Source organism: Crotalus tigris, unplaced genomic scaffold (assembly GCF_016545835.1).
Source record: "Crotalus tigris isolate CLP2741 ecotype Arizona unplaced genomic scaffold, ASM1654583v1 scf7180000018278.843604, whole genome shotgun sequence".
Lineage (NCBI taxonomy): Eukaryota > Metazoa > Chordata > Lepidosauria > Squamata > Viperidae > Crotalus > Crotalus tigris.
Genome location: NW_024096920.1, coordinates 83,851 through 293,699, shown reverse-complemented (window position 1 = coordinate 293,699; position 209,849 = coordinate 83,851). Strand labels below are relative to the sequence as shown.

Below are 209,849 nucleotides of genomic sequence, written 5' to 3'. Positions count from 1 at the left end.
CCATATTAGGAAGTTAAGTTCTAAAGTTTAACCAAAGATGGTTTTTGGCAGGCAATTTTCTTCGCCCAGCCCGAGTCTTGCCCCACCGAACAGCAGAGGACAAATCTGCTTTCCATATGAAAGCCTTTCAGATATTTGAAGATTGTTATCGTGTCTTTGCTTAAATCTCAACATCTGCACCTAATGCCTCTTAAAAACAAAAAATCCAGCGTGGGTCTGCATTCAGGCGATAATGACATTGCAAAGAGTTCCTCTGTTTTCCTTTCATATTCCTATAAAAATTGACTTGGGTGTAGGGAGATTCTCATATTTGGAGTAGCTTTTTTTTTTCCATACCCATTAACGGTTTTTCTCCTCCCTTAACTTGCTAGCACAGCTACTCCACAACCTACGACCACACAATTGAGCCCAACATTTATGTTGCTAAACGAGACACTTGTTAAGTGAGTTTTGCCCCGTTTTACAACATTTCTTGCCACAGCTGTTAAGTGAACCGTTGCAGTTGTTAAGTTACTACTATCATGGTTATGAAGTGAATCTGGCTTCCCCATTGACGTTGCTCATCAGAAGGTCCCAAACGGGGGTCACGTGACCCCGCGACGCTGCAACTGTCATAAATAGGAACCAGTTGCCAAGTGTCTGAATTTTGATCACGTGACTAGGGAGATGCTGCAAACGGTCATAAGTGTGAACAATGTCAGAAGTCATTTTTTTCAATGCCGTTGTAACTCTGAATGATTGTTAAACGAACTCGGGAACTATCTATGCTATTCCTAGAAAAAAAATATTGTCTATAGCAGTGATGGTGAATCTTTTAGAGACCAAGTGCCCAAAAACTGCCCCCCCCCACCCTGCCCTCTGCCCCGCTGCCCGCAGGGTCACTCACTGCCTCCATGGCGCGCCGCAGATCGCCCAGGCAGCCCAGCAGCGCCATGGTGGCCACATCCTCCGCCCGCGCCCCGCAGCATCATCTGCGTGTGATGGGGCACGAGGGCGGGGTCTTGTCCCCACTGCCCAGCTGCCATGTCCTTGGCTGCGGTGCTCCGTGCGGGCCATGCCTGGGGACGACTCTCCCCCAGGGGGCTGCTGGTGAGGAGGGGGCACGGGGGGAGGCAGGGCTGGGGCAACGGCACATGTGCCCACAGAGAGGGCTCTGAGTGCCACCTCTGGGCACGCGTGCCATAGGTTCGCCACCACGGGTCTATAGGTATTCAGAGATGATTTCCATTTTTCAGCATTGCAATATTTTAAAAGAAGCCCAAATTGACTGCAACTCTTCTTCCCATGTGACGTAGCCGCAACCATGGATCTTCACCAAATCTGTACAGGTAGTCCTTGACTTACGACTACAATGGAGCCCGCAGTTTCTGTTGTTAAGTGAGAATTTATTAAGTGAGTTTTGCCCCATTTTACGGTCTCTCTTGCTACCGTTGTTAAATGAATCCATGGCAGCTGGTAAGTTAGTAGCCCGAAGGATTCCCCATTGATTTTGCTTGTCAGAAGTTCCCAAAAGAGGATCACATGACCTGGAGACATAGCAACGGTCATAAATAGGAACCAGTCACCAAGCATCGGAATTTTGATCACAGGATCATAGGGATGCTGCAAAGATTGTAACTGTGAAAAACGGTCATAAGTCACATTTTTCAGTGCCGTTGTAACCTTGAACAGCCACTAAGTGAACTGTTGAAAGTCTGTATTTTCTCTAGTTTACTAAAACATATTAGGTGAAACAATAACAATAATAGAGTTGGAAGGGACCTTGGAGGTCATCTAGTCCAACCCTCTGATCAGGCAGGAACCCTATACCATTTCAGACAAATGGTTGTCCAGTCTATTCTTAAAACCCTCCAGTCTTGGAGCATTCACAGTTTCTGGAGGCAGGTTGTTCCACTGGTTAATTGTTTTCACTGTCAGGAACAGTTACTTGAGCAATATTTGATTTCGTGTTGAGTAATAAAGGCAGGATAAAAAAAATCTAATAAGTAAATAAATATGTGGTGGGTTGCTTCGGGTTGTGAATGTGCATATAGTTTAATATATAGAAAATGCCATATTTTAGGCTAGGAAACCAATGATTTGCAGAGTCTGAGATGCAGCAAGCAAAGGTCCAGTGTTTCTTTCCTTTCTAGACCAACTTGATGTCATTAAAACAGGAAATTCACAAAATAGCATCTTCCCAGTACGGAAGCAGATGTAATTTGTTTAGATTTATTTTTGAAGAGAAGCTTACTATAGATGTGCCATATATATAAACAGAAACTTAGTGATATCTGACATTTGGCATTTGCAAGATCTTACAGCACTAGCTTGCTAATCACAAACAAACAAAAAAAAAAGAGAGAGATAAATATTGCTACAGAAATGCTGGTGTGTTTCACAATATGCAAGCTAGTAGGAAAAATTCGCTTGCCACGCTTGTACAGTAGGTAAAGAAACATGGATAAATCTGGAAGCGAAATGCAGACCTAAAGACATCACTCTTTTTTTAGTGTGAGCTTTATATTAAAATTTATTCTAAAATAATCCTCCAGTTTGATGGTGCAAACAATTCCTGTTTGCAAACTGAAAAACTAAGGGGGAAAATATTTGACTCTTGTTCGCTGGGGAATTTCAAACGGAATACCCATCCTCATCACGGCGTAGTTTTTAATTGCATTTCTGAATTGTGATTTCTTTTTAAATGTGTCTGTTCGCTGACCTGGATTAAGTCCAGACTGCTTTCTTTAAACAACACTCCCATGCAGCAGTCCATGTGTATTCCAAGCTCTGTAAGAGCTTTAATTAAGCTTCAAGAAGGGGTCTGGGAAGATAATGCTCGTTCAGCTGCCCCAGACATAACCTTTGCAGCAGTTCCTTCTATTTTCCAACAGCGTTCCACTAAGCACGGATCTCTATAGTTTGTACATTTTGTAAATCATCTGAGCTCTGAATAGTTCCTCATTTCTCTAAGTTGTGCCTCCCAAAGATAATGAGCGCATCTATTCTTGCTCCACTATTTTACCATCAGTCTGACATATAGCCCATCTTCCCGCCTCGGGCTTTAGCAATTTTCAAATCCTTTCAAATCCTAAACAGTGTTGTCAAGTTAATGTCATTGTTCTGACAGATGAAACTCTTCAAAGAACTTCAAGGCATTGTTTACCTTAAAGAATCTTTATTTGAGTAGCAACACATCTGCGCGTACATAGTCCAAGCCAAAATCTGACTTCCCCTCCCTTAACCACATAGTATCAAAGCACAATTCCCTCCTCTAACTAACAGTCATAAATCACATTCTCCAATTAGTTTGAAATGCTGGCTTTCCCACCAGTTCTACATCCCTCCATGTCTTATCATCTCTTATTACAAACGGCCTTGGTTCTCACCCTTATACAGTGTTGTTTTGTCTAAATAATCTCCCATGCACATTCCTCCTCCTGCCCCCTCAGTATCATCTAATTCTAAGATTTAAAACATAAAGTAAAGGAAAATGGCTGCATGTTGTCAAAGCAAGAACATCCGACGTTAGCGGCGTTGACAGTTAAAGTTTCTAATGTGACATTATGACACAGGTTGCTGTACAATATACAGGTAGTCCTCAACTTAGGACTATAACTGGGACCAGAATTTCTGTTGCTAAGTGAAACATTTGTTAAGTGAGTTTTGCCCCATTTTAATCACCTTTCTGGCCACAGTTGTTAGATGAGCCAGTTAAGTTAGTAACACTGTTGTTAAGTTAATGGCTTCCCCTTTGGCTTTGCTTTCAGAAGGTCACAAAAGCTGACCACATGAACCTGGGACACTGCAACTAAGTCTGTTGCCAAGCATCTGAATTTTAATCACGTGACCAGAGGGATGCTGCAACAGTCGTAAGTGTGAAAAACGGTCATAAGTCACTTTCTTTCACTGCTGTTGTAACTTTGAACGGTCACTAAACAAACTGTTGCAAGGACCACCTGTATAAAATTAAATACCGGAAGAGAATATAAAATAATTATAGGAGTACAAAAATGGGCATTTGCAGCAATCAACTGGACTATAGGAAGGGTCCCCAACCCCTCCGGGTCCTGACCCAGTACTTGGCTTTGGCCTGTTCAGAACAGGGCCATGGAAGTGTTGAGGGAACTCATGCGTGCAGTTTCACTTGTGTGAGCCCCAGGTGTGCACGCGCTTTCCTGCCACTCGTGCACAAGCCCCGCCAGTCTGCAAAGCTGAAAACGTTGGGGAAGGCTGCACTATAGGCACGGCTCAATATACAACCGAAATGGAGCCCCCCCCATTATGGTTGTATGTCATGATGGTTTTAAAATGGGACGATCACATGAAGTTATGACTTTTTTGTGGTTAAGGGAGTGTGGCGGTTGTGAGTGCAAATCCATTGTTTTCTATGGCTTCAGTTTTGAAAGCACTGGACATAAGGGAAAACCGTGGCAAAATGTGGTCTCCTGTTTGGGAGAACACTGCAAACAGTCGTATATTGGCCATGTGGTCAAGGGCCCAAACTGAGGTCATGTGACTACAGGAGAGATGGATTACCGTTGAGATTTCAGATCTGGATCATTTAGTCCCCTTTTTCAGGTAGGTTACAACTTTGAATGGTCATTAAGCAACTGGTCATAAGTCAAGGACTATCTGTACAAGGACTATCTGTCCTGGGGAGGAAAGCCATGGCAAATCTAGACATCATACTAAAAAGCAGAGACATCACCCTGCCAACAAAAGTGCATATAGTCAAGGCCGTGGTTTTCCCAGTTGCAATGTATGGCTATGAAAGTTGGACCATAAGAAAGGCTGAGCGCCAAAGAATGGAGGCCTTTGAACTCTGGTGCTGGAGAAGACTCCTGCAAGTCCCCTGGATGCAAGGTGATCAAACCAGTCAGTCCTAGAGGAGATCAACCCTGACTGCTCTTTAGAAGGCCAGATCCTGAAGTTGAAACTGAAGTACTTTGGCCACCTAATGAGAAGGAAGGACTCACTGGAGAAGAGCCTAATGCTGGGAAAGATGGAGGGCAAGAGAAGAAGGGGACGACAGAGAATGAGGTGGCTGGATGGAGTCACTGAAGCAGGAGGCGTGAGCTTAAATGCACTCCAGAAGATGGTAGAGGACAGGAAGGCCTGGAGGAACGTTGTCCAGGGGGTTGCGATGGGTCGGACACGACTTCACAACTAACAGCAACATCTTCCATCATCATCATCATCATCATCATTATCTGTATAAATATGATACAATACATATAATACAATACAATAGCTGCCTGGAGTCACCTTGTGATTGAGATGGACAGCAAATAAATTTAATAAATACATTTAGTAAATAAATAGGTAGGAAAAAAAACATTTTTTAAGTTCCTTAGCAAAAACCACCCCATTTATTGGTAAATGTAGTCAACTGCAACTCAACCAGAATAACAGAATAACAACTTAACATAGTTGTTAAGTGAATCTGGTTTCCCCATTGACTTTGCTTGTCAGAAAGTAGCAAAGGGTGATCCCATGACCCCCCCCCCCGGGACGTTGCAACTGTCATAAATATGAATCGCTTGCCAAGCGTCTGAATTTTGATCACAGGGATCACCTGACCATAGGGACGCTGCAATGGTCGTAAGTGTGAAAAATGGTCATAAATCCCTTTTTACAGAGCCATTGGAACTTTGAATGGTCACTAAATGAACTGCTGTAAGTTGAAAACTACCTTTATAAATAGAATGAATGAATGAATGAATGAATGAATGAATATAAGAGTGACTTTGCAAGATCTACAGTAATCTACCCATGCTGATCATTACCTCTCTACCATATGATTTTTTCTTCTTCTTTTGCCTTGATTCCATTGACCTTGGGGATTACCAAATCTTTTATTACTATGGTTGGTCACATAGTCAGCCAGGTGTTTAGACTGGCTATGACATTTTTGGGGCTTGATGTGATGTTACTGCAAAGTGGGGGGGAGCATGGGCAGGGGTAGGCAAACTTGGCTCTTTTATGACTGTGGACTTCAACTCCCAGAATTCCTGAGCCAGCATGGCTCAGCATGGAAACCTCTCTATTTCTCCTCAGCATGGCTGGTTCAGGAATTCTGGGAGTTGAAGTCCACGAGTCATAAAAGAGCCAAGATTGCCTACCCCTGAGCATGGGGATGGGGCTTGGAGCCATTTGCCCAAGGGCCACGACTGAGACCTTGTGCTTTGCCATCTCTTCCTTCTTTTGTAGGGTGACTCAGGTGGCCCTTTAGTGTGTGGGAAACAGGTTCAGGGCATCGTCTCCTTCAACGGAAAGAGATGTGGTGATCGGTGGTTTCCGGATGTCTATACCCGCATTGCCAATTACATCCCCTGGATTCATTTCATCCTGCAGACCTTCTGATGGGGGGTTTTGGAAGGCTGAGCTGTTTGGTGGGAGAGGATAAACACATTTGCTCAGCTTTGACCAGGTCTACAGCTCCCAGAATTTCCAAGTCATACACAGCCAGATGACAGAACATTCTAGGTGACATATTCATCACACATCTAGAAGAATAGAAGGTTGATGCTACACTGGCAATTGGTAGATTTTTTTAAGGGCAGCCTCCACAGAATAATTATTTTTTTTTCATCAAGGGCACGGTATTACTGTACAACTATAGAATGCTTTCTTCTTCTTCTTCTTCTTCTTCTTCTTCTTCTTCTTCTTCTTCTTCTTCTTCTTCTTCTTCTTCTTCTTCTTCTTCTTCCTTCTTCTTCTTCTTCTTCTTCTTCTTCTTCTTCTTCTTCTTCTTCTTCTTCTTCTTCTTCTTCTTCTTCTTCTTCCTCCTCCTCCTCCTCCTCCCCCTTCTCCTCCTCCTCTTCCTCCTCTCCTCCTCTTTCTTCTTCTGTTCCCCCCCTCCTCCCTGGACTGTACTAATTATTTTTTTTTAAATCAAGGGCACGGTATTATTGTACAACTATAGAATGCTATCTTCTTCTTCTTCCTCCTCTTCTTCTTCTTCTTCTTCTTCTTCTTCTTTTTCTTTTTCTTCTTCTCCTCCTCCTCCTCCTCCTCCTCCTCCTTCCTCCTCCTCCTCCTCCTCCCCTCCTCCCTCCTCCCCCTCCTCCTCCTTCTCTTCCCCCCCTTCCCTCTTGTTTGTACTACAAACAACTCACCCACTTACAATCAGTAATGAATCAGTTATGAATCTTGGAACAACTGAGTAAAGTTCAAGTCCTTCCCAGCCTAATTCCTGGCCTGCTGACCTCATGCTTTCTCCATCCCAGCTGTAGAACTTGGAATTTTCCACAAAATTCCCCCACTCTGGAATTGAGGGTGGGGCTAGTCATCTTGCTATCACAATCACCGAACAATTAAAAATGCTTGCGGATCTGGAGCTGATTATTCCAACATCTAGCAGCCTTTCTCGTCTCTTCCTGCATCACCACATCTCTGTTTCACAGGCCTTTCCCTCATGGCCTTGTGTGTTCACTCTGTGGGATGGAAGGAAGTGGAGACTTTTCATGGCACAATTTCATGTCTTTACAAGGAATGTTACTGTCTTCTTTCCATCTTAAAACCAAAATTCTCCAGAAATACAAAATAAGCTTTAAAAAAACAATGACCTAAGGCGTTTTCATTACATAATCAATGGGACTGAAATAAAGAAGGCAGCTTAGCCGTAAGTTTGCTATTTATGACCTAATTTAAATGAACATTTTATTAAAAGTTGTATTAAACACCCTTAGTATGATGATCCCTCGTGCATTTATAACATTTCCCTTCTGTGGCATTAAAAAATGAGTATTCAGAGGCAACTGGGGCACCGAGGCCGTTTGGGCCCTCAGGTTTTGCAGTGCCATATTAGGAAGTTAAGTTCTAAAGTTTAACCAAAGATGGTTTTTGGCAGGCAATTTTCTTTGCCCAGCCCGAGTCTTGCCCCACCAAACAGCAGAGGACAAATCTGCTTTCCATATGAAAGCCTTTCAGATATTTGAAGATTGCTATCGTGTCTTTGTTTAAATCTCAACATCTGCACCTAATGCCTCTTAAAAACAAAAAATCCAGCGTGGGTCTGCATTCAGGCGATAATGACATTGCAAAGAGTTCCTCTGTTTTCCTTTCATATTCCTATAAAAATTGACTTGGGTGTAGGGAGATTTCAAGTAGCTTCTTAGCTGTGGTTAAGGTTGATTGTTCCTGAACATTTCCCTTTTAAAAATGGATGACTGGGCATGTATTGATGTCCTTCCATACCTATTGATGTTGGGTTTTCTCCTCCCCAGATGTGCGAACATCTAGAAACAAAGTTATAATTAAAAGCCAGCATGGGTTTGTTAAAAACAGATCATGCCAAGCCAATCTTATTTCATTTTTTTTGACAAAGTGACTAAGTTAGTAGACCAGCAAAATGCTGTGGACATAGTATACTTAGATTTCAGCAAGGCATTCAAAAAGTAGACCACTGCTGCTTAGTAAGCTAGAAAAATGTGGGATAGACTAGAGCAGTGGTTCTTAACCCCGGGAGCGATTTCATTTTTCAGGGGGGCAATGGAACAAAAAGGGGCAATGCGGGGGCGAAGGAATGAAAAGGAGGCGATATGGGGGCGATGGAGTGAGAGGTTTTGGGGACACTTTTGAGACTTTTTCGTACAGTGAATCGCTGCATATCTGTCGTACAAAAACATCAGATTGCTCGCTATTAGTGGATTGAATTGTGTTTTCAAATGTTCCTCCAGCTAGCTTCAGTACAGAACACCATACATATGTGAATATGCATCGCTTATCTTCATGCGCGTTGCACAGCAGCCTCTACCCTTTTTATATTTCTTTTTGCATCTTAAATTTCACTTGTAATTCAATCATTAAATGTTACTGTTTTTCTTTTTGGGCATTTCACTTTCTTGCAATCGAATTTTGTTTCAGTGGTCATTACATTTAAGTGTCTTGAATAAATAAGATAATAATGAAATACATGTATCACAAAGTTTGGGAGTAAAGTGACCAAAATTTTTCAAACAGTTGAGATATGGGAAAAAGACTGGAAATAAATTATTTGCATCGATATGTCCTGATGACAACTTTAAAGAAAACAAAAAAAGTGTTTGCATAAATTGAAGAATTATTTCCTATGTTGTGATTGAGAGGTTATGTTGGGGGAGGGGGCGATGACAACTTCCTCATTGGCTCAAGGGGGTGATTCTTTCAAAAAGATTAAGAACCACTGGACTAGAGGTTTCCAACCTTTTCAGGCTTGCAGATGTGAGGGAAGGAGAGCAGCTTCAAAATTGATGCACACACATGCACGCAGATGGGGCCACGTGCACCAGCGCAGCACCAGCAGTCCTGTTTGTGCATGCAGCATGTGCTGGTGCCATGCACATGTGTGAATGGCCATGCACTCCCCATGGCAGCTAGTGGCCTCATTCACGCATGTGCAAATGGGCCGCACAACCCACCGGGCATTAGTGGCCCCGTTCATGCCTGCACGCATGCACAAATGGGGCCGTGGGTGCTAGCGCAAGTGGAGGGGAATGTGCGCCCATGTGTGCGCACACTGGCTAGCCATTTCCGCAGCCCGCTGGCCAAGAGTCTGTGGCCCAATCCTAGGCCACGGCCCATAGGTTGGGGACCCCTGGGATAGACAGCATCACCAGATGGATTTGTAACTGGCTGACCAACTGTACCCAACGAATCATTCTTAATGGTACTGTCAGACCCAGAGCACAACTTACCGACCATGCTGCTAAGTGCTCCCGGTAATACCGCGAGCCAGCTGGTCGGCGCCGGTTCCAACGCGCTGCCGACGCTCAGCTGATGACGATTTGCCGGCGACGCGCGCTTAGGGAGTATACCGGTCGGCACTACTTCCCACGGACTGCCGACGCTCATTTGATGATTGCCTAGCGCGCGTCTACGATTCGGATTGGCCGGCGCTACTACCAGCGGACTGCCGACACCCAGCTGATGGTGTTTTGCGGAGATACGCGTATGGAGATTGTTCTGGACTGCTTTACTGTTTTCGGGAAACCAAGATACTGGGTCTGACAGACATGAGGGCGTGGTGTGGGCGGAGTGGTGATTGATAATTAGGGCGTGGACTATGGGTGTGGTGGTGGGGTTTATTTAGAGCGCGGGAATGAAATGTTCTTCAGAGCTGACTTTCTTTTCAACTTAGTAACGAAATAAATCGTACTGCTTCGTTGAATCCTGCATCGTTCCTGGATATGGGTTTTGTGCCTGTAGTTAGGACGTGCTTACATTAAGTCAGCTCTCACTCCTACTTGCTGATAACGCTCAAGAGCTTGTCAGGGACAGGGCATCATGGCAGAAGGAACGCAGGGAGAGGACCCTGTCGTAGGCGAGGACTCGCAAGAGTCTGGTGAGCAGTTGGAGGGCCTGGCAACGGGCGGTATAGCGGAGGAGGCGCCGGTGGTTCGGCAGAAAGAAAAAGTATGTGTGCCTGTGGTCGAGCATTCACGAAGCCGACAGCAACGCCCAGTAGATACGGGGGCTGAATGGTGGTTTAGCCCGACGGTGGGACTCCCTGAAGATGGGCGTGGGCGACGGTTGGCGCCAAGTTTTACCGGTTGGAGGGAGCGCCGGGTAACTGGGGACCATGAGGAGGATTGGAGCTGTTCCACAGTCCCGGGGCAGTACACGTTGGATGTTCTCAGAGACCAGTTTGGGGAACGCATATACCCCACTGCTATTCACAGCCCTGCCAAAGACAGCCGGCCTTACGCTTCCCAGTTTCAGCGATCCAGTATAGACCTTAATCTGCATCCCGACGACCATTTTGCGCTACGGGATCCTACTGCAAGGCAGGTGGGGACAGAGCGTACGCCTTATAGGTTAGGGGTGCGGGGACTGGGGAACAGGCCAGCAGACCCTGAGGAAGTGAGCGTTGGACCTACAGGGGGAGGAGCAGGGATCCGCCCTCGGCCATCCCCGGACGCCGATCGGTACGGAGGACAGATGCCAGCCCCCTGGCCTCAGAACATGGTGTGGAACCCTCCCCCGATAACACTTACGTTTGACGGGGACCCAGATCGCTTGGCAGTTTATCTTAGCCATGTACTGAACCACCTAGATTGCTATTCCACTCTATATTCATCCAATTGGTCGATGGTGGTTGCAGTCACCTCGAGTTTACAGGGAGAGGCCGCTGCTTGGGCAGCTGATCTGTATAGCGACCAGGCCCGAGAACTAGGTGATGTGGGGCTCTTCCTAGATGCGTTACGCACTAGATTCGAAGATCCAACCCGTTTACAATGGGCGGAGGCCCAGTTAGTGGGGCTGCGACAAAGAGGGAGACCAGCAAAAGATTACATCCGGGAGTTCCAGAAATTAGCGGGGAGACTGCGATCGTGGCCAGATCGTTTACTGGTTCACCACTTTCGTAATGGACTGGATAACGAAATACGACGAGCATGTATAGTGAGAGGGATAGGGGGACGCCTGACGGATTGGTTTAAGGCTGCCATGGAATTGGACATTGGGTTGCGGGAGCAGTCTAGTGGGCGAGAGAATAGATCATCACCCCGCCGGGGCCAAGACCAGCCCACGGGACGGACGGCTCAGGTCACCCCAGAGACAGCGCGCCCGAAGGTCGGTTTCAGGTGTTTCCGATGCAACCGACCAGGACATCGAGCGGCAGAGTGCGGGCTACCGGCAATAATAGGTACACCAACGGCGATCGGCAAACCAGGGTCTACACAGCAGAAAACGGCAAAGAAGTCACGAGTAGCCCACCAAACGGTGCAGACACCGATACAGTCAACTTCTGGTGATCATCCTCCCATGTTGCAGGAATACGACGAGGACGGTCCTGTAGAAGATCCAATGGTGAGTGAACCTATCATCCCATTCACCATTCCGGTAACTCTTACAGGACCGATTACTGGAGAAGCGAGGGCTTTTCAAGCATTGTTAGATACCGGTTGCACCCGGTGTTTAATTAACAAGGGAGTAGTACAGCAGATGGGGATTAGGGTAACTAGACTGAAAACCCCGATTCGCTTTGAGCAGGTGGATGGCTCATTACTAGGAGGGGCTCCCACCACATTGGTAACAGAGCCAGTCAGAATGGATGTAGGTGGTCATTGGGAGGTTATCAGATTCATTGTGGTGCCTTCTATGTCTGAACCCCTTATTCTTGGGCTGGCCTGGATGGATAAGTGGACACCAACCATCTGGTGGGAGGATGGGTCTCGACGAGTGCGATTGCCACTGGGTCCTCAGCCAATATCTAAGCCTGATCATATTGAAGACAAAGGGCTGGGTGCTGTAGAACCCATGTTGGAAGGAGACAGATTCGGGCATCCGTCAGTCTACAATGATCTGGCGGCAGTATTTAGTGAAGATGAGTGTGATACTCTGCCACCCCATAGGGCAACGGATTGTGCTATCGAGCTTATTCCTGGGGCAAAGTTGCCTAAGCCCAGAATGTATCCCATGACCTTTGCAGAATTAAAGGAAATGAGGGAGTATATTGATAAAAACCTGGCGAGGGGCTTCATAGAGCCGGCACGCTCCAAAATAGCAGCACCTGTAATATTTCAGGGGAAAAAGGATGGAGGTTTACGGTTATGCGTTGATTTCAGAGGGCTTAACGCGGTATGCGTAGAACCCATATATCCGCTACCTCTGATGAAAGATCTCCTTGCCCACTTAGCCACTGGCAAGATTTTCACAAAATTAGATCTTCGCGAGGCGTATTATAGGGTCCGGATCAAAGAAGGAGACGAGTGGAAAACCACCTTTAATTGTCCGTTAGGGAGTTATCAGTTCAAAGTGATGCCTTTCGGTCTACAGGGTGCTCCGGCTGTGTTCATGCAGCTAATTAACGAAGTGCTGCATGATCATCTTTATAGGGGTGTACTTGTATACTTAGATGATATACTTATATACTCGAATACACTGGAGGACCATATACGATTAGTGCGTACGGTGTTGAGAAAATTACTGGATGCCAAACTGTACTGTAAAGTATCAAAATGTGAATTCCACAAAGACCGTATTGATTATTTGGGATTCCGGGTTTCCGCGATGGGGATAGAGATGGATCCTAATAAGATACGCAGTGTATTAGAATGGCAGGCCCCAAGAACTCGTTGTCAGCTACAACGGTTTTTGGGGTTCGCTAATTTTTACCGTCAGTTCATACCATTCTTTGCTGACGTGGCTCTACTATTGACTCAGTTATTACGTACCAAGCCAAACACGGGAAAACCAACACCAAAACCTCGTCCAAAGCAACCGTTGGAATGGACTATGGAGTGCCAACAGGCCTTCGAAAAGTTAAAAAGCTTGTTTGCACAGGAGCCGGTGTTGGCACATCCTGACCCGGATAAGCCCTTCATAGTGCAGGCTGACGCTAGCGATGTGGCCGTTGGTGCTATCTTGTTGCAGCGTAATGAGAACAACATGCTACAGCCGTGTGCTTACACTTCAAAAAAATTTACCGACACAGAACGACGGTGGGCAGTGTGGGAAAAAGAGGCCTTTGCAGTGAAATGGGCATTATCCACCTGGCGCCATCTGTTGGAGGGGGCTCAGCATCCTTTCGAAGTTTGGACAGATCATCAGAATCTAACAGTGCTTCAAACACCAAGAAAACTAGCACCGAAACATGTCCGATGGGCACAGTATTTCCAACGTTTCAAATTTCGTTTAAAGGTTGTTCCGGGTGGAAAGAACTTTTTAGCAGACGCACTCTCCCGAATGCCCCAATATGATAGCAAGAGAGAACAGGTGATTCAAGCTGTCATACCCCATTGTGGTAGGGAATCCGAAAAGACAGAAGTCTGCACAAAACTAGTAACTTTTGAGGAGGAAATAAAAACAGCTTTAGCAACTGATCCCTGGATATCTGCAAATCCCGGTATATTGACCCACCGCAATGGTTTGGCCTGGTATGGGGATAAGTTATATATCCCTCAGGAACTGCGGAGTCGGGTATATCAGCAATGTCATGACTCCAAGGTAGCAGGTCACTTTGGTTTCGTAAAAACATTGCATCTAGCGAGACGGCGCTTCTGGTGGCCAAGCTTAAGAAAAGATATCGAAACATACGTAAAAGAATGTAGAGTTTGTGCACAGGCGAAGGTAATACCTAAAAAGCCAATGGGGATGTTACAATCTGTGTCTGATCCGGTAAGGCCATGGCAAGACATTGGCATGGATTTCCTTGTGGAGTTACCAAACATAAAAGGTTACACAGTTATATGGACAGTAATAGATTTATTTTCTAAACAGGCCCATTTTATACCCTGCAAAGGGCTACCGTCGGCAACACAACTAGCGAAACTATTTATACAACACATTTATCGATTACATGGAGCTCCCCGACGAATTATCTCAGATCGTGGAGTACAATTCACGGCTCGATTCTGGCGTCGCTTTCTAGCCTGTCTTGGAACCAAACAAGGGTTGAGCTCCGCATACCATCCATGTACCAATGGGGCGGCGGAACGAGCTAATGCAGCCGTTACACGATATCTCCGTTGCTATGTTTCTCACCAACAGGCGGATTGGATGGAGTATATACCTTTTGCCGAACTAGCCTACAACAACGCAGTGCATAAGAGTACCGGGTTGACTCCCTTCCAAGTAGTATATGGTTACGATCTGAATCCCTTATCAAGTTGGGAGTCATTGACGTCCCTGGTCCAGAAACCAGGAGATTGGATGTCCCGTGCCAGCCAAGTGTGGTATACAGTAAAGAAAGCGCTGACACAGGCGGGACAGATAGCAAAGGAACAAGCTGACAAGGGTCGCAGAAGATCTACCCAATTCCGAATAGGTGACCAGGTGTATCTCTCGACCAAATACCTTAAGTTACAAATACCCTGCAAGAAGCTGGCGCCGAAATACGTTGAACCGTTGCGCATAATACGCATCATTAATCCTGTTACGGTACAACTACAACTGCCGGCCTTCCTTGGCAAAATACATCCAGTCTTCCACGTGAGTTTGTTAAAGCCGGTAGGAAGAGGCAATCATACGGATCCTCCTGGGCCTGTAGCGCCGGGACAGTATGAAATACAGGATATAGTAGATTCACGATGGCGGGGGGGTGAGCTATACTACCTGATATTATGGAAGGGATATCCCTTGTCCGATGCTTCATGGGTGCAGAGTGAACAGGTCTTCGCCCCGAGGCTGCTCCGGAGATACCATAAAATATGGCCACATAAGCCGAGGCCTAGTGGGGGAGGTGAATAATGTACGGATACCAATATCCCAATGATACTTTAACCTGTGATGTTTTATTCCAGGGGGTCCTGTGGTGAGGGGAGGCCGAATGTCAGACCCAGAGCACAACTTACCGACCACGCTGCTAAGCGCTCCCGGTAATACCGCGAGCCAGCTGGTCGGCGCCGGTTCCAACGCGCTGCCGACGCTCAGCTGATGACGATTTGCCGGCGACGCGCGCTTAGGGAGTATACTGGTCGGCACTACTTCCCACGGACTGCCGACGCTCATTTGATGATTGCCTAGCACGCGTCTACGATTCGGATTGGCCGGCGCTACTACCAGCGGACTGCCGACACCCAGCTGATGGTGTTTTGCGGAGATACGCGTATGGAGATTGTTCTGGACTGCTTTACTGTTTTCGGGAAACCAAGATACTGGGTCTGACAGACATGAGGGCGTGGTGTGGGCGGAGTGGTGATTGATAATTAGGGCGTGGACTATGGGTGTGGTGGTGGGGTTTATTTAGAGCGCGGGAATGAAATGTTCTTCAGAGCTGACTTTCTTTTCAACTTAGTAACGAAATAAATCGTACTGCTTCGTTGAATCCTGCATCGTTCCTGGATATGGGTTTTGTGCCTGTAGTTAGGACGTGCTTACAGGTACTACATCTGTCAGTAAGCAGTGGGGGTACAACAAGGTTCTGCCTTAGGCCCAGTACTCTTCAATATCTTCATAAATGACTTAGATGAGGGAATAAAAAGGGAACTCATCAAATTTGCAGATGATACTAAACTTTCTCTCTCTCTCCCAAGTTCCAGGGAACTTAGCGGGAGCTCCTGATAAAGTTTTTGTAATTAGGCCCAGCTATCCGATGCTAGCTAATGGGTAAGTGAATGGAAAGCAACGGCCTGTGTACAGGAAAGAGGTAAGGAATGAAATTCTCCTTTATTTTCAGTAGCTCTAAATTGTATCATACTCGAAAAGTCTGAAGAAATGTAAAAATTCGGGAGTGCTATTTTGATGTCTTCCCTGCCGCATCTGCTCTATTTTACTTGGAAAGGTGGGTAAGAAAGGGAAAGAGGACTCTTGGTCCTTTACAGACATGCTGGATTGGAATTCTGGAAGTTAAAAGCCCAAAGTGCTTGGAGAATGTGAGTTGGGAAATACTTTCTTATTTTTATTTTATTACTTGTAGGTTTCTTCAACCATAGCCAGGTAAGTGAAGTGATTAACATTCCACCTTCATCATAAAGATTAACGCAACATTGATAAATAGTTTCCTAGTATGCTGCAAAAACAATCCCTCACCTAGAGCAGGGCTTTTCAACCTTTTCACAGGTTGTACCACTTTTAGGACATGACAGTATTCAAATACCACTAGTGCTTAGCCGGGATGGGTGTGGCTGGGATGGGTGTGGGCGTGGCCAGGGTGTGTGTGGACAGCTCGATGTTGCTCATGTTGGGGGGCCCTGTGGTGGCCCAGGTGGGGGTGGGGGGATCTATTGTCTCCAGCGGAGGAAGGCGAGACCAGGGCAAGCACCAAACCCTTGTCCATGAGAAGAGCCTTGCTATCCCTCTTAGGTCATGTAGAGGTGCAGGCTGCCCAGAGCCCTAGGCAGTGGAGGGCAAGTGCCCAGCCCAGCCCAGCCAAGGGGCACCTGGCTGCGCTTACCTCCTTGAGGTGGTAAGGTTGCTCATGGTATGTATGGGAGGGCAAAATTTGTGGGTCAGAGGGAGGCCCACTCCGACTCCATGCGAGGAGACCCGGATTTGTAATCAAAGCATCCTCAGTGATAGGATGGGAGACCACCAGTAGAGTCAGGTGGAGGGGACAAAGGGATGGCAAAAGAGCAGCAGGGCTGGTTGTGGCCAAGTGCTAAGGCAAGACTTCCCTCAGACCATTCCTCCCTCTTATTATAATCTCCTTCCTTCCTTCCTTCCCTCCCTCCCTCCAACTCCAAGCTTAATGTTCTGGATGGCCAAATATTTCAGAAACACATCAATTTGGGGTTTGAAGCCAAAGCAGGCCTCCCTTTTTAATTTAGTCCATCAGGGGGACGTTCGATGGTTGCTCCCAATCTTCCCAGCAGATCCCACCCCAGCAAATTCAAAGGACACTGGGGAAGGACCAAAAAGGAATGTTGAATTTGGGGTCCTTTGTTGGCCTGAACAGGGAGAGGAAAACTGCAGAGAGTAGCTTTATCTCTTCCTGTCTGACAATAGGGATAGTTTACGAGGACAGTAGATGGCTCCTGTCATGGTTCCGATAGACAGAGACAAATAAAGCAGAACTCCAAGGCCTGCAAATTCCTCAAAGAACATGCTTATTGATACAAAGTATTGGCACTTCAAAAGTGAAACCAAGTCTGAAGCGATGCATAACAATTCCCCCATACAAAGTTAAGAAATCCCACCCCTAAGGCTATGCAAGCAACTACGTTTTCCCATAGAGCTTGTTGGTGAGCTTTTCACGAAACACCCAGCCTATAGTCTTGGGAGTAGCCAATGACTTTGGTTCCCATGAGAGAACGTCTGAGAGAGAAAGTCTGTTTTGTCTAACACAACACCTGGCAATCCCCCCTTTCTCTGTGCTATGTGTCAACTAGAAATGAGAAGGAAAAAATGGCTGCAGCCATGCTCATTCTAAAGTTGACAGTGCCATTGTCTAACAGAAAAAAATTATCCGTCCAAAGAGCCAGAATAAAGGAAAAAAACCTTACAAACAGTTCTTTGATTTTTCATTTCTTTCTTTTCTTCCATGGCTGAAGTTGTTAAAAAGATAAGCTAGCCAAATGGAGATGCATAAAGTTTTTCAACTGTGCTTTCTTGAAAATTATTTTTACTGCCACAATTTCAGTGCATTCCAATGGGCTAACACACAGCTTAGTAGAAATACAGCTCCTCCTCTTTCCTAAATACTGGTTCATTTGCTCAGTGCAAATGATCGATTCCCAAGAGATTTTCTTGGGAAGTAAGGTTCCTTTCTTGGTTCCTTTCCTTCAGAATTGGGGCCTGGCCACGCCCTCTCTTATGCAGCAATCCCTACAGGAGATTTCCTTAACAGTCATCCATTTTTGCAGGCAATTAAATCCCTGCATTCCAGGCATTTCAGGTGCACACACACTCACTCACTGCCCCAACCTCCTCCTCATTCTGGAATGTTTGTTTCTACTTACCAAATTCCTCCTGTATTCTCATCTCCTCCTATCCTCACTGGGATGAGATGGAAGCCACCTTAAACCTTCAGTGTTCAGACAATCATGGTTCTGACAGCCCTGATTAGTTTGAGGTCATCAGACACAAAGAGTCTGAGAGCGCTCTTGACCTCCTAGCTAGCCCATGCCGGTTTTCCTGGTTGTTACACCTGAAAGTTGCTGAGTCACAATAGGATTCATTGATAGGGAGTTTCAATGAGAAACCATCTTGAAGAAACACAACCTTCAATGTCCCTGTTCGGGCACCAGAAATGTAAGGTCACTGGCCCTTACTTAAATCTGAGTTACCATAAAAATCTAATCAAGCAACTCAAACAGAGGCTTCTTGAGGAAACAGTACTTTATTTGATCAAGTAAAACAGCTGGGTGGCAAACAATATGGAATGCTGGCAGTTACATTCAGAAGTGCCACACCTTGGAAAGTTAGTAGCATTGCTTTATAAACTTTGTCAACCAATCAACATTAGACAACAGAGTTATTACCATATAAAGAAGACATCAATCATTCCTATACACTCCCTCATTCCCTCCTTCAGTATATCACATCTGTGTACATGTTTCCCAAGCTTGCATGAAATTTGTCCCTGACACAAACGCTGATTACAAAAGCGAGATAGCAATAGTTAGTCAAGGCTACACAATTTGTTTCTTTTTCTAGTGCTGGTTACAGAACCCTACAATATATAAAACAAAGTTTTTTCTAGTTGCCTGTCCATTGGTCCTGAAAGAAAAGTCTCAGGTTGAAGTTTTAACCTTTACAATCTTCTTAATGTACAGTATGAATTTGTATCCAGATGTTTTTACTTTTTTACACGTCCACCAAATCGTGATTAAAATGTCTTTTCATGTTGCTCACATTTCCAGCAAACATTCAAAGTGCCTTTATACATTCTAAACAGTTTTTCTGCTGACAGATAGCAATGTACATTATTTTATAAAAATTCTCTTTGAGATTACAACATAATCTAAATTTCAGTCTTTTAGCTACATATTTTCCCATTGATTCATTTGTATATTGTAGCCAAAAATTTTAGCCCATTTTATCATACATTCTTTCATGTGTTCTTCTGATATTTCATGAGAGGTTTGTAGATCTTAGCAATAACATGTTCATCATTAGTACATAGTTATATTTCAAACTCAGTCTCATATTGTTCAAAATCACAAAATCTTTTATCCACTAAAACTTTCTGATAAGTGTACATAAGAAAAACATTGACAAGAATATTTTGTTCAATCTTCCCTTGATTTCATTTTACAATCCCCTTATAAAAATTTTAGTACATCACAATAAATGAACCACATATCATTTCTCTTCTATAAAATGGTTCTTGCACTTAAACCCAAAAAGGTCTACATTCTCTTAGCAACATCAATCTTCCATCCATTCTTTCGTCAAAATCATCAACTTTTTCCCATCTGATAAAATTTATCATTTCTTAAGAAAGGTTTGAGTGTTCACACATCATGCCGCCATTTTTAATTGCATGACATATTAAGCCAGGTCCATCTTAAACATGAATGGGTATCTCAAGATTGTGACTATTTCTATAAAGTACACCAAGCAATTTCAATATTCTAAGGAATTCTGTATAAAAATTATGTGATGTGATAATCCTCTTTGGGTGACAATTACTTGCTTTCTAATAGAGTAACAATATTTCAATATAAAGTGTCCATCTAACTCTAGCCAATGTGTGCTGGGACATTCCTAGAGAAAAGTAAATCTAGAACAGAGTTACCACCTCTGGACTACAAAATTCCAAATGACCATGAGGTGCAAATAAGCACTGCTGCCATCTAGTGATCATCCAGATTTTTATAACCCAAATACGGTAGACATAGAAAAAAATGTAGCCCACTGGCATCTCTCATTGCTGTCACTCAAACACACTACTATTTACGTTAGATAATGTTGGTGAAAACCTATTCATTGTTGAACAGCCTCAAAGGTTTTTAGTCACGAAAGTAAACCTAATGCTTCTTACCATTAACAAAAAGGCTGTTTGGATCCAGGTTGTACCTCCCCATCTTGGTGAAATGGTTGGTCTCATTTACAAATTTCTGATATATATTGATTGGATCGAAAGGCGGGGCTGTAGCGACTTTACGATAGCAGCACACACTGTCTACTCCAGTGTACTCTCCCTGATTTACAAGCCTGAGAAAGAAAAGATCCAAATAAAGATATATTCACAACAGGTGTATAGATCTTGGAACTTACCTGGCAATCTGAAGTATAAAAGGACTTCAGGTTCAGCTCTACTGTATTTCAGCAACCTATATCCTTGATTCTTTTCTTGACACTGCTTTGTATCATTTTTTTTCTTCCTGCCAGTTTGACTATTTACTATGCCCCTCTTTATTTCAAGCTCATTTCAATCAAACATTGAAACAAAGAAATTGTTTCGGATGAAAATGAGGGACAGGATTCTTTAGAAATCAGAATGGGGATAATAGTGAAATGTAGAAAAATGGAACTGAAATAAACTATAGGTTCTCTCAAATGTGACAAGGTATTGCGAGAGATCTATATTAGAATCCATTAATCCCCATAGAAGGGCATTTATGCAGGGCTTTTTTCCTCATAGAACACCCAGAACGGAGTTCCGGCACCTTTTTTGGATGGAAACTTGTAGGGTAGGCATATAAATGTGATGTGTTACAGACTGAAACTGAAACAAACTATGGGTTCTCTCAAATACTGTAAATGTTGTGAGAAGTCATCCCCATAACAAGGCATTTAGATAGCACGAAAAAAATCTCCATCCCATATTACTTACCTTAACGTTGATATACTACAGTTGATCAATTCAGGACCAATGTTGTTGGTGTTCAATATCTGTCCCAGCTAGGTTTAAAGGAAAATCTATGTATTTATTGCTGGAAGTAAAACACTACTGCTGACAATTTTATGAAAAACTAATGTAGAAGTGCTACTTGGATAAGTATGCTTTGTCTCCTCACCAATTTACTGATGACTCTTTGTGTTGAGTTGAACAGCCTTGATGTGGGATTAGCCATCTGCGGCCTATAGATCATATTGGTTGCAATGAAGTTGACCGTAAAGCATTCAGTTGCCATTGGAGGTTTGGAAGTGGGAGAAACAGCTGGAAGAGGAATAATGGATGTCAGATATGGAAACCAGAACTGATAGTATATAATCACTGTTTTGTATCTTGTAGTTCCTGTCATGAACAATGGGTTCAGTGGTGCATTACAGAAGTTTAAAAACAAGCATATGCTTTTCACAGTTTGAAAGTAACTGTTATTCTCAGTTTGTTGTGGGTCCAGAAAAGGGCAAGAAGGACGAGGGCTGAAAATCAAATTGTGCAAAAGAAAGATTGATGGGTGAAGTCTTGAGAACAGAGGACTTTGCAGAACTATAGTAGCACTTGTCATGAATGTAACGGGATACTATACAAAAAGGAGTGGGCTGTTCTGTAAAAAGTCCAAAGATGTGAAATAAATTCACAAGGCAGATTCTTGTTCAGAGTTACAGAACTGTTTCTAATGGTCAAAATCAGATGTTGGAAAATCAGAAATCAGTATCCCGTCTCTGTTTGAAGATATCTACTGAACACACTATCTTGGGAATTGACATGGTGCACTGGTTGACATCTTTTGCTGTCTGGAAAATCTTCTCAATATTTAACCTGCTTCTATGTCCCTGTGGTTTCTATACATCGTTTGTGGCAAAAGTCTCTAGGGCATATTGCTTTACTTGCTCCGCAATTGGTATATTTGTGACAAAGTTGGACATCTTAGATTGTGTACCACAGCTGGAATCCATGATTCAGCTTAATTTAATTGCTTCACACATTAGGCCAAGTCCATCCTAAACATAAATGGGTATCTCAAGATTGTGACTATTGCTATAAAGTACAGCAAGCAATTTCAATATTCTAAGGAATTGTGTATAGAAATTATGTGATGTGATAATCCTCTTTGGGTGGCAATTACCTGCTTCTAATAGAGTAACAATAGTTCAATATAAAGTGTCCATCTAGCCCAACGTGTGCTTGTAGAAAGTCCTTAGGCATTCTCAGAGAAAAGTAAATCTAGAACAGAGTTACCAGCTCTGGACTACAAAATTCCAAATGACCATGAGGTGCAAATAAGCACTGCTGCCATCTAGTGATCATCCAGATTTTTATAAGCCAAATACGGTAGACATAGAAAAAAAATGTAGCCCACTGGCATCTCTCATTGCTGTCACTGAAACACACTACTATTTAAGTTAGATAATGTTGGTGAAAACCTATTCAGTGCTGGACAGCCTCAAATATTTTTAGTCACGAAAGTAAACCTAATGCTTCTTACCATTAACAAAAAGGCTGTTTGGATCCAGGTTGTACCTCCCCATCTTGGTGAAATGGTTGGTCTCATTTACGAATTTCTGATATATATTAATTGGATCGAAAGGCGGGGCTGCAGCGACTTTACGATAGCAGCACACACTGTCTACTCCAGTGTACTCTCCCTGATTTACAGGTCTGAGAAAAAAAGGTCCAAATAAAGATAAATTCACAACAGGTGTACAGATCTTGGAACTTACCTGGCAATCTGAAGTATGAAAGGACTTCAAGTTCAGCTCCGCTGTATTTCAGCAACCTATATCCTTGATTCTTTTCTTGACACTGCTTTGTATCATTTTTTTTTCTTCCCACCAGTTTGACTATTTAGTATGCCCCTCTTTATTTTCAAGCTCATTTCAACCAAACATTGAAGCAAAGAAATTGTTTCAGATGAAAATGAGGGACCGAGTTCTTTAGAAATCAGAATGGGGATAATAGTGACTTGTAGAAAAATGGAACTGAAATAAACTATAGGTTCTCTCAAATGTGACAAGGTATTGTGAGAGATCTATATTAGAAGCCATTAATCCCCATAGAAGGGCATTTACGGATCTCTAAAAAATGCCCAACCCATATTGCTTACCTTAACGTTGATAAACGGCAGTTGATCAAATCACGACCAATGTCACTGTTTTTCAATATATCTCCCAGCTAGGTATAAAGAAAAAAAAATATGTAATTGTTGCCAATACTAAAACACTATTGCTGACTATATTATGAAAATCCTATGTAGAACAGCTATTGGATGTATTGGTCTTCTTACCAAATTAATCAAGAATCGTTGTGTTGAGCTGAAAAGCCTTGATGTGGGATTAGCCATCTGTGGTCTATAGATCAAATTGGTTGCAATGAAATTGACCGTAAAGCATTCAGTTGCGCCTGGAGGTCTGGAGGTGGGAGAAAGAGCTAGAAGAGAGACAGTGAATCTCAGATATGGGAACCAGAGTTGATAGTCTATAATCAATCCATCAATCACTATTTTGTATTCTGCAGTTCCTTTCATTAAATCAGGGGGTTCAGTGGGGCATTACAGAAGTTTAAGAACAAGCATATGCTTTTCACAGTTTTAAAGTAACTATTATTCTCGATCTGTTGTGGGTCCAGAAAAGGGCAAGAAGGACGAGCAGGGGCTGGAAACCAAGTTGTGCAAAACAAAGATTGATGGGTTAAGCCTTGAGAACAGAGGACTTTATAGGACGATGGTAGCGCTTTTCAAGAATGTAATGGGATACTGTACAGAAGGGCATGGGCTGTCCCAGATGCAGAATAAATTCACAAGCTAGATTCTTGTTCAGAGTTACAGAACTGTTCCTAATGGTCATAATCAGAGTTGGAATATCAGAAATCAGTATCCACTCTCTGTCTCAATTGAATAGACCATCTTGTGAATTGACATGGTGCACTAGTTGACACCTTTTACTGTCTGGAAAATCTTCTCAATATTTAACCTGCCTCTACATCCCTGTGGTTTCCACCCATTGTTTGTGGCAAAAACCACTAAGGCATACTTCTTTACTTGCTCTGCAATCGGTATATTTGTGACAAAGATGGACATCTTAGATTGTGTACCACTGTTGGATTCCATGGCTCAAGAAACCTCTGTAAAAGTGTACTTACTGGTCGCAGGTGATGCTTCATGATAATCTGAAATGGAAACAGAGTTGTAAAAATGTAAAGAGAGTCACAAAAGAAGGCATAAAAGAACAATGATATGGGAAGTCGCTTTCAAGCTCTCCACCATGAGAAAAAAAAGATACGATAAATTCCTCCTATATACTTACTGGTAACACTGGTCAGAACCGATTAAATGGTGGCCAATCTCATAGCCTCTTTAGTCATGAAAGCAATCTCTGCTTCTTACCATTAACAAAAAGGCTGTTTGGGTCCAGGCTGTACCTCTCCATCTTGGTGAAACCGTTGGTCTCATATATGAATTTGCGATATATGTTCATTCGATTAAAAGGGGGAGCTGTAGCAGTTTTACCATAGCAACAGACACTGTCTACTCCGGTGTTCTTGCCCTGATTCACAAATCTGAGAATGAAAAGACACAACTTGAGACAAATTCAGAGAAGCTGTAGAAGACTTTGGATGGTTTCACAGAGGTAAGGTTTGGAACTTTTCAAACAGTATTTTTAATCTGGTGTTTTTAAATTTTAAATTCCACTTCAAACCTGATTTTGGGAAAGCATGGAGGAAGCTAACCATGGAACCTCCAACACAGTGGTAGGAAATGAATACTGAAGCAAAGAAATGTTTTGGGATGAAGATGTGGAAAGGAATCTTTTAGAGATTTTTATATAAATGTGATGTGTTACAGACTGAAACTGAAACAAACTATGGGTTCTCTTAAATACTTTAAATGTTGTGAGAAGTCATCCCCATAACAGGGCATTTAGATAACACGAAAAAAATCTCCATCCCATATTACTTACCTTAACGTTGATAAACTACAGTTGATCAACTCAGGACCAATGTTGCTGGTGTTCAATATCTGACTCAGCTAGGCATAAAGAAAAAAATTATGTAATTATTGCCAATACTAAAACACTATTGCTGATTATGTTATGAAAGTCCTGTGCAGAAGAGCTATTGGATGCATTGGTCTTCTTACCGAATTAACAACCAATTGTTGTGTTGAGCTGAAAATCATTGATGTGGGATTAGCCATCTGTGGGGTATAGATCATATTGGTTGCAATGAAGTTAACTGTAAAGCATTCCGTTGCCATTGGAGGTTTGGAAGTGGGAGAAACAGCTGGAAGAGGAATAATGGATGTCAGATATGGAAACCAGAACTGATAGTACTGTATATAATCACTGTTTTGTATCTTGTAGTTCCTGTCATGAACAATGAGTTCAGTGGTGCATTACAGAAGTTTGAAAACAAGGATATGCTTTTCACAGTTTGAAAGTAACTGTTATTCTCAGTCTGTTGTGGGTCCAGAAAAGGGCAAGAAGGACGAGCAAGGGCTGAAAATCAAATTGTGCAAAAGAAAGATTGATGGGTGAAGTCTTGAGAACAGAGGACTTTGCAGAACTATGGTAGCATTTGTCAAGAATGTAACGGGATACTATACAAAAGGGAGTGGGCTGTTCTGTAAAGTCCCAAGATGTGGAATAAATTCACAAGGCAGATTCTTGTTCAGAGTTACAGAACTGTTCCTAACGGTCAAAATCAGATGTTGGAAAATCAGAAATCAGTATCCTGTCTCTGTTTGAAAATATCTACCGAACACACTATCTTGGGAATTGACATGGTGTACTGGTTGACACCTTTTACTGTCTGGAAAATCTTCTCAATATTTAACCTTCCTCTACGTCCCTGTGGTTTCTACACATCGTTTGTGGCAAAAGATTCTAGGGCATACTGCTTTACTTGCTCCGCAATTGGTATATTTGTGACAAAGTTGGACATCTTAGATTGTGTACCACAGCTGGAATCCATGACTCAACTTAATTTAATTGCTTGACACATTAGGCCAGGTCCATCCTAAACATGAATGGGTATCTCAAGATTGTGACTATTGCTATAAAGTACAGCAAGCAATTTCAATATTCTAAGGAATTCTGTATAAAAATTATGTGATGTGATAATCCTCTTTGGGTGGCAATTACCTGCTTCTAATAGAGTAACAATAGCTCAATATAAAGTATCCATCTAGCCCAATGTTTGCTCAGAGAAAAGTAAATCTAGAACAGAGTTAATGGCTCTGGACTACAAAATTCCAAATGACCATGAGGTGCAAATAAGCACTTCTGCCAACTAGTGATCATCCAGATTTTTATAAGCCAAATACGGTAGACATAGAAAAAAAAATGTGGCCCACTGGAATCTCTTATTGCTGTCAATGAGACAAGATATTATTTAAGTTAGATAATGTTGGTGAAAACCTATTCAGTGCTGGACAGCCTCAAAGGTTTTTAGTCACGAAGGCAAATCTAATGCTTCTTACCATTAACAAAAAGGCTGTTTGGATCCAGGTTGTACCTTCCCATCTTGGTGAAATGGTTGGTCTCATTTACGAATTTCTGATATATATTGATTGGATCGAAAGGGGGGGTTGTAGCGGCTTTACGATAGCAGCACACACTATCTACTCCAGTGTACTCTCCCTGATTTACAGGTCTGAGAAAAAAAGAAGGTGTACAGGTGTACAGATCTTGGAACTTACCTGGCAATCTGAAGTATGAAAGGACTTCAAGTTCAGCTCTGCTGCATTTCAGCAACCTGTATCCTTGATTCTTTTCTTGACACTGCTTTGTATCATGTTTTTTCTTCCCGCCAGTTTGACTATTTAGTATGCCCCTCTTTATTTTCAAGCTCATTTCAACCAAACATTGAAGCAAAGAAATTGTTTCGGATGAAAATGAGGGACCGAGTTCTTTAGAAATTAGAATGGGGATAATAGTGACATGTAGAAAAATGGATGTAGAGGTGGGGGCCAGGCGGAGGTCGTCTGCAGAAAACTGCCCCTCCAAAGCCCGTGTGCCTCTTCTTCTCTAGATCTATCTCCTCCCTTCACATCACCATGGCGATATGAAAGTGCGCAGGCTTGTATGACCTTGACTGCCTGACATCAGCTAGCTCACACCAACAAGATGTTATTGCCAAATTGCTCCCTGTTTTGGGCCTCTGGCTTCTATATTCTTGAGGATTAGTAAGGAGTTTAGCCAATGAAATGCTATTGCCAGGTAGAACTTTTGCTGCTTCTAGAACTGTATATAAACAATAAAATGCTATGTGCCAGCTGCCATTATTTGCACCCTGCAATGACTGAGCACTGATTACTACAAATGGAACTGAAATAAACTATAAGTTCTCTCAAATGTCAATACACTGCTTTGTATCATTTTTTTTCTTCCCGCCAGTTTGACTATTTAGTATGCCCCTCTTTATTTTCAAGCTCATTTCATTGAAGCAAAGAAATTGTTTCCGTTGAAAATGAGGGACCGAGTTCTTTAGAAATCAGAATGGGGATAATAGTGACACGTAGAAAAATGGAAGTGAAATAAACTATAAGTTCTCTCAAATATGACAAGGTATTGTGAAAGATCTATATTTGAATCCATTAATCCCCATAGAAGGGCATTTACGCAGGGCTTTTTTCCTCATAGAACGCCCAGAACAGAGTTCCTGCATCTTTTTTGGATGGAATCTTGTAGGGTAGGCATATAAATGTGATATGCTACAGACTGAAACTGAAACAAACTATGGGTTCTCTCAAATACTGTGAATATTGTGAGAAGTCATCCCCATAACAGGGCATTTAGATAGCACAAAAAAAATCTCCATCCCATATTACTTACCTTAACGTTGATATACTACAGTTGATCAATTCAGGACCAATGTTGTTGGTGTTCAATATCTGTCCCAGCTAGGTTTAAAGGAAAAACTATGTATTTATTGCTGGTAGTAAAACACTATTGCTGACTATTTTATGAAAAACTAATGTAGAAGTGCTACTTGGATAAGTATGCTTTGCCTCCTCACCAATTTACTGATGACTCTTTGTTGTGAATTGAACAGCCTTGATATGGGATTATCTATCTGCGGCCAATAGATCACATTGGTTGCAATGAAGTTGACTGTAAAGCATTCCATCGCCATTGGAGGTTTGGAAGTGGGAGAAACAGCTGGAAGAGGAATAATGGATGTCAGATATGGAAACCAGAACTGATAGTATATAATCACTGTTTTGTATCTTGTAGTTCCTGTCATGAACAATGGGTTCAGTGGTGCATTACAGAAGTTTGAAAACAAGCATATACTTTTTACAGTTTGAAAGTAACTGTTATACTCAGTCTGTTATGGGTCCGGAAAAGGGCAAGAAGGACGAGCAAGGGCTGAAAATCAAATTGTGCAAAAGAAAGATTGATGGGTGAAGTCTTGAGAACAGAGGACTTTGCAGGACTACGGTAGTATTTGTCAAGAATGTAACGGGATACTATACAAAAGAAAGTGGGCTGTTCTGTAAAGTCCCAAGATGTGGAATAAATTCACAAGGCAAATTCTTGTTCAGTTACAGAACTGTTCCTAATGGTCAAAATCAGACGTTGGAATATCAGAAATCAGTATCCAGTCTCTGTTTGAAGATATCTACCGAACACACTATCTTGGGAATTGACATGGTGCACTGGTTGACATCTTTTGCTGTCTGGAAAATCTTCTCAATATTTAACCTGCCTCTACGTCCCTGTGGTTTCTACACATCGTTTGTGGCAAAAGCCTCTAGGGCATATTGCTTTACTTGCTCCGCAATTGGTATATTTGTGACAAAGTTGGACATCTTAGATTGTGTATCACAGCTGGAATCCATGACTCAGCTTAATTTAATTGCTTCACACATTAGGCCAAGTCCATCCTAAACATGAATGGGTATCTCAAGATTGTGACTATTGCTATAAAGTACAGCAAGCAATTTCAATATTCAAGGAATTCTGTACAGAAATTATGTGATGTGATAATCCTCTTTGGGTGGCAATTACCTGCTTTCTAATAGAGTAACAATAGTTCAATATAAAGTGTCCATCTAGCCCAACGTGTGCTTGTAGAAAGTCCTTAGGCATTCTCAGAGAAAAGTAAATCTAGAACAGAGTTACCAGCTCTGGACTATACAATTCCAAATGACCATGAGGTGCAAATAAGCACTGCTGCCATCTAGTGATCATCCAGATTTTTATAACCCAAATACGGTAGACATAGAAAAAAAATGTAGCCCACTGGCATCTCTCATTGCTGTCACTGAAACACACTACTATTTAAGTTAGATAATGTTGGTGAAAACCTATTCAGTGCTGAACAGCCTCAAAGGTTTTTAGTCACGAAAGCAAACCTAATGCTTCTTACCATTAACAAAAAGGCTGTTTGGATCCAGGTTGTACCTCCCCATCTTGGTGAAATGGTTGGTCTCATTTATGAATTTCTGATATATATTGATTGGATCGAAAGGTGGGGCTGCAGCAACTTTACGATAGCAGCACACACTGTCTATTCCAGTGTACTTTCTCTGATTTACAGATCTGAAAAGGAAAAGATCCAGATAAAGATATATTCACAACAGGTGTACAGATCTTAGAACTTATTTGGCAAACTGAAGTATGAAAGGACTTCAAGTTCAGCTCTGCTGTATTTCAGCAACCCATATCCTTGATTCTTTTCTTGACACTGCTTTGTATGATTTTTTTTCTTCCCGCCAGTTTGACTATTTAGTATGCCCCTCTTTATTTTCAAGCTCATTTCAACCAAACATTGAAGCAAAGAAATTGTTTCGGATGAAAATGAGGGACCGAGTTCTTTAGAAATCAGAATGGGGATAATAGTGACATGTAGAAAAATGGAACTGAAATAAACTATAGGTTCTCTCAAATGTGACAAGGTATTGTGAGAGATCTATATTAGAATCCATTAATCCCCATAGAAGGGCATTTATGCAGGGCTATTTTTCTCATAGAACACCCAGAACAGAGTTCCAGCACCTTTTTTGGATGGAACCTTGTAGGGTAGGCATATAAATGTGATATGCTACAGACTGAAACTGAAACAAACTATGGGTTCTCGCAAATACTGTAAATGTTGTGAGAAGTCATCCCCATAACAGGGCATTTAGATAGCACGAAAAAATCTCCATCTCATATTACTTACCTTAACGTTGATATACTACAGTTGATCAATTCAGGACCAATGTTGTTGGTATTCAATATCTGTCCCAGCTAGGTTTAAAGGAAAAACCATGTATTTATTGTTGGTAGTAAAACACTACTGCTGACTATTTTATGAAAAACTAATGTAGAAATGCTACTTGGATAAGTATGCTTTGTCTCCTCACCAATTTACTGATGACTCTTTGTGTTGAGTTGAACAGCCTTGATGTGGGATTAGCCATCTGCGGCCTATAGATCATATTGGTTGCAATGAAGTTGACCGTAAAGCATTCAGTTGCCATTGGAGGTTTGGAAGTGGGAGAAACAGCTGGAAGAGGAATAATGGATGTCAGATATGGAAACCAGAACTGATAGTATATAATCACTGTTTTGTATCTTGTAGTTCCTGTCATGAACAATGGATTCAGTGGTGCATTACAGAAGTTTGAAAACAAGCATATGCTTTTCACAATTTGAAAATAACTGTTATTCTCAGTCTGTTGTGGGTCCAGAAAAGGGCAAGAAGGATGAGCAGGGGCTGAAAACCAAGTTGTGCAAAACAAAAATTGATGGGTGAAGTCTTGAGAACAGAGGACTTCGCAGGACTTGGTAGCACTTGTCAAGAATGTAACAGGATACTATACAAAAGGGAGTGGGCTGTTCTGTAAAGTCCCAAGATGTAGAATAAATTCACAAGGCAGTTTCTTGTTCAGAGTTACAGAACTGTTCCTAATGGCCAAAATCAGAGTTGGAATATCAGAAATCAGTATCCCATCTCTGTTTGAAGATATCTACTGAACACGCTATTTTGGGAATTGACATGGTGCACTGGTTGACACCTTTTACTGTCTGGAAAATCTTCTCAATATTTAACCTGCCTCTACGTCCCTGTGGTTTCTACACATCGTTTGTGGCAAAAGCCTCTAGGGCATACTGCTTTACTTGCTCCGCAATTGGTATATTTGTGACAAAGTTGGACATCTTAGATTGTGTACTACAGCTGGAATCCATGACTCAACTTAATTTAATTGCTTGATACATTAGGCCAGGTCCATCCTAAACATGAATGGGTATCTCAAGATTGTGATTATTTCTATAAAGTACACCAAGCAATTTCAATATTCTAAGGAATTGTGTATAGAAATTATGTGATGTGATAATCCTCTTTGGGTGGCAATTGCTTTCTAATAGAGTAACAATATTTCAATATAATGTGTCCAACTAGCCCAATGTTTGCTTGTAGAAGGTCCTGGGGCATTCCCAGAGAAAAGTAAATCCAGAACAGAGTTACCAGAAACCAAGTTGTGCAAAAGAAGGATTTTTTATTTGGCCCTCTAATCCAAAGAACTGCACATTGTTGCCCAATCCACACCACAATTCCTTAAATCCAAAAGTCTTCAGGACTTTGATAAGCCTGGAAGCATCTCAACAGATCCCAGCTTTTACCAGACATCTGGGGAATCTTCCACTTTTATGATAAAGTCACAGCATTAAATAATCAACATTATTGACCCATTTCTATTCTAATATTATAAAACACTACATTTACTTTACTCTCATTTGATTATAAACTAAAAATCACAATGAAAATACGAAGGTAGAGTTACTGATTTCCAACGCAGCAAAGAAATTGTAAGAGGGTGCAAAGATTATGTCAGCTCAGTTCCTCAATTCTCTGCTACTTCTTCCAATTTCCCCGATAAAAATGTAAACAGAAATACGTATTGCATTTGGTAAAGGCAGAATAGAGAATAAATGTACAATACCAGTTCTCCCTAACCTTGGTGTCTTTCCAATGTGTGGACTTTCTCCCAGAGCTGTGGACTTCAACTCCCAGAACTCTCAGCAATAAGAACGTATTTGCTGGGTACCCTGGCTCAAATTGTAAATAGTTGTGATTGAGTGGGTGGTGCAATGGCTCAGAGGTTAAAACACTGGGATTCTCAGCTGGAAAGCCATGCTGCATAACGGGGTGAGCTCCCATTACTCACCCCACCTCCTGCCAACCTAGGTAGCAGTTTGAAATCATGTAAATGCGAGTAGATAAATAGGTATCACTTCGGTGGGAAGGCTGCTGAGTTCTGTCCTTGCACACTGGCCTGATGGTAATGGAAACATCTCTCTCAGACAACAAGGCTCCCTCAGCTGAGAATCAGAGATGAGTCGGCCATGGCTGGACAGGGGAAACCTTTAAACCTGTGACTGAGTCCCATCTAACTAATCTGAAGCACACAGGCCTTTTCCTTCCCTCCCACCCCATCACAATGGCAAATAATCTATTCCTGGTCACTAAAGAAAACTCTTCACTGCCATTATTTGAAAGATAATAGGAGGAAGAATATGTTTTTTTCTGATTAAAAAAACCCTGCCTCTTTATCCTTCTCTGCATCCTTGTCAACTATTGTTTCCAACACACCAAACATATTAGATGTTTCTGTTGCTTAACTACCAGAATAGTTTGGCAGATCACAAACGTAAACCCGTTTCTAATTACACCTGATGATTAATTTCTGTACTGTTTTGTCCAATTTGTTATATGGAAAGGTATGTGAAACACACATCACATGGCCAATTTAACCTTAGACTTAGTAGCTTGCCTCTAAGGCTGATAGAAGTGAAAAATATATTTAATACAAGAGGGATTTCATAGGAGGATTCAGAAAGCGAAGAGGACAATCACAATTGTGTACTTAAAGCCCCACCCCTTTGATGTATGCACATACAAAAAGGAGGTAGGCTTAAATTGTATAGTTGCAGATGCCATCTTTAATTTTTTTTAAAAAAAAAAACCCCTCAGCGGATGCCCTGGGATGCAATTTCACGGTTTTAAACAAAGAAGCCAAATCTGAAAGTCATCTGGGCCAAGCCTCAAAATCACAGGTCTGAATGTTGGCAAAACACATCAGGTCACTAAGGAACAGGAAGCACCACATTGAAAAATGTAGCAGCTCAACTGAAAAGTAGGTAGCTGATGGGCAGATCTGGAGTTATGATCACAATGAAAAAGCCTCCAAATTATAAAGTAGCTGCTACAGCAGTTGTGACCATCCCGAAAACATTCACTGAGCAGAAAACAAACTGATAAGGTCCCTCCCACCGCAACAACTTTTCTAAATTTTTCCTAAGCAAATTCTCAAGAAGAGAGGGCTTATCTTTAGAGTGGCAATGTGATAACCTCCCATTTATTATTTCTTATTCATCAGCATATTAAAATCAAGCAGAAAAGGAAAAAAACCACATGGTCCTAAGTAGTATTACATTACAGTAATACTACTTAGTATTATATTACAGTAGAATATATGTATATTTGGAGATATATTTCACAAGGTATATATACTATGTATATTTCATACATACATTAGTACAGTAGTACATTTATACAATTTCTATATAAATACATTTAATATTTCGAAGTACAAGCTCTTCTTTTTTTGTACTGATAAATGTGAGCAGTGATAAAAAATTTAAAAACACTTCACTATTTAACTATCAGGTTCAGATTTCAGGCTGATAACTGATCCAGTCCCTGAATAACTGTTATTTTTCTGTGGTGACTGGAGCAGAACAAATCTATGTAATCTAATATATCATCAGAGTTATGTGGTCTGACCAGAATCTAGAGATTTCCTCTAAGGAGAATTTAAAAATCTGTCTTTTTTTTTAAAGCCAAGCAATATAAGAAGAGTACATTAAACAATTTAGATTTTAGTGGCAGGAATGCCAGTTGCTTTTTAGTTTTCAGCTTCCTTTTCTCTCCATAATCACATTTGTGTTTTAGTAGAAATATTTAATTATATCTCTTTCAAATGAAAGGAGAGGGCTGGTTTGGTATAGTGGTTAAAGTCACCGGGCTAGAAACCAGCATATGTTGAGTTCTCCTCCTGTCTTAAGCATAGAAACCACCTCTTTCAGCCCTAGGAAGAAATGGCAATGGTGAACCACTCCCAGCTGTGTAGACTTACCCATGTAGTTGCCAGGAGTTAAGACAGTGAGAACAATTAATCAGTGGAACAGCTTGCCTCCAGAAGCAGTAAATGCTCCAACACTGGAAGTTTTTAAGAAGAGACTGGACAGCCATTTGTCCGAAATGGTGTAGGGTTTCCTGCCCGAGCAGGGGGTTGGACTAGATGACCTCCAAAGTCGCTTCCAACTTTACTACTATTACTAAGACTGACTCAAAGGCACCATAGACAGAGAGGAAAAAAAGGAGAGCGTTAACTACATAGTCTTGGAAATTGGCATCCAGAGCCTTCAGGATAGGCTACTTCTATTGCTCAAGAAGAAAACCTTTGGAAGAAAAAGAAGAAGAAGCCCTACCTGAAATCCATATATGGAAACAAAGCATCAAGAGGAAAAAGATGTTCCTGAGACAATATTGAACCAAGTGAAGTTTCCAGTCCATGGTTCTTGCCTCATGGCCAGCTGGGAACCCGTCTGCTACTGAAACTGGGTGCCAGCTGTGGCATGTGGGGTTAATTCTGGAGAAGGCAAATCTGTTAGCTTAACAAGCTGACACACCCTGGGTAGAAGCATTATTCAGTCGCTCAGCCAAGTCCTTAACTGAAAGGATTTCATAATATGAAGGATCAAGAGGAAGTAAGTAAAAGGAAAAGAAAAGAAGAATTAAGGTACGAGAAATGTCACGCTAATGAAACTGGGACTCCTGGCCCATTTGCAGTGTTCACCAGTGAAGAAGCATCATGAACCCTTCAGCCACAGCTGCTCAGGTTATATTATACCAAATCATCTCTAAATTTCTTTCTTAAAATATTATAAAATTTAGACCTGGAGCATATTTTTAATATTATCTGCTAGACCAGTGGTTCTCAACCTTTTTAGTGCCGCGACTCCCAACCGGTTGTAAGTCGAAGACTACCCAACCGGTCGTAAGTCGAGGACTTTCCCTGCCCGGGAGCGCTGCGCATGCGTGGTGCTGCCCCCTGCGTCGGCCGAGGCATAACTGGCAAGCAGCAGAGACGGCACAGGCTGACCACCGGCTGGGCCACCAGCTGGCCCAGCCCAAGGGAAGTAAGGCACCCGCCGGGCCCCACGCACGCCAGCAACCCTCCCTGCACCCGCCGGCCTCCCACCTCCCACCCCTGGCCCTCTTTTACTTACATTTTTAGTAGTTGCTCAGCAGGGAGGGGTGGAAGCTTCCAGACAGCTCATCTTCGCTGCAGACAACTTGCAGCACCGTTTGCAGACTGGGACTTTTGGCGGGCTCAGCAGGGCAGAGACAGCCTGGACAATTCCTATTGGCTTTTGAAAGCGAATAGAATTAGACTCTATTCAAGAGAGTCTATTCTATTGGCTTTCAAAAGCCAATAGAATAAAAGGGAGTAGCACAGCTAAGGAAAAAGGGGAAAAAATGGCGGACTGCATTGTTTGCGACCCCCGTGAAATGGTCATTCGCCCCAAATGGGGTCACGACTCACAGGTTGAGAACCGCTGTGCTAGACTCTTTTGAAGCTTGGAGTTATTCCTGTCTGAGATTGTTCTTGTTCCAGTGTTATGAACTTTGACCTGAGCCTGAGTGTGCCTTTTGGTATTCTAATGGTGGTGGGTTACTCCTACTGTGTCCTAAAGGTCATGTCCTGCTTCTCTGGGTGGGGAATGTAGATTTTAGAAGTCTTTGTCTTTCTTTTTTTTTAAAGAATATTTTATTAATTTTCCAATTTTACATTTAGGTATTTAAAAAGCAACGTGGTAACTGGGTTAATCAATAGTTCGATAACAAAATCTTTAGTGCAAATCTCAGGTTACCACATCAGATATTTCTTCTCTTTTTCCCTTAACATATACTGTCTCATATTCAAGCTAGTACAGTTCTAGTTATAGCAACTCAATAAAAACATTATTACATTTATCAATAAATTTTAGCTTATACATATCTTAATTACATTCAATCTTCATAAACAATCCATATCCTTGTATTAATTTTTATCCACTTTTTAGTTTCTCATCAACATTCCAATTTAACCTTTGATATTTATAATTTTCAGGCTTTGGGAAACCAAGATTGTCTCAATTCATAACAAAATATAATATTCAAAATACACATTTTATCTATTTGAATGTAATCTTGTTCTATTTCCTAAAAGTTATCTATTTCCCACCATATTAAATCATTTATTTAATAATACAATATCCCCTTTAATAAATCAAAACCATTATGTATATTACCTGGGTTAATCAATAAATGAAAATATTTATAATAATTAATTTATTTTCTCTTAAGTATAATTTTTAAATATTAAACAGATAAAATCCTTATTTTCAACTAATTTCCAAGTATTTTAAATCTAATAACCAAAATTCCCCTTATCTCAACATCTCCCTTTAACCTTCTAATTAATAATATGAAATCTCCTCTAATAAGTCAAAACCCCAATTTTCTTCAACCTTATTCTGGTTTTCATCCTTTGCCAACTAGGCTTCCATATCAGTGCTTTTAGATCGTTAAATAGATCTCCCTCTATTATTATATATGTTATTTGAAATAAAGGAGACCATTTAGTTGCCAGTTTTTTGGAATGACTAGCCCATTGTATTCATTAAATTGTCTCCCTATTACTCCAGTTGCCCATGCTTGCTCTGATATATTTGTCTTCCATTCAGTCTGTTCTTCTTTCTCAAATTTCTTCTGACTTATATAGAAAGTCATTTCCATTTTCAGTGTTGTCACTTCCTTTTCTGGATTTTCCATCAGGTGTGTTTGTTGGTCAATTGAGTCCTCTGTCTTAATATTTGATTGTTCCACTTCTTCTGTTATCCTCTGCATTGTTGATTCTTTGGTTGTAGTCAAAGTCTGGGTTTGTGTATCTAAGCTGGCATCTTGGTCTTTTATGTTAGGTCTTATTTTATCACAAGCTGAAAGAATGGTTTCATGTATTGCTTTCAACATAGAAAGAATCTTTTCCTGGTCTTCATCCATCTCTTTCACTTATTTGTAAATAGTCTTTTTAGTAAAAGTTATTTGTTAAGCAAAAGTCAGTAAAGGTTTACATTCACAGTTCAAGTAGACCAATTTTGCTGCCCAGTTGTTCTCTTACAGCTAAGTCTCTCACAGATGGCTCCAAGGTCAGGAAAGTCTTATCTAAGGTCTGGGCTTTGAGCCAAGTCTCTTTTTAGGAAATAACAAATTGTAATACCAAGCTTCACCACAAGATGTCACCGATGCCATTTAGATTTTTTTAAGCCCAGAATTTTTCTAATTCTTTTTCCAACTTTATTTCTTTTTTGTAGATAAAAACAAAAGTCTCCAATAGAAATAGAAAAAATTTTGGTCCCAAAGTTTCAGGAATATATAAATCCAATTAGATTAAAGTTGTTTTTTTTAATGCTTTGATTCCCCTGGGTAGTCAGACACCGCTATTCTTAGAGGGTGCAACAGAAATTCCCTTCCCTCTTTCAACCCTTTCCAGGGTCCCCCAGCAAAGGGAAATGGGACGTGGAAGACGGAGCTCGCTTTTCAAGCATCCGCGGCGCCCGCAGCGGCAAACCGGAAGTCAGAAGTCTTTGTCTTTCTAATCACCTCAGCTCCAGCCTTCCTGCCCCAACCTTCCTGAATGAATTAAAAAATCTGCATTTCTAAAAGCTGGTTTTTGTTTGGGGGGGGGAGACTGTGAGGTATTTTCTGGGGGCAGTTTCTTTCTCCATTACTGTATTCCTTTGGGGAAATATAATCTTTTTAAATATCTGCTAAATATTTCCCTCTCTAGGAGGGCGGGTGGGTGCTAACTTCCTACACCAGGATATGTAATCGCCATTTGCGACCTTCCCAAGTGGCCTCCAGCAAGCAAAGTCCATGGGGGAAGCCAGATTTCACTTAACAACCATGTGATTCACAACAACAGCAATGATTCACTTAACAATTGTGGCGAAAAAGGTTGTGAAATTGGATGCAACTCACTTAACGACGGAAATTCTGATCCCAGTTGTGGTCATAAGCAAAGAGTTACTTGTAAACAAAAATAGATAAATACTGGGTCTGGGGAACTAAGCAAAGGGAGAAGAATGTTATAAGCTGCATTGAAGATAGTATAATTTTGTGGTGCAGAATTAATGAAAACATGCGGGGAGTCAAGGTGTAATTTTAATTATGACTAAATGGCTAAAACATATGCTAGAAAGTATAAATTACTATCCTCTATTTTATTCTGGCTGCATTTGAAAGAAGGAACATGAGTTAGAAATAGTTTTATCTTATGCTTCAGTCAATATTTTTCACTGGTTAATTGTTCTCACTGTCAGGAAGTTTCTCCTTAGTTCTAGGTTGCTTCTCTCCTTGATTAGTTTCCATCCATTGTTTCTTGTCCTGCCTTCAGGTACTTTGGAGAATAGGTTGACCTATTTCAGTGATGGCGAACCTTTCAGAGACCGAGTGCCCAAAAACCACCCCGCCCCCCCCCACTCCCCTCTACTCCAGTCCCCACTCTGCCCTATCTGCCCTCAGGGCCACCCTCCGCCTCCATGGCCCGCCACAGGTTGCCCAGGCAGTCCTGCAGCATCATGGCGGCCATGCCCTCCGCCCGCGCCCTGCAGCATCATCTGCGCACAATGCGGTGCGAGGGCAGAGTCTTGTCCCTGCTGCCTGGCTGCCATGTCCTTGGCTGCGCTGCTCTGAGTGGGCCGCATCTGGGGGCAACTTCCTCTGGGGGGGGCTGCTGGTGAGGGGGGCAGCGGGGGGGAGGTGGTGCTGGGGCAACAGCGCGTGTGCCCACAGAGAGGGCTCTGAGTGCCGCCACTGGCACGCGTGCCATAGGTTCGCCACCACTGACCTATTTCATGCCATTGGCATGAAAGCTGGCTGGACCAGCCATTCTCTCATGCTGGTTGGGGAATTCTGGGAGTTGAAGTCCACACGTATTAAAGTTGCCAAGGTTGAGAAACAGCAAGGGCATGACCAATGCTCAGGATGTGAAACACTCATTGAGGATATAAATGGTCTCTCTGACTGTTTCATGTAACTATGGATAAATATAAAAGGAATGCTTCGGATAACTGGAACCAATTTGTTCTAGTGGTTAAGGTGTTGGCCAAGAAACCAGGAGATCGTGAGTTCTAGTCCTGCCTTAAGCAGGAAAGTCAGCTGGGTGACTTCAGGCCAGTCCCTTTCTCTCTCAGCCCAACTCACAGGGTTGTTGTAGTGAGGAAAATAGGAGGAGGAAGGAGTATTGTGTATGATTGTTGCATTGAGTTACTTGAGTAATATTTGATTTGCTTTGAGTAATAAAGTCAGGATAAAAAAAAATCTAATAAGTAAATAAATATGTGGTGGGTTGCTTGGGGTTGTGAATGTGCATATAGTTTAATATATATAGAAAATGCAATATTTTAGGCAAGGAAACCAATGATTTGCAGAGACTGAGATGCCGCAAGCAAAGGTCCAGTGTTTCTTTCCTTTCTAGACCAACTTGATGCCATTAAAACAGGAAATTCACGAAATAGCATCTTCCCAGTAAGGAAGCAGATGTAATTTGTTTAGATTTATTTTTGAAGAGAAGCTTACTATAAGATGCACAATATATATAAACAGAAAGTTAGTGATATCCGACATTTGGCATTTGCAAGATCTTACAGCACTAGCTTGCTGATCAGAACCCCCCCCCCAAAAGAGATAAATATTGCTACAGAAACGCTGGTGTATTTCACAATATGCAAGACTGTAGGAAAAATTCGCTTGCCACGCTTGTACAGTAGGTAAAGAAATGGATAAATCTGGAAGCGAAATGCAGACCTAAAGACATCACTCTTTTTTTAGTGTGAACTTTATATTAAAATTTATTCTAAAATAATCCTCCAGTTTGATGGTGCAAACAATTCCTGTTTGCAAACTGAAAAACTAAGGGGGAAAATACTTGACTCTTGTTCTCTGGGCAATTTCAAACGGAATTTATTTATTTATTTAATAAAATTTATAGACCGCCCCACTCCCGCAGGACTCCGGGCGGTCTATAAATACCCATCCTCATCATGACATGGTTTTTAATTGCAGTTCTGAATTGTGATTTCTTTTAAAATGTGTTTGCTTGCTGACCTGGCTTAAGTCCAGACTGCTTTCTTTAAACAACACTCTCATGCAGCAGTCCATGTGTATTCCAAGCTCTGTAAGAGCTTTAATTAAGCTTCAAGAAGGGGTCTGGGAAGATAATGCTCGTTCAGCTGCCCCAGACATAACCTTTGCAGTAGTTCCTTCTATTTTCCAACAGCGTTCCACTAAGCACGATCTCTATGGTTTGTACATTTTGTAAATCATCTGAGCTCTGGATAGTTCCTCATTTCTCTAAATTGTGTCTCCCAAAGATAATGAGCACATCTATTCTTGCTTCACTATTTTACCATCAATCTGACACGTACCCCATCTTCCCGCCTCGAGCTTTAGCAATTTTCAAATCCTGCATTTTGGGATCTGGCTTTAGTTAAGTGGAAAAATCAGAGGAGAGACTGATGCTTCTGTCAGTGTTCCCCACCGATGTGTGTGTGACCCACACAACTGCTCCTAAACAGTGTTATCAAATTAAAGTTTCTAATGTGACATTATGACACAGGTTGCTGTGATCCTGGGGTACAATATAGAGATAGTCCTCAACTTACAACCAGAACTTCCATTGCTAAGCAAGGTGATTGTTAAGTGAGTCAGTCTTGATTTTACAACCTTTTGGGGGCAGTTGTTAAACAGATCACTGCTGTTATTAAGTGAATCATGTGGTCATTAAGCAAATCCAGCTTCCCCATTGACTTCTTGGAGGCTGACTGGGAAGGTTACAGATGGTGATCACGTGACTCTGGGATGCTGCAACTGTTGGGGATACACCTCAGTTGTCCAAACCCCAAATTTTGATCATGTGTCCATGGCGATGCTGTGACGGTTGTGAGGACTGGTGATAAGTCACTCTTTTCAGTGCCATCACAACTAGAAACAGACACTAAACTGATGATTGTAACTCGATGACTCTCTGTCAGTAGTTCAAGACACCAATGAGATGCTGAGGTGTTTTCCGAAATTTGGATATTTTACAAAGATTTATAGTTTTAAAGAACTTGGAATCAGCAAAGAGAGCAATTTTATATCGAAGGAAAGAAATTTAAACTCTTGATATTAAAGAGCAGAAAGAAATTTAAATTCCTGACATTAAAAAGTGGGGGGTTTAACAGTTTTTGCAATGTTTTAGTTTGCAAATGGAGCAATAGTTTTCTAGATTTAACATTTTAAAGGATTAGACCAGGGGTGTCAAACTGCCAGCCCACAGGCCAGATGCGTCACCAGGAAGCCGTGCCCACCCCAGATCTGGCAAGGGGAAAAAAGTTGCGATATGTCACGACACATGGTAAGTTTGACACCCGTGGACTAGACGATGTTTTAGATCAGGGCTTTTCAACCTTTTCACCCATTGTATCACTTTTAGGATATGGCAATATCTGAGTACCACCAGTCGCCTAGCAAGGTGTCAAAAACCTGATGACCAAAAAAAAAAAAGGAAAAAAGTGATAAACTACAGGTAGTCCTCCACTTACAACAGTTCGCTTAGTGATTGTTCAAAGTTACAATGGCACTGAAAAAGTGCCCCCCAAGCAACAGCCGAGCAAGACACCTGCCTGCCCACCTGGTGGCGCTCTTCCTCCTGTCCAAGATTTTCATTGTTGTGAGCATTTCTGTTGAGGATTGGTAACGGGGGTGGGGAGGTGTTTGGTTTTTATTCCCCCCCCCGTCTGCTGGGTGGTTGCAGCAGGTTTTGGTCACTTCACATGACCCTGGGACACTGTGACCGTCATAAATATGAATCAGTTGCCAAGCATCTGAATGTAAATCACAAGACCCTGGAGATGCTGCAACATTCCAGCTGATCGGTGCTGGGCTCAGCAAAAGCACCAGGATCAGTGCTGCTTTCCAGCTGATCAGTGCTTCTTCAGGGCTCAGCAGAAGCACCAGGATCAGCACCGAGCTCCACCTGGAGCCTGGCACTGATCCTGGCACTTCCGCTGAGCCCTGACAGCCCCAAAGAAGCGCCGATCAGCTGGAAAGCAGCACTCATCATGACGCTTCCGCTGAGCCCTGCAGCTCCAGCCATCTCTCGCTCAGGCTTGTGCGGTGCTACCACTTTTTTAGGACGGTTGCGTACCACCTGCCAGGTACCAATGTACCACAGGTGGTACCCGTACCACTGGTTGAAAAGCCCTGTTTTAGATTAACATTATATGGATCTTTTTTCTTCATTTCCCCTTCTTATGATTTAGTTCATTTTAATTACTATTATCTGTCATTTTGTTATTGTTGTTGTTGTCTTACTTTTTCATGTTTCCCCCCTTTTTTTCCTCTTATAAAACAGTATAGGAAAAAAAGTTAGTAGATGGCAAAGAAAAATTTACTAAAAGAGAAAATGATTAGCTATTTGATATCCAAAGCATTAACTTCATCTACTTTGCTTTTACATTTAATTGAAGTGGAAATAAAAACAAAACAGGTTTTTATCTCAACTCCTTCTCTGAATTGTGCAGTGTTTGGAGTCTAATCAAAAACATTTCATTTCAGCTCCAAGGTCACCGAAAATACTGTTTTTCTTCCAGCTCTGCTCCTTTCACTAATTATTTTATTGTGGTTCATTGCACAGTCAGCCAGGTGTTCAGATTGGAATTGGCATTTTTACCTATCTATCAAGTTCTTCTGAAGGACATGGGATAAGTAGATGTTGATGTTTGATTATTTTAAAAGTATCATCACTATTGTTATTATTATTTAGAGTCGGGGTGTCCAACCTTAGCAACTTTAAGACCCGTGGACTTGAATTCTCAGAATTCCCCAGCCAGCCTGCCTGGCTGGGGAATTCTGGGAGCTGAAGTCCACAAATTTTAAAATTGCCAAGGTTGCCTACCCCTGATTTAGAGTATTATCCTATCATTCTTTCAGGAGATGAAGCCACCTAGCCCTCCCTCCCTTAATTTTGTTCCAGAAACTACTACAAGTAGCAGTTTCAACTTAAAACCATAATGAAGTCTGCCCATTCAAGTCATAAGTAGTGACAATCATAAAATGAGTTGTTGACATGATCATCCTGTTTTTATGACCTTTTTGCAGTGATCGTTAAATGAATATTATGGTTGTTAAGTGAACCAATGGTTCATTAGGGATGTGTTTTGTTGAAAACTGCAAGCGACTTCTAGTTTACGGCAAAACTGTTGCAAAACACAGTCGCAGAACCATGGGATGCTGCAAACAGCTGCAAATGTGGCTGGTTGCCAAGGGCCAACAGCTGAGTCATGTGACCATGGGGAGGGGGGACAAACTTCAAATCCGGGTCATAGGTAACTCCAAAGTAAGTCTTTCGTAACTTTGAACAGTCACTAAGCAACTGGTCTTAAATCAAGGATCTATCTGTAGTGCACCTCTATTACACTAATATGCAAATTAAAAAAAAAGTTTAAAAATGTAAAAACTGATGTAACCAAGGCTTATATTTTTATTTGCATGGCATACACCAGGAAGATGGCTGGGATATTGACCAGAGTGGAGGAACAGATAAAATGTTGGAATGCTCATTATTAAATTTCTTAATTTTGGAACAGAGTTGACTTTGTAATGGATAACAATTCTCTAGCACAGAAAATCTTTCTTTATATTCCATCATACTGAGTACAATATAACCATCACTATAAATCACCATCAGTGTAAATCACTTTTCCACTCTTAAAATGATTGGCCAAGAAAGGTTTTCCCTTTAAATATAGGTAGTTCTTGACTTACAACCATTCGTTTAGTGACTGTTCAAAGTTACAACAGGACTGGAAAATGTAACCTATGACTGGCTTACACATTTACGCCAACTGCAGCATCCCCATGGCCACAGTTGCTTGGCAACTGGCTCATATTTATGACGATTGCAGTCTCCTGGGGTCATGTGATCTCCTTTTGCAACCTTATGACAAGGAAAATCAATGGGGAAGCCAGATTCACTTAATAACTGTGTTACTAACTTAACTTCTGTAGTGATACACTTAGCAATGTGGCAAGAAAGGTTATAAAATGGAGCAAAACTCATTTAACAACTGTCTTGCTTAGCAATGGAAATGTTGGGCTCAGTTGTCGTCGTACGTTGAGGACTAGTTGTATTAGCCCAGACCAGTGGTTCTCAACCTTTCTAATGCCGCGACCCCATAATACAGTTCCCCATGTTGTGGTGACCCCCAACCACTTATACATCACCGGGTGCCAGGGGCGTGGCCAAAGAAAAGGGGGAAAAAATAGCAGACAGCCTTGTTTGGCGACCCCCATGAAATGGTCGTTCGACCCCAAATGGGGTCCCGACCCACAGGTTGAGAACCACTGGCCCAGACAAAAATGGAGTTCATCCATAAGAATGTTTAGTTTCGGCCTCAGTAATATATACAGTTTTTGTCAAGAAGAAATCTATTCTCCGCACATGAATCAAATGATTTTTTTCCGGCAAGTGTTTTGGAAACTAATCTGTAAATCCTGGAGCCAGCAAGAAGTATTAAAATATTTACAGCAGGAGGAGGAGGAGGAGGAGAAGGAGGAGGAGGAGGAAAATTCTGCCAAATCCTCATTGCATGCCGTTTTGCCCTCTGCTAATGTTTTATTTCCTCTGACAGATTATAAAAAAATAAAGCTGGCCATGATTAGAAGACATAAAAACACAATCCAGCATTCATTTAATATTTTTTTAAAAAAAGAAATAAAGTCTCCTTGATGTCTAGTCTCTCTCTTTAAATTTTTACTGCAGTTGGACGTTAATAGATCCCAACACCCTTAGGCATTTGCAAATGAAATTCTAAGATGGTGCAAGACAAATGTTTTAGCCAACATGCTCTTTATGTTATGTGGACATTCTGTTCAGGCAGTTTTCTTGTTTGTGCAAACTGCTTTTTCTGTTTCAAAGTGCCATTTCACCAGTTCCTGAGAATCCCACTTTGAGGAGTCTCTGATTGTTATGGTAATAATGGAAAAGGAAATTGATTGACCCACTCACTTGTCATAATCTTGCAGGGAAATGAGAAATTTCTACATTTCTGCAGTTTAAATTCTGCCATTGGTGTGCCACCAAAAGCAGTTGAGTTAGCCAATGGTTGTCACGGCTTAAGGAAGGCACCTGGAAAATGGGACATAGGCTCTTCTTGAAGAGCGTTATAGTACTTATCTGATGCCTTCATCCTGGCATTATTGACTCATGCTCAGAGCATCATCAGGGAAGAGTAAAAACAAAAAATCAAAATAATGCCTTTATTTGGGCAGTTGCTTGTCATACACACTGTCTGGTGCAAAACTGAAAAATGTTAATTATTGCAAGGTGGCAGAATTCCTAATACAAATAAGTCCTCGAGTTACAACCATTCATTTAATGACCTAAGTTACAACGGCATTAAAAAAAAGTTGACTTACAACTGTTTTTCACACCGTTGCAACAACAGAAAGTTTGGGCTCAATTGTGGTTGTAAGTCAAGGACTGCCTATACTGAAATCACGATACATCTGATCTGGGGATGAAAAAACGATGAGACAAGTTCTTGATGGTAGACTGTAAGGGGCAAGCAATCGTCTAGAATTTGGGCGACAACTAGGAACTGTTGAAAAGTTTAAAAATTGATTCTGACTTTGAGAAAGTTGCCTGTTCCAAATGAGGAAGGAAAGAAGGAAAGAAGGAAGGAAGGAAGGAAGGATTAAAAAAAGAGGAGGGAAGAAACAATAGAAAATACTGCATTCTAATCCCTGCACCTTCATGGCTCTTCCTTTCACCAAGGAAGGAAGGAAGGAAGGAAGGAAGGAGGAAGGAAGGGAGGGAGGGAGGGAAGAAGGGAGCGAGGGAGGGAGGGAAGAAGGAAGGATTAAAAAAAGAGAAGGGAAGAAACAATAGAAAATACTGCATTCCAATCCCTGCACCTTGGTGGCTCTTTCTTTCACCAAGGAAGGAAGGAAGGAAGGAAGGAAGGAAGGAAGGGAGGGAGGGAGGGAGGGAGGGAGGGAGGGAAGAAAGGAAGGATTAAAAAAAGAGGAGGGAAGAAACAATAGAAAATACTGCATTCCAATCCCTGCACCTTCGTGGCTCTTTCTTTCACCAAGGAAGGAAGGAAGGAAGGAAGGAAGGAAGGAAGGAAGGAAGGAAGGGGAGGGAGGGAGGGAGGGAGGGAGGGAAGAAGGAAGGATTTAAAAAAGAGGAGGGAAGAAACAATAGAAAATACTGCATTCCAATCCCTGCACCTTCGTGGCTCTTTCTTTCACCAAGGAAGGAAGGAAGGAAGGAAGGAAAAGGAAGGAAGGAAGGTGGGAGGGAGGGAGGGAGGGAGGGAGGGAAGAAGGAAGGATTAAAAAAAGAGGAGGGAAGAAACAATAGAAAATACTGCATTCCAATCCCTGCATCTTCATGGCTCTTTCTTTCACCAAGGAAGGGAGGGAGGGAGGGAGGGAGGAAGGAAGGAAGGAAGGAAGGAAGGAAGGAAGGAAGGAAGGAAGGAAGGAAGGAAGGAAGGAAGGGAAATTGCTCACAAGACACTGATGGTTGGCCGAATACCATCATCCTTATCTGGAAGACGGTTTGCGCTTGGAGCCAGAAGAAAACAAAACTGAGACAGACCTTGAGGAGTGCGCCAAAGGAGCCAGTTACCAAAACAATATGCAACCTGTGGACTGGCCTAGATTCAAACAGACAGTGCAACTCCGGGAGGAGGAGTAACAAATGTTGCTTTTAATATACTGCTTGCGCGGGTTTTTCCCCCAGACCTTACTTTGCTTCCTAGCTGTCACTAAATCCCAATAAAAGTTCCTTTTGAGACAATGCCGGTTTCAAGAGTTCTGTTTTCTTGGGAGACCTAGTTGAGTCAGATCCTGACTCATACTCAAGAAATTGACATGGCTTTCCTCTGTTTCCCCAAGCGCTGCCCAGCCACAACAGAGAAAGATGAAGGACTTGATAATAATGTACCTAACCCTATTGAGCTGATGTGATGCATGTAAAAAGGGTCGGGATTTCAAACAAGGGGTCACAACCCTCTTCTTGACTTGAACAATATAAATATTATATCAGTATAAAAACCCCTAAATTCTTCTCCAAAATCTGTACCAAAGGTTCTTCCTAAAGAAAGCTACATTTTTAAATTTTCTGGAAAGCTTTCCCTTTTCATTATGCTTCTAATAGGTAAATGAAAAGTAATAATTTGTCCCATCCTGGCTTGTCTGTGTTACATCAGGATGGAGGAGAGACATATTGAAATGGGGGTTATCAGGTTTATTCCCACCAGATTTGTTCCTGTAAAGACATGGAGTTGGAAAACTTTGTTTTTGTTTTGATTCACGATTTCAGCTGAGCTTCCCAAACCTCTGATGGCTCTGGTTCTGGTGATGTCCCAAGTTGCATGCCGAAAGCGTCACAAAACCCAAACCTACGCAAAAGCACAAGAATGCAAAGCGATTCTCTCCTTTTATAGTCTACACAATGAAAACTTCTGATGCAGGGATTAGGGGATTTGCATGCCAGTCTTTTCAACTCTGAAGAAAAACCAGTCTGGGTTGCAACAAAGGTTCATTTGATCTTTTGGCCCCAACCGGGAAGTCAGAAATATCCAAAGCACTGTGTGGAAACAGGCTCTTCTCTTCGCCTTGTTACAGGTAATCCTCAAATTACAACCATTCTTTCAAAGTTGCAACAACACTGAACAAGGAGACTTATAACCGTTTTTTAACACAATTGTTGCAGCATCCCCATGGTCACACAATCAAAATTCAGACGCTTGACAACTGACTCACATTTATGACAGTTGCAGTGGCCCAGGGTCCTATGATCACCTTTTGCAACCTTCTGACAAACAAAATCAATAGGGAGGCCAGATTCACTTAACAACCACGTTGCTAACTTAACAAGTGCAGTGATTCACTTAACAATTGTGCCAAGAACGGTTGTAAAATGGGACCACACTCACTTAACAACTGTCTTGCTTAGCAACAGTAATTTTGGGTTCAATTGTGGTCATAAGTTGAGAACTACCTCTATTTTGCGATAGACTGCTTCAGAGCGGTGGAGGTTCCATTCAGTTGTCAATAGCTCCTGCCTTAACCACAATTGCTAGGTAATCTTTATGGGTTGGGAGTTTCTGAAGTTAATTAAATATTATAGAGAAAAACATTTCTAAGCACCAATTAATTCTTTAAGCAAATAACCGATCTTGCTTCCACCCACCCAAACATCTAAATTATTTTTCCACTTTCAAAGATGTTTATGTTGCAATTTATCACTGATTTGCTCCCGCTGCTAAAGATGCCTCTAGTAGTTTGTATTTGGAAAGTTGTAATTTTGGTAGAACTAGCAGGTATTTCATAAAGTTTCCATTAGAGAGAAGAACAAATTCTTTCAGCCCTGCTGAATATGCCTTTTCAGAGGGGCATATTATTGCAAGGAAAAAATGTTTTTGGTAGAAGAGGTAAGTTTGGTGCCACCTCTGCAAATTAACCATTAATTCCTCCCCCAAATGTTCTGGACATCTATTAACTGGAGATGAGGCAAGGTTTTTGGACCAGCAGACACGTTTATTATTTTAAAGTTAGGTAATAGGTTCACTGACAACATGGCTGCCACTGCAGGACTTGCCTTTTCACACAAAGGCAGACATTGTTTAGTTGGTCATTCACAAAATGGCTGCCATTGCAGGATTTATCATTTACAATACAGCTGCCATTGCAGGACTTGCCCAATCACAATATGGCTGCCACAACAAATGGAGTTGGCGGAGATGGCAAAATTCACTGTTTTAATTAAAGAGCAGTTTCTTGACTTTTTGCTTGAAACTGAAAAAAATGAAACATTGATTATAGGGTTTGATGATTACAATGATTTTGTTCTTAGAGAAAAGTCTTGAAATGCTGAGAAATGTAAAGCAAAAGATTGAGGTTGTAATTATTTCTTTTGGAATCTACTGCATTGAAAAAAGTCAGAAGTCACTACTTATTTTTTCTTTCTCTCTCTTCTCTTTCTGAGTTTTTTATTAGCTTCCTAACATTTATTTCTTTTTCTACTTTTATAATAAAATTCTGAAGCATCAAAATGGCTGCCATTGCAGGTTGGTCATTCACAAAATGGCTGCCATTGCAAGATTGGTCATTTGCAACAAGGCTGCCATGTGGTTGCACCATTCATAAAACATTCCCCAGAAGACAATATAAACAAGGATTCCCGTTCTAGCTACACAAGATTTTCTCTGATTTTTTCTACTTTTTACTGGCAATTGGGCCACAGCCATCAACTATTTGTGCATTCTAAGAATGCCTATGAAATCATTGTGGAAGGCTGATGTGGGTTTTTCCACATCCCTTATACATCCTTTGAAAAAATATTTGTTTAAAAAATCAGGTGATTTTCCATGGAAGCATTTCACAATCTCAACGACTTTAAAACATGTGGATTTCCACTCCCAGAAGTCCCCAGGCAGCATGCTGGATGGGACAAGGTGTTCCAGAGCGAGTGGCTATGACTGAGAAAGGGTCCAGCCCACTAAGGTCTCCAGTGGTATCTGGAACATAATTTCCTTATTAAATTGTATCTGTCAAGCAGAGTCTGCAAGAAGATATATTGTGAAATATAAAATAACTTATCCCAGTCCTGAAGGACTCTAGAGCATACTGGCTGGGGAATTCTGGGAGTTGAAGTCCATCTATCTTAAAGTTGCCAAGGTTGAGAAACACTGCTTTACAGTTTGGCAGTCCAGATGTGTTGGCCCTATGGGACTGCCACAAGAAGAGGGGATCAAGCTATTCTTCAAAGCACCTGAAGGCAGGACAAAAAGCAACGGATAGAAACTAATCAAGGAGAGAAGCAACTAGAACTAAGGATAAATTTTATGACAGTTAGAACAATTAATCAGTGGAACTACCTGCCTCCAGAAGTTTTGAGTGCACCATCACTGGAGGTTTTTAAGAAGAGGTTGGATACCCATTTGTCTGAAATGGTATAGAGTCTCCTGCTTGAGGAGGGGGTTGTACTAGAAGACCTCCAAGGTCCCTTCCAACTCTGTTATTCTGTTATACTGTTTCACAAAGAAAAAAATTATTCTTGAGAAACATCAGTGTTCATCTCTGGAGACAGTTGAGGCTGCTTGTTCTTTTAGCCTTCAAGTAGACAGAAGAGAAATTTAAGCGGGATGGTGCTCTAAGCAAGAGGCCTGGAGGAGACAGAGACAGTGATGGTGAAGGTTTATCTTTATTGTGTCTGCAGATGTCTCTCTTCTCTCGACCCCCAACTCAAAAAAGTCAGATCACAGCGTAACATCAAAGAAACAGCGCAGGAGGGCAAGGAAAAATGTGGTCTGCCTCTGGGGATTGGTCAAGGGGAAACTGAAGCTTCATTTCTGCATGGAGAAAGGGGGAACAACCTTGCTTTTTATTCAGACAAAAGATCATGTTTGTCCTGGTTTTTGCTCCTTCCCTTCACTGGGATCATTTTTTTAAATCCGCACCTGGGATTTCCAACATTCAATTCCCACTAGACGTAGTCCTTGACTTATGATCACCTCTGGGACCAAGATTACTGTTACTAAGCAAGGCAGTTGTTAAGTGAGATGCATCTGATTTTATGACCGTTTTGGCCACAATTGTTAAGTAAATCACTGCGGTTGTTAAGTGAATCATGCGATCATGAACAGGATCCAGCTCCCCCTTTGACTTTGTCAGAAGCTGGCTGGGAAGGTCACAAATGGTGATGCCATGACCCTGGGACACTGCAACCATTGTAAATATATGCCTGTTGTCAAGCATGTATTTTGATCATGGGACCATGGGGATGCGGTCCTCATAAGTGTGAGGACCAGTTATAAGTCTTTTTTTCCCCTTTCAGAGCTGCTGTAAGTTTGAATGGTTGCTAAATGAATGGTTGAAAATTGAGAACTATAAGATTTTTATCACCTGCCCTTTGGGCTTGCTTCTTTTATTTATTTATTTTTTAGCTACCTTTCAAGGGGCCAGAAAGGAGCTATACATTTCTTCACCTATCACTTGAGCTACTTTGGAGCATGGGTTCAGAAGACAGGTAAGATCTGTGTCCCACATAGCCTACCTGACAGCTCAGGCTGGGGGAGGAGGGATGCTGATGAGGAGAGAGGGAACAGATGTTACACCTTCTGTTATCCTGGGCAGGTCCTCTACCTCCCCCCATCCCATCCTTTCAGCTATTGTACATTTGGATGTACAGAATTAACTGTTGTTCCATTGTTTGGGCTGAAAGGAGAAACTGGCAGGTACACAGGTAGACCTCGACTTACATCCATTTGTTTAGTGACCATTCGAAGTTGTCACAGCACTGAAAAAAAGTGACTTATGACCGTTTTTCACACTTACGATCTTTGCAGCATCCCCATGGTCACATGGTCAACATTCGGACATTTGATAGTTGGCATGTATTTATGATGGTTTCAGTGTCCCGGGGACATGAGATCACTTTTTGTAGCCTTGTGACAAGCAAAGTCAATGGGAAAGCCATATTCACTTAACAACTGTGCTATTAACGTAATAACTGCAGTAATTCACTTAACAACTGTGACAAGAGAAGGTCATAAAATGGGACAAAACTCACTTAACAACTATCTTGCTTGAATAGATGCCTACAGAATCCAGTCTTTGGGATTTCCTTGCAATCCAAGTCCAGGCAAATACGAAGAAAGATGCCTGGAGGAGAATGGATCAACCAGCTTGGCCAACCAACAGGGGATCCTCAACTGCCAGACCTTCTGTTTCATCAGCAGGATGGTGAATGAACACAGAACTGGCGTCTCCAAACTTGGCAACTTTTAAGACTTGTGGACTTCAATTCCCAGAATTCCTCAGCCAGCCATAGAACATAGAATCATAGTGATGAGAGCAAGAAAATTGTTTTGAATTTTTGAACTACTCTTTTCAATAACAAGGAGCACCTTTGATTGAAGTTTCTATTTTTTTGAAGAAGATAAGATAGAGCCAGAAGGGATCTTGGAGGTCTTCTAGTCCAGAAGTCCCCAACCTTTTGGGCACCAGGGGCCGGTTTCATGGAGAGAAATTTTTCCACGGACCGGAGGACGTGTGGTTTTGTGTGCTGCCTGCATCTCGCAAATGAGGCTTTGCTTGTTTGTGCGGACCAGTTGCTGGCATGCGGCGGCCCAATACTGGTCCACAGACCGGGGGTTGGGGACCCCTGTTCTAGTCCAACCCTCCTGGTCAAGGCAGGAGTCTTACACCATCCCAAGCAAATGTATGTCCGGTCTATTTTTGAAAACCTCTAGTGCAGGGGTCTTCAAACTTGGCCCTTTTATGACTTGTGGACTTCAACTCCCAGAATTCCTCAGCCAGCGTGCCTGGCTGAGGAATTCTGGGAGTTGAAGTCCACAAATCATAAAAGGACCAAGTTTGAAGAGCCCTGCTCTAGTGTTTGAGCACGCTCAGCTCTGGGAGGCAAGCTGTTCCATTGATTAGTTGCTCTCTCTGTCAGAAAATGTCTCCCTAATTCTAGATCAGATCTCTCTTTGATGAGCTTCCACCCATTGCCTCCTGTCCTGCCCTCTGGGATTTTGGAGAACAAGTCAATCCCCTTTTCTCTGTGACAGCCCCTCAAGTACTAGAAGACAGCTATCATGCCTCCCCTAATTCTTCTCTTTCATAAGCTGGACATACCTCTACCTAACTCTCTCAACTGTTCATTATAGGGCAGTGGTTCTCAACCTTTTTAATGCCACGACCCCCAACTGATCGTAAGTCAAGGACTACTCAACCAGTCGTAGGTCCAGGACTACTCAACTGGTGCAGCACCGTTTGCAGAATGGGACTTTTGGCGGGCTCAGCAGGGTAGAGACAGCCTGAACAATTCCTATTGGCTTTTGAAAGCCAATAGAATTAGACTCTATTCAAGAGAGTCCATTCTATTGGCTTTCAAAAGCCAATAGAATAAAAGGGAGTAGCACAGCTAAGGAAAAGGGGGAAAAAATGGCGGACTGCGTCGTTTGGCGACCCCCGTGAAATGGTCGTTTGACCCCAAATGGGGTCCCGACCCACAGGTTGAGAACCACTGAGTCTAAATGGGGCACAGCAAATCATTCATATGCCTTCTTTGGGGAGAAAGCCGAAAATACAGATTGAAAACTGGAACAGCTCGCTAAGGAGGAATTTGGGCTGGAAAGGTTTGCATCCTTCTGGATGCCTTCTTATGTGCAAGACCATCTCTTTGTGCAATTGTTCATTCCTGCCTGTCCACAATTATTCAAGCTTCCGCTTGGTAAATTTAGCAAGATTTATGTATTCATGGCCTACTTTTTTATGGTTGGTTTTTAGCATGCCAATAGATCATAGGGGGAAATGGGGAAGCTGGTGACTAGGCTAATGGTTCTCTGTGTGGTAAGAGCAAAGTTTTTCATTGATGCAAATGCTTCCTAAGAAAAGGAAGGGAGGGGGAATATTCATTACAGGTAGTCCTTAACTTACAACAGTTCATTTAGTGACCGTTCAAAGTTACAATGACACTGAAAAAGTGACTCATGACCATTTTTCACACTTAACGACTGTTGCAGCATCCCCATGGTCACATGATTCAAAATCAGAGTCAGCTTGGCAACTGACTCGTATTTATGACGGTGTCCCAGAGTCATGTCATCACCTTTTGTGACCTTCTGACAACCAAAGTCAATGGGGAAGCCAGATTCACTTCATAACTGTGTTACTAAATTAACAACTGCAGCGATTCACTCAACAACTGTGGCAAGAAAGGTCATAAAATGGGGCAAAATGTACTTAACGTCTCGCTTAATAATGGAAATTTTGAGCCCAGTTGTGGTCGTAAGTCACTACCTTCATTAAATGCAGTGCTACCAAAAGTCCTTTAATACAGGTACTCCTTGATGTATGGCCCTAATAGACCTTGCCCATCACGGTTGTAAGTCTTGATATGTCTTGATAAAACAGGTTGGTCATGTGACTGACTGGATTTTTTTTGTGGTTATCGTTAAGCAAACACTGCAGTCATTAAGCAAACCAGTATTTCACTATGGGCACAGGTTTGCTGAAAACCAGATGTAAGGACCAGTTTTTGGGAAAACGGTCATCAAATGCAGTCATGTGACCATGGGATGCTGCAAACAGCCATAAACACAGCCATGCTGCTGAGTGCCTGAAATTCAGTCACATGACTACTATTGTAGTCAGAACTTCAAATCCAGGTTGTAACTAACCTTAAGATAAATCCATTGTAATCTGAGGACTAACTATATTCCACTTGAAGGCCTCCTCCCTTGCCTAAGTGAGTAGGATAATTTAGGGAGAATTCAGATTGCTACAGCGGGAAAATCTCAGATCAATTCTAATCTTTATTACGGTCAAAGACCAGCCTAAGAAAGCATCAATAAATAGCATTTTAAAAACTTGGATGCCCCTCTTTAAGGAGATGTATGTGTTAAGAGTCTTAGTAGTTTTGCTATCCAAGGGTGAGGGGTGTGTCTTTGGAACTGCACAGAGGAAAATTGGGCCATGTAGTGACAACAAGTTGAATCAGGATTTCCAGAAACGACAGCAGGGGAAGTAATAGTAACAACAGCAACGAGGAAGAAGAGGAGGATAGGGAAAAAAGGAAGAAAAGAAGAAGAAAATGAAGGAGAAGAAAATTTCTGGTCAGCTGCTTCTTGTACTTCTCTTGTTCAAATGCATGTTTTCACGTTGAAAAACTAAAGTCCAGAATCCATTGCCCTCCAGAAAAGGATAGTTCCAACAATGATTTGGTTATAACCACATCCAGGCAGGCCTCAGAGAGACATACTCACAATACCCTCCCCTCGACACATTGCTGGCTGCTGCCCAACGCCGCCTTCTCTGGAGTTATGATTCAGACCGCGCAGACTTACACACACACACACATACAAAACACTTTATATAGAGGGTGAAGCTAAGCCTTTGGGGTGGGGGAAATTATCCTCTCTTAAGGAGCAGGCAACGAGGAAGCCCACTGGATTATTGCAAAGTAGATACGGCTCAGACAACTCTTAACTTACTCTGTCTTTTGCAAAAACTGCGCTCCCAGTAAGGTTGTGGAGATAGTAGGGAAAACCTTCTCATACACTTTATTATCACTTTTTTCTACTTCTACTTCTTCTTCTTCTTCTTCTTCTTCTTCTTCTTCTTCTTCTTCTTCTTCTTCTTCTTCTTCTTCTTCTTCTTCTTCTTCTTCTTCTTCTTCTTCTTCTTTCTTCTTCATCTCCTTCTCCTTCTCCGTCTCTGTTTTTTGTTTTGTTTTAGTGTCGCATCATGAAAATCTATCTTGTGCTCTCAAGTTTGCTGTACCTGGCATCAGGAGATACTAACGCAGGTAAGAACCTTGGGGATTGACATTTACCTGCTTCTCTCTCCCTCTGAGCATCAAGGACACCAAGGATACTGGGGAATTTCCCAAGACTCCCTGTTTTTCCACAGGTCTTCAAATTATCGGATCTTGAAAGGGATCAGGGAAAAAGAGGACACACGAGCATGCGCAGAGGGCAGAATCCCCATATCAGGTGAAAATCAGAAGAGCTAGGTAATTCCGACGTGTTGCAGAAGAAGGATGGGTTGCCTTAAAAATAGCACTAATAAGTGAAAATTGAAGTAAAGCTTTAACTGTGGAGGGATAGGGATTAGAAATATATTTTTAACACTGAAGAGTCTGAAGTTGCCTTAAGTTCTGGCATTGTTAGGTTTGAAGAAGACAATTTGTATATAATGTCTCTTTCTTATTAGGAATGAGCAGGGGTCAGCTCTCAGGGGACTTGTAAAATTAATAATTAAATTGCTTCTAAATGTCTTCACCTAAAGGCTGCCAATTCAGAACTACCAAGTCTAGATGACCTCTAGAGTTTTCCCTGTTTCTCTGCTGCCAGTTAGTAATTATTTCACTCCCCTTCCCTGGCAAGATAATTCAAATGAGAATACAAAGTGTCTGTACAGTAAAATAAGTTAGACCAGTGTTTTTCAAATTTGACAACTTTAAGATGTGTGAACTACAACTCCTAAAATTCCCCAGCTAGCATGATTTTAATTCAAATTATACTTTAGTGGTGCACAAGGCTACACTCACATGTGTGCCACTTCCATTCTGCACTAGATTTGGTATGTCTCTAAAAAGCCTGAAGAACATGTTCAGAAGATTCCACTTGCAAAAGTTTTATTTGACTTTTTTTTCACTTAATGGACCATTTTCCTTTAATGTCCCAAATAGAGGGGTGTTTGGTTGTATTCACCCAATATGCTGTACTAATTCAATAATTAAACTTATTGCACTATAATACTTTTTCATTTTGAGGCACTGTTTCAAGGACATCGTTCTTGTCTTGCTGTAGATTCTCACATTCTCAAAGAAGATGAAAACAGCTGTTGCGTGGGGATTTAGGAAGGGGAGAACTATCTTAGTCTGTAGATTAAAGATTAAAGATTAAAACTCTGGTGACACTTGTGCCAATTTTATTAAAAAACCTAAACATCCGTGGGCTGCAACTCACTTCATCCAATGCATAAATTAGCTAGACCAGTGATGGTGAACCTTTTAGAGACCGAGTGCCCAAACTGCAACCCAAAACCCACTTATTTATCGCCAGGTGCTGGGTGGGCGTGGCCCACTGGGTGGTCATTGCTGTGGTCATGGCAGACTGGGTGGGTGTGGCCAAGGTGGGCATGGTCACCTCGATGTTGCTCGTGGGGAGGAACGCCTATGGGGGCCGGGCAGGGTTAGGGGAGATCCAGGGGGTCTCTGGCAGGTGGGGCGGTGGGCAGGAGGCTCATCCTGCGGGGTGAGGCGAAGCAGGGCAGAGGAGCCATTGCCGCGGGGCAAGGCGAGACAGGGGCTGGAGTGGCTGCTGCCTGACACCATTGACCCCCGCACAAAGAGGCCAGCGAGCATATGGGGGCCGACCGTGTCTGTCAGCAGCTACAGCCTGCCGGCCCTCAACCAGCACATTCTGGGGCTCCGCAGCCCACCGGCAGCAGTTCAGCTGAGGAGGCGATGCAGTGGGTCGTGCCCAGGAAAAGGAGAGTATGTGAGGCCAGGAAGGATGGGATGGGGGGGGGGAAGGAAACCAGCCATGCTGGGATGCATCTGGCTACATGGGAGCTTGGTGAGTTAGTGGGAAGCTGGCTGAAGAGGGACGGTTGCCATCTCTGGGGCATGGTGCACATGCCAACAGAGAGGTCTCTGAGTGCCGCCTCTGGCACGCGTGCCATAGGTTCGCCACCACTGAGCTAGACAGATGAAGGACATAGCCACCTTTGATCAGTTTAAATCCTCCATTCATCTAGCCTCTCTATGGTGAAGTGAACTGCAGCCCCCCCAAGCTTAGATCTTTTGATAAAATTGATTATTTTGGGGTTAACAGAGTCGTCCTGGCTGCAGGGCACTTAGTAGTCCTTTGCATGGGTTTTAGCAGGGTCACCATCCCATACACCCTGAACTTTAATTTTAAGAGATGGTGGGGAAGGAGAAACATTTTTTTTATTTTATTATTGATATCCCTTTATTGTTTTTTTTGATAAATAACTCAAGCTGGTGAATATATCCAATACACCTTCCTCCTGCTTTCCTTACAACAGCAACCTTTTGAGCTGAGTTGGGGTGATTGGCCCAAGGTCACCCAGACGTCTTTCATGGCTAAGGCGGGACTTGAACTCGGTCTCCCACTTTCTAACCCGGTGCCTTAACCACTAGACCAGTGGTTCTCAACCTTTTTAATGCCGCGACCCCCAACCAGTCGTAAGTCGAGGACTACTCAACCGGTCGTAAGTCGAGGACTACTCAACTGGTGCAGCACCGTTTGCAGAATGGGACTTTTGGCGGGCTCAGCAGGGCAGAGACAGTCTGAACAATTCCTATTGGCTTTTGAAAGCCAATAGAATTAGACTCTATTCAAGAGAGTCTATTCTATTGGCTTTCAAAAGACAATAGAATAAGAGGGAGTAGCACAGCTAAGGAAAAGGGGAAAAAAATGGCGGACTGCATTGTTTGGCGACCCCCATGAAATAGTCGTTTGACCCCAAATGGGGTCCCGACCCACAGATTGAGAACCACTGCCCTATACCAAGAGCAGTTCTCAAAGGGGAAGGAGGGATAAAGTGCTAGTCTTGATGTGCAAAATGCACACATTTCAATCTTTTACATTTCCATCTGAAAAAAAGATTATGGAGTAGAGCAGTGATGGTGAACCTTTTAGAGACTGAGTGCCCAAACTGCAACCCAAAACCCATTTATGCATCGTCGAGTGCCGGGAGGGTGTGGCCCATTGGCTGGGCATGCCCCATTGGGTGGGTATGGCCCATTGGCTGGGTGTGGCCCATTGGGTGGGTGTGGCCCATTGGGTGGGCGTGGCTGCGGTGATAACGGCAGAGTGGGTGGGACTAAAAAGTTCAATCAATCAATTCCAAATTTGCAAGACCTTTTTTTCCCCTGCGAGAAGTTGAAATTGACTGATTGAACTTTTTTTTTTTTTGCACACGGTGGCGGAGACCTAAAGCAAAAAAGTTTTATAAAACCCAGCTGAAGGCCTAGGACTGGGGCGATGGCACGGGTGCCCACAGAGAGGGCTCTGAGTGCCGCCTCTGGCACCCGTGCCATAGGTTCACCACCACTGGAGTAGAGTATGGGAGTCAGCTCCCTAGAACAGTGTTTCTCAACCTTGGCCATTTTAGGATGTGTGTTTAAGTTCTCCTGGCTAGGGACTTCTGGGAGTTGAAGTCCACACATCTTAAACTGGTCAAAGTTGAGAAACACTAGAGAACTGAACATGAGGACCCACAGGTCTCTCTTGTTATAAGGGGGAAAAGCCAGGTAGTCCTCAACTTACGACAATTTGTATAATGATCATTCAAAGTTATGGATGCGTTGAAAAAAGTGACTTATAACCCGTCCTTAGACTTATGACCATCACAGCATCCCTATGGTTAAGTGATCACGATTTGGGTGCTTGGCAACTGGCACGTATTTACAATGGTTGCAGCATCACGGAGTCACATGATTGACATTTGTGACCTTCTGACAAGCAAATCAATGAGGTAGCCAGATTCACTTAACTACCGTGGCAAAAAAAAAATTATATAGTTTGGTGTGACTCTCTTAACGGCCACTTTGCTCAGTGACAAATTTTCCAGTCCTAATTATGGTCATAAGCTGAAGATTACCTGTAAAGGAAAAATTTTCCAAGGATTTCTTGAAGAAGACCATATTTGGTTTCCTGGTGTAAAAATGATTTGCTGTTGCTTTATTATGAGATGGTTCCTTCACTAGCTTCAGCCCTGGATAATCTTTGATTTAGTCTGACTCTGTTTACTTTCCAAGTCCAGCCAGGTGCTGCCCTCTGCTGAGACATTTTGCTTGGAATCTATTCTTTTTTTTATTAGTTTATAATATACAATACTAAAATAAATAGTAAGAAAATAGGGGAGGGAGAAGGGAAGGGAAAAGTGTAGGGAAAGAAGGAAAAAGAAAGAAAAAGCATTTCTTTTTATAGTTACATAATAGTATAAACTAGCCATTTCTATAGCAACAAATCTATCTAATGAGTAAAACCCAAAATCAAAGTTTCAATTTTTTTTCCCACCTCAGGCACAAAGTCCAGAAGCAGTTTCCAAGTAGAAACAAAAGTAAATGTGTTTTCCCCCCCCTTTAATCAGTCAATTTAGCCATTTCTGCTAACTCGGAGTTTCTTTATTCTTATCCATGAGGGCTAGAATCTTAGGTCTAAGGAAAGGACATCTTAAGGGTAAAGCACTTGTTTCTTTATGTAAAACGTCATCGTTTCAGTTCTAAGTATCTATAGTAGTGTTTGCCAACCTTGGCAATTTTGAGATATGTGGACTTCAACTCCCAAAATTTCCCAGTCCAGTAGTGCTTTTCTATTTCACATAATCCAGGTCCTTCAGAGAAGATCCTGATCCCTTTCTGAATAATCTCAAAGTGCATTGTGGGGGTATCATATGCTAAGTCAGAAAGTACCAAGCCAATACAGCCCAAATATAACAGAATAACAGAGTTGGAAGGGAGGTCTTCTAGAATGTGGGTCATTGGAGGCAAGGAAGTGACACCCCATTCTCGGTCTTTTACGGCCTCCATCCAACAGGAGAACAGACACCTCTGTGGTGGGTTCTTGGTGAGATGGAGATGGGTGATGACAGCAGTTCAGTGTCAGATTCCCAAGTGAGTAAAAACGTACCCCACTCCCTTCTAGCACTGATGATGTTACATAGTTGGGTCATGAAACATCTGCAGGCAAACAACCAGGGTCAGAGAACACCAAGGACCCCACAGCTCAACCTTGAGCTACTTCTATTGGTCTTCTCTTCTCTTCTATTGGTAAATAACAACCAGTGTGATGTGTTGCAAATACTACATGGCAAACAGATCAGATTATTCCCTCTCAAGGGGATTATTATTCTCCAGTAAGCCTCCATGCAAAATCAACTGGATTAGAGTTCCAATTTGTACCAAATAGCCTGAGAGTATCTAGAATAATGGTTGGGGAATTCTGGGAATTGAATTCCACACGTCTTAAAGCGGTCAAAGTTGAGAAACACTTCTAAATCCTTTTCTGCGTTTGCACAATGTTGCTCACATGATGGGTTTGCCTAAACGTTTGCATAACTTAATACAACGACTGAGGTACAAATTGATGGCGGCAGCAGCAGAGAGGGCTTCTTTGATGAATGTTTTCAGTAACTAGGAGTTTCTTTGATTAATGTTTTTAGTTCTTGAAGGAATAAGGAAAGCTATGTAGACCCTGATAAGAGAACTGGTTCAAACTTGCCAAGGACAAGGATTCTCTTTTATTATACATTGACTTAGAGCTTAGAATAATAGGATTGGAAGGGATTTTTGAGGTCTTCTAGACTAACCCCTATTCAAGCTGGAGATCCTATATCATTCTAGACCAGTGGTTCTCAACCTTTCTAATGCCGTGACCCCATAATACAGTTCCCCATGTTGTGGTGACCCCCAAGTGGGTGTGGCCACCAATAAGAGGGAGTAGGACAGCTAGGGAAAAGGAAAAAAAATGGCGGACAGCATGGTTTGGCGACCCCCGTGAAATGGTCATTCGACCCCAAATGGGGTCCCGACCCACAGGTTGAGAACCACTGTTCTAGACAAATGGTTGTCCAATCTCTTCTTGAAAACTTCCACTGATTAATTGTTCTCACTGTCAGGAAATTTTCTCCTTAGTTCTAGGTTGCTTCTCTCCTTGATGAGTTTCCACCTGTTGCTTCTTGTCCTGCCTTCAGGCGCTTTGGAGAATAGCTTGACTCCCTCTTCTTCGGAGCAGCCTCTGAGATATTGGAAGACTGCTATCCTGTCCCCCCTCGTCCTTCTCTTCATTAAACTAGAGATACCCAATTCCAGCAACCATTCCTTATATGTTTTAGCCTCCAGTCCTCTAATCATCTTTGTTGCTCTTCTCTGCGCTCTTTCTAGAGTCTCAACATCTTTTTTACATTGTGGCGGCCTTCCATATAACCTTCCATATATCAGGATAAATAAATTAAGCTGCTCCAGGCTTTTCCTGTGAGTCTGAAATGTTTAACCCCAGGAGAGGATGGCCATGGTATCTCTGGAGGATGTAGCATTCTAACATTTTCTCCGTCTAATCCAGCTTCAAGATGAGTGCACTTCAGTTCCTTTGTCTCAAACTTTCTTGGCTCCTTCTGGCTTTCAATGAGACCCACAAAAATAGAGGTTTTCCTGTTCTATTCCTAGTTGAATTATTTTGGTGAGTCCTTCCAAATTATGCAAGAGGTAGAATTTGCCCACTGAGTGGACAGTCTTAACATGAACTTTGAAATATGAATGGGATTGGAGAAAAAAAAAATTAGATTTTTCTGGAGGATCTCTTTTTCAGAGGCTCTTATGTCAAATCTTATGCCAATCAAGTTAATAGCTACAGCGGTCTGTGATTTATGACCAATTGTTTTGTGTCCTTTTGAAATTATGACAGACTTAACTTGGGTCCACTTACAATCAAGATTCAAAATTCTGACATTGCCCCGCCCAAGGTCACATGATCAAACTTCAGGTGCTTGGCAACGCAGCCGCATTTATAGTCAATACATGACTGATGAAAGTCAAAAATCAGTATTTACTTTTGGTTTTAGACAAAACAGTGCCCATAGCAAACCATTGGTTTGCTTAACAACTGTGGTGTTTGCTTAACAACCATGGTGGTCGCTTTACGACTGCAGCATTCGCTTAATGACCACTACAGACAAGGTCATAAAATCAGGTTGATCCCATGACTGATCCATTTTACATGAACAAATACCTATGGAGATTCTCAGTCATCCAGGTCATGGTTGTCCCCAGCGTGCTTTTTGGATAAGCTCCTTTGAGACAATCATGACAAACAGGCTCCATTATGGTCATAAATCCAGGACTACCTATAGTGCTGGTCCCAGAAGAAGTGCCTGTGAGAACTAATGCTTTTGTTACATCATGATTTTCTCTGTTTAGGAGCGATCTTGGTTTGGATTACCTTACAGGAGGCACATTTTGATGCTATTAAAGGGCAGGAGACTTGATGACTTTTTTTTTTCTTAATTATAACAAGGACTTTCCAGTAGGGATGAGAGAATTCTGAGCCAAAATTTGAAATCCAGCACGGGCTGTGCGGATTTTGGGAGGTTTCAGTGAAAATGTATTCCTCTTACCTCCCTCCCGCCCACAGCCCGCCAAACAAATAATATATTTTGGGGAGTAAAAAAAGAAAAAAAAAATCTCCCCAAGACAGCATTCAAACTCCCAAACCAGGTGCAATCTTCAAAGGAAAAGGCCTGCTTTGAAGTTCAGGTTTTAATCTCTCCACATCACTCTTTGTCTGTGAGCATTTTTTGGAAAGAGTTGCGCAAAAACCTGCCTCTTTGAAGGGAAGGTGGCAAATGAGCCGTCAACCCTGGCTTCCAGATGCTTGTTTTGTTTGGGGGGGAGAGGAATTGCGTTTATATATTTTTTTTCCATGCAACAATTCTAAAATTACAAATACTCTTGGCTCGGAGCCTTGTGTCTCCTGTAGTCGAAGAGTTTTGTTTCAAAGGCGCCCAGGTGTTCAATTTATTTATTTATTTATTTATTTTTTGCTGCAAAGTTGAGGTGAATGGCTGAATGAGAACGCGAAAGACTGAGGGAATATTTGTCCTTTCAGAACGGCATAAAGAGTGGAAAATATCAAATTTAATGACAGTTCTCCAGCCAAGAGAGAGTTTTGGAGTCCACCTCATGGTACCTCCTGGGATCCAGCTACCTAACTTTACAAATGTGACATTTCCTCTTTTGCTTAAAAACAAATTAAGGACCACATTAGGGAGGTTAACGTCTAGCTGGTTTAACAAGACTATTCTGGATATTTTTCAAGCACTTGTTTAAAAAAAAAAAAAGCAGAGCAAGAATTCCAGTTCCTTCTAGCCAAAGTAACATCCCATCCCTCACTTCCTTTATCTAGCAGGGAAGTTCATAACTTCACTGGAGCAAAGGATCAAACAGATATAATAATAATAATAATAATAATAATAATAATAATAATAATAATAATACCGCCAGCATCTCACGCAGGTCCATTAGGCCGCTGCTGGCGCCCGGAGCAACAGCCCCGTCCAGCACAAAGGAGATGAAGCAGCCAGCAAGCTCGAGTAGAGGTGGTAGAGCATGCCCCCATGCGCTCGCTGGCCTCTGTGTGCAGAGGCCGATGGTGTCAGGCAGCAGCCGCCCCTGCCTTGCCTTCCTTGCCCTGCAGCAATGGCACCCCCGCCATACCCCCTGCCTCCCCCTGCCGGAAAAGCCTCCAGCTGACCACCCCATCCACCAGAGATCCCCTGGATCTGCCCCAATCCTGCCCAGCCCCCACAGGCGTCCCCCCACGAGCAACATTGAGGTGGCCATGCCCACCCCAGCCATGCCCACCCAGTCTGCCATGACCACCGCAGCCACACCCACCCAGTGGGCCATGCCTCCTGCTGCCTCCCCCCCCCCCGAGTGCACCACAATGCCATCATTGCTCTATACATTTCAGACAAATGGCTGTCCAATCTCTTCTTAAGCACTTCTGGAGGCAGGTTGTTCCACTGATTAATTGTTCTAACTGTCAGAAAATTAAGATAGGTCAGTGGTGGCGAACCTATGGCACGGGTGCCAGAGGCGGCACTCAGAGCCCTCTCTGTGGGCACACGCGCCGTCGCCCCAGTCCTACGCCTTCAGCTGGGTTTTATAAAACCTTTTCGCTTTAGGCCTCCGCCGCCATGTGCAAAAGTTGGAATTGATTGAACTTTTTAGTCCCACCCAATCTGCCATTACCACCACAGCCATGCCCACCCAATGGGCCACACCCAGCCAATGGGCCACACCCACCAGGCACTCGACGATGCATAAGTGGGGCTTGGGTTGCAGTTTGGGCACTCGATCTTTAAAAAGTTCGCCATCACTGAGACAGATCTACCATTATTGGTTAACAATACTATAGTACACAAATGGAACAGCTTTATTTAGAATCAATCTACCTCTGAATATTAGAGATTGGCAAAAGAGGTAGTTCTCGATTTATGATCACAATCGGGAGCAGAATTTCTGTTTCTAAGCAAGATGATTGTTAAGTGAGTCATGTCCAATTTTTCTCATAGCCAGGAAACCTTTTTTCTCATAGTTGTTAAGTGAGTCACTGCAATTGTTAAGTGAATCATGCAATTGTTAAACAAATCAGCTTCCCCCTTTGATTTTGTTTGTCAGAAGCCAGCTGAGAAGGTCGCAAATGGTGATCACATGATCCCAAGATGCTGGAATCATCATAAATGTTTGCTTGGTTGAATGTCTATGGAGATTTTCAGTCACCCAGGTCATGGTTGCCCTAAAGGTCCTTTTCACGAGGCAACTGAACTTTCTTGTTTTTCTTTGAAGACATTTTGCTTCTCATTGGGACATATTTGGTTGCTAAGTGCTCAAATGTGGATCTCATGACTGTGGAGATGCTGTGATGGTTGTTAAGTGCAAGGCCCGGTGATAAGTCACCTTTTTCAGTGCCACTGACACTTCAAACAGTCACTAAATGAATGGTTGTAAATCGAGGACTACCTGTAAACAGGAGAGATCGGTGGAAGAATGGAAAACTCAGCGCTGCAAATAGGATGCAAGCATCTTGCTGGAATCTGTCATTCTCAAATAAACAGTCAGTGTGGCATGCACAGTCCAATCTTATGCTTGCTTGATTCTATAACACAGGGAAATAGCTCACCTTAGAAAACCTATCCACATAGCTCTGGTTACTTTGACTGGCAGTCAAGTCTTCTTGGTCTCCTTTCCTTTCCTCATCTCCCACCCCATCCCTTTTCTTTCCATCTGGAAAACTGAGAATAAAAATGCAACTGTTGAGTTTTTGGAGTTCCCTGAATTTGGTTGTTTTCCTGAAACCGTTTTGCCACCAGGCTAGGTAACAATACCAGCATGAGCTGGGATGATGGCAGCACCTAGAATTCTACAGTATAGGAAGACTTCCAGATTAGTAGTCTATGATGGGGGGGGGGGAATCAGGAGAAGTCTGATAGCACCTTTCCTGACTAACACATTTTATTGCCTCAACTTTTGTGAACAGCAGAATCAAGATCACGTGAAGTATTAATACCACTCTTCAATGCCTTGGTAAGGCCACACTTGGAATACTGCATCCAGTTTTGGTCACCACGATGTAAAAAAGATGTTGAGACTCTAGAAAGAGTACAGAGAAGAGCAACAAAGATGATTAGGGGACTGGAGGCTAAAACATATAAGGAACGGTTGCTAGAATTGGGTATGTCTAGTTTAACGAAGAGAAGGACAAGGGGGGACATGATAGCAGTATTCCAATATCTCAGGGGCTGCCATAAAGAAGAGGGAATTAAGCTATTTTCCAAAGCACCTGAAGGCAGGACAAGAAGCAACGGGTGGAAACTAATCAAGGAGAGAAGCAACCTAGAACTAAGGAGAAACTTCCTGACAGTGAGAACAATTAATCAGTGGAACAGCCTGCCTCCAGAAGTAGTAAATGCTCCAACACTGGAAGTTTTTAAGAAGAGACTGGACAGCCATTTGTCTGAAATGGTGTAGGGTTTCCTGCCTGAGCAGGGGGTTGGACTAGATGACCTCCAAGGTCCCTTCCAACTTTACTACTATTACTTCATCTGATGGATTAAAAATTATACCTTTTAATAACATCGATCACTTTGAAGAGATCCTTCTGTTTCCTTCTGATTTTGAGAACCCACCAATGGCAAAAATTTTCTGCTATTGGAAAAAAAATATAACCTTCCAGATATAAATCATACAGCCTCTCATTGAAGCAGTATTTGTCAACTTTGGCAAGTTTAAGACTTGACTTCAGCTCCCAGAATTCCCCAGCCAACATGGCTGGCTAGAGAATTCTGGGAGCTGAAGTCCACATGTCTTAAACTTGTCAAGATTGAAAAATCCTGTATTGAAGCAGTTAGAAGATGGATTCAGTGCAGTTTACATGAAGTTAGCATACATATGGTAAATTCAGACTCTCATATGATTCAAGCTTGTATTTAGTTTCTGATTCAAGTGTAACCAGACCCTACATGTTTGGCAAGGAATAAGTGTGATGCCCATGGCAGAAAGGAAATTAACTAGGAAGCCAACATATTTTAAAAATGCTTTTATATGTTTCTGTATATTTTTTAACCTTGTTTTAATTGGATTGTTTTTACCAGCTGTGAGCTGCCTAGAGTTGCTTAGATGAGATGGGTAGCCATACAAATTGAAATAATTGGCAGCTGTGATTTATGTATGTACATAATAATGTATATATATAAAGAAGGACGCAATAGGTCAGTGGTGGTGAACCTATGGCACGGGTGCCAGAGGCGGCACTCGGAGCCCTCTCTGTGGGCACACGTGCCGTTGCCCCAGCCTTGCCTCCCCTGTGACCCCCTCCTCTCCAGCAGCCCCCCTGAAGGAGAGTCGCCCTTGAGCGTGGCCCACGCGGAGCAGTGCAGCCAAGAACATGGCAGCCAGACAGCGTAGACAAGACTCTGCCCTCACGCCCCATTGCGCACAGTTGATGCTGCGGGGCATGGGCAGAGGGCGTGGCCGCCATGGCGCTGCTGGGCGATCTGCAGTGGGCCCTGGAGGCGGTGAGTGGCCCTGCGGGCAGGTGGGGTGGGGGTGGGGCGGGGGCAAGGCAGGGAGTGGAGTGAGGGCGGGGCCAGTTTTTGGGTACTCGGTCTCTAAAAGGTTTGCCATCATTGCAGTAGGTGGATAAAAATGCTAAATTCAGTCAGAACACCTGGCCGACTATGCAACGAACCATAACACATTTAATTGCATTGTAGAACAATTGTATATGCACAGAATAATTATAATACATTTGTGTATCCTAGTTCCAATGCCAAATCCATCTGGCTGTCTATGCAACCAACAACAATAATTATTATTATAATTGGCACGCTGGATGCCATACTAAAAAATCTTGGATGGCACATAGAAAATCTGCACATTGAAATTTCCAGTTGTCACATGGCTTGGATCCACATATATACCGTGTTTCCCTGAAAATAAGATCCAACCGGAAAATAGTGTAATTTTTCAGGATGCTTGTAATATAAGACCTACCCTAAAAATAAGCCCCAGTTAAGATCGTATGCATTTAGTACCGTATTTTCCCCAAAATAAGATTTAATAAGAACATAAGCCCTAATGTTCTTTTGGAGCAAAAATTAATATAAAGCCCAGTCTTATTTTGGGGGAAACAAGGATATATTATGACATCCTTGGTTCTTGGGAAGAACTCGATGAAGGCCAACACCAACTAAAGAAGTAGCAGCTATGATTTCACATTAGGGCGTATATAATAATCAATACATAAAATGCAAAGTATCAGATGGTAGCAACATTGCAGCCACAAAAACTATCTAGCCCTACGTTCAACAACTCTTTTCTCTTTTACAACTAGCCAACCTGCTTCTTTCCTTGAAATACAGGTAGCCCTCGACCTATGACCACAATTAAGCCCAAAATTTCTGTTGCTAAGCAAGACATTGGTGAAATGAGTTTTGCCTCATTTTATGACCTTGCTTGCCACAGTTGTTAAGTGAATTACTGCTGCTGTTTTGTTAGCAACACGGTGGTTAAGTGAATCTGGCTTCCCCATTGGCTTTGCTTGTCAGAAAGTCACGAAAGGGGGATCACATGACCCCGGGACACTGCAACCGTCATAAATATGAGTCAATTGTCAAGTGCTTGAATTTTGACCATATGATCATGGAGATGCGGCAACGGTCATAAGTGTGAAAAACGATCATAAGTCATTATTTTCAGTGCCGTTGTAAATTTGAACAGTCACTAAACGAGGACCACCTGTAGTCAGCTGGTGAGGTTGCTACTTCCTACGGGGCTACAAATGATGAAATAACGTGTAAAGAGAGAGAGAGAGAGAGAGAGAGAGAGAGAGAGAGTGAGAGAGAGAGAGAGAGAGAGAGAGAGATTGTGTGTGTGTGTGTGTGTGTGTGTGTGTGTGTGTGTGTGTGTGTGTTGGTGGAAGAAGCTGTTGCATAACTTGGCAGGCTGTCCATCCATCTGGCTGGTACATTTGGCTCTTGGTCCGAAATTGTGCAAGGTCACTCTGTGAACGATTAAGAACTGGCCATGATTGGATTTAAAAGGTTATAGGCAACGTTGAAAGAATCCACCATTGCTATGGTGGACACTCCACCATCTTGCCTCCCAGCCAAACCCAGAGTCGAGTATTTCTGCGGAAAGCTAAAGAACGTGGGAGAGTCTGGTGCAATGAGACGGAAATTGCAGAGAATTCTCTTGCAAGAAATGAGTGATTAGTTCACGAGATTAAGAAACAAACAGCCTTTTGATTTAGCTGCCAGCTGGCTGGCTGTGACTGGGTCGAGTAGCTTTCGGGGGGGGGGATTGTTGATGGGGGAGAAATTGTGTTTCCCTCCAGAGTGGAAAGAAAAAACGGATCAAGAGTCCCAGACAGACCTCCCACGGTCCCTTCCTTGCTCTTCCCTCACCCAAGCCACCCACCCACTCCTTTTCCAGTTTCTCAAAGCTTCTCCCTTCTGGGAGCAGACAAAGCTGGTCTGTCTGGATGCCTTGACTAAACCACGATGCTCAGCCCCAAGAAGGCAGTGCTGACCTTGGAATTACTAAGGTTCAACCCAGGAGTTTGTTGAGGCCCTGAGGCCAGGCTACATGGTCCGCAGAGGTCAATGAGGCCATCAGGCACAAATCTTTCATTCTCAGCTTTGGGATCTAGCCAGGGTAGGCAATGATGTATGGCTTGCGCCCAAGTTAAGTTGAGCTGAGTAGAAGCTAAGAGCTGGTTTGGTCTAGTGCAGGGGTAGGCAACCTTGGCTCTTTTATGACTCGTGGACTTCAACTCCCAGAATTTCTGAGCCAGCGTGAGGGAAACTTTGGCCCCTTCATGACTCATGGACTTCAACTCCCAGAATTCCTGAGCCAGCATGGCTCAGCTTGAAAACCTCTCCCTTTTCCCTCAGCATGGCTGGCTCAGGAATTCTGGGAGTTGAAGTCCACGAATCAAAAAAGAGCCAAGGTTGCCTACCCCTGGTCTAGTGGTTAAGACACCAGGCTAGAAATCAGGAGAGTGTGAGTTCTAGTCCTGCCTTAGGCATGAAAACTGGCTGGGTGACTTTGGGCCAACGATCAGGATCTAGTGAGGTCTAGTCCCAATGTAGGCATGAAAGCCAAATGGATGACTTTGGGCCAATCACCAGGAGACTGGGAGTTCTAATCCCACATTAGGCATAAAAGTCAGCTGGGTAACTTTGCTCTAGTTCCTCTCTGAACCTAACCCATCTCACAGATTGTTGTGGAGAAAATAGCAGGTGGAATATTAGGTATGTTTGCCACCTTGAGTTATTTATAAAAATAATAGGCAAGATTTTTTTTTAAAAAAAAGTGACAGATATCTGTTTTTCATCTTGTATCACTGGAGGCTTCCAACCGTGGGTACGTGAGATTAGACAGCTAAAAAAAAAACTTGTTTCTTTGAAAGTCCAGTTGCAAAATGCTGGGTGAGGTAGTTTCGAATACAAGTCTTGCATGAGCTTTAGAAGAGACCTTCCCAATTTATTTATTTATTTATTTATTTATTTATGAGACTTATATATCGCTTTTAAGTGCAAGCACTCTCTAAGCGGTGTACATCAGTAAGCAATGTATATATATATTTACATTGCCCCCAACAATCTGGGTCCTCATTTTACCTACCTCGGAAGGATGGAAGGCTGAGTCAACCTTGAGCCGGTGAGATTTGAACCGCTGACCTGCTGAACACAGTCAGCTAAAGTGGCCTGCAGTACTGCACTCTAACTGCTGCGCCACCTCGGCTCTTCCTTGCAGAATGGAAGCCCTGTTCCAAGATGGCGCCATGTTTCTGCAGATTCTGAGAAAGATCCATCTCACAGCCAACATGGAAGTTGATCTTTCCGTTCTCTGAAATACCAGAAGTGATGCTTTTTCTAATGTGACAACTGTCGCAGTACTTATGAACATGCTAAGTTACCTTATGCCAGTGGTGGCAAACCTATGGCATGGGTGCCAGAGGCGGCACTCGGAGCCCTCTCTGTGGGCACACGTGCCGTTGCCCCAGCTTTGCCTCCCCCCGTGACCCCTTGCTCTCCAGCAGCCTCCCTGAAGGAGAGTCGCCCCCGAACGTGGCCCACACGGAGCAGCGCAGCCAAGGACATGGCAGCCAGGCAGGGTAGACAAGACTCCGCCCTCACACCCCATCATGCAGTTGATGCTGCAGGGCGCGGGCAAAGGGTATAGCTGCCATAGCGCTTCTGGGCTGCCTGGGCGATCTGCAGCAGGCCCTGGAGGCGAGTGAGTGGTTCTGTGGGCAGGCAGGGTGGGGGGTGGGGGGCAGAGTGGGGACGGGGCCAGTTTTGGGGCACTCGGTCTCTAAAAGGTTCGCCATCACTGCCTTATGCTAAATCAGGCTATAATCCATCTTTATCTTTTTTTTTTCAACAATCTTTTTTATTAATTTTTTTTCCATCAACATGTGTTAATTTTTCCAATCAAACAAGTTGTCTGGTGTTTGCTAAGCTAATACATGTTCACTTCCTAATCCTTCATTCTTTTCTCTAACCAAGAATAAAATAAATTCCAAATTTTATAATAGTCCGTATCTTCTTTGTCTTTCAGCCTCATAGTTAGTCTATCCATCTCTGCACATTCCAATATTTTCGTGATTATTTCTTCTTCTGGTGGCAATCCTTCATTCTTCCAGTACTGTGCAAAAATTATTCTTGCTGCTGTGGTAATATGTAGAATTAAATATAATTTCTGCTTATTAATCTTTTCAGACATAATGCCTGGTAAAAAAAGTTCAGGTTTAAAATCCACTTGTTCGCCCAATATTTTTTCTAACCACATATGTATGCTTTTCCAATAGGCCTTTGCCTTCCCACATGTCCACCAAATATGGTAATATGTGCCTATAATATAATCCATCTTTCATCTTTGGACTGATCATTTCTTATGTCTTTTGGCTCCAATGTATTTTGAGATGCTTTCATCTGAAAATGCAAAGGATGAAGGCATAATTGCAAAACCCTATTTTAGGAAATTGTTGATACTCCTGATGAGAAAAAACTGCGAGAAACTCAGTTCTCCCTCTCTTTGGTAGAAGGGTTGGTTGGCAATGCAGACCCCAACTTTAGATGTGCAATGCCCAATAGACAAATGTAGACAAATGTAGCTTGCTTTTCCAGAAAACGAATTCAGCAATGGAAATATTCAGACCCTTGGCAGCTTTGAAGACCCATGGACTTCAACATCCAGAATTCCCCCAGCCAGAATCCTGAGCTGGCAGGGGAATTCTGGGAGATGAAGTCTGCACATCTTAAAGTTGGCACGGTTGAGAAAAATTGCTCTGGAATATTTGCAGAAGGATAAGTCCATTTCGCAAAGTTCTTCGCCGAGCTAACGAGACACGTTCTTCAGTTAAATTTCCCAAATATCAATCTTTTCATAATTTGTTGTGAAGTCTTCATCAAAGGAAGCCTGGGATCAACGCTCTATTCAGAATATGACCCAACAGGGGCTAAACATAGGCTTGGAAATACAGGTAGTCCTTGATTTACAACTGTAATGGAGCCTAGAATTTCCGTCATAAGTCATGACGATCATAAGTCCAGACAGCCATGTGACCAACCTGATTTTATGACTTTTTTTGCAGCTGTCATTAAACAAACATGGCAATAATTTAAGTGATTGCTATGGTTGTTAAGCGAATCCGTTTCCCCCAGTGGGCCTTTTTGTGCTGGAAACCGGAAATAAATGCAGGTTTCCAGCAAAAAAAATATATAAATCGTGGTCATGCTACTGCAGGATTCTGCAAACAACTTTACTGTGGGCTGGTTGCTGAGCACCCAAAATGTGATCATGTGACTATGGGGGAGGAGGTGTCAGAAATTAGAATCTGAGTCATAAGTAGCCCTGGGCAGATCCGTTGTTAGTTTGAATGGTCACTAAGTGACCAGTTGGAAGTGACCAGTTGGAAGACCAGTTGGACTACCTGTAGTTACATACTGGCAGGGAGAATGAGGGTCAGAACTGAGGAATGGGAAACAGGTTGGATTGAAACTTGTTAGGTAAGCAGTCCCACATTCACAGATTTAGAGCATGCTGTTTCTTTTATATTTGTATGTTAAGAAAATACAGGTAGTCCTCAAGGTACAATACTGCAGCCGATTTTGGTCACCATATCACAAAAAAGATGTTGAAAAGTTTGGAAAAAATTCAGAGAAGAGCAACTAAGATGATCAAAGGCCTGGAGGCTAAACCATACGAAGAATGGCTACAGGTTTGCTAGTCTAAAGAAAAGAAGTAGGGGAGACACGATAGCAGTGTTCCAGTATCTGAGGGGCTGCCACAAGGCAGAGGGGGGTCAGGTTGTTCACCAAAGCACCAGAGGGAAGGATGAGAAACAATAGTTGGAAACTAATCAAAGAGAGAAGCAACCGGGAATTAAGGAGAAACTTCCTGACAGTGAGGACAATCAACCAGTGGAACAGCTTGCCACAAGAAATTGTGGGTGCTCCCTCACTGGAGACTTTTAAGAGACTAGACAGTCACCTGTCTGAGATGGTATAGGTTCTCCTGCTTGAGCAGGGGGCTGGACTAGAAGACCTCCCAGGTCCCTTCCAGCTCTATTCTATTTTAATGACCGATCGAAGTTACAACAGCACTGAAAAAAGTGGCTTACCATTGTAACATCCCCATGGTCACGTGATCAAAATTGAGATGCTTGGCAACTGGTTCGTATTTATGACAGTTGCTATGTCCCGGTGTCCCTTCTGACAAGCAAGGTCCATGGGGAAGCCTGATTCACTTAACAATGATGTTACTAATTTTAACTGCAGTGATTCACTTAATAAGTGTGGCAAGAAAGGTCATACAATGAGGCAAAACTCGCTTAACAAATGTCTCACTTAGCAACAGAAGTTTTAGGCTTAATTGTGGTCCTAAGTCAAGGACTAACTGTATATGGTAGGAATCAATTATCCGTAGCTGATTGGTTCAGCTTTTTAAAATGCCGCAGTGTTTCTCAATCTTAGCGATTTTTAGGATGTGTGGACTTCAACTCCCACAACTGTAAACTCCCACAATGGCCACGGGTGAGTAACATTGGAATATAAATATAAATATACTTCTGGATTATAATATTCAGAAGTTCAACAATATAGAAAGCCAATTGGAACCATTCCATCGTTATCGGTTCTATCTGGAGACTGAATTTTAGCGAGCATTTTTTTATACCTGTAGGATCCTTTTACTGAAAATAAACTAGGATTACCACATCTGGATGGCAAATACCTGGACTATTCTAATTTGAAGGTGTCATCTAGCTGTCACGGAAATATTTGACATCCAGACCTAATCCTAAAATTGCAGAAATCATTCTTATTCATAGAAAACTGGTCTTGGGAGTTGCAGAAGCAATATTTTACTAGGTCAAAAATGGATTTTGTATAAACAGCACTGCTAGTGGCTTACCCAAATATAAGCAAGAATTTTCGATGTAATCTGTGTATGTCTATTGTACACAAATTAAACATATTTTCTGTAGTCATTTTTAGATCCTTTTTGTTTTATACAGAGGAATTACTTTGCGATGTTTGAAGAACTGTGGAAATTGAAGATTAATTTCATTCTAATTAGCAGATAAATTTAGAAAGTACAAGTTAGGTAGAGATATGTTAAATGCAAAGCAAACATGTTTATATGTTTCCTCATGATATATCTATATTTAGTTTTGTATAGTTCTCCACATTTCTGCTTTGCTGCAGACCCTTTTCTCAGTCCCAGTTTTTTTGTTTAAAACATTAATATAGCTGCCCATTTTCCATTTTCTTTCTTTTTTTCCTTCCTTCCTTCCTTCCTTCCTTCCTTCCTTCCTTCCTTCCTTCCTTCTTTCTTTCTTTCTTTCTTTCTTTCTTTCTTTCTTTCTTTTTTCTCAACTTTTTAATTAATTTGTTTTTTTAGTTACGGAAAAAAATTTAATAAAAGAAGAGAGAATTCTCATTTTTCTCCCTTTCTCCCTAAAGGTGGGATCTGCTGGTTACAGCAAGGACGGGAAGCCAGGTGCACGATGATCCTCCAGACGGGGGTCACTTGGGAGGAGTGTTGTGGCAATGGAAATACGGACATGGCCTGGTCAAATTACTCACACCCGGACAACAAGATCGGCCTTCTTAGGATCTTGGGCCTTGTGACTTGCCACCCCTGCAAAGGTAAAAGGTTTTGTAATTTGTTTAAAGCACTGGATCTTAACCGGTCCTATGAAGCCAAGAGCGATCTCGCCTGAACTAATCAAAGAGAGAAGCAACCTAGAACTAAGGAGAAATTTCCGGACAGTTAAAACAATTAACCAGTGGAACAACCTGCCTCCAGAAGTGGTGAATGCTCCAACACTGGAAGTTTTTAAGAAGAAACTGGATAGCTATTTGTCTGAAATGGTATAGGGTTTTCTGCCTGAGCAGGGGGTTGGACTAGATGACCTCCAATGTCCCTTCCAATGCTATATTATTATTATTATTATTATTATTATTATTATTATTATTATTATTATTATTATTATTATTATTATTATTATTATTCTGAATTTACCTATTACAATATTATTTTCTTTGCTTCCGGTTCTAGGCTTTTCCTGTAAGTGATGAAAATTTTGGTCTAGACCAGTGTTTCTCAACCTCAGCAACTTTAAAACGTGTATACTTCAACTTCCATAATCCCCAGCCAGCGCACAGTAGTCTCTACAAGTGGTCCTCGCTTAATGACTGCTCACTTAGCGACCATTTGAAGTTATGACAAACCCTGTACTTTACCACCCAATTTTGAAATCCTGATGGTCACAGACACACATTCCTGTGATCGTGTGATCACATTTTTGGATGCTTGGCAACCGACTCACATTGACGAATGTTTGCAGCATCCCGCAGTCATGTGGCCACAATTTTTGGCATTTTTGCTGGTTTCTGGTGTTTACTTTCTGTTTCCAGCAAAAAGACGCCCATTGGGTATAATGGATTTGTTTAACAACCACCGCCTTCGCTTAACAACTGTAGCATTCATTTAACAACGGTGGTATACCTTTAATGACTGCCACAAAAACAGTAATAAAACTGGCCTCCTGCTTAACAACTGCCATGACTTACAGGTATAATTTTGGGCTTAATTGCTGTCGTAGGTTATCATATTCCTTCCAGGTTATACAGACAAGTTATAAAACTCATTTCAACCCTGCGCTACTGTACAAATATTGTCTTTTATAGGTTATAAAACAGATATGAGAGCTGTTTGCTCTGGCTTTTGGATAATTAGCAGCATAAGCCGCAGGGAAGGGCTATTGGTCCTCAGTTAGTGGCTTGTAAACAGAGACTGGACGGCCACCTATAGAGAGCAGATTTCTTGCATCAGCAGAGGGTTGGGCTAGATGACCACCGAGGACCCTTCTATAAATAGTAGCTACCTCATTGCTAATCTTTTCAAGTAGCTCATCAATAGCACATTTATGATATTTATTACACCATTCACCCACCTTCAATCCTAACCAAGAAGCAGCCAACTTTATTTTTATTTCTTGTATTTTTATACCACCAGCCAATTCCCCCCCCAGCTCTGCTTAGCAGCAATTAGATTCTAAGCTCATTAAACTTTACGTTTAATTTTTAATGATTAAACCGTTAACGCACAGCATTTTGAGTACTTTTAACGTTCTCATTGTTTTATATTATTATAAAACAATTTTATAATGTTGTAAGCTACCCAGAGCCCCTTGACAGTGAGCTGGGAAGCAACTAAATTTAATGAATAAATAAAGGTACCCTTCCCTTAAACATGCAAAGCCACTGGGGCTATTCCCACAGCTCGGATTAATAAAGATTTATTGGAGAAAATAAATCAAAGCACAATACAGAACACAATGCAGAACACGATACAAAAGTGTTGACTTACCACAGTTTGTTTAGTGACTGTTTGAAGTTAACAAACAAAGGCACTGAAAAAAGTGACTTATGACCGTTTTTCCGACTGATGACCATTGCAGCATCCCCATGGTCCCCTGGTCAAAATACACAATGCAAGTAGTTCTCAATTTTTGACCACAATTCAGCCCAAAATTTCCATTGCTAAGCAGGACAGTCGTTAAGTGAGTTTTGCCCCATTTTACGATCCTTTTTTGCCACAGCTGTTATGCAAATCACTCCAGTTGTTAAGTAAATGGTGTGGTTCTTAAGCGAATCTGGCTTCCCCCCTTGACTCTGCTTGTTTGAAGCAGGCTGGAAAAGGTTACAAAGGGTGATCACGTGACGGCAACTGTCATAAATACATGCCAGTTGCCAAGTGCCTGAATTTTTATTAGTAATAGTAATAGTAATAGTAGTAAAGTTGGAAGGGACCTTGGAGGTCATCTAGTCCAACCCCCTGCTCAGGCAGGAAACCCTACACCATTTCAGATATATTATAATGATAATGATGATGATGATGATGATGATGATAATAATAAATGCCAAATCCAATCTGAACATCTGGCTGACTGTGCGATGATCAATAATAATAATAATAATAATAAAGTTGGAAGGGATCTTGAAGGTCATCTAGTCCAACCCCCTGCTCAGGCAGGAAACCCTATACCATTTCAGACGAATGGCTGTCCAGTCTCTTCTTAAAAACTTCCAGTGTTGGAGCACTCACCGCTTCTGGAGGCAGGTTGTTCCACTGGTTAATTGTTCTAACTGTCAGGAAGTTTCTCCTTAGTCCTAGGTTGCTTCTCTCCTTGATTGGTTTCTATCCGTTGCTTCTTGTCCTGCCTTCAGGTGCTTTTGACTCCCTTTTCTTTGGGGCAGCCCCTGAGATATTGGAACACTGCTATCATGTTCCCCCTCGTCCTTCTCTTCATTAAACTAGACATACCCAATTCCAGCAATCGTTCCTTATATGTTTTGATCACATGACCATTGAGACGATACAATGGTCATAAGTGTGAAAAACAGGTCATCTTTTCTCAGTGCCACCATTAAACAGATGGTTGTTAAGTCGAGAACTACCTGTAATGTGAACACCATAGTTAAAAATGTCCCCAATTTCCCTTCCCTTTCCCGACTATTCTCCATGTCCAATCCAGGCTATTTGACAAAAGGCTCTCTGGGTTACGGATAGGGTATGGCTTGCTGTTACCCAAAAGCAGCTTCGTACAGGTAGTCCTTGACTTACAACAGTTCATTTAGTGACTGTTCAAAGTTACAATAGCACTGAAAAAAGTGACATGACCATTTTTCACACTTACGACCACTGCAGCCTCCCCATGGTCCCTTGATCAAAATTCGGACTCCTTGGCAATTGACTCATGTTTATGACGGTTGCAGTGTCCTGAGGTCATGTGATCACCTTTTTTGGGACCTTCTGACAAGCAAAGTCAATGGGGAAGCCAGATTCACTTAACAACCGTGTTACTACTTTAACAACTATGTTACCAGCAGTGATTCACTTGACAACTGTGGCCAGGAAGGTTGTAAAATGAGGCAAAACTCACTTAACAAATGTCTCACTTAACAAAAATTTGGGGCTAAGTTGTGGTCATAAGTTGAGGGTTACCCGTAGAGCTTCCATGGAGGGGTGCAGTCTACCCCACCACTTTCCCACCCTCCTCACATTTCTCTCTACTCGTCCCCAGATCAATTGTCCGGCCAAGATAGGAAAAGGCACCATTGGCCCTCAGAGATTCTCCCTTCGACTCCCTCCCCATAAATATCACGCAAAATGTCCTTAAAAAGAGAAAGAAAGAAAGAAAGGAAGGAAGGAAGGAAGGAAGGAAGGAAGGAAGGAAGGAAGGAAGGAAGGAAGGAAGGAAGGAAGGAAGGGAAGGAAGGGGAGGAGGAGGAGGAGGAGGAGGAGGAGGAGGAGGAGGAGGAGGAGGAGGAGGAGGAGGAGGAGAAGGAGAAGGAGAAGTAGAAGAAGAAGAAGAAGAAGAAGAAGAAGAAGAAGAAGAAGAAGAAGAAGAAGAAGAAGAAGAAGAAGAAGAAGAAGAAGAAGAAGAAGTAGAAGAAGAAGAAGAAGAAGAAGAAGAAGAAGAAGAAGAAGAAGAAGAAGAAGAAGAAGAAGAAGAAGAAGAAGAAGAAGAAGAAGAAGAAGAAGAAGAAGAAGAAGAATCAGGACAGCCCTCAATTTGGTTGCCAGCCAACATTCTCCCAGACTTCTAGAAAGGCCCACACACGCTTTGCTCCAGACTGCTGCGCTTCGGGGAAATGAGTTTTGCACACCTCGCCCATCTGCTTTGAACCCCGCCAGACAGTTTTTGCCCGGGGGTCCCCCAGTCACACAATATACCCGTTTGTCTCCTTCCTCCCTTGTAGCCCAAACAGGCATATTTCCCTCGACCCCCCACTGCCGTTTCCCCAGACAGTTTTTCTTCTGATTTGTTGCTTGTTCTTCTTTTTATGTCACGGAAGCTCGGTGCGAAACAGGGAAGCCCATTGTCTAATAAAAGCTTTCTCTAGGATCCTTTCCAGCCGACGTGACCCCCCCCCCTTCTTTTAGATCCCTCCGGCAAAATACAGTTTCCCCACAATTGCCTGCTCGGGCAGACACATCTCGGCAGTCTGGGATCCCTCCTTTGACATGGCTGCTTGTGGCGGATAGTTCGGCCTGCACGTAGATGTGTCGGAGAGCACTCTGTGGGCCTGAGAATGGCCTTGGTGCAGCTACCAAAGGAGACAGAACTGATCCAGTGGACAAGGGTCAGCCAGTTGGTGGCTGGTCAGTAGTGCAATTTGGCCAGTGTGATGGGCTTGACCCTGGACTAGGAGAACCCAGGTGCACTGCGGATGCTTTTAGAAATATCAGTTGCAGTTTGTTAAGTAAAGTTTAGAATAATTTTTTTAGCATGGTTGTTAAATGAATCTACCACGTTCCTGTGTTCACCGTTAGAGACCTCCCCTGATAAGCAACATTAATGGGAAAAACCAGCTTCTCTTCACAACTGCATGGTTCACTTACCAACTGCAGGGGTAAAATTAACAACCGTGGCCAAACAAACCCCACTAATGTTGTAAAGTCGGACAGGACTCACTTAACAACCACCTTGCATAGTGGCTGAAATTTTGGTCTCCACTGTGTTCATCAGTGACGGACTACCTGTACTGTTATGTCCCGAGCCTTGCAAACGGCTCGGGCGTTTGCAGGCAGTCCCGGGCAGGTGCAAAGCTGCCCGGGACCAGACAGGCTGTCGCCAGCACCGTGCGCATGCGCGGGTGCTGGCGCGGGAAAAGTAACCCATTTACCCGGGAGTTGCCTATATAAGAGGCTGCGAGGCGTTTGGGCGAGGCTGAAGCCATCTTCCTGTAAGCTGAACGCTGAATAAAAGAAACTGAGAACTCCAGCTGCTTCTCGTGTCTGTTTTCCCGCCACGGACTCAACACTGGCGACGAAGGTGGGATGCCTTGCACTACCTGGAAAGGAAGAAGTGTAAGCTTACCCAAGGAGTCCTGAGCGGCGAAAGAGGAACGGCGTCGACTCGGCAGCTGCCCGCCAATCCGGTGCGCATTCGGGGGTAGGCTGGCTGATAGACCCGTCTCCTGAAGATCCGAAGATGGCGAAAATCGGAAGGCTTTCGGAATTCGACGTCTCACATCCAGAGCGGTGGGAGTCCTACGTATCCAGAATGGAGAACTACTTCAAGGCAAACCAAGTGAGGGAAGATAGCTTGAAGGCGGCCACCCTGCTTTGCGTTTGCGGCCAAGACGCCTTCGAAATCGCAGAAAACCTTGCAGCACCTGTCCCAGTAGAGTCTGTAAGCTACGCAGACCTGAAGAAGCTGCTGAAGGAGCACTTCCACCCCAAGGTGTCCGTTATCTCATGGCGCCACACCTTCGAACAAAGGGATCAACGGTCCGGTGAGTCAGCCAAGGAATACATCGCCGCGTTACGGAAGGCCGCCAAGCCCTGCGAGTTCAAGGACCTCGAGGAACGACTGAGGGACCGATTCGTGTGCGGGTTAAGGCATCGCGAGCTACAACAGAGACTTTTCGCAAAGGAAGAATTATCCTTCCAAGACGCCTTAAGGGAAGTCACCGCAGAAGAAGCAGCAGGCGGCGCCGTCAAAAACATGCGGCCGATCAGAAACAGTGCAGAGGGTGCGTCCGTGCACCAGGAAGACGTCCGACGAAACTCCGAGGAGGATCCGGACGAGGAAGTCGACCGTCTACACCCCGCGAAGGAAGAGAACCAGAAGGGAAGCTCTTCGGCTCCGCTCAAGTGCATCGGTTGTGGAGGTCGCCACAGGAGAACCGACTGCAAGTTCCGCTCCGCTACCTGCCGGGCATGCGGTAAACAAGGGCACATTGCAGCTGTGTGCCTGGGCCGACGAAAGGCACAACCCCAAGAAGAACGCCTGAAGGGTACCAGATTCCCCAGCCAGAATAGGGTAGGTTTTTGCGCTTCGCGAAGAAGCATCTGTAGAACAGGCACACACAAGCCCATGAAGAAAAAGCTGTCACTCAACGTGAAGCTACAAGGGGTTCCATTATCTATGGAACTAGACACAGGGTCTGCCCTGTCCATCATTTCATTGCATACATTTAGGAAGATTTGTTCCAGAAGTGGGTCTAAGGCCAAGTTAAGGCCTTCTGATATTGTATTAACAGATTTTCAGAACTCAAGAGTGTGTGTTAAGGGGGAGGCCACCCTTAACGTGCAATACAAGAGTTTTGAAGGTCCACTAGACTTATTAGTAGTAGGGGGTGAACGAACGAGTCTCATAGGACTCGATTGGTTTGAGGCCCTGGGGATACACGTCACAGGACTCAATAGCTTACAAACACTCGACCACAGGAAGTCTGCACAGAATTTGCAGATGTTTTCAGCCCCCAGCTGGGCACATTCAAAGGACCACCTGTGTCCTTAAAGCTAGACCCCACTGTCACTCCCATTAGGATTAAAGCAAGAAGGGTCCCTTTTGCTTTAAAAAGTAAGATTGACACTGAACTAGACAAACTAATCCAACAGGGAATCCTAGAACCTGTTGATTCCAGCCCGTGGGAGACCCCCATTGTCACGCCTCTAAAGGCAAATGGGGACATTCGCATTTGTGCTGATTACAAATGCACACTCAATAAGGCATTGCAGCAACATGCCTATCCTGTTCCTGTGGTCAGTCACATCCTGGCCTCTCTCAAGGGGGGGCGTGTTTTTGCAAAGCTTGACCTAGCTCAAGCATATCAACAGCTGCCTGTTGATGATGATGCTGCCATAGCTCAGACCATTGTGACCCACAGGGGAGCCTTTAAAGTAAAAAGGCTACAGTTTGGAGTGAATGTCGCTCCTGGGATTTTCCAAAGCGTTATGGAAAACACACTACGAGGTATACCAGGGGTCTGCCCCTACTTTGACGATGTCTTGATTGCAGGAGACTCCACACACATTCTAGCTGAAAGGCTTAGGGCTGTCCTGTTAAGATTCAGGAAATCAGGCCTCAAGCTCAGAAAAGACAAATGCCAGATTGGGGTGCCTTCTACTGAATTTCTGGGATTCAAAATTGATGCTGCTGGGATTCATCCTGCTGAATCCAAACTAACTGCTATTTTAGATGCACCCAGGCCAAAGTCTAAGGCCGAACTTCAGGCCTTTCTAGGCCTCCTGAATTTCTACAATTCTTTTCTTCCACATAAAGCTAGTGTAGCTGAGCCTCTTCACAGGCTACTAGACAAACAGGCTGTGTGGCTGTGGTCACAAGCGCATGAGGCTTGCTTTAAAGAAGTCAAGGCCTTGCTCACTTCTAACAGTGTTCTTGCACATTTCAACGAGTCTCTCCCTGTGTGCATCGCTTGTGATGCGTCCCCCTACGGGGTTGGAGCTGTCCTGAGTCACCTCAGGTCTGATGGAACTCAGGTTCCTATTGCATACTACTCCAGAACACTGTCTTCTGCCGAGCGCAACTACGCTCAGATAGACAGGGAGGCTCTGGCTGTTGTTGCTGGAATTAAAAAATTCCACGATTTTCTATATGGCAGGCATTTCACGGTCTTCACTGACCATAAGCCTCTGCTGGGACTGTTTACCACACGTAAGCAGACTCCCCACATCATTTCCCCTAGAATGCTTAGGTGGTCTATTTTTTTGTCTGCATATGATTTTTCATTACTCCACAAGCCTGGGAAAGAAATGGGCCATGCTGATGGCCTCAGTAGATTGCCTCTGCCAGTAGTAGAAGCTGACCCTGCGCCAGCTGTCAACATTCTATCAATCCAAGCCTTGCCCGAGCTCCCTCTTAGTGCCAGGGATGTTACCGCTGAAACAGGTACAGATCACACACTTTCACGTGTCCGCTCCTGGGTCCTGTCCGGGTGGCCTGAGCACTGCCCTAGTCCTGAGTTTCAGAGTTTCTGGTCCAAAAGAAACGAACTGTCCCTTTCTCAGGGTTGTCTGCTTTGGGGAAACAGAGTTGTCATTCCCACCTCAATGAGGACTAGGGTCTTAGAATCCCTCCACGAGGGTCATCCTGGCATTGTTCGTATGAAGGCTCTTGCACGCAGCCACTTGTGGTGGCCTGTTTAGATAAAGATATTGAGGCTAAGGTACACGCATGCCACCTGTGCCAACGATCTCGCCCAGAGATGCCCCAAGCTCCTGTGCATAGATGGGAGGAAACACAGTCCCCATGGTCTAGGGTGCACATTGACTACGCTGGGCCCTTTCAGGGCCAGTTCTTCTTGGTCCTTGTTGACAGCCATTCAAAATGGCTTGAGGTTGTGCCTGTCTCATCCACCACCCACTGCAAAGACTATTCAGGTACTGAGGGGGATTTTTGCTGCACACGGGCTGCCAGATGTCATTGTGTCCGACAACGGCCCTCAATTCACCTCCTCCGAATTCCAAGCTTTCTTACAGGCAAACCTGATTTGTCATGCCACGTCTGCGCCTTTTCACCCGTCCACCAACGGTATGGCTGAACGCATGGTGCGCATCGCAAAGGACGCCTTGAAGAGACTCACCTACGGGGACTGGCATCACAGGTTGGCTGACTTTCTCCTTTCTTATCGCACCACACCGTCCACTTCTACAGGGAGAAGTCCAGCTGAACTTCGTTGGGGGCGCCAACTTACTACTAGACTTGACCGGTTGCATCCGGACAGACTGCCTTCATCTACCTCACATCCTAGGGCACCTAGACAACTACTTGTGGGTGCCCCGGTTTGGGCTCGCAATTACGGGCCTGGTCATACATGGGTCCCCGCTTCTGTGTCCAGGATCACAGGTCCTCTCTCCTACGAGGTTGCCCTGGACAACGGTCGTGTCCTGCGTCGGCACATCGACCAACTTCGCTCTAGGCGAGACTTTTCTGCTGAGACTCCTGGGTCTTTTCCAGGGGGGGAGGGGGACCCTTTGGAGCAAAGGGAAGGGCAAGAGCTACTGCCCATCTCCACTGAGGGAGCCACAAACGGCTCGTCCCAAGGTTCTGCAATTGCTCCGAAAAGAAGTCATGGAGCTTATCCACACAACAGGCACTCACGCCTACTCCAGCCAGGGAGTCACCCCGGGGGCATACTCACTTTCCACACACATCACACAGCACTCCAGCAACGGAGGATACCCGGGGGCATCCCAACAAATCATTCCCCGCAAGAGAGCTGGCACACAATTCCCAAGGTTGGCCTGACCTTACCCCAAATCCTACAGGGGGTCAAACATACACAGAGCTAGTCGAGGAACCAAGTCCCGACTACAACAACCCTAGCACAAATCAGGGAACACCTGAGTTTTGGGAAAGTACAGAAACCCACACGAGCCCGAACACAGAATGGGGTTCAGGGAATGGACAGCCTCCTGACAGGTCTTGGACTGACCTAGGAGGTTCTACAGAGACGCCCAGCAGCGGCTATCACTTCAAGGGGCCTGAGGGTCTACAGCTAGGTAGGTCAACCAGGTCACAAAGTAACAGAAGCCCTGGCCTGACGAGCCCGGTGGGCAAGCAAGCAGGCCAGGCATCGGGGCACAGTCCTTGGAAGACACCAGGGCACAATAGAGAGAACAGGCTCACGCCTCCCTCCAGTCAGGGGACTTATGCCAGTAACCCAGAGCTAAGAAGGTCACAGAGAGCAAAGAAATCTCCTAAGTATCTAGAAGATTACATAACATTGCTGGCAAGGCAAAAGCCAGTAATCAGTGGGAGCACTGGGGAGCAAAATGTCATATAAAATAAATGTTGTATGTTGGTAGTAGTTTTAGCCCGGGGGAAAGGGGTGTTATGTCCCGAGCCTTGCAAACGGCTCGGGCGTTTGCAGGCAGTCCCGGGCAGGTGCAAAGCTGCCCGGGACCAGACAGGCTGTCGCCAGCGCCGTGCGCATGCGCGGGTGCTGGCGCGGGAAAAGTAACCCATTTACCCGGGAGTTGCCTATATAAGAGGCTGCGAGGCGTTTGGGCGAGGCTGAAGCCATCTTCCTGTAAGCTGAATGCTGAATAAATGAAACTGAGAACTCCAGCTGCTTCTCGTGTCTGTTTTCCCGCCACGGACTCAACATGTACCTTCGTATCCATTCATGCTAAGATTGAGAAAACATTTTTATGATGCCCTTTAAGATCAAGAGAGGGGATTCCATTATTTTGATACACACATAGTCACACACATTATTTATAAAGAAAGCAACACAAATGATCTGTCCTTCTCTACTTTCTGAGATGCACTCTGATTTATACTTCTTCTAACCACGGTTGACCCTTTGTTTTTATTTCTTCACTCAGAGTCCTGCGAAGGGGTGGACTGTGGAGCAGGCAAGGTTTGCAAAATGAAGCATAGACGCCCGCAGTGTATCTGTGCTCCAGATTGCTCCAACCTTCCCAGGAAGCTTCAAGTATGTGGTTCCAATGGTTTCACCTACCAAGATGAATGTGAGCTTCTCACTGCCAAATGCAAAGGGCTGCCTGACCTGGAGGTCATGTATCAAGGACAATGCAAAAGTGAGTTGGGCTCTTCCTCCATGGGGGTTTCTGATCTATGACGGGGGTCTTCAAACTTGGCCACTTTAAGACTTGTGGACTTCAGCTCCCAGAATTCCTCAGCCAGCTGGGAGTTGAAGTCCACAAGTCTTAAAGTGGCCAAGTTTGAAGACCCCTGGTCTAAATGTATAACGGATATTCATCTATGTGTTGGAGATGTAAAAAAGAAAAGGACACCTTTTTTCATGTATGGTGGACATGTAGAGAAGCACAGGTCTACTGGCATATGGTCTGGGATTGGGCAATAGAAATGACTAGGCAAAACATTCAATACAAACCGGAGACATTACTATTAGGAATACTAGAGGAAAATGTAAATAAAGAGGACACATATTTAATTATCCATGTGGTCACAGCAGCAAGGATACGATTTGCTCAAAAGTGGAAAGCAATGGAAGTACCAAGTGGGGAAGCACTAATAAAGAAAATTATATATTGCGCAGAACTAGATAGGATAACTAAAAGATTAAAAAATAAGGAAGAAACAGAATTTTATCGAATATGGAATAAATTTTATAGATGGAGGGAAAAAATGGAGGTCACATTAAAGAGATAAACTGAGATAGAGACTAGAAATGTAGTTATATATAGGTATATTATATGTAATTAATGTACAATATGGACTGAAATGTCAGTCAAAGACAATTTACCATGTTCAATGTTTTTAATCCTTTCTTTTCTTTGTACTTAATAAAAATTAAAAATAAATAAAATAAAATAAAATAAAAGGGATATTAAAAGATGAGTGAAGCCTCCAGATCAGTGATTCTCAACCCTTAGCAGGTTTAAGATAGATGGACTTCAACTCCCAGAATTCGACAGCCAGCATGCTGAGAGTTGAAGTCCACCCACCTTAAAGTTGTCAAAGTTGAAAAAAACTTCAGAGGAAAGAGACTCTTAATGCCACATAATGGGATCAACAATGGGAAGGAGGATATTGCCCTCATGCAATTTTTGATTCTTCATGAGTTAGAATGTTGGTCTAGTCAGAAATTTTATTATTTTATTGGTTTATTTTGATTTATATAGCCACTCATCCCAATACTATGACTCTGGGCATCCTTCTATTGTGTTCCATAGAAATGCAAGGAACCTCCATGTCAAGAGACAGTCTACCCCCAAATGCTACCTGCCAAGGTTGATCTCAATGTCTTTTTTTTGCAACAGAATCTTGCTCCAGTGTTGTCTGCCCCGGAACCCACACCTGTGTTGTGGACCAGACCGGGAGTGCTCACTGTGTGATGTGTCGAGTTGAACCCTGTCCAGACCCCACCAGCCTAGACCACACAATCTGTGGGAACAACAATGTGACCTACCCTTCTACTTGCCACCTACGGCGAGCCACCTGCTATTTTGGTCAATCCATAGGGATCCGGCATTACGGAAGGTGTACAGGTATGTTTGGCTTTGATGGGGGAAACTAGCATGGCATGAGCCAGTGACTTTGCACCAAAGGGCCAGAGATCTTGTAGTTTTGGGGGTACTCACTGGGGAGGGGTCAAAAATGTCAAGATGGAAACCATCACAGTCTAATAGAAACCCCGCCCTTTTCTTACATGAGCTATGGCTTTAATTCAGGGGTCTTCAAACTTGGCCCTTTTATGACTTATGGACTTCAACTCCCAGAATTCCTCAGCCAGGCACACTGATTGAGGAATTCTGGGATTTGAAGTCCACAAGTCATAAAAGGGCCAAGTTTGAAGACCCGTGCTTTAAATGCTTGGTGGTGGCCACCATCTTGAATTTTTAACTCCCCCCCCCCAGGAGAAACTCCTGCAGCAGTTTGCAGTTGCTTCTGGGTTTGTACCCCCAATGTCAAACATCATGATTGTCCCAAATCTGGACAATCTTATTTCACACATAACTGGGAGGGAGAGCATTCTCCCCTTGAATTTTAAATTTAGATGGAACAACTAGGGGGAACAAACATGTTTTTTTTTCCAGGCAAGATTTAAGGACAAGGGTCCATTGCTCTCAACAGCAGTGGGCCTCCAACAAAGAAGCATTAGCTGGCCTAGTTTGGGAACAAAATAAACACCCCTCTTTAAAACCAGGGGTTCAGTCTGAGGCCTCAAGATGTAATTAAACAAAATTATACATTATCTAAAAATGTTCAGTTTAATACAGTGTTTCTCAACCTCCACATTTTTAAGTTGTGTGGACTTCAACTCCCAGAATTCTCCAGCCAGCAATGCAGATTGGGGAATTTTGGGAGTTGAAGTCCAAGTCCAAGTTCAGTTGCAGAGGTTGAGAAACACTTAAACCAGTGTTTCTCAACCTCTGCAACTTTACTTGGACTTGGACTTCAACTCCCAGAACTCCCCAGTCTGCATTGCATAGGTTTAACAGGAAGAAAGGCAGAAGGAATTGGTAGCAATGAACTTAATTTAATTCATTCCCTTCAGGGAAGACCAGGAGAGGGGTGTAGAAAAAATTAAAATGGAATCTGCAATGCATATGCAAAAATACATTCAAACTGAATAATTACATAGATAAATCAGCTTTCTATTGCATGTTGTTGTTACTGTTGTTGTTGTTGATGATGATGATGATGATGATGGAAGGGACTTTGGAGGTCATCTAGTCCAACCCCCTGCTCAGGCAGGAAACCCTATACCGTTTCAGACAAATGGCTGTCCAGTCTCTTCTTAAAAACTTCCAGTGTTGGAGCATTCACCATTTCTGGAGGCAGGTTGTTCCACTGGTTAATTGTTCTAACTATCAGGAAGTTTCTCCTTAGTTCTAGGTTGCTTCTCTCCTTGATTAGTTTCCATCCGTTGCTTCTCGTCCTGCCTTCAGGGGCTTTGGAGAATAGCTTGACTCCCTCTTCTTTGGGGCAGCCCTTGAGATACTGGAAGACTGCTATCATGTCCCCCCTCGTCCTTCTCTTCATTAAACTAGACATACCCAATTCCAGCAACTGTTCCTTATATCTTTTAGCCTCCAGTCCCCTAAAAGATGAGTGCCATCTCAACTTTTTTGACCTATCTCTGCATTTATTTATTTGTTGATTTGTTGATTTCTATGGCCGCTCAACTCCACCAAGTGATTCTGAGCAGCTTACAATTCTAAAATTCTAAAATAATTAAAAACATGTGAAAACTTCCACAAAATAAATAAATAGAAGCGCTTGATTCTATTTTAGCTTTTCCCATTTGCCTCTTGTAAACCAAATAGAGTCCTTCTCAGAAAAAAAAAAAAAATCAGCAATGTCTGCTTTAAAGAGAAGCAGATCGAGGACAATCTGTAATGATGCCCGGCATAAAATGAAAGGGGATTAATTTGTTCTTTCTTTCCTTCCATAGCTCTGAATAAAAACGCCTTGGACACAGATGATGCTGAAGAAAACTACATCTGAAAATCTATTTTGGGGTGATTTGTCCAGTTCCTAATGTTCAGGGGCATTATCTGTAATAACGTACAGACTGTGCATTATATACTTGGTATTTATTAAAACCAAAAGGAAAAAAAATCTTATTTATATAAATAGAAAGAGATGTAACCTAGACACAGACGCATTTCAATTCTTAAGTCCTAGTTTGTACCACGGGTATTGGGAAAGGGGGTCAAAAAAGTCAAGATGGTGGCAAGGACCAAGCAATGATAGCCCCACCCATTTAAAAGGGGGTGGGGCTTTGATCGCTCAGTTGCTGCCACCATTTTGAATTTTTTAGTCCTGCTTCTAGCACAGGGGGTCTTCAAATTTGGCTGCTTTAAGACTTGTGGACTTCAATTCCCAGAATTCCTCAGCCAGTATGGCTGGCTGAGGAATTCTGGAAATTGAAATCCACAAGTCTTAAAGCGGCCAAGTTTGGAGACCCCTGTTCTAGAGGATGTGCCTGATCCCTCCCAAACCCTTCACACAGATTTTCCTCCAAAACTGAGAAAAGTTTTCTTCCATTGTTCTAAGGAAAATCCATTTTTATCCTTTCAAAATGAAATTTGCTTAATTCAAAACCGGGCCAGTTCTCTCTAGAATTCCCTGAAATATTTTATTTGTCCGTTTTCTTTACCCTTTTTTTGTCTTTGTGTATATTGCCTTGCTGTTTTATTGCTGCATATAACCTCATTCCCAAAACTCCCAGCCTGCCTCATTGCCTCAGTCAACCCTCCTCTATCCAAACTTTCTGCTTCAACAAGACTTCAATAATAGGTTCCTTCTGATTTAATCAAATATTCCTTTTTGATTCCTCTGTCTTCTTGGAGATGAAGTCTCCTTGACTTACAACCATTCATTTAGTGACCAAAGTTAGAACAGCCCTTTTAAAAAGTGATTTATGACCAGTTCTCACTCTTACGACCATTGCAGCATTCCCCAGGGTCATATGATCAAAATTCAGGTGTTTGGCAGCTACCATGTAATCATGATAACTGCAGCACCCCGGGGTCATGTGATCACTATTTGTGACCTTCCCACCCAGCTTCTGACAAGCAAAGTTAAATGGTGGACTCTGGGTTCGTTTAACAACCACATGATTCACTTAACAATTGCAGTGATTTGCATAACAACTGTGGCAAAAAAGGTTGCAAAATCGGGTGTGACTCAAATAACAACCATCTTGCAAAGCAATAGAAATTTGGTCCCCATTGTGGTCTTAAGTTGAGGACTGCCTCTATATTGTTACATGTCTCCACTCAGAAAATTGGAAAGTTTATGAACTTTCCAAGCAACGAAGGTTCATCATGTAAATAGGGTCTCTCTCTCTCTCTCTCTCTCTCTCTCTCTCTCTCTCTCTCTCTCTCTCTGTGTGTGTGTGTGTGTGTGTGTGTGTGTGTGTGTGTGTGTATGGAATTGGGAGGTATCACGCTGATGATAGGCAGTTTCCAACCAATTTTATCTATATGTCCATTTTAAATTTGTCATCTGCTTCACTGTGTATGTTGTAAAATGTGTACATAGCATTCTTTTACTGACAGCATGATATTCCATTCTATTCCATTCCATTCCATTCCATTCTATTCTATTCTATTCTATTCTATTCTATTCGTCCTTTTCTTTATTGTTTTAAACAGGCAATTTCTCTATTTTTGTATGCTTGAGTCCCTGGTTTTTTATTTTTTGGTTCCTTCAAGTTAGTCTTGACTCTGTGGATGCCTAGACAAGTCCCTACATTTTCCTTGGAAAGATTTCAGAAGTGGTTTGCCATTGTCTCCTTCTTAGGGCTGACTGGCCCAAGATCGCCCAGCTGGCTTTGTGTCCTGCCTTCTGGTTTCTAGCCTGGTGCCTTAACAACTAGATCAAACTGGCTATCTGATATTTTTTTTACACCCTTTCATTTATCAGATGTCGTTCTAGAACAAGAGTGTCCAACCTTGACAACTTTAAGACCTGTGGACTTCAACCCCCAGAATTCTCCACCAGCTTAATAACTGCGGCATTTGCTTCACAACCATTGACACAAAAGTTCATAAAATCAGGTTGCTCCTATGGGTGACCCGCTTTACAACCATCACAACTTGCGATCACAATGGGCACATTCCATTTGAAGTCTTTACTATACAGAACTTCAACACCAACAACAAAAACCTGCACTTTTCTTTAGCAGTCTCTTAGCTACATCAAGGAATAAGCCTTTTTTTTGCTGAATTTGAACAATTAAGAGAAGACTAAAGAAATGGGGGGGGGGAATGGCATGGCCTTGTCTTTTTGTTCTCTTTATTTTCTTTTACTTTTTTGACTGAAGGGGGAAGAACTGAGGTGCTGGGCAAACAGGAATGGTTGGCTGGCAATCTCCATATTCCCCAAATCTAAACGAGATTGTTTTATAAGATTTAGGGAAAAACAAAAGGAAGAGTCTGGAGGAGCACTAATAAATTTGTTCTTTTCATTCCTCTGAATTTCTTGTTTGTGAAAATTTATTCAAGGGGGATTTGGATGTTGTCCTGACATTGCAATCTACCTCACCTCATGGGAGTTTTTGCTGTGTTTTGAGGGAGTAACCCCCCCCCCAAGTTTTTCTAAGTTGCCTCCCTATTTTCACCTGTAAAATACTGGTGGTAGCACAATTCAGTTAACGGAAAGCCAAGTCAAGTTTGTCGCTGAAATGCGTAAACATCAGTGTTGTGGTTTGGGGTTGTTTTGAATCAAGTGTATGAGCTACAACTCTTCTACTAAAGAATTTTGGTGGCCTCTACTTAATTTTTCTCAGAAAAAGCAACAGATGTGTCTTCTAATCACATCCAGCTTAACAAATCATCCAGCAGGCAAAGTTTTATGGCTGCCGTAATTGGTTTCTGAAGCAATTGTCAAATTACTCCAGATGGGATGGTTCTAATTTTACAAAATAGGGAGCGAAGGGAAAACAGGGTTCATTCAGGCCAAATGGAAAAGGCAGGGAAATTGTTGTGGCCCAGCAGCAGTGACACCACAAACAGGAGGCAGAAAACAGAAGGTCAGGAAACACCATCTTTGTCCTAGGGAAAAGGAACTTATTAAAGTTAATTCCTGTTGCGGTAGGTTGCATCTGTTGAAAGAAAAGTCTTCATCATGGTTCAGTCCATAAACAACATGATGACTGCTTTAGAAAGAAGGTGGCAGTTTATTGAAGAGGAGAGCCAGACAGAAAGATGGCTCTGGAAGAAAAGAGAGTGAGCACATGTAGGGAGTGGGTTTTTATACCCTCTGGAGCCTTTTGTTTGGAGTTGTTCCTGTGGCATGAACTTTGATCTGAGTCTGAGTGTTCCCTTTGGCATCTGTGGGTTAATCCTATTATGTCCTGTCTTAGAGTTTGGGTGGGGTATGTAGATTTTAGGTGCCTTTGTCTTCCTAAGCTTCTAGCTGGGGGCCTCCAACTTTCCTGGATTATTTACATCTGCATTTCTACAGAGCTGGTTTCTGCTTGGGGGAGGGAGACCTGGGGCTATTAAGAAAACTGGGCATGCTTTTCTGCCTCTTTAAGATCCTTTGAGAAAATCTATTTTTCTGCCCTTTTAATATTTCCTTCTCTGGGGGGCTGACTTCCCACACATCCTTCTGCCTGAAAGCGTCGATTCATTTTGGCTCCTGGACAGATTGTGCCTCTTGCTGAGAGGCACAATTCTATGAAAAAATATTGTGTAGTCCAGTGCATTAAAAAAAGTTATATAAAACCTATAAAGACTTCCTCAAGAGCGTTGCATCTCCATCCTAATTTTTGCTAGCCTTTTGCTAGCCCTATGTGTGCATTGTACTCACTTATACCCTATAGGGGACAGGGGACCATAAGGTGTTCCTTCAATTTACAAGAACTGCTTTATTTTTTGCTTTCTCAACTGTAAGCACTTTCAACTCACTCTTGGTGATTGTATGAGTGGATACAGCTAATAATAAACTGTCAAAAAGTTTCAATCACTGGACAATCTTTTCAAATTAGTCACAAACACAAACATGTTACTATCTAGGACAAAAATATTTAGCCCACTGGTGTTTGGACTTTTGAGGGGAATTCTCTCTTCAGTTTGCAAACCAGCAGAAGTGTTTCATCTTTAGGCTGTTATCATCTCAGCAGACTTGCAAGGCAGCTCAGCAGAGAAGTAGGCTTATAAAAATCAAGAGAACTTTAAATCATAATTTTGGTCATTGCTGAGCCAGGTGACTCCCAGGGAACCTAATTTAATGCTCATCCTTGGCATTGCTAGAAGAAAGATGTGAACAGAGATGCTTCGTTTTTGTCACATTACAAAGGGAGGAAGTTGGCCCTCCCCTGCATGAGATCACGGCAGCAGAGAAAGCAGGATTAGATCTCTGAATAGTTTAATCTTGAAAAAGCAGCTTTCTCTGTTATCTTCTGCATTCAGGATAAACAATAGATCAATATTCTGACTTATTTGAGGCCACCGGGCAAGAGTTAATGTCTCGGGATGAAGTAGCTTAACCTATTTTAAACTGAAAATTCTCTTTCGGTCTAAAATATTAAGCACATTATAAAACAGCTTTTTAGCCCAAGATTATGGGGATGGAGTGGACTAAACTTAACCAGATTGGGCAGAGTCCTAACATCTGCATTCACACAAGTTAAGCGTAATAGTTTTAAACTTTCCTTCCTAATAATAATAATTATAGTAGTGGTAGTAAAGTTGGAAGGGACCTTGGAGGTCATCTATTCCAACCCCCTGCTCAGGCAGGAAACCCTACACCATTTCGGACAAATGGTTGTCGTCTCTTCTTAAAAACTTCCAGTGTTGGAGCATTTACTGCTTCTGGAGGCAGGCTGTTCCACTGATTAATTGTTCTCATTGTCAGGAAATTTCTCCTTAGTTCTAGGTTGCTTCTCTCCTTGATTAGTTTCCATCCGTTGCTTCTTGTCCTGCCTTCAGGTGCTTTGGAAAATAGCTTGATTCCCTCTTCTTTGTGGCAGCCCCTGAGATATTGGAACACTGCTATCATGTCCCTCCTCATCCTTCTCTTCATTAAACTAGACATACCCAATTCCAGCAACCATTCCTTATATGTTTTAGCCTCTAGTCCCCTAATCATCTTTGTTGCTCTTCTCTGTACTCTTTCTAGAGTCTCAACATCTTTTTTACATCGTGGTGACCAAAACTGGATGCAGTATTCCAAGTGTGGCCTTACCAAGGCATTGAAGAGTGGTAGTAATACTTCACGTGATCTTGATTCTATCCCTCTGTTAATGCAGCCTAGCACTGTGTTGGCCTTTTTGGCAGCTGCAGCACACAGTTGGTTCATATTTAAGTGATTGTCTACTACTATTGAGCATGGTGCCACCTATGCTGTACTTGTGCATTTTGCTGTACTTCCTTCCTTCCTTCCTTCCTTCCTTCCTTCCTTCCTTCCTTCCTTCCTTCCCTTCCTTCCTTCCTTCCTTCCTTCCTTCCTTCTCTTTTTCTTTCTTTTTTTCCCTCCTTCCCTGCCTCCTTCCTTCCTTCCTTCCTTCCTTCCTTCCTTCCTTCCTTCTGTCCTTTCTCTCTATTTCTGTTCCTTCCTTCCTTCCTTCCTTCCATCCATCCATCCATCGTTGAATACACTATGTGAATCTAGCAAATGCTGCACACCATAACCAGATTAAGATGTTGTATCAAACACAGCCATGAAAACTTTCTCTGGGAAGTTTCAGAGAGATTGGAACGATTAGGGTCTTGTTTGTTCCTACTCTGTTTCTTCCGTCCTCTGAACTGTATCCAGGCAAATGTGACCAGAGCTCTCCAATTTCCCTCCAAACAGTTCTATACATCTGCTCTTTCCTGGCAGTCAGATTTTTTAAAAGTGATTTTGGAACACCCATCAGCTGGAAAGGATCTCTTCCTAGCAGAGCCATGTGAATCTAGCAAGTGTACCAACATCATAGTGGGAAGCAAAGGCCACAATAACAGAATAACAGAGTTGGAAGGGACCTTGAAGGTCCACCCCCTGCTCAAGCAGGAGACCCTATATCATTTCAGACAAATGGCTGTCCAGTGTCCATAAAAACCTCCAAAGTTGGAGCACCCACAGCTTCTGGAGGCAAGCCATTCTATTGATTAATTGTTCTCACTGTCAGGAAATTTCTCCTTAGTTCTAGGTTGCTTCTCTCCTTGATGAGTTTCCATCCGTTGCTTCTTGTTCTTCCTTCAGGTGCTTTGGATAATAGCTTGACTCCCTCTTCTTTGGGGCAGCCCCTAAGATCTTGGAAGACTGCTATTATGTCCCCCCTCATCCTTCTCTTCATTAAACTAGACATACCCAATTCTTGCAACTGTTCTTCACATGTTTTAACCTCTAATCATCTTTGTGGCTCTTCTCTGCACCGTTTCCAGAATCTTTCCAGAGTTTCGTGACAATCAAAACTGGATGCAGTATTCCAAGGCATCCATCATACCAAGGCATTATAAAATGGTAACTAACGTTACACCTGATAGTAAGACCACACTGCAGGATGATTAGATTGATTTCTCTCTTTTACGGCTCTTGTTGCCAGGTTGCTTCATTCTAAAAGTATTGGAGCAGCTTACAAAGGATACAGAAGGAATAGCGAAGAATTAATAGAAGAAAAAAGAAAACCATCCAGTGGTAGGATTCAGCCGGTTCACACCAGTTCGGCGGAACCGGTAGTTAATTTTTTGTTGCCCAGGCCCAGAACGGACTTCCGGAAGTGGCATCCACACAGAGAACCGGTTGTTCACATATTTGGATCCCACCACTGGCTCCATCCCATATTCTCATCTCGCCCAGAAGAATCAACTTTGGTCTCTTAGTTTCATCTTTCATTTTGGATGGGGTTCGGTGTGAATTGCGGGCCCTTCCGGAACCCACAGCTCCAGTTTCAGGATTAGGTGGCTCCATTGTCCAAAAGGGCCTTTCCACAACTTTGTGTGGTGTGCCAATTATGCCCCTTCCTGGATTAGGAGCATTACACACACAGGCAGCCATGCTTCAGTTGCCTCTTAAGTAGATCACTGCAATGTGGTTTGCATGTGCCTCCCCTCAGAAAACATCCAGAAGTTGCAACTGATCAGAATGGTCCAAACCTAATCCAGCAAAAACTAATCCAGCAAACCATTTTATGTTTTTTTGCTTAGAGTTATTTTGTGTTCATCTGTTGTTTTTACACTAATGATGTTTCACATTCTGTTAGCCACCCAGGGTCAGGCATGCAAGATAAATGGCCAGATACATCCAATAAATTAAAATATTTTTTTTAAAAAAAATGTCCTAGTCAATGACACTCTGAAGAAAACATTTGTAATGGCCAAAGGGCCTTGTGCAGAGAGGGGATATATCGGACCTCAAGAATTTTTTTTTGCAACCGGATTGGATGGTTTTTCTGAAGCATGATAGCAATCATTCAATATTTGAGGAGCTACGAAAAAGAAGGGGGGGGGTGTTTCCATCTATCTTTTCCCAAACACTTGAAGGCAGGACAAGAAGCAAAGGGTAGAAACTAATCAAAGAGAGAACCAACCTAGAAATAAGGAAAAAAGTCATGGCAATTAATCAGTGGAACGCCTCCAGAAATTATGGCTGTTTTTATGAAGAGATTGGACAACCGTTTGTTTGAAATAGTATAGGGTCTCCTGCTTGAGGAGGGGGCTGGACTAGAAGACCACCAAGGTCTCTTCCTATTCTGTTATTCTGTTAAGTCCAACAGAGCTGAGGCTAATTTAGGGGCACCTGCAGAATGGAGAGTGTCCCAAAATGGCTCTGCCAATTTACATGGGGCTCACACAGCAGAACGCAATCCTAGGGGCTGGATGGCAGTTTAAGGTCCTCCCTCTACCTTTTAGCTTATTACTGTTTCTATCTAGCTCCTTTTATTGATGTACTGCATTTTTATACTTTTAACTGAACACCGCCCAGAGTGAAATGGGCAGTACCTAAATCTGACAAATAAATAAACATGCAATCAAAGCTTTTCCCTTTTTCTATATACCTCATGACATGCGTGCAGGTAGCATCACTTATTCTGAATGGGTAGTCCTCCGGTGAGTTCCCATTAATTTTCATTAGAACCAGCTACCAAAGTAACTTTGCCTGGACAGGGCATTTTTCAGATGTGGACTTCCATTCCCAGAATACTTGGCAATGTTGGCTAGGGAATTCTGGGAGTTGGTGCACACCTCTTCAAGTTTCCAAGTTTGAAAAACACCAGTTTAGATTATACACTGAAAAGGAGGACTGCAAATTGTCAAAAATAATATGTATGTATGTATGCATGTATGTATTAATGAACTATCTATGTACTGTGTGTTTGTGTGTGTGTGTGTGTGTGTGTAAGGCATATATATAACCACTATACCAAACTTATATCCTTCCTTCCTGCCTTCCTTTCTTCCTTCTTTTAGACTTAGAGAAAGTAGTATGTATGACACACTTTCACAGCAAGTTTTATTGATGAAATTTTAATTTCAATACAGCATCATCCAAGCCTATCTTCTTAGAAGTAAAGTCCCATAGATGCTGGGAGGTACTAGACTTCAACTTAACAATTCTCATCATGAAAAGTTATATGGGTGTTGGAGTCCAATTTATCTGGAGTTATTATACCGAGGAAGGACTCAATGTGTGGGCATATGGGAGTGTAATTTATTTCTCTTTCCAATCTGCAATTGGTTAGCATATTTTTTCAGTCTCTAGAACATTAAATAACAGAAATTAGAAACAGTTCTGTTGTTTGGAGGAAGAGGAATTGTAATTATATCGGTGGCACGCTGGGGACAACAGCTGCATCGGCCAGATTCCCTCCCACCACCCACCCCAAGGTACAAACTTGTTTGCTCTCAAAAAAAGAATATGAAAAGCACAAATTTCAATTATTTTCAATGGATGTTTGTTGACAAAAAATACCATTCTGGGAGTTACAGCGCCCTCTGTTGGACAATATCATAAGAGCTCTGCTGATGAGGTACCTGTAGTATCTCATCAGCAGAGGATATAGGTAAGTATCCTCAACTTATGACCATAATTGAGCCCAAACTTTCTGTTGCTAGGTGAGACATTTGTTAAGTGAGTTTTGCCTCATTTCACGACCTTTTTTGCCACCGTTGATAAGTGAATCGTTGGAGTTGTTAAGTTAGTAACTTGGTGGTTAAGTGATTCTGACTCCCCCATTGAATTTGCTTGCCAGAAGGTTGCAAAAGGTGATCACAAAACCCCGGGATACTGCAATTGTCGTAAAATAAGTCAGTTGCCAAGTGTCAAAATTTTGATCACATGACCGTGGGGATGCTGCAATGGTCATAAGTGTGAAAAACGTGTAAGTCGCTTTTTTTTCAGTGCCGCTATAACTTTCAATGTTCACCAAACAAACTGTTGTAAATCAAGGACTACCTGTAATTGGCATGAATTCAATCAGGGATTGGCGGTGGCCCCAGATTAGCAGCTGGCCATTAAGTCAGCAGCCCAGCAACCCCCATCCCTAGCAAGTGATATTCAAAGAGACAAACTGCTTCTGACCTGTATTAAATAACTGCTCAACAATCAGTTACAGAATAGATCTTAGTAATAGTAATAGTAGTAAAGTTGGAAGGGCATCTAGTCCAACCCCTGCTCAGGCAGGAAACCCTACACCATTTCGGACAAATGGCTGTCCAGTGTCTTCTTAAAAACTTCCAGTGTTGGAGCATTTACTGCTTCTGGAGGCAGGCTGTTCCACTGATTAATTGTTCTCACTGTCAGGAAGTTTCTCCTTAGTTCTAGGTTGCTTCTCTCCTTGATTAGTTTCCACCCGTTGCTTCTTGTCCTGCCTTCAGGTGCTTTGGAAAATAGCTTAATTCCCTCTTCTTTATGGCAGCCCCTGAGATATTGGAATACTGCTATCATGTCCCCCCTTGTCCTTCTCTTCGTTAAACTAGACATACCCAATTCTAGCAACCGTTCCTTATATGTTTTAGCCTCCAGTCCCCTAATCATCTTTGTTGCTCTTCTCTGTACTCTTTCTAGAGTCTCAACATCTTTTTTACATCGTGGTGACCAAAACTGGATGCAGTATTCCAAGTGTGGCCTTACCAAGGCATTGAAGAGTGGTATTAATACTTCACGTGATCTTGATTCTATCCCTCTGTTAATGCAGCCTAGCACTGTGTTGGCCTTTTTGGCAGCTGCAGCACACTGCTGGCTCATATTTAGTGATTGTCTACTAGGACTCCGAGGTCCCTCTCACAGTTACTACTATTGAGCATGGTGCCACCTATGCTGTACTTGTGCATTTGGTTTTTCTTGCCTAAATGTAGAACCTTGCTTTTTTCACCATTGAATTTCATTTTGTTAGTTAGTGCCCAGTGTTCAAGTCTGTCCAGATCCTTCTGTATCTTAAGCCTGTCTTCTGGAGTGTTGGCTATTCCTGCCAGCTTGGTGTCATCTGCAAATTTGATGAGTTCCCCATCTATCCCTTCATCCAAATCGTTGATGAAGATGTTGAAGAGTACTGGGCCCAGAACAGAGCCCTGGGGCACCCCACTACACACTTCCCTCCATATAGATGCAGTTCCATTGAGGACCACTGCTGAGTACGGCCGGTCAGCCAGCTACGGATCCATCTGGTGGTGATTCTGTCTACCCCACATTTTTCTATCTTATCAAGTAGTAGGTTGTGATCTACTTTATCAAATGCCTTACTGAAGTCCAAGTAAATTATGTCCACAGCATTCCTCTGATCCACTAATTTTGTCACTTGGTCAAAGAATGCAATAAGATTTGTCTGGCATGATCTATTTTTGACAAACCCATGTTGGCTTTTAGTAATGACTTTGTTTGCCTCTAGGTGTTCGTTGATTCGTTGTTTGATTATCTTTTCCAGGATCTTCCCAGGTATTGAGGTCAGGCTGATAGGTCTGTAATTTCCTGGATCCATTTTTTTCCCTTTTTTGAGGATGGGAACTACATCAGCTCTTTTCCAGTCCTCTGGTAGTTCCCCTGTGTTCCAGGATCTTTGAAAAATATAGTTCAGTGGCTCCGATATCACATCTGCCAGTTCCTTGAGAACTCTGGGGTGTAATCCATCTGGTCCTGGCGATTTGAACTCATCTAGGCTGGACAGGTGCTCACTTACCATTTTCTTGCCTATCTTAACTTGTATTTCTATTTTGTTTTTTATGGCACTATTTTTGATAGGTTGGTCTGTTTTTTCCCTTTGTGTAAAGACAGATGCAAAAAACGAGTTAAATAGTTCTGCTTTCTCCCTGTTGCTTGTCACCTTCTTGCCACTTCCACCCACTAATGGACCAATCATTTCCTTCACTTTTTTCTTGTTTTTTACATGTTGAAAGAAGCTTTTTTTTGTTATTTTTGACTTTGGTCGCAAGCCTTAGTTCATTTTGAGCCTTGGCTTTCTTCACTTCATCTTTGCAGGCTCAGGCAATTTGCTGATATTCTGACTTAGTTATGTTCCCCTCTTTCCACTTTCTATACTTGTCCTTTTTATTTTCAATTTATCAGAGAGTTCTTTATGCATCCATGCTGGTTTCTTTTGAGAGCTGTTGTTTTTCCTCTTTGTTGGTATTGTGCTAGACTGTGCTTTTATTATCTCATTTTTCAAAATTTCCCAAGCTTCTTGAGTTGTTTTCCCCTTGAGGATTCTCATCCATGGAATCCTTCCCAAGCCCTCTCTAAGTTTATTGAAATTAGCTCTCTTGAAGTCCAAGACTCTAGTTTGACTGTGTTCTATTGCTTGTGCTTCTATAATGTTGAATTCTAAGATTGCATGATCACTTACTCCCAGGGTTCCTATGGCTTCAACACCTTCTATCATTTCATCTCTGTTAGTGAGAATTAGATCCAAAATGGCTAATCCTCTAGTTCCCTTCTCTACTTTTTGGGAGACAAAGTTGTCTGCTAGGTTTGCCAGGAACCTGTTTGATCTTCCACTTGGTGCGGAGTTTGTCTCCCAGTTGATGTCAGGGTAGTTAAAGTCCCCCATTACTATTGTGATGTGCTTCCTACATACCTTAGTTAGCTGACTAGCAAAAAGTTCATCTATTTCCTCTGTTTGGTTGGGTGGTCTGTAGTATACACCTATGGCAATGTCATTTCCTCCCCCTTTTATATTGACCCAAATGCATTCAAGACAGTTTTTATCATTATTGTGCTCTATTTCTGTAGAGATGTAGTTATTTCTTATATAGAGAGCAACTCCACCTCCTCTTTTATTTGGTCTGTTTCTTTTAAATAATTTAAATCCCTCTAGCTGTATGTTCCATGTGTGGGTTTCATCCCATCATGTTTCCGTAATGGCAACAATATCGTATCTGCCCTCATTAACCTGAATTTCTAGTTCACCCTGTTTGCTGTTCATACTCTGTGCATTGGTGTATAAACATTTGAGTCCTTTCTGAGTGGCCCTGTGTTTCCTTTCTACATAACCTGTGTGGTGCCTGAGTTCCCCTATTGTCTTACCACCTATTTGGTTAGTGCACTTTGTGTGGCACTCGCTATTAGAGGCTTCATTTTGCTTGATAGCAAGGTTGGTATTTTTGTCCACACACACATCTATGCTACATGCACTGATAGCCCTATAATTTTTAAATTGCCATGGACAGGGTTGTTCCGTATCAATTAACTCCCTGTCCCCGCTGTTTAGTTTAAATTTCCCTCCAGAAAATCTGTGAATTTATAGCCGAGTAACTCAGTCCCTTTTTTTGATTGGATTTCGTTCCATTTTCTTTCTTTCTTCTTCTTTCCTGCCCTTATTTTTTCCCCCAGTGAGTTCCCTTTCTTTTCCTGCACGTTTCGTAATAATGCCTAATAAGAATAAAAATAGCCATGAAGGCTGGCTGGATGACCTTGGATCAATCCCTCTCTCTCTAAGCCCAACTCACCTCACAAGGTTGTTGTGGGGAAAATAGGAGGAAGGAGGAGTATTAGGTATGTTGTCTGCCTCAATTTATTTATTAAAAAAAGTAATAAAAGGCAAGATATAAATAAATAAAAGCTCACGTTGAAAGGGATTAGCACATTGGCCATGTCCATGGCCCTTTCTGGATCCCCCTGTGGTAGGTAATATTATCATTTGGCAGGACCCAAACCAAGCTATCTGATCACAGGACAGGCAAACAGGAGATGGATATGTGGACTTCAACTCCTAGAATTCCCCAGCCACCTAACATCAATGTAGATAGGTCATCAACAGATAAAATCAATGCTGTCTCGGTATCATGACACCAGATTAGAAAGCAGGAGATTGTGAGTTCTAATCCCGCCTTAGCCATGAAAACCATCTGGGTGACTTTGGGCCAATCATCAGGAGACTGAGAGTTCTAGTCCCACCTTAGGCATCAAAGTCAGCTGGGTGACTTTGGGCCAATCATCAGGAGACTGAGAGTTCTAGTCCCACCTTAGGCATCAAAGTCAGCTGGGTGACTTTGGGCCAATCATCAGGAGACTGAGAGTTCTAGTCCCACCTTAGGCATTAAAGTCAGCTGGGTGACTTTGAGCCAATCATCAGGAGACTGAGAGTTCTAGTCCCACCTTAGGCATCAAAGTCAGCTGGGTGACTTTGAGCCAGTCCCTCTCTCTTAGCCCAACCCACCTCACAAGGTTGTTATTGCGGGGAAAATAGGAAGAGGAAGGTATGTTGAATATGTTCACTGCCTTGAATTATTTGTAAAAATCATAATGTTGGGATATAAACAAATAAATAAAAATAAAATGTCCAGACCTGGAACCTATGGAGAAAACATGGTTAAAAAGGAGGAAAATATGAAGAGCAGAGCAGCACACTGTAAAAGGAATGAGATAACCTTGAGGAAATCGCTGGAGGGAGCCTCAGATAGCTAAGCCCACTGCCAAGAAAGGCCTTCTAGGTAATAGCCAGCATTTTGTACAGATACAGATAGTCCTTGACTTACAACAATTCATTTAGTGACCGTTCAAAGTTACAATGGCATTGAAAAAAGTGACATGAGCATTTTTCACCCTTACAACCATTGCAGCCTCCCCATTAATGTGGAATAATGAACAATCACTAGAATAATGATGTGTCTGCATAATTACCGGAATAATGCTGTGTTAATAGTATGTGACTAACCTAATGCGCATTGCACTTGGATACAATGTATGTAGCAAACTTTCTCCATTGTATACTTGTGAGAAACGAACCTAATGTATTACAATGTGTATTTCAATGTGTATTCCTTTGTTCCTGAGAAAGGGAAAGTATAAAACTGAATTCTGAACCCGCCCTCGGGGTTCAGAATTGCTTGTTGCTATTGCTTCTGAACCTGAGCAATAAATCTCTCTGCTAAAACCCTCTGGAATTCATAAGAGTCCTTTCGTTTTCCACAAGACCATAATCATGTGATCAAAATTCGAACACTTAGCAACTGATTCAAATTTATGACAGTCGCCGTGTCCCGGGGTGATGTGATCATCTTTTACGAACTTCTTACAAGCAAAGTCAATGGGGAAGCCAATTTCACTTAACAGCCATAATACTAACTAAACAACTGCAGTGATTCACTTCACAATTGTGGCAAAACTCACTTAATAAATGTTTTGCTTAGAAACAGAAATTTTGGGCTCAATTGTGGTCATAACTCAAGGACTATCCATACTCAGAAGTTTACTTATAACTAGTTCAGCTCACAAACTAGAGATAATACATGGCCATAGTAAGGTCTGGCCATCACTCCTCATACTGCTCCTTTCTGGACTATTTGTTGCTTCCGAAGGATCTTCAGGGCCAGCCCCATGAGAAGTATGTTGCAGTAGTCCACTTGTGAAGTGACCAGGGTATGAGGAACTCTAAGAAGGCTTTTTGGTCCAGTGATAGGCAGCATGTTGGTGCACAAATTGGATTTGGGCAATGTCTTCCAGGCCACAATTGCCATCTCCTCCTTTAGCAGGAGCTATGGGTGAGCTAAGGTCTTACATAAACAGCCCACCAAGATCTCAGGATCCTCCAAGTACTTTCTTAACCCCTTCTCAAGTATCTGGGGTGGGCCAATCTAATAGTCCTATCTCCCTTCCAAGGAAGAGATAGCTCAAGCAAGCTGAAAAATAATAACTTATTCGTTTTGGAAGAAGGCTGATGGTAATGACCTCCATCCTGTGACTATGGTGCAACTGTAGAATAGAATAGAGCTGGAAGGGATCTTGGAGGTCTTCTAGTCCAGCCCCCTGCTCAAGCAGGAGGACCTACACCATCTCAGACAGGTGATTGTCCAGTCTCTTTTTAAAAACGTCCAGAGATGGAGCGCCCACAATTTCTGGGGGTAAGCTGTTCCACTGGTTGATTGTCCTCACTGTCTGGAAGTTTTTCCTTAGGTTCCAGGTTGCTTCTCTCTTTGATCAACTTCCAACCATTGTTTCTCGTCCTTCCCTCTGGTGCTCTGGTGAACAACTGAGCCAAGATAAAAACCAGGTATGTCCTGTGTGTTGAGCTGGGAGAAGATTGAAGTCCCCAAGAATGATAAAGAATCAGAGACTCCATGCCAGCCTGCTGACTGAATCCACAGATCTGTTGCCTGGAATTTTAGGCTTCGTTATTAGCATTGTAAAAAGGTGATATTAGCATTTTTAACACAGCGGTCTAGGCCTTTTTTTAACTTCAGGAAAACATGATTTTTTTTTCCTTCTTAGCCAAGGCTATTTCTTTTGGCATGCAGAGTACGTGTCCTTTCAGCACTAAATAATAGAGAACTTATCCTGAAAGTCCTTGAATATACTCACAAGTTTTAAGAAAGATGCAAACCCAGCAGGGAAAGAGTAACATAAATAATACATTTGCCACTTGTGGGATGTTATTCTAGAATTATTTGTTTTCCACTGCTCAAGTCTCACATGCAATCAGTGCCTTTTATTGTTTGATTGCTTGCTATAAAAAGACTTAAACTCTCCCCCTTAATAAATGATTTTTGTTTTGCCTGAATTACCTGGATATTCATATTTTGGGGTGGGTAAAGAAGTCTCTCCCTCCCTCCCTCCCTCCCTCCCTCCCTCTCTCTCTCTCTCTCTCTCTCTCTCTCTCTCTTCACAGATCCAGCTGCTCCCTAAAGCCCAGTTTCCATGGCTATCTGAAAAGCAGAGAATATGGAAGCCCTCGGTGATAGCTGCCACGTGTATCCAGCATAAGCCATCAGCCCTGTTATGTCCCCCTACTAAATATCTAGAATTTGGCACCCCAACACTATAACCAGTCCTAGGCATCTCATTATCAGGTTTCTTATCCACCATATGTACAGCATTGAAGTTTCATCTTGGAGGATCTAATTTTGAGAAAATAAATGTACAACAATCTTATAATGTGGTCCACTGCTCTCTTTCCCTGACTGCAGGTTGCTAAAGGCATCAGTAACAGGGTTCATGATGGTATTGAGACATAAGGTTGCTGGTAAACAAGGCTTTGTTATCAGCACATTGTCTAAATTAATTCAGCCAGTATTTTCTTTTGCTCTAGGCTAAATCAATGATTCTCAACCTCAGCCACTTTAACCTATGTGGTCTTTAACTCCCAGAATTGCTCTACATCCCATCTTTCTTCAGAGTCAGTCTTACTGGGTGATAGTATCTAACCAACCCTGGTTGCTTTTGAAAAGCTAAGCAGACATGGTTAGTCTTTGGAGGAGAGATCACTTGAGCATATCAAACATGAAGTGATACATCAGGACAAAAATCTTGGAGACAGGCAATGTTGTGGGGTGAGCAGACCTGGCTTGCCAGTCTCCAGGGGACCACTGGATGACAGCCAAGGGAGGCAGAACAATGCCAATTATTGCACCTCACATCTGGCAGTTTAGAATTGCATTGCACTTTTAGATATTTTCAGATTTCCACTCCACCCACCATAAAAAAAATTTGCTTCTTTTATAAATGTCTGAGAGACAGAAAGAGAAAGAGAGAAAGAACACAGAATACTAGAGTTGGAAGGTACATTCGAGGTACATTTAGTCCAACCCTCACAAACAGGAGCCACTATACAGAGGTGGGGAACTATGACCCTTTTATGACTTGTGGACTTCAACTCCCAGAATTCAATTCTTCAATTCTGGGAACTGAAGTCCACAAGTCATAAAAAGGCCACAGTTTCCCCACCCTTGTACAGTATCATTTCAGACATTGTCCAGTCTCTTCTTGCAAGCCTTCAGTGATGGGGCAGCCACAACTTCTGAAAGCATCAGATTTCATCTTCACAAACGAGAGTCTCACAATCCACCCCACCCCACTCCAAAGAAGAAGAAGAAGAAGAAGAAGAAGAAGAAGAAGAAGAAGAAGAAGAAGAAGAAGAAGAAGAAGAAGAAGAAGAAGAAGAAGAAGAAGAAGAAGTAGAAGAAGAAGAAGAAGAAGAAGAAGAAGAAGAAGAAGAAGACGAAGAAGAAGAAGAAGAAGAAGAAGAAGAAGAAGAAGAAGAAGAAGAAGGAAGAAGAAGAAGAAGAAGAAGAAGGAAGAAGAAGAAGAAGAAGAAGAAGAAGAAGAAGAAGAAGAAGAAGAAGAAGAAGAAGAAGAAGAAGAAGAAGAAGAAGAAGAAGAAGAAGAAGAAGAAGAAGAAGAAGAAGAAGAAGAAGAAGAAGAAGAAGAAGAAGAAAGCTGCAGAGCTCTTCTACACATGTTCATAACTCTATGAAGCGCATTGCTTCCGGGAGGCGTGATTAAGGCTAGGCGTTGTCGTGGTGACCGGGGCAACGACTGTGACGTAGGCCGCGGGCGGGCGGGGTTTGGAGGAAGGAGTGATTTGGCGGAAGCGGGCCTGGTTTCCGCTTCCGCCGGGGGCTCCTTCTTTTCCGTTCGGTAAGGCGAGGCTGCTGGAGGCGCGTGGAGGGTGGGTGGTCGGGCCGGACTTTCACTCGGGTCGGGGGAGGGGGCGCTTCTTTCTCGGCCCGTTTTATGAAGCCTCCTTGCGTGGCTCTCAACACGGAGATAGTAAGACAACTTGAAATGATATAGGCCGGGTTTCCTGCCTAAGCAGGGGGTTAGACTAGATGACCTCCAAGGTCCCTTCCAACTTTATTATTATAACGTCCGTCTGTTATCAGCAGATCCACTTTTAACTAGATTAGATGAAGTCGGGCTGGATTTCCGTAGCGTTCGTGGACGCAACCGTGTGGTTTCTCCTGGCAACAGTAGGGGTAGCTGACCATCTCTGCCTTCTGGGAAGCTTCAGCCACTCCCTCGTTTGGACCCCACTCCAGGGGCTTCATAGTGGTCCCCCTTCCCAGTTTGGGTTGGGCTCAGCCAGAGTTGCAGCTGCCATTATATGGGTAGCATTTACATAGCTATAGAACAGGAGTCTCCAAACCTGGCCTTTTTATGACTTGTGGACTTCAGCTCCCAGAATTCCTCAGCCAGGCACGCTGACTGAGGAGTTCTGGGAGTTGAAGTCCACAAGTCATAAAAGGGCCAGGTTTGAAGACCCCTGCTATAGAGACAAGTGATGCTTAAAGTGTTTAAAATGTATGAGGGGATTTTGGGAAAGATACACTATGAGGAAAGGACTCTCTATGAAGATTCTGGGTCACCAGAGGACTAGTCATAAGTCACTTTTTTCAGGGCCATTCTAATTTCAAATAGTTACTAAATGAATGGTTGTAAGCCAAGGATTTTCTGTACTCTGTCTCACTGTTATAAGCCCAAGTGTAATACAGACATTTTATGTGGCATTCTGAACATATAACCTGACACTGGTTACTTCCTCTCAGTTCCATAGACCTTTAAAGGATTATTTGTCTATGGAGATTCTCAATCACCCAGGTCATGGTTGTCCCAAAGGTGCTTTTTCAAGAGGCAACTGGACTTTACTGTTTTTCTTTGAAGATGTTTTGCTTCTCATCCAAGAAGCATCTTCAGCTCTCACTGGATGGTGGAGAATGGAAGGATTTATACTCCTTGCAAGACAGCTTGTCATTTGCATTTTTTAAGAGAATTGTTCAGGCCACTGGAAGGTTTATCTGGGTCATCAGGATCAACAGTGATGCAAATGGATGTGGAGCCTTATGAGAAAAGGAGAGATGTAGTTTCAGGGTTATAGATAAATATGTATATATAGATAGATATAAGTATAATACAGAAGATACAGCAAGAAATAAGATTGTGTAAGTGCATTCCCACAAAATACATGTAGAACATGGGCAATTATTTAAGCAGATACTACTATGTTCTAAATATATGGGGGCATATATCTAGGTTTCTGTGGGTGTGTCTGTAATGCCTAGACCAGGGGCAGGCAACCTTGGTTCTTTTATGACTCGTGGACTTAAACTCCCAGAATTCCTGATCCAGCATGGCTCAGCTTGGAAACCTCCCTTTCCCCTCAGCATGGCTGGCTCAGGAATTCTGGGAGTTGAAGTCCACGAGTCATAAAAGAGCCAAGGTTGCCTATCCCTGGCCTAGACTAGTATTTCTTGACTTTGGCAACTTCAAGATGTCTGGGCTTCAATTCCCAGAATTCCCCACCAGCATGCTGTAGAGGGAACTCTGGGAAATGAAATCCACATAAGTTGCCAAGGTTGAAAAACATTAGTGGACTAATGTTAGATTTAGATTTGTAGATCTAAATATGGATAAAAGGCACAAATGTAAATATTGTAGAGAAGGGGGGGTTTACTGCATAAATAAGCATATGTAGGTTGTGTTGCCTACAGTGATGTCAGAATTGGGTTGTGCTCTTTTATTGCTATCAGCTGCTGCCCCCTACTGGGCAGGGTGAGGAAGAGTTGTTTTTTTTTTTTTTAAGACCAAACCTTGGTTCATATGTCACTTCTCTACGTTCTCCAGGTAACCTCAGCTGCCACAATGCAGATTTTTGTGAAAACCCTCACCGGCAAAACCATCACCCTTGAGGTGGAGCCAAGTGACACAATTGAAAATGTCAAGGCAAAAATTCAGGACAAGGAAGGTGAGATTAAGTACCAACTGGATAGAACAGCTTTCATGCCTCCAGGAGACAGATTGCCTGCACTGGAGATGTTCCAGAGCTTGGGTGCTGCAATCTGGTGGAACTGTGCTATTGTGGGAACTAATTGGGCTTCTGTATACACTGAAGATCAAAGCAGAGCTTTGCCAACTGAGACAGAGCTGTACTTTCCAAATTTCTTTGCACAAAATGGTTATTCATCCTAGCCAGCGTGACCATGTGCTTGGGGTGGTTTTATCAAACATTGTCAGGGATACAACCTGTTGGAAAGCGTCAAGACTACCAGTGCTTTAAAAAGATTGACTTCTGCTCGGTTGTACTCCTGATCTGCACATTCTCTGTCCCAGAAAGGATTACTGAAGCATTGTTTTCCTACAACAATGACTTTTATAATGAATGACATCCATAAGGAAGCAAACTGATTTGAAAAGGGAGCAGGAAGAGAACAGTTAATTGAAATTTTGAAAGGCTGAACGAGTGGAAATACTTAAACAAGGATCCAGGAAGATGGAAAGAATAGATGCCAAAAACAAATATTTGAGCAAGAGAATGCTCTTTATCCAGAGTTTCCGTAGATAAGCCCAGAATAACATTTTCCTAACTTTAAAAGTAATGCAGATAGCAAGGTCTTGGGATAAAGATCTTAAGATTCATATGTGTACATCCTTCTGTGTAAGGTGGGAAGCAAGATGGAATTTAGAATTAGAGAGGAATAGTTAATATAATAGCCAAGACTTTGTGTCCTCCAAATGTTGGAATTCTTCCATCTTTACTATGAATAGCTTTTAGATTTCTCCTGTCTCGTGTGTATGTGTGTGTGGAAGTCACTTTTAAACATATTTTTTTCAGTATGTTACTAAAATGTAAATATTCTCTTGAGCAGAGGTCTTCAAACTTGGCCCTTTTATGACTTGTGGACTTCAGCTCCCAGAATTCCTTAGGGAATTCTGGGAGTTGAAGTCCACAAGTCATAAAAGGGCCAATTTTGAAGACCCCTGCTCTTGAGCTACAGCATTGTTGAAACTAAAAGACTTCTGCTTTGGTCATAAGCAAGCTATGTTTTCTTGTCCATCACATGGAGAACAATAATTCTAAACTAAACAATTGTTAAAGTCTGTCCATGGTCTAGTGCAACTTTACTTGAGAGAAGGACCTGTGTGAAAACTGTTGGTTTTGTCAGAATAAAAATGAAATTCTCCCCCATGTCTGCCTTAGCTAATTGATTTCTGTACAAAACCTTTGCTTTGCAGGCATTCCTCCTGATCAGCAGCGTCTGATCTTTGCAGGAAAACAGCTGGAAGATGGACGCACACTCTCCGATTACAATATCCAGAAAGGTACAAGTGCTGATGACCCGTCTCTTCCTCTCCTCAATTTGGAAAAGCTCATCAGTCAGCCTTGGTTTGTTATTATGGGACATCATATTTGCCAGAAACACACATACAAATCAGAACTGAATTCAAGCCCGTTTCAATGCCTCTTGCACCTAGAACAGGGGTAGGCCACCTTGGCTCTTTTATGACTCGTGGACTTCAACTCCCAGAATTCCTGAGCCAGCCATGCTGAGGGGAAAGGGAGAGGTTTCCAAGCTGAGCCATGCTGGCTCAGGAATTCTGGGAGTTGAAGTCCACCAGTCATAAAAGAGCCAAGGTTGCCTACCCCTGCCCTAGAAAGGGGATATCACTTAACAGCTAGTAGAAAACGACTTTTAATTTAAATATTTTGACGCCATTACATTCCTGATTGACTGTTTCCAAAGGTTGAATATAAAAATGAATTTGCTGTAGTAGCAAACATCTCACCTCTGACTATAGACTCCAAGACTCAGCTGTTCAGATGGGTTGAATTTTCCACCAACTTGCCTAACATTCAAGAGTAATGTTGCTTAGGGATGACAGCTTTTGAGTTAGATCATGAGCAGGATAAATGGATAATGTCCCCACCCTTGCTGTGTTTTCTCCTGAGATTAAGATATTCTGTTTTCCACATCATACTCATTATTGCCAACATACAGTAGTGGCCAAAATTGTGGAAACCTTTTGGGAAAAGTGCATTTTTGAGGTTTGATGGCTAATAACAACCCCTTTTTGGGGGGAGTTGTACCATAAAATTATATATCAATGGAAAGATAATCAAGAATGTAATGCAACAAGGTTTGTTCAATTATCTGTACTAAAGTTATAGCCAAATAGCCAGAAAAAGGAAGCACAACTTGCTTAGGTCGATATCAGGTAGCTTTCCTTCATCTGATTGTAGCCAATGAGCGTGAGTGTTTAAACAGCCAATCGGGTGTCATCTTGTTTTGGCAATGAGCCAGTCAGATCACAGTAGGATTCAGTTATTGATGTCATGCATTGAAGCTGAGAGGAGGACATTTGTCAGTGTGTGATGTGATCGCAATCACGTTGGTTGGCTTTTTTGGTGTTCTTTCATTGAGTGAGCTTGTAAAACGTCATAAAATTAAAGTCGTGGTGCAAAGAGCGGACTGGTTGCCCAGAAAGCGATGTAAAATAGAATTATTAAGTGAAGAAGGCTACAGTTATAAAGAAATTAGAAGAAAAAATGGTGGAAACGTAACCAAAGGTGGCGTTTCTACTGTACACTTTTCCCAAAAGGTTTCCACAATTTTGGCCGCTACTGTAGTGCGAGGGTAACTGGCAAGACTGAAGGACGACAAGAGAACATCCTGCTCTGGCAGGGAGCTTGGATAGCAATTGCAGTGTTTCTGTTTATCCAGCTGGCTGTGATTCTCCATCGATCTCCAAGCTTTTTGCCAGAAAAGGTTCCTCTCTGGCCCTGGATCCCTTGCAGAGCTTAATAGGGAACATCGGACAATTGAAGGACACTTTGTGCTCCATGTTCCTGGGCGGGTTCCATTTTCTCCTTGGCTTCTGGGGTCTGGTTTCTAGAATGGCAAGTCCCAACTCTCCCCTTTGTCAGAGCTTTCATGAACCCTGGTCCGTGCTGTTAATCTTATTTCTATCTTTCTCCCCACCAAAGAGTCCACTCTTCACTTGGTGCTGCGCCTCCGCGGAGGAATCATTGAGCCTTCACTCCGTCAGCTGGCCCAGAAGTATAACTGTGACAAGATGATCTGCCGCAAGTATGTCCCGTGGGGCACGGGCGGTCCCAGGGAAATGAGGAAAATGCCGGCTCTTAAGACGGAACTGTAGGATTTGGGCCACAGCAGTTTAGGGAATGTGACATCCCACACATTCTAGAGCAGTGGTTCTCAACCTGTGGGTCAGGACCCCATTTGGGGTCAAACGACCATTTCACGGGGATCGCCAAACAACGCAGTCCGCCAATTTTTTTCCCCCTTTTCCTTAGCTGTGCTACTCCTTTTTATTCTATTGGCTTTTGAAAGCCAATAGAATAGACTCTCTTGAATAGAGTCTAATTCTATTGGCTTTCAAAAGCCAATAGGAATTGTCCAGGCTGTCTCTGCCCTGCTGAGCCCGCCAAAAGTCCCATTCTGCAAACGGTGCTGCACCAGTTGAGTAGTCCTCGACTTACGACTGGTTGGGGGTCGCGGCATTAAAAAGGTTGAGAACCACTGTTCTAGAGTAACTAGAGTAGGGGTCCCCAACCTTGGCCACTTTTAAGACTTGTGGACTTCAACTCCCAGAATTCCCCAGCCAGCCATGGGAGTTGGAAGTCCACAAGTCTTAAAAGTGACCAAGGTTGGGGACCCCTGAACTAGAGGACTGGAAAATGCTTGGCTGATGATGGGGAACTTTAGTAACATCAACCAAGATGAACAATTGTACATAGTCCCCAACTTACAATCCAATCTGAATTTTTTGCAGCGGTCATTAAGCAGATCCATTTTACTCGGTGGGTGTTTTTTGCTGGGAAATACGAAATACAGCCCGGGGGGGCTGTGGCTGTCGTAATTTCAACATCCGATATTGAGTAGCTTTTGGGGGCGGTTCGGCATGGCTTTGGGTGGCCGTAATGCGAGGACTGCCTGTGTTTTCACAACTTCATTGCAACCGCTGTGACTAAAAACCTGAAAGGCCAATCATTTCACTGTATTTTGCTTCAGGTTCTGGACATCTTCATCGGTCAAATAATTCAATTTCAATCTTTATTATGGCCACAGAGCAACACGTCAGTAAGATAAATAATCTTGTCAGATTATGTTTTTCCTACCTTTGGGTTCTTTTTGGCCTTGCAAACCATGACATTATACGCTCCAAGCTTAATGTCTTGCTCTTGATAATGGGCAGAAGTTGCGCTCTGGAATATTCTACTGGGGAGTGTGTGAACAAAGAAGCATCCTGTTGTTCGTTTCCAGCATTTGATTCTGGATGGTAGATTGTAGGGGGTCGCCCCAAGCATTTCAAATTCAAAAGGCCCCATTTTAGAACCTTTCCTTTAGGTCAGCGCTTCTCAACCTATGGGTCGTGACCCCATTTGGGGTCGATCCGCCATTTTTCGCGGCGCCGTGCACGGGGGCGCCGCCACGCACGTGCGTCGCACGTTGGGGCCCCGCCCCCATGCGCGCGGCGCCGCGCATGCGCAGAACGTTTGTGTGACGGGGATCGCCGTCACACAAACGTTGAGAAGCACTGCTTTAGATGTTCTGTTACAGCATATAAATCTCCTGCTCTTCCTGTTCCTCCTCATCACTTCCAGAAACGCTCTGAAGCTGAAATGCTGGGTGTTTCCATCTTGAAATAAAGACCTTTGGAGTTTGAGCCGTTCCAGGAGGATCAGTACAATGCTGGAATACTTCCAGTGAGGTCCAGATAAGCCATTTCAGACTTAATAATAATAATAATAAATTGGAAGGAACCTTGGAGATCATCTAGTCCAACCCCCTGCTCAGGCAGAAAACTCTATACCATTTCAGACAAATGGCTGTCCAGTCTCTTCTTAAAAACTTCCAGTGTTGGAGCATTCACCACTTCTGGAGGCAGGTTGTTCCACTGGTTAGTTGTTCTAACTGTCAGGAAGTTTCTCCTTAGTTCTAGGTTGCTTCTCTCCTTGGTTAGTTTCCACCCACTGCTTCTTGTCCTGCCTTCAGGTGCTTTGGAAAATAGCTTAACTCCTGCTTCTTTGGGGCAGCCCTTGAGATATTGGAACACTGCTATCCTGTCCCCCCTCGTCCTTCTTTTCATTAAACTAGACATGACCAATTCCAGCAACCGTTCCTTATATGCTTTAGCCTCCAGTCCCCTAATCATCTTTTTTGCCCTTCTCTGTACTCTTTCTAGAGTCTCAACATCTTTTTTACATCGCAGTGACCAAAGCTGGATGCAGTATTCCAAGTGTGGCCTTACCAAGGCATTGTAAAGTGGTATTAACACTTCACGTGATCTTGATTCTATCCCTCTGTTAATGAAAAGAACTACTGGCAGGTTACTTTTGAGCACAAACCTTGCCTTATGTGGCATTTGTATTGTCATGCAGCAAATAGAGATGCTATGCATTTAGAACTGGCATGCAGAAACTAAGAAAAAGTATCTTACTGTATTTTGAACTTCGCTTTCTATTCAGGCTGGCCAGGGGGTCAGGGGTGAGCAGCTTAAGTTTTGCCCCAGTGGGAGGACCGCAGCTGACTTAACTTTAGTCTGAAAGTGTGGGCCCCTCTTAAGAACATTTCATCTGTGTCACATCAAGGCAGGTGTGGTTTCTGCACCCACAGTCCATTCCCACGTGCAAAACTGGAGCGTTCAAATGCTTAAGCCTGTGCCAGTAACTAGACTCCTTCCTCCTGTCTTTTTTTCTCTCCCTTCTAGATGCTATGCCCGCCTGCACCCCCGTGCTGTGAATTGTCGTAAGAAGAAATGTGGCCACACCAACAACCTGCGCCCAAAGAAGAAGGTCAAGTAAAGAGCATGGCGGGAGCTGCCCCCATCCCTTCTCCTAGTACCTGGCTGTGGTGGTCCTGCAGCAACGCGATTCATCTTCCTTCCTCCCACAAGAGGCTGTTTTTTCCCCGCCAATTGGAATAAAACATTCAGCGCGCCAAATTTGTGTCTCCCTCTTCGTTTTATGCCTGAATTGCAGTTGTATGTTATCGAGCAAGGCTTCCAAATTGTAAAATGGATACAGAGTCCTTTGCCTATGGCAGGGGTAGGCAACCTTGGCTCTTTTATGACTCGTGGACTTCAACTGCCAGAATTCTTGAGCCAGAATGGCTCAGCTTGGAAACCTCTCCCTGTCCCCTCAGCATGGCTGGCTCAGGAATTCTGGGAGTTGAAGTCCACGAGTCATAAAAGAGCCAAGGTTGCCTACCCCTGGCCTATGGCTAGTTACTTAGCAACTGTTTAAGTTACGATAGACCTCCCCAGAGCTACTTGTGATTCAGATTCAATCTCCCTTTCCTTCCCCCCCCCCCTCGTCACATGATCACATTTTGGGCATTTGGCAACTAGCCCTCATGGTTATTTGCAGTATTTGGTCACATGACTGCAATTTGCTACATTAGTTCCAATTCCCCCCACCCCCAAAAAAACCCGCCTATTGCAGACAATAGATTTGCCTAACAACCACATTTGCTTTACAATTGCTGCATTTGCTTAACTGCCACAAAAAAAGGTTGCAGAATCAAGCATGGTCCACAGGGTGACCTGCTTAACAACTGGCACAACATATAGCCGTAATTCCAGATTCAATTACAGTCACAAGTCGACTCCCTGTACAGTTTTTGGTTGCATGTAATTCTTTTAGAAACTTTTCCAGGTGCGCGAACTAGACTGATTTTGGTAATGGAAGTGATCTGTAATGAATCGGAATGCATTTTGGGGGTGGGGAAGTGGTAAAATGGTGCTTTACATTCCAGTTCTTTCAGGTAGCATAGCCCAAGGCTCCATAGAGCTGGAAGGGACCTTGGAGGTCTTCTAGTCCAGCCCCCGCTACATGCAGAAGACCCTATAACAGGGGCAGGCAACCTCGGCTCTTTTATGACTCGTGGACTTCAACTCCCAGAATTCCTGAGCCAGCCACGCTGAGGGGAAAGGGAGAGATTTCGAAGCTGAGCCATGCTGGCTCAGGAATTCTGGGAATTGAAGTCCACATGTCATAAAAGAGCCAAGGTTGCCAACCCCTGCCCTAAACCATTCCAGACAAATTGTCCAATCTTTTCTTGATAACCTCCAGTGATGGAGCACCCACAACTCCGGAAGGAAAGCTGTTCCATTTATTAATCATTTTTACTGTCAGGAAATTCCTTTGTATTTCCAGGTTGACTATTCTGACAAGTTTCCATTCGTTGCGTCCTGTCCAGCCCTTGGGTGCTATGGACAATAAATCGATGCCCTGTTGCTTGTGGAGCCTGTCAAGTATCGAAGATGGCTATTGTGTCTCCCCTAAGCCTTCTCTTCCACTAGGTTAGACTTACCAAATGCCCTTAGCCGCTCATACAATTTAACCTCCAGGCTCCTTATTTTTGGCTCCCATTATCCTACAGGATTGCAATAATATATTAGTACTATAGTCAGTGGTTTAAGCACCAGGCTAGAAAGCTGTAGGCTGCGTTCAAGACCGGCTTTAGCCATGAAAGCCAGCTGAGTCGCTTTGGGCCAATCATTCTCAGCCAAATCCAACTCAGGGTGGTTGTGGGGAAAATAAGAGGTGGAAGTTGTATTGGATATGTTTGCCACCTTGAGTTATTTATAAAAATAATAAAAGCGGGACTTGGGGCCAGTCAGTTTACTTGGAAGCAGTGTTCCCTCAACCTTGCTTCAAGAACTGGCTGCTTTTTTAAGGCAATAAAAGCTTTGTAAAAAGCTATCCACCTAGATCAGTGGTTCTCAACCTTTTTAATGCTGCGACCCCCAACCGGTCATAAGCTGAGGACTACTCAACCGGTTGTAAGTCGAGGACTACTCAACTGGTGCAGCACCGTTTGCAGAATGGGACTTTTGGCGGGCTCAGCAGGGCAGAGACAGCCTGGACAATTCTTATTGGCTTTTGAAAGCCAATAGAATTAGACTCTATTCAAGAGAGTCTATTCTATTGGCTTTCAAAAGCCAATAGAATAAAAGGAAGTAGCACAGCTAAGGAAAAGGGGGGAAAAATGGCGGACTGCGTTGTTTGGTGACCCCTGTGAAATGGTCGTTCGACCCCAAATGGGGTCCCGACCCACAGGTTGAGAACCACTGACCTAGATTTATAACAGTAGTTGGACAGCATGTACATACCGTGCTAAATGATAAGACATGAAAACTGGCTAGATAACTTTGGGCCCGTCTTCTCTCTTCACGCACTCATGACATTACCTAGTTGGGTAACGAAACGTCTGCAAGAAAACCACCAGAGAGCACTAAGAACCCCATAGGAAACTGATACTCAAGCAGAGAGTCGGGGGGGCAAGATAAGGAATGTGGGGTGCCTCACTAGGTTTGGGGGAGACCCTGGAAGGCCTGGTGCAGGTCGCAGGCGGCTGTTTTTCACTCAAAAGGCTGAAAATCCTTAGATTTTGGCAAGGTTTTTAATTTCTGAAGGTTCCCCCCACACTTGAGGCATCCCACATTCTTTACCTGGGATTCCGTCTGCTTAATGACCGCAACTGGGAGTGCTGGGATAGAAGTCATAGAGCAGATTGATGGCATGAACCATCGTGACATCTTGCTAAACAGCCACTTCACTCAATGACTTGCGATTCTGGTCCCAATTATGATCATCAATGGGTGGATAAAAATGCCAAAATGTCCAAACATCTGGCTGGTTATACAAATTAATAATAATAACAACAACAACAACCTTGACTCCTAGTGAGACACTACCTTGGCATGGTTGTGGGACTTGTGTGCTCTGAGGAAGATGGGAGCTGTGTTGGAGGTTCAACCATACTGGACAGGTCTCATCAGAGGAGTCAGACACAGAGTGTCTCTCCGATAAAAAATATAGTGAGACGTAAATTTTAGAAAGCCATACTGGCTTGTATGTTGCCCAGGTTAACAAGGTCAACACTAGATGCTTGAGTTCCTGGATATCGGGTGAGAAATGGGATTCTGGTCATTAGATACACAGCTGGACTCAAGCAGAACTAAAATCAATGGATAGGAAGACCCGAAAAAATATTGACAATGAATCATGCCCTTCATCAGCGCAACGACATTGACTGACTACCTACAAAGCCAAATAGGTGGGCGTGGATTGTTCCAAATACATCAGATGGTTGAAGAAGAAAAGCAGGGCTTCAGAAGAATATCTGAAGGACAATGCAGAAGATGCACTGAAGTTAGTAGATCAGGAAGGCTTACTGACTACTGGAGAGACCAATCTGGCCTACAAGAAAAACCAAATGCAGAACAGAATGGAGGCATGGGAAGACAAAGCACTACATGGCTAGAACATTTTTTTAAAAAATAGCAGGGAAAGCAGAAAGTTGAAGAAAGAGACCAAGAGAATAATTCTGGCTGCACAAGACCAAGCCTTAAGGACAAATGCATACAAAGCCAGAATTGAGAAGACAGCAACAGACAGTAAGTGCCACCTATGCAAAGAAGCTGAAGAAACAGTGGATCACCAGGTAAACTGCTGCAAGAAGATTGCCCAGACTGACTACAAGCAGCGACATGACAAAGTAGCAACAATGGTGCATTGTAAGATCTGCAAAAAATATCATTTGCCTGTAAGCAAAAACTGGTAGGATCATAGAGAAAGTCATAGAAAATGATAAAATTAAACTGCTCTGGGACTTCAGAATTCAAACAGACAAGCACCTGCAACATAACACCCCAGACTTAACAATTGTCGATAAGAAAGACAAAAAAAGTCTGGATAGTGGACGTGGCAGTGCCTGGAGACAGCAGAATAGACGAGAAAGAACTGGAGAAGATAACAAAATACAAAGACCTACAAATAGAAATAGAAAGACTGTGGCAAAAGCAAGCAAGGATAGTACCAATAGTCATAGGCTCCTTGGGTGCAATCCCAAAACAACTGGAGCACCACTTGAACACCACTGGCATTGACAAATTCGCTATTAGTCAATTGCAAAAGGCGGCCTTACTAGGAACTGCTTCCATCCTGCGACGATATCTGTAATACCATCAAACATCCACATCTACCTTTCTCAGGTCCTGGGTAAGGACTCGATAGGTAGACAAAATGCCAAATCCAGTCTGAACATCTGGCTGACTGTGCAATGATCAATAATAATAATAATAATAATAAATGGTGAATATTAGGATGCTTTTATTCAATGGGCAGAAGAGCTAAAGTGCTAACTAGCCATATAGTTCAGGTTTGCTAGCCATCCTCAGACAAACGCCAGTTCAATGATTTGTTATGAGTCCGTCTGGCCGGCAGGGAGCAGTAAAGCACCCTGTTGCAAAGATTCGGGCTCATATGGGTTACCCGGAAGGAAGAGCAGTTATCTAAAAAGAACGTAGATTTTAAGAGCAGAAGAGCCCATCATTTGTTTGCTTAGTAGTTTTCAAGATGGTTTATTCCTACGTTCCCAGGGAAGACAGCTCTGTCCATGGACTCATTGAAGGAATTGAGGATTTAAAGCCATGACTTTGAAATAGCAGATCAGAAAATGAACGCTGGAAGCCAGCATTCTCCTTTTGAACGCCATTCTCATTTCCTGAGCAAACATTCCCTAAAAAGCCCCGTCGACTTCCACTATGTTTCACATCTGCACACAGTTGGCTGCCGTTGTGGGCGTTAAACGGTTAAACGACCAACCTCGGCAGATATTCATGAGTTCCTTAAAGAGAAAAAACAATTTGGAGAATTCAAAATAACCTCGTCAGTCTTTGGGGCTTGCAAAATTGTTAGTAGTCTCCTGCAGAGCTGGGGTAAGTTTCTCCGATTTAAAATATTTAGAGAATAACCACAACAGGGTGACGCTGCAGAGATGCGAGTTATATGGTTTCCAAACTAGAACCAGATTATGCTTCCAGCATATTGCAAAGTTAGGACAATTCTCTACTGTTCGAGCTTACCAATAGAGCGGGGAGAAGGATTGGCATAAAAATTGCAGGCATTAATATATAGAGATCCAGATTCAGCCATAGTTTCATTCCATACAGCTTTAACCTTGTGAAGCTTCCTCCTTCCCTTATATACTCAAGATGGACAGTATTTAATATTTATTTGCTATGTATATGTAGGGGTGTGGGTCTATACATATGTTGTACATAGTATGTTTTAGGGGTGTGTCATGTATGTTTCACTTTGAGAGCGGGCAACTAAATTTCATTTGATTTGATGTGTGCCGTTGTGCCCAGAGTAAAAAAAAAATGACAATAAAAGTTATCTTATCTATCTTATCTTGGCCGCCTTCAGTGCTTCCTAATCCTGTAAAATGGGGTTCGCCGGAACTGGCACCTGTCGTGCTATTTATATAAAACAGCACACGACATATTTTGAAAGACATTTACGGTGTTAGTCAGATCCTCACATTTTGGAAGAGTTGCCGAGGGGGCGGGGTGGGGGTGGATTGTTTGTAGCCAGGGTTAGGTCTACTAAAAACCTCGATCGATTGATTTGATTGCAGAATTTTCCCTTTTTTTTAAAAAAAAAATCATTTTAGGGGGTTTCCTGATTGATAAAGCAGGAAAGAGACCACAGCCATTCCATGATTCTAGCCACACTCGGCAACTTTTAAGACGTGTGGCCTTCAACTCCCAGAATTCTGCAGGATGGTCAGCCAGCTGGGGGATTCTGGGAGTTGAAGTCCACGTGTCTTAAAATGGCCAAGTTTGCCGAACACCGCTCTAATTATTTGTAGTTCTGCTTTAATCAGAGTGGTTTGATCCAACGCAATGGTGAACGAATGTGGGTTGTTGCAGCAGAGGCTCGAAGAGAGATGTGTGTGCATGTGTGTGTGTGTGATATGCAACGGAGGCCCCTTCATTAGAACCAGAAGGTTCGAATAGCTGCGTGACGGCTGCTGCAAAACAAATAAGTAAATAAAACCCAGTGCAAGAAAACAGGTGGAAGAGAAAAACAGGAAACCATGGGGAGAGCGGGAGAGGCAAGCAGCGCTCGGCTAACTCAGGAATGCCCACTAGGGGGCGCAGAAGACCTAGAAGTGAAGCCTTTGGGAAGTTGAGAAAGAAATGAGTGGAAAATATCTGCAAGGCATTTTTGACTGGTGGGGGTTCCCATCTGAAAGTGTTACACTACAACTCCCATCATCCACAGCCAACATAGTCCGCCAACACTCTGAAGCAGGGGGTCTTCAAACTTGGCCCTTTTATGACTTGTGGACTTCAATTCCCAGAATTCCTCAGCCAGACATGTTGGCTGAGGAATTCTGGGAGTTGAACTCCATAAGTGGTGGGATTCAGCTGTGCAGAACCAATAGCTAATTTTTTACTGCCCAGGCCCAGAACAGACTTCCAGAAGCGGCATCCACACAGAGAACTGGTTGTTCACATATTTGAATCCCACCACTGAGTAGTCCTCAATTTAACAACCACAACTGGGCCCAGTGAGACATTTATTAAGTGATCTTTGCCCCATTTTACGACCTTTCTTGCCACAGTTGTTAAGCGAATCACTGCAGTTGTGAAATTAGTAACATGGTTGTTAAGTGAATGGGGCTTCCCCATTGACCTTGCTTGTCAGAAGTTTGCAAAAGATGATCACGTGACCCCAGGACACTATGACCATCCTAAAAATGAACCAGTTGCCAAGCATCCAAATTTTGATCACCTGACCATGGGGCTGTTGCATGTGAACAATGCTCTTAAGTCACTGATTTCAATGCCACTGTAACTTTGGTTACTAAAGGTACAGTTGTAAGTCATGGACTAGTTTTTATGGGGCATTTTTTGAGCATAAGGAAGGATGATCTAAAAGCGGAAAGATAAAATTATTAGGGTTGGTTGCACAGACAGCCCTATGTTTCGACTGGATCGAGCATTTTATCCACCTTTCAAGACCTTCCGAAGGACCTGGGAGAAGCAGATAAATTTATCTTCCCATTTCACGAATGTGCAAATTGTAACCATGCCTGAGGGTGCCTCTGAAGGGCCTGGACACCACATGGATCCTGTCAGCTTTATTTGTGTGAAATATAAGAGGGGCGAGAACTCTATACCGAGGCTCTTATTACCAGAAAGGTCCCCCCCCAAAAAACCCCTGTATGTTGAAAGTGTCTTAGAACATACTTTCGGTGGCAAGGTGAGAACAAAGACACTATTTACCTACCTACAGAAAGAAAGTACAGGGAGTCCTCGAGTCAAGCTATTTTCCAAGGTGCCTGAAGGCAGGACAAGAAGCAACGGATGGAAACTAATCAAGGAGAGAAGCAACCTAGAACTAAGGAGAAACTTCCTGACAGTGAGAACAATTAATCAGTGGAACAGCCTGCCTCCAGAAGCGGTGAATGCTCCAACACTGGAAGTTTTTAAGAAGAGACTGGACAGCCATTTGTCTGAAATGGTTTAGGGCAGAGGTGTCAAACTGCCAGCCCACAGGCCGGATGCACCATAGCAAAATCGCGCCCATCTCATTGCCAGCAATGGCAAAAAAGTTGCAATATGTCACATGATGTTGCGAGTTTGACGCCCCTGATATAAGGTTTCCTGTCTGAGCAAGGGGTTGGACTAGATGACCTCCAAGGTCCCTTCCAACTTTGTTGTTGTTGTTGTTGTTGTTATTATTATTATTATGGAGCCTGTACATTATAGTAGTAAATCACAACAAACGTAAAATGGATCAGAACCAACGTTATGACCTTTTTGTGGCAGTCATTAAGTGAACACTGTGGTCATTAAGTAAGCCCATGGTTTGCTATGGTGCTGTTTGGACAAAAATCTAGAAGTCAATGCCAGTTTTTGGTAAAAAACCATCCTAAAACCAGCAAGTGACCGCGGACACTGCAAACAGCTGTAAATGCGGCTATGCTGCCAAGTGAGTGAAGTGAGGTCACATGATTCTGGATGGGGGGGATGTGTGTGTGTGTGTGTGTGTGTGTGTGTGTGTACACACTATTGGAACGTTGGGAGCTGGCTTGTAAGTTCCCTTTTTCCGGTCTCATGTAAAATTGAATGGTTGCTCAGCAACCAATCATAAGTCGAGGATTACCTGTAATTGTAGCTGCCCAGAGTAGCTTCAATAGTGAGATGGATGGCACACAAATGTAATAAATAAATAAATAAATCAGGATATTTCTGGAGAATGAAGGCAAGAGACGAAGCAGCTGGCCGATGTGGGGGCCCATGGCAGGAATGGGGGGGCCCTTGCAAGATTGCTGCAATTTGGCCCTCACATCGCTGTACATTCTGTTGAGGGGAAACATGCTCTCCCACTCCCCAAGTGCCAAGTTAAAAGATGCAGCTGCTGTGTACTATATATACACATGTGTGCATATGCGCAAGAGTGAGAGAGAATGAATGAGGGTGTGTATTTTGGAGAGGGAGTGTGCAAAGAGAAGCCAAAACCTCGTCAATACCACTTGCGTAGCCCAAAGCCCCCAAAAGTTAGCTCCAACTGGGAGTGCCACACTGTTGTGTTGCTAGGATTTGCAGGTAAGGGAAGGGATTGAAAGGATCGGGGGGGGGGACATTTCTTATGGACGGGGAGAAACTAGATTTTGGCAAAACAGGATCTTAGGCCAAGCAGCCAAACCAGACATGGTCTGGCCATGCATACTTCTGAGGTGGGGAGAGGAGAAAAGACTGTGGGAATGCCAACTTTAAAGGATTCCCCCCTCCCAATCAATGTCACACTCAATTGCACACCCACGTGCAAGAGCAAAGAAGCCCATTGTTAGTCCCCCTTTTCATGCAGGGTGGACACCAAAGAACCTTTTTCTAATTGCAAACTGTTGTTTTGATCAAAGCAGCTTCAGGGTTTGAAAGTACAGGCAGATCTGACAGGCTGCTTCTCATTTCCCGAAAATGGAAAAATGGAAAAAAAAAAAAAAAAAGCACGTACAAATTCTCTTGCTGAGATTCAAAGTCCGCCAATGGAAGCAAGGTGATTTATAATCCATGCTTTAACCCCTCTCCTTTATTCCCACTCTTTGGGCAGTCCAAGCTAGACTGCTTTGAGACATAGGGGCTCCATCTCCTATCTTGAATAAATCTCTTTCAGCAGCTCTTTCCTCCCGAAAAGTTGGCTATTTCCTCCTTCCTTTTCTTTTTAAGGGCCAATGAAATAGAAATTTATTTTATTTTGCTTGCCGCCCACCTCGCCTCAGGAAATGACTCCTTATCAAGTACAGGTAGTCCTCAAATTATGACCCCGGCTGAGCCCAAAATTTCTGTTGCTAAGTGAAACATTTGTCCAGTGAATGTCTGCCCCGCTTTACAAACTTTCTTTGCCACAGTTGTTAAATGAATCACTGCAGTTGTTAAATTAATAACACAATTGTTAAGTGAATCTGGCTTCCCCCTTGACTTTGCTTGACAGATGATTGCAAAAAGGGATTTCGTGGCCTGGGGACACTGCAACCATCATAAATATGGGCCAGTTGTTAAGTGTCCGAATTTTGATCACATGATCATTGGGATGCTACAGTGGTCATAAGGGTAAAAACGGTCATAAGTCACTTTTTTCAGTGCCGTTGTAACTTTGAACAGTCAGTAAATGAACTGTTGTAAGTCGAGGATTTCCTGTATGTACGACTGGGTAGGTATAAACCAGGGGTAGGCAACCTTGGCTCTTTTATGACTCGTGGACTTCAACTCCCAGAATTCCTGAGCCAGCATGGCTCAGCTTGGAAAACTCTCCCTTTCCCCTCAGCATGGCTGGCTCAGGAATTCTGGGAGTTGAAGTCCACGAGTCATAAAACAGCCAAGGTTGCCTACCCCTGGTATAAACCTTGAGGGATTGATGCTAATTTAGATATTTGCCCCACTCTGCTCCCCTCGACAAATTGTTCTTGTGGCCACCACGTTGGGCCAAAGGCCTCATGTTTTTTATTTCCTCTGACAAGCCTGCCTCCTCTTTTCAGCTGCAAGGATGAATGTGCAAAGTTTGGTGCACCGTTTCTACGCCCTGCAGACCGAGCGAGTAGAAGCTTACCGCCTCTTGGAGGAGTAAGTGTTTGAGCAGGTTGTTTTTTCCCTAAAATCTTCAACTCAAGTAGGTAACGTTATCAGTGCTGGTAAAGAATTAGGTTTCTGCAAGAAAACAACCAAGCTCAGAGAACACCAAGGACCCCTCATAGTTATTTGTCTCAAAACGATTAAATTAAGTGATTAAAGTGATGGACTTTCCATCACTGGAGATTTTCAAGAAGAGACTGGACAGTGGTAGGGTAGGCAACCTTGGCTCTTTTATGACTCGTGGACTTCAACTCCCAGAATTCCTGAGCCGGCCTGGCTCAGCTTGGAAACCTCTCCCTGTCCCCTCAGCATGGCTGGCTCAGGAATTCTGGGAGTTGAAGTCCACAAATCATAAAAGAGCCAAGGTTGCTACCCTTGGGATAGTCATTTGTCTGGAATAGTATAGGTTCTCCTGCTTGAGCAGGAGGTTAGATTAGAAGACCTCCAAGGTCCCTTCCAATGCTGTTATTCTATGTTCTAAACAAAAAGAGTCTAGACCAGTGTTTCTCAACCTTGGCCATTTTAAGAATTCTGGGAGTTGAAGTCCACATATCTTAAAATGGTCAAGGTTGAGAAACACTGGTCTAGACAGACTGAGCTTCCTTTGCAGAACCGCGGGTCCTATCAATTGCTTTGCATGCCCAAAATGCCCTGGAAAGCTGGTGGGCTCTTCCAGTCTCCTCCTCTCCCCCCTCTCTTTTATTTGCACACCACTCGATTCAAGGGGGGCCCTGCAGGAGGCCTCCTCTCGACCTCCCCCCCTTTTCACCCCCCCCCCAGGCTCCCGGTGCCTGATGGAAACCAGATGAGCAAGGGGGCAGCACCCACCCAGCACCTGTGATCTATTTTCAGAGAAAAACTCCTTGTGGGCTGCTTGTGGGGAACCTGGTGTGGAGATAATTTACTTCTGCGGATGGGGAATCCAATCCCGGAGCCAGCAAACCCCCCACAAACAGGCTTTTGGTGTCCCAGGAGATGGGGTGATAACCCTCTCTAGGCAAAGGTGTCTCTCCGGGAGGGCAGCCATTGATAAATCAATCAAGCCTTCCGAAAACCCAGCAGGGGAGAAAATAATCCTATCCAAGGTTAACATAAGGGAGGGTCTTTGAATGAGCATCCAGCATCTTGAATGGGAGCCTATCAGTCCATGTATTTTATAGGGAGTTTTCAAGCCAAGTTTGTAAACAAAAAGGGGGGGGTACAAGCGAGGTTATCCAGTCTGACCCTCTCCCATTACCCTGCATAGAGGCTGTGACATGTGATTGCTGATGAATATAGATCTCATTGTCCCCAGAATTGGTGGGTCTTGCTGTTTTTAGAGGATTAAAAGAAGAAATAAAAAGATTGTTAGGAGCAAGATAAGTTAATAGTGCCGTGTTTTTCAGCCTTGGCAATTTTAAGAGGGCTGGCTGGGGAATTCTGGGAGTTGAAGTCCACACCTCTTAAACATTGCCAAGGTGGTTGAGAACCATTGTGATAGTGGCTTAGAAATCTTGAAGGCTACAAACTAAACAGGAGTTCCCAAATGTTGAAAATGAAGGTTTCCATAGAAGAAAAGAGAGAGGAGTTGGTTAGCTCCAGTTAACCAGGCTCCAGCTGGAGCTCAGCGCTGATCCTGGTGCTTCTGCTGAGCCCTGAAGAAGCACCAATCAGCTGGAGCTCGGCGCTGACCCTGGCGCTTCTGCTGAGCCCAGAAGAAGCGCTGATCAGCTGGAATGTTGCAGCATCTCCAGGGTCTTGTGATTTACATTCAGATGCTTGGCAACTGATTCATATTTATGACGGTCAGTGTCACAGGGTCATGTGAAGTGACCAGAACCTGCTGCAACCACCCAGCAGACAGAGGGGGGGGAATAAAAACCAAACACCCCCACTCCACCCCCGCTGCTAATCCTCAACAGAAATGCTCACAACAATGAAAACTTTGGACAGGAGGAAGAGCGCCGCTGGGTGGGCAGGCAGGTGTCTTGCTCGGCTGTTGCTTGGGGGGCACTTTTTCAGTGCCATTGTAACTTCGAACAGTCACTAAGTGAACTGTTGTAAGTCGAGGACTTACAAGTTTTTGACACCTTGCTAGGCGACTGGTGGTACTCGGATATTGCCATATCCTAAAAGTGATACAATAGGTGAAAAGGTTGAAAAGCCCTGCTCTAGGTGATGCAGGGGAGATTTTTCAGAGGAGAAATGAATATGTTTTGCTTCCAAGAATTTTGGTTGTTTGGAAAATGGATCATTTGCCATTGTGTGTGTGGGGGGGCTTGTAGCTCACGAGTTCAAGTGGCTGACTTTAAAATTCAATTTTTTTCATCGGCTTCCCTCAGATCTTTGCATGTTGCCAGTAGGAAAATCTCTTTCTCAATTCTCTGTTAATGTCCCCCTCCCCAAAACAGGGGTCACCAGGCATATCTCCGAAGCAGCCCTGATTACGACTTCCTCCGCTATCGCCAGCTGGTGCATGAGATCACCGTGGCATTCAACGGCATTTCCCAGGAGATCTTACAGATCAAGAACAATCTGGAGGGACCTCTCGGCCGGAGAGACCTTGCAGAGCACCTGGGACAGATTCAGGAGAAGGAGCAGGAGAAACTCGAACTGGTGAGCAGGCTTCCTTGTGACCCCATCCTGCCGAGCTCAGTGAGTTTTAAGACCCATTTCCTTGATCCTGTTTTTTCGTAACAGAACCCATGCTGAGAGTCTTGGAGAAACCCCTACTTAGAAATCTAATCTTTGTAAGGCCACACTTGGAATACGGCATCCAGTTTTGGTCACCACGATGTAGAAAAGATATTGAGACTCCAGAAAGAGCGCAGAGAAGAGCAACAAAGATGATCAAGGGACTGGAGGCTAAAAGATATAAGGAATGGTTGCTGGAATTGGGAATGTCTAGTTTAACAAAGAGAAGGATGAGGGTTGACATGATAGCAGTGTTCCACTATCTCAGGGGCTGCCCCAAAGAAGAGGGAGTCAAGCTATTCTCCAAGGCACCTGAAGGCAGGACAAGAAGCAACGGATGGAACCTAATCAAGGAGAGAAGCAACCTAGAACTAAGGAGAAACTTCCTGACAGTGAGAACAATTAACCAGTGGAACAACCTGCCTCCAGAAGCAGTGAATGTTCCAACACTGGAAGTCTTTAAGAAGAGATTGGACAGCCATTTCTCTGAAATGGTATAGGCCAGGGTTTCCTGCCTGAGCAGGGGGTTGGACTAGCTGACCTCCAAGATCCCTTCCAACTTTATTATTATTATTATTATTATTATTATTATTATTATTATGTAGGGTTGCCAGTTAGGTGGAGATTTATTATCTGGATTTCAGCCTGAATGGCCGTGCTCCAACTGGACATTATATGATTTGTATAGCAACATGTTCATTAAAATATTTGTTTTTATTATTTTTATTATTTTATTTCATTTTTATTTTTTATATTACTTTATTTTATTATTTTTATTATATTATTATTTATTTTATTTTATTATTATTTTATTATATATATTTTTATCCTCCTTTTATTATTTTTAGAAATAACCCAAAGTGGCCAACATCCTTAATACTCTTTCCTCATCTTATTTTCCTCGGAACAACAACCCTGTGAGGTAGGTTGGGCTGAGATGGCCCAAAGTCCCCAAGCCAGTTTTCATATCTAAGGCAGGACTAGAACTCCCAGTCTCCTAGTGATTGGGCCAATGTCACTCAGCCAGCTTTTGATTGGGCCAGTGTCACTCAGCCAGCTTTTGTTTAGGTGGGACTAGAACTCAATGTTTCCTGATTTCTAGCCTAGAGCCACAACCACTAGACAAGACCAAACTGGCTGAAATGCATAATATAACACTATACTATGATAGTGTAATACTGGCTATAATGCCACACATATAGCAGTATCAGAGGAGATGGATGTGACTAAATAAGCAAATAACCTAGTTGCTGTTGCTAGGCTGAGCTACTTCATATCTGGTTAGGTCCAGGATGGGAGACCGCTAGGAATTCCTGGAGCAATAGATATGGTAATGGGGCCTTGCTGGAGGTGGCTGAAAGTGTAAAAAGATATCATCTCCGTCACATCTGTCTCTTCGCTCTTGTAGGCGTGGTTTTAGCATAGTTTTTAAATAATATTTCAGTGTTGGCTTGTTTTAATATTTTAATCATTTGTTCACTTTTTATAATTTGTAAAGCCACCCAGAATCGTGTTGTAGGGGAGATGGGCAACCTAGAAATTTAATAAATAAAATAAAATAAATAAAATGGCAAACGGCTCTCATAACAATGCCAATAAAACTACATGGATGTTTGCAATGAATTCATCTGGGGTTTTGCTCCACTCAACAGACGCTTCACCTTTATTCCTTCCTTTCTCTTTTTAGAGGGTTTTTTTTTTCTTGTTATTGGTCTGCAAATCTTGGGTGTTTCCTGGAGTTGATACAGAGGGAAATGCATAACAAGAAAAGGAGACTTAAATTTCCTTATTAGTGTGTTTTAGTGGCAGGATTTCAATCTGCATGGGGCATCTGCAAAGTTTTCATTGCACTGTTATCCCTCCGTTCCCCTTGAAAGGTACTTGGGTCCTGTTGCCCCAATTTTTATGCTCTGTTATGAGCCAGCAGTGTGCTGCAGCTGCCAAAAAGGCCAACACAGTGCTAGGCTGCATTAACAGAGGGATAGAATCAAGATCACATGAAGTATTAATACCACTCTTCAATGCCTTGGTAAGGCCACACTTGGAATACTGCATCCAGTTTTGGTCACACGATGTAAAAAAGATGTTGAGACTCTAGAAAGAGTACAGAGAAGAGCAACAAAGATGATTAGGGGACTGGAGGCTAAAACATATAAGGAACGGTTGCTAGAATTGGGTATGTCTAGTTTAACGAAGAGAAGGACAAGGGGGGGGGACATGATAGCAGTATTCCAATATCTCAGGGGCTGCCATAAAGAAGAGGGAATCAAGCTATTTTCCAAAGCACCTGAAGGCAGGACAAGAAGCAACGGGTGGAAACTAATCAAGGAGAGAAGCAACCTAGGACTAAGGAGAAACTTCCTGACAGTGAGAACAATTAATCAGTGGAACAGCCTGCCTCCAGAAGCAGTAAATGCTCCAACACTGGAAGTTTTTAAGAAGAGACTGGACAGCCATTTGTCCGAAATGGTGTAGGGTTTCCTGCCCAAGCAAGGGGTTGGACTAGATGACCTCCAAGGTCCCTTCCAACTTTACTATTACTACTGTTAGAAAGGCTCAGCCAGAAGTGGGTGATAGTAAAGGTGAGGCTGAAGAAAGGAAGAACTGAGCATTACAGCGGATCTGCTCAGTTCTAGATTAATATTTTAACCTCAAGCTGATCTCGTCCAGATGTGGGGGATTTCAGCTCCCCTCCCCCAGTTCATAGCCAGGCACACCTGAAGGACATCATATGGGGGGGGGGAATTGACTGTAGTCAGCTGTGTTCACACACACGGCGCTTAGCCAGATTAAAGAGACTCAGTTTCTCTACTTGAGTAACATGGTGTTTGTTTTGCGGTTTTACGCCTTGGTGTATTGTCCAAACCCAGTTAGTCCTTGATTTATAACCATTTGTTAATGACTGTACAAAGTTAAAATGCTGGGGAAGAAATGAATTACAAACAGTCCTCACACTTATGACCGTTGTAGCATCTAAATTCAAGTATTTATGATCGTTATGGTGTGTGTGTGTGTGTCACATGATCACCATTTGCGACCTTCCTAGTTGCTTCCAACAAGCAAAGTCAATGGAGAAAGTGGATTTACTTAACGACTGCATGATTTGCTTAACGATCATGGTGATTCGCTTAACAGTCATGGCAAAAGTGGGGGTAAAAATAATTTAATGAGTGCCTCGCTTAGTGATAATTCCTGTTCCAATTGTGGTCATAAGTCAAGGACTTGTTGTTGTTAATTGCAAAGTCGTGTCCGACCCATCGCGACCCCATGGACAACGTTCCTCCAGGTCTTCCTGTCCTCTACCATCTTCTGGAGTCCATTTAAGTTCACACCTACTGCTTCAGTGACTCCATCCAGCCATCTCATTCTCTGTCGTCCCCTTCTTCTGTTGCCCTCAATCTTTCCCAGCATTAGGCCCTTCTCCAGTGAGTTCTTCCTCAAAGACTACCTGCAGGTTATTGTTCAGGATATTGCATAAAGCCAATAATTAATTCAACAACCTTGTTAGCATCTTCCAAGAATGCATCTAATTCTGGAGGACGAGGGGGATTATCAGCTTTATATCTTTGTCCCTGTTTCTCAGGGAGGGTCTCACCTCCACTTTTTTTCTTTCCAGACAGCACAACTGCAGCTTGCTAAACAAAATCTTCAGGACCAGCCCGGAGTAGAAGCCCACAGACAGGAAGTGCAAGAATTGAAGCACAAGTGAGTCACCAAAGCTGTGGTTGTCAATACAGGCTTTCTGAAGTTTACCCTTTCAACTAAGTTTTAGCCACATTCGCTAATTGAGCACTACTGGTTACAGCAAGTTGTGTATTGTGGTGTTGTATGCTTGTAAAGGAAGGATGGACAACTTAGTTTGGACTTAAGATTGGATCGCCATTTAAATGGTGTGTTCAAGGGCCAGGCTTCAGGATGGGACAAGGCCAGAGTATGGAGGAGGGAAGGAAGGAAATGTAGTGTGTAATATGACATTGACGTCATAGTTCACACTAGGTAGTCCTAGACATAACAATTGTCCCCAAAATTCCCATGGTTAAGCAAGGCAGTTGTTAAGTGAGTTGTGCTCATTTAATAGAATAATAACAGAATAACAGAGTTGGAAGGGACCTTGGAGGTCATCTAGTCCAACCCCCAGCTTAGGCAGGAAACCCTATACCATTTCAGACAAGTGGCTGTCCAGTCTCTTCTTAGAAACTTCCAGTGTTGGAGCATTCACAACTTCTGGAGCATTCACAACTTTATGATCTTTTTGCCACAGTTAAGCCAATCGCTGCAGTTCTTAAGTGAATCATGCTGTCATTAAGTGAATCTGGCTTCCCTTGTTGACTTTGCTTGTCAAAAGCCAGCTGGGAAGGTTACAAATGGCAATCACACGATCCTGGGACAGTGCAACTGTCCTAAATACAAGCCAGTTGCCAAGTGCCTGAATTTTGATCATGTGACCAAGGGGCTGCTGCCAACGGTTGTATGAAAACGGTTCTAAGTCACTTTTTTTTCATTGCTGTTGTCACTTTGCACGATCACTAAATGAATGGTTGAAAGTCAAGAATTAACCTGAAAGGCGAAAATAAATCAAGCTTAGCTAGTTATCCAGCAGCTGCCTTGAGCTTTCCTTGAATTGGATAACCTGGATGTGTGAACACAATGCCTGCACTGTGATACATGGAGGAAGGCCTTTGATGAGATGCAGTTTGGCTTGAGGGAGAATTGGTCAACTGAGCAACGGTTTGAATTAGTGATATGGTCTCTGTGTCCCTTTTGCATGAAGACCATTTTCATGCCCCCCCATCCCCTAGACCGCCCCCCCCCCCTTCAATCTTTCCCAGGCAGAGGAACCATTCCTGCCTCTTGCACCCTTTTCATACTTGGGAGAAAGGAAACCGTTTCCCATCACTGGGACTTTCAAAGCATCCAAGCTGAATTTCCCACAATGCTTAGTGGTGCGTGGCATCGTGGGAAACCCCCTTCTCTCCAAGCACGGACACCCTTGGGAAGAGAGTCCTTATGGGAAAGCGGAGTCACAATTTTTGCCCCAAAACAGGTCCTGTCCTTTCACAAATCGGGGCAAGGGGTAAACGCGAACAAATTTGAAGCGAGGATGTGGGAATATCTTTTTTTTTAATTATTCAAAAAGGCCTCGGTAAGGGTCTTCAAAGGCCGTATTCTATCTCCCCCCCCCTTTGCTGAGCCCCCATTTTTGCAGATTGTTCCATGTTGGCTCTTTGAAGCCTAATTTCCCCCACACCGCTCCCCCCACTCCAGCCCATCCCAGCCCTGGGGTTGCCCCTCTCGTAGGCTTTCATAAACAAGGCTGGGCTGCGAGGGACGCGGGTGAGCGCGGCTAATCGGCTCCATATGGTGCTTTATTTATCGTTTCCATCCGGCTCACGCAGGCTAATTCAAACCATCGAAGCAATCAGCGAAATTCTTCAGGATTTCAAGTATGATTCGGAAGAAAGCAGTTGACAGGCTGTCCCGTGGGAGAAGGATGAAGAAAGGCTGGGGATGGAGGGGGGGGAGAGATGGAGACATAAGACATCCTCCCCCCCCCCCTGCTAAGGTTGGTCCTCGCCCGCTTGCAGCTCGCCCACCCCAGCTTCCCTCTTTCGTCATGCCGGGCCGATGGCCGCAGGTGAGATGCTACAGGAGGCACAAGGCTCGGTGCTGTTTGGCCACCTGCCCGATGAAGCCAGTTCCCAGAAAAGTTTCTTGGCACTTGGTCCCCACTGCCTTTATGGGACAAGAAGGGGCGGGGAATAGCTTGTTTATGTTCTGAAATAAAGTGAGGGTTTTTTTTTTTACCCCTTCAATAAAAAAAAAAAAGCAGACTCCTTTTTTACTAATCTCTCTTTTTTATTATCTTGAACAGACCAGATGTTTTATTGATTGGTTAGCCCCAGATGGGCATCCTTTGGGAAGGAGGGAGACGGGGAGGGGGGGGCAAAAAAGTCAAAATGGCAGCTCCAGGGTCTGTTTTTACAAACCTCATCTTTCATCGTACTACTTTTCCGTTGGAGTGAAAGCTTAAGTCTTTCTTTACAAGGGATTAAGAAATTGGGTTTGGAGGTGGGTCATTTTTAACACTGAGCATTTATTTGGATGTTCACCCTGCACCCTACAATTCTGGATTGTAGTCCTAAATCAGGGGTAGGGCATCTTGGCTCTTTTCTGACTCGTGGACTTCAACTCCCAGAATTCCTGAGCCAGCCATGCTGAGGGGACAGGGAGAAGTTTCCAAGCTGAGCCATGCTGGCTCAGGAATTCTGGGAGTTGAAGTCCACGAGTCAGAAAAGAGCCAAGGTTGCTTACCCGTGTCCTAAACTGTCATGGCTAATCCCAGATACATCCCCAGCACTGGGTTTTCCAAGTTACTGAATTACAGATACTTACTTGATTTACAACCACAAATAGGCCCAAAGTTTCTGTGGCTAATGAGACAGTAGTTAATTGAGTTTTGCCCCATTTTATAACCTTTCTGGCCACCATTGTTAAGCGAATTGCTCGTTAGTAATATGGTTGTTAAATGAATCTGGTTTCCCCATTGACTTGCTTGTCAGAAGTTTGCAAACGGTGATCACATGACACCAGGAGACCACAGCTGTCGTAGATAACATGCCGGTTGCCAAGCGTCTGAATGCTGATCACGTGACCATAGAGGGGATGCTGCAATGGTTGTGTGAAAAATGGTCATAAGTCATTTTTTTCAATGCCGTTGAAACTTCAGAAGGCCACTAAGTGGACTGTTGTAAGTCAAGGACTACCTATACAAACTCTATTGTCTGCCACAGGGCCGTGTTGGTTGAAAATGGCAGCATTTGTAAACAGTGAGGGAAATTAGGATGGCTAATTTTTTTTTTCTAAATGCCATAAAAATGAGAGACGCCATACTTCCCTTTCTGAGATGAGCTAAATGGCCTGTCCAAGGTCAGTGGCATGTTACTTTTGAATAATTGTAGAACGCAACAAATAATGAGATTGTGGTCTTTGTCCCCAACTTTTTGCCTTTAATGCTGTTGGAAACAAAGATGCTGGTTTGGCCCAATTAAAAGGAGAGGCAGGTGACATCAGTTCAAAAGATGGGTTCGGCTCTGGGTGCAAAACCTCCCAGATTCGCAGAGGTAAAAAAAAACTGTTGCTTCGGACATAAAATAGGTATTGAATACTTAATATTTTTGACAGCAGAGCACACCAACAACAAAAAAAAAACCTGTGAAATTTCACAACCAATTTTTTTCATTCTTCTTTTTAGAATTTGGAGGTTGAATATAAACCTGTTTCTTTTTTCCTGATGACACAGCTCGTTTCTTTAGCCGTTTCCGCTTTTCAATCAGCTGCCGATTCCAATTTCATAACTGAGGAATATAAGAAGAAAATGACTCTCCTGAAGCAACGGAACCTCTTTAGGGCCTGCTTAGAGGGAAAACCTGGCTGGATTACAGATTTTTATCTTGGCACTGTAAAAAAGAAAACTGGCACGGAGAGTTCTTTTCCCAGCAAAATGTCCTTCAACTAAGGGGGAACGCCTTTATATAATAATTAGAAAACTCAAACATCCAACTTGGCTGAAGCACATCGTATGTAAGAAGCTGATTTAGAGTTACTCTGGGTGAAGAGGTGTAGACTGCCCTCTGCCCAGCTTCTAGCTAGTTTGCAGAAAGGGTGTTAGTGGTGGTGATACAATCTTGGCAATGCCGCTCAAGGCACCTGGATTCCTTTGTGTGTATCCTCGGCAGGCCTGAATCCAGCAACCGGGTGGGCTCTTAAGCGAAACACCCAGTTCCACCATCCATCCAAGCTACAATTTGTCACTGGATAGGACCTGAGGAGAAAAGAGAGGGTTAAAAACTGATATGGCCAGCAAAGGCTCCACAGCACACCCTATTTCCCCCCCCTTCCCCAACTGACAAAACCCCAGCCCTATTTATTTGCACAAATATTTGTAGACCCCCCCCCCACACACATACTTCAATAAGAGAGTCGCAAGCAGTTTCTGGTTTTCCTATTTTAACCCCCTTTTGGTGGATAACTTGGACCCATCCCTCCCTCTCAGCCCAACCCACCTCACAGGGTTGTCGTGGTGGGGAAAATAATCTACGTAGTCCTTGACTTAACAATTTGTTTAGTGGCCATTCAAAGTTACAATGGCACTTACAGTCACACTTATGATTGTAGCAGCAACCCCCATGGTCACGTGATCAAAATTCGGAGGTTTGGCAATTGGTTCATATTTATGACGGTTGCAGTGTCCTGGGATCACGTGATCCCCTTTTGCGACCTCACAAGCAAAGTGGGGAAGCCAGATTCACTTAACATGAGCCGAGGTGGCGCAGCAGTTAGAGTGCAGTACTGCAGGCCACTTTAGCTGACTGTGTTCAGCAGGTTCAAATCTCACTGGCTCAAGGTTGACTCAGCCTTCCATCCTTCCGGGATAGGTAAAATGAGGACCCAGATTGTTGGGGGCAATGTAAATATATATATACATTGCTTACTGGTGTACACCGCTTAGAGAGTGCTTGCACTTAAAGCGGTATATAAGTCTCATAAATAAATAAATAAATAAATAATAAATAAACAACCATGTTACTTACTTAACAACTGTAGTGATTCACTTAACAACTACGGCGAGAAAGCTCATAAAATGAGGCAAAACTCACTTAACCTCTGTCTCGCTTAGCAAAAGAAATTTTGGGCACAGTTGTGGTTGTAAGTCGGGGACTACTTCTGCTAGGTATAGTTCACCTCCTTGAGTTGATCAAAATACATTTATTTAAAAGTGGGACAAGAATCTAATTAAAGAATTTGCAAATATCTTTTTACAAAGCTGTCTCCTGAATACCGAATCAGCTTTTTTTTTTAACCTCAATCTGTCTCATCCATAATCCCAAATTAAAAAGAAAAACCAGTTTAATTTCAGTTTAGCAAATATGTCTTCCAACTAGCTGAGTGGGTAATCACTTGGAGTCAATAAGTGGCTCTACGCCAGGGGTCTTCAAACCTGGGCAATTTAAGACTTGTGGACTTCAACTCCCAGAATTCCTCAGCCAGCTGGGTGAGGAATTCTGGGAGTTGAAGTCCACAAGTCTTAAATTGGCCAGGTTTGAAGACCCCTGCTCTACGCCCATCCTTATATAGACTGAATGATTGCCTTGCTTTTCAGTGAAAACTTAGGTGTCCTTTCTACCTGGTTCCGTGTTTTGTGGGACTTCTGCAGTGCCACCCGCCACTGATCATACATTTTGATGCTCAAATTGGCACAGGTTCCATGTTTGCGCATCCATCCAAAGAACTGCTTGAGCTCTCGGCGTAGTGTGTTGTTATGTTCTCCATTCTTGGGTTCACAAACTCCCGGTGTCCGTCCTGCAAGAGGAAGCGAAGATTGACAAGGGATATTCTTCCAGAGGAAAAAAATCCACAAAACTCTTAATCTTTGAATGCTAGAGGAGGAAGAGAGGAAGAAGAGAAGAAAAAGAAGGAAAGGAAGAAGAGGAGAATGAGGAGAGGAAGGAGAGAAGAAAAGGATGATGGGAAGAAGAGGGGAAAGGAAGAAAAGAAGGAGAAAAAAGGGAGAGGGAAAGAGGAGGAGAGGAAGCAGAGAAGGAGAAAATGAGGGGAGAGGAAGCAGAGAAGGAAGAAAAAGGGAGGAGAGGAAGAAGGAGGAGGGGAAGAAGGAGAGGAGGGGAAGGAGAGGAGAGGAAGAAGGAGTGGAGGAAGAGGGTTCTGCTGAATAAAAAAATTTAGCAAAAAAAAATTATTTAGCTCAGCTTCCTTTCCATTTCCTGCAACAACCAATCAGATGCCGCTAAGATGCCTACATAAAAGTTATAAACCAGTTTATCAACCTACCCATATTCTCTGCCCAGCAGTACTGTAACTAATTTGCAGAAAACTACTGTTATCCAGCAAAAATAGCACAGCTATTAGAAGTAAATTTACATGCTAAGCTATACACATTTAATAAATAACGAAGTAGAACCTATAAGAGCAGCCCAGCTGGATCTAAACACCCAGTGTTACAGCTGCTTCCAGATGCTTACACAGGTGCCTTTGAAAGTTGCCAGGCATTTAACCAGCATATGACCTGCTGTCTTCTTTTGGCTACAGACCAGCTACTGGTATTTAGTTGCCAGCTCCCTCCAATTATTACAATCTGCAGAAGGGACCACAGATAGGGTCAAGGTGATTACACAATTAAGTGTTCTTTATTTGTGTGGGACATATTACATCCACGTAATGCAGTGTTTCTCAACCTTGGCAACTTTTAAGATGTGTGGACTTCAACTCCAGAATTCCCCAGCCAGCCATGCTGGCTGGGAAATTCTGAGAATTGATGTCCACACATCTTAAAAGTTGTTAAGGTTGAGAAACACTGGTCTAGTGCCAGGGGTAGACCACCTTGGCTCTTTTATGACTCGTGGACTTCAACTCCCAGAATTCCTGAGCCAGCCATGCTGAGGGGAAAGGGAGAGGTTTCCAAGCTGAGCCATGCTGGCTGAGGAATTCTGGGAGTTGAAGTCCACGAGTCATAAAAGAGCCAAGGTGGCCTACCCCTGGTCTAGTGTGTGGTATGTTGAAATCACTGTTTGCAAACCATCTCCCTTCCCAAGATGAAGCAAAGTATAACTGTATCAAAATAAAACTTAGCAAAGAATTTTACGGGCCACCTTAGAAGCTCAGCTATCTTTTTTCACAAGGAGAAATCCACCTGTGCTTTGCCTATAATATATCATTCCCCTTTTTTTAAAAAAAAAAAATTTAGATTGCATGCTTTCATTTACCACTCCAACATCCTCTTGAAATCTTCTCAATTATTTTTTAGCTGACACAATTGATCCTCAACCCATCCTTAGTCACTTAGTCAACCAGACAGAGATAAATCTGAGGAACATGAGGAATTACCATATTTTCCGGCATATAAGATGACTTTCTAAACCAGTGTTTCTCAACCTTGACAATTTTAAGGCATGTGGACTTCAACTCCCAGAATTCCACAGCCAGCATTGCTGGCTGTGGAATTCTGGGAGTTGAAGTCCACATGCCTTAAAATTGTCAAGGTTGAGATACACTGTATAAACCATGAAAATCTTCTCAAAAGTTTGGGGTCGTCTTATACGCCAAGTCGTCTTATACGCCGGAAAATACGGTAAGTATATGTTCTCTTCAGGGAAAACTCGCCGATCCTCCCTCGCTCGCTCCTTCCTTCCTGCCCTCCCCACTGTCAGGTATCCTAAAAGCCCGGAGGAGAGGAGCTGAATGTTATGTGTGAAGGAGGCTTGGGAAGAATGGATTAGATAGGGCAGCATTTGAGGTCCAAGTGTTTGTGGACTTCTCAGCTGGCTTTGGAACAAGAAACCCAGGTGCAGGGCAAGACCGCAAGACCCAGATTTATTCCGAGTCTCTTGGCTTGGAAGCCCAAATCTACTTCTGACACAGAATCAGATTCTCAGAACGTCTACTCAGATTTCTGGGAAGAGGAACGTGACCAGAAGCTCTGAGCTTCAAGCTGGAAAGCTGCCCAAGGTGGTCACCAAGAGAAAACCCAGAAAGCAAGCATCTGGCAAAGGAACAGGAGTTCCACTTAGGGGGTTTTTGCTGCTCCCCATTGTGACCAGGCCACAAGCCAGCCAAACAGAATAACAGAGTTGGAAGGGACTTTGGAGGTCTTCTAGTCTAGCCCCTTACTCAAGTAGGAGCCCCTATATCATTTCAGACAAATGGCTGCCCAATCTCTTCTTAAAAACCTCCAGTGATGGAGCACCCACAACTTCTGAAAGCAAGCCATTCATTCCACTGATTAATTGTTCCTGTCAGGAAATCTCTTCTTAGTTCTAGGCCAGGGGTAGGCAACCTTGGCTCTTTTATGACTCGTGGACTTCAACTCCCAGAATTCCTGAGCCAGCATGGCTCAGCTTGGAAACTCTCCCTTTCCCCTCAGCATGGCTGGCTGAGGAATTCTGGGAGTTGAAGTCCACGAGTCATAAAAGAGCCAAGGTTGCCTACCCCTGGCACTAGCACATTCCTATGCACTCTGCTTCGTTTCAATAAATGAGCAAACTGAGATCAACTGTAGTATTAGGTCAGGGGTAGTCAACCTTGGCTCTTTTATGACTCGTGGACTTCAACTCCCAGAATTCCTGAGCCAGCATGGCTCAGCTTGGAAACCTCTCCCTTTCCCCTCAGCATGGCTGGCTCAGGAATTCTGGGAGTTGAAGTCCACGAGTCATAAAAGAGCCAAGGTTGCCTACCTCTGGTCTAGGATCTTCTTAAAAACATCCAGTGATGGAGCACCCACAACTTCTGAAAGCAAGCCATTCATTCCACTGATTAATTGTTCCTGTCAGGAAATCTCTTCTTAGTTCTAGGCCAGGGGTAGGCAACCTTGGCTCTTTTATGACTCGTCGACTTCAACTCCCAGAATTCCTGAGCCAGCATGGCTCAGCTTGGAAACTCTCCCTTTCCCCTCAGTATGGCTGGCTCAGGAATTCTGGGAGTTGAAGTCCACGAGCCATAAAAGAGCCACGGTTGCCTACCCCTGTAAATCTAGGCTGCTTAGAAAACCCCAGCCCCCTTGCCAAAGGTAAGGATGGAAAATAGCTCCTACTCACCATTCCGAGGGGTGGAGGCTGCTGTTGGGTTACTCCAATCACTCCAAATACCAGCTTTCTTTGAGCCGTAGATACCGACCGGATTGCAGCGGACCTGGACAAAATACACCGTCCCGGGTCTTAAGCCTGCCAGCCGACACGAAGTCTGGTTGCTAACATTGTCGACAACCTATCAAGAGAAAGGGAGATTTAGTTTTCAAGAGAGACCTGGTTCTTTCGTCCATCGAAATGGATGTAGTTGGATGTAGTTGTATAGTTGTATAGAAGTGGAAAATTCTCATGGTTAGGGGGAAAAAACGATAGAGGCTATTTTTTTTCAACAGCAACAACAAAAAAGACTAGAAACCTTCTACATATTTTTTGTTAAAAGGAGAAAAGGCTGAACGGATGATTTATGGATTTGGGGGCTACAAAAAGTGTTAAAAGGGAAAAGGAAGTACAACGTAAGAGAGGGAAAAAAAGGAAACGATAAGATAGTTACTGGATAAAAATGAGGGTGGAAGTTCTAATATTCTACTACTTTTTTCTGTTTCTTTCCTCTTTCTTAATTATTTCTTATTTTAAGAAAATATTTTTCCTTAAGAAAATATCTTGTTTTTTCTTATCTTTCCTTTAATATTTTGATACTTTTATTGTATAAGTGATTAATTAATTAAATTATAAATGGGAAACTTTTCACTGAGGCAGAAGAGAGCATGGTCTCTCATACCAGGACCATAATATAAATATAGACACTCAGGTGTTTAAAAGATTGTACCAGACGTTTTGAGAATTTAGGGCTTCTACAAACACCAAACGACTTTTATGATTCTTAATCTTTTTGCATATAAGGTGCATTGGATCCAAAGGGAGGGGAAAACTTATATCAGGGGAAAGCCGTCATAACCTGGTTTGCAAAGGGGGCCTGTTTTTCTGGAAGATAGACATCAATATGGACATAACTAAAAACCATAAAGAGTCCAGCTATAAAAAGGGATGGAAGAAATATAAAAGATGAAAGAAAGAATACAAAGAACATAACTAAGAGAGATTTTGCAGTGTTTCTCTACCTTGTCAACTTTAAAACGTGTGGACTTCAACTCCCAGAATTCCCCAGCTTAGCATGGCTGACTGAGAATTCTGGGAGTTGAGAACCACACATCTTAAAAACTGCCAAGGTTGAGAAAAACTGCACTAAGACAGGGTTTGTTTTAGCCAGCTTTGACAAACCATAATGGAGAGTTTGTACAATATACTAAGCCCAAGTCAAACACAGGTAGGCCTCAAGTTACAACCAGTTGCTTAGCAACTGTTTGAAGTTACCACAGATCCTGGAAAAACTACTTATGATCCAGATTTGAAGTTCCAATATCCAGGCCCTCTTCAGCGGTCACATGACTGCATTTCAGGTACCTGCATTCATGGCCATTTGCACTGGTCTGCAATCATGTTATCATGATTTACAATGTTTTTGTCAAAAACTGGCATTTCCTTCCAGGTTTTGGTACAAGCTGTCCATAATGAACTATTGGTTCACTTAATGACCACTTTAAAACTGCAGCAAAAAAATATTGTAAAATTGGCTTACAACTACAATTGTGGGCTCACTTTTGGTCATAAATCAAGGATTACCCGGATTATGATTTAATGGAAAGAATACACTTAGTCTACCTGGCTTGACCTAATGTACAGTATATTCTGGGACTTGAAAATTGCCAGTTTTTAAAAACGATGGAAAACTGGTTTCCAAAGCTTACTTATTGCCCCTAAAAGTAATTTACCAAAAGGCATACAATTTTAGAGCGGTTACTGAATTTGATGGGGATTTGATCTAAATTTCAGAGCCCACTTGGACTGCTTCACTGGCTTTTTAGAGGTTAGAAAACCTTTTGAAGAATTTTTGATCCCTCATGGCTACAGTATTGCGATCTGTTTGGCTGAAAATCTTTTTCACTTTTAATGTCTTTCTCCTTCCAATTTTGAAGCAGATCCCAGACCTTTGTTTTTCTAATTATCCCCTTGGGTCAGCATGTTTGGCTCATAAACAATTTTTAAAAATTCTGGTTTTTATAGGTTTTTTTTTTTACAAAACTAAATTTTATTTTTGTTTATTCCCTTGTGAGGCTGACATTTCATCAGAAATTCCTCTCTCCTTGTTATCTTCTCAATTTTCACAGACTTTGGGATACCCTTCCTCAATTTTAATCTGAGTGCAAGTGAATTTGTCACATCTGTTCAGGATTGGCAATAATTTTCCTTTCCAGACCCCCTCCCCTTTTCCTTAATCTTTAGGCCAAATTGCTATACAGCTGGGGAACATAGAAACGTTAACGAAAGGTCTGGTGGAAGATTAGAAGCCAATATATGACTTTATCCACTCTCACTGGAGCTTTTTTTTAAATTGTAAAACAGTTTACTGTTTTCAAAAGCAGTTTATGCATTAATCCCAGTTCTACATTTTTCTTGTAATTGTTTCCATTGTATGTTTCCAATTAGCTCTCTTTCCGTAATGTGCTTTTATTTTATTTTTTTCTGACTATTCGTTTATTACATTTGTATCCTAGCTCAAGAATTTAGATAATTGACAGTACAGAACAAGATAAATAATATACTGTAATCAATAAATGCATGTCCTGTATCTCCTAAGTGCCAAAAAATAAATACTTGTGTAAAAAAATCCCAGATCAATAACCCAAACCTGGCTCCTTTAACAGTCGTTATTTTTCCAATCTCTAGTAAAACAAAATTGTTTTACCAGTATTTTAAAAATAGAAACAAGCTCGTATGTATCCTGACTTACAGCCTAAATGTTGGAGATGTGGATTTTTGGATGCTACTTATTATCATATTTGGTGGTCATGTAAAAATATAAAAGCTTTTTGGATTAAGATATGGTGGAATATCCAAAGAATTTTTAGAAGAAGGGTAAAATTTACCCCACAATTGTATTGTTTCTGATTGTGATACTAAAGAGACTACACTGATGTTAAATTTAATCACAGCGGCAAAGTTGTTAGTAGGGCAATGTTGGAAGAAGGAATCTTTGCCTACCTTGCAAGAGTGGTTTTTTAAAGTTTCTTATTTGGCGGAAATGGCAAAGGTTTCGGCTTTTTTGAAAGATCAATCACAAGAGAAGTATTTTTTGGTATGGAAAAAATGGATAGACTTTATACAATATAAGTTGGATATAAAAAAATATTATTTAGCTTTTCAATAACTTATATTTAAAATTTAAGATATTTCATAGACTTTATAGATTTTTTAGACTTTTTTTTCTTTTTTTTTCTTTCTTTCTCTTCTTTTCTTTTTCTTTCTTTCTATTTTCTTGTATTTTCTTGTATTTTTGTCTTTTTATACATATATTATTGTTAACTATTTTATAACTTGTTTAATTAATGTACTTAGACTTGTTTATGGTTTATATCTGTTTTAAGACTTTTTGAAATTTTTTTTAATTAAGCCTGTATTCAGCTCTGGGAAGGTTGGGGGAGGGTAGGGGAGGGTTGGGGGGGTTCGGGGAAGGGATTTGTATTGTTTTGTAAAATCTAAAAATTTTCAATTAAAAAAAAAAATAGAAACAAGCAATCAATTCCTTTACAGGATGGGACTTTAAAGCAAGGAAGACTATATTGGACAGGCAGATTTTATTCACAAAGATGACTTACAACTTCTGACACATGTAAAAAAGAAATGGGACCTCAATCAGTCATTCTTCATCTTTATTTTTTTGATATCCACCCCCAGACACTCTTATCAAGTGCCTTATCTCCCAAATCCAATTCCTGTTTTTTGCTGTGATTTAAGGAATTTGGGTCCCTTCTCTTAAGGAGGTGGTGGCAAACCTATTGTCAACGCTGCAAATATTGTATATTCTTGCTTTTGACAATATGCAGAATTGTCTGGTAAATATGGGGTTAATAAAGAGCAGAAGGGGCGTTGGGGGTAAAGCTCGGGAAAGAAAGAGGAAGAAAACATTTGACCTTCACACTAATTGGATAGTGTGAGATATGACGGCTAATTTAGGGAGGGAACATGCTGATAATTTAACTGCTCAGAGGAAGAGAACTTAGATCCTAGCATCCCTCCGTTGAGCCTGTGCCGACATTTTGTAACAATAAAAGATTTTTAGGAAAATAAATGCCTGGAAGTTCTTTGGAATGTTTCATTAGCCGGAACCACAACACCTATGGCACTGGTGCCAGAGGCGGCACTCGGAGCCCTCTCTGTGGGCACATGTGCCATTGCCCTAGCCTTGCCTTTCCCCCCGACCCCCTCACCAGCAGCCCCCCTGGAGGAGAGTCGCCCCCAAGCGTGGCCCACGCGGAGCAGCGCAGCCAAGGACATGGCAGCCAGGCAGCGTAGACAAGACTCTGCCCTCATGCCCCATCGCGCACAGTTGATGCTGCAGGGTGCGGGGAGAGGGCGTGGCTGCCATGGCGCTGCTGGGCTGCCTGGGTGATCTGCGGTGGGCCCTGGAGGCGGTGAGTGGCCCTGCGGGCAGGCAGGGTGGGGCAGTGCAGGGGGTGGAATGGGGGCGGGGCCAGGTTTTGGGCACTTGGTCTCTAAAAGGTTCGCCATCACTGATCTAGAGGGACCGAGAAGAAGGGCCTTCTCCATGGTGGCTCCCCTCCCTGTGGAATATCATCCCTGTGGCTCTAATTGGAGGAGTTCCTGTACTAACGTGATCGCCTGTAAGTCTCAAAGCGCTCAATTTTGGAGTATGTGTCCCTGTGGATGCAGCCCCACCAGGCTGCAGTTCCTGATTACTCGGGCTAATGATTGTCCTGGTGCAGAATAAATTTCCCACCCTCTTCAGGAGACTCACCTTCCATTCTGAACTGTCCTCAACTCGGTACTGGATCTGATACTTGGCTTGGAAGAGAAAATCCTTCAGGGCGGGAGGCGCACTCCACCTCACACTGAGCTGGTCCTCCAGGTCTCCCACGCGGCTCACGTGGACATCCGAGGGTGGATCGGTTGTGACTGTCGAACGAACAGGGACAAGTGGGGACAAGTCAATACTTAAAATCAAAATTAAGCGTCATGGTTCCGACAGATGAAACTCTTCAAAAGAACTTCGAGGCATTGTTTAGCTTAAAGAATGTTTTATTAGAGTAGCATAATATCGGCACTACATAATTGAAGCCAAAAATTGAATTCCCCTCCCCTGGGCACGTAGTATCAAAGTACAACTCCCTCCTCTAATTAACAGTCATAAATCACATTTCCCAATTAGCTTGAAGCACTCCAGCTCTCCAGACCGCCAATTCTTCAGTTCTGTGCTCAATAACCTTGATTCTCACGCTAAGTTTAGTGTTGTTATGTCTAACTGGACTCTCATTCACATCCCCCCCTCCCAGCATCATCTAACTCAGTGGTGGCAATGGTTGAAAGCGCCATGAATTTAGCATCTTCCTTAATGTCAGCGGTGCTTTCAGCTTTTTGTTCCCCCTTGTTCCTGTCCAGTGCAACCCAGTTTTATGGGGTTGAAATTGAAGCTCTAATCCATGCACAGAGGTTTGATTGCATGTTGTATAAGAAGAGCACGGAGAGTGGGGCAGGGTGGAGTTAAACCAGTCATCAGCCTAGAATCTTTACGTTCCTACAAATGATTTAGTATTGAACTTTCCTGGACTAGATTCTTGTGTATAGACTTGAACAATAAATGTTCTGAATTGCAGCTTAAGGTATGGTCCTGATCCTTTATGCCTGACAGATGTAAAGTCAAAAATAAATAAATCGGCCTTCCTCACCCAACATGGATGGAATACCCTCCTTTCAACAATGCAGAATCTATGTTCAGGTAATCTTGGTTTAATAACCAGTTGTTTAGTGCCTGTTTAAAGCTACAATGGACTCTCCAAAAGGTACTCACAACCCAGATTCAAAGTTCCACCAGCTGCCCACCTCCAAAGTCACGTGATCACATTTCAGATGCTCGGCAACTAGTTTCACAGCCATATGCAACTCCCTGTGATCACATAATCTTGATTTATGATGTTTTTTTGCCAGAAACTATCATCTATGTCCAGTCTGCGGCCAATAATGCCCATTGTGAACAATGAGTTCATTTAATAGCCACCACAAAAATGTTATAAAATCAGGTCAGTCGTGTGATGACCCACTTAATGACCAGCACACCTTATGGCTGTAATCTGAGGACTACCTGCATCTATCATTGTTCTGTCCCATCTCAGCCCGTCCCGTACTAGTGGCTGTCTGGTGCCAGCAAGATTTGAACTTCTGGAGGGCGGGCCCAAAGGTGCTTTTTCAAGAGGCAACTGGATTTTCTTGTTTTTAATAATAAATAATAATAATAAAGTTGGAAGGGACCTTGGAGGTCATCTAATCCAACCCCCTGCTCAGGCAGGAAACTCTATACTATTTCAGACAAATGGCTGTCCAGTCTCTTCTTAAAAACTTCCAGTGTTGGAGCATTCACCACTTCTGGAGGCAGGTTGTTCCACTGGTTAATTGTTCTCACTGTCAGGAAATTTCTCCTTAGTTCTAGGTTGCTTCTGTCCTTGGTTAGTTTCCATCCATTGCTTCTTGTCCTGCCCTTCCATTCCCCACCATCCAGTCAGAGCTGAAGAAACTTCTTGAATGAGAAGCGAAACGTCTTCAAAGAAAAACAAAGAAAGTCCAGTTGCCTCTTGAAAAAGCACCTTTGGGACAACCATGACCTGGATGACTGAGAATCTCCATAGATATTTGGGAGGGCAGGTTGAAAGGGAAATAGTTAAGAACAGCAAATGTGTGTCTCAAAGAGACCAAAATGCAGCACAGGAAAAAAAAAAAGAAAGAAAAGAAAAAGAAGAAAGATCCTAATTAAATTAGGAGCAATTCCATTCACATACAACCTATTTCCTGCTCACTGCTTCCTTCCTGAGATGTCACAGATCTGTTTCTCGGTATGTCTGAACTTTTCCTACCTCTGCAAATGTGTCGAGTATATCCCATGTGAGGTCACGACAGATGGACGTGACATTCCATGCTAAAGATTGTCATTATGGAGAGTGACCATGGGTAGCTTAAAACAGCTTTGGCAACCGAATGTAAACAATTATCACCACAATTAATTGGCCAGCTGCCAGGACCTTCTTACCGACATCCACGATATCCAGCATCACCACATCAGACACAGCCATCCCAAGTCGATTGGATGCTTCTACCCAAATTTCATAAGGTGTGAACAGGGCTAAGTCCTTGGGGATGTGGCAGGAATATGGGCCAGCAGTGTGATATTCTTGGCAGATATTGTCACGGCCATACCATCTGCAAAAAAAGTGTTCTTATTTATTAGATTTTTATCCCACTTTTATTACTTTATAACAACTTAAGGTGGCAAATATACGTAATACTCCTTCCTCTTCCTATTTGCCCCACGGCAACAACCCTGTGAGGTGGGTTAGGCTGGAATCAAGGTCACCAAGCTGACTTTCATGCCTAAGGTGAGACTAGAACTCACAGTCTCTGGTGATTGCCACCCAGCCAACATTTGTGCCTCAGGTGCAACTAGAACTCATAATCTCCTGGTTTCTAGGCAGCACCTTAAGCACTGTACCAAACTGACTTTCTTTATCCCAGAATGTTACCATGGGCAACCTCTCCAACACTCTAGCTGTAGCTAATCTGGGGGGGGGGGGAGGAAAGAGCAGACTATCTTGTAAAAACAAAAATCCAGATCTAGAAGATGAATATGCAGATAGGAGAATCCTCAGTGAGCTTCATAAGATATTACAGCAACACAGAGGGCCCTCCATGTTTAAACGCAGTCTATCTTTGAGTACCCAATGCCTAGGGGCAAACAACAGCTGAGAAGGACTGCTGATGTTTCTCTGAGGACAGAGTTGAAAGGCGGCAGATCTTAATGTAATAGCATAGATCAGGGGTCTTCAAACGTGGCCCTTTCATGACTTGTGGACTTCAACTGACAGAATTCCTCCGCCAGCGTGCCTGGCTGAGGAATTCTGGGAATTGAACTCCACAAGTCATAAAAGGGCCGTGTTTGGAGACCCCTGGCATAGATAGACTTTAGCCACCAAGAAGAACGAAAGTCCTCTAGTCTAAATCACTGCTTCTCAACCTTGGCAACTTTAAGATGCATGGACTTCAACTCCCAGAATTCCCCAGCCAGCATGGGAACCCCAATCCAGTTCTGACCAATACCAGGTCAGTAAGAATTATCTGAAATTCACCAAGATTACAAAAGTCTGTCTCATTCTGCGTCTCTTTGTTCTAAAGGGCAAATCACCAACTTACCACCCCTTCTATGCCCATCTCATCAGCCTACCTCAGCTTATATTTCAGGGTATAATTGGTATGCAGGTGTGTCTCGCCCTCCGACCCAGGTATCCATCTGCAGGTGAGGTCTTTCAAATTCTTGGACCAGCAAGAAATGTTGGTTGGCTTTTCGGGAGGCACTGAAAGATATAAATAAATCCATAGGTCTCAGGTACAGTCAGGTAGTCCTTGACTTACAACCATTCATTTAGCAACAAAGTTACGATGGCACTGAAAAAAAGTGACTTACAAGTGGTCCTCACACTTACAACCGTCAAAGCATCTCCACGGTTATGTGATCAAAATTTGGGCACTTGGCATTATTAATTCCCATTATGGGTGGTTGCAGCATCATGGAGTCATGTGATCTCCATTAGTGTACTTCCTAGCCAGCTTCTGACAAGCTGGGAGAAGCTGGATTTGCTTAACAATCTTCACTTAAGAACTGCAATGATTCATTAACAAGCATAGCAAAAAAAAGCTCACAGAATTGGGCACAACTCACTTAAACAACCGCCTTCCCTAACGATGAAAATTCTGGTCCCCATGATGGGAAGCAAAAATGCCAATAGCTATGAAATAGCAAAAGGGCATCTTTTTAAAACAGCAGTGCTGTTCTCTTTTGGCCCTGGTGAGAAATTTTAAACCATGGCTTGCAGCTGCCCTTGGCGTAACAACAAGCCTGTTCCCAGCTGACGTTTCCATCCTTCCGAAACCAAAACTTTAAAAATAGCCTGTGATGATAAAAATTTAGATTATTGATTTAGACATCTGTCATGGTTCAACGGACATGTTTTTTTTTTCTGTTCAAGAGCCAACATTCAAGAGCAGAAACCTTCTTGTACCGCTTAAAGGTTTCAGAGAGTAAAAAGCTGGAAAGACAAAAACATGCAAAAGGTTTAAATGGGCTGAGGAACCCAGAATGGGATGGAGCCCTGCAAATGGCTTGTTCTGAGTGACTATTGGATTTTTATCTTTGTAAGCCCCCAGGGTTACTAAAAGTGAATTGGGTGCAATCATTCATTCATAAATCAGTAATTGAATTATTGAATAATTCAATAATTCAATAAATCAACCAAGCTAGTTTAAATCTGTGCACATTCATAAATAAATAAATAAATCTAGTTTAAATCTGGGCACATTCGTTCGTTCATTCATTCAGAGAAAGAGAGAGAGAGAGAGAGAGAGAGAAAGAAAGAAGGAAGGAAAGAAAGAAAGAAGGAAGAAAGAAGGAAGGAAGGAAGGAAGGAAGGAAGGAAGGAAGGAAGGAAGGAAGGAGAGGAATAGATAGAAAGAAAAAAAGAGAAAGAAAGAAAGAAAGAAAGAAAGAAAGAAAGAGGGAAAGAAAGAAAAGAGGGAAAGAAAGAAAAGAAGGAAGGAAGAAAGAAAGAAAGAAAGAAAGAAAGAAAGAAAGAAAGAAAGAAAGAAAGAAAGAAAGAAAGAAGGAAAAGCAAGCAAGCTAGTTTAAACCTGGTCGAACCATTACCCACAAGTCTCGCAACAGAGTATGGCTTTAGCTCACCATCTTTCTAAAGGAAAAGTGAATTATGATTTTTTTTTCAGTCTATTTTCATTGCAGCTCCCTTTGACATTTCTACACGTAGTCCTCGACTTACAACCATTCCAAGTTTCAACAGCATTAAAATAAGTGGCTTATGACCAGTTTTCACATTTACAATTGTTGCAGCACCCCTATGGTCATGTGATCAGAATTCGGATACTCGGCAACTGGCTCGTATTTGTGACGGTTGCAGTGTTCTGGGGTCATGTGATCCCATTTTGCCACCTTCTGACAAGCAAGGTCAATGGGGAAGCCAGATTCATTTTAGAACCATGTTGCTAACTTAACAACGGCAGAGATTTATTTAACAACTGTGGCAAGACAGGTTATAACAGGGGTCTTCGAACTTGGCCCTTTTATGACTTGTGGACTTCAACTCCCAGAATTTCTCAGCCAGGCACACTGGCTGAGGAATTCTGGGAGTTGAAGTCCACAAGTCATAAAAGGGCCACGTTTGAAGACCCCTGGGTTATAAGATGGGGCAAAACTCACTTAACAACTGTCTGGCTTAGCAGCAGAATTTTTTGGCACAATTGTGGTCATAAATGTCTATAGAGATTCTCAGTCAGCCAGGTCAAGGTTGTCCCAAAGATGCTTTTTTTCCCTTGAAAAAGCACCTTTGGGATTGTGGTCATAAGTTGAGGACTACCTGTATATGGTCTGACCCAGAGAATAGGGGGTGGGGTAGGAAATCCACCCAATAAAGCCTCCAACGTACGTCCTACATAGAGACACGACCCAGCCAAGATGCTTCCGCCTTCCTTGCTGTGGCACACCAGATTATCTCCTGACTGCTGCCGTGATCCATTCATCTGGGAGAGGGTGACGCTCAGGGTGGTGGCCCCCAAGACCTTGTAGGTCTCAGCTGGGAGCTTTCGGCCATTCAGGGTCCAGTAAAGGTCCTCGGCCTTCAGGCCTGAATTGGACGTAACGGAACAGTTGGCTATGAATGAAGCACCAATGTGGAGGGTGGCGTCTTGGGGAGCTATGATGGCTGGGTCTGCAGCGAAAGGGGAAAAAAAAGATCAGATCAATCTCTGTTGTTGGACTGTTTGTTTGTTCCTGGGGAGGGAGGGGGGGTGTCCAAAAATTATCCTGAATGTGAGCTCTTATGCCACTTGGCAATCAGCAATAGTATCAGCATCCCTTTTTTTTTTTTACAACACTAATAGAAAGTAGGCATTTTATATTTTTATTATTTATTTATTTACTGGTATTCCGCCTTCATTGTTTTTTACAAATAACTCAAGGTGAACAAACCCAACACACCTTCCTCCTCTTATTTTCTCCACCACAACCCTGTGAGTTGGGTTGGGCTAAGAGAGAGGGACTGGCCCAAAGTCATCCCGCCAGCTTTCATGCCTAAGGCAGGACTAAAACTCACAGTCTCCCGGTGATTGGTCCAAAGTCACCTGGCTGGCTTTCATGGCTAAGGCAAGACTAGAACTCACAGCCTTATCCACAACACCAAATTTAATGATTAAGGACTGTGAATTAATTTATTAAATTTGTATGCAGCCTGACTCCCAATCACTCTAGCCATGCCTAGATGTAAATTTCTTTTGTTTGCTTCATAGAATACATTCTTTCCAAATACAGGTAGTCTTGAACAGAACAGAGGCACAGATAGCAAGGGAACAGGAGGGGGAAAAGTCACCCCAAAATACTGATTACATATCCAAGTTCAAGAGAAAGCACCGTTCAAACAGCTGATATGAAAAAATGGCAGTGGTCCATGGCGCTTAGTTTTTGGCAGCCAAACAACAAAGCAACTGGGTTTATGTTTCATACTAAATCTCAACTGGCTGCGATTAAAAGTAGTCTTAGATTTATGGCCACAATTGGACTAGAATTTCTATTGCTAAACAAGGTACCTATTAAATGAATCATGCCTGATTTTGCCAACCTTTTTTTGCCAGATTGTTAAGTGAATCTCTGCAGTTGCTAAGTGAAACATTCAGTCATTCACTCCAGACCAACAGAATAAGGAGAATTCTGGGAGTTGAAATCCACCCATCTTAAAGTTGCCACGATTAAGAAACACCGATCTGAGGAGTTGCTTCCCATAAAAAAGAACACATTTATCATGACACAAATGATTTTGATCCATGACCAGCTTTGGACTGACGGTACCTTGTAGGGAAATCACCTTCTAATAGAGTCTTAAAAACCTAAATAATCATATTGGTGGTTTGGAACAATGTTTCTCTACCTTGGCAACTCTGAGATGGGTGGACTTCCTTTTCCAGAATTGATAGAAGTTGCTGGGATTTTATAACAGCTGCAAGATTATTGGTGGGGCAATATTGGAAGAAAGATTCTTTGCCTACTATGGAAGAATGGATACTTAAGGTGTCCAATTTAGCAGAAATGGCAAAAATCTCTGCTTATTTGAAGGATTATTCACAAGAAAGATATATTTCAGTTTGAAGAAGATGGATAGATTATATTCAGAAGAAATATGAGACTAAAAAGTATTATCTAGCTTATGAGTAAATTTTAAATTATTATTAATAGTTTAATATGGTTGAATTTATGTTATTTTTAGTATTATGGTTTAATTATATTATTATTATTGTTTTTAATTTGTTAATATTTATCTTGAAAAGGAGTTAAAGTATATTATGGATCTGATTGTTAGTACAGTTGGGTAATGTTAGTTAGATTATGATTGTTTATTTGTAACCCTGTAATCAGCTCTGAGAAGTGGGGGAGGGAGGTGGGAGGGATTTGGGATATATATTGTATAAAATTTTTAAAACTTTTAATAAAAAAAAAGTTGCTGGGAAATTCTGAGAGTTCATGCTGCCTGTGGAATTCTGGGATTTGAAGTCCATCCATCTTAAAACTCCAAGGTTAAAAAAGAAAAACTGGTTTACTAGCCTAATATCAAGGCATCTGCAGGCAGGTGGTGAAGCAACAAAAGTCAACATAGCAGCTACAAATCAGCAGCAACTGAACCCAGCCTTCTTTTTTTGTAATCCTGGTGTAATCCTGTCCTTTATTTGCAACATATGTAAGTAGTGTTCCATGTTGTTGTTTTCATTATTTTAGGATGTTAACAATGGCCCTGTTGCCTTTTCCTTAAATCAGAGGTGTCCAACCTCGTCTACTTTAAGACCTGTGGACTTCAACTCCCAGAATTCCCTAGCCAGCCATGCTGGGAATTCTGAGTTGAAGTCCACAAGTCTCAAAGTCACCAAGATTGGTCATCTCTGCCTTAAATGATGACCAACAAAGTGCCAATAAAACAAAACAAAAACAATAAATAAATGCATCTTGTCATTTTGCCACCGAATTTGGATTTAGGATCCTTAAAAATGAGCAAGCGATGGATCTTTCCTGGGATTGAAAGAGCGGGGTTCCTTCTCCAAGCTTAATTAATGCAGGCTGTAGTTGTCAAGGTCTCCAACCTCTGTGTGATGCTGCTGTCTTTGTATAACCACCACTAGGTGTCACTCCAAACACTCTTTTTTCCTGGGGGGCAGTTCAGACATTAACATATAATTTGGGCTCCACTTCCATTATAGGATTTTGAAAGGCAGTAAGCGTTGCTGGGTGGGTTCAGTGAGTTTAGCAGAACATGGACTGATCATCAGAAAGGTCAACACTGTTGAATACAGTGCATTGTAGAATCCTATTAGTGTTTTATGGAAGTGTCTTGTAGGAACACCTGGATGAGACACAGATCCTATTTCAGAGAAGACAATCTTCAAGTTTTAGGACAGATATACTCCCTTTGAAGAGGTCATCTTTTCAAAAGTCCATTTACTTCAAGTGCACTTTAAAATTCAAGACCCAGGAGACAAATTGAAGCCAGATCCACACTAGCCTATCAGGAGGAGATGTTCTGCGTTGGAAATGTTTTCTGCGCTTTATTTTAAATTCGAGTCAACTTAGTTCCTACCTTAACCAAGCCAAAGCAATCTTCCTTCTTATTTTATTTATCTCCTACTCTGCTTTGACTCAAAAAAGCAAAGTGAGGTTTTCCTGAGGATCTCTTTTTACTTTATCCCTAATAACAACCAGCTGGTTGAGGTAGATAACCCTAAGAAATTATAAGTAGTTCAAAATTAAACAGGGAGATTCTATGGCTAAAGATGGACTTGACCCAAAACCTAGTTTTTCTCCTTGACCACCACCTCATAGAATTATGGAGCTGGAAGGGACCTCGGAGGTCTTCTAGTGTAGCCCCCTGCTCAAGGCAGGAGTCTTATGCCATCACAGTCAAATGATTGCTCAGTCTATTTTTGAAAAGTTCCAGTGAAGGAGCACCTACAACCCCAGGAGGCAAGCTATTCCTCTGATTAATTGCTCTTACTATCAGAAAATTTCTTACTTGTAGTTGTAGAAATAAATTCGTTGGAACATCCATCCATTTATCCCTCCATCCATCCTTCCATCCTTTAATCCAGGGGTCCCCAACACCCAATCCGTGGACCGGTACCGGGCCGTGGCATGCCAGCAACCGGGCCGCACAAACAAGCAAAGCCCCATCTGCGGGATGCGGGCAGCACACAAAACCACACACCTTCCAGTCTGCAGAAAAACCTCTCTCCACGGAACCGATCCCTGGTGTCCAAAAGGTTGGTGACCTCTGCTTTAATCGAAGGGAATCAGAATTCAACCCCAAACATTTGATCTCACTCAAGCAAAGAACAGGAGCTAAATTAATTGTTTGGTCTGTTAAAAGTAGCCGAGAAATGAAATCTAGTATTGATTCCATAGAGTTTTCCCACAAGGCATCTTAAGAAATGATACTAGAGGCAGGTACAAGTTGCATTTATGTTCCTATATTATTAAGTGTATCTGTGCAGCAGGGAGGCCCCATAGCGAGTTAAAAAAAAAAAAGTGAAGAGGGAATCTGCAACCGCACCCCACAATTGCTGCTGCCATTTTCACATTTTGGACACTGTCCAATTTCCTAAATCAAATCAAAATATAGAAATGCAAGAGATAATGTAGTGTAAAGAACGACCTACTAAAAATCATTTTTCAAAACACTCCCCCATCCCTCTCAGCCGAGGACAGTTTTCACAATCTTCCAAAAGACAGCACCAAGTAGGCCAGCCGAACTTCTACAACAATATTTCTCAACCTCGGCAACTTGAAGATGTGTGGATTTCAACTCCCAGAAGTTCTTCTCTGCCCCCATGGCTGGGGAATTCTAGGAAATGAAGTCCTCTTAAAGTCGTTAAGGTTGAGAAACACTGTCCTAGACAATGCCTAATGCAGGGGTAGGCAACCATGGCTCTTTTATGACTCGTGGAGTTCAACTCCCAGAATTCCTGAGCCAGCATGGCTCCGCTTGGAAACTTCTCCCTTTCCCCTCAGCATGGCTGGCTCAGAAATTCTGGGAGTTGAAGACCACGAGTCATAAAAGAGCCAAGGTTGCCTACCCCTAGTGGTTCTATTCAGCAAATGTCACAAAGCTGAGACATATTTTTATCCAGAAACTAGCTAAATTGAAAGAGAAAAACACAATTCTGTGCGCTATTCCTATTTCCTAAATTACCCACTCAGCTGCCAGTTTAGTCCCAGGCAAAAAAACAAAAGAGAATTAAGTTGTCCTCTTTCTGGCCATTGTTTCTAAAACACAATGATTTATCTCAAAACTGAACATTTTTACATACAGCTCTGGTTAATGCCCCAAACGTCTTTCAGAAAAAAGGGTTCCGTGTGGTGGAACCAACCCAAAGAATTGCTATGTAAGGAAATCCAACCTAACAATTACTATACCGAGGGGAGGTCATGTTTATGTCTGCTTTCCTATAGGGCCCCCCCAAAGACCACGAAGTTTGCCGGTTGTACGTAACGATGCAGGCCGAATTTTAGGTTTTAGCACTGGCATTCCTCCAGAGCCAAATGGACATATAGACAGGATCCCTTTACAGCAGACTCTCAAACTTCACAAACTGGGTTTTCTGAACAGGCAGCTGATTGTAATCAGCTGATGGAGTTCCAAAAAAGCCATTTCTTCCCCCCCCCCAAGGAACTGGACTTTTTTTTCTCTACATAGATTCAGAGAAGATATATTTTGAAAGGGAAGGGCGTAAAGATTTCAAATTGGAGGGAAAAGGAGGAAGATAGAGTGGAATAGCAGAAAGCAGAGAAAGAGTAAAAAAAAACTCTGAGAAATTGAATATTTATGGCTTCTAATAAGCCTGGCAATATACTGTATTATATAGCTTTTTTTTTAAAAAAAAAAAGCTATAATGGCCAGGTATTAAGTGACATTGGAAGACTAAATTACTCTTAACAAGCTGCCAAAATGTTTTCAAGTGGCTGGATTTTATTAAATTTCTTTATTATGGGGGCTTTAAGCGGCTGGAGGAGGAGTTAGCCGTGAAAATTTGATAAAAGTGATTGAAATGATATGTTTTTCCCAGTGCTGGGATTTAAATATGTGAACAACCGGTTCTCTGGGTGGATGCCGCTTCCAGAATTCCATTCTGGGCCTGGGCAACAAAAAATTAGCTACCACTTCTGCTGAAGTGGTGATAACCGGCTGAATCCCACCACTGGTTTTTCTTCACTCTCAACTCCAATAAGCATTTATATGAAAGGGCAATACTGTAATGATTTCCTAGAAAATTCTAAATATTTAGGCTGAATTGTTCAGTTGTAGATTCTCAAATGATAACAGTGTAATCTCAATTCTGCTTATATTATTTGGGACTGTAACGAGCAATTTAGCAACCAAATTACTAACTTAACAGTTGTTGTGAGTCATTTAACAACTCTGTCAAAAAGAGTCATGAAGTGAGGCAACTTCACTGAACAACTGTCTTGCTTCACAACAGAAATTTTGGGCTCAGTCGTGGTCATAAGTCAAGGACTACCTGTATTCAGATGCTGGGATGAGTCTATGCCAGGGGTAGGCAACCTTGGCTCTTTTATGACTCGTGGACTTCAACTCCCAGAATTCCTGAGCCAGCATGGCTCAGCTTGGAAACCTCTCCCTTTCCCCTCAGCATGGCTGGCTCAGGAATTCTGGGAGTTGAAGTCCATGAGTCATAAAAGAGCCCAGGTTGCCTACCCCTGGTCTATGCCTATAGAATCAGAATGGTGCAAACCATGGTCTTCCCTGTGGAAGCAAAAGTTATTTGAGGGGCTGCCACAAAGAAGAGGGGGTCAAACTATTCTCCAAAGCACCAGAGGGCAGGACAAGAAACAATGTTGGAAACTGACCAAAGAGAGAAGCAATCTGGAATTAAGGAGAAACTTCCTAACAGAGGACAATTAAACAGTGGAACAGCTTGCCTCCAGAAATCGTGGGTGCTCCATCACTGGAGATTTTTAAGAAGAACTAGACAGTCACTTGTCTGAGATGGTATAGGTTCTCCTGCTTGAGCAGAGGCTGGACTAGAAGACCTCCTTCCAGCTCTATTCTATTCTAAACTTTGGTGTTAGAGAAGACGCCTGAGAATAATATAGACAGCCATGAAAACAAATGAATGGGTCAATGAACAAATCAACCCCAGAGTTCTCACTCAAGGCACAAATGACCAGGCTCAAATCATCCTAGTTTGGACACATTAAGCAATGACCCAGCTCTCTGATGGAGGTTCTGATGCTGAGTGTAAAAAAAGATAAAACGAATGGCTGTAATTCAAGAACTACCCATTCAGCTAGTCCTCGACTTACAACCACAATTGAGGCCAAAATTTCTGTCGTTAAGTGAGATGTTTGCCCCATTTTACAGGTTTCTTGCCTCAGTGCTTAAGTGAATCACTGCAGTTGTGAATCCAGCTTCCCCATGGACTCTGCTTGTGAGAAGGTCACAAAAGTTGATCACATGACCTCGGGACATAGCAATGATCATAAATATGAACCAGTCGCCAAGCATCTGAATTTTGATCACATGACCATGAAGATGCTGCAAAGGTCGTAACTGTGAAAAACAGTCATAAGTCACTTTTCTCTGTGCTGTTATAACTTTGAACGGTCACTAAATGAACTGTTGTAAGTCAAGGACTACCTATATTTTGATCATATAGCTCCAGAAAGAAAGACCAACGAAGGTTCTTGAGTTTAGCTCCTACTTATGGGAAAGAAGAGGAGATGGTGCCAAAATGAAGGCTGAAGGGAATTCATCACTCAAGTCTGATGATTTGCAGAAACAAACCTGCAAAATTTACAAGGCAGAAGTCTTTTCCTTCTACCACCCCCTCTATTAAAAAAAAAAATGAGCAGGAGTGTGTCTTGTCACACAGTTTTAACTTTCAGAAGCTGCTTAAACACTGGAAGGGTGACAAAGAAAGATTTTTTTTTTAGATTAATGCATTGATGAATGAGCGGTCAAGTGCACGGTGCCATTGCTAGCCATAATAGATATATATATTTAACTCTGGTGTTTATTTAAACGGGAAACGTTGCTTAATCCCGGGACATTTACAGTTCTGTAAAAACCTAATGGACATCCGTAGCTTTTCTCAGATATACTTTTTATGCTTGAGTTATTCTTTAAAAAACACAAGAAAAAGCAGAAGACGACACATGGGGGGGGGGAGGGAAATAGGAACAAGCTGGGAGAGTGGAAAGAATTAAAATGGGAATTGATGCCAAAATCATAACAACTGATGCTGTGCATTAGTGAAAATCATGCATCTTGTTTACTGTATCTGTGGGTGGGTAAAAAAATGTATTGTGCATACATATGGTCATTGTCTATTAGTAAAATATATAAAATAACTTAAATTGTAGGTTATTTTGTATTAACAATAGACTTAAAATAAGCTACTAGAGTTGGTCCTCGACTTACAATCGTTCCTATAGTGCAGTGGTTCTCAACCTTTTTAATGCCGTGACCCCCCAACCGGTCGTAAGTTGAGGACTACTCAACCGGTCGTAAGTCGAGGACTACTCAACTGGTGCAGCACCGTTTGCAGAATGGGCCTTTTGGCGGGCTCAGCAGGGCAGAGACAGTCTGAACAATTCCTATTGGCTTTTGAAAGCCAATAGAATTAGACTATTCAAGAGAGTCTATTCTATTGGCTTTCAAAAGCCAATAGAATAAAAGGGAGTAGCACAGCTAAGGAAAAGGGAGGAAAAATGGCGGACTACATTGTTTGGCGACCCCCGTGAAATGGTCGTTCGACCCCAAATGGGGTCCCGACCCACAGGTTGAGAACCACTGCTTTAGTGACCATTCAAAGTTATAACAGCACATGAAAAAAGTGACTGATGGCCATTTTCCACACTTACAACCTTGCACCCTCTCCATGGTCATGGGATCAAAATTCGGATGCTTGGCAACTGGCTCATATTTACGACGAGGTCATATAATCCCCTTTTGCGACCTTCTGACAAGCAAAGTCAACGGGGGAAGCCGGATTCACTTAACAACCAGGTTACTAACTTATCAGTTGCAGTGATTCGCTTACCAACTGTGTCAAGAAAGTTCATAATATGGGGCAAAATTCACTTAACAACCGTCTTGCTTAGCAACAGAAAGTTTGGGCTCAATTGTGATTGTAAGTCAAAGACCACCTGAATTTTTTTCTTCTTTGAGGGCATCCTCTGATTTCAGAGGTCCATGGTCTGAAACCTCAGATTCGTGAGTGTTGGGGTGTTGGTGGAAGTGTCAACAAAATCAAAATGGCAGCTGCATCTGGGCAAGCAAAGCCCTGCCCCCCTTTTTATATGCATTCAAGAAATAGGTGGGGCTTCAGTCCCAGCTGCTCTTTCAGTTCTCCCTATGGGTGCTCTTGCATTATTCCCATATATTGTCTACAAGTTTTAAATGTAACTAGACAATCCCTGTTCTGTTAGGTCAGTGGTGGCAAACCTATGGCATGGGTGCCAGAAGCAGCACTCGGAGCCCTCTCTGTGGGCACACATGCCGTTGCCCCAGCCTCGCCTCCGCCCGCGACCCCCTCCTCACCAGCAGCCTCCCTGGAGGAGAGTCGCCCCTGAGCGTGGCCCATGCGGAGCAGCGCAGCCAAGGACATGGCAGCCAGGCAGCGTAGACAAGACTCTGTCCTCACGCCCCCACGCGCACACTTGATGCTGCAGGGCGTGGCAAAGGGTGGCTGCCATGGTGCTGCTGGGCTGCCTGGGTGATCTGCGGCAGGCCCTGGAGGCGGTGAGTGGCCCTGTGGGCAGGCAGGGTGGGGCAGAGTGGGGGTGGAGCAGGGGTGGGGCAGAGGTTGGAGCAGAGGCAGGGCCAGTTTTTGGGCACTCGGTCTCTAAAAGGTTCGCCATCACTGTGTTAGGTCATCACTTCAGAAACATTTCCTTCCAAAACAGAGAAGCAGAAAGACCAAGGGTGGGTAAAAAAGCAGAGAGCAGGAGTAACTTCTTTCCAGCTTCCCTACTGAGTTTTCTTGTCAGAATCTGGCAGGGTGTCTTGAAAAACCTCCTTACCCTACCCTACCCTATCCTACCCTACCCTACCCTACCCTACTCTACCCTACCCTACCGGTAAATGCCTTCTGCTTGGGGGAAGGGGGAAACAAGGGATTGTGAGACTGGCTGGGAAACTGTCACAGAACACTGAAAATGAAGATCAGATAAGCACAGTGCTGCAGCAGCAGCCAGTAACACTGAAGCAGCCACAGGTTTCCCAAACTTTCTTTCCCTGGGAGTCACGAGTCCTGGATTTTGAACACATTCTGTAAATTAGCCCTTTTGAGGTACCTTGGTCCAGAAAGTGTTGCCTTATAATGCACTGTTTAACTCAGTTCAAGGTGAGAAATAGAGGGCGGCGCAGTGGCTCAGGGGTTTGTCATCTGGAAAGCTGGTAATCCAGGATTGAGATCCAAGCACCACGCAACAGGATAAGCTCCTGTCCTCGCCCCACCTCCTGCCAATTTAGCAGTTTGAAAGCATGCAAATGTGAGTAGGTTCCACTTCAATGGGAAGATAACAGCGCTCCATGATGTCCTGCTGGCCACATGACCCTGGAAATGTCTTCGGACAACAATGGCCTTGAAAAGGAGATGAGCATTGCCCCTATAGTTGGCAACAATTAGTGGAGTAAAATCTGCAGGGATTCCTTTACCTTTTTTTTAAATAGCTAGAAGACAAGAACACAGAATAATAGGATTGGAAGGGACTTTGGAAGTCATCTAGTCTAACCCCCTGTTCAAGCAGGAGAACCTATACCAATCTGGACAAATGGTTGTCCGATTTCTTCTTAGAAACTTGCAGTGATGGAGCACCCACAACTTCTGGAGGCAAGCCTTTCCACTGATTGTTCTCACTATCAGGAAATTTCTCCTTAGTTCTAGGTTGCTTCTCTCTGTAGTGATTTTCCACCTGTTACTACTAGTCCTGCCTTCAGGTGCTTTAGAGAATAAATTGACTCCCTCTTCTCTGTGACAGCCCCTCAAATATTGGAAGGCTGTTATCATATCATCCTTAGTCCTTCTCTTTGTTAGACTAGACCAGGGGTAGGCAACCTTGGCTCTTGTATGACTCGTGGACTTCAACTCCAGAATTCCTGAGCCAGCATGGCTCAGCTTGGAAACCTCTCCCTTTCCCCTCAGCATGAATTCTGGGAGTTGAAGTCCACGAGTCATAAAAGAGCCAAGGTTGCCTACCCCTGGATTAGACATACCCAGTTCCCTCAATTGTTCATCATGGTTTAGCCTCCATATTCCTTATTTTCAAAGCCCTTCTGAAGAATCACAAGGAGAGTATCATTACAGAAGTGATAAGAAGAAAGAATTATTAAATAGTGGAAAGTAATCATTGCAATTACATTTAAAACAAGAGGACTGAGCAGGAGATTTGCAAAGTGTTCCAGCCTGCCGAATCTATTAAAAAAATAATTTTCAGAGTATCTGATAAGGAGGCCAACCTTTAGCAGTAAAAAATAGCTTTGCCTGATTAAATTTTTCTTTTGCCCCATATCTCTCATGGAACCCCAACAGGTTTTCAGGGTGCAATCCCAGGTTGTGAAGATTATAGTTGGAAAAACTCCACCTCCACTTCAGTTCTGACCTTGCAATTTTTCCTCCTTTGTATCTAACATATTATATACTACCAGAAGAACCATCGGAAGAGGAGTTAAGAATTCTAAGCATTATTCTGAGCTGTGACCGTGAAATTATAATCTCCATTTATCTGCAATATCAATTTAGAAAAAAAATTATATTGCTTCTAATCAAATTCACTCTGTTCCACTGCCTGGGTCTTCATCATTTTTCAAAAACTACAGAAATAAATCCCAGGCTTCTAAAGTTTAGGGCTTGATCTTTAAATATTGATTTAAGTTGTCAGTTTTGATGCTTCTCCAGCGGAGTGGATGCTTTGTATTTTTCTATATTATTTCACTGAAAAGCATCTCCTCATTTAAAACAAACGGATATAATTCTACAGTCTGGACATAGGATGAATTTAGAAATGACTGTTACTTCAGACTCTCCAAAGCAACCCTAAATTGTTGACTATTTAGTCTTAAGAATGATTTAAGTATAGGTAGTCCTTAATTCATTTAACAGAGCGGCTCCCAGCCTTTTCTATACCCTGCACCCCTAGAACGCTTCTGATATATTCTCGTACCCCTTACGAAAGTTCGAAATAACGGCAACAAATTGTAGTGTATAATTTTGAAAACCCAAGTTTTCGCACCCCCTGGAATATCGTCTAGCACCCCCAGGGGGTGCAAGCACCCCCGGTTGGGAACCCCTGATTTAACAAATATTTGAAATTACAATGAAAAAAGTGACTTGAAACCGGTCCTCATTGCAGCATCCCCATGGTCACGTGATCAAAAGTCAGATGCTTGGCAACTATCACATACTGCTTGCAGCGTCCCAGTTACGTGACCTTCCCAGCTGGTCTCCAACAAACAATGGGGGGGGAAGCCAAATTCACTTAATGGCCACATGATTCACTTAAGAACTGCAGTGATTTCCTAAACCGCTGTGGCAAAAAAGGTCATAAAATGGGGTGCGACTCACTTAACCAAATGCTTGGCTTAACAATGGAAATTCTGATCCAGATTGTGGTTGTAAATGTAGTCATACTAATAGAACATCTCAAACTTAACAATTGTTGAAAGAAAGACAAAAATGTCTGGATAGTGGACAGGGCAGTACCTGGAGACAGCAGAATGGAAGAGAAGGACCACTGGAGAAGGTAACAAAATATAAAGACCTGCAACTAGAAATAGAAGGACTGTGGCAAAAGACAGCAAAGATAGTCCCAATAGTGATTGCTGTCTTGGGTGCAATTCCAAAACATCTGGAGCACCCCTTAAACACTATCAGCATTGATAAATTCTCCATCAGTCAATTGCAAAAAGCAGCTTCACTTAGAGCAGCTTACATCCTGCAACGATACCTCAATATTATAAAACATGTAATAATTCTCACTATTTTTTTTAAAAAAATCTCCCTCCCAGCCATGTTTCTCTTTGTTTGAATTAAAGTTTCTGCTTAATTTGTACACTGTAATTTTTGGGGGGAGGGGGTGTATAGTGGGGGAAGGATATAGAAGTAAATGTGAAGTTTGCATAACCAGAAAACAAACCAAATTAAAACCTATTCAAATTATTCAATAATAGTTTTATTATTATATCCCAGATCTTTAGAAAGTACTCAATAGGTAGATAGATATATCACATCCAGTCTGAACATCTGGCTGACTATGTGACGGACCAAAATAACAATAATAGAAGAAACTTTATTTGAACCAACTGGCATGTCTAAAACAGGACATCCAAGCTGGTTATGCTAACAGGTAATGACTAGCCAGATCATCCTGTAAGCCAAGTCTTTAAACCTGAACTTCCCTAATATTAAATTCACCCCTAATTATTATAAATTTTCTCTTCCTAAGAGAAATCTGGCTACTGTTGTGGTTTTATAGTAGACAGATCCCCTGATGGAATAAAACTACACAATTTTTTTCCTTCTTTTCTTCTTGGTTCAAATCAACCCACTTTTTAAAAAAAAAATTAAAAAAAATCTAGAGGTTTGCCTCTGAAAAGCTGATTCCAGGATGCTGAGGATCATTACACACCAGTATGATTGAAATCTGTTCACGCTGGCAAAGTTTTAACATACAAACTCTCCTTTTTGCTCCCGAGGGACCACACGGTTTTCTCTTCCAGATCCCAAAGAGTTGTAATACCTGAGACAGCTTGATTGAAATGGGGAATTGGCCAAGTCTGCTAATTGGGGCCTTATGACCTCAGTAAAGAGAAGGAATTCGGTCAAACTAATCCAGGTGTTCACATCCCAGTGCTTGGGAGGTTCATGAGAGTGCAGAATGGAAAAAGGAATTCTTTGGGGGGCGGGCCTCGGTTTCCCATCTCCCAACAAACTGTAATACAGCCAAGGAAAGCTGCACAGAACTATACAATGGCATTGCTGTAACAATGTCTTTGTGTTCTTTTATGCATGGCATTACACGTGTGGGAATAGCAGATTTTTCTTTCAAGGTGCCTCTTTTGGGGAAACAAAGCATTCCACAATCAACTGGCAGATTAGCTGTATACAGGTAGACCTTGAGTTACGACAGTTATGGGGCCTGCCTATTTTGTAATTCATAACATGACCATGGCATGCTGCAAACAGCTGTAAATGCAAGCTGCCAAGCAAGGAAAATGCAATCACATGACCATGGGAGAGAAGCTATTGGAACTTTGAACCCCAATGTAAGTCATAACTTTGAATGGTCACTAAGCAACCAGTCGTAAATTGAGGATAAGCTGTACATTGATTTTATACCAGGGTCCCCAATCCTCGGGCTGTGGACTGGTACCAGTCTGTGGCATGCCAGCAACCGGGCCATTCAAACAAGTGAAGCCCCATCCATGGGATGCATGCAGCACGCAAAACCACACTCCCTCCATTCTGCAGAAAAACTTCTCTCCAAGGAACCAGTCCCCGGTGCCCAAAAGGTTGGGGGCCACTGTTTTGTAACATTTAAGGCAGTGGTTCCCAACCTGTGGGTCGGGACCCCATTTGGAGTCGAACGACCATTTCACCATTTCATATATTTATCTACCTATTGAGTACTTCCTAAGGATCTGGGATATAATAATAACATTATTATTGAATAATTTGAATAGGTTTTAATTTGGTTTGTTTTCTGGTTATGCAAACTTCACATTTACTTCTATATCCTTCCCCCACTATACACCCCCTCCCCCCAAAAATTACAATGTACAAATTAAGCAGAAACTTTAATTCAAACAAAGAGAAAAGTGGCTAGGAGGGAGATTTTTTTAAAAAAAAATAGTGAGAATTATTACATGTTTTATAATACTGAGGTATCGTCGCAGGATGTAAGCTGCTCTAAGTAAAGCTGCTTTTTGCAATTGACTGATGGAGAATTTATCAATGCTGATAGTGTTTAAGGGGTGCTCCAGATGTTTTGGGATTGCACCCAAGACAGCAATCACTAGTGGGACTATCTTTGCTGTCTTTTGCCACAGTCCTTCTATTTCTATTTGCAGGTCTTTATATTTTGTTACCTTCTCCAGTGGTCTTTCTCTTCCATTCTGCTGTCTCCACTATCCAGACATTTTTGTCTTTCTTTCAACAATGGTTAAGTTTGAGATGTTCTATTATTATGACTACATTTACAACCACAATCTGGATCAGAATTTCCATTGTTAAGCCAAGCATTTGGTTAAGTGAGTCACACCCCATTTTATGACCTTTTTTGCCACAGTTGTTTAGGAAATCACTGCAGTTGTTAAGTGAATCATGTGGCCATTAAGTGAATTTGGCTTTCCCCCCCCCCCATTGTTTGTTGGAGACCAGCTGGGAAGGTCACGTAACTGGGACACTGCAAGCAGTACGTGATAATTGCCAAGCATCTGACATTTGATCACGTGACCATGGGGATGCTGCAGTGAGGACAGGTTTCAAGTCACTTTTTTCATTGTAATTTCAAATATTTGTTAAATCAGGGGTTCCCAACCGGGGGTGCTAGACGATATTCCAGGGGGTGCGAAAACTTGGGTTTTCAAAATTATACACTATAATTTGTTGCCGTTATTTCAAACTTTGGTAAGGGGTGCGAGAATATATCAGAAGCGTTCTAGGGGTGCGGGGTATAGAAAAGGCTGGGAGCCGCTGAGTTAAATGAATTAAGGACTACCTATACTTAAATCATTCTTTAGGACTAAATAGTCAACAATTTGGGGTTGCTTTGGAGAGTCTAAAGTTACAGTCATTTCTAAATTCACCCTATGTCCGGACTGTAGAATTGTATCCGTTTGTTTTAAATGAGGAGATGCTTTTCAGTGAAATAATATAGAAAAATACAAAGCATCCACTCCGCTGGAGAAGCATCAAAACTGACAACTTAAATCAATATTTAAATATCAAGCCCTAAACTTTAGAAGCCTGGGATTCATTTCTGTAGTTTTTGAAAAATGATGAAGACCCAGGCAGTGGAACAGAGTGAATTTGATTAGAAGCAATATAAATTTTTTTCTAAGTTGATATTGCAGATAAATGGAGATTATCATTTCACGGTCACAGCTCAGAATAATGCTTAGAATTCTTAACTCCTCTTCCAATGGTTCTTCTGGTAGTATATTATATGCTAGATCAATGGTTCTCAACCTGTGGGTCAGGACCCCATTTGGGGTCGAACGACCATTTCACAGGGGTCACCAAACAACGCAGTCCGCCATTTTTTCCCCCTTTTCCTTAGCTGTGCTACTCCCTTTTATTCTATTGGCTTTTGAAAGCCAATAGAATAGACTCTCTTGAATAGAGTCTAATTCTATTGGCTTTCAAAAGCCAATAGGAATTGCCCAGGCTGTCTCTGCCCTGCTGAGCCTGCCAAAAGTCCCATTCTGCAAACGGTGCTGCACCAGTTGAGTAGTCCTCGACTTACGACCGGTTGAGTAGTCCTCGACTTACAACCAGTTGGGGGTCGCGGCATTAAAAAGGTTGAGAACCACTGATTTAAGGTCTTTTTTCACAGTATCAAGCAAGGAGTCCATTCCAACCATTATTACAGTTTCTCCCACTTTCAGGCTGTCACAGCATCTCAACAGCATAGAAAAAAAAAGGAAAAGAAACAGAACAGTGACTTCGTTAATTAATTCATCCATTCATTCATTTCACAAACTTCTATAGCCACCTAAGATAATTTTGGTGGCAAAGGGAAAGGAAGAATTATTATCCTTCGGCTCAAGTTCACAAACTTAAATCAATACAGGTAGTCCTTGACTTATGAGCACAGTTGAGCCCAAAACCTATGTTGCTCGATGAAACATTTGTTAAAAGTAAATTTTGTCACATTTAACGACCTTTCTTGTTACACTTGTTAATTGAATCACTACAATGCTTAAATAGTAACATGGCTGTTAAGTGAATTTGGGTTCTCTATTGACTTTGCTTGTCAGAACATCGCAAAATTGGATCACATGACCCTGGGACATTGCAACCGTCATAAATACGAGTCACTTGCCAAACGTTTGAATTTTGATTATGTGCTTATGAACATGCTGTAACAGCAGTAAGTGGGAAAAATCGTCCTAGGTCACTTTTTTCAGTGCTGTTGTAACTTTGAACTATCACTAAATAAACTGTTGTAATTTGAGGACTATCTGTACATTGAAAAGGGAACTGTAGCAATGCAGAACACCAACAAGAACTCAAGCAAATACTGCAGTTTCTATTCCTTTTTTCCAGGGTTCCTCTATAATAAAAAGACAGTGGCTATAATCATATTCTGGTGTTACATTCCACATTAAACATAATCCATTCTGGGATTGATTTATTTGTAAATGTGCCCCAGGTGACCAGCTTAGCTTATATTTGAATTTTAAAATAATTATTTCCCCCCTGCTGGGTTTGCAAGTGCTTTCGTACAACAACGCAAAGCAGTGGCTCAGACTGAACCGTGTAAAACAAAATAAACCCAAAGAATAAAATCACACCAAGCAATTCACTCCACACAAACAGAGCCTCAGCCACCAGCTGCTGCTCACCGGCTTCAAAACTTTCACACAATAAAGAGAACGAAAGAGAAGTCAACCGTCCAGCTTTGGGAAACCGAAATAGCTTGAAGACGCAGCTAGATAGCTTTATCGTCTGGGTAGAAGAAATCAAGCCACCCTCTCAAGGTCCTCCTCTACATGGAAGAAGGGGGAGAGGGCAAAAAAGTCAAAATGGCAACCAAGAATGCAGGTTTGAAGCTTGCCCTTTTTCAGGCGTGTTGAATCACAAACGGTCACAGTGTGACTTTTCTGATGCAGATACCCAGGGATGGTCCAGCAATAGAGGTAGGCCTCAGCTTACGACTAATTGCTTAGCAACCATTTGAAGTTACGATGGACTCTCCCAAAAGCTACTTATCACCCAGTTTCAAATTTTTGACATTGCATTTTGAATGCTCAGCAATCAACCTGGATTTACAATCGTTTCCAGCCCCCCCGCCCCCCCGGCAGTCACGTGACTGTGATGTACCACAGTTTGGGTAGAAACGCACAGTTTCCAGCAAAAAAAAAAAAAGTCCCATAACAAATATTGCAACATTTGCTTAATGGTTTGCCACGTTTGCTTAATAACCGCTACAAAAAAGGTCATATGATCAGGTCTGGTTATGTTATGCTCCAATTTATGACTGTCATGGCTTCTGACCGTAATTGCCAGCCTCAATTAAGTCCTCACTGCTGACATCTTAATCAGCGCACCAAAGCATTTAAAATATAGCCAAGTTACAGGCATTCCTTGACTTACAACTACTTGGGATGGGAATTTCCATCACTAAGTGATATGGTCCTTAATCGAGTCACACCTGATTTGATGACTGTTTTGCCACAATTGTTAAGTGAATCATGTGGTCATTAAGCGAATCAAGATTCCCCTATTGATTTTGCTGGTTGGAAACCTCAGAAACAGTTGGATATGGCAATCATGTGACTCTGGGCTGCTGCAGTTGTCATAAATACAAGCCAGCTGCCAAGTGCCTGACTTTTGATCATGTAACTACACAGGGAAGTTGCTACAAGTAGGAGGACTGATGCAAGTCACCTTTGTTAGCACTTTTTTCCCTAAGCTTGTCGTTAAATGAATCGTCGTAAGTCCAGGATGCTATATAGCAGGGCTCTTCAAACTTGGCAACTTTAAGACTTGTGGACTTCAATTCCCAGAATTCTTCAGCCAGCCCTGGCTGACTGAGGAATTCTGGGACTTGACGTCCACAAGTCTTAAAGTTGCCAACTGTGAAGACCCCTGCTATATAGCATTCAAAAGAGCAAGCAGGACATGAGTTATGTTGCAAAGTCTGTATTTAATGCTTTAGGGGAGCTCTCCTCCTTTTATAGTTTTGTCCCTGGGAATCTGGAAAACTGAATAAATATACAAAAGTAAATATGATGTTTCATGCCCAGGAAAATGCCAAGCACATTTTCCTGGCTTTACCAGTTGCAATTTGCTTTTTCTTTATTTTTGTTATTATACTGAGATCATTTTAGGACATATATTCCAGATTTTATCTCTTTCCTTTTATTTGCTGGATGTGTTGTTCCCATCCATTCCTTCAGGGTTTAGCATAGAAGAGGGATCACCTGGTGCCCTCCTTTCTATTTCTATTCTGCTGCAGTTTTGCACATAAAAGGGTTAAGGCTGGAATAATTAAAGTGCCTCCCTTTGAGGTAATCCATGCTAATTACTCTCAGTATTACTTCAGTGGCTCTGAAAAGCCTGGTGATATACAGATAATTTAAATTCTTGCCTGTTGTTCTCTCTCACTCTCCCCACTTGCCTTTTATCCTCCTTTTGCCAATTAATTACTTTTGAAGTTTGATACTATTTTATAAATAAGCCTCAAGCTATACTTTTTGCTAGCTCATCTGAATGGAGTATGCACACTTGCTCTGATCTGGAGTGTGCTGAGTGTAAATTGAAGTGGAAATTACCCACAATAATTTTCCAATGCTTGCCATAAAATAGGGAGGGAACCCATTTTTAACATGGGATCAGAAAGAATTTAACAGACCCTGAGGTAACCAATTTCAACTGCAATTCTATGTGTGACCACTAGATTGCAGCAAAGAAATAGAAAAAAACCCTCCTCTTTGTCTCCCTCTTGTGGTGGAATGGATATTTGAACACTAATAAAAGCAGGAGAAAAATCAAATAAATGAATAAAATATGACTCCCAGCTCCATATAGCCTTAGAGCAGTGGTGGCGAACCTATGGCACGTGTGCCAGAGGTGGCACTCAGAGCCCTCTCTGTGGGCACGCGCGCCATGCCCCAGAGATGGCAACTGTCTTCTTCAACCAGCCTCCCGCTAACTCGCTGAGGTCCCATATAGCCAGATGCATTCCAGCACTCATGCGCTCACTGGTCTCTGTGTGCAAGGGCCAATGGTGTCAGGCAGCAGCCGCCCCGGCCCCTGCCTTGCCTTGCCCTGCGACAATGGCACCCCCGCCCTGTCTCGCCTTGCCTCACCTCACCCCGCAGGACAAGCCTCCTGCCCATCGCCCCACCCACCAAAGACCCCCTGGATCTCCCCAACCTTGCCTGGCCCCCACAGGCATCCCTCCCCAGGAGCAACATCAAGATGGCCACGCCCACCCATCTGCCATGATCACTGTAGCCACGCCCACCCAGCGGGCCACGCCCACCCGGCACTTGGCGATACATAAGTGGTTTTGGGTTGCAGTTTGGACAACCTAAAAGGTTCGCCATCACTGCCTTAGAGTTTCAGGCCACACTTGCATGCGGTAGCCTGTTCTGTACTAATTCACACCCATCCAAAAATTGTCTGCAAGGCTGCTACATTTCTTGATGCAGATTGTCTTATGGCAAAAGAGTAATAAATTGCTTCATCTCTAAGCCATCCAAATTTTCTTATGAAAAATATAATTTTAATAAAATAAGTTAATAAGCTGCTATAAGGCACTTTACTCCCTCCACCAGAAATGGGAAATATATAAGAAGCTAATAAAGATGGTAGGAAAAAATAAAAATAACAGGCTCCCGTTAGTCAGCTGTTCATAGTAGCATTCTGGATTAATTGATTGATTGATTGATTGATTCGTTTGTGTGTTCATTCCTTCGTTCATTCATTTATAAAATCCCAAAACTAGGAAAAAATGGGTTCTGTCTTGGCACTGCAAAGCAGAACAAGAGTTAACGCTCTTGGCCAGCAGAACAATAGCCTTTGGCTGAATACATACAGGTAGTTCTCAACTTACAACCACAACTGAGTCCCAAATTTCCGTTGCTAAGCAAGATAGTTGTCAAATGAATTTTGCCCCATTATACGACCTGTCATGTTATTAAGTGAATCACTACAGTTGTTAAGTTAGTAACACGGTTGTTAAGTGAATCTGGCTTCCCCATTGACTTTGCTTGTCAGAAGATTGCAAAAGATGATCACATGACCTGGGGACACTGCAACCCTAACCCTAACCGTCATAAATATGAACCAGGTACCAAACATCTCAATTTTGATCACGTGACCATGGGGATGCTGCAATGGTCATAAGTGCGCAAAACGGTCATAAGTCCCTTTTTTCAATGCCATTGTAGCTTCAAATGATCATAAACAAATAGTTGCAAACTGAGAACTACTTTATATTAGCAGAAGATTTCAGATTAATCTCCCCCAATTTGGTTTGCTCTCAGCATGCTAGAATCTTTTTCATTTTAATGTATGTCAATATGTATATAGGAAAATGATAATAAAGCTATTCCATTCCATTCTATATTCTATTCTATTCTATTCTATTCTATTCTATTCTATTCTATTCTATTCTATTCTATTCTATTCTATTCTTCCATTCCATTCTATTATTCCATTCCATTCTATTATTCCATTCCATTCCAAACTACTCTACTCTGCTCTATTTCTGTTCTATTCTATTCTATTATTCCGTTCCAAACTATTAGAAACTATTAGAAATCCTGAAATAAGGGGGACTAGATGACAAAGACGTCCAAATCATAAAGAATCTATATTGGCATCAGGTAGGCCAAAAATAGCTGATGCAGAAATATGAAGAGGGGTCAGACAGGGATGTATTCTATTTCCATTGTTGTTCAATATCTACTCTGAATCAATCTTCAATGAGGCACTGGAAAACATTGATGCTGCCATCAAAGTAAACGGTGTTTGGATTAACAATTTAAGATATGCTGATAATATAGTTTTGCTTGCTAGTAAATATGAAGACCTTCAGCTCCTCATCAACAGAGTCGCAGAAATATCTGAAAAATACGGCTTGAAGCTTAACACCTCAAAAACCAAGATCCTGGTTGTCAGCAAACAACCCGTTAATTTACCACCAATAAATTCAGAAGGAATGCCATTGGAAAAAGTTGAAAGGATCACGCACCTCGGTTCTAATTTACATGAAAGCTGGGACATGACCACTGAAGTAAAGACAAGGATAGAGAAAGTTCGAAAAAGCATTCTTCAAAATGAAAAAGGTCTTCTGCAGTCACGACATAAGCTTAAGATTGAAAATCAGGTTTGTCAGATGTTATATTATTTCTATCCTGCTCTATGGAGTAGAGAGTTGGTCTCTGACAGAAGGCCACTTAAAGAGACAAGAAGCATTTGATTTGGATTTACAGGCGGCTGTTACATATAAGCTGGGTTGACAAGATAAGAAATGAGGGGGTGATAAGCCGCCTGGAAAAGCCAAGGGAAATCATCAAAACAATTAAAAAACGAAAATTAGAATATTTTGGACAAGTGATGCGACACCCAGAAAAATACGGCATACTCCATTTCATCCTCCAGGGAAAGATTGAAGGCAAACGAGGTCCAGGCAGAAGAACATCATGGCTTCAAAATCTAAGGGATTGGTTTGGATAAAATTCAGCAGCACTTTTTCGTGCGGCTGCTGATAAAAACAGGATCGCCAACATGATAACCAATGTCCAATAACGGATATGGCACAACAACAAGTAGAATTTTGTCGTGCAGGCCTCATTTAAGAAGTAGAGGCCTTTCAACTCCTAGGATTTTACCTCAGAAATGTTGCCTAAAGGTTGTTCTCAACTTGTGACTATAATTGGGGCTGGCATTCCAGCACAAAGCAAAATGGTTGTTAAATGAGTTGTGCCTGGTTTTACAACCCTTTTTAGCCATAGTTGTTAAACGAATCACTGCACTTGTTATGTGAATCACATGGATATTAGGGGAAATCAGGTTCTCCCCTTGACTTTGCTTGTCAGAAGCTGGCTGGGAAGGTCGCCAATGGTGATCACATGCAATTGTGATAAATACATGCCCGTTGCCAAGCACCTGAATTTTGATCACGCAACCATAAGGATTGTAGGTGTGAGGACCAGTCATAAGTGACTTTTTTTCATTGCTATTGTAATTTCAAATAGTCACTAAACGAATGGTTGTAAATCGAAGACTATCTATACTCTGTCTCACTATCACAAGCCCAAGTGTAATACATATATTTTATGTGGCATTTTGAACGTATAACCTGACATTGGTCACTTCCTCTCAACTCCATAGACTTTTAAAGAATATGTGTCTATGGCAGAGGTAGGCAACCTTGGCTTTTTTATGACTCGTGGACTTCAACTCCCAGAATTCCTGAGCCAACATGGCTCAGCTTGGAAACCTCTCCCTTTCCCCTCATCATAGTTGACTCAGGAATTCTGGGAGTTGAAGTCCACGAGTCATAAAAGAGCCAAGGTTGCCTACCCCTGGTCTATGGAGATTCTCAATCACCCAGGTCATGGTTGTCCCAAAGGTACTTTTTAAAGAGGCAACTGGACTTTCTTGATTTTCTTTGAAAACGTTTTGCTTCTCATCCAAGAAGCTTCTTCAGCTCTGACTGGATGGTGGGGAATGGAAGGATTTATATTCCTTGCAGACAGCTGGTCATTTGTATTCTTTTAGAGAGTTGTTGAGGCCACTTGGAGATTTGTCTGTGTCCTCAGAGTCACTTGATTAGCGGATGAGAAGCGAAACATCTTCAAAGAAAAACAAGAAAGTCCAGTTGTCTCTTGAAAAAGCACTTTTAAAGAATATTATTTCGACCAGGGGAATCCAACCTTGGCAACTTTAAAACTTGTGTCCCAAAGGTGCTTTTTCATGAAGCAACTGGACTTTCTTTTTTCTCTTTGAAGACGTTTCGCTTCTCATCCATGAGCTGAAGAAGCTTCTCGGATGAGAAGCGAAACATCTTCAAAGAGAAAAAAGAAAGTACAGCTGCCTTGTGAAAAAGCACCTTTGGGACAACCATGACCTGGATGACTGAGAATCTCCACAGACATTTAAAACTTGTGGATTTCAGCCCCCAGAATTCTTCAGCCAGCATGACTGGCTGGGGAATTCTGGGAGCTGAAGGCCACAAATCTTAAAAGTTGCCAAGGTTGGACATCTTAAATTTAGATGAAACCAGGTGCAAATCTGACTCTTTCAGAACCCGGAAAAGAGTTGAAAAAGAATCCAAGGTCTCAAAATAAATCCTTCCCCCTTTACAGCTTTGGGTAGCGTCAAAATATAGTTTGCCAGAAATGAATAGCAAAGGCTGATGGTTTGTGCTTTGCTATAACTACTCATCTATTCTAGCCGGGCCATTCAATCCTAAGTAAATATTTAACTGGCTTCCTATCTTTTTTGCTGATGCAAATGAAGAGAAAGAAACCCTAAGCCAAAAAATTGAAAAAAAAAATGGCATTCAGGAGGTAGGGGTTAGGGGGTGGGCTTCAGCTGTGACTCCCCACCCATGGGGCCCAGCCCCACAGTGAAAATCCTAGCCTACAGGTATGCTATTTTTTTCTTCTTCTTCTGAGCCTATCCTATTTGGGCATTAAGTTTCATTCCTTACATGCAAAGGAACTTTTTTACCGAGAAGCATTTTAGCCTGGGGGCGCCCAGTCACCCTAAGCTCAGCCAGAATTTTGTTGTGCACACAGCGTGCTCTCTAAAAACATCACTCCTGGGACAAATTTCTCACCTTAAAGTGGAAATATATGTCCTTCCTGTCCCCGACATAAAGAGCGGTGTGCGTTTGTGTCTCTCTTTTGAGTGTGTCTGTAGCTTCTCTTCCCCAAGCATCCCTCCCTCCTGTCTAAGGGAATCAATAACATTTTCTCCAGAAACAAATGCCTAATATTGCATTTGCAAGACTCAGGAGCAAAGAATTGGTGGGAATTCACTTGCTCTGATTGGTATGTGCAAGCAGACACCTACGAAAGGATCGAGGTTTGCCTTCTTATAAAATTTTGAGATGCCAGATGTGTTCAGGTTTGTTTTTTTTTTAAAAAAAGATTAAAACACCAGCGTATGTTCTGTTTTGTTTCATGCTTCTCTTTTGACTGATTCTTCCAACAAAACAAAGTGCCCCAACAGAGGAATACCGGCAAAAGGGGGGGGGGAATTAATTTTACTTCTGCCCCCAACCCCAGTAAATAAGGCATTAAGTTTTTCCAAACCACCAACTCCATTTTAGCTTAGCCTAGGGAAGATTTGTTGTTTTTTTGTCTGCAGTTATGCTACCACTTCAATACACTTTCTTTTTCATTTCTTTCTTTCTCTCCCTTTTTCTTTTTATCCCTTTTTCTTTCTCTCTCCTTTCTCGCCCTTTTTCTTTTTCTCTCTTTCTCTCTCTCACTCACACACACACTCTTTCTCTCTCTCACACACACACACTCTTTCTCTCTCTCACTCACTCTCTCTCTCTCTCTCTCTCTCTCTCTCTCTCTCACACACACACACACACACACACACACACACAGAGCAAAATGTGGGCTCAATCTTCATTAGGACAGAGATTCCTCCAGTCTTTCCACTCCTGTCAAAATCCTCTGTCTCAATGGATGACTCCATAGAAATAGATGGGTGGGGAAGTAAGACAACTGAGGGCAATAAAAGAGAACCAAGCTCTCAACTGATTTAAGTCTAAGTTTATGACCATCATCTATGGGATTATTTATGGCCACTTTTTCTAGTCTGGCATGCCAGGGCAAATGGTGCAAAACTGCGTGTTTTTATGGGCTTCCTGATTTTGGTTGCAGCTGCTGGGGCCCTTCCAAATAATTCCACCACACTATATGTCGTATTGGAACAGAAGGGAAAATAATTCCATTACAGCTATGCAGCAGTTTGGGAATAATTCGGAAAAGGTGCTGGAGAGTACCGATTTCTGGAATCGTGCAACCTCTGCAGCTGCCATGTGATGCTGGGAAAAGATGCAGTTGCTTTAAAGAGTTGCAGACCGGTGCTGCTTTTGTACATCCGGTGTAACAAAGAATTTGGGGGGAATGTATGGGAAAAAAACCATTGCCCAGCCCTGTATTAAAATGTGGGAACATCACATGCTAACTGCATTTAATTAATTGCTTGTTAACTGACAGGACGTTTAATCAAATTCCTGTTCCCTTGGAATACAGCCTCCGGGGGCTGCTCAAAGGCCTGGTTGCAGCCCCCATCTTCAAATCAGTTACAGGCAGGGAATAACAAAAGCTGAAAAAAATTTGGAAGGCACCACATCGGGAAAAGAGAGAGCCAAAAAGGCGGGGAAGTCATTTCATCCCTGTGCAACTGAGGGGAATTGTATAATTTGTGTGCTTTGCAAGATGACATCCATGGTGGGGTTTCCAGCAGATATGTAGGCTGGGAAGGCCACACTGCAGAGCAAGATATAAATTTTCTGAACTCCCTTAAAAGCAAAAGAGGTGATTTCTCTATTTCCCATGCAGAAGTGCATCACAACCTGATATTTATGGACTGCATGTCCCTGTGCTATTAATTTTCTGGTTCGGGCAGATGAACATTAGCCGATTGTACATGGCTCTTTGCTAGTCCATAAACTTTAATTAAAATAGTGTGGTGGGTTGTCTATGTTCTTAAAAAGAGAGGAAGAAAAAGAATGAGAATCTTTTACTCAAGTTTTGCATGAAATGCTCTCCAGCACAAAACTAACTATGACTCTTTTTTTAATAACAGACATCCAAACCAGAGGATACTACACTAAGGCAGAAGAAAACATAACTTGAAGCTTCTATTCCATAACGTGCTCTGAAAACTATTTAGGAGGTAACATACAAAGTCTGTGCAGTGGGATTTAAAATATTAGGAATTGGATGGGTGAGAAGAGGGGCTTCACCAGTGCTCATTTTAGAGTAGCAGATCTGCAATTCCTTTCCAAAATGGTCATTTCCCCCCTTCTCGGAGAAAAAACATAGCATTGGACATAAACACCCATGCCTTAAAATGCTACAGAACATTGCTTGCAATCAATTTGGGGCAGTTGTTTTTTTGGCAAAAATCATTTATTGACTACTATCTCTCTGTTTTGATATGGAAGCTGGATTATTATTCAGGAGAATAAACAGAAGTTTCACTATTTTTGACGATGCTCTATGACACATTTCTGTATCTAACTTTAACTCACCCGCCCACCCCAGTTCAAGATAGTCTCATACATCACGCAGTCTCATACATCACGCTTTGTCAGAAAAAAATTAGCCAAGGTTTATGGTTGACCTGATTAAGCCTCTAATCTAATCCTGGCTCATCCTTTTTACCCTGGGTTAAATCTGACCAGCATTACAAGGCACAACATTTGGGACTGGAGAAAGATGAAGAAAGAAAATTAATTCTTTCTAAGACTGACTTGGAATGAAAACGTCTGCTTAAACCCAAGAACAGAAAAATTCCTAATGGCTAAAACTAAAATAACTGTGCAAAAATTCTGGATTTAATATTTTTGGATGCAGTGCAATAGAGTGGGTTTAAGGTTCAGAGTGTCCCAATTTATACACAGAAGTAATTGAAAAATTTCTCTCCAGTTAATACACCCAGACATTTAATTTAATAAATGCAGAGTCTCAGTTTGAGAAGGAGGAATAAGATTTTTTCCCTCCAATTTTCACATTTTACATACCACAAATCTTGTGGTCTAAAATATCCTTTGGGGGGTAGCCTTAAATGCTTTTTAAAAACTCACAATTCTCTCCCTCCTCCTTGGCCTGGCACATACACACATCACCAACAATAATTCCAGAGAAGAACATTGTGTTTTTTCACTATCAGCTCAGAGCAAACTTTCTAAAAAATATGTGTGTAAGCCTCCCCCCCCCCACATACATATTTTGAGTTTTGCTGGATGCCCATTTTTTTCCAACTTCTGACATGTTGAGAATATATATATATCAAATATTCCTCTCAGCCAAAAGTACAGAACGTGTCCAACTCTGATCTGGAAGTGCAGCGAAGAAGAAAGCATTTTTTTACTATAGAAGACTTGAAGATGGAGATATACATCAATTAGGACTCTCTAGCAGAATGTTGTTGGCTTGAAAAATAAAAGAGGATGCCTAGAATTTGAATACCTTCCCTTAAACAAAAAACCCACACTCAGATCTAAAATTAAAACGGTCCTCTTCCCACTTTCTTAATCTGAAGGCAGATGAAAAGACAGACGGACAGACAGACAGACAGATAACTGGTGTGTTTGTGTTTGGTTAGGCAGTTTTAATTCTTTCCACCTCTCTCTAAAATAAACCTCTACTCCAAATGTTTAACACCTCCCTTGCAATACCCACACATACCCACGAACAAACACGCACCCCCCCCCCATCCCTTGGAGGCAGTTTATAATTTAGAAAAAAAGAGAACTCAGATCTAGAAGAAGGGTGCGGAAGGATTAAACTAATCCCTAGAGGCATTTAAAAAAAAAAAACAAGATAACCGAAGAATTAGCAATGGAAGCCAGGATAATATAGAGAAAAAGGGGGGAAACCCACGAGAGAAAGTCCGATGACGGGCAAAGGATTTGTTTCTTTTCTGCTTTTAAAAGGGAACATCTAGAGTTCGTCAGCCATTCCTTTTTTAAAAAAAAAAATATCGCCCATATGATTATTACAGCGGTTATTGGTGTTATTATAATGATGATTACTTTACAATGGCATGTGCCAATGTTGGAGCCTGAACTGAAAGAAGCCTTAAAAGAAAAGAACAGAATAGAAGAATATTTTATTGGGCCACAGAAGGAATCGATTCCAGTATTAGAGTCAAATCTTTTGCCATTTTATTTTCAGCTGGGGGTGGGTGAGTGGCTGGGTTAGATATCTCCCCACGGGACACCCTCCCGTCCCGAGGGCCTCCACGCGCCTGCTTCTTCCAAGACCCCCTCCTCGTTTTAATTCCCCCCCACCTTTCTCCCACCCACCCACGGAGACCCCACCATCTGCCCACCACCTTCGTCCCCGCTTCCGAAAAGCGACGAGATCCGTCCGAGAGAGTCAGTGGGAGCCGCCAAGCGCGTTACTTACAGCTACGCGAATCCACCCGCGGGACGAGGAAGAAGCAGAAGAGAAAAAGTTTCATCCTTGCGCAAAAAACGGAGTTGGGGAATTGGGGAGGAGGAAGGGGGGACGCGAACCTATTTTTTAAAATATATCTATCTATATATCTTGGGGTGGGAGGAACTCTTCCTTCCCCCCCCCCGAAGGACCTTTTAGGACCTCTCAAAGTTTTCTTTAAAGTTTGCCAAAGGGGCGTGGGGGAGGTTTTTTTTTTTACTTCTACCCCAATCTTTTTTTTTGTTGTTTGTTTGTTTTGCTCTTTCTTTCCTACTCTTTTTTTTTACTTCTACTGCAAACTTTCCTTCCCCCCCCCCGCTCTTTCTTTCCTTTCTACTCTCGTCCTCCTCCTCCCCCCTCCGCCAACCATCTATAGAGAGAGAGGCAAACCAGGGCTTATCCGAAGCTAGTCTGAGCAGTTCAAACTTGACAAGTCCTCTAATATGCCTTTTGCACTCCCCGCCCCACCCCGCCCTTCCCCGCCCCGTGGGCTTTTGGTGGAGCATGGGGGGGGGAAGACAGAGAAATGAACTTGGAATTAACAAGCCTTTGCTAAATATCTCATTCCCCCCCGTCCCCTCCCCAAAAACCAGACCCCCCCCAACTCCTTGTTATATAGAGAACCGGCCCGCTCCTTTTTGATTTACAAGAGGAGAGGCGGGAGGGATCCAGAATCAACCCCCCCCCCGCACAAAACAATGCCCATCTTCCAGCTCATTTTTCCCCCTTTTTTTCCCTTCGTTTGACCTCCTTTTGCCTCTTACTCAACCGGCAGCTGCAAAGAGCGCTTCTGAGTCAGTGGAAGAAATCTTTTACCCCGCTGGTTGGCTTGGAGGGCGATTTCTTTCGTGGGTGCGGTATTTTTCTGTCCCCCCCTCCCGTGTCTGCTCTCTCTCTCTCTCTCTCTCTCTCTCTCTCTCTCTGCGTAGTTTTGACCGCTGATGCTCTTCTTCGGCATGCGCCCCCCCCCAAAAGACGGTATTTCCCCCCCCCACACACACACACACGTCTGTTCCCGGGCGCAAAGGCGGCGGGTACAATAAAGAAAAGTGCCCTCTGGTCCCGCAATTGTCTCTCCTAGCCGCCCCCCCCCCGCCTCCCGTTCCGGGACATCGGAGCGGCTGGCTTCCCCCAGCTAATTAAGTTCAAAGGTACTTTATGGTCGCGATGAAGTCGCCCAAGGCGAAGTATAAACTTTTTGGCGGGCATGTTCAGCGGTGCCAGTTTTAAGTAACACAGGAAGCCGCAGCCAAGAGTTCTGTGTAAGTCAAAAGTTTTCTTTCTTTCTTTCTTTCTTTCTTTCTTTCTTTCTTTCTTTCTTTCTTTCTTTCTTTCTCTTTCTTTCTTTCTTTCTCTTCCTTCCTTCCCTTCCTCATTCCCCTCCCTCCTTCACGTCCCTCTCATTCCTTCCTTCCATCCTCCCACTCCTTCCTTCCCTCTTTCCCTCCCTCCCATCACCTTCCCTCCTTCCCATCTCTCTTCCCTTCCTTCCTTCCTTCCTTCCCTCCTCCCACTCCTTCCATCCTTCTTTTCCTCCCTCCCATCTCCTTCTCTCCTTCTTCCAATCTTCCTTCCTTCCTTCCTTCCTTCCTTCCTTCCTTCCTTCCTTCCTTCCTTCTCTCTTCCCAGTCCTTCCTCCCATCTTTCTCCTTCTTCCCATCTCTTTCCTTCCTTCCTTCCTACTCTCCTCCCACTCTTTCCTTCCTTTCCTCCCTCCCTCCCTCCCATCTCCTTCTCTCCTTCTTCCCGTCTCTCTCCTTCCTTCCTTCCCTCCTCCCATCCCCTCCTTCCCATCTCTCTCCCCTTCCTTCCTTCCTTCCTTCCTTCCTTCCTTCCCTCCTCCCACTCCTTCCTTCCATTCCTCCCTCCCATCTCCTCCTTTTTCCCATCTCTTTCCTTCCTTCCTTTCTTTCTTCCTTCCTTCCTTCCTTCCCTCTTCCCACTCCTTCCTTCCCTCCTCCCACTCCTTCCTTCCTTCCTTTCCTCCCTCCCTCCCATCTCCTTCTTCCCATCTCCTTCCTTCCTTCCCATGTTCATTATCCATTAAACTCTTTGCCTTTCACAGTAATTGCTGGTCTATAGAATAGAACTATTTATCTCTGTATACAGTAGGTCCACCTTTGACAAAAGTATAAGGAAATAAATGTTTCCTGCTTGACTTAAATGAATCTATTTAATTATACCTTGCCACCAGACCAAACCGGAGAGGCTTTCCAATCCCTAATTCTGGGGCAGGAAGATCATAGTCTGAATCTCAGCAAGTTCCAGTTAGTTTGTTCAGAAACAGGGCCATGTGACTGCAACTTGGGGGGTCGTCCTGCACTCATGGCTTCTGCTGAAGTAGCAGGTGGAGGAGCTTTGCAAGTATTTAGCCGTCAGAATAACAGAGTTGGAGGGGACCCTGGAGGTCATCTAGTCCAACCCCCTGCTCAGCCAGAAAACCCTATATCATTTCATGCAAATGGCTGTCCAGTCTCTCCTTAAAAACCTCCAGTGACGGAGCACCCACAACTTCTGGATGCAAGCCCTTCCACTGATGAATTGTTCTCACTGTCAGAAATTTTCTCCTTAGCTCTAGGTTGCTTCAGTCAGTGATATGCTTTCTGGAATGATTTTCAACCGCCCAGGCTAGTCTAGAACTTTGGAATTTCCTTGTGGTCTTTCATCCAGTAACAATCATTATTGCCAATCCCTTCTTAGAAATATTTTTAAAGAACATATTATAAGGAAATCTTAACTTCTTTAAAAAAATATTTCCTAAGGAAGAAATTGGCAAGAGTCACCTCGTGGCAAGATGGGGGCAAATAAATTTAATAAGCAATAACAAATAAAATAATTATAACTATGAAGAAATAATATTGATTGGATGTACAGTATAAGACTTCCTGAGTGTCTGAGGCAGTTTCCTTCCCCCCCTTCTTTTTACACAATGCTAATTAAAATGGGGGGGGGGAAAGCCCTGCCCCTTGAGTTCTCCAGATTGTGTGTTTTTTTAAACTAAAATCAAGCCGTTTTTGAAGCAAAATTCAATTCCTGCTGATCCCACGCTACTCTCTCCTGCCCTAAGAGGGAAAAATACAAAGTCCTGCTGGCTGAGAGAATCAGAAAAGAGGATTTTTGAAAAGGTGCCATGATTTTGGGGGGGGGGGGAGAGAAAATTTCTGCTAGCTAAGGAACAATTACACTACCCCTCCCCCCCCACACACACACCTCTCCAGAAGGAAAAAAAAAAAAATCTCAGCTCTGCCTTACACAAAAGGATTACATGTATGATGAGCAAAATTAAGGATTTCCTGCATTGGAAATTGCTGTTTGTCTGGCTTCACTAAACATGCTTAGATTATGTACAAAAGATTCCTCCAGGGTTAGGAAAGTAAACTCCCTGAGACATGATGGAATACTTCTATGAACACAGAAATTGTGTTCACACAATATGTATATATCCTGAATTAAACCATTTTCTGGCTTTGCACAATACACCAAACTATATATTAGCCAGTGAAGCTGGACATGCAATTTGAAAAAAATGAATAATCAGCTAACTGCAGGATTCATTGTGAAGGAAGCCATGATGCTTTCTCATTGAATAACACAATAGCAGAGTTGGAAGGGACCTTGGAGGTCTTCTAGTCTGACCCCCTGCTCATGTCAGACAAATGCTTGTCCAATCTTTTCTTAAAAACTTCCAGTGTTGAAGCAGCCACAACTTCTGGAGATAAGCCATTCCACCGATTAATTGTTCCAATGGTCAGGAAATTTCTCCTTAGTTCTAGGTTGCTTCTCTCCTTGATTAATTTCCATCTGTTGCTTCTTGTCCTGCCTTCAGGGCTTTGGAGAATAGCTTGACTCCCTCTTCTTTGGGGCAGCCCCTGAGATATTGGAACACTGCTATCATGTCCCCCCTCGTCCTTCTCGTCATTAAACTAGACATTCCCAATTCCAGCAGCCATTCCTTATATGTTTTAACCTCCAGTCCCCTAATCATCTTTGTTGCTCTTCTCTGTACTCTTTCTAGAATCTCAACCTCTTTTTTACATTGTGGTGACCAAAGCTGGTTGCAGTATTCCAAGAGTGATATTATTATAAAGTGGTATTAACATTTCACGTGATCTTGATTCTACCCCTCTGTGGCAAGACACAAGACGGGGGGGAGGGAACTAGTGAAATTTAACATGAATCATACTTCATGGATTGGATAAATGCAGCTTTTGTGTTTTTTTAACAGACATGGTCTCCAGTGTGTTCTGTGAACATAGTGAGGGAAAAATGACTATGGCTCTGAAATGTATAGTACCGCCTAAAAATGGTCTGGATGACCTTAGAGATACCTTTTGAGGTTTTGAGTGTGCATTTATTATGTGTAATACTATGTCACTGTTTCCCAAAAGAATGCAACTGGCACACATTCTTCTGGGTTTCCCAAGACTGACAAGCAGGAAGGGAAATTGTCTGGCTTCCAAACTTTTTAAAGGCATCTAACTGGCTTTAATAATAATAATAAAGTTGGAAGGGACCTTGGAGGTCATCGAGTCCAACCCCCTGCTCAGGCAGGAAACCCTACACCATTTCGAACAAATGGCTGTCCAGTCTCTTCTTAAAAAATTCCAGTGTTGGAGCACCCACAGCTTCTGGAGGCAGGTTGTTCCACTGGTTAATTGTTCTAATTGTCAGGAAATTTCTCCTTGGTTCTAGGTTGCTTCTCTCCTTGATTAGTTTCCATCCATTGCTTCTTGCCTTGCCTTCAAGTGCTTTGGAGAATAGCTTGACTCTCTCTTCTTTGTGGCGGCCCCTGAGATATTGGAAGACTGCTATCATGTCCCCCCTTGTCCTTCTCTTCGTTAAATGTTAAATGTTGGTAATGCTTGTTGCATCATTGATCGGATTCTGCCTGCATTCTTTTGAACTACCTTTGATTTACAGCCATTCCTTTAGTGACTGAAGCCCCAACAGCACAGAAAAACTTCTGACTGGTCCTCGCACTTACAACCATCACAGCATCTGTACAGTCATGTGATCAAAATTTGGGTGCTTCGCAACCAGGCTGTATTCATGATGGTTGCAGCATCCCAGGGACACAGGATTTGTGTCCATTTGAGACCTTCCCACCGGCTTTTGACAAGCAAAGTCAACGATGGAAGCCAGATTCACTTAATGACTGTGTGAGTCACTTAACAACTGCAGTGATTCACTTAACAGCCACTGCGGGGAAAAAAACCTCATAAAATTGGGCATGATTCATTTAGTAACCACCTTGTTTATTAATGGGAATTGTGATCCCAATTGTGGTCATAAGCTGAGGACTTCCTGTATAGTTTATCTCCTAAACAGCCCTGCAAGGAAGCTAGGAGGAAGAGAGGGGCATTTGCAAAGACTCCTGAACAATGAGAAAGCTGTGTCTAAGTTGGATGGTTATCCCAAAGGTGCTTTTTCAAGAGGCAGATGAAATTCCTTTGTTTTTCCTTGAAGACTGAGAATCTCCATAGACAAGGTGAATGGTTGAAAGTCATGTCAGCTTTGTTCTTCCTGGGTCGTTACATCCTCACTACCGTTATGGCGTTTATAGAAGTTCAACCCAAGGAAGAAATAGGGGAGACATGATAGCAGTGTTCCAGCATCTGAGGGGCTGCCACAAGGCAGAGGGGGTCAGGTTGTTCACCAAAGCACCAGAGGGAAAGATGAGAAACAATGGTTGGAAACTGGTCAAGGAGAGAAGCAACCTGGAATTAAGGAGAAACTTCCTGACAGTGAAGACAATCAACTAGTGGAGCAGCTTACCCCAAGAAATCGTGGGCGCTCCATCACTGGAGATTTTTAAGAAGAGACTAGACATTCACCTGTCTGAGACAGTAGGTTCTCCTGCTTGAGCAGGGGCTGGACTAGAAGACCTCTAAGGTCCCTTCCTATTCTATTCTATTCTATTCTATTCTATTCTATTCTATTCTATTCTATTCTATTCTATTCTATCTTTCAAACTAATCTCCCATACAAAGACAGAGAGTTGAGGAGAGGTTGAAGATGAAAAAACACATCTGCTAGTTTAATTGCATGAAATTACTCCTTTGGGGTGGGAGGGGTTGATTTGGTGTGGTGGCTAAGGCCCCAGACAAGGAACCAGGAGAGTGGGAATTCTAGATCCACCTGACATATAAAGCCAACTGGATGACCTTGGCCACTCTCAATTTCTCTGCCCTAGGTAGTAGGCAAGGCCAAAACACTTCTACAAATTCTCCTCCCCCCCCCAAAATGGCAGGGACTTAAAGGCACTCTCTCCCCCCCAAAAAAAGTATTTCACCATCTCTTAGCCATTTGTCCATAATGGTATAAGGCAAGGGTCTTCAAACTTGGCCCTTTCATGGCTTGTGGACTTCAACTCTCAGAATTCCTCAGCCAGCATGGCTGGCTGAGGAATTCTGTGAGTTGAAGTCCACAAGACTTGAACACTGGGCGCTATCTAACAAAATGAAATTCAGTGCTGAAAAAAGTAAGGTTCTACATTTAAGCAAGAAAAACCAAATGCACAGGTATAGTATAGGGGGTACCTTGCTCAATAGTAGTAACTGTGAGAGGGATCTCGGAGTCCCAGTGGACAATCACTTAAATATGAACCAGCCGTGTGCTGCAGCTGCCAAAAAAGCCAACACAGTGCTGGACTGCATTAACAGAGGGATAGAATCAAGATTACGTGAAGTATTAATACCACTTTACAATGCCTTGGTAAGGCCACACTTGGAATACTGCATCCAGTTTTGGTCACCACAATGTAAAAAAGATGTTGAGACTAGTCTAGAAAGAGTACAGAGAAGAGCAACAAAGATGATTAGGGGACTGGAGGCTAAAACATATAAAGAACGATTGCTAGAATTGAGTATGTCTAGTTTAATGAAGAGAAGGACAAGGGGGGACATGATAGCCGTGTTCCAATATCTCAGGGGCTGCCCCAAAGAAGAGGGAGTCAAGCTATTCTCCAAAGTGCCTGAAGGCAGGACAAGAAGCAACAGATGGAAACCAATCAAGGAGAGAAGCAACCTAGAACTAAGGAGAAACTTCCTGACAGTGAGAACAATTAACCAATGGAACAACCTGCCTCCAGAAGCGGTGAATGCTCCAACACTGGAGGTTTTTAAGAAGAGACATTTGTCCAAAATGGTATAGAGTTTCCTTCCTGAGCAGGGGGTTGGACTAGATGACCTCCAAGGTCCCTTCCAACTTTATCATTATTATTAAGTCATCAAAGGGCCAAGTTTGAAGACCCCTGCTAGGGCCTCCTGCTCAAGCAGGTGGTTGAATTAGAACAGTGGTTCTCAACCTGTGGGTTGGGACCCCATTTGGGGTCGAATGACCATTTCACGGGGGTCACCAAACAATGCAGTCCGCTATTTTCCCCCCCCCTTTTCCTTAGCTGTGCTACTCCCTTTTATTCTATTGGCTTTTGAAAGCCAATAGAATAGACTCTCTTGAATAGAGTCTAATTCTATTGGCTTTCAAAAGCCAATAGGAATTGTCCAGACTGTCTCTGCCTTGCTGAGCCCCCCAAAAGTCCCATTCTGAAACGGTGCTGTACCAGTTGAGTAGTCCTCGACTTACGACCGGTTGAGTAGTCCTCAACTTACGACCGGTTGGGAGTCGCGGCATTAAAAAGGTTGAGAACTACTGAATTAGAAGATCTCCAAGGTCCCTTCCAACTCTGTCACTCTGTGTTATTCTTGGTCCCCAAAACAAAAACAGTATACAGGTAATCCTCAACTTCCAACCATTCATTTAGTGACCGCTCGCACATACAATGGCATTGAAAAAAGTGAGTTATGATCATTTTTCACATGAGCGTTGCCGCATCCCCATGATCATGTGATCAAAATTCGGGTGCTTGGCAACCGGCATGTATTTACCATGGTTACAGAGTCCAGGGTCACGTGATCCCCATTTGCAGCCTTCCCAGCTGGCTTCTGACAAGCAAAGTCAATGGGGGAAGCCAGATTCGCTTAGTGACCACGTGATTCACTTAACAATTGCAATCGTTTGCTTAACAACTGTAGCAAAAAAAGGTCATAAAACGGAGGAAAACTCATTTAACAACTGTCTCGCTTAGCAATGGAAATTTTGGGTTCAATTATGATCGTAAGTCTAAAACTACCTGTATGTTTGGATTCAGCTATGCATAGGTAGTTTTCTTGTTATTGTTGTTGTTGTGTCATCAAGGAGATCTTGACTTTTGGTGACTGCGTGGACAAATCCCTGCAATTCTACTGGCAAGTTTTTCAGAAGTGGTTTCCCTCTTCTCTTCTTCCTAGGCTGAGAGAGAGAGAAGGATGGGTAGGAAAAGCCAGTTGGCTTCGTGCCTAAGGCAGGACTAGAACTCACCACCTCCTGCTTTCTAACTTGCTCAGTTTTTTAAAAAATGTTTAAAAATATGTCAGATAGAGCAGTCATGGCAAATACAAGGCCCGGGTGCCAGATGCGGCCTGCGAAGTGGTTTCATGTGGCCCGTGAAGCCATCCTGGAAAAGTGAGGGAACGGCCCCTGTTGCCTTGCCCCTGGCCCAGCCAGCCGGGAGCCAATGTACAATTTTGTGGTGGCCTTTTATGCTGAAACGTATTCAGTCTTAGCTCCACAAAGCCGTCTGGAAACGGCTTGGTGCCGCAGGTGCTCAAGGGCCAGGCTGGAAGTTTGATCTCTGCTGCCCAGGGCTCCGGGCAGCCCGCGCCACCATCCAGCCCCCCACGCATAGCCTGAGAGGAACAGTGAGGCTCCTCCAGTGGACCAAGCCTTGGCACTTGCCCTGGTCCCACCCCCTTCTGCCAGAGACCCTCAGATCTGTCCCACTCCTGCCCAGACCCCCACAGGCACCCTTGATGCGAATGATGTAGAGCTGCCCCCCCCCGAGGGCACCCGCAATGCTGATGCGGCCCTCAATGAAATTGAGTTTGACACCCCTGAGATAGATGCTGGAAATGTAAATATAACTCAGGCACTTATTATCATGTTTGGTGGACATGTGGTAAAGCTAAGGTCTATTGGAAAAAGATACATGCCTGGTTAGAAAAAAATGTTGGGAGAACAGGTTGATTTTAAACCCGAACTTTTCTTATTAGGTATAATGCCAGAAAAGATTAATAAACAAAGCCTATCTTTGATTTTGCACATCACAACAGCAGCAAGAATAATTTTTGTGCAACATTGGAAAAAATGAAGGGTTACCACCGGAGGAAGAATTAATCAGAAAAATATTGGAATGCGCAGAGATGCACAGATTAACGATGAGACTGAAAGATAAAGAGGAAACAGAATATTACCAAACTTGGGATTTATTTTATCAATGGCGAGAGGAAAGAATGAAGGATCAGGAACTGAATGTGTATTAGCGTTTTTAAACCCAGACAGCACGTTGGTTGAAAAATTAATACATATATGTAAGACAGTGGTTCTCAACCTGTGGGTCGGGACCCCACTTGGGGTCGAACGACCATTTCACGGGGGTCGCCAAACAACGCAGTCTGCCATTTTTTCCCCTTTTCCTTAGCTGTGCTACTCCCTTTTATTCTATTGGCTTTTGAAAGCCAATAGAATAGACTCTCTTGAATAGAGTCTAATTCTATTGGCTTTCAAAAGCCAATAGGAATTGTCCAGGCTGTCTCTGCCCTGCTGAGCCCGCCAAAAGTCCCATTCTGCAAACGGTGCTGCACCAGTTGAGTAGTCCTCGACTTACGACCGGTTGAGTAGTCCTCGACTTACGACCGGTTGGGGTCGCGGCATTAAAAAGGTTGAGAACCACTGATGTAAGAGGAAACTAATAAAATCTTTATTAAAAAAGAAAAAAGAAATCCCAGTCACTGGGGTGGGAAGCTGCTTAAGTCAGAGCAGTGAGTCAGAGAGAAGGAAAGTCAGGCGATTCTCTTTGCAAGAACAACAATTCTCCCAGTCTCTGGGTGAGAAGCTGTTGAAGGATCCCGTCATCGTTGTCAGTGCCAACCTTCCAGGAAAGGATCAAAGAAATCTAGCTAATGCAAAGTTGCCATTACGAAACTCCTTTGCCTTTGCGGACCTTGAGCTTGGAGAAATAACTGGAGGGCTCAGTCACACCCTCCTTGGAAAAATTAAAGCCAAAACACTTCCTCCTCTTCACCACAAAGCCAAAACCGTGAAAATGAAGACTTATTCAGAAGGGGGCCTATTAAGTGACAGCTTCCCTTCACCTCCTTAAGCTTTTCACTGTGTTGTTGGTTTAATTTTAATTTTATAATTTCAATAATTTTAATAATTTTAATTTTAATTGTATGGGAGGGTCACAGTTTCCTCTGGAGTTCCAGGCTAATGTGTGAATTATTTGATGAAAGGTTTGAAGTTTAGGCTTAAGAATATAGAGATGACCTTGGAGAATAGCCATATTTGTTGAAGTTCAATAGTATAAAACTTTCAAGTGAATATAAAACTTTAAATATAAGTAGTCCTTGATTTACAGCTATTCATTTAGTGACTGTTCGAAGTTACAACGGTTCTGAAAAAAATGACTCAGGGCCAGTTATCATACTTAACAACCACTGCGGTCTCCCCAGGGTCATGTGATCAAAATTCCGATGCTTGGCAACTGACTTATACTTATGACGGTTGCAGTGTCCCAGGGTCACGTGATGCCCTTTTGCGAACTTCTGACAAGCAAAGTCAATGGGGAAGCCAGATTCACTTAACAACCACGTTACTAACTTAACAACTGCAGTGATTCACTTAACAACTGTAGCAAGAAAGGTTGTAAAACGGGGCAAAAAACTCACTTAACTACTATCTTGATTAGCAACATAAATGTTTTGCCCAGTTGTAGTCATAAGTCCAGGACTACTTGTAATAGTAAATTTTAATAGTATAAAAATATAATGGTAATTACTATAAAGATGTGTGGATTTTATACTATAACACTTTGAGTTAATAGGGAATTTTGGAAGTTGACCTCTATATATATGTCGTCAACTTGCTGAGGTTGAGAAACGCTGCTATAAAAGAACAAATTCTAGAATTAACTGGCCATATCAACCAGCCTGCTGTGTATTTTGCATATTGAATAACACAGCAAAATTTAACTGTATTTTGGATAACTGAGTCAGGAATATATGGGAGAAAAAAAAATTGTAAAGTTGATCAGAATAACCAGGAACTTTGTTTAAACCTTATTCATTTATTTATTAAATTTATATGCCATCAATCTCACTGTCAAGTGACTTGGGTAACTTACATATATTTATATATAAGTTATAAAATATTAAAACGCCATGAAAGTCAGCTGAGTGACTTTGGGCCTGTCTCAGCTGAACATACCACACAGCGATGTTGTGGAGAAAAGTGGAGGAAAAGGAAAGAATATTTTGTATATTTGCCACCTCGAGTTATTTATAAAGTAATAAAAATGGGATAAAAATCTAATCAATAAAATAAATAAGCAGAGAAACAAGCACTGTTAAAAAAAAAGTCCTCTTAGTATTGTGTGAATGCAAGCATTAAATTTCCAGTCTGACTCTCCGTTCAGTTTCCACCTGTCTCATGTGGTGAGCTAAACCTTATTGAATTAATCCAGACATTAATCCAGACATGCTGGCTGGGGAATTGTGGGAGTTGAAGTTCAACTGAGAAAGGCTGACCTATGAGTCCATCTCCAAGATAAATCTCAAACAGACCATTGTGCCAAAACTTCTGATGCAGCTTTTAATTTGGAACTGCAAACGTGCCTGTCTTCTGAGCTCTATCTTCTGAGCTCGTGCAGAGGTGTGCTCGCACCCTCTTTGCTAATGATTACCTCTGAATAGGGAACGATCCAGAATGTAATTTGTAAGTTGGCACTTTCATAAACTTGCTCTCCCCATACTTTTTTTTATTTTTATTTTTATTTTTTTTAATGACCCATTGTCCAACCTCCGGGGAGAGGGAAGATGGAAAAATCAGTGGGCCGGGGTAGAGACAACAATTGCCGGTGACATCAACTATTTCTTCCACACCTCCCATGCTGTGTAATGGGGACAGCGTGTCCCCTCACAGGGACACTGAGTCACCAGCACTGCCGGGAATCCAAAGCTATGGCTCCCTCTTTTTCCTTTCAAACTTTTGCAGCATGAATCACCCAGCCCACGGACCGGGTGGCTCACTCAATCCGCCAGTTTAGCAGGGTTTGGAGAACAGAAGAAAGTTGCAAAGTTGTGTCTCATTGTTGCCCTGTTTTCATCCAGGATTTGGGGAGAGCTCCGGTTCGTATAAATGGCTTCTCTCGGCATCCCCCATTTCTCCATCTTTTCCCCCTACATCTTTTCCCACTAACCCAGGGGTAGGCAACCTTGGCTCTTTTATGACTCGTGGACTTCAACTCCCAGAATTCCTGGCTCAGCTTGGAAACCTCTCCCTGTCCCCTCAGCATGGCTGGCTCAGAAATTCTGGGAGTTGAAGTCCATGAGTTATAAAAGGGGCAAGTTTGAAGACTCCTGCTCTTAATTTTCGTCCTAGGATAGGGGTAGGCAACCTTGGCTCTTTTATGACTCGTGGACTTCAACTCCCAGAATTCCTGAGCCAGCATGGCTCAGCATGGAAACCTCTCCCTGTCCCCTCAGCATGGCTGGCTCAGGAATTCTGGGAGTTGAAGTCCAAGACACATAAAAGAGCCAAGGTTGCCTACCCCTACACTAACCCAACATACAGGCAGTCCTCAACTTATAACAGTTGGTTCAGTGACCGTTCGAAGTTGCAATGGCACTGAAAAAAGTGACTCATGGCCATTTTTCACACTTATGACCGTTGTAGCATCCCCATGGTCGTGCGATTTACATTCAGATGCTTGGCAAATGACTCACCTTTATGATGGTGTCCCAGAGTTATGGGATCCCCTTTTGTGACTTTCTGACAAGCAAAGTCAATGGGGACATCAGATTCACTTAACAACCGTGTTACTAATTTAACAATTGCAATGATTGACTTAACAAATGTGGCAAAAAAAGTCGTAAAAAGGGGGCAAAATTCACTTAACAATTTTTTTCACTTAATAACATAAATTTGGGCTCAACTGTGGTCATAGGTTGAGGACTACCAGTAAAGGGCCAGAGGATTTGGGGAGAACACCTGTGTCTCTATAAAGAGGGGATGCCATGTTTTATTGGCGTCATCTCCATTTCAGATCAGATCAGAGGCTTGGGTGAGATTTTTTTAATCATTTTTTATTTCTTAGATGCTTAGCATGCCTTTATTACTTTATAAGTAACTCAACACATGAGTTTTTTGCCCATAACAACCCTGTAAGGAGGGTTTGACTGAGAAAGAGCGACTGGCCCAAAGTTCCCCATCTGGCTTTCATATCTAAGGTGGGGCTAGAACTCACTGTCTCCTGGTGATTGACCCAAAGTTACCCATCTGGCTTTCATGCCTAAGTGGGACTAGAACTCACAGTCTCTTGGTTTCTAGGCCAGGACATTAAACACTAACCTAATTCTGTCTTAGATTTTTGGAGATCTAGTGGCTGTGTTCACACAACACAGACCAAGACCCAGGAGATGCTTGCTGGAACTTGATGAGTGTTGATCTTAGTTACATCTTCTATCAATCCATCTGGCTGGTTAATGATTTGATATTGTGTGCGAATTCAGGAAATGAGATAACTCAACAACAGACCTCATTGTGGGAACACAGTCTGAGTCAATGGGTAGAATCTGAGGAACAAACCAAGAGAGATCTAAAAAATGCTTGTAAATCTCTGTGCAAGTTGCAGAACAATAGAAAAAGCCTCAAAACGCAAAGGATTTCCTTGTAGGAACCCACAAATTTGCTCTCAGTTAGGGACATCCAAGTTTCTTAAGCTGGTTCATTCATTTTGAATTTTGAGAGCACACTCACAAAATGGTTGCCATAATGGGGCTAATCAATCACGCACACTGCATTGCAACCTCTTATAATATCTCTGAGTATATCTGTGGTCCAGAAGCTTTCTTAAAGATACAGATAGCCCTCCATGTGACCAACCTTTTTTTCTGAGTTTTTTTGATGCAGTCATTAAGCGAACATGGAGATAGTAAAGCAGCTGCAGCCATTGTTCAGCAAAAACCGGGGTTGTTAAGCAAAGCAATAGTTTGCTATGAATATGGTTTTGCCGAAACCCAGAAATGCTGGGATTTGGCAAAAACCATTGTAAAATGCAGTCATGTGATCATGGGACACTGCAAACAGCTGTAAAGGCAGTGGTGTTGCGAAGTGTCTGAAGTTCAGTTGCATAACTGCAGAGAGGGTTTGGGTTGCAAGTCTGTCAGGTCGTAACTTTGAACAGTCACTAAGCAATCAGTCATAATTCAAGGACTACTTGTATTATGATTAAAGCTAGTCCTCTTTTTTTCCTTGCCATCTGCCATCTTTCCACTTGCTTTCTTTTTAATAAAAAGACTTTAAAAAAAAATAAACTCAACAGGGCCAAACAGGGTTTCCTGCCTGAGCAGGGGGTTGGACTAGATGACCTCCAAGGTCCCTTCCAACTTTATTATTATTATTATTATTATTATTATTATTATTATTATTATTATTATTATTGCTAGCAGATGTTTCTGCTTACACTGAATCTGTGGGCAAAGACTGCAACTTCATTATGCACTTGCACCAAATGTTGGGATGCAAATCCTAACATATGTTCTTTTCGCATGACCAGAGTTTGCAGCAGGTGCGCGTGAACCCAACTTTAAACTATTTGGTTTAAAACTGCACTTCTATTTTCCAAGTTTCCAAGCTTTCCAAGGAACCCTCCATAAATGCAGACTTCAGCTCCCAGAATTCTCAGCAATGCCCATGGAGAGTGGCTGTGGAATTCTGGGAAATGAAGTCCATGCATAGTAGTTGGGGAATTCTGGGCATTGAAGACCATGCACGGTGACTGAGGAATTCTGGGAATTGAAGTCCACACATCTTCAAGTTGCTGAGGTTGAGAAACACTGCTCTACTGAATAAAAGTTCTAGTGAATGAAATTACCAGCACAAATCACATTCTTAAGAAGTTATTGCTAATATTTTACCAATTAATTAAAATCTTCCAGAATAAAAAATTAAAAAAAACATTGAGTGTAGGAGAAGAAGCACGCCTCTTTGCACGCCTCAGCACAGTTTTCCCTTTTTAGGGGTTATATTAAGCCTGTGCATTTACTCAAGAGTAAACCCCACTCTGGAATGTAGATTTGTAGCCTTCTCCAAATTCCCTAAATTTTAAGCTACAGGAATCCTTGGCCAAATGTAAGATCTGACTGTGACATGATTCTTTGCCTATTATGGGCTGTGTTCTTTTAAAAGAACGACTGGAGAAGATAAAAACATTAGAAATGAGACAAAATCTCACCATTCAGCCTTCGCTGTTCCAAGGTTTTGCTCACTATGTGGTTAGATAAATGTGCATTAATCTCATTGTCTACGCTGGTTGTTTGGCCCCTATGTTTCAAGAAACACAAGATTAAAGCATAGAGAGCCAGCTGGTCTAGTGGTTAAGACACCAAGCTAGAAAACGGAAGACTGTGAATTCAAGTCCTGACTTAGCCATGAAAGCCAACTGGGTGACTTTGGACCAATCACCAGGAGACAGTGAGTTCTAGTCTGCCTTAGGCATGAAAGCCATCTGGGTGACTTTGGGCCAATCACCAGGAGACAGTGAGTTCTAGTCCCGCCTTAGGCATGAAAGCCATCTGGGTGACTTTGGGCCAATCACCAGGAGACAGTGAGTTCTAGTCCCGCCTTAGGCATGAAAGCCTGTTGGGTGACTTTGGATCAATCACCAGAAGACAGTGACTTGATCCAATTGACTTTGGATCAATTCCCAGTGAATTCTAGTCCTACCTTAGTCATGAAATCCAACTGGGTGACTTTGGATCAATCACCAGGAGACAGTGAGTTCTAGTCCCGCCTTAGACATGAAAGCCTGCTGGGTGACTTTGAGCTAGTCACTCTCTCTTAGACAACCTCACGGGATTGTTGTGGGGAAAACAGGTGGAGGAAGATGTCTTAAGATATGTTCACCATCTTGAGTAATTTGTAAAATAATATAGGTGGGATATAAATAAATAAATAAAATAAAATGTTAAAATTAAGAAGGTCACTAGAGGCCATCTAGTCCACATACATCACCACCCCCAATTTATTGCTTTTACAAGTTTTCCGGACAAATTTCTGCTTAAAAACTACCAGTACAGGGGGACATACGCCATCTTCTTAGATCTTATCTTCCATATCTCCAATATTCTATTGATTAGTTCTTACTTTTAAAAGTTATCAAGATTATTTAACTAAACTTTGCCTCCCTGCCATTTCCAATTATTGGTTCCACACCTGCCCTCTCAAGCCATGTTCGTTAAAACTTTTATTTTTCTCTCAGGATTCTTTTCCATTTAAAAATTATGGAGGGCCCCCAAAAGCTTCTGTTTGTATGGGTTTAATTAATCAATATTTACCATATTAAAAATTGAAATGGATGCATTCGTTACCGCTACCGCTTTTCATGGCTGTTAGTTGGTATTTTAATATTGTATTTTTTTTTAAAAGATAGGCTCATAAATTAATGTCATGGAGCTCTGAGCGGATCTTGTGGGATCCCCAGGGGTCTAAGGACCACACTTTAAGAAATGTGTCTCTGAGGCAATGTTTCTCAACCTTGGCTGACTGGGGAATTCTGGGAGTTGAAGTATTACAATTCACCTATCTTAAAGTTGCTGGTATTTTATTTATTTTTTTAAAAAAAACACTGCTCCAAAGCATCACAGAATAAATGCAGTCCGACTGCTGTCCAATGGCCTTTTCAATATTGGAAGATGGCTATTTATGTCTACAACTCTGGAACATGATCCAGGCAAGATTAAGTGGTTTATGTGTCCTGGTCTAGCTAAAATTAGTCTTGGTTATGCATGGTTGGAAGCAACGCAGTTTAGGCAAAACAGACTGGGGAAGGAAAGCACAGGCCTATCACTGAATGTGGATTGATTGATATCATAGTTAAATTGAATCTCCACATTCAGAAGTAGCCTCAAAATTAAATCACTGAAATAGACAGTAAATACCTGAAATCTTTCTCCTTCAGGTAATTTGGCAGCTGCCGGACTGAGATTGTATTTTGGACTTCTTTAATAAAACTCCTTCTAAAGTGATGACAACTATGCCTAGAAGCAATTTGTCTCCCATATCCAATGCCAGCTATTTTGGGGGATATTTAGGCTGCCCGACATAAGCAGTCCATGATTTACAGCCATTCATTTAGTGACCATTTAAAGTTACATTGGAAAAAAATAGAGCCATTTTTCATATGACTGTTGCAGTATCCCCAAGGTCACATGATCAAAATACAGGTTGCTTGGCAACTGACTCATATTAATGACGGTTGCAATGTCCCAGGGTCACATATTCAGCTTTTGCGACCTTCTAACATGCAAGGTCAATAGGAAAACCAGATTCTCTTAATAACTACTAGCTTAACAACTACAATGATTCACTTCACAGCTGTGGCTAGAAAAGTCGTAAAATGGGGCAAATCTCCTTTAACTGTCTTGCTTAGCAACGGAAAGTTGAGGACTACCTGTGTAAGAAATAGAACACTGAATTGTTGTAAACAATATGGCCTGTGTGATGTACAGCGAGTCTCTTGACTTATGGGCCTAGCGCACAGATCGGCAACCTGCGGCTCCAGAGCCGCATGTGGCTCTTTGAGCCTTCTCCTGTGGCTCCCAGCCTCCTCTGCCATTTGCAGAGAGAGACAGAGAGAGGTAATTGCGCTTCCCTGCTAGCCCAACTATGCTGACTCAGGAATTCTGGGAGTTGAAGTCCATGAATCATAAAAGAGCCCAGGTTGCCTACCCCTGAGCTTGTTGGAGAACAGCTTGAAGCCAGTTTGCCAGGTGAGCAGCAGATAGGAGAGAGGGAGAGAGTGGGGGAGAGAAAGAGAGAGAGAGAGAGAGGGAGGAAGGGAGGGAGGGAGGGAGAGGAAAGAGAGAGAGAGAAAGAAAGAGAGTGGGGGAAGAGGACTGGCAGACCAAGGGCAGATAGAGAGAGAGAGGGAGGGAGGGAGAGAGAGAGAGAGACAGAGAGAGAGAGAGAGACCCTTTCGACATCTAAAATGAAGATAACACTGCATATATCCTTTTTTACCTGTGTATACATACACACATACATACACACACACACAGAAACACACAAACACACACACACAGAGAGACACACACACACCTATAATAAAAGTAAAAAAGGATATAAGCAGTGTCATCTTCATTTTAGATATCAAAAGGGTTTTGCGGCTCCTGGTGTTTTGTTTTCGGTGGGAAACGGGTCCAAGTGGCTCTTTGAGTGTTTTGGGTTGCCTACCCCTGGCCTAGCGTTTACAGTCACAAGTCATGACAGTCATAAAGCAGGACCCATTTCTCCTACTTTTTTGCAGATTAGACTGATTTGTTGATATAGAAATGACTAGTTCATGGCTAGTACAGAGAAGAGTACAGAGAAGAGCAACAAAGATGATTAGGGGACTAGAGGCTAAAACATATAAAGAACGGTTGCTGGAATTGGGTATGTCTAGTTTAGTGAAGAGAAGGACGAGGGGGGACATGATAGCAGTCTTCCAATATCTCAGGGGCTGCCCCAAAGAAGAGGGAGTCAAGCTATTCTCCAAAGCGCCTGAAGGCAGGACAAGAAGCAACGGATGGAAACTAATCAAGGAGAGAAACAACCTAGAACTAAGGAGAAATTTCCTGACAGTGAGAACAATTAACCAATGGACAACCTGCCTCCAGAAGTGGTGAATGCTCCAACACACAAAGTTTTTAAGAAGAGACTGGACAGCCATTTGTCCGAAATGGTATAGGGTTTCCTGTCTGAGCAGGGGGTTGGACTAGAAGATCTCCAAGATCCCTTCCAACTTTGTTATTATTATTATTAACCTATTGTTTTCTATGGATGTTTTTGTCGGAAAGCTGAAGTAAATGCCATCAAAAAAAATTGTAAATCCAGAGAGTCAGTTAGATCTAGTGGTTAAAGCACCGGGCTAAATAGTGGGAGGCTGTGAGTTCAGGTCCCGTTTTTGCCATGAAAGCCAGTTGGATATGTTCGCCATCTTGAGTTTTTTGTAAAAAAAATAATAAAAGCAGGATACAAATAAATAAAAGTAAATATTAAACTGCGGTTATGTGACTGCAGGACACTGCAAATGGCGGTAAATGCAGCTGATTGCCAAGGGTCCAAAATTCAGTCTTGAGATGAGGAGGGACAGCCAGTAGAATTGGGTCATCAGTAGCTGTTGGATGGACTGTTGTAACTTTGAGGAATCACTAAGCAACCAGTCACAAGTCAAGGACTACCTGTAAAATATTTATGAAAATTATATGCTTAGAAACAGGTTCTAAATTTCTAGTCACTTAACATTGAGAAAATCATGACTGATAAGAATGGATTGAATAAAAGGGGAAATTAAGCCTAAATAAAAATCACGAAAATAGGATGCTATTTTCTAATGAGATGATGGTTATAAGAATAATATAAGCTGATAAAAAAAATGTTATACATACAGAAGATGTTATCACTATCTGTATAAATATGAAAAATGTCTATATTTAATCATTTATACAGTATATTGAAAACATTAAGAATTATATTTGTTTAAGGTTGAAGAAGGAGAGCACAAATGGAAGAAGGGAAGATCAAAGCAATATATTATTAATTAATATACTAATTAGGAATTATCAAACTTAATCGTTATTGACTGTTAATTATTATTGCTGTTTCCCCCCCACCCCAAATACAGAAACCAAAACAACATGTTGTACACCAGGCACTGGAGACTGTTATTGTTAAAAATCCAGTAAAATTTAATTAATAAATAAATAAATTTCTAGTCACTTGTTTGCTGCATGGCGCAAACATGATTGGACTAAAATTATACTGGCACTCTGTGTCTCAGCAGAATCATTTTTTTTCCCAAAAAGGAGATGCCAGGCCTTTTAGTGGCTTTGTTTGCTAATCTCAAGGCAGAGGTATCGCAAACCACCCCATCCCTTGTGAGGCATTTCAAGAGCTTTGAGCGGGTTTGTTGACTTCACCTGCTCTTTGGCTGCAAGACCTAAGTGGTTTTCCCCGATTGTTGCAACAAGTTGTGCTAAGCTTTTCGCCATCAAGAGACGGGTGGGGCTTGGAGACGGGCCCAGAAAGGAAACAGCTTGCTTGGGCAAAGCAAATATCTGGGTAGATTATGAGGGGTTTTTCTCTCACATTCCTTGACAGTTTTTCTTCTCACTGTAGAAATTGAGATGGCTTTGGGGAATGTTTGGCACTTCATGAACTTCAGTGCAGGATGAAAGATCTAAGTTTCATAGAACAAACTGCCTGTGCAGGGGGTTGGACTTGATGACCTCCAAGGTCCCTTCCAACTTTATTATTATTATCATTCATCGCACAGTCAGCCAGATGTTCAGACTGGATTTGGCATTTTGTCTACCTATCGAGTCCTTACCCAGGACCTGGGATAGGCAGATGTGGATGTTTGATGGTATTACAGGTATCGTCGCAGGATGGAAGCAGTTCCTAATAAGGCCGCCTTTTGCAATTGACTAATAGCAAATTTGTCAATGCCAATGGTGTTCAAGTGGTGCTCCAGTTGTTTTGGGATTGCACCCAAGGAGCCTATGACTATTGGTACTACCTTGCTTGCTTTTGCCACAGTCTTTCTATTTCTATTTGTAGGTCTTTGTATTTTGTTATCTTCTCCAGTTCTTTCTCTTCTATTCTGCTATCTCCAGGCACTGCCACGTCCACTATCCAGACTTTTTTGTCTTTCTTATCGACAATTGTTAAGTCTGGGGTGTTATGTTGCAGGTGCTTGTCTGTTTGAATTCTGAAGTCCCAGAGCAGTTTAATTTTATCATTTTCTATGACTTTCTCTATTTTATGATCCCACCAGTTTTTGCTTACAGGCAAATGATATTTTTTGCAGATCTTCCAATGCACCATTGTTGCTACTTTGTCATGCCGCTGCTTGTAATCAGTCTGTGCAATCTTCTTACAACAGCTTACCAAGTGGTCCACTGTTTCTTCAGCTTCTTTGCATAGGCGGCATTTACTGTCTGTTGCTGTCTTCTCAATTTTGACTTTGTATGCATTTGTCCTTAAGGCTTGGTCTTGTGCAGCCAGAATTAATCCCTCGGTCTCTTTCTTCAATTTTCCTGCTCTTAGCCATTGCCAGGTTTATTATTATCTGCTTTCCCAGCTATTTTTTTAATGTATTGGCCATGTAGTGCTTTGTCTTCCCATGCCTCTATTCTATTCTTCATTTGGTCTTTCTTGTAGGCCAGTTTGGTCTCTCCAGTAGTTAGTAAGCCTTCCTGATATACTAATTTCAGTGCATTTTCATCATTGTTCTTCAGATATTCTTCCAAAGCCATTTTTTCTTCTTCAACCATCTGATGTACTTGTAGCATTCCACGCCACCTATTTGCCTTGGTAGATAAAGTCTATCAATGTCACTGCGTGGATGAAGGGCGTGATTCATTGTCATTATTTTTCTGGTCTGCCTATCCATTGCTTTTAGTTCTGCTTGAGTCCAGTCCACTATTCCAGCTGTGTAACTAATGACTGGGATTGCCCAGGTGTTGATTGCATTTATGGTATTTCCTCCATTGAGTTTGGATTTTAAGATCTTCTTCACTCTCTTGATGTATTCACCTCTAATCTTTTTCTTGACTTCAGTGTGCTTGATGTTGTCAGCTTGAAGGATACCCAAGTATTTGTAGTATTCTTCCTCGTCCAGACTCTTAATGTTATTTTCGTGGGGCATATTATTATTATTATTATTATTATTATGAGCCGAGGTGGCGCAGCAGTTAGAGTGCAGTACTGCAGGCCACTTTAGCTGACTGTGTTCAGCAGGTCAGCGGTTCAAATCTCACCGGCTCAAGGTTGACTCAGCCTTCCATCCTTCCGGGGTAGGTAAAATGAGGACCCAGACTGTTGGGGGCAATTTAAATATATATATACATTGCTTACTGGTGTACACCGCTTAGAGAGTGCTTGCACTTAAAGCGGTATATAAGTCTCATAAATAAATAAATAAATTATTGTTATTACTATTACTATTATTATATCAAACCAGAGTCCTCACTAGAGCAGGCACAAATGATAAAGCATAAATTACCATACAGGTTAATCCTCGACTTACAATTATTTGTTTAGTGACCATTCAAAGTTACAATGGCACTGAAAAAAGCCACTTATGTTATGATCATTTTTTACACTTACGACCATTGTAGCATCCCTGTAGTCACGTGATCAAAATTTGGGCACTTTGCCGAACCTGTGCGAACCAGCTGAACCAACCACCACTGAGCTGGTCCCAACTGTGATTGTAAATCAAGGATTACCTGTACTATTGTCATAGTGGCATCAGAGGATTAGAAAATTCAAAATGGTGGCAGGAATTACGTGATCCAAGCCCTGTAAAAAAAAAGGGGGGGAAGGATTTCAATGACAGGGTGTGGCTGCCATCTTGCCTTTTTTGACCTCTTCCCCTCTGGATGCCTCTGTGTAACCTGAGTCCTTTAAAAAAAACAGTATTGGAAGATCTGTTAGCCCAAAATTAGCTCTTCAAGAGGTTGACTCTCAAACTGTTCACCATTAATAAGTGTGCAATATTCAGCTGTTGGCACTTGTGCAGAACTGTTACTGGTTTACATCTTATGTGAATTTATTCTGGTCGCTTTGTTTAATTGTGACCCGACCCTGTCTCTTGCCTTAAGACCACATTGCATTTAAAAGCACTTTAACTAATGATGATAGTCATGTTCTTCCTTATACCCTTTTTAAAGTAATGCTATATACAGGTAATCCTTGACTTACAACAGTTCATTAAGTGACCACTCAAAGTTACAATAGCACTGAAAAAAGTGAGAGTTATGACTGTTTTTCACAATAACGACCATTGCAGCCTCCCCTGGGTCACGTGATCAAAATTCAGATGCTTTGCAACTGACTCATATTTATGACGGTTGCAACGTTCCAGGGTCAGGTGATCCCTTTTTGCCACTTGCGTGTTACTAATTTAACAACTGCAGTGATTCACTTAACAACTGTGGCAAGAAAGATAATAAAATGAGGCAAAATTCACGTAACAAATATTTCACTCAGCAACAAAAAAAAATCGGTCTCCGTTGTGGTCAAGGGCTACCTGTAATATGTTGACAGGATGATTGAGAAAACTGGTTTTAAAGAGAGGTAATGAATTATATGCTGACTTTTTGGAATGTAACATGCTCAGAACAAAGAGAACTTGCTTTGTACTCAGAAGATACTAAAAAGACTAGGAGATGGGAAATACTATAATTTCAGTTGCAAAGGACTAGATTTTGGAGATGTGAAATTGGCAATTTTTGAGAAAATTATATGCTTGGTTAATCAGAAAAAGTCACATTATCTATTCCTTTGGGAAAAATATTTGAACAGGATTGGTAAGCATTGAAAACTTAGTTTTATTTTTTTTTTAAGACTTACAAAATCAGCCGATATAGTTATAACGGCAGTTTTTGTGTGTTCTTTTTATGCATTTTCTCACATAAAGTTCTTTTTCCTTTCATTTTTATGTATAATAAACTGTTTATTTTTATTTCACTTTATTTTATGTGTGTTTGATTGAAATGGGATCATTAAAAGTATTTGGTTTTTGAAAAAAAAAATGACCTATGAAACCACATTATGGCTTAGCATATGTGTGTGTATATGCGGTGTATAATGCAAAGCTATTCCAGGTAGACTTTGACTTAGGACTGTAATTAGATACATAGAAACATAGAAAACTGATAGCAAGAGGAAGGACAGAATGAAATGTGAATGGCAAAAATTAAAATAATTTTTATTTATTTTAAATAATTAAATAGAATGGTTCAATGGTCTCGAAGAGAGTTGTCCCGGTTTTATGATTGTCCAAACCACTGCCCAGTCCCAAAACTATGTCAATACAAAACTGAGCTGAGCATATTTAACAACACAGCTGCTCTCTTTTTAACTGACCTGTTGAAGCACATTACCGGAACTCTGCTGATTGATCAAAGGGAAGGAATAAAATAAATAAAGCCTGACATCTGTTGAGCAGTGACTAACAAAAGTCATTAATGTTGAATAAATCTTCACTTTACATTTTCTCAGTTTCTCGTATTTCGATACTAAATTCATTCTTTGTTATTTTTTGCTGGGAGAGGAAAAAAAACTTTAGTTTTTTTTTTTAAAAGCCACAAGATACAAATGTGTGCCTAGGTTTGTGAACGTTTTTTTCTCCTTATTAGTCCTTGACTTACGACAGCAACTGAGATCAGAATTACTGTCGCTAAGTAAGGCGGCTGTTAAGTGAGTCATGCCTACGTTTACCTTTCCTGCCATGGTTGCTAAGCAAATCACTGCACTTGTTAAGTGAACCACGTGGTCATTAAATGAATCTGGCTTCCCCCATTGACTTTGCTTGTCGGAAGCTGGTTGAGACGGTCTCAAATAGTGATCACATGACCCCGGAATACTGCAACCGTCATAAATATATGCCAGTTGCCAAACACATAAATTTTGATTACATGACCTTGGGGATGCTGTGACAGGTGTAAGTGTGAGACTGTAAGTCCCTTTTTTCAGTGCCATTGTAACTTTGAACGGTCACTAAATGAATGGTTGTAAGTCGAGGACCACCTGCATAGTCACAATGAACTCTTAAGCACCTGCTATCTTAAAAGAACCAAAATTGAGAGGCCGGGATAGATTCTGTTACTGGATATTTGATTAAATTTGCTTGGTGAAGAAAAATTTGTAATTCAATTCACTTAACCATGAGCCAGCAGTGTGCAGCAGCAACCAAAAAAGCTAATACAGTCTTGGGCTGTATAAACAGAGATATAGAATCAAGATCACGCAAGGTATTAGTACCGCTTTATAAAACCCTAGTAAGACCACACCTGGAACACTGCAGCCAATTTTGGTCACCATATCACAAAAAAGATATGGGTTTGGAAAAAATTCAGAGAAGAGCAACTAAGATGATCAAAAGCCTGGGGGCTAAAATATATTAAGAACAGCTGCGGGACTTGAGTTTGGCTAGTCTAAAGAAAAGAAGAAATAGGGGAGATATGATAGCGGTGTTCTAGTATCTGAGGGGTGGCCACAAAGAAGAGGGGGTCATGTTATTCACCAAAGCGCCTGAAGGCAGGACAAGAAACAATGGATGGAAACTGATCAAAGAGAGAAGCAACCTGGAATTAAGGAGAAACTTTTTAACAGTGAGGACAATTAACCCGTGGAACAGCTTGCCTCCAGAAATCGTGGGTGCTCCATCACTGGAGATTTTTAAGAAGAGGCTAGACAATCTCTTGTCTGAGATTGTATAGGTCCGTGGTGGCGAGAACCTATGGCACATGTGCCACAGGTAGCACGCAGAGCCCTCTCTGTGGGCACGCGCACCGTCACCCCAGTCCTAGGCCTTCAGCTGGGTATTATAAAATCTTTTCCCTTTAGGCCTCTGCCGCTGTGTGCAAAAAAAAAAAAAAGTTCAATCAATCAATCAATTTCAACTTCTCGCAGGAAAAAAAAAGATCTCACAAAGTTGGAATTGATTGAGTGAACTGTTTAGTCCAGTGATGGCGAACCTTTTAGAGACCGAGTGCCCAAACTGCAACCCAAAACCCACTTATTTATTGCCGGGTGCCAGGTGGGCGTGGCCCACTGGGTGGGAGTGGCTGTGGTAGTCATGGCAGATTGGGTGGGTGTGGCCAAGGTGGGCATGATCACCTCGATGTTGCTCGTAGGGAGGGATGCCTGTGGGTGCCAAGCAAGGTTGGGGGAGATCCAGGGGGTCTCTGGCAGGTGGGGTGGTGGGCAGGAGGCTTGTCCTGCAGGGTGAGGCGAGGCAAGGTGAGGCAGGATGGGGATGCCATTGTCACAGGGCAAGGTGAGGCAGGGGCTCGGGCGGCCGCTGCCTGACACCATCAGCCCCTGCACACAGAGGCCAGCGAGCGCATGAATGCTGGGATGCATCTGGCTATGTGGGATCTCAGCGAGTTAGCGTATGGCTGGTTGAAGAGGGACAGTTGCCATCTCCGGGGCATGGTACGCATGCCCACAGAGAGGTTCACCACCATTGGTTTAGTCCCATCCAGTCTGCCGTTACCACCGCAGCCATGCCCACCCAATGGGCCACACCCACCCAATGGGCCACGCCCACCCAATGGGCCACGCCCACCTGGCACCTGACGATACATATGTAGGTTTTGCATTGTAGTTTGGGCACTTGGTCTCTAAAAGGTTCACCATCACTGGTATAGATGCAGGAGAAAAACAAAATCCTGAATATTATAATTGGGAGGGTATGATACCAAGATAGTCATATTTGGGGTCTAACAAAATGTGACTATAGATCAGGGATGGGTCAGTCCCCTTTTTTGGCTTACCACAGCCCTTAAGCAATTTTTGGGAGTACATTTTTTTCCTCTCTCGTTTGAAAGGATCATTTTTATGAGTGTAGACCAGTGGTTCTCAACCTTTTTAATGTCGCGACTCCCAACCGGTCATAAGTCGAGGACTACTCAACCGGTCGTAAGTCGAGGACTACTCAACTGGTGCAGCACCGTTTGCAAAATGGGACTTTTGGCGGGCTCAGCAGGGCAGAGACAGCCTGGACAATTCCTATTGGCTTTTGAAAGCCAATAGAATTAGACTCTATTCAAGAGAGTCTATTCTATCGGCTTTCAAAAGCCAATAGAATAAAAGGGAGTAGCACAGCTAAGGAAAAGGGGAAAAAATGGCGGACTGCGTTGTTTGGCGACCCCCGTGAAATGGTCGTTCGACCCCAAATGGGGTCCCGACCCACAGGTTGAGACCCACTGGTGTAGACAAAACAGAAGAGAGGGGAAAAACCGATTTCAGAATTGGAGGCCTCCAGGATTTTCCACTTTAGTGAGTTGTTTGATTTGAAAAGAAAAATGTGTACGTTGCCAACAACCTATGAGAAAACATCACAAAAATTGCAAAATCCATCTATCAGATGAAAAAGAAATAAATAGAATTATGTGGAAATAGCTGCCATGAAAGCTCTCTTAAGGTGGACTGGTTTTATCAAAATATAATCAACGCTGGGCCACAGGTTATCTCAGGGAATAAGCTACTCTAGACGCTACACAGAGTAAATCAATCTCTCATTTACAAACACCGCCACCCCACACCCCAATTTATTTGAGGGTGAAGACCAGAACATAATCTGCATATGAGTTTATGTAGGTTGTTTCAGATTGCATTTGAGGATAGTGCTGAAGCAGGCAAAGGGAGATGAGGGGTTTAAAAAGTCAAATATTCATTCATTCATTCATTCATTCATTGGATTTTATGCTGCCTTTATTGATTTATTAATAACACAAGGCAGCAAACATAAATAATACTCCTTCTTCTTCCTATTTTCCCCAGAACAACACTGTGAGGTGGGTTGGGCTGAGAGAGAAGGACTGGCTCAAAGTCACCCAATTGGCTTTCATGTCTAAAGTGGGACTAGAACTCACAATCTCCTGCGTGATTGGCCCTAAGTCACTCAGATGGCTTTCATGCCTAAGGCGGGACTAGAACTCACTGTCTCCTGGCGATTGGCCCAAAGTCACTCAGCTGGCTTTCATGCCTAAAGTGGGACTAGAACTCACCGTCTCCTGGTGATTGGCCCAAAGTCACCCAATCATCTTTCATGCCTAAAGTGGGACTAGAACTCACCGTCTCCTGGTGATTGGCCCAAAGTCACCCAATCATCTTTCATGCCTAAAGTGGGACTAGAACTCACTGTCTCCTGGTGATTGGCCCAAAGTCACCCAATCATCTTTCATGCCTAAAGTGGGACTAGAACTCACTGTCTCCTGGTTTCTAAGCCAGCTCCTTAACCACTACAACAAATGCCTCTTACTACTTGAGATTACAGAATACAGATTGTCCTTAATTTATGACCACAATCGAGCCCAACATTTTTGTTGCTAAGAAACAAAATTTTTGTTGCTAAATGAATTTTGCCCCATTTAACGACCTTTCTTGCCACAGGTGTTAAGTGAATCATTGCAGTTCTTAAGTTAGTAACATGCTGGATTGAGCGAATCTGGCTTCCCCATTGACTTTGCTTGTGAGAAAGTTGCAACAGGTGATCACGTGATCCCACATGAACTGCAACCATTGTAAGTATGAATCAGCTGTCAAGCATCTGAATTTTGATCAAGGGACCAGGAGATGCTGCTGTAAATGTGAAAAACGGTCCTAAGTCATTTTTTTCAGTGCTGTTGTAACTAAATGAATGAAACGGTCACTAAGTGATCTGTTGTAAGTCAAGGACTAGCTGTAGATATCTGCCCATTTTACAGGTGTCGCGCGGCACTTATAAAAGGGGATGAAGCATCAATAGCATGGCCTCCATCCCCATCTTGCCTTTTTTATCCCCCACTCCGTCCCACAAAAATCCCTGATGTTGGGAGCAGATTTTGTTTGTAATATAATACCGTATATGCCGGCGTACAAGGCGACCCGGCGTATAAGACGACCCCCATCTTTATTGCCGAGCCGCATTCCTAGAACGTCGTCTTATATGCCGGAAACTACCAGTATTTCCAGTGTATAAGACGACTCGGCGTATAAGACGACCCCCGTCTTTGGCGCCGATTTTAGTGCTCGCGGAAGTCGCCTTATACGCCGGCATATACGGTAATAATACAGTCTAATAATAATAGACTGTGGGGACAGTGTGCACCACCGTGGTGCCATCCCATGCTCTTCCACCCTTAGCCTGTGGGGGCATCTTTAGCTGTTGATTTAAATTAAAGAATGTTTTCCCCTCCTATAAATATGTTGGGGCTGTGGGTGCAGGTAAAAGAAACAAGGATTGAAAAGTAAAGGGTGGCATGTGAAAGAGAGAAAAAGGGATAGGCACATTAGGGTAGTCCTCAACTTCCAACACTTCGTTTAGTGACCGAAGTTACAACAGCTCTGTAAAAAGTGACTTATGACCATTTTTCACACAGCATCCACACGGTCACGTGATCAAAATTCAAACACTTGGCAACTGACTCATATTGATGACGGTCGCAGTGTCCCAGAGACATGTCTATAATAATAATAATAATAATAATAATAATAATAATAATAATAATAATAATAATAATAATAATAATAATAAAATGCCAAATCCAGTCTGAACATCTGGCTGACTGTGCGATGATTAATAATAATAATAATAATAATAATAATAATAATAATAATAATAATAATAATAATAATTGCACAGACTGACTACAAGCAGTGGCATGACAAAGTAGCAACAATGGTGCATTGGAACATCTGCAAAAAATATCATGTGCCTGTAAGCAAAAACTGGTGGAATCATAAAATAGAGAAAGTCATAGAAAATGATAAAATTAAACTGCTCTGGGACTTCAGAATTCAAACAGACAAGCACCTGCAACATAACACCCCAGACTTAACAATTGTCGATAAGAAAGACAAAAAAGTCTGGATAGTGGATGTGGCAGTGCCTGGAGATAGCAGAATAGAAGAGAAAGAACTGGAGAAGATAACAAAATACAAAGACCTACAAATAGAAATAGAAGACTGTGGCAAAAGCAAGCAAGGGTAGTACCAATAGTCATAGGCTCCTTGGGTGCAATCCCAAAACAACTGGAGCACCACTTGAACACCATTGGCATTGACAAATTTGCTATTAGTCAATTGCAAAAGGTGGCCTTGCTAGGAACTGCTTCCAACCTGCGACGATATCTGTAATACCATCAAACATCCACATCTGCCTATCCCAGGTCCTGGGTAAGGACTTGATAAGTAGACAAAATGCCAAATCCTGTCTGAACATCTGACTGACTGTGCGATGATCCATAATAATAATAATAATAGTAGTAGTAGTAGTAGTAGTAGTAGTGGTAGCAGCAGTAATAATAATAATAATAATAATAATAATAATAATAATAATAATAAAAAAGTTGGAAGGGACCTTGGAGGTCATCTAGTCCAACCCCTTGCTCAGGCAGGAAACCCTATACATTTCAGACAAATGGTTGTCCAGTCTCTTCTTAAAAACTTCCAATGTTGGAGCATTCACTGCTTCTGGAGGCAGGTTGTTCCACTGGTTAATTGTTCTAACTATCAGGAAGTTTCTCCTTAGTTCTAGGTTGCTTCTCTGCTTGATTAGTTTCCATTCGTTGCTTCTTGTCCTGCCTTCAGGCACTTTGGAGAATAGCTTGACTCCCTCTTCTTTGGGGCAGCCCCTGAGATATTGGAATACTGCTATCACGTCCCCCCTCATCCTTCTCTTCATTTTGTTTTGTTTTGAAGCATCCTGAAGCACCCTTATTTTAGACTCAAAGGCACTACCATTTGCATCTGAGAATAGCAGGAATCCATGCAATAGGTGGAAAGAGGTGGAAAGAAAGTTGGAGGGGAC

General features: G+C 42.6%; 5 protein-coding genes across 18 annotated transcripts; 3 read left to right on the top strand and 2 right to left on the bottom strand.

Moving 5' to 3' along the window:
* Positions 1-18,663: 18,663 nt before the first annotated feature.
* Positions 18,664-35,500, bottom strand: LOC120310726 (mucin-16-like). 7 transcript variants are annotated; one of them, XM_039349469.1, is made up of 17 exons: positions 35,461-35,500; positions 30,528-30,670; positions 30,344-30,411; positions 29,549-29,721; positions 28,193-28,335; positions 28,009-28,076; positions 26,655-26,827; positions 25,314-25,456; positions 25,135-25,202; positions 24,561-24,733; positions 24,317-24,343; positions 23,463-23,605; positions 23,283-23,350; positions 22,665-22,837; positions 21,309-21,451; positions 21,125-21,192; positions 18,664-20,502 (listed from the first exon to the last, which is right to left on the bottom strand). In XM_039349469.1, exons 2-17 carry the CDS (start codon positions 30,642-30,644, stop codon positions 20,316-20,318), a joined length of 1,935 nt encoding a protein of 644 aa, XP_039205403.1. In that variant the 5' UTR covers positions 30,645-30,670; positions 35,461-35,500; the 3' UTR covers positions 18,664-20,315. The 7 variants fall into 7 exon arrangements, with proteins under 7 accessions (XP_039205403.1, XP_039205401.1, XP_039205402.1 ...); XM_039349467.1 differs by lacking the exon at positions 35,461-35,500 and adding an exon at positions 34,660-34,886; XM_039349468.1 differs by lacking the exon at positions 35,461-35,500 and adding an exon at positions 34,305-34,457.
* Positions 35,501-54,381: 18,881 nt separating this feature from the next.
* Positions 54,382-91,694, top strand: FSTL3 (follistatin like 3). Of its 6 annotated transcripts, none has more exons than XM_039349462.1 (6): positions 54,382-55,363; positions 55,580-55,649; positions 74,912-75,097; positions 85,602-85,817; positions 87,024-87,251; positions 89,162-91,694. In XM_039349462.1, exons 2-6 carry the CDS (start codon positions 55,589-55,591, stop codon positions 89,212-89,214), a joined length of 744 nt encoding a protein of 247 aa, XP_039205396.1. In that variant the 5' UTR covers positions 54,382-55,363; positions 55,580-55,588; the 3' UTR covers positions 89,215-91,694. The 6 variants fall into 6 exon arrangements, with proteins under 6 accessions (XP_039205396.1, XP_039205395.1, XP_039205400.1 ...); XM_039349461.1 differs by having other exon boundaries at positions 54,387-55,649; positions 89,162-89,228; positions 91,141-91,694; XM_039349463.1 differs by lacking the exon at positions 54,382-55,363 and adding an exon at positions 55,754-55,836 and having other exon boundaries at positions 55,537-55,649.
* Positions 91,695-106,969: 15,275 nt separating this feature from the next.
* Positions 106,970-115,092, top strand: UBA52 (ubiquitin A-52 residue ribosomal protein fusion product 1). Of its 2 annotated transcripts, none has more exons than XM_039349460.1 (5): positions 106,970-106,989; positions 108,973-109,093; positions 110,362-110,448; positions 112,112-112,214; positions 114,859-115,092. In XM_039349460.1, the coding sequence occupies exons 2-5, from the start codon at positions 108,991-108,993 to the stop codon at positions 114,950-114,952; spliced, it is 387 nt and encodes a 128-aa protein (XP_039205394.1). In that variant the 5' UTR covers positions 106,970-106,989; positions 108,973-108,990; the 3' UTR covers positions 114,953-115,092. The 2 variants fall into 2 exon arrangements, with proteins under 2 accessions (XP_039205394.1, XP_039205393.1); XM_039349459.1 differs by lacking the exon at positions 106,970-106,989 and adding an exon at positions 106,997-107,020.
* A 4,372-nt stretch (positions 115,093-119,464) lies between these two features.
* REX1BD (required for excision 1-B domain containing) lies at positions 119,465-134,887 on the top strand. Of its 2 annotated transcripts, none has more exons than XM_039349456.1 (5): positions 119,465-119,874; positions 124,989-125,073; positions 127,473-127,716; positions 131,372-131,460; positions 133,152-134,887. In XM_039349456.1, exons 2-5 carry the CDS (start codon positions 124,997-124,999, stop codon positions 133,222-133,224), a joined length of 483 nt encoding a protein of 160 aa, XP_039205390.1. In that variant the 5' UTR covers positions 119,465-119,874; positions 124,989-124,996; the 3' UTR covers positions 133,225-134,887. The 2 variants fall into 2 exon arrangements, with proteins under 2 accessions (XP_039205390.1, XP_039205391.1); XM_039349457.1 differs by having other exon boundaries at positions 119,483-119,874; positions 127,473-127,677.
* Positions 133,591-179,792, bottom strand: CRLF1 (cytokine receptor like factor 1). Its single transcript, XM_039349455.1, has 8 exons — positions 179,375-179,792; positions 150,902-151,183; positions 148,633-148,762; positions 147,445-147,614; positions 145,165-145,322; positions 140,361-140,529; positions 136,940-137,115; positions 133,591-135,577 (listed from the first exon to the last, which is right to left on the bottom strand). The coding sequence occupies exons 1-8, from the start codon at positions 179,427-179,429 to the stop codon at positions 135,554-135,556; spliced, it is 1,164 nt and encodes a 387-aa protein (XP_039205389.1). The 5' UTR covers positions 179,430-179,792; the 3' UTR covers positions 133,591-135,553.
* Between the last annotated feature and the right edge of the window lie 30,057 nt (positions 179,793-209,849).

Coding starts and splice junctions, on each gene's coding strand:
- LOC120310726 (XM_039349467.1), bottom strand. CDS start 34,744: ATGGACTGGAAACTTCACTTGGTTCAATATTGTCTCAGGAACATCTTT. Junction 24,734..25,134: donor TGTAGTTTATCAACGTTAAG/GTAAGTAATATG, acceptor TTTCATTCTCAG/ATTTGTGAATCAGGGCAAGA. Junction 21,193..21,308: donor AAAGAGTCATCAGTAAATTG/GTGAGGAGACAA, acceptor CTTTAAACCTAG/CTGGGACAGATATTGAACAC.
- REX1BD (XM_039349456.1), top strand. CDS start 124,997: ATGAATGTGCAAAGTTTGGTGCACCGTTTCTACGCCCTGCAGACCGAG. Junction 127,717..131,371: donor ACCCCATCCTGCCGAGCTCA/GTGAGTTTTAAG, acceptor TTTTCTTTCCAG/ACAGCACAACTGCAGCTTGC. Junction 131,461..133,151: donor GTGCAAGAATTGAAGCACAA/GTGAGTCACCAA, acceptor CGGCTCACGCAG/GCTAATTCAAACCATCGAAG.
- UBA52 (XM_039349460.1), top strand. CDS start 108,991: ATGCAGATTTTTGTGAAAACCCTCACCGGCAAAACCATCACCCTTGAG. Junction 109,094..110,361: donor AAAAATTCAGGACAAGGAAG/GTGAGATTAAGT, acceptor TTTGCTTTGCAG/GCATTCCTCCTGATCAGCAG. Junction 110,449..112,111: donor CGATTACAATATCCAGAAAG/GTACAAGTGCTG, acceptor TCCCCACCAAAG/AGTCCACTCTTCACTTGGTG.
- CRLF1 (XM_039349455.1), bottom strand. CDS start 179,429: ATGAAACTTTTTCTCTTCTGCTTCTTCCTCGTCCCGCGGGTGGATTCG. Junction 140,530..145,164: donor AGGACAGTTCAGAATGGAAG/GTGAGTCTCCTG, acceptor TTCTCTTGATAG/GTTGTCGACAATGTTAGCAA. Junction 135,578..136,939: donor CCCACAAAACACGGAACCAG/GTAGAAAGGACA, acceptor TTTTCTCCTCAG/GTCCTATCCAGTGACAAATT.
- FSTL3 (XM_039349462.1), top strand. CDS start 55,589: ATGAAAATCTATCTTGTGCTCTCAAGTTTGCTGTACCTGGCATCAGGA. Junction 55,650..74,911: donor ATCAGGAGATACTAACGCAG/GTAAGAACCTTG, acceptor TTCTCCCTAAAG/GTGGGATCTGCTGGTTACAG. Junction 87,252..89,161: donor GCATTACGGAAGGTGTACAG/GTATGTTTGGCT, acceptor TTCCTTCCATAG/CTCTGAATAAAAACGCCTTG.